The sequence below is a fragment of the Polyodon spathula genome, chromosome 14 (genome assembly GCF_017654505.1).
Source record: "Polyodon spathula isolate WHYD16114869_AA chromosome 14, ASM1765450v1, whole genome shotgun sequence".
Lineage (NCBI taxonomy): Eukaryota > Metazoa > Chordata > Actinopteri > Acipenseriformes > Polyodontidae > Polyodon > Polyodon spathula.
Window position 1 is genome coordinate 30,498,352 of NC_054547.1, and position 288,358 is coordinate 30,786,709.

Genomic DNA, 288,358 nt, shown 5'->3' on the forward strand with positions numbered 1-288,358 from the left:
AAGTACTGTAAATGCGCACACCAGTAATGTCAAGTACAACTCATGGAAAGCAAACATATATAATGTGCAAGATTCCTTACAAAAACAGCTTATGCCAGCTGCAAATCTGCCCCCAAACTTCAAAGTGTGTGGTTCATGAATGGCCCGCTGCTACTGTAATTAGCTAATACTGTACAGAGATGTATACCAAAAACTCCCAATGACAAATTAAAAAACTGCTTATAGTGAAAAAGTCACCCATAAAACAATATAAAATGTCAATGACAACTGGCAGGAGTTTACTTGTCTTTCGTTACCTTGCTGGGAAGTAGATCTAGTAACAGCCGAGTTTGTACTTATAGTACTGCTGCGTTTGCTTTCAGACGGTACAGCATCTCTTAATGTATCTAGGGGGAAAAGGATGTTTTTACACAACAGTACTAGGGCAAGTGCAAGAAAATGAATACAAGACAACAGCAGGAGACCAACAAACAAATATTACTAACAGAAATGTCAATGCTGCACAGAAATCCACCCACACCAGATGAAATACACTGTAAAATAACTAAATATATTCTCCTACAAATCACAGTAGCTCTTATAAATAAATATACAGTACTATCAGGTGTTTTCCAAACACAGTGGTTGTGGTTCTTTTTGTACACCCAGTCTCTTGATTAAACAGTGCCATACAGTGCCATGAGGCAATATTCCCATGAAACAAACCACCAGTTAGCGCTGCTCCTGCCAGTCATTACTAAAGTCAATATTATGAAAAGAAAAACACATTAAGATCATCCAGAAATATAAATTTCATGCCCTGCTGAAATGATAACAAAATTAAATTTTACAACCATTCTACCCTGCCTTGGACTTACTTCCTGGTAGTTTTTGACAGCACTTCACACTGTATATGACCACTAACATTAAAATGCTTTTATTTTATTATCACAGCAAGCACTATCAAGTGCTCACGGCCTTCGGGGTGGTCCTCAGATTAAAATAAGCTAATGCACACCCACTCTCTTGACAGACCAAGCACAAGAACTGCACATCAAAAAGAACATGCTTTTATTGCAGCTTTTTAAGAAAGATACCACCCCCTCACGAACACGACACAGTCACAAAAAACGAACAAACAAAACGACAAGTCAAACTCCATTAACAACAACAGCAACAAAAACTGTTTTCATGCATAATAACCCAAGATGTCCAGCTATACCTTCATACCCCAATGGAGTGGGGTCACTCTTTATTTCATGCCTCTTAGCTTTAAGATTAGGAGCAAGAGCACCTGTATGGAACAATGCACAGCATTAAACAAGAGAACAACCTGCACAAAATCACAGGGCATAAAATAAAAGTGCTCAAAACCTAAATACAATGTTTTCACTATGGACTCTTGAAAAACCATCTTGCATTTCCACCCCACAGAAAAAAAAAGAAAAAAAAATATTTTGCAGTGTGCAAGGCCTAGGCTAAAATAAAGATGTATACCTGCACCAGTACTGTATCAGGTAATATAATAAAAAGGCACTATTATGTCTGTCAAGTACTCGCAGGATATGGAAATTGCTGGCGATCAGGTACCTTTTGTGCGTCTAGTAGCTGAGGAACTGATTGAGGAGGCTAAAGAGAAGCGACGTGTGACTTCTGTCTCTTTAGACGGGGGATCTGCAGTTAAAAGCAGGGTTAGCAGTTAGTAAGCCAGGGAAGGGAGAACAAAAATGCATAAAACATGGGGTTTAAGCAACTTGCAGACAGAGCTATTTCATTTTTGTATTACTTCTCTAACCTTTTCCTTAATCCTAATGTTAAACTACTGAATCATTATGAACTGTTTTGTTATTTCTGGGAACATTACAGATAATGACTTTTAATTGGCCGACATGTTTCCTCATGGAACTCAGCTTGCAGCAATATAACATTATTTAGCGTATTTTTATGATCCCCACAGTCCCTAAGGTGTGGATTCAATAATAATTAAAAAAGACAAAGCACCAGACATATCCTTGTTTATGGTGAGAGTCACTCATATTTTCAATGAAGTGCTTCTAGAATGTTTTGAGGAATGAGGGGGTTGGACAGCCAGTGCAGCGTCTGACAATCACTGGATATGCAGAACAGCAAATAGAAAAAAAAAAAAAAAATCTAATTGCAAAAAGATAAACCAATGCAAAGATTAAAATCATTCAGATGCACATATGAAATAAGTCAATGCAGTTCCTGTCTGATGTAATTGCAAAAGATTTGTTTAGCAATTCAATTCAAGCACCTCTAAGTATTCTCTGTAAGTTAATGCTGAACTTCACAAAACACAGTGAAAACAGCTCACTAATGAAACAGGGGCTCTGTATAAGGGATGAAAGGAAAAGGCAATCAAAAAATTAGCCCTTTAATACTATGGCCTGTTGCATCATGAGCAGCCACATAAAACATACGTTAATCTACGCTGAATATGGACCGCTTTCCTGGTTTTCTGGTTTGTCATAGCTACAGTTCCTAGTCTCAAGGAATCAAAATATATTTGGTCTATTACTACATACTTTAGTGTAATAGAATTTGAACACAACAAATGTACGTGGCTTTATTAATGTGGCAAGCTGGATTGCCTGTATTTAATGAGAGTGCTGTATATGAAAAATCCACAGCTATTTTTGTTAACGGCAGGGCCCCAGATATCAAGGCAGTGTCAAAGCAAAATGAAATGGAGAGTAAAGCAGCGATGCAGATGCCGATTTCTGAAACACCAACAGGCTCAGGGGCTGACTTTACCTTTAGAGGGAGGCCTTCGGTTGGAAAGACCCTGCAATGTGAATCGCTTTTTAGCAAGAGCAGAGCGCTCAAGATTATGACTGGCAGAAGCATCAGCTAGGAAAGGAAAAGCAAAGGGAAAGGCAGAAGTAAGGAAGGTAGGGTATATGCCGGCAGCTCAGGGTCTCATGAAAGTGTTCACATGTAACAAAGCTTGAAAGCATTATCTATCCACTAACACTCAGAAACAGTGGAACTGTACTTCAAGAAAGCATGTCTTCCTTGTTCAATATTAGAACTATGCTTCTGTAGCATCCCTGCAACTTTTAAAATATACGTATTCAAAGAAAACTGAAAACAATTAAAAGGGTTGAAAATTGTAATTTGTATTTGTTAATGATACAACATTAGTAAATTAATCAATTCATGTAATTAGTCCCATATGATATGGAACTGTAGTAACAGTGACCTATAAATCATTCAGTAAAACAAAGCCAGTAGAGACAGTAAATGAACACTGTTTATGACTGACTTGTATTTAGTGATTATTATAATTCAGCTAGAAAATGTATAGAACAAAGCTAGCAATTTTCTAATAATCTTTAATCCCTTATATATTTCGTTTATTTAAGTTGCCTAGATTTATAACTTCCCACCTTTAAAGTTTACTGTTTCAGAGTTTTTCTGCTTTAAAGCTTGTTCTTCTGTTTAATTTTCATGGTTATTTAATAAAAACAAGAAGTTAGTACTATAATGTGATGGGAGGTGTAGCCTGTCATTATTTCTCATGACACTGAATACACCCCAGGGAATTATCAAAATGATGCAGTATCTCTGTACAAGCATGTGCAAAGGAACAAAAGTATTGTGCAGCTGTATTGGATTCTTCTCTCATACTGGACATCAAAACACTAGAATAAGTTTAAAAAAAAATCTAAGTAGGAAACAATGGATTTTTTTTTTAAACATAAAGTCTTTTTAAATTCCAAGATTGAAATAATGGAACACCAGCTCTTTCAGTCTGTCTTCTGGAAGAGAACGCCTCCCATCGGACGGGACATGATTATACAGCGAGTTGCTGCGCTCAGCATCAGCTTTATTTGTTACTGCAGTCATGTATCTGAAAGCTAATGTCTTCAAATTAGGAAGATGGTCGGCTGTCGCTGTCAATTTCCCCTGGCGGTAGAGCGCTCTGGATCGCATTGGGTGTCACCTTCACAGTGTACAAAGCAAAATATTGAAAATCTTTTACTCTCTCTTTTGCTGATATATTTACAACTTTGGGCCTTCGTCGTGGCATTTTCTGGCAAAATCGATCAATGTTCCCTTTATCCTGAGTGCGATCCAACATTTTTCTCTATCCTTCTCTGTTACCAGTGATATTATTTAATATTATGCGCCTATGCGTGGTGATACATTTTATGTGTAAAATTACGCTGGCGCGTAATTTCCCGGGGTGTAACTGAAGAGCATGAAAATGGAATCAAACCATGCATGCTTGTTGAGTTGAAGAGGGCAGTTTTGGCTATATATTGTGCTCCAGGACTTCCTGACAAAAGATTTCCAGCGTCTCAACTCGATACCAATTTCCTGTAAGGTTTTCTATATTTCTCTTAATGTACTTTTAGCTTAGTAGGATTGTTAGCAAACTGGTAAACTAAAACAATGTAACAACTCCAAAATTCCCGATTCCGAGAATTAGGTCATAATTAGAGCACAAGTCTGAAGCAGAGGACCCTTTTTTGAACTGTGCACATTGCAATCACATACTTCTCTTTTGTCTTGTGTTGGGACTAGCGGGGTCGCTTCTCTTATTAACAGTTTCAGGGCTTGAGGAATCAGACTTGTTGCTTTCTTGCTTGCAAGAAGACTTTCTCATATTTCTGCAAAATATGAAACCGTAATGAGACACAAATACAGAGATACAGGGTGCTGCCCTAATCTTTACCTTAAAACACGAGCAGCTGTAAATCACTTCATTTTACTGTTTAAAAAAATATGTAGCAAAACTCCCCAGTCATGACTACCGAAATAGAAATTCTCTTTACGCTGAACAAGTGATAAATACACTTGTAAATAGACAGGTTCAAACTACTACAGCTGTATGTCCACATGGTGGTAGCTTACACACACAATGTACCGTTAAAAGCTAAATAAATTATACAGTACTGTACCTTGCATTGGGGGAATTCATAGGAGCGTGATAGACATTTTCAGTGATCCTTTGGTGAAGCTGGCTTGCCTCTATTTGTTCAAGAACAAAGAATACAGAAAAGCACAGCACTTAAAGGACTTTATTGTGTTATATAAATAAATGTATGTCTATAGTACATTTTAGAAATGTATCCAGGAACTCAGAAAGTACAACTACCCAAATTATTTTTTGTTTAAAATTTCTCCAGGGTGTAACTGGACTGGTGGATGTGTGAGCTTGGATTTACCTGATTGGGGTTCCAGGACATCCAAATATTTTTAATTACAGGCACCAGCCATAGATTGCCTACCTGTGCCAACCTCAAGCTAACTAATTAAAATGGAAATGTAATTGAAAGTAACATTCATACAATGGAGCTATAGTTTTCTCATTGGATATATAAGCTTCAGCCACAGTGTTGAGGAGTTCATATCTGGTAAACATTGTTTTTGGAGATAACACAGGGGTAACCGCCCTACTGTATATTTTTTCAAAACTATGTATTTTGTTCCAGCAATTGCCCTTCTTACAAAACAAAGCAATAACACACTCTTGCCTTTCTTGAAAAATAACAGCTGTGCAGCACAGCCTCACAGTCTAAGGAGACCTGAGCAGAAGCTGAGGGCTGGAAACGCTGTCTTGGGTATACATCTTTCTAATCCATGTTAAAGTTATCTCTTTATGCTCCTGTTGCAATTATAAAACCATGTACAAGGATTCGTGCAAGTTCTGTGGTGTACATTTTTGCATATTGCATAGCCTATGGATAAACCACATCCTATTACTGCCTGCCCGTGACGGGGAACTGCCCCATCTATAGGAATATGTTTGCAACTGGCAGGGAGGGGGTTAAATTTCTCCATGCCAGAAAAAAATGTGAGAATGTGGCTGGAGCTCTAATTGAATGACTACTGATTAATTGGGCTCCAGCCACAGGGGATAAAAGCCAGAGGAGAGGGCCTGGCTGGGACATGTGTTTTCTGTTTGGGAGTTTGCTTTGTGTTGGAGAATTTTGTGTTTGTGAAGAAAGAAGGCCTTTTTGTTTGTTTTATTGTTAGGTGTTGAAGAACCTGGGAACTTGACCATTTATTTTGTAAGTTCACTTTGATTATTTATTTTTGAACCTCTGTTGGCCCTTGTGCCTGTTTATTTGATTATTTTATTTAATAAAGAACTTTATTTTTGACTTTACATTGTCTCTGAGCCTCAGCCCTCTGTCATCCTGCCACACTGCCCTTCAGACACAAACACCTATTATCTTTCTTGTGTACAAAATACACTGTACAAACAAAACCAGGGTTAACCTTAAATGGTAGCTCAACAGGACATTTAGGCCACAGTGAGTTGGGTGGTCTTAGCCTGAGTCATTTGCAGGTTGTTATCTCAAAACTGCTACATAGCTCTGTATTGAACCGAGAAAACATATACAGACTTCTCCAGTAATTCTGGCTGTTTTCCTGCGTGACTCAAAATGATTGTGTATGCTTTTCTGAACATACAAACTCAATCATGTAAAAGCCATACATAGGAGAGGATATTAAAATAAGGATATCAAAGCATGTAAAGTTCATATTTGAAAAACATACAGCAGAGGATACTGTATAATTAAGTAGTGTGAATTAGAAACACCTCAAAACAGCATGTAACATTGCTCTCTGTGACAATGGGAGTACCTCTGCATGCTTCCAGTTGTCCTGTCAACACTTTCCTAATTTCAGTAACCCACAGATTCTTCACATCCATCGAAGAGGCCTGTTCATGAAAGCAGAACAAGAAGTGTGTTGGTTGGGTTACTTACTCACCCCAGTAGAAGACCTCTTTGGTGTTGTTAAATTGCTTATATTTAGGGTTGCCTGGTTTAGCGTTTATTTTTTATGAGCACACAAAATAAACCAATCACCTATTAGAGTAACAGATTTGATTGCAATTTCTCATTGAATGATCATGAGTGGGATGGAAAATACATCAAACACCCTTCGTTTAGCCTTCACATATTAGTTCTGTTCATTTTTTTTTTTAAAGTTGAAATATTGAATATCTTTCATGCAGAACCTAAAAATCACTAACTTCAGAAATAGAAAAATAAGTAGTTTTATTTTTACTACATTACAACCAGCTTGCTTTACTTGACTGGCTATAACATTGATTGATTATAAGATTTAATAAATATTCTAAAAGGTCAGTGTGTACTGCTGTATTAACATGTATATATAAGATGATAGTATATATATATATATATATTATCTATATATAGACTATCCATATATATAATATCGGCCATTAATACTAATATTATCGATAAAGTCGATTAAGTTTTATATCATGTTCCTACAAAATATAAAATGTATGTTTTATGCTGTTATACAAACTCACGACAACCTGTCCTCACTCCTACCTATCATAAAAGATCAATATTATAATATAAGATTACAACATCAAAAAAGGAATACCATGACTAACTCACATATGTATTTATATTGTGATAACCCTTGTAACACAAACGAAGGGTCGGTAGTAAGTGTTATTTCCTAATTGCTTATGCCTCAGAAGTATAGGAAATGGCTATTATTACCCACAGACTTTGCTTTTGTGACCAGGACAGTGATATTTCAAAATATCACTATTTCCAATGGGAAAATGGGCAAATGTGTGTCTTTTTGTTCACATAAAGTCAGAAAAAAACAACATATGAATCCAAATTAACATGTATTTATACTAAAGTAATACAAAAATGACTACAAAAGATTCAGAAGCGAGTAGTTTTTCGAGATTTACGATTATACTGTAAATACAGTATAATCGTAAATCTTGAAAAACTACTCACTTCTAAATCTTTTGTAGTCATTTTTGTATAATTTACAGTATAATCGTAAATCTCGAAAAACTACACTTCTGAATCTTTTGTAGTCATTTTTGTATTACTTTAGTATAAATACATGTTAATTTGGATTATTATGTTGTTTATTTGGCTTAACCTTACATTAATTAAGAAGAGAAGGTTAATGGAAAACAATGCAATAAAACATCAAAGTGACATTTACTGCCATTTCAAAGAAGAAAGAGTACACTCACCTGAATTATGTAGACTTCTTCCCTGCCATTGTACCACACCTCAAACTTCTTGCTGTCTCCTTTCACGTTTTCTGTGATGCCAACAGCGCTCATCTGCAGGGAAAAAAAAAAAAAAAAAGTCAACCAGGATTTCCTGCTTTAACAACTTACTTGGAACAAGAGAGATGGACAGATGCATTGGTTTTCTGTGTTTGCTGGACTCTTCTTATTACCTAGAATAGAAATGTCTAATTGTTTTTAACACTCCTGGTTGCTTTTACCTGCTTAGTTAATAATAATAATTATTCTATATGTATATTTGTAGTTTATTTTTATATCTGTTGTTTTCAATTGCCTCTGTGCATGCAACACATTTTAATTGAATATGTGTTAAGAAGGAAAACAAATAAGTAAAATAACACCAGTTAAACAAACATCACTGTTGTGAATATTGCATCTGAATTGGTGCGTTGAGCAGGCTCATACATTTTTAGTTTTTACACAGAATGCTTTTTAACTATTTACTCAATTACAAAAGGAAATCACCTCTGCATACAACAAAATGAGGAGTGAGGTGAAACAATACAGTAACAAGCATGTGTGCATTCCCGTCTAGGGTGTGCATACAAAATCAAGGGCATCTCTGTATAACAGCTTACAACCACTATAGACACTATATATAATCTTTACCTTTAATGAATGCTTGAAGCCGTATGACGGGGTCTTCTCATGGCCATCTACAGTCTCCTCTCGTTTCTTACAGAACAGCAGCATCTTGTTATACAGGAAGAGGTGCCTCTGCATGGGCTTGAACCGGGCAAGATCCTTCACCTTGCTGTGTCCTTTTTTGTGGTCTGTCCACACGTTGAAGGACCCTTGCATCAGCAGTTTGCCAAGATCATTCAGGTTACCCTATAATTGTTTTTTTAAAACATCACTTCAACTCTAATTTTGAATTTATTATACCATTATCTTCAGTCAATTACCTTTTTTAGTTTGAATCACAATAATAATAATAATAATAATAATAAATAATAATAATAATAATAATAATAATAATGCAAAGTCTCTTAAGCACTCTCAAGTTGGCTTTTCATTTGGTAACTTTTCTTCTTTTAAAAAAAAATATATATATATACAATGCATAAAAAAGTGGCCCTTAGTATTATAATGGACACCTATAGCAATATATTATTTTACATCTGTTGATAATGTCAAATAGATGAGCCGATGGGATCAATTCACCTGTCACTATTGAAATAATTACTACTTTTTACTACAAAAAACTTAAGAGGCCTTGCTTTATTTACTCTACCATATGTCTTAGCTATGTAAACACGTGTAAATATTTGCAGTCATTGTTTGCCTGATGAGGAATGAGATGCTACTGATATACCGAATTAGAAACTTTCTGCAGTGCACCGTACCCGTGCCCTTTAACAACTAAAACATACCTCAAAACCAGTAATTGCAATCTGATGCATAGAGTCATTAACTGACTTGATGATGTCCAGCATGCTCGCTAGGGCCTCCTCCAGCTCAGCAGTGCCTTCTGAGTTCTTACTACATTTGAGCATGTCCTAATGAGAACACAAAACAAGCCATTGTGTGAAAATATTAGCAGGCATTCTAGTCAGGCAGGGTGCGCTGATAAACTGTTGCCCCAAGGGGCGGAAAAGTGATGGGCACTGGGCAATATTATGGCTTTACTGCTTTATTGCGGAGGTCACTTTTTCAACCTATGGGTAATAGTTTACATAAGTTAGTTGCTTGGCAAAGCAGTTGCCTATTTAAAGCATAAATATGAGAAGGGCTGTCATATTGCTGACTTAATAAAAAACAATAACGGCAGAGTACTATAAACCAGTACAAACACTTTGCGTGCTCAAGACTTCTGATGCAGAAATAAAAGAATGAATCCATTCATCCAGCTTTTTTAGGTAAGCTTTCGATTTCCAATTTGATCTTTAAGGTAATGTTCATATTAGGTAAGGACGTCTGCCAAGAAATGATAATAATAATTCCGTGTAGTTCACAAGGTTAGGGTTATTTAATTTCACTAAATCGGGGAAAGCGTAAGTGTTTATTTCATTAATGATGCTGAGAGCTATAGGTGACCATGCCAGTCATCTCGGCCCTGTAATATAAGCAACGTTTTATTGATGAAGTGGGTGGGAAACGGTAAACACTATTTGCAAGATATAAATGGTACAACAAACCAAATATAGAAATACAATTTTTTTTTTATTTTAATTGCCATAAATGAACTGCTAGCCGGGGTTAACTGTGTACAAAGAGCATTTAGAATGACCTGCAGAAAAGGGGGCGTGTCGCTCGCATTTCTCCTGCTGGAGGTTCAAAACAGTTCGGAATAGGGCTCAAACAACTTATCTTCCTCCCCACAATTTATTTCATTACACACTACACTCCCAATATCTTTACTGTAATACAGCCTCCTCAAAACGTCGGAGAAATTCGCAATGATCGCTTTCACAAGCTGCAGCCATGTATACATCTCCTCTGTTCCTGGTATGTGTTCCCCTAGTGACGTCAAGCTGAGTTGTCGGTATTTTCCGGAATTATTGATAGTTTTACGCCTCTCAGTGCATTATGGAGATTTAATTTCTTGCTCATTGTGAAAGTAAACCAAGTACGACCCCAAAGCTAAAAAAAACATTTTCTATGTGGGATACGGACTAAGCTCCGGGTTCAAACAACCATGCAATTTCTACAGACACCAAATACATCTTGAGATCCTTGAACCCTGAAATGTCAATCCCTGTTGATTTACCTTTAGCATCAGCTGATACTTGGTGATCCTCTGAACAGGTTTCAGTAAATAGGCATCCAGAGAAAGTTTATGATCCAGCTTTTTTTGACATTCCTGCAAAATCACAAATATTTGGATAACGTTAATATTTAGTGTACTGACACATGACAAACTGACACTGTTTTGTCTTCTGATGCTGCATTCTGCCTTTCACAAGGTGCAAGCTCGTTAAAAAAAAAAAAAAACACTGTTCGAAAAATATCCTGGTACTGCAATTGAATTTTAGTAGCAGAATCGTTAAAATAATAATAAAAAAATTATTAAAAAATAAAGACATATGACAAGAGTTGTTAAACTTATTAATGGCCATATTGTAATTTAGCAAGAAGCTTTCGCAGCATCACAAAATCGAAAAATCATACAAGAAAACGTATGTATGGTGCCTCCAAGCCCTCGCACATAAATATAGCCTAAACATATTACTGTGAAATGTGTTTGCTAACTGTTTTACAGTGGAGACCAGCATTTCATAATGTAAAACATGTAAACAAATAAGTGCATTGTTGTCTTTTATAGCAAGCCATTAAAAAAAAAAAAACTAATATCGACTTCTATACATATTTTCTTGTGAGTTCCTGCTTAGACTGGGAAATGCGTTGTGCTTACTCGCAGCATCACTTTGGCGCCAATAAGGTCTCGGTCTCTGTAAATTAGTAATTTCTTCATAACGGTTTTCTCTTGAGCGAGAAGGATGAGACCACTGTTCTATAACTGAATCTTCCGTCAACAGTTTTTCAGGTAAAATAATCCTTCCCATCAGATTTATTTACCGAGCCCAGATTAAATGATGGAAGTCCTTTGTCTGCTAAATTAAAAAAAACCAACGCCTGAGTCATAGTTTAACATTAGTAAATAATCGAGAAATAAAGTAAAAGAAAGCCAGTAATGTCGCTACTATTTGCCTCAGAGGCCCCAGATCATAGATTCAGTTAAGGGATTGTTTTTGAATTATCACATCAAAACCGTTATTAATAAATTACCAATTACTTTACACTGTTCTGTTTAAAGCTTAGTTTCTGATATTTTTGTACTGATTCTGATTTCCGCAGTGCATTCATATACAGCAATTTAAGTTACTAAAACGTTATGAATGGCGTCGAGACAATCAAATCGGATTTTAAAGAAGAATTCTGAACACGTCTGTCCTAATTAGAATTACAAATACGCCGTGGTGTGTCTAGTCGTAGTCGCTCCTCGTTGAAATCAAATACTTTTTTCCGTAGTCGTAGTACCTAGCTTACAGTTTAATTAAATTTAATTAAAGTCTTTTCTCCGACGTTTGATAAACAGCGCCGTCATTTTGATGTTTGAATACTGATGTCTAAAATGTGCATTTCAGTTATAATGTTTAAACAACAGCGATGAATACATTAATATTACTTAAGTAGTCACACGGCAAAATTCAGTGAAATCTGAAAATAATGCAAAATTCGGCACGAAACCCTAAAGTAACTAGCCCTATGCGATGCCTGTGTTTTTACTTAGCAGCTTGCCTCAGTTCTGCCACGTGTCAGTACCCTTAGCTTGAAAAGCTTCTGTAGCTGAATGCAAAATGAATTGCCGCCTTAAAAAACATTCCGGTTTAACCAGGTACAATATTAAAATAATTGCAATTGAAAAGTAAGGGTTTTCAACACTTTTTTGTAAAATTGAGACGTAGACTGAAGAGACTGATGACAGACTAAGTATAAAAGAAAGTTAATGTGACCTTTTGAAATGCCTGTTATTCCTGTGTAGCCCAATGGTAAAATGCTACTAACGTATATACAGAAATTCAAGTAAGTGATTCAACAGAGTAAAAGTGAGGATTTCTTAAGTCAGGAAATTCCTATAAACTTTAGTAGGCAGTACTTTAGTTTAAACCAGTTTCAGAAGAGTATTCTGTTACTTCTGCTTTTATTTCTTTTGAGTTCACGTACCAAGCTCGTGTTTTATTTTAAGCAGCGTAGGTTTGTCATTACGAGTTACTTTCTTTAGGCATTGGTATATACAGTATTGTTAAAACAACACATTGTATTGCAAAATTTAAGTTCAAGCACCGTTAATACGTGCTTGAAATGAAAGTAAAGAGACAGTGACTAGATCGTAAAATAAACGAAGCAATTGACAAGCGGCTGGACAGTGTTTGGGAAGGACGACGTTTCCAGACAGAGAGAGAGAGCGGGGTAGACTTCAGCGACAGAGGTTTGCCGTGATCCAGAGACCGCAAACAATCGAGAGCTGCAACTGGGAGAAGCCTTTAGGAATTGTGAGTTTTTCCACCAAGCGTTTCTTTTAAAATAGCAAGCGTAACTGTGTGTTCTCAATAAAGCTTGTGAAGGGGCCATTTTGTTTTATTTTTAGGCCACAACGTACCCGAGCCACGATTCAGGCCTGCAACTGTGTTTGTTTGTACGTCTGTCTACATGTGTGTTCCACTAGCGTTTATTTTGACTTGAATATATCAGAAGAGTACCTTTTGAGTTAAATACCTGAAGCATAGAGCTTTTAGTTACTGTTTAGTGACTTAAAATAAGTTACATTTTGGGGAAAGTATTTTGTTGTTGGCATTGTTTATATTGTATGTACAATTTACTTACCTGCAGTTCATTATATTAGTTCAACTTGAATCCCCTTTATAAACATTAGTTTTATATAAAACCAGTACTGTGTGTGAGTGTGATTTTATTAGTTGTATATTGCTCTTGGTTAATTTGCATTTGTTATATGTTGAATATACATTCCTGGGGAGGCATGCCAATAATAGGGGAACCACGTGACCATCAGGTGGAGGCATCGCTAAATAAGAAAAGTAAGTGTGATAGTTTGTCTGGTAACAGTGTGCAAAAACAAAAGGACTGTTGGTTCTGGGATAATAGTTAAGAATCCAGGGCCCTTACTGTTAGGTGCAAGGCCTATTTGTGTAGCGGTAAGTGAGATAAGTGTTACACCTGCTTTACTGTGCTCCACACCACAATTTGTTACGGTTTGTGGAAATAATATTCAGTTTACAGTGTACAGTATGCCTTTTAGGAGAAACAGGGACACATTTTAAATTGGCTTTTAATATCTCTGTCTAAGCAGAGATTGTCAAATTATGCCAAATTGTTTGGTGGTTTTGTCACATCAAATCTACAGCTGATATCCCAATACCAGGGCCAATCATAGGAAGACAAATTATTTCAATTCATGTTTTAAATTAAATAAAAGCAAAGTGTACCTGAAAGAACTGACTATCTCCACATTGTCTCCATAGAGCTTCTGAACGAGGTTTGTTCTGACAGTATTTTTCATAAATCTGAAGATCCTCTTTCTGAAAGAAAATAAAATAAATAAATGTGTGTGTGTGTGTTAGGGATGTGATGCTGCTTTCTCTCCTGTCATCACAAGTCCCATTTTAGCCTTAGAGGGAACGCTGCACACAGCACAACCTAAACCTGGTTTAGCTGGCTTTAAATTGAATTGTGTCGGTTCAATGAGACCTTAAAGCAAAATTATTCGGAACTGCTGTATTCATCCCATCCCTAATTATATATAAATTAATATTAGATATAAATAAATTACTCCACAGCTGTACCTGTTAAAGCCCCGGTATATTTTCAAACGATCAAAATGATGCTAGTACAAACTTTGTCTGCACTTACCCTCTTCAAAAAACAAGCTCCCACCAGTTCTGGATTTTCTATGCAATTTTCTAGTTCTTTAAGAAATGTCCTAAAATAAATATTTAAAAACAAAAAAGGTATATATTAAAACATACAGTAAAATATACATTAAATAGGAAATAGCGTTCAAATAGATATGTACACACATGTATAAACAAATAAGGGCTGTATTTCAGTTTTCTCTGATTTTACTATTTTTTAAACAGAATTCTGTTTTACTCAAACAATTTTCTACAACAAGCTGACTTTTATATTTTATTGGTGAAAGGAAAATCTATAAAAATGTAACAATACTTACAGGCCCCTAAATTATATGTATAATGCAAACACGCTTCCACTGCTTAAATGCCACTAAAAAGATAACTGAATAAAAACATATTTGTCTCACGGCAACGATATTTTAAATTTAACCCATTGTGTGATTTTGTGTAATGCACGTTTGTTGAAATTTGATAGCCGAATGGGAGAACAAACAACAACAATGAAACAGTTTGGAAAAGCTTATTTCTGTTATCAGTGGGACTTATTCACAAAGCTTGAGTTATTTTTAAAGTTAATATAGTAGTCCATCACATATCCGACTGCAGTGGGACCAGAGTAAGGGCGGATATGTAAAAAGTCAGATTAATGAATCCCCTTTTTAAATGCCATGATACACAGCTGTAACAATTACTATATTCCAATATTATTGTTTGGAGATTCAGCTTTTATTATGGAACTCCCCTAAATCTCTTGTTTAGAAAGATACATAGGGTAGCCGTCTGCGGTGTGTTTGCGTGTGTGCATTCACTGCTGAGTGACGGGAGGGAGATGGAGACGGAGGTTGACGTTGATGCGCCTCGCAGACAAACAGGATTTATTTACATATCAACACACTGACAGCTCATGTGACACTACCAGCAATGGTAGTGCACGGAGGAGATACAACACAGTGTATGAAAACATTTTATTAGGATCTACAATATCTGAACTAATCTTTTCTGTTCAATAATAAACTAATGTTGCTGAAGAGGTTGATCAAGGCAGAAAAAAAATGACGGATATGGGACGGGCGGGTATGTTTTGAGCAAACATATTACCTCTTGTGAAACACGTATATTTCACAAAGATTGCCAAAAAGCACTTCCTTTTTATTTTGCAGAGCAGTTGGAACAAGATTTGCAAATTCTGGGTTGTCAATTTCAGCAGAATAACCCTGTAAGATTAATAAACAGAAGGTAGGGCTTCATAATGAACAATTTAGCAAGCATGTTAGTAACACACACAGACGTAATCTATACATTATAAAGTTTTGAACCAGCATTCATTCGGTTATACACTTACACAAAAAGAGCTCCTAAGGTTTTTAATATAAGATATTTAAATATAAATTTGCCAGTCAGAAAATAATCCTTCAGTTAATCACAATGTATAGCCTACTATACATTATGCCACTTGCATTGTAAGCAACACCCACACAACTCAATAACTCAATGTACTGTTTCATTGCCCTTTGGAATGTTTCTTTGACCGTTACTTATTATTCTGTATTCAAAGGCCTCTATAAGACTGTCATTCACAGTTTACAGAGTGTACATATCACTGTGGTCTGAACAATCCAACTATACTCTGTGCTGCCAAAAAGTTTTTGTGCAGCTCTTGAACTCGTGTATGTTGTGCTTGTAGCTAAGGTAATTGTAATGGTTATTTCAGGTTTGATCTATTAAGCACAGGTATTGTACACTGGTATAGCAAAAGGCTCCACTGATTAATTTACAAACTGCATACTAGGAATGTTTGGTGGAGGTCTCCATACATACTATATTGATATTCTTTTTAGAATTGCATATTTTTTAGGGAATCATGGTGAATATATCTAGATTGATCTAACATACACAACTGTATCTTCATTGAGTGGGCATTCCTTACACGATGCAATCCCACATACAGTATTGTGAATGTAGGTCGTGTTTGAAGTCATTTTTTATGTCACTGTGCAGCTGGATATGTAGAGGGTATGTCCCTTGCTATGAAAAGCTCCATACCTCAATGATGCTTTGAAGCTCTTCCACATACACTCTTTCCGTGTCTATCAGCTCATTCATGATGTGCCTAAAAAAGAGAATGACAGTGAAGTTAGCTTTTTTTTGTTTTGTTTTGTTTTAATATTGTCTGGAAAAATCTAAATCTAGTCGCCACCAAAAGTAAAAAGCTTTAGCAAACACTTTCAGTGCACAAAACAAAATGAAACTCCACATTCTAATCTTTACTACCTCATTATATATTTACAGTTGTAATAAGGGTTGTTAATATAAAACTACACCAGTCTATTACAAAGGGTATCTCGTACTGTAGTCAAGTAATCCTACTAGGAGCCATGGACATAAGAACATAAGAAGAACATAAGAAAGTTTACAAACGAGAGGAGGCCATTCGGCCCATCTTGCTCGTTTGGTTGTTAGTAGCTTATTGATCCCAAAATCTCATCAAGCAGCTTCTTGAAGGATCCCAGGGTGTCAGCTTCAACAACATTACTGGGGAGTTGATTCCAGACCCTCACAATTCTCTGTGTAAAAAAGTGTCTCCTATTTTCTGTTCTGAATGCCCCTTTTTCTAAACTCCATTTGTGACCCCTGGTCCTTGTTTCTTTTTTCAGGCTGAAAAAGTCCCTTGCGTCGACACTGTCAATACCTTTTAGAATTTTGAATGCTTGAATTAGGTCGCCACGTAGTCTTCTTTGTTCAAGACTGAACAGATTCAGTTCTTTTAGCCTGTCTGCATATGACCTGCCTTTTAAGCCCGGAATAATTCTGGTACATGTGTGCTCTAAAGCCTGAATATCAGCATAGAAACCTTTAGTAAATGTTTGTTAGTATTAAGGTGTTATCTGCCCTTTGTTTTGGGTGGATGCATTACTAGTACAATAATCTGTACTGTAGATAAAACTTTATATACTAGTCAAGTGACTTAGAGGCAGGCTAACAATATCCTTAGCAAGCTGGGTAGGATCTCCAAATACCAAAGATTTGAAGACAAAAATGAACTGCGTATCCATTTATTTAGTAAGTAGAATATCTGGTAGTATATATAATTGGATCACATTTCTTTTGTCACATTAAAAAGCAGGTTAGTTGTACTACTGTTCAGGTTCTCACAACCTTTGTTAGCTATTGGGTCCCATTTCATTCAAGAAATCCCCTCCCCTCCCCAACACCTGTCTCCAAATAGATAAAGAAACCTATTCAACTACATGAATTTACAAAAGCATGAGGAAAAATAATACCTTCTTTTCACATATTCGGTTACAGTGATGCGACCCCTGAGGGTTTAGTAGGATACAAATTATTTTTAAAGGAACAGAGTGATCCTAGCCTGTCTGACTGAGCATGGCGACAGTTATGAAGCATAATGTCTTCTAAACTGTTTTGTTCATTAGTGTTGCTTTTCGTGCCTTCTGTTCATCCTGGATGTATTTTTTACATTTTTTAACTTTGTATTTACTATTTACAAACCTTGTGTTTTCACAATAGGTCAATTCATTTCCAAAATACACCCCCTTTCACACTGTTACAGTACTTGCTGGAGAATAGTATGTAACAACTGTATCTTTAAAACAACATGTTCATAATTAATGGATTAGATACTATATTTCACCTATTGTTCTGCGTTGGGGAACCATTTACAATACAGTATTAATGCATATTGGGTCTTAACTGGAGCCTTTGTGCTGCCAGCAGCTATTCATAACATATACAGCTTGGCTTTTTCCAGTAACTAGTAACATTTTCCAATATTCTAGCTACAGTAAAATTATATGAAATTCAGTGTAGTACCAAAATTAAACTGATTAAAATTAAGTTTTCTACTTTGGATCACAGTAACATTTTTAAACCTTATTTATGCAATTATTACTTTGTGGACCCCGTTCCACTGTATTGTTATTGCAGGCAGTATTAGGGTTAATAAGTGACACAATAATTTACATCTAATTCAGGAGAAAAGGAGTTGGCTGTACATTTAAGGAAACCCTCACCCTTTTTAGATTTTAAGAAAACTAAAGTCTTAGTCATCGAGGGATGTTCTAGGAAAAGGGTTTGAAGCTATGGGGAAGCCATACCTTAGCTGTCACCCATGTATATGGCAAGCATTCCAAGGCTGTTGCTGACTGGAGATGCAGAGCAATATCAAGTATTTCAGCCATTCACACAGTATGTGTTTCTTGGGTATTGACAGCCAGGGGGCAGAGCTTGCTTGTTACTTCCTGTAAGGTATCTACTACCATACTTCACTTCACTTTGCTGTTGCAGTTGCAGTTGCCACCTTTCTTTAGCTCTCTTCATTCCAGGGATGGGATTGTGCTGCTGATAAAACTAATCACCAATCTGAACTGAATTTCATTCCTTTAGAATGAATACTTCATAATACTTGAGTACATCTTGTGAAGGAAAAAGAATCTGGACTTTTTTTATTAAATGGATAATACTTTTTTCTCTTGGTAAGTGACCTGATCTAACCTAATCATTTTGATATATTAGTATCTCTCAAACAAATTGGTGTTTCTTTCTTCTTTTTATCTTCTCCAAGGCAAAAAGAAAGAAAAAGCCAAGATTGCACTTAATGAATGTTTTAAACCTAATTTTTAAGTCCTCTGAGTTAGGCTATTGTATCGTACTGTATATTATGAATTAAGTGGACAATCCTGTATAACAGGATACAACCTAGACACTCAACCACAGAGCTTAAGTATTTTTAACTTTTAAAAACAGCTGGCCCATCTACAAAAATTGTTTCAAGGTTTAAGTGTTAGATAATAGACATGTTTTCAGACCTAGCTATAAAACATGGCAACATTTTATATGAAAAAAATATATTTTTCCAATACGTTTATGATAAAACATTCACTGTTTCACTTACATTCTTGTAGAGAAACTTTTTTTTTTTTTTCTGTAGGTATAAGATAATATAATTTCAACTTGTGTATAAGTGACTTTTTAATAACTGATAGCTGTGTATTGCCAAAACGTGTGTGATTAAATAAAATTTGAAAGAATTTTGAGTTTGTGGTATGTAGTATTAGAAAATATTCTGAGTAGAACTTGAACTGTTTGAGAAATAAGATCAACTGGTGCATGAAAAAAAGATAAATCACCGGTACTGTACCGAAATAGTTCCATGAGCTGCTTATATATATATAATATATATATATATATCTATATATATATATATATATATATATATAATATATATATATATAATATATACTTATTTATAAAATGGGGATCCCAGGGTTCTGATCATAAACTATACCCACTAGGGTATCAAAACTCCAGCCACCCCACTCAACTTCAGTACTAAAACCACGTATTACATCAATAATGTCATAGCAAACTGAAATAGTGTTAGTTTTAATACAAACTACAGCTATTTTGATTTATTGATTTCAATTTATTGAAAAATGTCTTTTCATCTATTTTTTTCACGTACAATGTCAGGTAGCAATCGTGTTTAAAATGTCCTGACAGTATAATTTAGAGGGCTTGATCTTAGTTTAAGTTTCTTTTAAAGCTGTCATTTAAAACGTCTGGAAAGAGGGTTATATGCTAAAAATTAAATGCATTTATATTTACTTGTTTGCTTTACAGTGGTGAGCACATTTATTGCAGTAGCCCAATATAGTTAGATTTACCACTTTGTCGCCATTTTTAGTTAGTTTTTTATATATATATATATATATATATATATATATATATATATATATATATAATATATTTTTTAAATTGTGGCTTATAGTTTGTTTTGTACTAGTTTTTTTTATTTGCTATTTGTGGTTATATTGAATTCTATATAACGTGTGTGTGTGTGTGTATATATATATTTATATATATGAGATTTTTCTCTTCATAATGGAAAATTTATGGAATAATTTATTTAAAACTTTTTCTACTTGTATTTAATCATATTTTGATATTAAAAGTTTTTACATACGATTTTGCAATGACCAGTATCTGGACTACTTCCATAAAATAGCTGCCAAAATTAGGCCCGTTTTCAGGCATTTTGTCATATAGACCATGGCTCTTACAAATCCGTGTTGCTCCTCAACGGTAGAGGATATTTAAAATATTTTTATTTGAAATCCTCATAAAATTTTGCAACTGTAACATCCTCATTTTTTCTATATCTAGCTGGGGTGGAAATTTGCAGTTTTAAATATTTATCATAAATTGTTATGAATTTTTTGGTGGGTGCACATATATATATAATTTTAAAAATACATTCCACAACAGAAAACATGATATAGTTGGAAACAGCTACGTAAGGCTTTTCTCTGGCTATATTGGGTTTTCATTTCTGATTTAAGGATGACATACTACAAGCGCTAATACACAAAATGTTCATATTCATGCCTGTACGTGGTCATTCTATTTAGGCAGGAAAAGGTTAAAAAACAGAAGTTGAAATGGAAGTTCAGTGACGACTAACAATTCTGAATGTTAACCACAGATATATGTGACCAGCAGACCGGTTCTCCCTATGGTATTGATATCCCTATCATTGTTGTTCACAGTGCTGACTACAAACCGCTGTTGTAATGGTATTTTTTTTTTGTTGTCAAAGTTTTGTACAGCTCAGCAAATCCGTTTTATCTGTTACTTAAACCCTTCTATTATGTGCACACATACTGCATTTGCTGTGCTGGCGTTTATATTTATTCACAGATTTGTGAACGTCTGCTCCGCTTGGTCGAGTGAGTCCAGGGTTTCATGGTTTACTGGAGTGCTTCCAAAAAAGCCATAAATAAAACAGGTTTCCATGAAGAACCAAACAGTGTTGTGATGCACATAATGTTCACTGCACTCCAATTCAAAATGTTACAGTTAATAAAGCACTTCTCCATTTAAGATGAAACACATGTTGTTAGGAGTATTAGAATGTCCGATAGTGGAGGCTCCATTTGTATTTATTAATGGAGGATGAATGTTATTGACATGCATTTTTTAATTTTCTTGTAATGTGTTCTTGAAAGGAGGTTAAGGGATAGTTCTTTAAAGGGTATATAAGGACATTTTTATTTTATTGTGTTACATGTTCCCATGTGTTGCTGCAACTGTTTAAGTAAGGTATGTATATTAATTATCATATTTTTACATCTTGACCACTTTTTTCACTTTTAAATTGTAGTGCTCTCTGGCTGTTTTTATTATAGCTCCAAGATGACCTCTCATGAATTATTGTTTCTTTAAACAATACACACAGCTTACTTAAACACATGGGAACATGTAACACAATAAAATAAAAAGGTCCTTATATACTATTTAAGTTTCTGGATTTAGTGTGTTACACTTTAAACCTACAGGTGTAGCTAGTCATTTTTTCTGTATGTGATCAATTGGCTGTGTGGCAGGGAAGAAAAGCCCTTCACACGAGGGGGTAAATAATGTATTGTGTTATGATTTAAAATGTATTTTGGCTTATATATAAATATACACACACAAACAAACACACACACAGATGAACCCGTTTTATATCACCTCGCTTAATATCTTACCCCGTTTATTATCAGGATTTTTCAAAAACCACTTGCAATGCACCATAGGTTCTCTTTGAGAAATTACCTCTCTTAATATCATCTCACAAACCCACTTATTGTCATGTTTTGCGCACCCTGTCAAATGCTCCATGGCCGGGCTTTACTAAGTAACCACAGGATATAATTAATTTCTAACGCAACCTAACAACCAATAATCTTCTCAACTGATAAACTGACATTTAGTGCAGCCTCTCAAATGTTGCATGGGCGGTCTTAACAGAATACGGTTCAGTTATAAAACACCAACGTCACCAAATGGTTCTTCTTTAACACAGTTTTATACAAATGCACACAAAAAAACACCAAGTGCAACACCTAATTGATAGCTCTCATCAGTCAACAATTCATGCCTTTTTTTTTAGATAATGACACAAACTGTTTCATTCCAGTTAATGATACAAAATGTACTTGTCCTGTAGTAAACTATATGCATTTGTTTAAATGTAAAGAACAACTATGTGTACAGTATTAAAACAGTGCTCTTTAATTCACCGTTAGTTTATTTCTTTTTTTTTTTCTCGCACTCATGTTGTGATGTCATATGCAAACGTGAAACTTGGTTTATATCATGACCCGCTTTATATCACGAATTATGCCTGCATGACAATCATGATATAAAGCAAGTTCATCTGTGTGTGTGTGTGTTTATATAATGTACAATATACATACATGCTTCCCTGCTCCTCTAGGTCCTCTGATAAGAAAGCAAAACTATATATGTTTCTTCTGTTCAAGAGGACGTTGTCATATAAATGTATTTTCACTATTTGTATAACTTTGTTCATACAATATTTTAATTGAATTAGAATAGTCAGTCTTGTGGCGTTTGGCCACAGTGTTCACAGTAATGTGGAGTTATACCTGTAGAATTAAGAAATATTTCTAACATGGTTATACAGGTATAACACATTTGAACTTATTACAACATATGTATGAATCGATACTATGTGCCATGATCATTTTGGAAGCTTGTTTAACCGGGAAGTGGTTGAGGAAAGTTTGTTCTGCATTTGCTTTCTGTAAAATGTAAACATCTCTTGTGTTTTTATTTTTATTTTACAGAGCCTAAAATGAACAGCACAAGAAGATGAGGATAGCATTGCAGAAATCTGTTTAATTTTTGGAGAAAAGGAATACTCTAAATTAAGAATTTTCTCACGGAACACAGGTTTTCAAGCAACTCCATGCATACTGCAAAGATGGTCCTTCTTGTGGGAACACTATAATGGAATTCAGACAAGTTGAAAATTGTAATCTGTGCAAGAACAACAAGGACAGCCCATTGAACCCAGTATACTGGACCTGACAGTGACTGGAGGTGACAGTAAGATTACAATATGTTTAGAAGTGCCAGAAGATTTAGAAAATGCCAGTTTATGCAGTTGATGACTACGTGCTTCATACTCTCCCTTCTTATGATATATTGGGAACAACTTGACAACCACGTTGTAAGCCACATGAAATCTTACTCCTATCGTTACCTTGTGAACAGTTATAATTTCCTAAACGACAGCCTTTCCATAAGCAGTGAGGAAGCTAGTAGCTTGCCCAACTACCAGTACTTGATCAACCACAAGGATAAATGTGAAAAGCAAAATGTGCTCCTTGTGCTGTTTGTGAAAACATCTCCGGAGAACCTAGAGAGACGTCAAGCTATCCGCTCCACCTGGGGCAACGAGGAGTACATCCACTCCGAGCTGAAGGCCAGTGTGAAGGTTGTCTTTGCACTAGGGGTTCACAAACATCCATTACAGAGAGAAGTCATCCAAAGGTATCTTGAAAGAGAAGACCGGCAGTACGGCGACCTTATACAACAAGACTTTACTGATGCTTTCCACAACCTCACCCTCAAGTTGATCATGCAGTTCAAGTGGGCTCACATGTACTGCGGACATGCCAAGTTTGTCATGTCAGCGGACGATGACATCTTCATCCATGTACCCAACCTGGTGAAGTATCTCCAAGACTTGGATCAAAGAGGCGCCCGGGATCTCTGGATCGGACGTGTCCATAGAGGAGCCCCTCCAATCAGGATCAAAGAAAGCAAGTATTATGTTCCCCATGAGATGTACCAGTGGTCTTCCTACCCAGATTACACTGCAGGCGCTGCTTATGTAGTTTCAGGGGATGTAGCTGACAAAATCTATAGGGCATCCATGACTCTCAACACCACACTCTACATAGATGATGTTTTCATGGGAATCTGTGCTACTAAAGCAGGGGTAATTCCTCAATATCACACATACTTCTCTGGGGAGGGGAAGGCCCCCTATCACCCCTGTATCTACAAGAAGATGATGACTTCTCATGGACACTTAGAAGACATTCATTACCTTTGGAGGGAGGTCACAAATCCAAAGCTTAAGACTTTCTCCTCTGGCATACTGGGACAGCTGTACTGTACTGCTGTGAAAGCTTTTCTTCTTTGTAAACCGTATTCTGTGGACACTTATCCCTGCAGTGCAGTGTTTTCTTAATACCGATGAGTGACTGTAAAGAGCATGGTGTGAAGTTGTTTGTAAAGATGCAGTGTTTTTCTTTCCCTGCAGATTGTTACAAGTTACATTGTTTAAATTGACGTTTACCTCACTCTTCTTTCATTTAATGGAAGCAGAAGCATTAGATTCATAAGTACCTTTCCTCAATATTTTGTTTGCATTTTTTTATAGATAAACTGCAATGTAATTGATAAAAAAAACAATTAAAAAAAAAAAAAAAAAAACACAAAAAAACCCCTGGATTTTCAGTTTAAGTAGCTGATGAAAATCTACACTGCAATGCTACTAACCAACTTTCTCTATGTGAAAATACAATTATAATTGTGAGCAAGGTAAAGGGTAGAAAGGGTTTTGGTCGTGGCAATGAACAGTTATCACAGAACAGCTGGTTGGACAGATAACTAAACACTTATTTTAATCACTCATAATGAGTTTAACATTAGTCACAGTTAATTTGTGTCCAGTGAGGGTAAGTTTGTTATTTTTGACAGCTGCTTTATACATCTTTATAAGTCATAAGATCATCAAGAGCCAACGAGAGTGCTGTATTTAGGTGTGTTGTCATGTAGTAAAAACCACAAGTGGTCTGAGTAAATAGTTTAATCTCAAACATCAATGGCACACAATAAAAAATACATTTCTGTATATTACACAAGGCATTGCTTGCTTGACAACACCGTACAGTTCCATAGGAATCAAACAGTATTCTTATTGAGTGACCTCATTGGGCCTACAATTAAAACACATCTCCTCAAGATGATGAGTACAATACATTTCAGTTGACTTAACCTTATTTCTCCCTTTACCTTGTTCTCCACCAGTACAATATATTTAATTCAGTTTTACTGCACCCCTAATGTGACCTAAAAGATTGTGGTTTCCATGGACCTTTTAGTAGGATTACCCATAAGGGTTAAGCTGTGAGTTGTGAAGCTTGGAGCTTTCCAGTGCTTTTAGGTGTGTGTATATATATATATATATATATATATATATATATATATATATATATATATATATATATATATATGAATATATATGATATATGAGAGAACTAATGTATATAATTAGAGCTTGATTTTATTTTGTATGTATTTGTTTTACTATAACCACTAGTAACAGATAAAGATTATTATCCTGTAGTAGAAATGTTACGGCATACTGTCACCATCACACAGCGGAGTTCATTCACCATGGTCCTAATAGTAAATACCTCACATCAACTAAAGCATTTCTGATGGACAGGTTAAATGTCACCTTTTATTCATTTCCCAATTAAAAGATAATATATGTTGATAGTTTTCTAAGGTTGGGGGTTGTTGTATTAGACAGGTCGATTATATAAAAAAAATTTAAAAAGCGGGTACAAAATAAAAGATGACTGTATAGAGTTTGATACTTTAAGTGGTTTCTATACACCTGAAGTCAGTAGTTTTACAAATATTTATCTTGTTTCTGTGAATATGTGTTCTAGTAAATGTTTCTCTTAAATGTCTTACATTAGACTAAGGATCCTTTCTGATCCTTTCTCTTTTGACTGGATGATATGAAGGTAGAAATCAGTATCATTCAGGAGGCTAGCTTGTATTGTGTTTGAATGTTTTATTCCATGGCTAGTTAGGAACCATTATATTTATAAAAGTTATATTTATTGTAAGCTCCTGTCATGGATTCAGTTTAATGACTTGGAGTAAACTTTTAAAAATTGTGACCCATGAAGGTCTGGAAGAGACGAGTGCTCACAGGCAACACCCTTTTTTATAATCAGTTTCAAAGAGCGAATAGGAAAGCTGGGAGTGAGTGAATGGAAATGTCCTCTACACACCTGCTGATGTCAAACTCCGAGAGCAGTGTCGCACTTACAAATTATATGCATTTCCCTTTTATGCTTAGCATGGATACTCTTGAAAATATTGTGATTGCACTGTTCTGTTCACTGTGTTCATCTTTCATTTTTTGGGGGGTTTGAATGTCTGTATAAAAACTCAGTGAGATTCTAATAGTGTGTGTGTGTGTATCCTCATATCACTCCTCATATGGTTAATGAATGCAAAGTGCTACAAAAAAAAAAAAATGTTGAGCTAATGGATCAACCAACAAATAAATTAGTTTTCATATTCTGGGATGATATTAATTTGCAAATCTTTCTGTTGCATCAACACCAACCAAAATCAGGTGTTTACCATTGTTAATGATAGGTGGTTATGCCTTGCTTTGCCATACTTTTCTGTTCTTTACGCTGTCTATGGTTTCATACACTTCACTCATTGTGTTATGCATTAAAACTAGGCAGCCAATCTACATTTCCCTCCTGTTAGAAAGTAGAACATTTATGCACCTACAGTAGAAGCAGTTTCTCTTCAATGAGCAAAGGGAATTTACTTAGCAGTCTCATAGTCCAGACACCAGTGTTATTGTATTCTATCATGTGGTTATGAGTAGACCATTGTACTCCATGAAGTATATATATTGTGAGCAGGGAGAGGGTTAATTCCACTCTGCTAAAAAAAAGAATGCACTTTGGTTAATTTAATAGTTTTATTAGTTCATTACCAACGGCATCTGGTGATTATTGCAAATTTGTGCAAGGTGCAGGGTTTAAAAAGGGTGCTCGAGGCTGCTTAAGAGAAGGAAGCAGGAAGGTGTGTGCCCTGTTTCTGAAGCAGTCACAAGTAAATACTGTGTGTTAATCTGTGTGTTCATCTACCAGTAAACAGCTTAGCTGTCCGGTGTGTTAGTCAGGGTGATCCTGTCTGTGAAGGTAGTGCTCTGAAGGAGCTAAGTGTTTATTTTGTTTTTGTTTATTTTGTTTTAGCACACTTCTAATATTTTGTATTACTAAAAGTGTGCTAAAACTGCAATTCTGAGTGAGTGAAGCTCATTTACATTATATATACTTTTGCGCTGTAACTAAGAAATGTACAATCGTAAAGCCTGTTTTGAATGCTTCTACCAAAAAGTCCTGATTTCGTATCTCGACATATGAGACGTCATAGGGGAAAACACGAACCATAAACATGCATTCATATGTCTGTGGCACAAAGAAAACGATCATACATAAAGGCCAGGGAAAGCATAAGTGTTTATTTCATGAATGAAGTCGAGAGCTATACGTGACCATGCAAGTCATCTCGGCCCTGTAATATAAACAATGCGTTATTTAATGAAGTAGATGGGAAATGGTAAACACTATTTCCAAGATATAAATGGTACAACAAAAAGATTATTTCCATTACATGACAGTAGATGTTTAACTTCATGCTGATTTGAACTCGGCTCTCGCCAAGATAAGCACCAACTAAGACGTAGCTTTGCAGTAAACTAATGTGATCCATCTGCATCTCCATCCATTTGCATTGTTTTCCATCTGATGATGCAGATATCCGTCTGTCTGGTGTAGAAGTGTAATGCTGGCTCCAGGGATCAGCTCATTTTGCCTCCCCAGCGCATTAGCACACACAATGGCTGCAATGCTGGCTCTGGGGATCAACCCAGTGCGGTCTCCCTAGCGCATCAGCATGACAACCGTTTGGATTGAGCTAAGTAGGGTACATCTCTGGGGTCTTCAAGTGGGCATCTTCCATCCTTGGTGTTTCGTTGACTAGCCCACAACACCTCAAGAGGGCTCAACAGTGATTCTGGCATCCCAGCATCACCCCCCTCCATCCCCCACTCAGTTCAGCCCAGCTTACTTACCTGTACATCAGCGTTGTGTTCTTTCTATTATGCTTGAGATTCCCATCCAGAATCTTTCCGTCTCAACCACAGCCAGTGGCTGCTCCTTTCTGCTGCTTCAGATAAGTTCTTCACTGGGCGACACAACTCTTGACCACTGAACCCGACGTCTGAGAAACCGGGTTGTAGTGTGTGCCACAAATCCTCGACAACCCACCTCCACTGGGTAAACTTGGACTCTCCATTCTCGCTGTTCCGCTTCAGCAACTAGTTGAGCATACCGAAGTTTCTTCCTCTCATATAGAAATACACTTTTTTATTGCCATAAATGAACTGTATACAAGAACAATATTAAAAATTGCAGGCCTGCAGACAAGTGTGTGTGTCGCTCGCATTCCTCAGGCCAGTGTGGTTATTTTCTTCTGGAGGTTCAAAACAGTTATTCTTCCTCCCCACAATTTCTTTCATTACACACCACAATCCCGCTGTCCTTATTGTAATACACACAACTCAAAACATCAGAGAAATTCGCAATGATCACTTTCACAGTCTGAAGCTATGTGTATCTCTCCTCTGCCTGGTATGTGTTCCCCTAGCGACATCATGCCAACTAAGTGCATCTTCAAAGCGTTGTCGGTATTTTCCGGAATTATTGATAGTTTTACAAAATTGATCATGTAGATTTAATTTCTCGCTTATTGTAAAGGTAAACAAATATGACCCCAAAGCCAAAAAATTATTTTCTATGTGAGATATGGACTTTAACATTTGCATTCTTCTTACTGGGCATGCTCTCATCAACCAATCCAGTGCCTTGTTCAAACAGGGCCTATTACCAGAGGAGTTGTAATGAATACTTCTAAAGTAGTTCCCTCCATATTCTGAGCGGCATAAATAGAATATCTGAACAAAAGTTGAACTGATGTGTTTTCTTTAAAGAATAATGTAATACCTGAAGACTAAAATGAGTCATTTGTTGTATTGGAATTAAAAAATAAAATTGGAACAGATGTTTTATTATAATATTTTATGTTATGTTTAAAACTATTCAAATCTTGCAGTAAAAGACAAAACATATAGCAGGGCTCTTTAAATCATTAACTGAATATGAGTTCACCTAAGGGCTCCAAAGTAAACACACTGATAGCATACACGATAGCTTCATGGAAGAATTTTTCTTGGCTGAAACTCGAGCACATGCTTTAAACTTGGACAGAATCTTACCTTCGTCTGCTTAACAGGTTTTCCTCGGTTTCATTTGTCACAAGAATGTGGCTGGACCCTCCTTGGCTGGCTTCGTGCATTACTTCAATCTAAACATGAAATAAACACTTAACAATTAATCTGCAGCAACACTACTGACAGACACACACGAGGATGCAGAAGCATCTCAAGTCAAGGAATACCATAATACAGTCAAAAGGTGGCACTGATAAAAAAAAAAATTCAATATTTTGAAAATGCTAAGAAATGTAATCTTATTAGGGAGAATATTTTCTTTGAGGGAAGTGGTGTAGGATTAGAACATTAATGACAGGAAAACATTTCAGGAGGAGAGGTTAGGATATGAGCCTGCAACTGAGGTTCCTTTGTAGACTTTTCTTAGCTATGTGTGTTTGTGGTAAGGACAATGTCACTAGTCAGGCTGTTAGTAACCAGAAAGAGACTCAGGAGGCAGAGAATGCAGGTTGGTAAGCGCTGGTGTGTAGATTTATAATTTATTACGTTATGTTTGACACGGTGGCCAAAACAAACTAACATACAAAACAAGTACTGTGCTGTTTCCACTCCAACACATGTAGCAATTGTTATGAAATTATTTTCTCTTGACTCGTTCTCTCCACACTGAACACCCACCCTCTGTGCGTGAAAACTGACTCTTAGGCTGTGCTGGGACTCGCTAATCAGTTATTTAATTGAACCTCAGCACAGTCTGCACGTGAACTAATTGTTCACTCCCCATGCCCCCATACAAATACCCACTTTAATCTGCCTGTTAAGTGATTGTGCAATCCCTGTGCCTAAACACAAATATACATTTTAAATCACCTGCGCTACATAACCCACACATACATATAAACATCCCATATACGGCATTACACACACAATACACACAGGGGTGGTGCACTCTGCCACAGTATTCCATAGTGGTGTATGTTTACATTGGTACAAGTCCAAAGGCGTTCTTGGGTTTTGGGACAGAGAGGTTGAGTGTGGATTCTATTCTTCTGTTGGTGTGTTTATAAGAGAGGTTACAGATAGAGTCCATGACAAGATTGAATGAGATATATTAACCTGCGTATGCATGTGTTTTCAAAGTTGAGGGCCTGTGTAGAATTTAACACAAGAATACAGACATACTGACCAGAAGACGCAAATTTAGGCAAAAGATTTTTTTTTTTGCCAGTTTTTTTTTGTGACAGTCTAAGTCAAAGCAAGGCGACGCCAGACTCAACACACAAAATCAGACCTTAGCGTGGCTTAGTCCAAATAACTAGAATGAATAGTGCTCATATTAAAATACGAATAATAAAACAAAAAAATTACGAATATTTTTCACATCATCTCGATTTAAAATCACTACTACACAAAATATTTTAAAGAGTTTTCACTGTCATACCCCCCGACAAACATGCAATATCACAGTCAGAATATATCTCCTAATTAAACTGAAATTATTTACAAGTTTAAGGACATATCCTGACATGTTTTATAGCTAAATAAAGCCAATTTATTTTGGGTGACCGAGATTAAAATCTATCCTGTTATTTTGGCTCTACATCCAGAACTAAATGCAACTAATTACCATGAAATTATAGCATGTGAAATGGTGTAGGTACAATGCAGATACCTGTAACTACTTAAATTGTATAGATTGGTGTATGGTACATACAAGGAATAAAATCTAGTGATCAGTTCCCGTGAGTTCTCAGACTCAATAGAGAGTAGCAGGCAGACAAAGGGTTTTAGGGTTTATATAAGAAAGCAGAAGCAGGTTTAACATAATGTTAAAGAGCAGTAATACTTAGGTATGCTGCAGATTAAAACAGACATAAAAAAGATAGTTGAGTTTTTGTTACGGGACCGTCAATGGAGAATTAATGATCAGTTTCCATTAGGCCTTGACAGTTTAGCGCCAGAACACTGCAGTACAGCTCAGAGCCACCCTATAGACGATGTGTCATTATGTCCTCAGAAGAAATGCATTACATATGCAGCCATGAGCAGCACTTGAGGATAGTGATGATTTTTTATTTATTTATTTATTTATTTTGGGGGGGTTAAAAGTGAGTAACTAAGTAGCATACTGGTGTATTTAATTATTTACTTCCAAAACAGCAACAACAACGCAGAAACACTAAGTTTCTTGTTACAAAAATAGTTGCTTCCGCTAATATGACATAATCGCTGTAAAATAAGGAAGATAAGATTCACAATTGTTTGAGTAAAAGGCTTGAGTGTGGTTCGTTGTAAAACCTTGGTATCTGAAAGCATTTCAGGATCCTTTCAGAATAAATTACAAATGGTTTCACACCAATATATGTTCAGTGTAAAAACATAAATAAAAATCTAGTGTTACAGTAACAGTCAACTTCTGTAGTTACTGCAGCTTTCTGGTATTATTATAGCAGTATTACTGTGATCATTGGGATCTATTGGGGCCTGTGGAATCATCCATTTGCTTACAAGGTGTGTACAGAACAGAATATAACCAGGTGCAGTCAGTCATTATAATAGCAGTAGTACCTGGCCCTTTAGTTAGAACCTTGATAAAAACTGGGCTCTAGATGTCCTGACTGGATTCCAAAGGGTAGTTTTCATTATTGGACTGGGGTAGTGATCATACCTGTGTTGGTTGTGTAGAAACCAGGCTAGAAATCAAAGTGCAAAAACACCAGACTTGTCTTACCTTGATTCCACCTCTAGCTTTTCTAGGGTTTTTCTTTTTTGCCAGTTCAGCCTCAGTAGGAGGCTTGGGGGTGCTGGAACTGTCAGATGCCCTTCGAGTGGGAGCTGCTGCTGCAACAGAAGATCAAACTGTCCTCTCAGCCAAGAAGGCAAGACACAATTACAGACATGCACTGTATGATACACTATTAGTCTATACTTACTGTTGCTGTCTTGTGTGTGATGTTGCAATTGAGTCATCATTACTCAACGGCCTTGTAGCAGGGCAGCTTAGAAAGACCTGCACATTTCTGAGAAGGGGCAGGGCAAAGCCCTGCTTGTAATTATGTTATTATGATTTATTATATATTTAAGTGATAACGAAAGCCGTGTTATTGTTTTTTTGCATTTATTTAAAAATGCCTGTGATGGCATAGCTGTGCGTTTGTTTTGTTATTGTTTTGTTTCTGGCAGAGGCGAGATTAGGCAGCTCGTCCTCTGCCAGTGTGTAATTAAAAAGGAAAACCTTGTGCAGAAGGTGGCCATCTCCCGAATTAAGTGATTTATTTGTTGCTAATCGGGAGATGGTCATCTGCATAAAAACCTGCAGGTCTCTGCACTCTGGGTGGGTGTACAGAGGATAGAGCGAGAGGAGTGAGAGAAATTTAAAACGAAACTACACGAAACGTATAGGATCGGTGCAGGCGATTGCCCAGCCTGACCTGGGTTTTGTTGTATTTTGTGTTTGTGATTTATTTTTGTTTAACTTTTTATTTGACTCTGTGAGCAAGTGTCTTTTTGTTTAAATATTTTATTTTTGTATTTAAAAATAAAAACGGTGCCCGTCCTGTCTTTTGCCCTGCAGTACTGTGTTTGTTGTTCCTGCTTCTGGCCTGAGGTCACCAAACGGCTACCCTGTCACAGGCCCGGAAAGTAATTTCACTGCCTGCTCAATTATCACATGTTTAGTGAAGGGTCAGTGTTCACGTATCAGCTGTCACAATTCATGTTCAGACTTGTTTGGTCTGTAACTGACTTGTACTACAAATGCATCTCCATAGCAGTAGCTCTACAAAGTGCACTGAGATATTTGCATAGAAACGGAAGTGTTTTTATAATCTAAGTAAACATTATATTTGCCGTGTTGATTTTGCATCATTAGCTATGCTTTTCCTATGCTTCACAACTGTATAATCACCTTTACCATGCTGTCTGTGCTTTTCTGTGCTTTACACTTTGCAGGGGAACTTATAAGGGCCAAAGCCTTGACACCACCATTGCATATTTTGCAATTAATCTCTCTTAATGAGTGTTACTGGGCATAGGACCCTACAGAGAATTTGCACATACAGTTATCAAACCAATTAATAAATTAAAAAAATTGCAGGAATAGGGAATACACATTTTATATATTCAAATGTTTTATATTGACTTGCTCGGAGGTATCATACTCTGTATAATATAACCTTTATTGACATTCTGTGCATTGGAATTTAAGAGTACTCCGGCCTAGTTTCACCACCACCGGTACCTTGGGTGGTTGAAATGGGTTATTTGCCCTCAGTTAATGGAGTACCGGATACAAAGTGGTGGCCATGGAAACCAACCAACTTTACTTGCTTTACCTGCTTGGTGATCTACTGTTTGTGATTAGTACCAGGTGAGTGGTTAAATTGAATAGAGGTTCATTTTGATTGGTTTCCATGCAGCGTTTTGTAGTTGTGTGATCCCACTGACTCTTTACTCTTTTTTTTTTTAGTTAATTCTATAGGGTGATGCAAAACCTTTGGCCAGAGCTGTATAAACAGAAGGCCTGGCGAAAAGCACTGGCCTTTACTGATCAGCAAGCATGTCATTGTTCTCTGTTCTACTCTACTGTAGCCAGACTGCAGGAAATCATTAACAAAAGATGGGTTGTGATTGTTCACTAGGAGTTTGGAAGAGAGATAAATTAAACTACAAGGGGAACTTTATTTTTCAAAAGCTTGCCACGGTAAAAGCTTCCTTTTTCACTCAGAAACTTGAGAACAGATGTTGGCGAGCTACCAACCTCTGGTGGACAAAGCCCAGCCCTGCAGATGTGTGCTCTGAGCTCACTGGGCACCTGGCCAGCAGGGTTCGCTGTACAGCGATGAGGAGAAACAGTCCCTGCCGGTTTTACCTCCCTAACCCACAGCAGCCTACTTCGCACAGCCAGGACATGAACCTGCGCTGTACAATATGACTAGCCGTGTACATCACACGGCTGAGCCTCTGCCAGATGAGACACACCGGTCCCCAATGGTTTGTTTTTTTAAATCACTTTACCGTTCCTTTATGGGCTTTACAATGCTTTCATTATGCTTTATTACACTGCTCTAGGGGGTAGTCACACAAAATTCATTACATAAAATCTTACTGCCCACTTCAATTCTGACACTTTTGGAGTTTCCAAGACATTTATTTAGCATCTCTATAATTCAAACCTTTAAACAATAACTAACCATCCCCATTGAAGCATACATGCCTTTTATTTTGTTCTACATCAATGTACATCCTTTGTATTCCAGTGCCTTTTAAGATGTTTTGCATGTAACTATAGCAACTATATTGAAAAAAAACTGCAGTTTGTTTGAGTTCAGTAGTGACAGAGCTTGTTCTCCCAGTTCTCTGAATTTGCATGTTTCAAATGTCCTGTCTTTAGTGGGGGAAACAACTATTGTATAAGGTACAGCAGTTGTATTATGTGTAGTGTCTGCTGCTTAGGGATTTTCTGTACCCAAATTCATAAGATTTTTGAGACAGAAATCCTATTGGGTTGTTTAGTTGATATTAGGACTGAAGTTTATTAACTGTTAACAACTGCCTTTATTTTTTGTTAATGGTTAGATTATATATAGCAATGAGTTTATAAAATATCTAGTTCAGGATTACCAACTACAAATCTATTATATCATAAAAAGTTTTGCATCACCCTATGGAATTGACAAATTTTGCTTCATAAAGTCGAATGAAACCTGCTGAATAATGTCACGTTAACATATTGAATTACACAGCACATTGTAGTTTTCCATATATTTGACATTTCGAAATCTAACATGAAACACTATACTACTATTATGGTGTCCGCTTGACTTTTGCAATATCATTTTGTAGTTTTTGGTGACATGATGTTAAATAAAAGTTAAAAGTTCTAAATTATGTTCATAAAGTAATTTATTTATTTTTTTCGCAATCCAAAAACTTTTGGCAATAGCTGTACACAAAAATACAGCGTTACATGTCCCAGTGTGTTGTTACAACTGTTTAAATAATGTACCTGTCATTTTTCTTTTCATTGTTAACATCCTTTAAACGTTTTACACTTATAACTTTAAAGTCTTATTCAAAATGTCTGCTCTCAGGCACTGATAGTGTAAGGATTATCACCCACATTGTCAAACAGCTAATACAGCAATAACAATCCATGAAATGTTACGGAACAGAAAAGCCAGAGCACTTGTTGTGGTTTTTTTTTTTGTTTTGTTTTTTTTAAATCACTCTTCCTGCAGTGATTTAGAGGACAGATCTCAAACCCCAGTGCACTACAGCAGACATTTTGAAAATAGCTTTGAAACACTTTAAAGTTATAAGTGTAAAAAGTTGTCAGGATGTTAACAAGGAAAAGAAAAATTACAGGTATGTTATTTTTTTAATTTGTAATATATAATAAATTATTTTTTTTAATTATTTTAGGCTCAGCGCAAAGCTACCGTTACCACCCCAGTGCTGACTCGGGAGCGGCGAAGACGAACACACGCTGTCCTTCGAAGCATGTGCCATCAGCCGACCATTTCTTTTCATCCTGCAGACCCACCATGCAGCCAACCCAGAGCTACAGCGTCGGAGGACAATGCAGCTATGGGCATAGCAGGCAAGCCCGCAGGCGCCCGGCCAGTCCATAGGGGTCACTGATGCGTGGTGAGCCTAGGACACCCTGGCCGACTTAAGCTCTCCCTACCTGGGCGACACTCGGCCAATTGTGTGCTGCCCCTTGGGAGTTCTTGTTCACGGTCGGCAGTGGAGTAGCCTGGACTCGAACCTGCGACCTCCAGGCTATAGAGCGCATTTGCTGGAAGTGCCGGGAGCCCACAGGTACGTTATTTAAACAGTAGTAGCGACACTTGGGGATGTATAATGGCATATATTTTGGAACCCTGCTACTTACTCTTTAAGGCTGTATTTAAGTTTTTTTTTTTTTTTTTTTTTTTTTTAAACATCCAGATCAGAAAATTATGATGTAAGATTCAGGTACTTACTAGGACCAGCATTTGTGACTGGTTTAGTGGATGCCCTTTTCGGAGAAGATTCTGGGCGGGGGGCCACAGGCTGCACAGGCCGGGTCTGCTTAGCTGACAACTTCTTGAGACTGACTTGTCTCTTTTCAATCATTTCCTGCACATCACCTAGTCTCTGGAGGGCCTTCTGGACATTGGCCTGCCCGACAAACAACATAACACACCGAGTGGTCAAAAGAGAACACAACAAACAAAGGGAGGTGCTAGCTTTTTTCAGACCTTAGTGAGTATTAACAGTAAAACTGTTTTCTTACACAGTAGCATGCTGGGAGTAAAGAGTTTTGAAAATATAGCCCACTTTGTTTACAATCCAGAAGCAAAAGCCAAAATGTTATACGCAACACATTATGCATTGTCAACCGAGACACGAGTTTGGGTTTGGTAACTGGCTTCAGCCCCTGATGCAAATGTAAGAGATGGAAATGATGACTCAATCATTGTCAAGCTAGTGTCATGATATGTTTAATGCTAATAGGATTTTTTTGTTTGTTCTAGAAAAAGATGCTGTTGCATCATTCCAAATTACTTAAGCCATTTAAGTCATACATTTCTCTCTTACCCATGCTCATGATGGTCAGTCATAAATACTGTGCCACAGACTGGTAACAGAAAACTATGGTTTTAGGAATATGTCTATTTTTTAAATACATCACTGACACAGGATCAACTTTTCTATCTATTTGGGTGAGAGTTTATAAAATAATCTATTCATAATGTGATCAAATGAAGGATCCCAGAATATACATACTCCAGACTGGCCATAAATAGATATACATCCCCATCAAATTAACAAGTCTCTGCATCCAGAAACTAGCATAACTAGGTCAAGGAGACAAATGCTTCAGTTGCCATTTTCCTTGACTTAGTTTCTTTTCTTATATTTGGACATTAAAAAAGGCTTACCTTTACTTCAGACGTGAGAATCATTTCAAACTGATTGTGAAGTTCTTTAAGGTTGCCCCGCTGATTCTCATTCTCTGTTTCATTAAACTTTTCAATGTCGTGCAGGGCAGATTCAGCACCTTCTTGAGACTGGCACTTGTCCACTGCCTGGGATGCCAGCAGATATATGCCAGCGTCACACCACTGGTTAACCTACAAGAACATAAGAATGAATGTGTGCAGTATATACTGTATTTTTTACATTTACAGCAAACTAAAAACAGATATGAAAAATGACAATAATTTCTTCTTCACCCTTACATTAGTCATGTAGACAGGACCCAGTAACATTAAAATACCCAGCAGTTTGGATGTTCTGCCCGTCAGGATAAGAAGAATGTATCCAGTACAGAGTATACAGACATCCTTGTAGCTAAACATGAATCACTGAATTGGAAAGATGCTGAGGTTGCTAAAAGCATTGTTGAATTTATTGTAAAGCCTGCCTAGCGACTATATAGACATTAGAGCCTATCTCACACTACCACAAGAAACACAGTACATATTTTTATACCTTTACTTGATATGATGGTAGAGTATGTTACAGATTTATAATTAAATAGGAAGATATTCTATTAAAAAAAGTTAGCCTTTTTCCACTTCCAAAAAATGTGGTAAATGTGAATCTTAGTAAGAACACCAGTCCCTTTTATTGAGCCATTGGACATTTTTAATATTTAAACTGTAATGTTTTGGTTTGACACTACATCAGTAACATGGAACCGTACCGTAATACAATAGCTGTCACTTTACCCTGAAGTGAGTGAGTTACAACCAGATATTATAGAAATAGGGATAATTATCAGTTTACTTGACTATATAAGTCACCGTCTGTTTGTGTTGGCTAAGAGGCCAACGTCTGTGCTAATATTTACTGATGCTCTTAGTTTAGTTTATTATCAAGAAAAGGATTTTTAAAAACTACAGTTTGTAGGAAAGATACAGAACTACATTTACAGCAATAATGCTGAACAAGTTTTTCCCAAGCTACTTGCTGTTATGGATCCATGTTGTACAGAATGTCCGGACACATACTGGGTACATAATCAGTATCACTCATTATGTTCAAATAGCCACATTACTGGCTACACAATTGTTGTTGGAATATTAGTGGTTGTGTTGTTTTCTGTTGTATAATTGTTGTTTAATTTTGGCAGGCTAAGTTTTTTCACACACATCTAATCTGTACAGGTACCTGTAGACATAGGAACAATTTGGCTGGGATGGTTTATTTACCTTGTCTATTTTTGTGTGTATTTCATAGGATTTCCTCAATATGTCGTACTTCTTCTTTGTTTCATTGTTAAAATCATCGCAGATTCGCCTGAGTTCAACACACTTGGGTCTGATGGAGTCGACAGCGTAATGGTTACTTTGGATCAGCTGGTCTCCATGCAGGGCTAGTAACTGGGCCTTTTCCAAAGACTCCTGCAGAACACAACACACAGACAACCATTCATACAAATTATATATACTTTCCAAAACTTGGCAGGTTGTACGTAGCTGAATTTGCAATTGTGTAAATTAAACTCTGAAACACTGATGGGCTGGTTATAAAGTGTCATAAATACAAATTCTCTCCAAGGTGAAGAAGAAATGAAAAGGGAAGTAAGACAACTCAGCAGACGTTTTAAGCTACCCTAAGTAAAAACATACACATCTGAATGTTCAAAGCATTACCAACCTGGGCTTTCTCCTCCAATACTTTAAGCTCCTTAAGAAGTTGTTCTACTCGAGATACGCTGTCTCCGATGTCTGTGAAAGCAGCCAGAGTCTCCACAAGGTTGTCCAAAGCAAGTTTTACCTGAAAAAGAAGAAACAAATATAAAAAAAAATTACACTATTTGATGCCTAAATGAAAGGTTTTAGAAATTTGAAATTACACATGATTATTTAAATTGGCTAGATTCTCAAAGCTCTTTACTCCAAATTGTCTTTAGCACAATTTTGTGTTTGACAGGAAAAAAACCAATAGCTCAACGTCTAAAACTAACAAGAAACAACTTAATACTTCATTCAAGCTCCTGAACTAAAGTCTCCCTTGTTTATTTCTGGTTTTGTAACTTTATTGGGTGTGTTTCCCACTAAAAAGACTGTAATATAATTGCTTTGAGAATTGAGCCCCTACATGTAGATTTACAATAATGAATACTATTTACATCATTAAAATGTCCTTTTACTGTATTTAATGCCCCAGTCTCTTTGGTATTTAACTCAGCACCCTACTGTAACATTGTAACAATAACAGCCGTTACCTCTCGAAAGTCATGTTCGAAATGCCGCAGCTGTAAACACTGCTCCAGTTTTAGATGATGCTTGGACCAAAACTGCTCAAAAGCATTTTCTGTTTCATCCAGCTGCGCCAGCAACCTGTTAGGAAAACGTAGTTTTGTCAACCAAGCAATCATTTAGCTCACAAAAAAATACCTGTGGCAAACCGTAAGCCTTGCACAATGGAATATGTAGTTTATTGTATGTTTTTGTGTTAATTGTTAATATTGATTTAATTGTTTAGCTGCTGTGGCGCTCCGCTGGGGACGATTACCCGTCTGCGTGGAGCAGCAGCTGAAAGCAATCAGCTGTTCCAGCAGGCAGGTGGACGTGTCTCAGCGGAGCGTCAGTATAAAAGCATGTTGATCGCTGTGATCGGGGCTGCTGCAAGGCCTGCCGTTTTCACGGCACCTTTTGAGTTATAGTTTGGGGTATTGTGTTTTATTTTGCACTTTTTGTACGGTTTTCTGTATCTGTCCTCTGTGCGTTACCATCGCTGGTAACGTCACATGACCGCCTTTATTTTACTTTCACTTTCTTTTTGTTGTTAATAAATCCTGCGCGCCTGTGCCGGCGTTTCAACACCAACCTCAGTCTCTCTGTATGCTTGAACAGCGGCTACCCACGCGTGTGACCCGAGGAAGACCCTGTCACAATACCATACCAAAATTCACATCTTTGATTTTAAAATCAATTGAAATATACAAAATGCGGGGGGTGATGGCGAAATGTAAAGCCGCAGACTACAAAGTTTCACTGGTTCATGTTCGTTTCCAGTAAGAGTCAGCTGAGGTTCAGATTAATTAGCTTTTGTACAGTTAAAATAAACTTCAACTGAGGCATATCTCTGTACTGCATATAGACTCATACACATTTTTTGAAAAATTCAGCTGATGGTTATTAACTCATTGAGAATATGATCAATGGTAATAGACTCCTGAGGATCTCTGACACATCACAAACAACATTCATGACAAATATGATACTTTCATTGCAAAGTAGATTCAAAACAGGGGCATCAGAATCAGTCACATTCCTAAGACACTAACGTATTTCCTTCATCCCCTGTTCCCTTTTTCCAATGTAAGTGGACTAATAACGTCTTGTTATGGTTCTTCTAAATTGATTTTGTGACATATATTAAAGTAAAGCAGGATAATAGAGTAACATGACAACGAGAGTCTATGTAAACAGTTCCCTTCTCATGCTTTCAGTGTCCCATTCCTATTGGCCAGTAGGGACTGCCTACTTTACAACATGTATAGTAGGTCATTATCAACAATTAGTATGGCTGACTAATACTGCAGGCAACTCAATGTGCATACTCTCTTTAAAAGGCAAAAAGTAAAAAAGGACACTTGAAACTTGTATTTTAAAAAGGATGTTTTAATACGGCTAGGCTGAGAAGGTTGTAATCAGCCAACTGAATCGTTCATATTGACCTGCTGGTGTTTCATGATGTCCCTGAGGACCCAGAGCAACAGGATAACATTCCTTGATGATGTTCCATTCAATGGGTTGTAAACACACAAATCTGGGGCCTCTTTCTATAATCCTTGTTAGGTTGTTTACTTTACTGTGTTGGACAAAGGCTGTACTTATTGTAGAAAGCTTAGAATCACAAACCGTTCAACTGTAGCGACATTTTCCAGTTCGTCAGGGTTGAGTTTGTAGCTTGTGTTTTTGGTTGCTTGTTCCTTAATGCAAGAGAGGATGGTGTTTCCCTGTTTCAATGCAAGTTGGAGTTCAGCCTGGCGAAAAGAAATTTAATTTAAATGAAGTTAAATATAGCCGACCCCCTGCAGGAGAAAAGGAGCAATGAAATACCAGCTCTTAACTAACCATGCAGACAAGCCTGACCCTTTTGTACAAACGTTAAAACACTCAGCTGGGGAGAGTGAGTTGGATTGTCATTGATCTTTGTCATTACCTCCTTGATTTCACAATTGCTATGCACATGTATCCTGTTTGTTTTTTATTTCAGCTATTAGTTTGGCGTAATATATAATTTTAAACCACATTATTATATGCATACATAAGTTTCCCTGCATACAAACCTTGAGCTTGTCATGCTTTTCTGTATGGGAGACCAGGAGATCCTCTGTACACTGAACGTCATTCGGGAGTTCTGTCTCAGCCAGATCGGTACCAAACATCTGCAGCATCTGCGCCGTCGTCTTCACCGTCACGGCAAAATTCTCAATAGCCTGCAGAGCCACGGAATTGAAAACCAGGACAGGATTCCTACCATGTTCAGCCAATTTCATAGTAAAAGCACCCTAGAGAAGCCCCTATCTCTGGCTTTAAATCTATTTCACTTTATGTACATGTGGAGGATATTTTAGTCAGAAATACTTCTTTAAACATGACCTTTGGTCTTCATATCAATCGTGCCATCTTACATTCCACCAAATGTTAATCTTTCCCCTGCACGCCCCCCTTGATTTCATGTGCTGGTACTTACAGTTCGATGATGAATCCACCGGTTATGGCAGTAGTCTAAGGTTCCTCCAAGTTCACATGTAAGCTGGTTTTTATCAATGTAGCCATGTAAATCTGAGACGGAGTTTAACATGATGATCTAGAAAAGATAAAAGCGATAGTAAATTGTCTTGATGCGCCTCAATCCTGCCCTCAGATGATGTAGATGAGGTTTCAGCCTCCATATTCATTCAAGGCTTCTATACAAGGACATAAGAACCAAAGCATTTACGAATGAAATTTGTCTTAAAGGATCCCATTGATGCAGCATCAACAGCATGGCTAGTTAATCCATCAGCATGTTGCATATTAGTTCCAGTGGTGATGGTAGTTTAGTGATGTTGACACCTACCCACAAGGAATTGGGTTAAGACCACTGAAACATGTTACACTGCAACATGCCCCCAATGCACAACATGGCTGGTACTTCAAATACAGCACCAGCCAAACATGGCTGGATTTATTCTTCCTTCTCGCCGTTTAATGATACCTGCACTGCATAGGATGAAGGGACTGCTAAAAGTATGCCAGTATTCTTAAAGCAAACAGAGCTTTATTTTAACCTAGTACCAGATACATATGATTTAAATGAAAGTACATGTTTGCTGTAATGTGTACTTATTTCAAAGCGGCACATTTGAACCCCAATAAGTAATATTTCTGGAATGACTTTGTTAGCTATATCTACTTTTAAACTAATATAAGGGAACAACTGAGGACTGAACACAGATCTGAAGGCCAACAAGCTTAGCTACTGCTCAACTCAGTCAGCTGTTAGAGACATTGCAACATGGTCACTGGTAAACCACACAGCTCACGCAACATGCACACACGACGAGATATACCGTCAGGATGCTTTTATCTGCTTGGGGATTGAAGCATGTCTGAAGATGCATCAAATGTACTATGTTGATATCATATTTGCATTTCAAATACAAATCTGCTCCACTGAAAAACAGTACAGGAAAAACATACAGTAAGGGGAAACTTGCAGTTTAAGTGGGACTTGTAATAAACACACAAGAGCAGGAGCACATGCTTACCGGTACCTTCATTTTAAAGTCATCTCGGTGCAGCTTCATGCCAATGTCAGCGATGGTTCTCTGAATGAAGCGGGAGGGACGAAGCACCAGAACAAGCTGCAGGTTCCCTGGGAATGCCCCCTACAGGCGACAAGCAGCCACAGCACTGAAATCCCTGTCTTTGAAACCTGGGATCTCTAAAAGCAACACTTCTTTTCTCCAATGTTTTACTTATTGAAAAATTGTAAAGTAAGTAAGAATTTGTAAATTGAATTGAATTGCCACTCCCCAGTCTACCAATCAGAACTCAATCATTACTGAAGTCACCAGTGCTTTAAGACATTACTTATCTAAAAAGTCATTAAGAAAGCTGTAGTACTCAGGGATCCCAATGTATCTAGTCAGCAATGGGGCAAATAATCATCCCCCCTCCCTCAAACATTTTCATCTGTCACAATCACTGTTGAAGGGTAGTGTATATGTGTACTTGTATATAGTTATGTTCAAATTCATATTTCAAAATCAGATGGTTTTACAGAAATTGAAAACAGCAAGTGCTGAGAAGAATTTTCACTTCTACTACATTTCCTAAGAGTTTGCAATATCAGTATGAACTGGTGCTGTTTGCATTGAAATGATTTGAGGGGCCTATACTTTTGGGAACCACTATTCTTCATGTATACTTTTCATTATGTAAATTGAAGAAGGGCACTGTAAAGGCAATGCTAATTTATTAAAGATGCATGTAGCTTTCATGTTCATACCGCTATCCGTGTCAATGAAGCCTTCACAGCACTCCATTTGTCCCTGCGTCGGTCTATAATAATGATGAAGCCAATGCTGGCAGCCTCCAGACTAAAGCAGAAAAACATAACAAAAAACTGTCTGAAACAATTCTACAGTTGCACAAATAATCTTTAATAAAAAAGGCACACTGATATAATAATAATAATAATAATAATAATAATAATAATAATAATAATAATAATAATAATTATATAGCGCCTTTCCTAGTGGACCACCATCACAAAGTGCTTTACTGAGGTAGGCTGTGAACTGTGCATTATTTGCAGAGTCACTTACAATAGGACATTGATTTAGCATCTAATCTGCAGAGTGGAGTACAGGGAGGGAGACTTCCTCAGGGTCACACAGTGAGTCAGTCAGTAGCAGAGGACTTTAACCACTGGACCACACTGCCTCCCGTCTGATGGGAATAACTGTATTCCCATCAGACAGATGGCTCCAGTGTGCATCCCAGATCAGTTAAAAAAAATCTGCTGCACCATTTTATTTAAATAAAGTAAAAAAAGTCCAGTATAGTAGTTTTGTGTGAGAAGTAAGGGTTGGTAAAAAAAATATATCATTGAACCCATGACGAGAAGAAATATATTATTGAAAGAAAAAAAAAAAGACACTACCCAACACTTTGGTATGGTTCACTAACCTCTCTCAGAGGAGCTACTTTTGAAAAGAAATAGTGGAAGTATTTGTTAGTTTCTGGAAAATCTGAATGTTTATAGTCTCAACAGGTTTCAACAGATCATGAGGTCAAATCTACTACCAACACATGCCTTCTACTGCTGCTAACCTAATAAACTGGAATAATAGATTTACATTTAATAAAAATGTATTAGAAATGCACTGTTTGTTTCTTTTGTTTTATTCTGTTCATGTTATATTGTGTGATGCTATTTGTTCAGCTATACTGGTATGCATCTATGACAGGTTGGCATTGATGTGACGCCAGGACAAATGCAGGAAGAATAACAGCGTGAATAATTCCAGTGTTTCAGTGCATTTCTCTCATAGGTCTGTTGTGACCTGTATTGCTTAGCAACACAGATATTTGCTTCATTTGCTCAAAATGCGAAACTGCTATCCGCTAAATATATTTCTGGAGGCCTTTCACTGTGAGTGAATGCCTAGCCATATCTGTTAGCTATCAGTATGTGATTTAGTCATCTTGCTTTCAAATGTATCATGTACATACAATAAGATCTACTGTAGTTTATTTATCTAGAAATATAGAACATTCAATTACATTTAATAAATAGTGATGATGATTACGGACCAATATTATATTAGGTTAATCAAACAAACGGTAATCAGAAAAACTCATCTGCTGCTTGCATGTTCAAACTGCCGTTCTATTGTGATGGCCTATGAACTGCCAACACAAAACAATAGGGCCTACTTTCTAATTTTTATGCCTGAGCAACTCCAAACAGTGCTCTAATCAGCTATCTAAAGCTGCTCTCAGGGCTGGAGATAATTTAAAGTTTAATCCTCAACCTTGGGGTTTAATCTTTCACCTTGATATGGAAACAAGTTTCCTGAGGAAAGACAGATATTGTATATTTAATACAATTTAAACTTGATGGTCTTATTAACTGTTTCAGTTTCTAATGGATGCGTCACATGGGGTGACTAGCTTTATATTTGTTAGGCAGGTTTATTATTTAATGTGTTTATTTTATATTTATCACTTGTATTGGTGAGTTCCCATGCAAACAGACTGTGACAGAGCGGAGGAGCTGTTTGCTGTGGAGGAGTAGAATATCATGGCAGAACAGGACGTGTGGACAGCCAGATCAGATTATATTCAGTGAATGGGACGGTGTGAGAGGAGACGGTGTTAAAGTGTGGAATAACCACTGGAAACTTACCAGGACTCAGAAACGGACAGCTGGGATTGAGGATACAATGCGTTGTTAAAGGATCTGGGCTGCCGCGTTGTACTTGCTTAGGGTCTTTTGGCAGCTGCTTACTTGAGATAAGCTCCCCTAACTCTTTATAGAGACTCTAGTGAAACGATAAATTATTGGCCACATTTATTATTTTTTAATTTCTTATTTGCTATATTTCAATATACAAAGCACAAAGCGGGGTTGGATCTTTTGTTTTAAAAAAAGTAGAAAGTGCTTGATTTTATTGGTCAACAGTTTTGGTTTGCTTTTACGATCCAAACACATCATTTGGATTCTGGATTGCACTGTATTGTAGTGAAAACGTGGGGTAATTGGACAGTGCGTCAGTTTTTCCGCACTAATATCACCACTACAAAGAGCCTGGAGGGACTGCATTGTATTTATGGTTTTTTTTGTTGATACTTTCAACTCCTAGTTAAAAGTGGTAGAGTTTGCTTTGGACTTGGGTTCCTTTTCTTTTTATATTGTTTTTATATTGTTGTATAATAAAGTGTTTTCTGCTGGAATCTGTGTGTCTTTGCCCTTATATGGGAAAGGGGTGAGTTGTACAGCTGTTCCAAAACTAGGTACAAGTTTCGAACTTGCGAGAAGGGGAACCATTTCAAGTTATAATAATCATTTAGTGTTTTGCCGTAGTATTCTGTTAGCCCAAATTGGTGTTGGGTTCGGGGCCTAGAAACCTGTTTAACCTCCAAGTGAAGTAGTCGGCACACACATTACAGGCAGTATTGGGTGTTGGAGTTCTTACTCTAGTAACGGTAGCCTTGTGCTGCGACAGTTGTTCTACAGTCACATTAGGGAGCTAGCTGAATTTTAAGAGACTAACCGCCCCCTGTGTTTCAGTAGTACTTAACTCTGACAGGGTTTTAAGTAGAATACCACAACAGCCCTTCATTAATAATGTTTCCAAGCTGAATAAAGAGGTTTGTTGTTATTGCTTGTATTGGCAACACCAGACATTGCTTAACATTTCCTTTTGTATTGGCATAGCAACATAGCTGCAATACAAAAGTCATTTTCAACAGAAGTATCCATCAACATAAAACATGAGTTTTGCTTTTGAATCGATAACGCATTGAGGTTGCCACCTTTGTAAGTTCTTTTTTTTTCCCTAGAAAAATGTAAGTCAATGGGTGGGAGAATGGCTTTCAAATTATGGCCGATTTTACAGACCCTGATTACCAGTAGCTCTGGGCTACTCGTATCGAAGATTTGCGTTAATCAGGGTCTGTGCAACCACCCAAACATATGTGTTAAAGGTTAGGGTTTCATATGTATAAAGAGTAAGGGGGTTCTTATTAATTCCATACGCCATGACACAACATAACATTTTTATTGTGAGAAGGATAATTACATTTACTAGGACTGATATATATAATCAAGTCATGGGGTCTCCAAAACTGTGTAAAAGCCAGTTAGTTAAATATCAGTTTCAAGTTGCATGCTGGGAGTAGCCCTGTCATGTGAAGAACTCTTAACAGTATCTCTTTATGATATTCCTAACAGACCCACACAGAAAGCTCAATCCCTATTTGTTTTTATATGTGTACCATGTTAGTGAAATGACTGTGAAAGAAGCCTTTGTTGGGTGGAGAGGTGTTCTGAGTCCATGCATAGTGGTGAGAGTTAGTCACATTTAAGAAGGAAACACTAACAGCATGTACCACAACAAAATAATGGTGGTATTTAGTGGAATAACTGACATATTAGCAAGAGACTATAGCCAAGCCTTGGTCATAAATAATGTTTTTACAACGTGACAGGGCAGAGCCCTGCACGATGGGGAAGGAATTCTGTGGCTGTTTTGCATAGCCACATAATTATTTGATTAAGGGTTAATTGTTTAACTGATTGTTGTTTTATTGAGCCAGAATCAGGTGTAATTAAATACACCTGCCTGGAATTATTTTCATACAAAACAAAATAAACAAAACCAAAGCTCAACTCCTTAGGAATGCTACACTACACTTTGCAAGTCATTAACTATAAACTGGACAGCTGACCTGTTTATCAGGAACAAACACATATAGTTTTACAAGTATTACACAATACCTTCTCTTTGTCAGGTCTGCCCCTGTCTTTCCCTGAGTTTTGAGCTTTGCGATTACACTTCTTGTAGTCTCACTGTATGTGAGCCTCAGGACTGGTTTCACATACTTAAAAAACAAACCCACTATATTTGAGTATTTGTAAGGGGATGATAAAAACAACTAAGAAAATGTAATTTGAAGCTAGTGACATTTATGTATATTGATGCACCATTCAGTCACATACTGTTCCTGTTCCTGCTTTGCTACCCAGACTGGTGTCACTACATGTTTGTGGATCCCTGGTTTTTGCCCATCCAGTATAACCTTGACACATTAATACTGATCTTACCTGGGAATGCTAGTGAGATATGTTACAACGTTAAGGAAATGTTCATCAGGAAGACCCCCAAAACCAGAATATTCGGGGAATGTTATTATCGGAGCTCCATTGTTGCCTCTCCCCCCTGCAAAATAACAACAACAAAACATGAATAAGTGCTTCCATTCTCACCAGATTCAGCTATTTACTCTAAATGATTGCCAGTGTCATTTATTTTCTTCCTGATAGGACAAAACAAAAATTACAATTCTAAAACAAATAAGAAAAACTTAAGACAAACTACAAGCCTCTAAATAAAATGTCTGAGTTGTTTATTTCAGGTTTGTTAAGTTTATTTGGTGTGTTTATTCCTGCTAAAGCAGATAGATATTGAGAAAATGGTCAGGCTTGTAACTAGGGCAGAGGCGAGCGTCTAGGGCGCAAACTGGGGGGGGAGGGGTTGGAGCGGAAAAATTGCTCAGTTTAAAAAAAAAAAAAATGTTTTAAACGGATAGATTTATTAACCCTATGCTGCCGACTCACTTTAATTTCATGATAGTCACGATGACGTTTCTTGTAATCTCTCAGCTGTCCAAGCCATGACTGCAGTGAATGTCCCCATGTAATTGGTTTAGGCCTGCGGTGGGTGGGACATGCCTCTATTGCAGCTGAGTTTAATGGGGAATGGTATTGGCGCTTAACTATTTCAAACGTCTGTATCTCCCGTTCCACATGTCCAAAAGTGCTGATCTACAACTCATACAAAAGCTTGAGACAAGATACTGAACGAACGTCTGAGATCCCCCTTATTTATTTTTCTACTGTTATTTTTATTATATACATTTTTATTTTATCTCTTGTTTTGAAAATGTTTTCCAGAGATTGCGACATAAATATATATATTTACACACACACACACACACATAAATAACTTACTTTTATCACAAACAGGATAATATTATGTTTCCAGTTTCAGTTCTCTTTCAGCTGGTCTGCATTCGCCATTTCAGCTGATTTGTAAAATACACACATCACAAAACCTTGTGTAGCGTTTGAAATAGCTTGTGCAACTGAACAAGCTATTTCAATTCTGATTTCTGATTTGAAATCCTTGTAAAATTGCACAGCTCTTATATACTCAAATTGTTCTTCTATGTCACTTGGAAAAAGGTGAAAATCTGCATGTTTTAAAATATAATTTATTATACATTTTTCAAATTTTCTTTTGAGGCATGGCTTACATGAAAACAATATAATACATCCCACAACAAAGCATATTATGGAAAGATCCATGTTTTTTTACAGTACCAATCAATGATTATGAGAACGTCACACATGAACTTAATTAAAAGTTTATTATTTTGCATGTTTTTGAAAACTGAGAGCTAGCCAAGAGAGGAATTAGATAAATAATTCCCATTACTATGAATGCCAAACAATAACAATGAGAATATTTTGAATTCTTCCACTAACATAACTACCAAAAAAATTTGAAGATTCTGAGATAAAAACTGCTTTAAAATTTTTTTAAACTGCTTTAAATCATAGCCGCGCCCTAATTCAGTTTTATGATAGCCGTGCCCTAGTCTTGTTTAAAGGGACAAGGACAATGTTAGCATTGCCTTCCGTTCAATTGACATCTCCATGCAACTCAATGAATGTATTAATAAATCATATTTTGGCAATTAAGGGTCTGATGTAGAAAATAATGAGTGGACTCTATAGGGTTACACAATGTGAGGGGTCAGGCCCCAATGGGGTGTAGGGGTAAAGCCCCTGGGGATTTGTTCACATTTACAGTATTAGTGCAGTCAATTTTACACCTAAAAAGATGAAGATATTAATTGGGGAGCCTGGGTCCATGAAAAATCATACTGTTAGTTGAATGGGAAAATGTTTATTTGCATGTAGAGTATTATATTATGTGGTGATTTGGAACTAAGGTTTAGGCTACCAATAATCAGTGGAATAATTAGAATTAACAGTTGAACGTGTTAAAGTGTAAAATGCTGCCAATCTCACTGTTGGGTAGATTGAATATGAAAGGCTCCCAGCCCAGAATAAATAAAAGGGAAACTCTCTCTAAACTAGTAGGGCTATCCTTGCCTGTTCTTGAGAAATATTATTTGTCCAATACTGGATTTTCAAAAATCGGCCGCGAAAAAGTTTCAGTTCACAGTGCCACTTGTCAATTTCAGTAAAGACTCCAGTTCCTGTTTAGCCAGAGAGCACACGCAGATGCAATACAAGGAACAGCTGCGTCGGAAACATTAAACGATGAAGTGTTGGGGAGAAATAAAATAGGTTACTATTCAAGATAAATAACAATGAAGATGGAGTGTGAAAAATGGTGTTTCACCAAAAAATAGTGGGTTGATGGGGTCCACCCTTCCAATCCTCTCGTCTAACACTAGTCAGATGCCCATGACCATTGATCACCACTGCTTGTCACTTCAACATAGCGACGATGCTTTCCACAGGAAATGCCCAGTTTCACTCTGAGTGTTCCACTGTAACTAATCTTTAATCTATTAAAGTGAAAATGTATGAGAGTGACTGTGGTTGGGATACTAGTCATCTTCAGCATGTCTGATTTATTCCACTCTGACATAGTTCCCTTTTCTCTGGAAAGTTATCCTTCATCCCTTTGCACACTGTTTACAGATACTGTCTTCCACAAATGACTCTAGTTTGAATTTCAGTAATCTGTCAGACACAGTGTTCATATTGCCTGCTACTGCAGTGTTTCAATGTTTACTCTATTATATATTTTTTCATATGGGTCACTAATTATAGCCTGAGTCAATCGCTTTCTCAATATCACCTGACATTCCTCATTCCCCATTACTCTATCAGTCAACCACCCCATACAATCATACTCCTTCCTCCACATTTCTAGGTCAAAAATAATTGCCACGATGGTTATCTCTTCCATCATAGTCCTGTATGTGTCCTGTCAGCTCCTGGGCGAACTATATGCACTCCAGCAATTCATTTGCTTGCTCTCCATCACCACAAGACTCTCTGTGCTATCTCACCTCTCATGCAACAGTGGCTCCAATAAATAGTGGATTGTAAAATAAATTTGAGATTCGACAATGATTTTCCAACAAGTTCCTTTACAGCATCAATGTCTATTGTGTACTGCAGACCAACAAAAACATATATTCTGCAATATATAAAAGCTGCATCTTCTGTTGAGGTACAACAGGCAAAGCATCAGATCTGAATTTGTGCTTCTGCATCCAAGACTGGACAAATCACAGATATTTTAAATGCATCATTTTCACCATTCTAGGGAACAGACTGGCAGTGATAACTGAAGAATGGTCACATAGCCTGCTAGAACAAATCAAAATACACTTGTAAGGCTAAATGAGTGAGGCCTCCTCATGGAAACCGTACAGCAAGAGGACAGTGGTAGGGCAGGTGTTTCTAACCCAGTAAGGTTTTTATGTAACGTACTGTGCATGGCACTGCTTGAAGGGATCGTCCTCTCAGTACAAGCTCTTATATTTCAGGTGTTATTTTGAGTCTTTATACACAGATGATTACAGCAAGTGTTAGCGCCCTTGACATTCAACTTGCCTGTTTACAGTCAGTTCTCTTGTCTGCTACAGCCATTATCTAAGAATGCAGATTCTCGGAACCTGATTAACAACCCTAGCCATAGTAACCACTGCTACATCTTTGTACTGCATTTCTGAAAAACATCTGGCCTGCCTTATAACCACTCAGCCACAGGGACATCTGGAGATGTTTATAACCTCAGCGCTAAATCGTCCAGGCAGAAAGCAGAAACGGACTGATCATTACAAAAGAATTACAATAAAAAAATATCAAAATACATACATCAAACCTAAGAATATCTGCAACAAGGGAAGGTCACAATAGTAAATATAAAGCCTTACCGTCACAAACATTGTCATGTATCATATTTTTATTTATGTTTTTTAAAAAAAAGCTATTTTTGCAATAAATGTTGATGGGTTGGCATGAATGAAATGGAGTGGCATCTACCAACCACAAAAATTAATACATTGTGAAGGAATACTACCATCAGCTTTAAAAAAGGGGGTTTGTCTGTTCCACAGTGGATGAAGTAGATTTGGGCATTCTCGGAACAACTACATGTTGAGGGCCAATACTGCAGACCCTAAGAGAATTCAAATAAAAATGAAAGAAATGGGGAAATGTATTAAAAGCTCAGCAACAGATGAGAACGGATCTAGACTGGGACAAGGCCAGTAGTGCAGATTGCAGACTTCAGGTGATCAACACGGAAGCACAACGCATTATTCCTGACCCAAAGATAATGTTGTTTTTGAGACAGTATTGATTTTTACACACAAACAGTATCGGGAAAACAAAGAAAAGCACCTAAATATTGACCCTGATAATATACTATGCAGTATGTTATTTTGAGTTACATGTAGTTAAAGTCATTTTCAGATTTAACATATGCAACTTAAATTACATTTTTATATAGAATTAAAAAAAAAAAAACCTGTTAAAACAATACAGCCTATTAAATACAGTACATTAGTAGTCTTGTTGTCAATCAACAAGTCTTTTAAATAATACAGTATGATAATAATATTGCAAGAGTGTTTATTAAAACAGTAGCCAAGGACTGTATTAAACAAATTAAGTTATTCAATTATTTGGAATTTAAAAATAAAGATGTATTCAGTCCATAAGCAAACCTGTAAAAGCTCTCTGGCGCACTCTGCTGGAAAAAGAAAGTATTTGACACAGTGTTGGAAGTGGTGCACAGGTTGGAAAAGTTTTAAACACACACGGAGGACATGTCTCTCTCACTTTTTCATTATTTTAGATAGAATGCATGCATCAGAAAAAAAAAATTAATAGGCCCCTAAATTCAAATAATTTGTGTCTGAAGGGAAGCGCAGAGAAAAAAAAAAGTTAGGAGCGACATATACCTAGATTCAATTAACGCATTAGCATTTCCAATTTCCCTCCAGCAAAAAATAAAACTGAACTGAGCTCCCAGTTTGTCATGTCCAAAGTGAAAGTGCATTATAATGTGTGCCACTGACCTCCCAAAGATGGAACAGCTTGCTATAATCCAACAAATAGCTTTCCATAACATTTACTCATGCTATCAACAGTCAACATGGAGATCAAACAGTTGGGATCTCGGTTTACTTTTCAGCTATTTGCTTGTCCTTAATTTAATTTAGGGCTGGACTATTTAAATAGAGAACTGGCTGCCATACTGATCATTCAATTTGCATGTATTTTTCAGTGCAATTTGGGGCTATTATCTGACAGTGTAAACCTACTGTAATCCCCAGTTCAGATTTCATAACGATGGTGAATACAGAGGAAGAGGGCAAATAATACTTTCCACATGCGATTTATGAGCTACAGCAACCCTTTCAAAACACTCTTAGAAATGAACCATGGTCAGTACTAAATTAATGTTTTTAACCTGGCCTTTGAATTTTAGTTTTGATACCTGGGGAAGGTGCGTTAATAATAGATAAACATCGTGGTTTGACATATTATTTAATAACTCTAAATATTTTACTAGAAACTCCAGCTACAGCGCTATTGAAAATCCATACATATACACATTCAATACTAATACAAAATTGGAATGCTCAGGGATGATACTGAGGGGAGGGAATTATGGGAATTTGTTGCTTTAGAGAGTGTATTAAAGGAAAAAAAAACTGGTCAGGTGTTACACACATATCACTGGAAATAATTAGCGTACCAACCTACAGCCAGACAAAAGAAGAAAAAAACATTTCTGGAGCATTACATTCCTACATTACAGGACAGACTTTTATTAATAAGATCCTTGTATAAACAACAAGGGCATTCTCACCAGTATAACCTGAAAGGCTTTACTGGTTAGAAATACATACTGTAACTATTTTAGGTGAGTCCACTTTGATAACACTTGAGTGCACTGCAATGAGACTTATCTCGTAGACACAGCCGCTCCTTGTTAAGTATGATATTTATTTAGCTTTATTTACTTCTACCTGTCTAGTCTGTATAATGTGATGACATTTAAGAACATAAGAAAGTTTACAAACGAGAGGAAGTCATTCGGCCCATCTTGCTCGTTTGGTTGTTAGTAGCTTGTTGATCCCAGAATCTCATCAAGCAGCTTCTTGAAGGATCCCAGGGTGTCAGCTTCAACAACATTACTGTGTAAAAAACTGCCTCCTATTTTCTGTTCTGAATGCCCCTTTGTCTAATCTCCATTTGTAACCCCTGGTCCTTGTTTATTTTTTCATGTCAAGAAAGTCCCTTGGGTCTACATTGTCAATACCTTTTAGAATTTTAAATGCTTGAATTAGGTCACTGCGTAGTCTTCTTTGTTCAAGACTGAACAGATTCAATTCTTTTAGCCTGTCTGCATATGACATGCCTTTTAAGCCCGGAATAATTCTGGTCGCTCTTCTTTGCACTCTTTCTAGAGCAGCAATATCTTTTTTATAGCGAGGTGACCAGAACTGAACACAATATTCAAGATGAGGTCTTACTAGTGCATTGTACAGTTTTAACATTACTTCCCTTGATTTAAATTCAACACTTTTCACAATGTATCCGAGCATCTTGTTAGCCTTTTTTATAGCTTCCCCACATTGTCTAGATGAAGACATTTCTGAGTCAACAAAAACTCCTAGGTCTTTTTCATAGATTCCTTCTCCAATTTCAGTATCTCCCATATGATATTTATAATGTACATTTTTATTTCCTGCGTGCAGTACCTTACACTTTTCTCTATTAAATGTCATTTGCCATGTGTCTGCCCAGTTTTGAATCTTGTCTAGATCATTTTGAATGACCTTTGCTGCTGCAACAGTGTTTGCCACTCCTCCTATTTTTGTGTCGTCTGCAAATTTAACAAGTTTGCTTACTATACCAGAATCTAAATCATTAATGTAGATTAGGAATAGCAGAGGACCTAATATTGATCCCTGTGGTACACCACTGGTTACCACACTCCATTCTGAGGTTTTTCCTCTAATCAGTACTTTCTGTTTTCTACATGTTAACCACTCCCTAATCCATGTACATGAGTTTCCTTGAATGCCAACTGCTTTCAGTTTGAGAATTCATCTTTTGTGCGGGACTCTGTCAAAAGCTTTCTGGAAATCTAAATAAACCATGTCATATGCTTTGCAATTATCCATTATCGATGTTGCATCCTCAAAAAAATCAAGCAAGTTAGTTAGGCACGATCTCCCTTTCCTAAAACCATGTTGACTGTCTCCCAGGACCCTGTTACCATATAGGTAATTTTCCATTTTGGATCTTATTATAGTTTCCATAAGTTTGCATATAATAGAAGTCAGGCTTACTGGTCTGTAGTTACTTGGTTCAGTTTTGTTTCCCTTTTTGTGGATCAGTATTATGTTTGCAATTTCCTCTTGTGTTGGTTTCTAGGGAGCTCAGGATTTAGCCCAATACACTAAAATGGAAAATGATCTCTTGGCATAGGATTGTTCTGTCAGATACTGACTTGCAAGGTCTTTAATGCAGAATGTGCTTAAATAAAATATGTGTTATGCTGTTTTTCTTTTATTAATATTAATTCTGTTTATGATAATTACTATTAAAACACAGATGGCAGAGTGTGTGGGTGTGTGTCTGGGGGGGAAGAGGCATGTGCACAAACACACATACAGAATCATAAGTAAAATAATGAACAGCAATTGAAAAGGAGAATAGGGTCCTTACCTGAGAGAATGGCGAATTGTCTGTGAAGCTGCTCTATGATATCGACTGCCAGCAGAGGTCGTATCTCCTGCTGCATTATTTCATCTAAAGGAAAGGAAGAGAAAATAATAGCAGTAAGTCAAGGACAGCTTTTAGTATCATAACAAAATGACACTGACTAAGATACATACACAAAAGCTGATCTGCAGGAATTACAATCCAGGCCAACACTGGTTTAGTCATATGACCATTTTCATAGCAGATAGTCTATGATGCATGGAAAGTCTTCTCATGGGTCTTTTTCATTTTACTGTATGTTTTCATTTTTTGGTGTTTTTTGTTTAAGCTGGTTTTATAAGCGAATTGGAAAAACCTAGTGGAGGTCATGCATTTTCTGCTGTTCTGCAGCTCGTCTAAAGACTTCCTGCCTATAAAACACTGTCAAAGTGCATTTTTTTTAAATGAATGTCTAGTTTAGACACCAAAGACTCTTTCCTCACCTTCCCATAATTCCCTGTTTTACAAACCCCACACTGTTGAGGGAAATAACAGACTGCATTAATAAAGTCCACACATTAAAAAGGACTCGCTCTTCTCAACTGAAGATTCACAATGAAACTGCCATTATATTTAGAACAAAGATTCACTTAAACAGCATTTAAGAGCTGAGATGCAGTAGAACCACAACACAGAACTAAGTATTCTTGGTAGCTCCAACCATTTCCTTTACACCCTACTAATTAGACAACACTAGTGCCAAATAAACCCACTGTCTAAAAAGATTCACATATGTTGAGCCTGACTTAACTCCAGAGTTTAATAAGTTAAAACTTTAATAAATTAAATGCAGGATACAGATGAAACAGGACAATGGTGGTTAAATGTATAATACAATACTATACATGTGTACTGCAGTAAAATACAATTTGTATTTTTATTGGCTGCTTAAACATTTAAACCTTTAAAGGCTTGGCTACAATGAAGGGGAATTCTGGTAGAGGCCAAGGCTCTTTATTTCCAGACTTTTTCTTTTCACTTTGATATACCTGTACAGTAGGTAGAAGGACACTACCTGGTCCTCTCGCTCATATATTGTGCTGATTATAGGGCTTCCAGTACAGGGTCCCAATACCTGCTGCACAGAAAGTGATTCTAGTGTAGTGGTAGGATAAATTGAAATTTAAAAAAAAAAAAAACTAAAACCATCTGCAGCAAAATGATAAGGAACATGCGTGAAAGTTGCTGTGCTGACAGGAAAGAATGCTTTGACTTGTTGTAATTGCCCCTTTAAACTAATTACAGCTGAATTGCACAGCTCACACAGCAGGCTGCACTGCTTCAGGATTCTACCACTTCAAGTTATTTAAATAACCGCCATGTCAAATCTAGTTCATGTATTTGAATACGGTCGTGACTCACAGGCAAGCTGTTTACATTTCTAAACAACTCTTTCGCAGGCCTAGGAATGACACTCAACAGCAGACCAGTAAACAAAACTAATATATTAATATCTAAGTCCATCCATATCTTCAAAAAGAGTCAATCCTAAATATTAAGGTCAAACTTGTCAATTTGTTTGTATGAACTATTTGATTAATTATCCTAGGGTTGTCTTTCTATAGTTACAAAAGTGATGCTAAAAAAAGTAATGTAACAAAAACTAGCATATTCATTAGTATATTAGCTGTATATTATTCGAATTTACCTGGGGCACACACTACATGCAAAGGAAAAGTAAATAAACTGGGAGGCATATAAAAAGCCAGAATGCATCTTTATATTCTGCATATTGCAGCACATCTCATCAGGGGAAAAGAGACTGTCAGCAGGATAACTCATTTTATTTAACAAGCACTCTGTGATTTGCAGATTCTTTCGTACATCTTTGAATCCAATGAAACTAAGCCATTATACAACAAAATTACGTAATATTAGCCTTCCCATATGGCCTTGTGCTGATGACTACTGTTTATTGTACGTAACCAGGTTTAATAAGATAAATGCTGGCAAATTTACACATGCACAATTTCCTGTTCAGAAAGTAGACCAAATACACGCTATGCCATTTTTTGTTATTATTTCAATGCCTGAATGATAATCAGAATAAAAGGATTTGTTGAAGCACTTATTATCACTAGACAGTGAAGTGCAATTAAAGAACTTGAAAATGTCTTTCTTTGCCAGGAAACAAAGTATTCTAAGCAATTTTACACCAACTCTGTGTTTAAGGTGTTGTGTTTAGTTCTAAAAATAGTTAGGAGTATTTCCATCTACTTGGATTGGCTCAACTGCTTTAAAATATTGGATTGCTGTTTTTATCTAATATATTATTCGTTAAAACACATAAGGAAGCCCCCTTGTTGCCTTAATAGAGTGCGCAAAACTATGTTTAACCTCTTAAGCACCAATGTGTAACCATTAACCTCTTTTACAGTGTAACATGAGCTCTATTATAGCAATGGGGGTGCTTTAAACTTTTAGAAAGTTGCCATGATGTGATGAATAAAAATGATACAAAGTGAATTTAAACAACAATAGAAAAAAATAATGTACTATATTATCAATCCTTATTTATTCCACCAAAACAGATTGTAAAAAAAAAAAACAACAGGCGTTACCATTAGGTACCATTATCAAAATGTGTTTACTGTAATCAAAAAAGGTCACACATAAATACGAAGTTGAATAATGCTACAAAGACAAGCCTTCTCTAGCTTGCATGTGTGTCTCTTTCACAAACAAGTAACATGTGATTTACAGCCTGCATTTACTTTAAAAAGGGGACATTTGTAAAAAGAAAATATCTGTGCGCCAGGAGGGTGACTACTGAAGTTGAATTTGAATTCTGGCTGACTGTGCAGCCTGAAAGTCATTTCATTCTCTTTTTAAAATGGCAGCAAAAAATACATCCTCCTGTTACTTTACCTTAGCGTTTCTCTTGGATTTCACAAAAATCATTCCACACTTAAACATTACTAATGTGTCACAGTTGGACAAGCTGTCTTTAAATCATGATAATTCAAGCAAAATAGTTTTAATGTGAAGCAACTTGTGTGCCTGTATACAGTTTGTTGTTGGTTAAAATACACTGCGCTTTCATTTTTTTAAAAACATAATGACTACTTTCAATGGTAAAGTTACACTACACATTTGTCTGAATATTTTGAGCACAATATGTAGAGCACACCCTTTTGCCACAGCAATCACTACATCTCTTGAAAATGAATTTTAAGAGCTTAATTTCTAGCACTCCAAGTAAGTGGATCTAGTAATTATCAAGCACAGTGAATTCAGTACTGATGAAAGGTAAGATTCAAAGGTAATGGCTATAGGCTGCAGGATTCCCTTCACATCTCTACAAAGGGAGCACACCTCAATCCTGCAGGATTAAATGGAGGGAAATGTGAAAGGTTTACAAACAGCAAGGATAAGAATATCATGTTGCTGTTATATTTTTTGTCTAGTGAAATGATTTCTGTTGAAAAAAAGAAAAAAAGTTTGCAGGAGTCTATAAAAACACTGAACCCTATACCTCGCTGCATTCTATTCACACACAGAGAAATCCACTTTCCTGCAGAGACTGGCATCTTGCTGTGCGGCAGATTGAACCGCCAGTGCTCTGGGGATAATGAGGAGAGCAGCTGACTGAAGCACAGTGCCATGGCAACACACCAGGGATCCATTGTTCACAGCAGATGATAAAGCTGCTTTTTACCACTGCCTAGTGCATTAGATTGCTGTACAGTTTCTATTTCTCTTGCAAAACAGGCTAAATAAAATAACAAATTACATTTTATGAGAGCACTAAGTCTTTAAAACACCAGTGTAACATTACAAACAGTATCTCAAATGCGCATTGTAAGCTAATTAACTTTCTTCTGCTTTGTTTATATTACAGCATAGGGACTATTCTGTCTACTGGGTGATAGCAATATAGAGCAGCACAGATCACTTCAGTCAATAAGTTTGTTGAGTTTATCAGGCATCTTAGGTTTAAGAAATCCAGAGTGGTTTGGACAGCTACAGTACCTGCTTGGTCTCGAGGTTTAGGCTGGCAATTATGGTGCAGTCACACTGAGAGCTACTTTATCATTTTGAAGTTAACAACAGTAGAGACTCAATTGTTTATTTTTTTGTAATTATTATTAGAATAGCTGTGGTGCCTAAAATGACTAATATCAGATAACAGACATGTATACAATTATGTATAATAATTGAATACAGCGACTTCAGCCAAACAATAGAAATGTATTGATCCTAGACATATTATGCACCAGGGGTATGACTAATTGGATATGATTGTTAAAACTACCAGTACACATTCTTAATAAGTTTCCCATTGTTCCTACTTTCATAAAGGTTTACATTGGGAAATGTGCCTGTTCATTTTGCAGTTTACCAGTTTTGTACTGTACATTTACAATGTAGTTTAAGCATGATTTTTACATGGTTTTGACTTTACTTAGCGTATCTGTGTTTTGGCATGCCTGTCAAAGTTTTAATCTTTCACGAAGACTCGACTGTGCAGTATTTTGCTTGGCTTCTGAAATCAGAACTGCAGGTGGACGGCACATGTGTCTAGCAAACGAAACACTTAAACTCCACCTACACCTCCAAAAATGAAGCTACTCCTTCCCCTAAACGGGTTATGTAAAGGGACACTCAAAAGACTAATAACCAACATATGTGCTCTGTAATTAAAAATTAACATTTTAAAAATGAGTCACGACAACACTATAAATTGGTCTGCTTAGTATTGCTAATTGTAACAAAAAGTAATACAGATTAATGTGCAGATAAAGGGCAGCGAGTCAATAATCTACTCATAAGTATAGCGCACTTTTTGTTTTTTTAATGCATTACAATATATCACTCACTACTTTTGCATACCCAAATAGAAACTATTTACAGTAGCCAGAGAGTGTGTTAAATAAAACCACAGATGCGTAGGCACATGAACATATATTCAAACACACACATAATTCCAGAAGCCTGCGAAAACACTTACCTATAAGTGCTCTGTTTCGTCTCATCATTTTGAAAGTGAAGAAAAGCTTCCAGATAGACTCAGACAAACTTAAAAAGCGAATGCTGTGCTGTGTTTTGACTTTGCTACCATTTTCATACTTCACTTTGGGCTTCCTAAACACAACAGCTGCGACTAGGCTGTGGCAAGAAGTATATGTTTGTGGGAAGTAATTTCTTTGGTCACTTTTTCCAGTCTAACAGCTCCTGCAGCTGTACTGCGCCGCTCGCTGACATAATCTTTCATGGCTCTGTGTAAATAAGATCCAGCAGACTTAGCAGAGAACATGAGTGAAGAAGGAAATCTATTATTGGTAGATTGTGCAGCTCCCAGTTTTTCACAGATTTGCAATGGCACTGACAAAGGCTTGCTTGTTGGCTCTGCATGAAAGGATATGTGAACTTGCATTACTTAATATTCCTTTAAAGTTAATATCATGTGCAGAACTTAACCTCTGCACTTCTACTCTATGATGTATGTATGAATGAAGAAGTATTTTACCATTCACCCCAATAATACCAGCTAATACCAACTTCTATTGTAGAACTATCCAGAAGCTTTCTCTGGAGTATGTTGGATTGGGTGAAATATTGGATTGTTGTTTACTGGAAAATCACTGAAGTCACTGCAAGATAAAAAGCTTAAGTATCATTTTATTTTTATAAAGGACTTTCTGTATATCGTTCTATTGGAAATGGTACAGATACTTGTTTTTGCTAAAGGAGAATAGCTGAATATAAGACTGAGACAATCCAAACATTTCAGATGGTCGGAAACAATTACAATTTATTTCTGTGCTAATATAATAATTTTTTTTTATATTTAATATTTCAGAATAAGTCTGCTCTCCAACCATAATTAATGGTCCATGTGTAAAATTATGTATGACACCATGCAACTCTCCTATAGAATGTCAAAAGGACAAACAGTAAATCAAATCCAAGCAGTTACCATGGCGACATACTGTAACGTATTCAATTGTATTTAGGGCTCCTGTTTAATTTTGTATTCTTTATTCTGTTCAAAAGTTCATTATGGTATAGCCCAAAATATCTGGAGTTTTTTATGTGCGCAGTGTGCTGTACGTCTATTGCAACAAAAAGGTAATGCACCTTGAGCAGGGGGAACTGAACACAAACTAAGTATTAATCTATGGTGTTTTTATTTAGTTATTGGTTTCAGGTGTGATTTAATGAATTTTTGAAACTTAGGTTCACTTAGGTTTGGTTGAGCCTCCTACAAACATTACATTACCGGTAACTAATTTGCACCAATCAGCGAACATAACTAAGCACACAACTTTCTCCTATTTGAGTTTGATTTGGTCTCCTCCCTCTGCCTCACCATCTCCAACCTTATAACTTCACCTTGCTCTATCTAACTGTTATGGGGTGCCTTTTGAAGCAGTTCCCTTCATTACCTCCAGATGACAGGAGATACTGCTGACACACTCATAATAATGAGGCTTTTTTAGTCGTGGGCTAAGAAGTTATATTAACACAAAACTGACAGCAGCAATATGTTTAGGACACCCACGGTGACACGTATTTCTGAGTACTACCTGCATCACTTACAAAATAATTCAGGTACATATTGATTTTGAAGGGGAATATATATATATATTTCAGACTTTTCTTGAGTGGCATAACCAGTAGTTTTCACAGGAAGGTTCAATTAGAGGAGACTGCGTTACCTTGTTCCCCTTGGAGACTTATATTTGTGCAGTCTACAGCAGCTGATCACAGCAAAGCTATGTGCCAGCAACCATCTCATGGACTGGTGAAAAGAACAAACACAACATTCCATTTAATGGGGCTGCAGAAAGTGCTCAGCAGTAAAGTCTTCCTTCTAGAAACGAACAGTGTGACTGAACTGAAAATGTTTGCCTCTGCTGCACTGTATCCTAGCAGCAGTGCTAAGGATTCTTAGTTGGGGACGATTAGGGTTCCTTTAAATTGATTGTGGGTTGATCTTTAGGTAGGGGATACAGGAAGTGAGAATGAGACTTGTAAGCAAGACTAAACAGCTGTACACCTAATACTCAGCACTCTACCAATAAAGACTTTTGAAACTACTTTTGTATCACATTCAGCAGGTATGTTTTGAGTGTAAAGGAGGTTTAAGATATTCTCAGCAGCACAGTGACTGTAATGGGGTTTCCCTGGAATTAAATGTCACGGAAAAGCTTACAGCAACCCAAACATCAAGGAATTAACAAACTGTAAATGGATTAAGTTGGGAATCAAGCTAGGAATCAAGTTTACTATCCGCATACAAGAAAAGGGGATGGGAACTGTTTAAAAGTTCTATCTAATAGGCTGCAATGAGTTGCTACCAATGGAACGAATAGATGTTTTAGACCTTAGAAGTCAAAATCCCTAGAAGTCAAAAATGTTTTCACAAGTTATTGTGTTAAATCTGCACAATAACAGTGAGGTTTCCCCATGGCTATATGCATTTAACACAGTTTACATGGTTTGCCATGTTTTTTATAGTATGCTTTCTCTTACCTCTCTGGGCTTGCTTCTTTATGCTTTATTGCACTATGCCTTTACTATGGAAAATTCTTGTAAGGGCACTCACATAAAAGTCTTGCATTGCTGTATGTGCCCAAAAGGGTTAGCTGATTGTGCACAGGGAGACTGTGTTGTGCTTTGATATCACAGATCTCTTTCTTATAATAAATCACATAAAAAACAAACAACCAACAGCTCAACTGGGAATTTCAAAAGATAAAGTATAAAGTAAAACATAATAGACAATATCATATAAATTTAAATGTTTAGTCCATTTGCGTCAAACTAGTTCAAGCCTATACTTTTGCTAAAAATGCAAAATGTATTTAGAAAAAAGGCCACCTGCTGACCTAGGTCATCACCTGAGCTTCAGCATCCTCCTCAACAGGACCCTCTATTGGGACAGCTATATACTGTACCTGTTTTCATCCAGCCAGACTTGTACCAAAGTTAAACAGTATGCAGCCACATCATTAATAACCTGTAGGTACAGCATGACATTCTGGCACAGTACAGTATTTACACACATGAAGTGGAAAAAAAAAAAGTGCATACTTAATTTTGCCGTAGTTTCCAAATCCCAACACATTGCCAAGAAGTGATGATACGACTCCATTTCCCCCTCAGAGATCCGCACCACAGTGAAGGGTCCGTTTCGGAACACTCTGTGCCCACACTCGGGACAACTAGCAGCCTCCGCCTGGTACTTTGGTGAATTCCCGTCCATTTTGTAACAATAGTCTACGTACTCTGATAGCATCTCTGAGCATCCACACTTGCTCCCCGAGCCTGCAATGTCCTGGAGCTGCCAGTGCATAATTCTCTGTCCAGTTTATCCAAGCTTATTTTTTAAACTAAGAAAGCTCACTGCTGCAGTAATTCAATTACTAAGCTCCTGCTCCCAATGCCTTCCTTTTCTTACAGCTTTGCAATGTTTTCTAAGAGTAAACTAAAATCTGATCTAAAATCTAAGACATCTGACACTGCAAGATAAAATGTAAACCTCTCATCTTGCCAGTGGTGGAACTGTATTATTTGGTTCTCATAGAATATGAAGGGGCTGGAGCTGGTACACTTTCTGTAGCATCCCTGAGATGCTTCGTTTTCCACTCTGTTGGTATATCGTGATAATACCTCATTATTTTTTAACAGTAATAATAAATGTTGTCTGCTGCACAGCTCGCTTAATTCAATCAGATAATTCAATACAACAGAAGATGGTGAGTACTGCTAGACACTAACTCAATTTGGCCTGGTTTTGAGCACCGCAAAAAAATTAAGATTGATTTCCAAACCAATTGGATTCAAGAAATCTGTGGTTGTCAAATTTCAACAAAAAAAAAAAAAATAATAATAATAAATTACTGCAAGAAAACTCTGCAAAGCTAATGCTGTATCCATGGTTTTTTTCTTCTAATTTTCAGGTTTAAATCAGTTGAGATTTAATAGACTGGGATGATGCAGTCCAGAAGTGAAAACACTCTTTATGTAAATGAAGTTCAAACAACTAATCCTTCTCTTCCTGACTGATAACACGTTGTCTAGTAAGAAACACAGAGTGACAGCGTCACAGACTGCAGGCCTCCTGCTTGCTAATAGGATTCAATTAGATAGTTCACAAGTGCACCAGATCTTTGGTTGACTAACAGACTGAACAGAATGAATGCCATGTGACCATTCTTCACCAATCAATCCATTTTGATTTTTTTTTTTTCCTCCAGCGTAAACATTGAATATTCCAAACAGCAACAGATACAGCTTGTTTGTCAGGATTTTTTAACCTGGCTGTATGTTTTCAATAGGAATGTTCCAGGAGACACATGAAAGTGTCTGACAAATGTCACACTATAAATCAGTAAGTAAAATCTCCTGGATCAAAGTCGTCAGCTAAAACCATCCGTCCACACCCCAGCTCCCAAAGAACTGACTTCATATCCTTGTACCTAATACAGGGTGTCAACTAAACTTTGCACTTCATCTCATAAAAAAAGCCTAAAAACTTGTATTGTATACAATAGATTGTCTAATGAGAAATACAGTTCCAAAATAAATAAATAAAAACATATATATGTTCTATTTAAAACAAATATTTAAAGCTTAAAAACCTTTATTTATTTAAAAAAAAAGGGTACTTACACAATAAAGACCCCATTTCTGGATGGCGTTCAAGGATATTTAGTGCTGGTGTTATAAGTAAATGAGGCTAAAGATGCAGCAAGGTGCTCGTGTATTTATATTTACGATTTGAGTCAAAGCTGCTGGCCAGCTTCAGGAGATTTCTTTGTTTCCTACAAATCCCCCCAAACAATACAAGAAAGGCCCAGCTTCCACTTCCTCTCACTCCTAGTGCAACGGACTGTATTCCAGCAGTAGCAAGAAATCAGTAATGAGGGGCTTTACATTACATGCTGTACTGTGCATTTGGTATGCTTTTGGTAAATGACAATATCATATTACATTTTTTTCTCATTTTTTTCTTTGCACTGGACTATATCCACTGGGTAGAATTGCCCCTTTCAATTCACAATTCAGCCTTAATGTAGTTCATGGATGCAACGAAGAAGAGTTTTAAAATATCCTCTGGTTCAAATTAGAAAGACATAGTCAAAGGCTCACCAGTGTCTTAAAAGTGAAATGATTTGTTAAAATCTTTCTGATGAAGGGTTTCAATTGTTTGCAACTGCATGATCCACTTACTGGTTAATAACCACCAAGTAAACAACAAGAAAATCCTTTTCTACAGAATATTAAGAATATTTAGACGACTAGACTACTACCACTGAATATTGTACTATAGAATTTTCAGCACACATTAATAATTCTTCATTTTAAATGACATACCTATATAAGCTATAATGACTTCAAGGTTATTATGTCATTAGAATATGTTTGATTGACTACAGAGTATAAAATATTGAAGCAGCTATATCAAATATTAATATAGTCAATGCATCAAAAAATTACACCATAAAAGGTTATAAAATATATAGCAGATGTCATTGAAAAATGCAAACTTTTTGGCTAATCTTTCCAGAGACTAAACATGCTCCCTACACAAACCACATGTCAGTGCATAATCCTATTACCACCTTCTGTCTGAAGAGGATTTTCAAGACTACTCATCAATGCTTCAATGGTCATCTTCACTTGTGAAACAGTACACACATTTGCCCAATTACTGTTGCCATGAATTTCTAGCTCAACAGAATTATTAGTTTTATCATAAACATGCGGATCCATTTTGTGTAATAAAGTATGTAATCAGTATTGATTTGTATGCCTTGGTACTCAAGGTGTCCCATAATATTACATTGGCTCTTTATTACAACCCTAGACAATGTTCATTGATTAGATGCGGTGAAGAAATGTACAGCAAACATAACAAAACTGGATAAGATTAAAGGATGGCCAAATATTTTAATAATTAAAAACACAGATACACTATTATTCAGCTGGTCATACATAAGTGCTGAAAAGCAAGTACAGTTAAATGCTTTGGCAAAAAATGAAAAACACAATAGGTTGTATGGACACTATGGGCAGACTGCGTCTACTGATTCAATGTGACAGGTCTTCAAGGTGTATAAATAGTTCTGGGTGGATATCTGACCGATCTATTGCCCCAAGCCTTTTTCCAGAATAGGCCACGGAGTCATCACATTTGAGACTCCTTAAACATCAGCGATTTGACAGTAGTCTTGGAAACAGAGCTTTTATACATTACAGAATGTCAGGGATGCCGTTTGCATAGCAATCTAACCAGCCCTAGTATGTGCTAGACATCAAACTGCATTATACACAGAACTATATCATATGAGAATAGCACTGACATTATATTCAGTGTTACTTCTGCATTTGCAGACCTCCAGGCAGAATGTACTTCAGCTTAGCCTGTGCAGGTGGGTGCAGAGGGGTGCCAATGTTGTGCAGTGGGATAGGCAGTCACTAAACAGAGGCAGATCACAATAAAACTGGGACTGGTTGCAGACAGCCAGCATGAGAGTGCATGGCAAAGGGGAGTTAGCTGTTTGGAGCCCTACATTACCTCAATGACTAGTAAGAATAAAATATATTGTGGGTTTCTGGCATATACAGCCTGGGGATAGGTCCGCAATCTGAAATTAGCCATCTTAAATGTAACCAGCGCTGCAAGTGCTATAACACTTCAGCTTGTGTAATCGTTTTTCGGTGATTGATGATTTCTTTCTGCAGTTCCAACACGAGAAAAAAAATACAGTGTAAATGAGTTCAGCTCTGATCAACATCACCTCAAGTGCTGCACTGATACCGCCTCAGACGAAATCTGCATTCTAATGTGGATCTTTGTGGCAATGATATTGGTCACTGCAGCTAACATCTGTACTGTTTGAAAAACAATGTCTTTGCATTTCAATTTAGCATTGTTAGCTGTATAAGACAACTCTATAAATGTTTACATTCCAGAAACAAAATACCAAATACTTCACCTAACAAAGATAAATGATACACAATTAGTTTTACTTATATTAAAGACCACCTTGACAAGTTGTCTATATGAATGTCCTATTTTCTGAGCCTAGTGCTTGGTGTACACCAAGTAATTACGACTTTCACAATGTATTTTATTTCAAATTCCACAGCCTTTGTTAATCCTCTATAAAGTCTGTACCAGATATTAAAATCTTGCAAACAATTTCCAAATGGTGATGTTTGTTATGCAGAAAACAGCTGGAACAGGCTCAAATAATTGCAAATTATTAAAACATGACATATATAATATTTACCAGCCTCTGCCGAGTCTAATGAGTTAATAAAGATTGCTTTCTACTGTAAAATCATTATTATTCCAAATAGTGTAATTAATATAAAATATACCGCTCTCCTCAACTTCACCAAGTGGGTGGCAGCTTATCTTCAAAGGTTTCCTGAGAAGGTTTGAACAAGATGTCCCCATATTGTTTCTACTTAACGAACCTGCCTGATAAACAGGGTACTAGACCATCTAAAGTAAATCTAAAGTGCCAGTGCAAGGAAAGTTTGGCGAGTGTTTGCAGTAATAATGTTTTGCTGTACTTATACTCCCTGTGTAGCTTATGACTCATGAACAGGTCACCTTGCAAGTCCTGTGGGATTTCTATATAAACAGGTAAATGCGGACGTGTGTTTACAGTATTTTGTTCGTTCACCAACTGAGATCTCGAAAATGCCAAAGTCCCTCAGTCAGCCATGAATTTGACTAATTTACAGCCTGTTGTTTGTAACATAAAAAAGGTTTTGAAATGTTTAAACCAACTTGTTGATAAAAAGGGGCCCAGTCACAAAACATTAAGGACTGTTTGATTAAGGGCTGTTTTTAAAGCCCATTCTGAATAATTAAGCCATGTTTTCAGTTCACAAAACCTTTTTTAGACAGAGTTTATAAGTTTATTTTCATTTCTTAAAGCATGTTTAATACAAGACAATAACAAAACCCTCCTTACTATATAGTCTTTAAAGTTTTGTGAATAGGGCCAAATAAATTAGACAACTATAACTCCATGACAAAACACATTAATTAAAGATATAGAATGAAGAAAATGGGGGCATTTTAGCATATTTCCCAACAGTAATCTGCAGCTGTTATTATAGGATAAACATGCATGCAACCTCATTGTTTTGCAATGCTAAATTAGATTTGCATTAGACCAGGAAATGTGTTCCCTGTGTAGCTAATCGTGTTTTGATTCGGTTTCATTCATTAGCTTTTAACTAGCTCTTTCCAACAACTTTCAATTATAAATGCCATCTGTTTTCCAGCGTGGCTGTCTGTCTTGGGGTTAAATGGTGTGTCAGGTTTCCAGTGTACAATAGAATAAAACTAAGACACATTTGTCAGCCCAAATCCTTGCATGACAGGCTAGGCCTCAACATCCTGTATGGAACACCTACAAATGTGCAAGCCATATTTTTTATTTACTTATTTTTTTTACTGTATTTCAAGACTGTTAAAGTTTCCGCAATTAACAAATATCAATGTAACAGTAAAGCTGGGTAACTCTGTCTAAGTTTTGAAATCAGACCAGTACTGTACAGGATCAACCCTGACCTCTAACCTCTGTTAAAAAAAAAAAAAAAAAAAAAAAGCAACAACAATTTAATGTTATCTGCACTACACACAGCGGTTAGAATGGACCATATAAAGGATTCCAGACAGATAAATTGTTTTTATGTAGATAGAAAATAAATGCAAAGGCAGATATATCAGATTCATTCATTTCACAAAGAAAAACTAAATTGTTTGTAATTTCTAAAAGGTCAGTTTCCATCTGCAGTCTCTGGTCAACATACCCAGACATTTGTTAAACCACGATGCCATTGCTGACCAAGGTTGCTTAATGGGAACTCCTAAAAAAGCAATCACTGGTTGGTATGTAATCTATAACCAGGTTCTGAGCATTTGCATTAGTTATACTAAGCATGATGTGGCAATGGTTTAGCTGTGAAAAAAAGACATGGTATAGCATGGTTAAATATGATACAAATACATGATTAAGGAGCAACGCTGACAAGTCTCATAATTTCACCTCTCCATCCTCCTGCCTCCAGCCTGCAGCTGAGCAGCCTCGACACATGCTGTTTTTCATCGACTTCCCAGTCAACTGTACTATTATTTATCTTCAAGACTGTAAATAGTCGAGTCAATGGGAATGCCAATTGTTTTAATTATTTTTATTTGGGTAATTGGTATATATTTGGTGTTAATGGACCACTTAATTAAGTAATGACAATACTTACTCACGGATGTAATGAAACACCAGGTACGTCAAAGTAAACAATCAGTGTGACTAGTATATTCGGTATATTCTGTTTTTTGGAAGACCACTGTTATTGAAACTTTATTTTATTGCGCTGGGTATCTTTGAATAATTCATATGTTTTTTTTGGGGGGGTTTTTTTTTTATGGTTTTCACTTACTAAAGCTTTTTAGCACATGTACTAGCTTTTGACTTGCTTTGAACAAGTGCCCCCCTAATACAAATAATTTAGTAGCTAATTTCAAGTTGTTAGTTATAAAGGACAGGACAAATAGTTATATGTTTGTAAATAAATAAATGAATAATATTTATATAGTAGTTGTGGATTACTTTATAAAACCAAATATAAATTAATCTTAAATAATCTGCTCTCATGTATTTCTCAGATCTACATTTCCCATCATCCTCCTGCTCACTGGTAAATCCATCTCAGTTACATATGTGAGCAGGAGGATAATGGGAAATGCAGTTTGAGTAGTCCATGCAGGTCCATGTGAAGCCATCATGGAGGCAGTTGAAAGCTTCGGGTACTGCATGGTGAAGGTCTCAATGGTTGCAGGCCAAGGAAAAAGCCACTCTTAGGAAAACGTCATTTTTGCAAAACAACATTTGAATGATGAATATGAGTTCTAGTCAAAGGTTTTTGAAGTGATAAAAAAACAAGCTATTTGGTCACGCTGATAGTCTATATTTGGAGAAAGTCTGGTGAGGCATGCATGGAGGTGGTAATAGCCTTCTATGGGGCTGTTTTTACTCTAATGGCACAGGAAATTTAGTTCCAATACATGGTAAAATGGATTCCACAGCATCCCAAAAGATATTGGCCAATCATCTAAAACCCTCTACAAAACTTGGTTTAAAGCGCAACTGGGCGTTCCAGCACAACAACAATCCAAAACACACATCAAAATCTACCAGAATGGTTAAAGAAGAATAAAATCAAGGTTCTGGAATGGCCCAGTCAAAGTCCCGATCTAAATCCAATTGGGAATCTTTGGTACGAGTTGCAGAAGGCTGTGCACAAGAGAAGTCCTCGGAATTTGAACGAACTGGAACAGTTCTTTTTTTCCTCATCCACAAAAGCAAAACTTTTGCTATAAAAGATTTTTCCTATAATTATTTGTTTTCAAGAAATTACTAAACTGGGAAAAATGGTACATATTGTAATTAGAATGAGGTTTCCATGGCTACTACAATTATTATTTATCTATTAGTTTTCATGTCACTCAGTCAATTAAAAAAAAAGGCAGGCAATAATTGATCAATTATATCTGCCTGGTGGGCTGTAAAAGTCTAAAGGTTACTGAAGCTGATATCAAGTTACGTCAAGTTACTGCTCAAGGTGGCGTGTATTTGGAGGTTTCTCTAAAATGAACATTGATTAATGGATATCAGCTCCGTGATTTAGCTATTTCCAGCTATTGTAGTTCATTAAAGTTAGCTATCTAGGTAAGGAAAGCCGATATTTAAGCAGACCTCTGATCTTTTAAATTTATCACTTGACATCTAAAATCTGATTATTTTGAAGCTGCACATTTATTGTAAGTCATATGAAAACAAAGTTTGTGCAGTTGTAGCTCTGTAAAACAAGGTACGCTCACCACTGCATTAAGTCCTCAAATTCTTTAATGATACATACAGTAAACTGAACCTTGGATGACATGAAGCAAGTGTAACAGGGCAGAGGCTGGTTTTTAATATTAATGTTGGCAATCCAGGATTATCATAAACAAATGATTAAAACTATTTGAACTGTTTTTATGGAGCAAGAAACAAGCCCTCACGAAAAAACAACAAAACAGTAACACAGTATTTAAATGACATTTACAGTATTCAAAATATGTACACATACTGTATTCTTTATGGTGTATTAATGATCTTAATGTTGGCTCTCTTTACTTTAGGTCAATTCCTGTTAAATGAAAATAATTCCTACATGGCTAATATTTCATAGAAAATATATAATTGGTTAACATTGTAACCTTAAAAGGTAACAGATATTATCTAAGTGTATTAACCTTGCTCAAAATCATTGTGGCCTGATGCATACACATTGCACAGCCATTGGCTATCTTCGTTTCTATAGAAACTACTTGCACATGTTATTCTCCTGGGTGGAGGCAGTGCTTTGGCTGAATAAACATTACACATGAGAACAAACTGAACATAATGTGGCACAATAACCCACTTTCTTCAGGGGCTTTGAAATAGGTAACTTTGTTACAGGCCGGGTAATTAGAGAACAGAGAAATATAAACGTGTGAGGTGACATACTGAAAATGGGAGTGGCAACCTGGTGAGGATAACAATGGAAATATACAGACAAATTTAAAATGTACTATGAGAGGATTGTTTTACAAAGTGTCCATATATTTCTAAACAAGTGTTTGACTGTGTTATCCTGCTTGATTGTCAAAATTATTACAGCCAACGTACACAGCAAAGGCATGTCTTAAAGAAATGCTCCGTAGATAAGTACACTCTCCTCTCTCTCTCTCTCTCTCTCTCTCTCTCTCTCTCTCTCTCCTCTCTCTCTCTCTCTCTCTATATATATATATATATATATATATATATATATATATATATATATACCACCATTTCTCAATACACAATTTGATTGCTTCTGCCACAGTCATATTATTTTCCAAAGTGAGTTATTTTAGATCCCAGATATGTTAAAAATACAGGTACTGATTAAGCATGCTCATTTAAACATTGTTAGCTGAGGTGAACACTGTTATACCAACAGAATAAAATAAAACCATCAGACAGCTGATACAGCTGGAATTCAACAAGTCTCCATGTGATAATGCAGTAGAATATATACCTTTTTCTTTCATAGTTTAGCTTTCTTAGCAGACTTTTCTGACACCCCAGTTTGTTTACATTCCCCAACTGAAGTTTCAGTTGTGGTAATGCAAACCTTTTCCCCATCTGGAAACCTTTGTGGAACCAGGTCACTTAATAGACTACTTAAAGGCAAGCTGCTACAGTAGGAGGGTATACATAACACCTTTAAGCTCTGTTATAGCACAGAAAGCAAAACTGAAATGCTGACATTTCAAACTAGATTTCAAGGTAACAGCCTTCTTATGAAATATAACTACACCTTTAATCATGTGTTTATATTCAGTATATTAATAAGGCATGTAATGATTGAAAATTATAATAGATTTATATAATAGATATGTAAATTTATTGTTGTATCTGAATACTGTAAATAGATGACATGAAGAAAGGAACTGTGCTCTAAAAGGACAGGCTCTTAAGTAATTGGAAAATGGGTCCCTCTCTTTCTCTCATTTATATATATGGCTAGAAGATACTTTAAAATTTAGCTATTCACTGAAGATATATATATATTATATATATATATATATATAGATAATATATATATATTATAGATATATATATATATATATATATATATAATATATATATAGATATCTATATATATAGATATAGATATATATAGATATTATATATATATATATATATATATTATATATATATATATAGTATATATATATATATATATATATATATATATATATACATTATATTAACACACAGTGTTATTATTTTTAAAAAAAGAAGCAACAAGGCTATATGCACTCTTCTAAATTCTTTCCTGGTAACGCAAGGAGACAAGCTGGAAGGATCAATTCTATCTCAGCTCTCAATAACACTACAGTACCTAATCCTCTGATACCGAGAAAATAAAACATTCTTACCAACATGAGTGATCACACAGTGCAATCGTTGGTTGAGCTCTTGAAGAGACATTTCTTCCTCTCTCAGCCAGAAAAGCATTTCAGATGAACCTCAACATCCAAGCTCTGCAGCTGCTCCTGTGGAGGCCTCCTTTACACACAAAGCAAAAGCCACTCCCAGTAGCAATGTATTCCAAATGATAAAGGTGCAAAAAAAAACGCCTGCCTTGGCAGGTGCTGTTTTGCAGTTTGCTGTTAAGCATAAAGGTTTAGGTACAGTGTTTGATGCTCACATTAACACCTTGTGAAAGATGCTGCTAAGATTCCTGTTTCAAACCGGTGTAGGGCTGCCTATTTATTATTAGGGCTGAGTCAGACATGATGAAGCAAATCAGAATGCAGCTACCTGCCTCAAGGGAGACAGTGGGTGGTGTGGTGTCTTAAAAAAAAAAAAAAACCTGAACTGGACTTCAGGGACTGGAGCTGGCTTTCTGTGGGGGCTCTACAATTGAAGCAGCTGGCCCCAGCTGAATTGAGAGCCTGTTCAATTCACCAGTTATTCCCCAAAGATGTAATTGGTGCTTATTTTATGCTTTCCCCTATTTAAAAATATTATAGCAATTGCTTTCACTATTCAATTGTCCCTCCTTCTTTCTATGCAATACATGGTTAAACAACAGAAGAATGATACACTGTAAAGCAATTATGCTCTTATAAGCGTTGCCATTTATCTTGTTTACATGCTATCTCCTTTATATCATTTTACATGATAATATTCATGCAAACAATAATAACACAATAACAATAAACTCCAAATCAATACTATGTCATATTTCTTTATCTGTTAGCTTCAGTTGTTTGCATTTCCAACTTACAATATCTGTTTATTAACTAGCCATGTTGTTTTAATTATCTTGGATAACTATTTTCTAAATAAGAGTAACCTCTATACATTATATTACTCATTTCTGGCAGTACAGTGCTGTAGAACCAATCAGAGAGACGAGCTGAAATACTGTATTTACATTGCTTTAAAGACCAACAACTCAACATCCCCCGAGGGACAGTGGCATGTACCTTAGCAACGAAAGATCTGGACCACAGCTGCTCTCTTTGGCTGGTTTAACTCTGGGGACTGCCTGTCAGAGTGACAAAGGGAATCAGTGCAGTCTAGCCTCGGAGAGTCTGTTCGGTCCCCAGCTGGTACTCTGAAAACAGAGGAAATATACACAAATGGTGTGAAGAACATAAAACTACAAGCTGTTATCACAGATATGCCTGGTTTAAGTGTCAATGCTAATGTGTGGTTTTACTGTCGTCTCGTCATTCATGATAAAATCAATGAACACTGTACTGTCTAGACCAATAGCTTGATAAAAAAGAAAAAAAAAACTTACAATGTATCAATTCTATTTGTCAATTCAAATATAATTAATCTGATCAATTAATACCTTAAGCAACTGTCAAATATTTAGCTCAGATTTGATAACTGGAAAGAATCTTTTATTGTTTTAAGATAGTTGATACACTGACTGACATGATACAAGTCTGATTTTTTTCTTAAAACTTTCCTGTCTTTTGGAAACTATAAAGCAGTGCATACATATATTTGATGATAGTTGTTACAAAATGAGTCACCTTGCTTTCATATCGTATAAGTCTTCTTAGTAACCATTGCAGAAGTAAAATTTTGTGTGGTACAGTTGTTAAAGAAAAGGGCTTGTAACCAGGAGCTCCCCGGTTCAAATCCCGGCTCACTTCTTGTGTGACCCTGAGCAAGTCACTTAACCTCCTTTTGCTCCGTCTTTTCAGGTGAGCCGTTGTAAGTGACTCTGCAGCTGATGCATAGTTCACACACCCAGTCTCTGTAAGTCCCCTTGGATAAATAAACAAATAATAATAAAATGAAGAACACATCCCAATATGCCATTCTGCTGTCTATCAGGCTGTCCAAATCATTTGTTAAGCAAGTGGTGAGTAAGGTAAAACATACACCAAATGCCCAATCACTAACCAGCACCATTTTTCACAGTGATGAAACTTGGTCTAAACATTCTTAATCATGTTTTTGGAGGTTCCGAGAAGCTAGCTAACATACTTGTATAATTTATATCATTCAGAAGAAGAAAAAAACATTGGAATACTATGACAAAAAGTCTGGTCTTAAAAGAGTTCACATTGATGACAAATATTTGGGTCAGAAACAGCCTGACAGATAGTTATAAAGTAGAGGATGTAGTTCTATTTACTAACGAGTATCGATTTGTTGGTGTGGAAATCTACATCAAGAAGAACATTTCAGAATGAATTCATTAAACCGAATGAGCAATTCAGCAAAACAACAAACACCTGTATCCATTTGCTCAGTAATGAGAATGGGTCAGGCCCTGGGATTTTAATTGTACTTTATCTGCGTCTCCATTGTCCTACTGTTTTCAGTTGACTATGAGAAAGCACACAGTTTAAAACCTGGATGACATACAATAGTGCATTTTATAGGCATACTTACATTTCTCCAGTCGACGTGTGTTAACTGTATCCAGGTGCGTTTCAAAATTCCCATTATGCAAGAAATATCCGTGTAAAATGGCATGGTGTCTTGAACCCAATGATTTTTTTTTTTTTTGCAAATTTGATACGTAAATACATCTGAAGCTGCTGCTAAGGTATCCTGTATGCTGTTTTACAGAAAATAGAAAACTGGTACAGTATACAGCCCAGGAAACAAGGGAAGGGATGTAAAGATCTGATTCGACGCAATCCTGGACATGCCCCGCGTGTTTAATTACTTGGAGGAATTTACTGTAAACCAGTTTTAAATTCTATATGCAGGATTTAACTCAAGGATTAGCCTACTGTAATTATGAGCAGAAAAAAAAAACTGCTCACAAGCTGAAGTATAATGATAATGTTGCATTCTCAAAACGAAGTAAATAAAATATATTTCTCATTACTAGTTCTGCTGAGATGAAGTGTTTTACCCTTCTCGTTAACTTATAAATCGCGTGATTGGGATCCATTGTTGCATTCCACGTGTGACAGAAAAACTGTGACACTAGAACAGATGCTACTGTATAGTTCAAGTACTGTATTTTGTAATATGATTATTTTAATCAAAGGCTACAAAACTAAAATGTGTAAAATAAACACGTTTACATACTCATAGCTCCTCCTCCCTTGTCATTAATTACTACTATGAAATGTATGTCGGACACAGAAACGTTGTGTATTAATGCAATAGGTTTACACATGCCTTAAATACTACCACGTGTACTGCAGTCATATTGCAGTGCTGTGTGAAGCGTCACAAATTAATCTGCCATTGCTTCCGATAACTAAACTTTTGCTCTCCTGAAACAATATCAATGGTGCAAAAATAGAGCAACCTTTCACTGGATCTCGTTATGATATGCCAGTTGAACATGTGCATACAAAAATACATATCTGTAAAAGAAATAATAAATAAATACAAACTTTTCTTTACTGTAATCATTTTATAATTATTTAGCTGGCTGTTTCTGTATGACATTTTTCCATGAGCTTAAGCATCAGCACTAATCTTGCGTCTTAAGGCGCACAAAAGTAAAGGCAATGCGCTTATATTGGCGATAATACAGTATAAGTGGCAACGTCTACTAAAAGAAAGCGCGTTTATTCTTTGTGCAACATTTTGGCACTTGACAAATAAATATTTGGAAGCATCAGCTATTATAAAGTTCCATTAAATTATTCTGAATTCACTTGCACGCCCTGAAGGTACTAATATTTTTGCCTGAACTCAACACTGTTGACAGTGTACTATCAACGTCATCACTTTTCACATGATCTGACTGAGGCTCCGGAAGTGCAAAGAATTGAAGGGAAGGGGTGTCACTGTAATGTAATTGGAGTCTGGCGGGAAATTATGCATCTCAGTACGGTTCCGTTTATTATTAAACTGACGTAGAAGCATCTGATTTTAAAATTACAGAATTAAACGTTTGTGTGCATAAGACCAGGACAGAACAACATACAGGTAAGGCAGCATAAGTGAGCAGCAAGTGAATATTTTTTAACAATTGCGGCACGATTGCTTTTGCGTGTTTCTGCACTGTGACACTGAGGAGTCACAGAATAAGCTTTTCAGTTTAGTGTCCGGTGGCAGGTGAACTGTTAGAGTTTCAGTTCTCTTTCTGTGTAATGATTGTTTTTGACGCATAAAAGTTTTGGTATCGCAATGTCAGTTTAGCAAATTTTCATCACGGGTCTTGTTTCCCAAAATTATGTGGTGGTGGTGTTTGAGTTTTATTTATTTATTTATTTATTTACTTAGGGGTGAAACATGCAAGCGTTTTTAAAGGGAACAAGCACCAGCACCAAACCCCAGAAAGACAAAGCCACTGCTGGAGCGAGTGGAGAAAACAGGAAGCAAAAACCAGTCCCATGGGTTGAAAAATAGTAAGTGATGTGTGTGTGTAGGGCTCCTGGGCACCGAACCATGCTTATTGTCAGCTGCCTGTCAAAAGGCCAACTGAATACCCATCTTCAGCTTTGTCTATGCATTGTTATTAGGAGGGCTTTACAGTATTGTAAATATACATGGCTTATTCTACCCTATAGGGGTGCCAAAGTTCCACATGTCATGCTGTAGTTATACTAGAGGTAGATAGAGTTTAAATAGACTCCGAAAGTCTTTCTACATGTGAAGTCCTCAGTTTAAGTACTGTACTTGGTAAGTCCTGAGACAAACTGACTGTGTTTGTTAACAAGTGTATTGTAACATAATGCTGCCCTGAGCTCCGGTTTGAGATGACATGCACTTGCACCACTGGGAGTGTTTATATAAATAACTAAATACATATTAACACTTTTGTCTTTGTGCAGTCGACCAAAATGTGTTGATGAAGTGGCTTTCCAGGAAGAGGTAGTTGCAGTACTGAAGCGGTCACTAGAGGGAGCTGATGTGAGTAGAATTTTTGAGTCGATGAAAACTACTGTACTTGGTAATGATTCATGTATGCTAAAATACCATTAATATCAATCTGGCAATTTATGTTCTGTGTCAATACTGTGATTTAAATATTTGCTTTTATTAAATTAAGCTTTATAACGTTTTAATTGAAGATCTTACAAACACAGTGCTCCCTCTTTATTTTGCTATCTGACACATCAGTATGTTAAATATTGAAAACAGCAAATTTTGTGAAGGGCCTTTATACAGGAAATATTGACCTGTTACAATGTACTGTCAGTGTGGACTAACATTGAATTATCCAGCAGTGTAATATCAAATCTGTGCTTCGTCCTCACTTTGCCTAAAACAAGTCTATTTTTTATTAAGTCACAAGATTCCCCATCTGCAGACATAAGGCTGAGTCACTTGTTCCTGATTTTAAGTATTCTTATGCATTGAAATATAGCCAACCATTATGTTGTTGGCAAAATATGAGCTCCTCACTCTCTTGATCCTGCACTCAAGTCTGTAGTAAACTATTCTGTTGTTATTAAACTGTGCATTCTTAATGTTGACAGCATCCATTCCTGGTGTTATATTTGTCCCTTAGAGTAGTATATTTATCTTTGATATATAACTTTAATGGCTGTGCTAAACTGCACAGGAAGCCGGATATTGTTTAACTTGGATTTTAATATATATTTTTTGGGAAGTGTCTGTTCATGATTATGTCATGTGTATTAAGAGAAATGTAATGAAGTCATGAAAAGTATGGGATCATTTCACGCCAACTCAACCAGAAAAGGGACATTTCGTTGCCAGTCTGTCTCAGATTTTCCTAGAAAAATTCACCTGGGGGTTCTCTGACATGCTGTTCAGAAATGATAGCCTTTTTTTTTTTTTTTTTTAAATGTCCCCTTCGACCTGTGAAAAATCACCTTAGGTGCAATTTAGATGCTACCATTATGTGTAGCACCTCATTCTACTCATAATGAATAGGGCTTGTCAGAAAGAATGCTAGGAGCAACCTACTCACTTCTGGCAAGACGAGGGGTAACTGACGAGTTTTATTCGAACTTCGGTGGGTCCTAAAATGTAAGTATTGCTGTAAGAACCTTAGGTACCAGTCTTCCAAATTCTGTGAAAAACATTTGGTTTCAAGTCCCACCACTGGTCATTAAACCCCCTTGAAATTTGAATTGTTGTTATTTGCACCAAGTTTAGGCCATAATAACTTGCGTGGGGGAACTCCAATAAATCACCCAAAGATATGTTTGGATAGATGTTGATGAGATCTACAAGCGTAAAGCAAAATATTATGGTATCTGGGGATTTAGGGTTTTTGGCAGATTTTTGAAGTTGCATGTCATGCATTCAAGCATTGCTTATGGCCACTTTGGCGAGGCTAAAGTGCCACAGTTCTATCCAAACTGGCTATTTCTTCAATTTCTCGGAGGATTGATCTAGAGGAAAAAGTAACAGTATGTACTTCCACTGGCACTAGCTTGGAGCTGAGGGGTTATGAACTTGCATGGGACTTGGGACATCTTTGTTACAATGACACATTTTAAACTACCAAGACCTTTCTTAGTTGGGTTTTATAAACTAAATTCATGGTTTTTCTTAAAAAAAAAAAAAAAAAGTCCCTGTTTACAGCACCGTTTAAATACACCTGTCTCTGTCATTGAAGACCTCCCAAACAAAAGACTTTCAGTTGTGCCTGAAATTGACTGATTGGCTAATGAGAATGCAGCAAATGGCTTTTTCACAAATGGTTCATCAGTCAATCTCAATCAATTATCCCCCAAGGTAGGCACCACAACTTATATTAAAAAACATGTTTGGTTTTTAAAATCCAACTAACTAAGTAAGGTTTTGGTAGTTTGAAACTAAAAGTTTTTCACAGAATTTGGAAGACTGGTTCCTAAGGTTCTTACAGCAATACTTACATTTTAGGACCCACATTCTCTACAGGGAAAAGGGTTGGGCTGAAGTTCTAATGAAACTCGTCGGTTACCCCTTGTCTTGCAATTTTCCAGAAATGAGTATGGTGCTCCTAGTATTTTTTTCTGAAAATCCCTATTCAGTACGAGTAGAACAAGGTGCTACACATGACGGTAGCATCCAAATTGCACCCAGAGTGATTTTTCTTACTTTAGATTGACCTTTGCAGGGTCACTGTTGAAGGGGAAATTTTTTCTAGGAAAATTTGAGATGGATGGGCAACAACACTGGTTGAGTTGGCATGGAATGACCCTATCTCATGAACTCATACTTGTGACTTTGGAATTCAATAGAAATTTCATTTGAAATCGGTAGGAAATCATGTGTTAGTTACATTGGAATTACAGACACTTACTTTAAAGTGTTACCGGTTTTTGAATGTTTGTTCACGTATGTTGGCAAAGGATCGCCTTATTCTGACTTCTCATGAGAAAGCCTAAGTGGAAAGTATCAGGTGGTGCATCAGGTTGTGGCTGAGATACACGAATGGCTTAGCAGGTATCAACTTGAATTCTTAAGAGAGTAGAAAAGTCGGGGTAAAGCACAGAAAATCAGAAGCCTTAATTATAACAGGTCTGTCTACAAGAAAACATAATATAATTAATTAATATAACTTTCACTGCTCTGACTGAGTTTCTGGTTTGCTATAAATAATCACAACTGTTCCCCAGACATTAATGTGAACCTTGCTTTACTGAGCACTCGTTCAGCTGTAAACCGATACCAGTAGGAATACCTGGCATGGTGCTTACAGCAGCAGGTTTGTCATGGTCCTGTGTATTTAAACTGGAGTAGAGAAAGTTTATTAACTTTTGGTACAAGTGCTGTACTTATAACATTTGCCTTGGGTTAGTTTTTAGTTGTGTAACATATTTATGTACTGTAGCTGTTTCTGTGCAGATGCAAGGAGAATGTACTACCTGAACAAAAAAATGATTTGGTTTTACCATGCCAGTAAACCTCAGAAATGATTCAATTGAATGGGGAAAATCACAAGGCCACTTTTGTGTGAAATCTAAAGTATTCAGTCAGATTGGTGTCTGCTAATTTGTTTCAACATAGGATTTTTAAAATGATTTTCAAGTGAAAAAAAAAAAAGCAGCTTATTTTAGTTTCTTCTACATTTAGTTGTCATAAAGTGGTAGAATCCCCACCACCACCAAAAAAAAAAAAACATTTTCTTTTCTTGGTCCACTCTTAAGTTATTTTTCCAACATGAACCAAAATGTTTTTCTTGTGATTTTTCAAACATGACGTAGTTGTCTAACAACACCATATTATGGAAATTATTGAAGTGAAATAACTTGTTTTTCAAATGTGATAAAAACAGATGTAAAGAGTAGATCCAGATGTAATTGATATTGCTACTCATGGGTTACTGTTTCCTGGCTAGACTCCTTCTGCTGAAAAGTAGTTTGCACCATTGTTAAAAAACTAGTAAAGGACAACTTTGTGCTCGTACAAAATGATTTATGCGAACGTATGTATTTATACTTTTCTTTTTGTGAAATTATATAATTACTAGCGCATATCTGGGGCTGATTCAGTCTCGTACGATTTGTCTCTTGGACATGATCTGTAGCTAACACTGACTGTACAACTACTGCTTAAACCTAAAAACCTCATTAGATATCTTAGCACGACAGCATCTATTTTGCATATAATTTTAAAAAATCTTCTGGAAAGCCCAGTTCACAGAATAAGGTTTTCACAGGTTATGCCTAATGAGACATCTTGCCGTGTATACCAAACCTAGAGCTGTATCATTTTCTTTTGTTTCTTTCTTGTTTACTACAGCTTCCCAATCTCCTGTTCTATGGCCCTCCAGGGACTGGGAAGACCTCCACAATTTTAGCTGCATCCAGAGAGCTGTACGGGTAAGATAACTTGCAGGAGCTCTGGCCTGCTGCGTCCTGATTTTGTTTCAGTGCAGAGCCAGGACGGGGGCAATCTGCTGACTTCACAACATTCTTGATGTGTCTCCAAGAGACTAATCTCTCGCCCCTCATAAAGAGAGCTTGCTAACTGCTAGTCTGCTTACGTTTTTAATGATTTAAAAAAATGCATTCGCACAGCAAGTAAAAAGGTTACGGTGCTAGAGTGCTTTGATTTTTTATGTTTAAATTATTACTCATGAAAAATGGGGAACTCTGTTACCAGTTATGTTCATTCTAATACAGAGAGTAATTATTTCGGGACAAGTTTGTTTTTTTCCTAGAAAACAACTAACTAAAAGGTCTTACTGAATAAATCAACTCATCAGTCTTGGCTATGGAAGGGAGGATAACTACAAATCAAAACAGATCAATAAAAACGTTCTTAAAGTGGAATGTTGGAAATGTGATCGATCTTTTGTCATGCTGCATTGAGTCTGTTATAATGTAATGATTTTCCTGCAGACCGGAACTGTTTCGACAGAGGGTCCTCGAGTTAAATGCTTCAGACGAACGTGGCATCCAGGTGGTGCGAAACAAAATAAAAACGTTTGCACAGTTAACAGTTGCTGGGAGCCGTTCAGAGTAAGTGGGTACTTTGGTCAGTAGCTTTGTGTTTTCAGCTGTGTCACTAAAAGATCATTTTAGGCCAAAAAGATATTCTGTAGTTTTGTTTTCCATTTCAATTTCCCTTTCTCGTTCATTTCTATCTAGAAATAAAATGGAAATGTTTGCCCTTAATACATTATTTTCTTCTAATATCCTGAGTTTTAGCTGACCTTCAGAAATGTGCAGTCACACAATGATGTTCTGTCTTGCTCTAAAATTGAATTCCATTATCTGTCATCGATTTTTATTTATTTATTTATTTTTCACCCCAAAGTGGTAAACCGTGCCCTCCGTTTAAAATCATCATCCTGGACGAAGCTGACTCCATGACCAATCCTGCCCAGGCTGCTCTCAGACGCACCATGGAGAAGGAGTCTAAAACAACACGCTTCTGTCTCATCTGTAACTACGTGAGCAGGTCAGTGTTCTTCCAGATGTGTGCAGGAAAACGGGAAAGATCAGCAGTGATAATTGCAGTACCTTTATAATATATGGGCTGAATGTGTGCATTTTCACAGGTATGGATGACTTTAAAAGAATATTTGCATTATAAATGTGGTTAAATGGCTTGAAATCGCCTTGTATTGAGGGTGCTATTCTTGTTGCTTTTCCTTTTAGGATAATAGAGCCTTTAACATCTCGATGCTCCAAGTTCCGCTTTAAACCTTTAGCAGATGAAATACAGGAGAAAAGAGTACTGGAGATTTGTGAAAAGGAAGATGTGAAATACACGAAAGAGGTACATCAGTCTGACACGATGGATTTACGCACAGCCGAAATAACTTACTGATGCCAAATTTGTTGTCAGATAGTATAGTGGATAAAGATTTTTTTTAAATGTTGTATTTATTTATTGAAAGCAAAGTTTTGTAGTATTGAAGATTTATAATACAATATGCTTGCCATGTGTCTTGTGGATAAGAATGTTGTTATGCATAGGTATATAAATGGTTGATTTTAGAATTTTTTAAAATAGCAACATACTGTTGCAACTACAAATTCATTCTAATGAAGATGCACTTTATGTGCAACATATTTGTAAGTGAGCCTCTTAGAGTTAAAGGGATGACTTGTTTTTTTCTTATAGGGAATTACAGCCCTGGTTAAAGTGTCTGAAGGGGACCTCCGAAAGGCTATCACTTACCTACAAAGTGCAGCCCGACTCACTGGGGGCAAGGAAATAACTGAGCAAGTTATTACTGAAATAGCGGGGGTGAGTGGGGGAAAAAATAAGTTTAATATCTGTTTTTTCCTATGGCTATTAGACCCAGATTTCACCTAATGGTATTTGTTTAGTACTCTGGTAGGCTGAAGAAAGATACTTTTTTGCCGTGTCCTGTCTGTGTGGTTATTAACACTGAATACCACTTCACATGGCAAGAACATTAGAATGGTAAATGTGTAATGGCTGCAGCCAAATTATTGTATATGTTTTACCTCTGTGTGTCTTGTATTTGTTTGCTTTAATAAAATAATCCTGTTTATTCTAGGTTGTTTCCAATGAGATGATTGACAGCCTCATACAAGCATGCTACAGCAGCTCATTTGAAAAACTTGAAGTCGTTGTCAGTGTAAGAAACATTGTTTAATATTTTGAGTACCAGCGAAAAAGCAATTAATTAATGTTACGGTATTTTATGAGAAGTTTGAAAGGAAAACATAAACATCTAAGTGGTTGCTCATGCAGCTAACACAAAATCACTGCTTTTTCTTTTTTTGGTAAGCTACTGTATTTCTTGATCTTTTAGATCTTTAATTAACGACTACATTGTGGTAGCTATGATCAGCACAGTTGCAGGCTATACAGGTGGTTTAGTGGAAAGTGACTTGGTATGCGTAAATGATGGTGCCAAATTAAACACTTGCAGCAGTTTTATTTACTTGCATGATATTGGATTAGATGGTTTTGATCTGTACTCAGTAAAAGTTAAGACTAAGTACAGTGGTATTACTGAATGACCAATTTAAAGTTTATGTACTGAACTGCATCAGAATCCAATATACAGCATGCTCTATAATCTGCTGGTACTCATGAACTGTTACTGCAAATATTTGAGGAAGACAAATGAATTGGTTCTCCTTCTGTGCAGAACATGATAAATGAGGGGTTTGCTGCTTCACAAATTATCAACCAGCTCCACGACACTGTAATTGAGAAAGAGGACCTGAATGACAAGCAGAAGTCGGCAGTCACGGAAAAATTGGCGGTAGGTTTTCTGTAAATTATGAAATGCAGCTTCTTGTGTTCATGTGAAGTACCGTTTGGTAGAATAGCTCATTATAACAAATGATGCCACTACATACTGTGGCAGGTCGGTAATAAACGCCACTTGACCCAATAGTTTAGCTGCTCTTTACAGCCAATGGAACTTCAGCGTTTTAAACTTGTGAAGTCATCCTGCTGACCACCAGTAATCTACTAATGTGTGTTCAAATATTACTGTGCAACATAATGTATTTTAACCATTGTATATTATTGTTAATCAAGGTATTGCTTGGTCAGTAGTGACTTCTCTGTTTAGTTTGCTACCTGGAGTATTTGTTTAAATATGGGCTGTATGGAGAATTCACATTTAAAATGAAATATACTGGCTTTGAAGGGTGCTTGGTCTAATTCTTTTCTTGTTTGCAGGAAGTAGATAAATGCTTGATGGATGGAGCAGATGAGTACTTGCAGATGATTAGTCTTTGTTCTGTAATTATGCAGCAGGTTACCCAGAACAACTGAGAGCAGATGTGGCAGTTTTTTGTATTTAACTTTGCAAGTCCTCCCTTTGTTTGAGGGTTGATTTTGGTGCACAATCCATAAAACTGAATAAATCACCTCACACTCAGTGAGTGGATTGCAAAGGAATGCATTTGTTTAGAAGTGTCACTTTCAACTTGTATTTTGTATGTTAGATCTGTTAATAAAGTATGTATTATTAAGGAGACACGACTTAAAATATTGCTTTAAAAAAAATTTTTGTGCTAAAAAGTAGTTAGCACTTCCCATTGCTGCCAAGTTGTACACTACATACGGAACTATTGTGTATAGCATAAAATGTATCATTTTAAAACAGACATCAACAGTGTGATACACGTACGAGAAACTAAAACATCACTGCAGCCAGTCGGTTACTAGCATTTCCGTTAAGTAGAAAATAAGGTAGGTATTCAAAACATTGAGAAATAAACAATTGAGAGTGATGGATTTACAAAAGATAAGCTTTTGATGAAGTATCAGATTAAATTGAAATTGACAGAACACTGCAGTTTGATTTATATTAAAAGGTATAGGTGAAACCCACATTAAAAGCAGTAGTTTACTTTGTACTACTGCATTCATTTTAAGCAGTTTGTAGATCTGTAGTCATCCTGAACAGGAGCCCTACCCCCCCTGCAGTAGGGATGGGAATTAATAAGATATTTGAATATACCAAGACTAAAAGATTTTGAATACTCGCAACTATTCCCAAGTTACAAGTACATAGAATGTATTAGCAGCAACCATACACCGGGATGCGTAGATACATATATTATAAGAAGAAAAATCCAAGGCAACTAATGTATGCAAAGTAAATTATTTAAGCTATATGTAAGAAATACACAAGAGGTTAACTAAAATGCATAATTTCTATATTAAAAAAAAAAGGACCTTCAAAAACATCCAACTGCATTTATACCTTTTGATATCTCAAAGCACCACAAAATGTTTGCTTAATAAAATCTATGCTGTACTATAACTGATGTATCCTATCCATACTTGCAGATTCCATAATAAAAAAAAAAAAAAAAAAAAAAAAGTCTAATTCTGGAATCAAGCAAATATCAGTAGGAGACTAACAGCACCCATGTAGGTTGCGCTCAAAATCCAAGTTAATCTAAACAGCCAAGACACATCACCGACCACTGTACACAATAGAAGATGCAATGCACATTTTTTTGCCAGTTTTTTCTTAAAGTAGCAGATGGGTGCTTGCATGTTAGATGATTAAGTATTTAAACTTGTTGATTTACAATATGAAAAAAGTTGACACAAACTTCAATAATCAAGTTTATTCAATAAATACATATCCACAAGAACTTTAAGCGCTGAAGTGTTCATAGAATTCAAAAAGGCAATGCCACTAAGCTAATTTTACAATAAATGTGAATATGTTAGTTTAACATAATTGGCTGCCTTAATACAGCACTTATATCTTTTAGTCCACAAGTAAATTATTAAACGATAAAGAACATTCATTTCAAACACTTCTATGGAACTAGAAAAAAAATGCCTAAAGAAAAAATGTAAAGACCCCATGTCTTTACTGCCCACCCCAACAGTCTAACTCTGTAAGAGGATAAAGCCCCAAGACTTTGAGATCAAGTCACTTAAAACAAAATCAGTATTTGATCCAGCATCAGCATGGAGACAAGATCCTATATTTTTTTCCCCACCCAATAAAGACAATGCAAGTCTGTTTATTCAGCAACAGCAAGCACTGCATTCAATAAATCATCCCAGGGTTTAGATCAGATCAGCTACATTCATAGGCATTTCCTCAACAGTGGTATTGTAGAATGTCTCAATATCTCGAAGAATTCTCTTGTCGTCTTCAGTAACAAAATTAATGGCAACTCCTTTTCTGCCAAAACGGCCACCACGACCAATTCTAAATAAAAAGAAAAATACATTTTACAAGTGAATCCATAGGAGGAGAGTATGGATTTGAGAATACTAAAACTATATTGAAGTCTTGGTTAATAAGAACATTCTCTACAGGTCATATACTAACCTGTGTATGTAGTTCTCCCGATTTGTGGGCAGATCATAGTTAATAACTAGAGACACTTGTTGCACATCAATACCACGAGCCTAAAAAAAACAAAACAAATGTATATAAATTAACCTTTCATAAAACTGACTGTAGATAAACTTTAAAAATGGCTTGTTGACTGCATTTTAGTGACAAGCTACAACTGTGTAGCCCATCGTGGAGTGCTGTCTCTTTACTCTTCCAAATGGCTCGAACCTGCTAGGCAATGAAACCCACAGAAGAAAACAGCCTTTGGATGCAGTGTGTAAAAGGTCACAATTCCTTGAATTTAACTATCAAAGTAGCACACTGTGTTCTACTATAACAGAGCGTATCTGAATATAACACTAATAAGCTCATGAGCATAGCAAGAATACATTGTATTGTACTCTAGGCTCAGCTTACCAACAAGTCAGTTGTGATCAGGACACGACTGGAGCCAGACCTAAATTCTCTCATGATAACATCCCTTTCCTTCTGGTCCATATCACCATGCTGCAAAAAAATTAAGAATTTACACCATCCTAAGGTTTTGGGCAGCAAGATATGTTCGTGACTAAGCGTCCCGCTTAGCCATGAAAACAAGACAAAACATGGATAGTAAAGAAACAAGTTATTTTGTGCAGGGGGGGGAGGGGGAAAGAAACAGCTGTATTGTAACTACCTGCATGTATGGGGTGAAGCACCAGATAGGGTCACATGATACTAAAACCTGATGGATACTCCACCTGGCCTTACCAGAGCAGAGACAGTGAAGTCTCTTGCATGCATCTTTTCCGTCAGCCAGTCAACCTTCCTCCTTGTGTTCAAGAAAATGACAGCTTGAGTGATGGTCAGAGTCTCATACAAGTCACACAGTGTGTCCAACTTCCACTCCTGTAACAGAGATTACAATAAGCCAAAAACCTAGATTTGATCAGACTTAATTTGGTTACATCACATCAATGTTGCACAGAATCTTAAGACAAAGGACATTGGACATTGAGAGGCCCACCCCAGTCTCATTGCGATGCTGTGAATTTGCTTTCCTTCCTGGGTGTACTCCTACTAGCATCACCACAAGATCCAGGCCAGCAGGCTTAGATCTTACAGTTTTAGCAGAGTGCTTTAACAGGAAGACAAGGTTTACAAAGTGAATATCCCCTGAACAGAAACCAGTAGTGCCACACAAAAAAGCCATGTCAGTTACTGTCTTTTCCTTAGATTAATACAATCAACTTGTACAAAGGTTACTAAGCAAGTTTCTTGAACATGGGGATAAATGGTCCTCAACAGAAGTCATTCTTCAGTGTGTTATTGATGTATTGGTTCCTCCACCATGAATCAGGGAACAAGGAGGGATTTGTATTTTAAGCAGAGATTAAAATTAAGACTCCCACTGCATAGTACTTTAATTTCTGGTTTACAAGCATTTGGTGCAGTACGCTTACCTCTCTCTCTACATTTATGTAGAACTGCTTGATACCCTCTAGGGTAAGCTCTTCCTTTTTCACCAGAATACGGATTGGGTCACGCATAAACTTTTTAGTCACCTCCAACACATCAGCAGGCATTGTAGCAGACAGAAGCACTACCTTTTATAAAAAATAAATAAAGTTTTAGTAAAATTAAACACAAGCTGATCCCTACCAAGTGATCCACATAGGGGTGCTGATTTTCCTAGAATGTGCAAGGGTACAATTTAGCCAAGACACCAGGTTATATCCAGATGTTGCACTGAATCTCGAGACAGAGGACACTGGACATTAAGAAAGAGGTCCGACCTCATCTCATTTATGATACAGTGCAGATACTCTTCTTCCCTTTGTGTACTCTGCTAGCATTATTGTGAAAATCAACTCCGAAGACCTCATTTTCAAAATTTTAGCACAGTGCTTTTAACAGGAAGGTGACCTACCATCACAAACATGACTAAACCAAACAGACAACTCACCTGAATATTTGTGCTCAGCTTCTGGAAGATTTCATATATTTGATCCTTAAACCCTCTACTCAGCATTTCATCAGCTTCATCCAGCACAAACATCTTTATCCACTTAGGAGCTGTTAAAACAAACACTTCAACTATCCAAATGACTGAAGATAAAGTAACGCTCTATCTTTAAAGTTAGTTAAGGTTCAATGAATTAGCAAGAAAAAAATGAGATTTCCTATTGCACCATGCTTGAATTTTTAGCAAGCCAAAAAATTTGTAGCCAAGTAATTGCTCTCCCTGCCAGCTACATTTGCTTTCAGCAAATCCTGCTTGAAAAAGAAAACGCAGACTTAAACAATACTGGGAAGGTGTAGTTCAGATGTCCATTCTTAATATTAAATAGGCAGTAATGCTCAACTGCATTCAAGAGTTTATAGGCTTGTGCAAACACACACTAGTGACTTGATATCATACACTGACAACTGTAAGGACATTCAGTATAACCAAAGTTATAAAATTAAAGTACACTACTGTATTAAGAGTGATCAGTTTAGAAAGGCTGTCTCCATTTCAAGTCAGTCCCGAAAGATGGTAAAGCATCACTTCACTCTGTTGAAGGGAGTTTTTTTTTTTTCCCCCCCCTTTTAAAAAAATAGCCAATACTTACACTGGTAACTACTTACACAGGTATCTCCTGTTCAGCATGTCAAACACTCGCCCAGGTGTTCCAACAACAATGTGGGGAGCCTCCGCCTGCAGCTTCTGCATCTCATTGCGGACATTAGTGCCTCCAATGCAGGCATGACACGTGGCACCCATGTAGTCACCCAGAGCCAGGATTACTTTCTGGATCTGCAAGAGTGGGTATATTTAAAGCTGGAATACGAATGATTAAAGCAAAAAATACATAAATCCAATAATAATGATTACTTGTCTTGTTTAGTTTATTACCTTATTACAAGAAAAATATGGTGTTCGTGATCAAGCGTCCCTGTCAGTCGTAGGAACAAGACAGCCAGGGATAGTATAAAAACTAGTTAATTTTCGCAGGGGGAACGACAATAGAGCACTTTGCAGCCATATTGTAACTTAACCTGCATACCTAGGACACCACTAAGTAAAGCTCTCGTATTCACACTAGCACAGTATGCTAGCACACATTCCAAAGTTATCAAAAACAAGACAGCTTAGAACTGCCAAAACAAAGTGCTTTTAAAAATAAAGAAAACAAATATTTTGTACCTTGTTTTGAACACCATCCAAATATGCTGCCTTGGTCTACAACACTGCTCTATACTGTAATGCAGAGTTAGATTCTTATGACCTCAGGTACAGCATACCTGTTGAGCCAGTTCTCTGGTTGGAGCCAAAACCAGAGCCTGAGTCTCCTTCTGGTCAATCTCCAGCTGCTGAAGGATAGAGATTGCAAATGTGGCTGTCTTGCCAGTTCCTGACTGTGCCTGAGCAATGACATCATAGCCTGAAAATGCAAGAGATTCATTTTAGATCAGCAGTATACCTCGTTTAAAAAACACTTCAATGTGTCACTTCCTGCATTAGGAATACGAGGTTATGAAACTGAAATGGAGGGGGGTCCATTCACCCTCCCCCATTCTAGAATTAACAGCATTTACTTCCAACTGGAACAGATATAAACCAGGGCCTAATACTAGTACCTCAATCCCATTCAAGTTTATTTAAAAAAATAAAAAAAAGTCTGAACAGGTACACAATTTAAACAAGTGAAATGCAATAAAAAAAATCAATTCTAAGGCAGTCCTAGAAGATAATCCTACTGAACAATTACCGAAGTATCCTCATCTTACCTTTAATGCATGGCATGATAGCTCTCTGTTGAATGGCAGATGGCTTTTCAAAACCATAGGCATAAATACCGCGAAGTAATGTTTCCTTTAAGTTCATATCATCAAAATTGTCCACAATTTCGTTCCAATTGCTCTGCACAAAAAAGTAAAAATATATATTGCTATACCTACCCTGCAGCGTACACAACGATTTTACAAATATTGCATTTCACAAATTCCACACCAACCTCAATGACGCCATCGGGTTCCATTCCTTCAGGGCCCGCATGGTCTCCGTCTCTGGAGCCAAAACAATAGTTAATTTTAAACTGCCCAAGAAAAAAAAAAATCGTTCAACTATGTGTAACGTACCACTGCTTTAATTGTTACATACTTATTGCATTTTTATGCATTATATTAGAATCTGCCCCAGGCCCTCACCACGTGGAATTAAAACAGGAGTGATCAGCATTCAAAAGTTTGTCTCCATTTCAGGTCAGTCCCGAAAGATGGTATACCATCATTTCACTCAGTTAACCACGTCATCCAGCATAGTCAGTTAATTTGCCTTTTTAAAAAGTCTTTAGGATTTTTCCAGTCTTGGCTCAGAAGTCTGAACTTAACACCAACTCATACACAACCTGCCTAAAAAAAGCCAACCACGCATTAAGATATTTGATCAAATCGAAATAATTCTGCCGTCGTTTTACCACCCAGATACTCTTAACCACTCCCATCCCAAATCCAAATTGCGCAAGCTACAAACTAGCTCATGTGAGTCCGGAAAACGAAAGCAGAATATATCAGATTTTATTATTTTATATATATATATATATATATATATATATATATATATATATATATATATATATATATATATATATATATATATATATATAAAATGAAGTTACATGAACAAGCCGGTCCTGCCCTCATGGAAAAAAACTGGGCCTATACAACATCAGTTAACCACAAATACTTTGAAATTATTTTTAAAACATAGTTTCAATAACCAGTTGGTGTGTACAAACTGTATTTATTTAGTAAACGTCCAGCAAACATCGATGCAACTGTATACAAGATAAATGTGTTCGATAGATGCTCCGTTTGCTGTGTGCATCACGTTTCCTACCAAAACAATCTTAACGTTGATATCACAGTCTAGGAGTTACCTACACATTCTTTCAAACATGCTATATTTGATAATTTGTTTGATCACTACTCTAGTTTTCATTTTTACCTGTTATAATCCGCAGAACTGCTTGACATGATCCAACCTACACCAGTATTCAACTGAAAAGGAGGTGATACAGTTACGCAGAGCTATTTAAGCAAACAGGAATCAAACTTCCGGCAAGGAAAAGCATCAAACGTCATTAATAATGTTCACAAATATATTTAATAAAACAATATGTAGCCTATAGTTTTTATGTGAAAGATCCGAGGTTTACTAAATTGATTTAAAAAATATATATATAAAAACATTTAGAACTTTTTGTTCTATCGGAAGGATATTGCAGTAAAAGAAGGCGTTGTGCGGTTTGCTACGGGGTTTCCTGAAAAAAACCGCAGAAGTGGACACCGGAAGCCCCTCCTGCTCTATTGGCTGATTGACCAAAATACGTGAAGTGTGTAGTAATCTGGCTAAATTGGGACAGTTTAGCGGTACGATGTAATTTGTAGGCTGTTTTAGTTTATTTAAAATAAAGTGACAAAAAAAGGGTTTTCGTGTTTCAGAAGCGCCCTACTACCTGAGTGAATCTAAAGTGTGGTGTTATTTTAGATGACCTTCACCCAATTTAAAGTCAAGATAATGTCTGGAAAACTAAAAAAATAATATAATAACAGGGACTCGGAAGAAAATTGTTATTCTGATAGGGGTTTTCACCCTATTAAAATAATGTTATGGTCATGATAAAACAAAAACCTGGACTGTAGTAGCCTTCAGGCACTGGAGCTGAAAACCACAGGTGGTGTACACCAAGTGTGGTGTCATAACATCAGTAATGGCCGTCATTTTGATTGAGTGAGCAAAGTTGGAAATACCCAGGGAAACAATAACTTGGGCTTGCATTATTTTGTGTCCCACAAGCATGCTGAAGTTGCTTCATCAGAAAACAGTGATTGTTGGCTCACCAGTTTGTTTACATTACCTAAGATAGTTTAGGCATATTACGTTACCTAGCTGCAGGCACACAATAGACCTCCCTCTAAGCTTTTAGGCCACTGATAAAATTGCTAATTTGACTTTTTCAATCAACAAACTTGCTAAAATTGCTTTGAAATACCCTGAAATCTGTAACATATACAGTACTGTATATATCAGATATGAAGGGGTGATGTAGCAGCCTTCCAGCTTGCACATTGGGTTATATGAAATAATTGTAATATATAAGCACACCATATATTGAAGTACTGACTTTAGAGTTATGATATGTTAACAGTTGATTTATCTTAATATAGTGTAGCAATTAGCCTACAACTGGGCAGAAGTGGCCCCTGCTTTCCCCTTGTTCTGACAGCTTCTGACCTACTGTCTTCACCTATAATTCCCCACCTTCTCTTACCCAGACTAATGCCATCCATGCCAATATGCCATCCAGCTATTAATGCCCCAAGCACAGCCTAATACATCTGCAGCTGCCTCTATTGAAGGTGTTCCTCAAATTAATTTGTTCCTGGACTTTATTGGCTGGTTTGAAAATAGGTATACACACAAAAGCACAAATTGTTTTAAACACAATTTTATTAAGAAGTGAGATGTTTTTCAACATTAACATACATTTAAAAAGAGGGTACAGAGCAGTCCACCTTTTAATAAGACTTTGCAAACCTCTGTAAAAATGCATAGTGTCCTGTTTAGTACAAATCCGAGTGGTAAAACATGTAATTGTGTTCAATAACCAGAAGCCTTTTGTAACTGTACAGATTTACCTAAAATAAGATAGGAAAGATTTGTTGATACAACCTCTGGTGGTTCCTACAGCGAAAAAAAAAGATCAAGGTAATCAAGCATGATAAATCTGTTGGGTATAGTTTATTTACATCCTTCATAACAAAGGCACTTAAGAAATATTTAAGTTTCATTAATTAACTAGGATTGTGAAATCTAGCTCATCAGCTGGTATCAAACACAAATTTAGATCTATGTTTAGGCTCCAAACTGAGTAGCAAACTAAATTCCTGCTACACAAGACACTGAGGTAAAGCTTCAAAGTGTGAAGACTCTTTACAGACCTGCCAACAGGTCGGCATCTGTGAATGTGCCACTTTGCTTCAACTTGTCCTCGGTCACTACAGTGGGGGGCCCGTCTGTTACGGATTTCGGCTGTGGGGCATGAGTAACGACATGGAAATCGATAGACTTCCATGGTTTGCTGGGGCAGTGGAACAGGTGATGCAGATCCACTGGTCCAGGCCCTCCAGGTAAGTCCAGTAGTCTATCTGGTTCTCCCATCACATCAGGATTAATTATTACTGGCCCAGGACCTGATCCTATAGGGCCATTTGGGTCAGGTGTAACAGGACCTGATCCTGTTGCCTGTTCCTGGGATTCTTCTCCACCAGCATGTTCTGAATCTGTCGGAACACTGTCAGGGCTCTGTGTCACGTGTTCCTTAGATTTATCAGAAGATTGTTTTCCTCCTTCTTGCTCCCCATCTCCATCTCTTCGGAGTTTGCTGGCTTCCTCAGGGGTCTTTGGGTTATCAACATTCTCAACAATAGCGCTGAAGGGAGACATGCCTGGGGGCATCCTTATAAACACAGACTGAAAAACAGACATTCAGAAACAGTTTATTAAAAACTCTGAAACACTTTGTAATAATGGCTGTGAATGCATGATCTACACCAGAACTGTAAATAATGGTTAATATAGTAACTTTCAGAGGAACCTGAAGTTAAATGCTATGTTGTATAACAGGTTTTATTGAGTTGGTTGTAAAAAAAGATAGAGATAAAATAATGATAGTAGAGCCTCTTTCCTTACCCGTAATCTATTATTTTATGAAAAACAAAATTCCTATTACCAGTTCAAATAGATTATGTAAATGAAATTACCGGTATCTCCTTGGTTTCACAGTTTACATCAGGATGTATTTCTCTTTTCCAGGGCACAACATAAATTGTAGCGTTGCAATTACCGAAAACCTACACAACAGAGAAGATGGCCATTTGTGATGGAATCAATTTCAAAGCATGTGGTTTCTCTGACTCTCTCTCTCTCTCTCTCTCTCTCTCTCTCTCTCTCTCTCTCTCTCTCTCTCTCTCTCTCTCTCTATCTATATATATATATATCTATATATATATATATATATATATATATATATATATATATATATATATATATGTCTTAATCTTGTGTATATTTTAAGTTTTGGATAAACTCTTTACTTACTGAGTTTTCTGGCTGACATTCAGGTGTTATCTCCTCAAACTCTGCTTTTGAACAATTGCTTTGATACATCTCAAAATGTGCATTGTACTTCCACCCAGCTACCACCTTAAGAAAGACAATTAAAAAGTTGAGGAAAATCCTAAACCAGAACTTCATTCTGAGACAATAATTCATGTAAAGCTACAATGTATTATATATTTAAATGTTTATCAAATATGTTCTTGATCTGTGAATTTGCAGCATTTCACTTTTTTTTTTTAATTTAGTTCAATTCTTTATTGTTTTACCAGGTTTATAATAACCCTTTGAGATCCTGTAAACAGGATGTATCTCACAATAACCCTCAGTGCTGCACAATCAAAATATCCATTTATTAAGCCCAACCTGTATGGTAGCTTTCTTGATCACAGAAATGATGAAAAGATTTGGGAACTTGCTTTCATTGTTAAATGTTTTTAATGCATGTTGCAAAGCCTTTGCTAGTTCAGTGTTATTGGTAGGTATTTCCCGAGGGCATCCAAGACAAGGCATCCGTTCAGCAGCAATACGTTCCTCGTCTGCAGAAAACACATGGTATTAAAAACTGATTGAGCATTCTTTTCTTTTCATTTTATTAATACTACAATGCTGTTTTTTAATAGTAGACAAGAAACATATTTTAACCAAGGGGTTTGTTTAAACAAATCCATCCCTTTTAAAATGTTGTAATTAGTAGAGCTTTTTTCTCTTCTATTTTTTCTCACAGGCATATACAATGATAATACTCTAATTTGATTCTGCTGTGGCAACGTGACCAGGTGACAACCCTAATCAACACAGTTTAATTCATTCTTGATCTTACCAAGGGAATGACAGGTAACTGAAACAACTTTGTTGGTTTTCCCAGAATGTTTTACCTCAGTTGTGCAGGGTCGCATTTCCTATGAAATGAAAACCAGGAAAGATTACATACAATATAACTGATGCACAGCAAAATGAATATTTACCAGATTTAAAAAAATATATTAAATATATTTTTAAAATGTATATAAAGTATTAAACAGAAGAAATGCTTACAGCTTTACCCTCCGGCAGGTAGTCACAATCCAGCCAGATTTTGTCTCCCCCTACTGGGCAGTTGGATTCTCTGACATGATATTTGATTTTGAAGGTTGTCTCTGACTGCATGAGCAATGAAATGGAGGAGACATTTTAAACCTTGTTTAACACAGGAGTTGCTGTTTCTGACACATTTGATTGACGGCATATCGTAGATTTTATACCTCACAGTGAAGAGCATATAATCATCCATTGATTGAACATTCTAGGAACATACTTCAAAATGTTTACTCCAAGGCTTTAACTGGAGTAAGGGTTTTGAAAATATGCCCAGTAGTCATTTTAAGGACTTTGTGTCAAACAGGCCGTAAATAAGCCTAATGTATCATTACCACTAAGCTAAAACTGCTTTACAAATAGTACCTTGGTAAACCCTTTTAGGACCATGTAGTGACAGAGTTGTAAATTTAATCTGAACTGTGCTGGCACATAAAACTAAAAATGTTATAGAACAGTGGCATGCAGATGAAAAACCAACATATAAGAGCTTTAAAACCAATCAAGAACACAAGCAAATAATACACATCAACAGCACTTTGTTCCAAACCGGTTTATCTTTCCCTGCTTTCTTACTGGCAATATTCTTCATGAGCAGTTAACGGAAGGGAGCTTTAATTAAAAAAAAAAAAAAAAAAAATAATCTAACCTTTCTGTCATGGTAGTCTAACAAATCATTTTTAATAGGTGCGCACAAAATACGCACAGTGCGCACAGCGTTAGTACCTCGGTGCGCGTATCGCCTCGGTGCTTGGTACACCCGGTGCACGCAGCGCTCGGTGATCGGTGCGCACGACACTCGTGCACTTGGCTCACATGGCGTTCGATGAACTAAGTGTCAGAGTGCACAATGTTCAATGGTGTGCATGGCACACGGTGCTCTTGGTGCACAGTGATAGCTGCTGCATGCGGTACTTAGTTAACAGCAAAAAAGAGATAATTGAAGACCGACAAAAGATGTGTAGTAACATTTCACTTACTTTCTTGGCTTCAGTAATTTGGTAGCGTGCAAACTGATTGCCTGACACCAGTTTTTTGTTGTAGGTTTTGATTGCCTCGTCCACAGCAGCTTCAACTAAACCATCATCACAAAACGTTGGAAGCATTTCAGAATGGGCCCCATTGAGATACAGCTGGGAGCAGACTAGAATAATTGCAAGTAGCTTCATAGTGGCAATAATAAATTAAAGAAAAACAATGTTACTGTGAGAGTACTACTGCAGTACTGGTTGGGTACTAAGCATTATATACTTGACAGCAGTGCAAATAGAGCTTATTTGCCAAACAGAACTGTTTAAATAAAAAGTCACAAGAAAAAGAAGACAGTCATCACATTATGAATAACAGAGAGGGCAAAGGTAGGTCTGCTTGTCAGTGTGTTTGTGGTCACACTGCATTTGTCAGTGTGTGGAAGGGTCTGAAGGCTTTGAAGGCACACATCTGCTATGTAATTTGGAGCTTATTGTTTGGTGTTTTTTTTTCAGTTCCTATCCAATTTGCTTTACCGCTTGTTTGGGTCTGATGTACCCTACCTCACACATTCTGCCTCATCTTAAAAGCTGACATTGCAAGACCCGTCCACAGTTGTAGACTACCATATTCTTGTATTTCACAGACCTAAAGATACAGACATAGAAATCTAATTCACCATACATCTAAAAGCAATGTTACACAGTGTAGTCCTTCATTTGGTTTTCTAGAATAAAAACGTCCTTATTGATGCTGCAAACATGTTCTAGCAATGACTAATGAGTAGAATTGGTATGCCTAATAAACACCAATCATACCCCCTGTTTACTAAAAACATTGATCCCTGAATGCTATCCCTTCTTCCAAAATAAGTAACATGTTTTAATAAGCTTGACTTCTCAAGTGTAGGGGCACCTCAAATAATGTTATTCATTTATTTCCAATGCAGAATGGCTGAGTGTTTTCTTTGCGCACCATTTTATCTCCTACAACCCAATTAAACTTTCAGTTATTTGTTGTTTGTTATTTTTTTGTTAATTAATTTAATTTGTCTGTGCCATTTGTTTTCCTTTTCATAGTTGCACAGAACATTTAACAGTTAACTTTCAGTTAAATTTTAACATTATGTTGACTGAACAGGGCAGGAAGCGTAACAATCAGTAACCAAATGGTGATCTGAGCCAAACTTTAATGCTTCACATGTAGCAAAGAAAGATACATCAAAGATATAAAGCTTGTAAAAGATGGAAAGCTACAGGCATTAAATAGAAAGGTGCCCTGAAATTATAATTAACATTCATTTAATATATACAGTACATGTGCAGTTTGACAGCAGATATACTTACAGTCATGTTCATTTTTTTTCATAAAGCAGGATTCCTGGTTGTCTGTGTACTACATGCTTCCATATTGTCATCCCAGGAACACACACTTTCTCTCTTTTTAATCTACCTGACACTTATGCTACACTTCCATCTGCACTGTGAAACCAGTCTATAAATTTCAATCTCATCTCATTCTAGTATCACGGTCTACAGTCCATTTTGCAACTGAATATTACACCAAAGTCAAAGATCACCTATTTGTATAACACTTTGTATAATTTCTAATACATTTAAAAAAACAAATTCACCAACCTCTAATATTTTCTTGACAGTATAATATATTCACAACCTTTATGTTCAGAGTACATATTTTATTTTCTGCCATTGGGGATTACAAAAAAGAACAATACAAAAATGCACACTAATAATAAGGGGATTTTTTTCTCATACAACTCTGTTTTGCTACCTTGAGCTACAGCGGTACACTTTCCACTTAGTGTATTTTAACGGAAACAAAAACACATTGGAAATGTGAAAAAACGACAAGTTATCAAAAGTGCCCAGCCATTTAAAGTGGAGACATCAAAAACACAAGCCAAGTTTAAAGAAACAACTGGGGGGGGGGCAACCTTGACCAACACAAAACAAATAGGCACAACTGTAAAACCGATGGGAGCAAAGGTTGCCCCTGTTGTGACTGTGCGTCTGTCAAAATTACAGAATTACCTACAATATCTGAACAATAAAACTGTGAAAACATAGAATACTACTGAACCTGAAGTTGCAAGCTAAGTTTTTGGGGGTGAACTAGATTATTCTCCATATGAAAATCTGCAATGTTAACTATTTTAAAAGATATTTATCACAAGTTTCCTTAATCTGTATTTTGTATTATGTTGTATTATTCATAAAGGACTATTGTTTTTCCCTCTGCATTTTCCAGTATCTTTTTCAAACTGTACTGTAGGCTGGTAACCAGGCAACAAGCACAATTACATTGGCACTATGATTAAAATCGAATGGTAAACTAGGACCAAAACTGTACTGTTAAAGATTTGTATGCATACTTTATATAATTCTATCTATAGTATGAATGCTTCTTAAAGACCAGACTCTTCCCTTATAAAGGTTTTCCATGGTATTTTTGCAGGTTACCCTTGCTTATCCCACAGTTATACTTTGCATTTGTCATAGTTTACCCTGATTTACAATGTTTATTAACATGCTTTACCATACCTTGCTAATCTTTACAATACTCACCTATTCTTTATTACACATGGCTTTGCTTTTACCATGGTAAACTTTCATAAGGGTTTTTGTTCATTGAATTTTCTTTAGGTTAAGATTATTGTGGCCATATAGTTGACAGGAAATTGCTAAATCAGCGGTGGATCGATCCTTCAAATGCTGGGGAAGTGCCTCTGGTGCAATTTCAATCTTTATATTGTGAATACTCAGTTCCAAGCATTTAATATCAGCAATGGCCAATTTGATAAAGGTAGGTTCACATGGAATTTGGAAGTTATTTTATTTGATTTTATTTTATTAAATTGTACTGTTCTGCTGAAAGATAATGTTATATCTTATGTTGCAATGTGTGTTTGTTTTGAATACGTCTAACATGTAAAGTTTTGAAGTGATTTCAGTGCAAAAATGTTTGGTTTATATGAACAAAAGAAATATTCCCGTTATATTGGGTGTCTCCTCCGTGACTAGATTGTGTTGATTATCCTTGTGACTTGTTTGTTGGCCTGGCAACGAGATTCCAGAGGCTTTGAAAGGATCTAAGATCAATGTCATCATTGTTTAGAAGGAAAAGGAAAGACACTCATTTACCAGTCAGATGCAATGCAAAATCCACTCTACTGGTACCAAAACAGTATCGAAACAATTCAACCTACCATTTATTTTAGGTAGGGGTACATCATTTAATTAATGTATTTGTATGAAACATATTGCTGGGCAAAGTGGATCATTGTGATTTTTTGTTTTGTTTGTCACATCTTTGTTAACCCTCGGGCTTGCTTTGTTATTTTTGATTCATGCAATTGTTTTTTTAGATATACAATTCTGATTGATTTTGTATGTTGTAATGGGGTTGCTGGAAAATTTGAAAGCGGAATTATAGAGCAACATTGCTATTAAATCAGTTATTTTACTGAATGTATTCTTCTTGCTTCTTGTTGCTTAGATTCGGGTATTATTTTCTGTTTCGTTCATCATTTCCGGGTATATGTACCAACCAGATATACCTGGAAACTAGACATGATCCTGAGAGCTCTGAGGGGATTTCAACTTCAATTGAAAGACGACCACCAAGATATTACTTATGGGATATGCCTTCCTATTGGTAGGTATTCACTGAGCTCTTTATAGCACAGCTGCCGATAGGCCGCTTCCTGGGGTGACATCCTCGATCCCGCCTACCGAGGGCTTAAACAGTTATTATATTTTGTGGCGATATATAATTTTGGAGAAATGATTATTACGATCGACAGGTTTCACTGTATTTTGAGATATGTCATGACTTTATCACTCTGTAAACATTAAACCACTCACACATACTTACATATTTTAAGTCAGACGTGTAGTGGACAAAAAGTTGTAATAAAAAATATATAATCTTGCATCGATTTCAAAACTCTGCATTCACTATTTGCACACACGTGATCACGCTCCGTTCAGCGACTTAAGAGGTTGACGCTCGTCTGATTGTCTCGGAGGATATGGGTCTATTCATCTTTCACTAAACTTAACTCAATGCCAAGTCCATATACCACCACGACTTGGGCGGGAATTGCAGATGTATGGTGACTTTTAATTGGATAATTTATTAAACATACTATTTTCTTTAAATTAACTGGTTCTCATTTAATGTTCAGTTATCTAATTGGCCAAATTAGTATATGTAATAATTTCAATTACAACATGTACTAAAGTAATATTTAAGGATATATTTCAAACTTAACCGCGAATTGTTTACGTCCTAGTCAGGTTACCTTGTATAGTTCCTTTCCTATGTGTAAAAGTTTTAGGGGAGGCAAATAGATTAAATGGTAGCCGTATTAGTCCAGAGATGACAAAGACAAAGAGAAGCAGAAGTGATACCTTTTATTGGACTAACTAAATAATGATTTATTCATATTTATAATAATTATTCACAAGCTTTCAAGACCTCAAATGTCTCTTCTTAAAGTAGTATGTCTCTTTCCTACTTTCACCTGAAGAAGATACCTTTGAGGTCTTGAAAGCTTGTGAATAATTATTATTTAGTTAGTCCAATAAAAGGTATCACTTCTCCTTCTCTTTGTCTACGGGATGCAAACAAACTGTGCAGCAAAATTGCTATGCGCATTTTTACACATTACGTTTAAATTTAGTGTGTACTTCGGACTGTTTAATGCGTAAAAATGGCAGGTACGCAGCTTATCTGAACCCCTGGTTAGACATCATTATACTTCATCCATGATGATTCTTGATTTCCATCATTGTTATTCTGTCCCTGCTGGTTATTTAGTGCCCCATTTTGAATGTGAATATTCTGAGGAGGAACATCATACAGATTCATTTCCCTTTCGCATGTTTTTAAATTAAAGATAACACAGAAGAAAATGACCTCGCCCAGGTAATGATTAAAAGTAATTTTACAGTTTTGGATCAATAGTTTTCAAGAGGCTGCAGAATAATAACCTGGCAAAATAAACAAATTAATAAGCAGGCAAATAGGTGCCACGTAGGTAGTGTTATTGTCACTATACTGCATTCCTTCACTTTCAAACACCATGTTTCAAATAGCATGCTCAAATTTTCTAACTTTAGGACCGAGAAGACAGATTGGCTGAAGTTACCGCTGAAGTCATTCAGCATAAATCCATGTACGGGAAGCCGCGAGGATCAAAAGTATCAATAACACATATAACACAAACAATTGTTATCATCATCCTACCATATATTGTACATTTTGCATATAATATTACCATCCTGGTATAGAAATACACCAATATGTAAACAATTATTAATAAACACCTTTTAACGGTTCGAATTTCGCGAACTGTTTATTATTTGATATTGCGTCTGTGTTGGGACTTCATGACAGGGTGAACATGGCTGCTGCCCTATTGAAGGTCCAGAGCTGGCAGGGAGTAAGGGCAGTGCTGCTGCAGTAAGTGATGATAACTTGTAAATCAAAATGTCTAAAATAAAGTTGATGGCCAGTCTAGTTCTTTGCACGGTTTATGCACTGGTTGATTAGTTTAATAAGCCTGGCATAGAGTTGTTGTAGCCATAGTGTAAACAATAGATTGTCTTAACCTTGACGTTGAAGTGTTTAGATTAGCATAGGATGATAGCATAGAAAACGATTGACTGTTTTTGCATCCCAGTATATTGACAAGTATAGTTACTGCTTTTTGTATCGGTGCTAAAGACGTAATTTAACGTATAGTTGTTTTAAAATTATAAGGTAACAACAGTTATATGTGTTTCATTAACGCCTTGTTTCTTTGCATAATGTGCACTTTAATGAGAAGTGGATCAAAACAATAAATAAAACTGTGGCGATGTTTTTGCTATTTTCTGTGCTTTCAAAGGTTGTATAAAATGCCATATTCTAGCAGCATTTCTTTACCCTGTTTGAAAACTATGTTCTTCTTCTGCTTCATTTTCAGGAAACGGCTATGGACCAACGGGCCAGTGAGGTGTTCATCTCAAGGTGATGAACTTTAGAATATGAAAAATCATCAGCCCTGTTAATTAACAGAGATACTCAACTTGGTCGACTTTTAGATAGCTATTTTTATTTAGCACTTTGACACTACCACACAGAATTAAAGAACTATGGCAAATTAAGTGCTGTGACACACTAGTGTTGGGAAGTTTCAGTGGTAAAGTTAATTACACCATTTGCCAATGTATTCACTTTGAATCTGCTGTACCATTATTTACAATACATTATATGGTTTATACATAAAGGCAACCGTCCTCTCTTAATACAGAAAAGCTGTAATACATTTACCACAGGAGACTGGATGTCAATTAAAAAAAAAAAAAAACCTTAACTGAGGCTCTGTTATTATAGGAAATAGTCGGTCTTGGTTTTACTGTGGCGTTTTATTGAGAATGGTCATTTGTGTGTTGCAGGGCGGATCGAGAAAGTCCTTATTGCAAACCGAGGGGAGATTGCATGCCGTGTGATGCGAACGGCTAAGAAGATGGGTGTCCGTTCTGTAGCTGTCTACAGTGATGCAGACAGGCAGTCCATGCATGTTGCAATGGTGAGAAAAAACAAAACAAAACTGGCTTAACCATTAGCAAAGCATGCATTTTAGGGAACCTGTGCAGTGCAACGCTTCACTATAATTCTAAACCTGTGACATTAAAACAAATTCACCTTGTGCAACTTAACAAAAGGTAAAACTATATGAGGACACTTGGCTAGCTTATTATCTGTGTATATACTATATCCAGCCAAAACATCACTATAACTAAAGAAGTAATGCTTGCTGGCTAGCTTTTTTATGTGATTAAGGGACTAGAAATCTTATTCTGTGTGTCCCAGGCAGATGAAGCTTATCACATTGGACCTGCATCGTCCCAGCAGAGCTACCTGTCCATGGAGAAAATAATGAGAGTCGCCAAAACGTCACATGCACAGGTATTTGTTGTGTTTAACAGTGGGCTAAATCAGCCAGGACTATACCTTCGGTCCACTTAAAAGCTGAGGTATGTAGTTATTAACAGTGTTCACTCAGGTCAATAAAAACCCAGCTGGGTTTGCAGTTAGTCCTCTTAATTTCATTACAACTGTACTGAAAACAAATATACATTAGTAGCCACTTTCTTACTAAAGTACCAGCACTAGAAATGCAGCTGCTGTGGTTTTCACTGTAGATTTGTTTTGTCTCGCCATACATTTTATATGCAAGTCTTCACTTTGAGAATGAATAGATATAGGAGGAAAATGAGTAGTCTATTATAAGTTAATAGCGCACTAATTGTCAAAAAGATTTGTTCTATATATCATTTGTCTTCTCTTTTACCTATAGGCTATCCACCCAGGATATGGATTTCTGTCAGAAAACACTGAATTCGCAGAGCTGTGTAAACAAGAAGGAATCATTTTTATCGGCCCTCCATCTTCTGCCATTCGAGACATGGGTATAAAAAGGTATGAACAAAAAACCCCACAGGAGAATTGATGTATATTTTCTATTTCTATAGTCTGTGGCTTAACTGGTTCTCCAGATTACTGATATTAAAAGTGAATGCTTTTGATTTAGAAGAGAAAAATAGAATGTATTTCTATTTTTTTTTTTTTTGTAATGCTACTGTGCTCTTATCTACAATACTCAGCAATTCTAGAGTAACAATGCTGCAATATAGTCAGACCCTTTCTGTGTTCTTGGAAATGGTTACTCTTTATATTACAGTACATCAAAACACATCATGGCAGCTGCAGGCGTTCCTATAATTGAAGGTTACCATGGTGATGACCAGTCAGACCAGAAACTGAAGGAAGAGGCTGGAAGGATTGGTTTTCCTGTGATGATCAAAGCAGTGCGGGGAGGGGGTGGCAAGGTGAGCGTTCTGCTGGGTGACATCATTCAATTTAGCACTGAACCGTTTCAATTCTTTTGGGACTCCTTTCGAAGTTTCTGACTGATACATCCGTTAATAACCGCAGGCAATGTCGTACCAGTCTTGTCAGCCACAACGTTTTTGGGGATGAGGGTAAAACGGTATAATGTACAATAAATGCCCCTCCTCAGTCAGTTTACATTCCTAGAGCATTCCATTTTGAGGTATCACCACTATGACTTCTCTTCAGTTGCTTCATGTTTGGCCTTCCAGTTGATGGTGATTGTTGCTGAGCGGCATGCTGTTGATATTCCTGTGTAGGGAATGCGTATCGCTGGATCAGAGGCAGAGTTCCACGACCAGCTGGAATCCGCCCGCAGGGAAGCACGCAAGTCTTTTAACGATGAAGTCATGCTGGTGGAGAAGTTTGTAGAAAACCCCAGGTACAGTATTTAACAAGGTGCACTTTTCTTTTTTTTCCCTCATTCATCTCCCATCACTGTATTTGTACCAATGCAATCTGACATGCAGACACACAGCTGCAACACATTATACACTGTCTTAACCAGTTGGGGACCCTCAACTCTTATTAGTAATTGTGCAGATTGTAATCATTTGCTTGTTTTTTGTTTTTGACCCTCTTTGGACTTTCATCAGTAATCAACCTCTTCTTCCTAATAGACACGTGGAAGTGCAGGTGTTTGGGGACCAGCACGGCAATGCTGTCTACCTGTTTGAAAGAGACTGCAGTGTGCAAAGGAGGCATCAGAAAATCATTGAGGAGGCTCCTGGGGTAAGGGGCTTATTGGCAGGCATGACAGTTTTATTGAATCAGCATTGTCCAAGAACACCAGTGCAACAGGCTGCAAATTTCATTCTTGTATGGGGTTGGATTAACACTAAGCTGACAAAGTGATAAACTTGTATTTTATAGACCATGAACTGCATGCATATATAAAAACCAATGTGTACCATGGCCACGTTTAAATATTATGCTGAAATATTTGCCAACACAGTTTATGGTTAGTCTGAAAATCTCCCTCAGTCTCACCACCATCCGCACTGTTGTCATAGAGATTAGAGAAGTTATACTGTGGCATTACCAGGGAAACACCTGCTGCTCCGTAAATAAGGAGATTGCAATTTTTCTGTAACAGTAAGAGAAACCGCCACCCCTCCTGTTTCCTCTACAGCCTGGAATCAGTCCGGAGGTTCGTCGAAAGCTGGGTGAGGCTGCGGTCCGAGCTGCTAAAGCTGTCAATTATGTGGGAGCTGGTGAGTAGAAACAATCAATCAAAACACATTGGATGAATTCATATTACAGGAATGTACACATTTGATTAGTAACTGAAGAATCAATTAAATGTACAATACTGTTGTGATTATTTAAAAGCATGCAAAGTTGTCCTTTGAATTCTTGATTAAACCACCCCCTCCCCATATACATCTAGTCTTGTATGTTTAATGTTGTAGTAATTTATTTATTTATTTAACGCTGATTCTTATGAAATGAAACCAGAACTTTTTTTCCTTTTCATTTTGCGGAGGTATTTAAATCTTTGTATCTACTCACTTGGAGATGAACCACTCTTTAACACTACCTCCCAGGTACAGTGGAGTTCATCATGGATTCTCAGCACAACTTCTACTTCATGGAGATGAACACGCGCCTGCAGGTGGAACACCCAGTGTCTGAGATGATCACAGGAACGGACCTTGTGGAGTGGCAGCTGAGGGTCAGAACATTAATAAACAGCTACATTAATAAATAGTCCTTGTTATATTGTGTTTAAGAGGCCAGTTTGTTTAATTTATATAACCCAATAAGGGAGATGAAATAGGAAGTCCTTCAGTCATTACAGCACAGTGGAAAATAGGGAACCTTGTCCCACGTCATTCCTAATCACAGAATTCCAGAGATCCACAATTTTAAACAAACAAAAAAATAAGTTGAGAAGCTGTCTGCGTGATGTGTGTGAAGATAGAAGTTCAACCCTGTTTAGGTTGTTTGTGTTGTGTTTCTGGTGAAAAATACTGTAAGCAAGTCATTTTGAAAACTAGTTGCTGAGCTTATTTGTTGCCACCAGAGGGCGCAAGCAACCTCTCACTTGAAACGCAACAAATAAAAGGAAGAAATCTGGAAACACCTTTTGTAAGCTTTGAGTTTGTAAGTTATTCCCAACAGGTCTGCAGTCCGTCAATATAGAGCGAACCCTTAGAACTGTTTTATCCCTCAGAAAATGTGCTGTTTTGTTTGCACTTGCACATGCTTCAAATTGGACCCATCTCGTTCACATGCTTGTATCTTTCATTGCCAATCTTCCCACTGGCAAATTTGTGTTTTAGAATACTTCAGTTCTGTAAAATTGTAGACATTATTCAGTTAACGTATTTTCAGAGATGTGGTGGAGTGAAGGAAATGTGGATAGTAAAATGGTTTAAAGATGGAAATTTCATTAAAAAAACTAGTGTTTTAAGGAAAAGTGACATTTTATAATTAAAAAATGCTATTTAAACAAATGATTGCAAGCATTCTCTCCATAATTTTGGTAAACAAACTCACACTGAACAGTTTGATCAAGATATACGTGTTCATGATTGATTCATTTATAGATTTATGGGAGTCCAACCATCAAGGGCAACACTATCGGTTTACCACCTCGCAGATTAAACTCAGACTTGTAGTTTTTTTATTAATGTATTTTTATCAGGTTGCTGCAGGAGAAAAACTCCCATTGATGCAGGGGGAAATCAAGCTGAAGGGTCATTCATTTGAGGCTAGAATCTACGCCGAAGATCCCAGCAATAATTTCCTACCTGGAGCTGGGCCGCTGCTCCACCTGTCTACTCCAAGAGGGGACGATTTCATTCGGATTGAGACTGGAGTAAGACAAGGTAAACCAATTGATAAACTCCTAATCATTGCATTCTTCCTTTCATATATCTATATCTATATATATATGTACACACACACACACACACACACACACAGTGCCGAGAAAACTTTTGTGAACCCCTTAGGTTTTTCACATATTTCAACCCTAAAATGTTCTTAGATCTTAATCTAAGTCCTAATAATAGATAAAGATAACCTGATTAAACAAACGACACAAAAACATGATACTTTTTCAACATTTATTTAACCACAAATGATTCAACATTCAATAGCCATGTGTGAAAAAGTATGTGGACCTTTAGATTCAGTAACTGGTGGCACCTCCTTGAGCAGCAATGACTTCAACTAAGCATTTCCTGTAACTGTTGGTCAGTCTCTCACGTCGGTTTTGATGAATATTGGCCCATTACTCCTTACAGAACTGCTTCAGCTCAGTGACATTTGAGGGCTTCCTTGCATGGACCGCTTGCTTCAGGTCCTGCCACAACATTTCGATGGGGTTTAGGTCTGGACTTTGACTAGGCCATTCTAAAACTCTGAAATTCTTCTTCTGCAGCCATTCTTTTGTAGATCTGCTTGTATGTTTAGGATCATTGTCTTGCTGCATGACCCACTTTCGGTTCAGCTTCAGCTCACGGACAGATGGCCTGACATTCTCCTCTAGAATCTTCTGATACAATTCAGAATTCATGCTTGTGTCAATGGTGGCAAGCCGTCCAGGTCCTGAGGCAGCAAAGTAGCCCAAAACCATCACACTCCCACCACCATGTTTGATGGTTATGGTGAGGTTCTTCTGTTTGAGCGCAATGTTCGGTTTTCGCCAAACATAACATTTCTCATTGAGGAGAAAAAGTTCTACCTTTGACTCGACTGTCCAGAGAACATTATTCCAGAAGTCTTGTGGATCATCTGTGTGCTCTTTGGCGAACTTCAGACGGGCAGCAGTGTTCTTTTTAGAGAGCAGTGGTTTCCTCCTGGCTATCCTTCCATGAACACCATTCTTGTTCAGTCTTTTTCTGATAGTTGAGTCATGAACACTCACATTAGCCAAGGTGAGAGTGCCCTGCAGATCCTTGGATGTTACTCTGGGGTTCTTTGTGACTTCCTTGATGATTTTCTGTTTAGTTCTTGGAGATTTTGGTAGGATGACCGACCGCTCCTGGGTAGAGTGACTGGTTTTGAACTTTCTCCATTTGTAGACTGTCTGTCTCACCGTGGATTGGTGGAGCCCCAAATCCTTAGAAATGGTTTTGTAACTGATGAGCATCAATAACTGTTTTTCTGAGGTCCTCAGAGATTTCTTTTGATCGTGTTTCCACACACCTGTATGGTAAAGACCAAACTCACAAAGTTTCTAGTCTTTATATAGGAAACCCCTAAAGATCTACTTAATTATTTAAACACCTGACTTTTTCACATACCCTGACTTATAATTACTTATTGTTTGTCTAATTCTTGCATCATTTTGTTTCAGAAGACATGGAATTGGTTAACATAAACCCTATTGGACATTTAAGGAAAGATTCAAGAAGGCTATCATGGTGAAACTATGGAATTTCCATAGTTATCATTGGGATTTATAAACTTTTTCTCGGCTGTGTGTGTGTGTGTGTGTGTGTGTGTGTGTGTGTGTGTCTGAGCCTACTTTTGTTTGTTAAAAAATGTAATTAAAGGATTCTCCTGTATACGTGTGATTCCTGCCTTCCAACTTGACAACATGCTACCACTGGGGTATTATACTGTGTTAAAATTATGATTATCTAATATTAAAAGGTTAACAACATGTTTTTATTTATTTTCCTTTTTAAATCCTTTGAACTCAAGCAAAGGCTTAGTTTATGTGGTCCTTTATCTCTTTCTGGTTTACATTTAAGTTGGATTTCTTGGTCTCCAGGTGATGAGGTTTCTGTACACTACGACCCAATGATTGCTAAGTTAGTGGTTTGGGGAGAGGATCGCTGTGCAGCTTTGAAAAAGCTGAGATACTGTCTGCGCCAATACAATGTAAGTACTTTCCATTGGACGTGCTTTAACAGCATCAGGCTTTTGGTTCATTTCTGTATCGGCTGATGCATCCACCATAGCTCAAAAATCACATTATCAAGGGGAAGGGAAAGGTGCAAAAGTTAATGAAATGACATTTGAAGCTAGATGCCCCTTTAAAAGGAGTCCATCTGATTTATGAAGCCTAATTTTAAATCTCATAGCTTTATGTCCGTCTGCATTAACAAACTGAACACATTATTTGCCCAGACAAAGATAAATCCACATATCTCAACGGCCAAAAATGAGCTAGATTTGCAAGTGTCTGGAAAATAGCAGTGGCATGTTTTTGTACGTGATGTCTGGCTTGGACTGATCCTGGGTGGTTTCGGTTGCTGCTTAATTCAGCTCTTTGTTCCTGTCTTGATAGATTGTAGGCCTCAGCACCAACATTGATTTTCTGCTGAGTCTGTCTAGGCACCCAGAGTTTGAGGCTGGCAACGTGCACACCAGCTTCATCCCTCAACATTACAGTGAGCTCTTTCCAGCCACCAAGACCACACCCAAGGAAGCATTGTGTCAGGCTGCTTTGGGGCTGGTATTGCAGGAGAAAACAATGACAAGTAACTTCAGCACGCATTCAGATGGTATGAGTCTGGTGGTTTGATCTTTATTTATATGGTGCTGCCGTCTTGTGTGCAAATAACTCTACACACAGACCTATAGTTGAAATAAGTAGCACCATAAACAAGTTTTATGGTGACATCTCATTTCCGGAGACACTGTAAATCTGTATACGGGTCTAGGGAAAAATAACTCCACTCAAAACAGACCAGAAATCAAATCCAGTATACTCGCATGCATATTTGTGTGTATTTTAAAAATAAGAAACTGAAACTATTTATTTAAAAGTTTCTTCAGTATCCACAAGTATGACATGAGTATGTTATTTTAGCCTCTAAAATCTGATTCTGAACTTTCTTTTCCAGACCGATACTCTCCATTCGCTTCAAGTAACGGAAGGAGGGTAAACATTTTATACACCCGAAACCTGACACTGCTGGATGGAGAAAATAGTAAGTGTTAAACTCCAAACAACGACAGACGTGATCGCTAGACATGATCGCTGTACACAATCCATTACCGCAACAAGTGCCAGAGCAGTTCACAGAACCTGAAGATATGTGATTCCCAGTACTGTCATCACAGCTTGCTGTACGAGTCTGACGCTTCTCTTGTTCTATCACAGCTGATCTTGTCTGACTCATTTTTCGGTATGTTTTCATGATATCAGTAGATGTACTATTTAAAGTGAATAGTCAATTGAAAAACCTAATTTGAAATGCAGCTTTTACACTTCTGCTATTTACTCAGACTTCACAGAGCTAATTTTAGATACGCAATGACATTCAAGCAAAGGGACTCGTTTGAACTTGTGTGATCTTCCATATCGTTGAGTAATTGTAGCTGTTATGCACACATGCTTGCAGTGCATGTACCACTTTTAAATGTTTTCTTGTGGGGAAGTTTGTTTCTATGGAAGCTTGTGACTCTTATAACATGTGAATGCCTTTGTGGATTGATTTGAAAAATGGATATCCCATCGTAAGTGTGGCATGAAAGAAGCAGAGTTGTAGATTTCTAGAACAAAATGTTCTCCCAAACCTGTTTAATGAAGTGAAATTTTCCCTAGTCTAGGAAATAAATTGCAGATTGAGCAATCTGAAAATGCTGTGCTGTTGAAACCAAAAACTTTCTTTCACAGAGATTGAAGTAGCTGTTTGCTACAATCAAGATGGGTCTTACAGAATGGAGGTAAATTCATTTCCAATTTTGATTTGATTCTCCACATTTGTTCAGGTTTATCATTTTTAATTTATAATTTTCCCAAACATTACTTGCCGCTGTTTGTTGTGTATTAAAATATCAGCCTTTCTGGGTAAAGTTGAAGTTGTCTATTTTACAAACATCAGTTTCCCTGTTCTTAATTATCCTTGGTGCTATTTTCATTTCACTTGGATAAGTCTCTGAAGCTACAGCACTATAAATAAGCCCTCTCTTCCAAACTGCTTACTTTGCTGGAGAAAGAAATGAAGCTGTTCAAACTTGCGTTTAAACCACAATGCTAAAAAGCTGTCTGCTTTTATTTGGAATTGGGGGAAGAAATGGTTTGGGCACTATTGTTTTTAAAAACCGCCAACCCCTATTATCATTTTCATCTTCAGATTGACGGAGAGTTGTTCCAGGTATCTGGTGATTTAATCCATGAAGACCAAGCTTCATACCTGAGATGCTCAATAAACGGAGTTGCGTCCAAGCCTAAGCTGGTCATCCTGGATAACACTGTCCACTTGTTTTCCATGGTAAACTCTTTTGTTTGTTGGGTTGCATTGCTAGAACATGACAAAATGCCTTTGCTTTATGTTCATCATTCCTTGTTTCACTAGGAGGGCCATGCTGAGGTGGCTTTGCCTGTGCCCAAGTTCTTGGCTGGTGTTGGTGCCACCGCAGCACAGGGTGGGACAGTGGCACCCATGACAGGAACCATTGAAAAGGTAGTTTTCATTTCCTAAATGCCCTACAGAACCCAGTATCTAAAGCCTCTGCGGTGTAGGATTATCTTTGCAGTAAAAAAAATATTTAAACAAGTATTCTTTAATTTTGTATTTCATGTAAAACAAAAAAAGTTCAGAGTAACACATTTATTTGATATTTATGCATTGGTCTCCTTTTTAACTGTGTCATGTACTGTATATATTCTGTTATATCAACAAAAGTGAACTTAATCATTGTTGCCACTGAACACATTTCAAGCAGTGTTTGTTTGAATAACTGAATATTTCATCGTGCACTATTTATAAGGTAGTATCAAATCATCTATAACCTAAACCTTCATTGTACGTGAGAAATAGCATGACTTGACTTACGGTTTCTGCTTAAGAGCTGATTTACTAAAAACTACAAAGTTTAAAAGATATGTCTGTATGGTCTGTAATGCAAAGTTGCATATTTTTTCTCTCAAGCTTGGCACACATGGTAAGACCTATCTCAGACAAAATCTTACCATATACTGCCCTGCACTTTTCAGTTAGTCTTGCACTCAGTTCTGTATTGACCCTAAGCAAGATGCTTTGCTGATAGCTGCTATGCTGCTTTGTCAGTGCAGAGTACAATGAGCTTCCTGCTCCCTAGTAGAGGATGTTACAGCAAGTTGGACCCTGGTTCAAGGTTGCAGAGCCATCTCGGTTTCTTTTAGTCTTATTTTAGTCCAACTCCAGTGGTGTAAGCTGTGGTTCTATCTGGATCTGATGTCTTTGTCTGCTGTGCACCCCGACTGGAATATGACTCTGTCAGCTGTAACTTCAGATTTATCATTGCAGCATCAGTATTAATCATTGTCACTATTCACTGTGAGGCTACTCAGCGTTGTCTTTTCTGCACAGTGTGCTCATGACAGACGGGCCAGCGTACTTAACCTAATATTTAGTTTCTATGCGAATTACTTCTATGTAATCCCATTTATTTGTCATGTACAATGTTAATCTGTTGCTGAATATGGTGAAGGACAGTGCCGCTGGCTAATCAGGTACGATCCTGGCAATTGCTAGAAACAATCTGGAGAACAGGTTTGTAATGAAACTTGCTAAGGAACCAGAACCCAAGATAATAGAAGAACCCTTTTATACTTCACATTATCATGGCAGTTTTTTTTTTCATGAACTTTGTAAGTTATACCCGTGGTTTGATACTGATGCTCTCATTTAGTTATTTTTGTTCTCTCAGGTATTCGTGAAGGCAGGGGATAAAGTACAGATTGGAGATCCCTTGATGATCATGCTAGCAATGAAGATGGAGGTAAGAAGATAATTAATAAAATCTTATATGCAAAGATACTTTTAAAGTATTTTCTCAGTTCTTCTGAGTTTCATGACCATGAAACATTATTTCTGTAGATCTATATCACATATCATCCTACATACATAAAATTATGTGAATACATCACGTGTTTTCATGGGATGGAAAATATAATGGTTACATTTTTTTTTTCCTAAAGTATCTAAGCATAGTGACGTCCTCTTATTTTTTTTCTGATTTGCACAGTAGTGTAAATCTGTATCATCACACCCTAATTCTGTTCTGAACCCCCCATGTTTTCCTGTTCACAGCATACTATCCGGGCACCGAAAGCTGGAGTCATCAAGAGGGTTTTCTTCAAAGAAGGTTCTCAGGCCAACAGGCATTCACCTCTAGTTGAACTGGAGGAAGAGCAAGCCAGCTCTGATTGAGCTGCTGGGTGCTTCGTGTATGTAGACTCTGAGGTTTAGAAGCAACACTAATTTGTAATGGGGGTGGAATATGTAATAATATTGTAATAGTGACTAGTGCTTTGAATCCAAATGGACAACTTGGACATTTTCAAAAATAATGGAATGCATTTTTGGATGAAAAAATCCATTGTACAGGTTGCCTTATAATTTCTTGAAAACTATAAATAAATATGTTTATTATTCTCTGTCATATGTTTATCATGGATTTTCATTATGCAGCAGAACCTAATTTTTGATATTGCTATAACTAATACAACAAAAAAAGTAGATATGAACCGTGTAGAAAATAAAAGGTAATTCTAAGACAATTTAAAAGCCTTTATAGTACTTTTTTTTTCATTGAATAATTATGATTGATGTTTTTCTATATTCAAATGTATTGTTTGTTGATGTACAGCACATATTTATTTAACATTCACAGTGGTCACCAATAAGTCATCAGGACATTTTATTTGTGTTACACATTAAAACCTGAAAAGGTATATAACATACATGAGGTACAGGAGACTGACACAGTACTTACAATAATCAAACAATTCAAATCTGACATGGACCTACTATATCTATAATGCAATTCAAAAACAAGACTCCATAGGCAAATAAATGGCATTGGTGATGCTAAAATACAACATCATACAGGCATTACTGTATTTATAAAAGTCACATGTATCTGATATTCCCAGAGCTGCTGAAAGTGCATTCTCGCTTCAAATCAATTCAATGGTAAAACTTTTACCTTAGACTTCACATTGAGTGTTTTAAAGTGATACAGCAGCTGAACAAATCCATTCAAATGACATGCATACAAAAGCTCTGAGTTGAAAGCCACATGCAAAAGATGTGTGACCCTTTGACATTTATCTTTTTAACTCAAATTTGCTTTGTCTGCCAACCTCTCAATGCATCTAAAACTAGTCCTTAAAGGCAGGTGGTCTTTAGACACAGCTCATTTTGAATACACTGAATTCACGAGGGGAATTGCTATTGACTCGTTTGACTGTATATAAATGTAAATATCAGGAAAGCATTATGAGTTCGCTAGCTCGCAGCACTACCCTTGCAGTGGGTCTTGATGCCTGATGAACCTCTATTGGCTCAGCATAGCTGTGTACTTTATACTTCCATGGAAGTGTCTTTGTGTTCTTGTCTCCCCGCCTGCTGTTGCTCATACTGGGAACGTGCCACATGCCTGGTAAGCGTGCCTCTTCGGTTAGTGTTTCAGGCTTTGCTACTTCTCGTGCTCGAGCGACGCAGGCAAGCTGGTCCGCGACCTTCTCATGTTCAGAGTGCTTTTGTTCCAGAGCTACTTTAATGCCAACCACAGGGGTGACTGAGAGCACGGAAGACACAGGTATTTCTGTACAGCCTTTTATTGGCTCATCTACGATGGCCTCCAGAGGTAGTCTAACAGTTTGTGCGAGTTCAGAAGCTGATAGTGTAGCACATTCCTCCGATTTTGCTTTGTGAACCTGGGATATTGCCTCTTTTATGTTCGACTTACACCTTTGGCCTGTGCCAGGAAGCCTGTCTGCATCATAGTTGGGAGTTGTGGGAGGATTCATTTCAAATCTGTCTTTAGGAGAAGTCTTTTCACAGAGCTCATGTTCCAGGCTCTTGTCCTGTATAACAGAGGCCCTTACTTCTTTGTGCTGTGTAGCTGGAGAGACTTTATCTGCATACAGGGATTGATTGTTGCCGTCTAACCCGTGGCTGGGAATTTCTGTAGCTATTTGTTCTGAACAGTTTTGTGTCTCTGAACATGCCAGCTTCGTTTTGTATTGAGTTTCTGTCTGGCTAGTTTGGGACTCAGAATCACTGTCGGTCTGAATCTTTGGGGAGGTTGAAATTTCTGTGTGTTCAACCTGTGGGTGTATTGTTGGTGATTTGTAAACAAAGATTTGATTTGGGTTGCAAGGAGCACACTTCAGAGAAACCAACACAGCACTTTCAGTCCAGCTTTCTTTCTGTAACTCTTCAGCAGACGTTGGTAACATTACAGGTGCAGTGTCTACCAGTGACTCCGCCGGAGCAATTTTGACATCCACTTGAGAAATTGAACTTGTGGTGCCCAGCTTTGTAGACAGTGAGTGGTGATCTGCTGTCTGTTTATTCAGCTGAGTATGATGGTCCTCTTGCTTCTTGGAGACTGTAATATTATCTGTGGATTCTGTTTCTTTGGTTACACCCAGCCTGTGGGTGTTTATGTCGGTGCTTTTATTCTGTCTTTCTGAAGGGCCTTGTTGAGTAGTGTTTTGAGCAAAATTGTTCGCACCATCAGAAGGCTGGACTTTGTTCAAGGTAATCTTCTCCTTTCCTGGCTCATTAAGAATGAGTTTTTCCATTTTGTTCTTGATACCAAACTTTGTAAATCTGCACTGAAGCAGCTGAAACCGAGTCAGCCTTGGCTTCGCAGCAGCTTGTTGTTGTTTTTCTTTTGCCTCGCTGTCCGATTCGACAGCCTTAGAGTTGTCCTTTTCCAGTAAAGACATGTAGTTGAGAAGATTATTGATTTCATCCACTGTGCGCTTGCTGGCTAAATTTCTGACAATCTGTCTTAAACTAGTAGAATTCTCACAGGGTGATATATAATCTTTGCAGACACACGAGCTGAAATAAAAAGATCATGTTTTGTATTTTTGTCTACAGAGTTATTCAAACATTTAAAGTAATAAGTAGAATTTGAAAGCTAATATCTACAGTAAAGTTGCCTCACAGTCTATACACACGGAGGAAATATGAATATCATAAAAGACAGTGTCACTTGAAGGCAACATTACCTGCCTTGTCTTTTTGCTGGAATAGTTAGTAAGCTTGGCAAAACAACAATGGAGAGATATACATAACGTGTATTTGATAAACGTTATCTATTAATTACCTTTCCCCATGAGCAACATGGTACAGTCCCTTGCCCAGTCTTTCCAGCTGTTCCTTTAACCTCAGGTTTTGTAGGATACATTTGGGAACGTTTTCAATCCCGTACAAAAGGCCATACAAGCATCCAGCTATGGCACCTGTAGATTCACTGTCTCCTGCAGAACCAAATGTTTAATGGCATTATTAAATTAACAGAGGCCCCAGTTAGGCACAAAGGACTCAACTCTTTACTCCAAATTGTCACTAGCACATCAGCATATTAACACAGAATGGCAGAAACACACCCAACCAGAAATAAATCCTTTATAAAATAAATAATCCTTTATGGCTGCCTTGATGAAGTGAAATGCTTGTAAAACTTACTGGTGCTGTTTAAAAAACAAATAGGACAGAATCTGTCAATAACTGCTGCACTGTGCTGTGTTTGATAATGTTTTGATGACAGCACTAGATGGCAGTATCTGTGAACAAGCTGGCTTTAGTGGTGATGTGAAATGGCCAGAAATGAACACACAGCACTGCGAGTGAAATGGTGAATGAAAATGCTACTGCGCGGTTTATTAAACAGGGCAAAATAAAAGGTTTTAACAAAAACACTTTGTAAAATAAAATGGCACAGTAGCCAAAATGAACAGGCAATAAACAGACATACAAACGCGTGGACGAACAGACACAAACAAGTACCGTGCTGGGTAGTTCTCCACTCACCAAACACACAACCCAGAGTGAGTGAAAACGGGCCTTTTTTTTTTTTATGCAGCTGTACCGAGACTCGATTGCTAATCAATCATTCAATTGGAATCTCGGTACACCTGCATGTGAATTAATGCCTGTGCTTCCACACTAACTACCCACTTTAATATGCAAGTTGCGTGATACTCATATACATTTTAAACACTCATGCACATAACCCATATTATATCCTGTGTACCAACTACAATACACCAACATTAACACACTACACGCAACATACAACACAGAAATACACACAGGGGCGGGGCAACATTGCCACAATATCGTATATGCAGTTACACTTGTGTCGGCTACAGTGTCTTTCATGGGGTTTCCATGCGGGGCAATTTACATGTGAAATGGCGATGCGCCTGCACATTTGGGAGAATGGCTCGTGTAAATCAGGTTTGTGGCCGAAAAAAATGGCCAGAGGGGAATAGGGTAAATCTCATTTACTCGTGTAAATGACAAAACACACTTGAAAATCCACGCCCAGTTTCGCATGGAAGCCTGCATTTCATGCATAAATGTTAATGAGCAAGGGAGCGGGTCAGTTCAAGACGGCAGAAAGTAGTGGCTGATGGGCGGTTTTATGGTTAGTAGTGGTGTAGTTCACCTTAATGATAATACAGTCAGCTTTTTTATTTATTTATTTATTTGCTGTGTCTGGTCTGTCATGTTGTATATCTCTTGTGAGTTTACAGTTCTGTATAAAAACCACTAGCCATGAACTGCTGAGGATGCCAGCCTATACAGAGCAATCAGCACTCTTTTTTTCCCACTGGCACAGGAGGACATATATAATTCCTTTTTGGCTGCATGTCTTCCTTTACCACTTCCACTATAATGCTGAATGTTGCACTGGTAACATGAAATGATGCTAGCCATTGGCATTAGATAACAAGGCATAAGGACTTGCTCGTAGAGGTTCAAGTTTGGAGGTTCAAGCTCCCGAAACAAAGACAAAACAGCCACGGTTCCCAATCCAGACAGCTTTGGGAGCATATGTGGAAGTTTTCAGTTTTCAGCCATGGTGATCTGCAATACCTGTCTTGGTCAGTTTCAATGTATACCTCTCAGTTAAATTTTAATAAATGAGTCGTAAGATAAATTAGTTGAAACAGATTCAATACTAATGCCATGCCACCCCGCCAATGACATTTAAAAAAAAAACTATTTGGGCAGAGCGGTAAAACCAACAAGGCACGAGGCATTTTGTTTTATTATAGCATGGAAACCATATTTTCTCAAAATTTCTATAGTAATCTTCAAAAACAGCACAAGTACTTTAAGCATAGCTAGTTTACATAAAAAGCATATTACATAACCTAAGGGGCGAATCACTTGTAGATATCCATACACCACTAGAATTTTGAAAAAAAAAAAAAAAAAAAAATGGTAGCAATATTTAAATGTATATTAATAAACATGACTAACCACATTTAATATGTAATTTTGAATAACAAACGGTAGCCACATTTAAAATCACAATAAAGATGACTGATGAGGTATATCAATTTTAAATCTTTTGGAAAACCAAACTCTAGATGAGATTTTGGATGAGTCTGAATCAGACACCAACACTTATTCAAGTGGTGAAAAAAAAATACTACTGCTAGGCATCGAACTTACTAAAGCACAGCTTAAACATATCAAAGGATAATAATTATCTTCCCCAACACTGTCACCTTACACTGCCGCAGGTCTTGTGAGAGGTTTGTTTTGATGTGCAACTAAATATGGCCAGACGTGACAAAGAAGAAACACCATAGTGCTTGAAACCGCTTGCTGCAGCCCCACCTACTGTTCGGAATGAACATCAAAAAAAAAAAAAAAAAAAAAAAAAGGCCTGTAAATCTTCAAAGCTGCAATTTCAATGGCAATGTTCAATTTCACATCTCTAAACAGTGCTTCTTGTTTTTAATCAGTTCACTGTTTAAGAATAATAGTCTCACTGAACCGACACATTTCAATTGAAGGCTGGTTCAACGTTTAAATCACACAATTAGGTTGTGCTGTGTGTATAACCTCCGAAGTTCTTTCAATCAAAAACACATTGTTGCCTTTTAATCTGTAGACAGGTGAATTTCGCGTGGCCAATGCAGATCCATGTTATAAACACATAATCATAACACTAGTGTGTAACGTCTTCATGTGGGGTTTAAAAAAAAAAAAAAAAACAGAACCGACATTTCATTTGAACACGGCGACACTTTGATATCATTCGGTTGTGCAGAGTGCTTTCCATTCAAAGGAAACTGTTGTCTTTTAACTGGCCAAATGTATGTTTTGACTCGTCTCAAATTAAAACTTTTATACCTCAACATCAACAGACTGAAGAATTGTAACAAGAGGGATTTTTTTTAAAACCCTACCTGAAGACATTACACACTATTATTATGCTTATCGGTTAATAATGTGGATCTGCATCGACCACGCAAAACTCACCTTTCTACAGATTATACACACAGCACAACCTAATTGCCTTTGGAGATTATACACACAGCACCACCTAATTGTGTGATTTAAAAGTTTAACCAGCTTTCAGTTGAAATGTGTCGGTTAAATGAGACTTTAAAGGAAAACTATTCTGAACAGCTGTATTCGTCCCATCCCTAATATATATATATATATATATATATATATATATATATATATATATATATATATATATATATATATATATGTTTGCCACTACAAGGTGGTCATAATGCCGCTGGTCTAATTTAATTGGTGCTATAACCAAAGACTAGAGCTAAACATAGTGCTCATAAAGCACATGATAACAATATCTGCTTAATCTCATGCCCTGAATGTAACTTGCCTCCATGAATCATGGCCCTTTGACAGAGTTTGTTCCAGTCATTGCCAGCAGCCAGCAAGGCATCATAGATGATGAGTGTAATTTCAAGACCCTTTCTTCTTCCAGACGACTCTGAACTCCAACGTTTGTACAGCTGTCAAACAACAATCACCCAGGAGGTTAAATACAACTCAAGGGAAACTTTGTAATGGATTGTAGAACCTGTTGCCATTATCGTTCATCAACTCAACCCTTTCTTATTCATTGAAGTGGAACAATGGCGTCATAGTTTCCACAGCTGCAGATTAAAGGTGACTGAAAAGTATTTTTTTAATCTTAGCACATGCCCATGTCAACTATAGCAGATCTGCAGGTTTTTTTCTGAAAAAGTTTTAACAGAACACCAATTTTACTTTGATCCTGAGCTAGAAAAACTTGAAAATGATTCATAATAACCTCCAATGCTACAACTGCTGCAGGTGGTAGCACAAGCATGCCTATTTGGGTCATGTGATACAGGGGAAGTGTCAATCAAAACATGCAGTACCGCTTCATGACCAGCATTATTTCCCTGCTCTCTTTGATTGAATCCACCCCATACTGGCGATTTGTAGCTAACTTAATGTATAATGCATGTGGTGGCTAGTTTACTATTCAGTGCTGGACTATCTCTTGTCTCAGCCAATACAAAAACAAATAAGTAATTTGAAAGACTGCATTGTTGATGTTTGAATAAATATTTTACCATCAGCCAAGCACATACCCTGTTTTCTTTTGTTGCTCTGGCTGGCTTGATTTTAGCTCACCATGACCGGTAGAAGTAGCAGCTCTACGTTTCTCAGGGAGTTTTCAACAAATACATGAATTACAGAATAACCATATATTGAAAATATACAATATAGCATCTTAATTATCTGTTAGTTACATTTTAAACACAAGAAATTGATGTTTTTGCAATCGCAATTATATATTTAATATGTAATATAATCAACAGTTTGCTTTATTGACCCTTTAACTTTTATTGGTACTTTTTGCAAGTAAGTTTTCGCTTTTGCCATTAAGCCAGTGTTATATATGACAATGACTGGCTACTAGAACTGAAGAGTAGCTGCTGAACTCAAGTGAAAGCCCCCAAAAACAGACTATATCACGTAAAGAAACAAAACAATATTATGTGCAGTAAGAACCACTTAGAGTAGCGGCAAACATCATAGAACGATATGAAAACAAAATTTGAAGCTACTTCTTATATTTTTCCAAAGATCTGTATTTCCCCTATATGGCTTGTGCCCTCTGCCCAATTCCCACAGTTCATGCTGCTCATTTTTACCTTGTGCCTTTCTTTGGCATCGTAGTTTTCTGGAAAGACAGGATTGTCACAGCCGTCTTTGTCAATTGTTCTGTGCTGGAGGTAGAACAGCCACTTGGCTTCAAAGTAAAACCAATTTTCACTATAATCTAGTGAGAGAGCAATAACAAGGATTACCAAGTTTAGTCTGTTTTGTGACAACTTTCATGAACATATTGTAGAATTTTGTTTTACGGGATATTGCTAAAATTGACATTATTTATTTACAAAAATAAAATGTTGGTCTGCAACACCTGTTAACAAATCTTCGTGCTAAAAGCTATTTCTGTTGTACCTGAAAATAGGGCTATCTTCTTTCTACAGTATTTCTCTGCCTGTGACATCACACCCAGCATCAATCGCCCCCACTGAGACACAGGCTTCCCTTGTATAGCATATGATGTGAACAGTGCTGTACATAGAGAACCCAGGAAACCTGCCAAAGAGACATGCAAGCCATTCATTCAGCATCTGACAGAAGATGTGCCTTCATAAGGATTAGAGTTTGCTACTTTGGAAACAGCGCTGTGAATTAGTAACCTTTCAAACATGCTGTGTGACTATGAATAGCTACAACATTCATTTTAAATGATTATAATTATTTCAATGTTCTAGCTGGTTTTATTGTGAAAAGCTACTGAACCGATATGAAAAAATGCATACTATACTAAAACTTACAAACTAGACCGTCTGTCTAAATTAAACATTTTGTTAGTTGTATGTATAGACTGTTGCCTGAATTATATTCAGTTGCTCATTTTTGTTGATGTGGATGTACTACTGATGTGCATCTCCGGGCACTAATCATACCTGCACATAAGGACACTGAACATATTACAGCTCTGCTCTGTCAAACTGTTCTATTAATACAAATTTCAAGCATTCTGGTGCAGTAACAACCCACACAGCTTCAACTCCTTATTGAAAGAATTTGCCTGGTCTATTACCTGCAGGGTAACTGTGCGTCATTCGGCCACATTCAATGCTTGCTTGAATAAGGTCATGAAGTTGCTCGGGTTTTGAATAGCACATTCCTATACACATGCCTCTTCCAGCAGCTACGCATTTAAGTTCTGTAAATATAAAAGCGGATGAGTTAGTTTAAAAAAAAAAAGTATGAAAACAAAACTTGCATTATTGTGCATTAAATTAAACATTTTACTGAGCGTGTGAAGGTGATTATAGAAGCAGCAATAATCAATAACCCTATAGGTGTCTTTCATGGGGTTTCCATGCGGTTCAATTTACACGTGAAATGGCAATGCATGTGCACGTTTGGGAGAAATACTCGGTAAATCAGGTTTGTGGCCGAAAAAACGGCCAAAAGCTGGATAGAGTAAATCTCAATTACTCGTGTAAATATCAAAACACACGGGAAAATCCACGCCCAGTTTTGCATGGAAACTCGCATTTCATGTGTAAATGTTAATGAGCATGTTTATCCTTAAGTGACATCACTATAAATATTGCAAGGCAGCAGGTCAGTTGTAACTGTGGATTCCAAGATGGCAGAAAGTAGTGGCTGATGGGTGCTTTTATGGTTAGCAGTGGTGTACTTCACCTTAATGAAAATGCGGGCGGCTTATTTTTATTATTGTTTTTTTGCTATGTCTGGTCTGTCATGTTGTATATCTCTTGTAGGTTTACAGTTCTGTATAAAACCACTAGCCATGAACTGCGTTATATTCTTTTTATAGTATTAAAGAGGCTGTTTGAGAATACCCTTGCTGTAAAAACTACGCTAAAGTTAAACACGAAGAGGAAGTGAGTTGGTTACTAAATGTCTGTAACTGATTTCCCTTGTTCAAAGACAACATGTGTACGCCCTCCACTCAAAATCGTTGGAGCTAGGAGGAAACCCGGGCATTAATAAGTACAGTTAGTGACTTGGATATGTTCAGCCACCTGGATCACCCGAAACAGCGTAACAAGCATGTGTACAAACAAGTGGTTGATGCCCTCTCTGAAGGAGGAATAGAGCGCATAGTCCCACAAGCTAGGGACAAATTTAAAAAACTCAAACAGTTTGCTGGCAGAGGATGTTTGGAGGTTCAAGCTCCCGAAACAAAGGGAAAACATCCACTGTTCCCAATCCAGGCAGCCTTTGGAGCACAAGTGGAAGATGTATGGCACAGAGCTTTAGAATCCTAAGTCTCTGCTGGTTTCCAGCCATGGTGATCTGCAATTCCTTATATTGGTCAGTTTCATTGTATACCTCTCCGTTAAATTTTAATAAATGAGTTGTAAGATAAATCAGCTGACACTGATTCCATACTAATGCTATGCCACCCCCTCCAATGACATTTAAAAAACAATTCGGGCAAGAGCAGTAAAACACATTATGTATAATGCATGTGGTATTTTGTGGTATACCAACCAGGCATGACGTATTTTGCTTTATTACAGCAGCTTAGATTCACTCGTGTACCAGTTCTCTGCATATGGAAACCACATCTTCCCTAATAATCTTCAGAAACAGCATGAGTACTTTACGCATAGCTAATTTACATGTCAACCCCCACCTTAACTGCTTCATTTGCATGACGTCCGATGAAAAGCCTGGTTTACGTAAAGCCTGGTTAATGTAAACCTAAAAAAAAGCATTTTACAGCAGACATTTTTCTCCCAAATGTCTCGAGCTAAAAAAACAAACAAACAAACAAACAAAACACATGCATGGAAACGCCACCATTGCTATAGACAAAAAAGACACATCTAATGTTGACTTTGCAATAAATACGCAGAGTTCATGTTCATTATAAAATACAATAAAAATTAAAAAATACCAATTAAATACCAATACTTTGAACAAGAACTGTACATAAGTGACCAGACAGTTGCTAAAATTAATTATACGATCCAAAACTATTTGATGCTCTTTTTGTTCTTTCAGGAGAGAAACCAGTTTTAAAATTAGTCCAGACGGCAGGTTTACAAGAATAGGATGCTGTATTATTGAAGTGTTATTAAAAATTATAAATTTAGTCAAGTTAACCCACTTACCAGGGCCACTTTTGGTGGAAGGATCATGTCCCAAATCTTCATTGCTATTTTGAACTCCGGCCAATGCAATAAGGTATTTTTTTGCAAGTTCCCTGTAAAATGACTGCCAGCTGTCCAGACCTGAGCCAGAATAAATTGGATGCGGTGATTAAGAACATGTAGTAGGCTTGATATTTTTTTTTTTTTTACTATTGTTTAAAATAGGCTAACGTTTTTTAACAAGCATATTCTGTTACGACAGCCAACTGAAACACACATATTTATATTATCATACATCTTCTGTCACACCGTACTTTCGACAAACTATGCCATGATAAACCATTACATTTCATTTTAGGCTACTTATTTATTTATTTTTTGTCATTGCGACTGTATAAGTTTACAACTTTGTAGTATTTGTAGTGCAGTACTTTTTTTACTAGGGCACAAGCGCTAGATTTATATTAAAAATTGCTTAATATCCTTTAAAAAACTAATACGGTAAGATTTAAAACGGGTGACATTGTTTCACATTTTATCACACTGTATTACTGCCTATACAACCGACCTTATCAAAATCCCAAATTCCCCCCCCAAAAAAACATAAACATAAATAAACACGACTTCAAAAGAGATGTGTGTTTTTAAAATGAAAATGTCCCAATACCCGCAGTAAGAACTTCAGCCGTTGCCATGTGCATTAATATATCCAAGGGAACTTCCCATTGAGCAGGCGGCTGAACTACTTTGTCCAGATAATGAGTGTCCTCAAACTCCTTGAATTTCTGCAAACATTTCCAATAGCCCTGGCGCGTGTTTTGGTACCCCACTGCATTACCGACTTCCACGAGAACCATTGCTGCTTTATAGTTTTCCATTTCAAAATGAACTCTGCTCCTAGTCGTTAACTCATAACATTTACTGAGACCTAGCTAGCTGCATGGCACACCGGGATGCATTCAAGTTAGTGGAAGTACTGTATAGTGTTGCAAATACACTCTGTCTTTACCTTGGTTTGCTGATGCACTAATAATAGCAATACATTTTTATAGTATTACTTTACCCATATGTACTTTCAAGACAAACATTTCTGCTTGCTCTCAGGTATCTGGTTACTTCAATGTTAAATATGCATACTGTAATAACAAGCTTGTATAAAATATCCCGTCTATCATAAAACCTAATACGCTTCAACTATGTGCACTGTTTTTACTTACTATCTATCTATCTATCTATCTGTCTGTCTATCTATCTATCTATCTATCTAAAGCATACATCTCATTATTATTGTATAATAAAAACATTAAATCCAGACAGATATGTATTTGGATAAATATAGGCATTCATTGAAAACATCTATTTATGCATTTCAAATATAGGTATATTTAATTATAAAATATAGAAATGTGTGTTAATTATGTAGAAAAAAAGACCTGATATACCATATACTTGATATACTAGCCTATATTTTTTCACAGTTTGGAATATTTGAATTAGTTCAGTGCCTGCTGTTAGCTGGCATTGCTCAGATATCTCATGTCTTCTCAGTAAGTTACATTTATTATAAATTATATTTACTATAATGGCTGAATCACTATTTTGTAGCTTTTTTGTCAACACAAAAGTTTATCTATAGTGAAACTGCATTGTATATTGTGTGATGTTTACATATAAAACATGTTAACATTAAAAGCAAATACTTGGCACAGCAGGATACTGTTGATGTTGGCATGTGCAGTTATAACTAAACATGGTCAGGAAGCAGATGATCAAGTCACACAGCTGATCCTCTAACCCCCTTTGGTCTCACACTCCGCTTCCTGATACTTAGTCAGATGGTGCATAGAAGAGGGGTGTCCACTTGGTGGTTATGCATGTCACCACTTTTGAAATACAAACGTATGTGTACAAAGGCCTATGAGATCTGTATACCTTTCCTTATATATGTCCTGAAGTGTAATCAGCTTACGATTAAACATTTTTACTGGCCTTTACATGGGAAGCTGACACAGGAAGTGCCAGAGTACCAGAAAGCAGCAACTGGAACTTCCCAAAGCTGCAGTATGATATTTGAAAAACAGAACAAATTAAAGAAAGAACCCCCCCCCAAGCCCCCCCCCCCCCCCCACACACACACACACACACACACACACACACACATAGCACAAAATAAGGTTTTTATTAACCAACGAAATTGGTCTCTATATACTGTCCATATTATTATTATTATTATTATTATTATTATATTGTCTATATTTATATAAATGTCAGAACCACAGTCTTGGTTAGCACCAAGTATATATATATATATAATATCTATATATATATATATAATATATATATATATCTATATGATATATATTATTTAAATATCTTATATCAAACAAATTTTTGTAAGTAAATTATTATTTATTTGTAAACAGTATAACGAATGTGCAATGTAAATAACCAAGAGGTCGTCCACGACGTCACAAGTTTAAGTAAATCCTTGAAGGAACAAATTTATGTCTTAAGAAGAAAAAACTTTTCAAGTGTATAGTCTCAAAAAAACTAAAAACAAACAAACCAAAAAAAAAATGTCAATAACTTTATTGGAGTTTTTTGGTGTATGAATATTGTAAATATAACAGTGCTATAGTAATACCATAATATATTATACAAATCATCTTTCTCCTGTATCATTAAAGAATGTAATTTAAAAACAATTACGTGAAGGTTACCATTTATGGTCTGAAACTAGTCAATTAGTTTAGATAAGGGCATTGTTATTTTTATGAAATCTGCTCAGGCAGTGCCGTAGGTAACAATATAAACTTGACCATACTGGCAGCATTTATTTTGAATCATGTCTGGGTCGAGTGCATTTAACGAAAGCTTTGTTTGACAGGGACGGTGTCGGCCCCAGGTCACAGTTTGCGAAAATACTGAGTGGAGGGCAAATCGAGAGACTCGCAGCTTCCAGTGCTGCCGAGGCTACTCGTGGGTAGTAGTGGGGCTGTTGTGTGACAGTGCGCATGAGCAGGAAGAAGTAGTGGAGCATTACACACAAACATGGTAAGTGGAATTTAGTTTGAATTTTCAAAATACCATAACTACAATATCCATAGCGAATGGCATGTTTTATTTATGCCGCTCAGTGTGTTTTGTTCGGTTTACGGTTTCCTCCTAGTTAGGGTTGAATTTATTGTTTCTATAAAGCTGAAAAGCAGAAGATGCCGGTTTCGCCGTGACTATTTGTTCTGGCGCTCAGAAAAGAATCGAAACCATGAAGGCGTGCGCAGTCGAGGACCGTGGATTACGGGCCTAGTCGTGGTTGGGCTGTTAGGAAGTTAACCTGGCTGTAGCCTCTTTTATTCAACAACAATGTCAAAATAACACATGCGTTTTGACACTGTGTTTGTTATGTGCTAAATTATCTACACATCACCTGTGATACTATAGTAGCAGCACAAGGAAGAGTTGTGTTGGCTAGAGTAAATGTCTTTTAATTATGTTACATGTATTCTGCAAATCGGTAGGTTTTGTAACCTTTTGGCTTTCACACATTCTAACCCGAAAACAAGCCTGACTTTTTGAGTTGTGTAATGTTTCATTCTTAAATCTTAAATGTTATGCTTTTTAATTGTATATTGGTCTTGCAGTATGAATGGCACGATTACTTCTTCATTTAACAGTGATCAGCGTACTGTATCGTGTTTGTATGTAACATATATATCAAAATATACAAACATGTTGGTTCTCAAGCTTATGGGGGGGGGGGGGGGGGGGTTGCTATACACCGAGGTAGATGTAAATGGTCCTACAATGATAGATACAGCGTATAGTGTTTCTCGCATTAAATCTTCCGGCAAACAACTGAGAACACTTCTTTACTGTTCTTTTGTTATTGTTACAGTTTTATTTTGTACATTATTAGAGCTATTTCAAAAAGAGACTTGTCCAGGTCTCTTCATCTGTGTAATGTACTGTACAGTATGTGCTTCTATGGAAGAAATACACATCTGTCATTGTGTTTCATTAATGTTTGTGGAGATGAACTGTAAAAATTGCAACATTGACATGAAATGCTAGTGTATTTAGCCCTATACACCACTTTTTAATCTGACATGACAAATTAATTACGTGAAATATTTATGTATACATATTTATAGTGACGATGTCTTTACTGTATATACCTATTTTAAAAACTTTTAATTTGATTCAAATATTCCATATGGGTTTTGGACCAAAACACACTTGAATATCTTTCTTTTAAAATGAGATTTATAAAACTCGTTGGTCTGAGAGAAATATTTTGCACTCCTGAGACACCTCCATGAGTATGCTAATATCTCTGTACATTTTGGCTGGTCAACACCCCAATTGCATCCCTGCTATTTTCAGCCTTAGAGTAAAGACAGAGTAGTATCACACCAGTGACCTAAACCAAGCCCTTGAAGTGACGTTCCTGGCCAAGACCTTGGCTTTATTTATTTATTTATTTATTTATTATAAGCATTTGGATGAACACTACAGCTTACAGTAAAGCAGACATCAAACATAAGTTTCACAGGAACTATGTTGCTCAGTCACTGGTCCTCAGGCAGATACCCCAACTGTACAGTAAAGTTAAGTTCCAGAACTACACCTGTGGTGCTGTATGTTTTGTTCTGAAAAAAATCAGTCTTCCCTTTAGAGATTTTACCTAATTGCATTGAATTTCTCTACCAGAAACCAAGCTTTAGAAATACTCTCCAGAGTAATCAAAATGTTGATGCATTCTTGCATCTAAGTTTTGAAAAAGCATGCTTAAAAAGATACTATTTTTTAGCTGGTTTGTATGCTGTTTTCCATCATCTGTTTTTTTTTTTTCATTTACCTCAAGCTGCTTTTCCAATCAGCCCCCACTGCTTTGCTTCATTAAGTTATCTTCTAAAATTTGCGATCTGATCATTAAGCATTAGGCTCCATGCCTTAATTACAACAGAGGGTATTGGATTTGGGATTCCTCACTGTATTTTTTTACAACTTGAAGGTTGATGATGTAGGTGGGATATTTATTAAGCATGACAACATTATAAAGAAATAAGAACAAAATAATAATGAAGCAAATAAATAATGGAAAATGTGGGTACACGTTTGTTTAATTTGTTAGTAAATTAAATTGAATGTGTAAAGTAGGCTTTTGTGAACAACATTGACTGTGGGAAGGTCTATACATATCCAGTATCTAAAGTAGTAATTATAAAATGCATGCTTACACTGATTGAAATTAAGAAAAACAACAACACATGCATAGTGCTGACTTTAGCTTGGCTAAGGGTTTGGTTGCTTTTACAAAATACAGGCAAGAAATTGAATTATTCTGATAAGTTGATGATTGAATGTCAGTTCTATCAGAATGTCTTTAAGGGATTGAAAACCACCAGGCTAAAAAATGTAAACCTGCTTTAGCTGCCCTAACTCTGTATTATTTTTATGCAGTTCAATGAAGGTGTCAGTAAGTGTGGAACATACCAGAAGGATTAATACAGTCAGGACGGTAGTATTTAGACCAATAATTTTAGACTCTTTTCTTACAGGTTTGCCAGAATTTACCTACAATCTCGTGTTCATAGCAATCAGAATTACTTTTTCTCTGTTAAAAGAGAACACATTATTTATTTTGTCAGTAAAGACCTTTATCAGTACTTCTTATCAGAACTTGTGTATGATGAAAATGTGAAAGATGATTGATTGTATGTCTTTAAAAAAAAAAAAAAAAAAAAATTATTTACAATTTTTTCAATTCATTTGTTATAGAATATGCATTGAATACAGATGCAAGGTATGCGTAGATACACCTTGTTCTTAAACGTATGCAGAGAACATGTCATTGCACCAGGCTCTTCGAAAACACTATGAAAAACAAAGTAATTGGAAAAACAAACAAGTAAATATGCAGGCTACAGTATCAGTTGTTCTTTCAACTGTTGAAACCAATATAAAGAAACTTAACAAAATAAATACAATAGGGATTCCTTAATAAAAGAATGCTGTTTACATGTTTAAAATGAAATTACTGTGTTTGTAGAATGTCATAGTGGTAAACTTTTAACCATAACATATCCAGTATTTAGGCCTTGCTATAGTATTTATTTGACGTATTACACATACTTGTATGTTGATATATGGTATATACACGTTGTAGTTCAGTAAGAGTACTCTATTGAAGGGCTTCTAATGATGATTTTACTGTATTGCCTGTAAAGATTCCAATTGTTCATTTAAACATGCTCGCTAAAAAAATTGGTCAACTGTATCATCCCTTCTTTCTGTTTAAATGTGTTTCTATGTAGTCCAAAAGTAGATGTCAGGTTCAGTCATGATTTACTTTACATTACCTTCTGCGTTGGCAGTGACTATATTCTCTCTGAAAATGATCTCCAGCGGCACGTCATGGTAAGTCCAATCAGAATGAGAAAACAAAACAAAGAACCTTGTCCAGCTAACACGCTGTTTGTCCTCCACAGAACAAGCTGAAGTCCTCACAGAAGGATAAAGTTCGTCAGTTTATGATCTTCACACAATCTAGTGAAAAGACTGCAGTGAGTTGTTTATCTCAGAATGACTGGAAATTAGACGTTGCCACTGACAATTTTTTCCAAAATCCAGAACTTTACATTCGAGAAAGCCTAAAAGGGGCATTGGACAGGAAAAAGCTAGAACAGCTCCACAGTAGATACAGAGGTGGGTGTATGGGCTTAAAGCTTGCATATGGATATGCAAGCTATAAAATGGATGATGTTTTTAATAAACAAATATTTAAGCCTGTTTTTTTTATATTAAGTTTACTGTATTAGGTATAATGTACAGGGATTGCATGTTGCATGTTATATTTGCAGTGCTGTGTTTTGTAAGGAGAATGCCAAAACACTGATAACAGTTTAAGGGCGTTGTTATAAGAGGTTATATACAGTATAAACATGTTGCTAATTGTGCTATTAGCAGTTAAAGATTTGTATTGGCAATACTAACAAATACCAATAGACTTTTGAACGATCTTGTAATATGTTGGAAGAATGTTATATATATAAAATATGATTCATATCTAACCAGTTGGAACAAATACTTAAAGAAAAATGTTATCAGCATTCCCTGTTCATATTTTTCCATATTAATTAATGGAGCAAACTATGATACACACAGACATTAGGAAGTATGATTCCACATTAGGACCATTAAAGTCCTCTGTAAAAACATCAGATAAGACTACTGCAATAAAATGAAGATAAAGTTCAAATGTTTATTGTCTTTTGTTTAGATCCTCAAGATGATAATAAAATTGGTATAGACGGAATACAACAGTTCTGTGATGACCTGGGGCTCGACCCAGCTAGTATAAGTGTACTGATAATTGCGTGGAAATTTAGAGCAGCAACACAGTGTGAATTCTCAAAACAAGAATTTATGGATGGAATGACAGAGCAAGGGTAAGTAAATGGCACAATGCATACAAGCTGTTCCCCATTTGTGTTTTTAAATTTAACTTTGATTGGTAACCCCCAGTGTAATAAATCCTCTGGCATATTTCTTCTTTATACTTTAGCTCCTGTTGTGAGAAGGCATATGGGCCATGCTTTGTACAGCAGTTATTTCTGATGCCAAATGCCATTGTCAGAAATGTGCTTTTTGCAAAGTTAAGCAGTTGTCAGTTTTAGCCTCTGTCCTTGGTGTATTAAAGCTCTCTACTGTAAAAGGTAGCTGATTCTGTTTACAAAAGTATATTAAAATCTCATCCCTACAGTGGCACTCAATGCTTATTTCATATGTGTTTTGATCATGACAAACAAACCCTTCTCATGTCTCTCCTGATTCTTGTTTATAAGGTGTGACAGTATAGAAAAGCTAAAAGCACAATTGCCAAAAATGGAGCAAGAGTTAAAAGACCAAGGGAAATTTAAGGATTTTTATCAGTTTACATTTAACTTTGCAAAGAACCCTGGGCAGAAAGGATTAGGTAAGTGTAATTCCTCTGACTTTATTTTATTTCTTAAAATACAGAATCTACTTCAATAATGCTTTTACATAATGTACCATTCCTTTGTATTTGGTTACAGATTTAGAAATGGCAATTGCCTATTGGAATTTAGTACTTGCAGGAAGATTCAAATTCTTAGATCTGTGGAATACATTTTTATTGGTAAGTATTGAAATTCCAAAATGTAAATATAATAATTTAGGAATGTTTGAAAGGTCCATGCTAGTTACAGATTTTCTTGGCGATCCTACATATGCAATGATAAAAAGCATGCATTATTTAGTGTTTTATGATAGAGGAATCAATGGTAGGTTGTTATTGTGTGTCAGTATACACTCACAGACAAAAGTATTTGGGCAGTTTAAAAAAAGAGAAGCCACAGTGGTTTCTATAATTTCTAATTGATCTATTGAAAGATATAAATGAAAGTAGAGAGCTAATTCAGTAAATTATTACATAGCATGCATAAAATGAAAAAAATAACATTCAAAAACAAATTTCTTATTTAGACAAAAGTATTTGGGCAATCAACATATTTCGTATGAAACCCATTCGTTGCTAATTATTGACAATTATCATGATTGAAAGCCAACACCTCATGATAATTATAGAATAAATACATAATCAAGTGCTGAAAAATACATTGGAAATTTGTGATTCAAAAAAGCAACAAAAATGTTGCTAAAGAGTACAGCAGCAGTCTCAAAATGGCAGCAATACAACTAAACGAAAAAGAAGAAAATACCAGAAAAATAGCAGAAAGACTTGGTTTATCAAAAAGCATTCCGTGGGCTATTATTGACAAACACAGGAGACCAGGAACTACTGCAACTAGCTCCAGGTGTGGAAGACCAAAAGAGATCTCTGCAAAATCTGGAAGAATTGTTTGAGCAGCCCTGCAAAATCCTCGGATTACTGCAAAAGTTTTGACACAAGAATTGAGAGAAGATGGTCAAGCACAAAAGAAACTGATTGGAGTTTTCTGTTGAATACTTGAAGAAATCTGATTATTTCTTCAACCAAATTTTATGGTCCGATGATTCCGAAATATAACTTTTTTCACAAAGAAAACAACAATGTGTTTGGAGGAAGAGAGGAGAAGAATGTAAAGAAAAGTTCTTAATGTCCGGTGTTAAATATGGTGGAGGTTGTGTGATGGTATGGGTTTGTTTTTCTTCCTCAGGCATTGGCTACCTTGGTACTGTAGAAGGATCAATGAGTGCACACTCATTTGTTACAGTGCTAGAAGGCTTATTGGATGGAGGTTTGTATTACAGCAGGATAATGATCCTAAGCATTCTGCAAAGTCTACAAAGGAATTTCTGAAGAAAAGGAAGATTACAGTTATGGATTGGCCATCTCAGTCCCCAGACTTGAATCCCATTGAGATGTTGTGGATTGACTTGAAGGCTGCTGTTATAAAAAGAAAACTAAAGTCGATTGCAGAACTCAAAGCTGTATATGTTTGAAGAATGAGCAAAAATATCTCCGGAAAGATGCCAGGAACTGGTTTCAAAATGCAGAAAAAGACTGCAAGCTGTAAGGGCTGCGTTCAAAGGTTCGTTCGCTAGCCAGGAATTCAACGGTAGCAGATAATATTTAATAAAAAAATCTGTAGTTAAAACATGATGTATACTAATGTGTTATTAGTGATATACATCAATTTTGAGTTGTTTTATTAATGTGTGTGTAATGAAACAACATTTGTGAAAAATAAAACTTAACATTATAAAAATAAATACATTTAAAAAATCACAGGCTGTAATTATAACGCTGAATCTCTAATTTGATGCCTCAGTAGAACAATTATAAATGAGAGAAATACTTTTGTATGCAAAGAAATGTGTGTGTGTGTTTATTATAGACTAAATGAGTTGTAGCAGCATGTTTGTAATAAGATAAAATACATTTTATTTGCCAGAGGTACAGCAAATATAAGAGTAATGTATGACGTGTTAGTTTTCATAACAAATACAGCTTATTCTCTTTTCCTTCCTTGTAGGAACACCATAAAAGATCAATACCGAAAGATACCTGGAACCTCCTCTTAGACTTCAGTACAATGATAGCTGATGACATGTCAAATTATGATGAGGAAGGTAAATCATACTTTTTTTTTTTGTATGGATTTAAATGTTTGAACTAAATCAGATTCCAACAAAAGGCTATAATTTACTACATTTTTATAATACTGCATTTTTCCGACATAGCAACAAACAGAAATACAGTAGTAACTAAGGCAGAAAATGCAGATGCAGAAATAGTGTACTAAATACACCAAAAGTGCTTTTTCTCCAAAATGAAATCCAGTGACCGAAGATTAAAAGTCTGTGCCACCCTGTATATGGAACTAGCTTAATGCTTGGATTCTGAATTTTAAAAGAAATATGACAAATATTAGTATTACTTGAGGTTGAAGTGGGTTGTTCTATTTTCCATGAAAAGGAGATGACAGCAGATCAAATTGCCATTCAAAGAATGATTAATGAGCTTCCTGCTTGAGTCAATTAAAAGTGAAAAAAGCTAGACAGGCAATACATTAATTTACTTCAATAGTAATATTTTGTGGTTCTTTGTAGTATCTTGGTGTAAGCAAGGGAGGGTCATTGCGTGGGTTTTCAGATAGCCACAGTGCATGTGTTTCTGGGCAGAAACTTAACCAGTTTGTTTGATCTTTCTTTTAGGAGCATGGCCAGTCCTTATTGATGATTTTGTGGAGTTTGCACGACCTCAAATTGGGACAAAAAGTACGACAGTCTAGCGCTGTGGAACCTTCTCCTTGAATGTACATATTTTGTACAAAGAAACACAACCGAAATTGCACAGTCAATAAAACGCTGATGACTGGACTGAGCTGAAGATCAATCCTTCCATTCTATCCTGAGGGTTGACAACATAAAAGACATTCAGAGGCATATCTTATCAGTCATCTAATGGTGGTTTGGGCTTCTATCTTTAGTATGGCCCTCCTTTTGTAATTGTTCCAACCAGCTGGAGTTCATACACTGTTTTGGACCATCCTTGTATATTGTTCTACTAGTCTTAGGTTGACGCTGTTTGTTTTGAAGCAACCATTATTTACATGAAGCACAACTCTGTCTTAATCAAAACACAAGAGTCTGTTAATGAATGCCATGTACCTTAAGTTCTTCCTTTTAGTGCTCTTACTGCTTTCCTGCTTTGGTTTTCATCCCTCTCATTTATTATGAAATCTTTGGCAGTGATAGATCAGTACAGATCGTTTGTTGGTAGTTTTGTTTTAGGGTACTCCAAGCTTAAACAAATGGTTCTTATCTGACAGTGAAAGGTAATTTGTGTGGCTAATCATTCAGTAGCCACACCTAAATTAATCGTATCAATGACCATTGAATGGTTACTAAAGATTACTAAAGAGTGCTTGTCTGCCACTAATAGGATGATGGCCTGTAAATGATTTATATAATTCATACTAGTATCATGTTTTAATTTCCTGTCTAGTCTACTTGATATATACAAATGATCATTATACATTTGTACCTTTTTTTAAAATATTATTTTTGCAAAAGAAAAAAAAGAAAACAATGCTGTTTTGATATAGCGTCTGCTGCTAAAATATTATGAAAGTGTGATTCCTTGCACAGTTATTTAAAATGCCACCTGCTGAATCAAAACAGTATTGTACTTTAAGAAAATATTTCTTAAAGGGACATTCTCCCCATCTAACGTTTTATAAAGATTTAAGACCCTTGAGCAACTGATCAAAAGAGCTTTGATCTCTTATCTGCACTCTCTTATTACCACAGCGTCTTTCATTTACAAATAAGTGACTGAACTATTGTGTTTTATATAGTTTTTTTCAGGCATCAAATGCAAGAATAAAATAACGTTGTCCAAATGATTATTTACTGACAGTTATTTTCTAAGTCTTCATACAATTGTCTTTATCGAACATAGACAGGGGAGGATGTCCACTAAAGGTGAAAGCCAAAACAATCCAGATTTATCATATTTACTTCTTTTTTAGGTTCTTTTCTACACTTATTTATAATGGAAATAAATTATATAAGCAGTACAAAAGTTGCTGCAAAAATGGATGAAAACTAATGATTCTCTTCAAGTTTACCAATCCCAATTGTGTATCCTAAAGAGGACTGTTTGTACTATAAAAAGCAAACAATAGCTTTTAATGAAATGAAAATATTTGTTAAAAAAAAAAAAAAAAAAAATGGAGAGAGCTATATTCTCATGAACTGACTTCACTGGAAATCCGTAATGCGAGTATTTCATGCACTATAAACTGAAAGTCCCTGGAAAATTTAAATGGCCTGCTTACTGCCAAACTGCATAAAGATTTCAGATTGAAAGTTTAAAGGTATTATTTTTCTTACACTGTATATCTTGTAGAGCATTTGCAGTTTTGGTAACTTTGAAGTTTTCTGTTTTACTGCCATTCAAAAATTATTTATTTTCCTGTTTTTTAAAAAGTGAGGTAAAAAAAAAAAAAAAAACACCAGGATTTTTGGATGACAGAATGAAAGGATGTTTACAAAGCCTAAACTCATGAATGTGTCGGTCCTACTCGAGCATGAATAGAGAAATTCAGAGTGCTACTGTATTGTTATAATTACTATGTAATTATAAAATAAAAATGACTGAAGGTTGAAATCTTTGTGCAAGCAGGGAAATTAATGTTATTTTGATATTCCAAAGTGTGCAAGAAACAGTTTGGTAAAGACTGGTGGTAGATACAAGATTAAGAAAATACTTGTTGGTTGATTTGACTAGGGATTCTTTTTTGAAACTCAAAAGCAGAAATATTTTTAGCCATTGTTTTGGTGACATTTACTTTTGTCCATGTGCATATATATATATTTCAGTATTTCAGTTTTCAAATCTATCAGGTTACTGCAATTCTACTTTAGGTTCTCATTATCACTGTGCTTTGAATTCATCTATTTATATTTGGTTACATGTATTTTAGAAGAATGGGGTATGGGAAAGCTATTTTTCAGGACACTTCACACAAAAAAGGGTTCAGATATTACTTCACTCCTTCTAAATATCCAGTGTTAACACTTGATAACATTCATTTTAATGAGGGAAATCTGAAACTACAACTGACTTTTTTTCTTTCTGATTTTTTTCTAAGGTTTTAAAATGATTGCATTGAATTTGGTATGGCTATAATCAAGCTGTACATTTAGTAAAATGGAATACATCTAATCCTATGCTTATTTTTCAAACTTGCTGTAAACATTCATACAAAATTGGTCAGTACTTCAAATGAAGCAATAAAAGTCAAGACTACAGTGAACTGAAGCCTCTTCTGAATGTTTTTTGTTATTTGATTTAGTTCTTGATTTCCACTCCATCTAATATTGAAATTCTGTAGCTTGTTGATATTGTACTGAAAGTAAGTGAACAATCCAAAAATATGGTCTTAATATGGGCTGGGGGTCCCCTCTGACTCACATGGTGAGAACCTCCCTTTAATAAGGTTGAGGAAGCGTAGCTTGACCAAAGGACAGGGGAATTGAGGCTCACTTACCCCCAAAGGGAACCGATGCAAAGGCATGTATGAAAGGAGGAGGAAAATGAAAAACACTAGACAGGGAAGGTGTGTGAGATTAGGGTTTAATTAGGAGATTGGTAATGATAGGCAGCAATTAAGGGTCCCAGTCTTTTTTTTAAATTGGCCATTCTGTGATTGAACAGTAGAAAAACACCTAGGACCAGATTTCTAAAGATTTTGATTATTTTTCTAAAAGCCATGATCTTCAAATTGTCTTGTGTCATTTTTTTCTTTTAAGGAATAAAACCTAAATCCCCCCCCCCCCCAAAAAAAAAATAGCATAAGAGGTCTAGTCTTTTAATTGTCTAGTTTATTTTTGGCTTGCTTGTTCATTTAAATTTTGCATTTTTTCATTCTGAAAGTGCTAATGATGTACTGGAGTATGGTAAATAGCCCTTCATGTTTATTAATATGGCTTTAAAGTGTACAAACCATTTTCCTCTTAGAAATAAATGTAGCAAACTATTGAGAACATTTAGTAACTCTGGCACTTTTGAGTGGCTTTTGTCTAGAAGTGAAACAATGATTGAATTTGGTTACATTTATGCCTAAGACAGTGTTTAAGCAATGGGGTCTGTTTTAATATTTTTTACAGAACAGGACATAAATATTGTCATAAAACCATGCTTAACAGTTGGTATTTTGTTGTATTGTAAAAACACAAATTAAAGATGAGGACATAGATTGGTCCTCTGTAAAACAGTGCTGTAAAGTTTCCTGATCAGAAGTCATCAGACTTGACCTGCTACTGTTATCAAGTTTGGGACCAGACAAGTGGAGGACACCCCATAACCACAGAAAGGACAGATGACTGTCTTGGTTGCAGGTTACTATGCTCTGCTTGCATGTACCTCAAATGCTTTTTATCCCCTATGCGTTATTAGTATTTAATGTCAAGTATCCTAATATATTCATGCTCGGCCATTCTCTATTGCTGTTTCAGATCAGATCATTGTTGACCATGCTTGTTAACTATTCTTTTTTTTTATTATTATTATTTTATTTTAAGGTAGTGAGGTGGTTTTGGAGATGACAACCAGGGAAAAGCAACTACCCTTCAGAGGGGACAGAAATTACAACCGTGATCATCTTATCAAACCACCTCACTTCAGAAATTCAGTTTTAGAAATGTTTGAAAATCTAATCAAAAAGAAATGTGTAAAGTTTTTCAACAGGTAAGTAATTAAATGCCATGCAAATGTAGTTGTGTAAATGATCCTTTTAATTGTTGCTTAATGTTTGCTCTAGATGTGCAGGGTATTTCCAGTCAAACAAGGATACTGCAGCATTCACTGTTCATCAAATGTTACTGCTTCCTCAGAATAGAGAGATTTTGTTGTGACGAGTGTATCTTCAATTTCCTAAATGTCGATTGCTGTATAAGTGTGTAAAGACACATTCATTATGTGCTTTGAATGTGGCATACTTAAGGACAAATTTAATTGTTCATATTTGTTTGTATTAATTTGAATGATTGGTACTGGTGAAGGTGCATTCTTGTAGTTTTAGCTGAATGTAAACATGTGATGTAGTTTACACCTATCACAAGCACACACTTCAGTGGAATACAGAGGAGTGATCGCATCCTCTTGCTGAACGAAAAACTTTACTTTCAGGCCTTGGTGCACCTTATTGTTATTTTAAATCAAACTAAAAACTTTATTTTGCCAGGAATTGTGTTTTTTTTCAAAAACATAAATTGAGGAAGAAATGTGTTGTCAATGCAACCTGTAGGGTATTACACAATTTGATCTACTTTATAGAATAAGGGCGTTTTTTCTGTAAAATGAGGAATCAACATGACATTATGTAAAGTACATAAGAGCTGGCTGGGTAATCTCAGGGTCCTAATCATGTAAAAATAGGCTAACACTATTCCTATGAAGATTGGAGTGTTACTGAATAGTTAAATGAAAGAAACAAATGTTTTAGCCACCTGCCAGCACTTCAAGTGTTGGCTATTACTCTAGGTATGTTTGGGGCATACGACTTTTGTTCCGAGGTATGGTGCCCCCTCCCCCCCCCCTTCCTCCTGTGCAGACTGCTTTTTCACTTTCATTTTATATGCCTATGCTATAAACATGAAAGTGTTTAACAAAAATTCAGAACAACCCACCAGTTTTTTTTTTTCTTTTTTTTAAATGATGAGAAAGATGTGATGCGTGTTGCTGCTGCTCCTTCCTGGGCTTAAGTTTCAAAACTCTTGAGGCGTACACAGAGAAAATAATGTATGCATAGTGTGTGGCGTTCCAATATCTGAAGTGGAAAAGCAAAAAGCTACATATCTAGATGCTGGGGATTTCTGAAGAGCACAGGTTAGGTGGCGACTGCAAGGAGGCTGTACAGAATGGGCCCTTATCTTCAGTGAAAAACATGCATACCTCTGCATACAAGACAATTATAAGTTTTTGTGTACCACCTTTATGAAATCCAACAATGTAAAAGGTACAGAGGAGTATTTTTTTAAATGTAAAATTGTATAAAACAATGAGGAACCTTCTGCAGTTTAATTTTAAATGACAGCTGTAAATAGGAGTTATACCTCCAGAAGCACTATTTAACCAGGGTAGCCCGAGCTGACCAGAATGGCCTATAAAAAAAATAATTCTAGTAAAGCTTTAATATGAGCAGGAAATAACACTGGGGAAGAAAAAAAAGTATGTTTATTTTTTTTATTCTGTAAATATAATTGATCTCATAAACATAAGCAATAAAACAGCTTCACTGACAGAATTGTACAATTAACAGACTGCATCAAAAACACAAGTCAGACATCACATCAGAGGCAGACAGTGCCCGAGGTCCAAAATTCTTTACACCCACAATTCTTATTGCTAACAAAATATCTTTCACTGTACAGCTTTTCAATAAAATAATCTTTAGCAAAAATATTTGTTTTAAAGTGGAGAAGGCTGTTAAACTTAATTATCTGATTTTTTAAGTTTAGAATTACTGTCCAGGTTTCATGTACTGGTAAACTAAACAACCAGGATTTTTTTTCAAGTAATTCCAACAAAGGCCCAAGTAAGACACTACGTTATATACATTAAATTAACATGAACATAGATGTTGTACAACCAGGGCAACACATGTTGTCAGTGAAATATAAGCAAACCCATGGCTTTATATCACACATTTATTCTACTGAGATTTTGTATCATCATTCATAAAACACCATTTGTTTACATCAACAGTTTAGAAAACTAAATTTATCTCAACCAACAGAGGCAGATTATGTTAGTTTATATTCCTTTTAAATCAGAAATTGGACTTTAACTTGATTTCCTTAATCTTGAACTTCAAAAGCATATGAAGAGAGATAAATATGATTCTAATGGATCAGTGGTTTTGTTTGATATAAAAATCAATAGCACCCTATAAGTGATAAATAATCATACCGGGTATGAGGTAAAAATGACATTTGAATCTAGTAAACAATCCTACCTTAAAGTTGCTTACGCAACACAATAAGAATGTGTGGTTAGTCAAGAGAAGAAAAAACAAAGCAATGCAGGTAAACAATGACAAACAATATGAAAACAACAGAAAAAAAAAATTAACAGTATGTAAGCCACTTTCTCCAATTAAATCAAATTTATAAAACACACAACTTATTACTAGGCTTTGTGTTTACTATATCAGAAAGTACATACACAATGCTGTTAAAATATTAAGGCAGGTTGAAACCCATATAAAAAGAACCTGCATATCAAATATTAAAGCACCATTTTTTTTTTTTTTTATGTTATTTGCAAATTGCCACATACATTATCTTTTTTTTTTTTTTAAATGTGTATTTTAAAAATGGAGAATATGGCTTGAAAAACTACAGAAATGACAAACTACAGCTACGACCAAAAGTTTTGCATCACCTAGATTTTTAGACCTAGAGACAAGAATTGAAAAAAAAAAAAAAAAAAAAAAAAAAAAAAAAAACTCAACTATATGAACATAATTTAGATATTTTATTTAATAATCATGTAAATCGAAAAAAAAAAAAAAAAAAAACATACAAAACAATAATCACAAAAGTGTACTGGAAGCCATAATAGTAGTAGAGCATTACATGTTGGATTTCGACATGTCACATTTTTTGTTACGTATATGGAAGGTAACATTATTCAGCAGGTTTCAATAAACTTTATGAAGCCAGGGTGATGCAAAACTTTTGGACATAGCTGTATATTCAAGATGGTAGAGTTGCAGTAATCAGTAAGCTATTAAAGCTGTGTCCATTTGGTTTCTCTTTGTGGAAAGAAAACTACAGGCGCTAAATACTTCTACGGTAGTTTGATGAGCTCAGAAGCTAGTTTAACTAACTAAGTAACAATATTTGATGCTTTTTAATTTCTGTATAATAAAAAGGCGAGTCAAAGTATGCCCTTTTTTGAATGGAAAATAACCAAAGCACTGAAGAGAATATAGGGCTTATTTAGCTGTGATAAAGTCCTTGATACATTAGCAGGAAGTGGCCTCCATAGGCGAGAGTGTCAAGATGCTTCTGTCGTTGGAATTGAAGAAGTCCGGGTCACTCCAAAGTCTATAATTAGTAATAAAAATGAACAAAACAAAAAGGGTTGGGCAACTTAAAACTGCAAATAAGCATACTATGGAGAAAAGCATGATAGCAATAGAACAGCTAATTATGATTTATTCTGATCATGCGCTACACACAAATCTAATCCCTATCTGGACCCTTTGATGGAGAACAGCCATTTCCATTTGATTTAAATCTTAATGGAATGCCAAATGTTTAGGTGCACGAGAGCCATCAATATTAAACTGTGATGGAGTAGGGGTAAGGAGAGGGTTGTTAATTATCACATTGACTGAACACACACACACACACACACACACACACAATGAAAGACATGTTGCTTAGCAGCCAATGCATTTACTGTACTATATAAAATATCAACTATTTAAAAAAAAAAAAAAAAGTGTGTTGTGAATTGCAGTGTGAGTTGGGAGACAGAACCTCTATCAAGCTCAATATTTGTCTGCTGAAAATGGCAGTTCTTGGTAAAGTAATTCTGAAAACCATTCTCACTTATGTATTACATTATCAGTATCACATGTAATTGGTCCAAGATATATATATATATATATATATATATATATATATATATATATATATATATATATATATATATATATATATATATATATATAATAGGAGGTGGTTTATTATTTGTTTAAGGAGTAACTTTAAAAAAAACAAAAAAAAGTAGACTATCATTGTACACATCATATAAAAAAACATTAAACCAATATATGGCTTATTTTGATTTAGTTTTATGTGTAAACAAATTTTAGGACCTTAAAACATGCATCTTGGATATTTATGAAGATCTCCTCGTAGTCGCGCGAATGGTCTTTAGTAATATATACAGTCGTGTAATGTGTTTCTAGAGCCGTTTCTGACAGCCCTTTTAACAGACAAACATCTTTATTTTAACTGTGTGGAAAGGCACAAGGGACCTTAAGTACTAGCACACCAGTGCATCTAACAGTAAGCTTGTGTTTCTTATTTAAGGATTACCAATTTAAAATTGGTACACTTCTGAAAAGGGATCTTTTCTGTTTACAGAAATCTTTGTTCTAAGACTGAAAGCATACAGCTTATAAGTTTGACAATAACCTGTATATAAGAATATTCTTGTTTGGTACGTATAAGAGACATTGACAGATACTGTTTATACTTTTCTAAATGCTCCTTGGGTTACACTCCTTCTGGCAGTAACTATGAATTATATTTCATATTACATAATATTTCAATTATATATATATATATATTTTTTTTTTTTAGGAAACAAAGAAACAGTTCTGTATACTTTAACCGTTAAACAGTTGATTTGTAATAATCTGGCATCCAGTTCGCTAAAGACCTATATAGACCATAAACTCATGGTATCCTAGATCTCACAGGATATGACTCTGATACGGAGTTCTGACTGAATCTTTTTAACACATTTATCAAAGATTAAAAAAAAAAAACTGAATGTGCTGAAAATGAATCTGAAAGCGAGACAGGTCAATATCCCCAGATCCTTGTGATAACAGTATACAATCTCAACAACAGACCAGTACAGAATTAGAACAGCCCAGGAAATGGTAAGAGAATAAGAAAATGGACCTCTGGCCACTGTAGAAAAACACAGAAATAATGAATAAACTGAACACACAGCTCAAGGCAGCCCTACACTTTGCAGATAGATCCCCAAAAGGCATCACGTGTATTAAAAACATTGCTAAAGATGCAGAATTCCATTCAAAATGTAATTATCAGCGGAAAAAAAGGAATTTTACATCTTTAACATCAAGACGTAGGCCAAGATGTGCAAAAGGTTTATTGGAAAACTTGGCTGTATTTCTGAAAGGAGAATCCGCTCACTAATATAGAAGTGCCATACAAACTCGGCAAGGCTAAATAGGGAGACGGACGTCTTTAGAGCCTGGAGAAAGGGATACCCTCAGCCATTGATTCCCTAAGGTTTCCTCCTACCAGCAAGTAGGGTTTTTTTCCTTACCTGAGTGCTGAGCAGTTTGTATTTAGTTTCATGCTCTGGGGGATGGGCCTGTGTTTCAGCTGCTTGCTTTTCATTCTTCCTTTTCCTATTTTTGGGGGGGGAAGGTGGCATTGTGGCTCTGCAGTTGCTCCGTTAACTATTCATGGTTTTCATTTTATCCAGTCATGGTTTGGCGGCCTTGTCTTTTGGCAGGAGTTGGCCCAACGAGGCACTTCCTATCTGCGACGCTAGACTACACAACGTCATCGAGTTTTCACTACTCGGCCAGCATTGCTGTCATAGCTGACAGCACCCATGGATAAGGTCTCTGGCCAAATTCATTAAACGTCATTAACTGTTCAATTGCAATTTAAATCATCCTCATTGCGGATTCTCCGTCCTGAAATTTCTAGTAAATAAGTCACTGTAAATACCACACTCCCAGATCCTAACTGCTATAAACATATTGCACACCCAGAGTCACATCTGTGGTGCAATATCTTAGTCACAGTTGTTTGTTTGTTTTTTGGTGCCTTAGTTGACAAAAAATATATATCTGATAGAGCTTTGGGATTAGAGCTGGTTGATAGAGTACAGAAAGAAGGGTTGACACACTGGATGTGTAATTATACAGTAACAATCATTAAACCTTTTGCAGGACTACAACAAAACCATCAACCACACACAGAGAAAACCCATGCCTTCATCAGGACAGAAAATAAACATCAAATTGTATAGGTAAGGGCTATTCAAAAGGACACCTGCGGACAATCCAATAAATCCCTATTTTATATACAACACAAGAAATACTGTACTGTAGAGATTTTACAAACTAAAAACTGTTTCAGTAAAACTATGAAACCCATTCCTTGTCCTGTATCCTCCAAAGCAATGCACTGATCTTCTGATCAAAGAGAATCCAGGTTACTGGGCACAAACGCTTAACTGGATTTAGACAGCTAAAGCTGCAGGTTTATCGCGTTCAAGTTTATAGGAGATGCGGCCGCAGCACAGACTACTGAGAGAAATTCCACACCTTCTAAGCCGCGATGGGTTGCATCGGCCCATCATTCGCTCCATAATTCTTCCCACCGGCGCACAAGCCGTCTCCCCATCTGAGAAACAGCACATTGCGTCCAAGCAGCTGATGCCGTTATGGGTTTCGGAATGCTGTGGGGTGAAAGCCAGGTAAATATGAACATATTAGAGAGGGTTCCTAACAGAAACTGAAGAAAAAAAAAAAAGTGTGACACCATCCCAAGGAGATTTAGGCAAAGCGGTTTGGAATGGACATCCAGAAAACAATGGTGCCTTACTTTGTTCATATTGTTATTCTGACTAACTTTTTTTTTTTCATCCTCCATTAGCAGCTTTTAGTAGTGGGACAGCACTGTACCTGTACCATATTTAAAAGGAAAGCAGTTCAAATTGTACCCAAGTGCGCCAGGTGTTTAAAAATGAGTGCATATTGTCTGTTCTGTCAAAGCAATCTTAAAAATTAAATAAATAAATATAAATTAAAAAAAAAATTAAAACAGATAATCAAAACACTTATGGGAAAAAACGCTGTGGATTATGAGATGTAGTGGGGATGATCCTTCTTTGACCCTAAAAAATCAAAACTAGATAATACATTTGTATTAGCCAGGGACCCATGGTCTGAAAAAGAAATGTAAACACCTTTATTCTGTTTTTGTAGTTGCTGTATTTACAATGGCATGTTAAGTGTGGTTACGACACGAATAGTATTAGTCACTTACCTGGTGTCATTTGAGTGACACATTATCAGGGTGGAAAGTCAGCAATCACTGCAGAGCAATTTGAACTATTCCAGGGCTTTATTACAAGCCAAGTTAGGCTATCTAATTAGGCATGTAAGAAACGCTGCTTGGATTAAACTGTTGTCTAGCGAGTCTTGCTTGCATCCTGCAAACTGTCATTGCATCTTTTAAACTGACACTACATCACTCCGACTTTAACAAGAGGTTAATTGTACTTTCATTACATAAATAAAATTACCGTAATTACAAAACTAAAACAGCAGTTCCTTCCACAATTCTCTACACAAAAAGAAATAAGGCACTCAAGCAAGAAATGACTCATTGCCTGTAAATATACTTCAAGTACTGAGAGCTGTGTCTGACCTTCCCTTATAAATTAGAGCCCATTTTTTAATAACATTATGACCTAACAGACCTTGCACAGAAAAATTATTTAGTTACCACAATTTCTCATTAGCAGCAGTAATGGTAACGTACAGTCCCCCTCTCTTTAATTAACTTCCTATTTACAATAAGATCAAATAAATAAGTATTTACTCCACCCTAATATTGTGGGGCTGTTATAAAATTGCACATACAGCGGTGGGAATTGTGTTTCACGTTTAGGGACGTATACAAGTATATAACAGTATACAGCAAGCTTGGGCTTTCTCAGTATTTAAACACTAACAAAGCAGATTCATTCATTCAAATTCACTGAAAACCAAAAGAGCATTTGCTCCAGTCCAAAGTTTGCACCACTTGAAATAAAACAAAGAATTCACATACCAATACAAAATAAAAGCAGACATATTTTCCCCAAAGGGAATACACAGCTAATGCTTAACAATGGAATCTTTGGACTCGTATCCAGCCGGCAGCTACAAAATCTGCACTTCATTATTTTGTCACCGTTGTTATGTGTGGTTTAGGCATTTTAGAAACAAACCTCTCTTCTTCCACCACAACCGCTCAAAATAATAAATCTGTGCAAGTGCTAGTCACAGCTTCTGTTTCCCTTCAGAACGTGTCTATGGTAACAGCTGAGCCTTGACAACTACAATTGCAAGTATTTTTTTGTATAAACCTCCCAATTTAAAAATGTAATTCTATAGTAGCGATCCATGCAGTTGTGTTTGTGTACTGTAATTGCTGCTGTAATTGTGTTCCCCTCCATCTCTGTATTTCCCGCCACTTGTTTACCTCTGTCTGTGTAATCCTATCCTATGTGTGGGCATGTTCTCTGTCTCCCCTGTCTGTGCCCATTGGTCCCAGTATTAAATATCACTGAACCGAGTTCAGAGATTATTGTGTTTGGGTTATTGTTGAAAGATGAAACAAAGGCAAATAGTTACTCGATAAAGATAAGTATTTCAGACCACCGACTGGACTAATATGTACAAAAAATTGTCCATTCTTGGAATCCATTACTGCATTCTACTGTATTTTGAAAACCCTATGGATTGTGTGCAAATCAAAACTGCAAACTAAAAAGTAAAATACATTCCATTCATGAACACTCATGCCTAAGAAAGTATTTATGCTTTGCAAGAACACATTTTTGTGACAATCAATAAGTAAAAACACATTGATGCTTTCTCAATTTTTTTTGTTTTTTAGTGTTTGCTGTAAAACTAAAGCACTGGGTAAAAGCAATGACAGTGTTTGTGCTGGTATTATTACAATCCATTCAGACAATAACAATTTGAATGGAAATGCTCTAGTCTGTGCAGACCTGGCTTCTGAAAATAAAAGCTAAAGAAAGCCGATAGTTAAAGAAATATAAATACAAGACTGCAAAACTAAAAGAAATACAATTAAAATAGATTTTGCTGAAAAAGCAGCAATAAAAAAGGAAAAAAGCACAAGATTCTATAAAACAGATGACTTCTGAAAAATATTTTCATGCACAATATGTAAATTATTTCTGAAATCGACCTGGATAACCAAATTAGGAGCATTTCTGTAATGGCATCAAATTTCATGCTTAAATGCAATGAATAGGAATTTGATGTATTTGTAAAATGGCTGTTGTATATAAATGCTTGAGTAATAAAATGAAAGCCAGTTTAACATATGTGGTACTGAAGAACAAACGATATAATAAAAGACCACAGGGATCACAATACAGACATATCAACAAACATGCCAGCATTCTTATGACTTTCCCAAAGTCTGTCTATATAATCTTTTTATTTTCTTAAAACTGGTTGGGGAGTAAGGGGTGATGGGATGGGAGTCCATGGTTTTGTGGGAGTACTACCTAGGGTTCGTTAGAAATGCCCTGCTGACTGGACGGATCAGCTAGCAGTTGCCAATTGTCCTCCCCGCTGTTCCTGCTTTCAGCAAAGTCATATTCTGAGCTGACTGAAATCTTATCTTCTTCCATCTAGAAGGACAGAAAAGTAAATCTCAAAAATCACGACTTCCACAATAGGAGTGGTGCAGAAAGCTCCAGCAATATCCTCTCTGCCAGGTATCCAAATTAGATTCTTTCTAAAAATGCGCTTCAGATTCAGAAAAGCCTGTCAAATTGTGTGCAATGTGTAAATCATACTCAACAGTATCACAAGCAGCTTTCGCAGAAAGTAAAAAAAAAAAAAAAAAAAAACCAACAAACAGAAAAAAAATGACTTGGAGTTTATAGGATATACAGACATACACATAGGAAAGACAGAAGGGAAGTTGGTGGTTCAGCTTGGAAATGTTATTTTAATAACACAGTTAATACATACACACAAACAGTATGTACGTAACAAAGACAGAATTCTGGCCAATAATGTCCAAAATGTAACTGGATTTAAAACATTTTCATTTTAGTCATTATTTTCCAGTCTCTGGAGATACCACACTGTGGATATAAAAAAGCCACATGTATTGTAAGAGCTTTCTGCACACTGCATTTGGATCATCTGACTGTTCCTAATGCCTTTCTCTTATTAGGGGGCATGCTGCTACTAATTTACAAGTGCAACAATTTATCAAGCATAATTTTCATAATTCCCTGTGAGCTGGACATAATGGTTAAAGATCCTCCAGAATTTAGTTCTACAACAGACACAAATCTTGTCCAGACACCATAGATTATATTTACTGCTACCGTTTCTTTTTTTGGCTACCCCATGATTCATTTTAAAATGGGATTTGTGATTCTCATTACCTGCAGTTTTTTTGTCGTCAATGATTATTTTTTTAAATCTGAGTTATCACCAATAAATGTAAGCACTAGTTTTGCATTGGATGCACTTAGTGTTTAGATTTCTTCATGGATACAATATGTTGCACTGTCTTTATACTCGAAAGGCAATAGCCCTTCCTATTCAAATGCACCTAATTAGCATGCACAAAGCACATTTATTCCTATCATTTAGAAAGCCGCTGATTAAAAAAAGTTGTCAGCTCATGCTGCTCAATGAATTTGTTGTTTCCAATATGTTAGCAAGCAGGGAAACACTGGAGGGTCACTGACTGTGAAGAGTTTGATGCATGTTTAGCATACATGCAATCAAGCCTGGCTCCCTCCACAACCTCACGCCTCTCTCTCTCTCTCTCTCTTTCCCTCCCCTGAATGCTGGTTCGTTTGTCTTCAACATGCACAAGGTTAAGTAACTGGCTCTCCTACTCTACCTAATTATGCCCAGCTGATTCTTGGCCCTGGACAACGGCTGCAGAGCGATGAAGTCATCCCCTAAAGCAACTCTGTTGGAGTACATCTACAAAACGGACAGAAAAGGGATGGAATACAAAGCAGGTAAGTAAAGGAAAGAGACCAGAACATATTTTACACACAAGGCACAAACATAGACTTAGGTAGTTAGAAAGATCAAGAGTTCAATCTAATGTCAGAGGCTTGGTTTAGGTTAGAGTGTTATTTTCTCATTGAAGGGTATAGGCAGAAGAGTAGACTTTGCACTAATGCTGAACTGTAGATCTCACAAATCTGATATTAATGATTGAGAAAGCTTGATAAATGCAACTTAAAAAAAAAAAACACAAGTGGCTATAGGAGACTGTGTGGTCCGGTGATTAAAGAAAAAGGGTTGTAACCAGGAGGTCCTCAGTTCAAATCTTGGCTCACTCACTGCATGACCTTGAGCAAGTCACTTAACCTCCTTATTCTCCATCTTTCGGGTGAGACGTTGTTGTAAGTGTCTCTGCAGCTGATGCATAGTTCACACACCCTAGTCTCTAAGTCGCTGTGGATAAAGGCGCCTGCTAAAAAAACCAAAATACTAAAAGAGTGCAAATATTTTTAATTGCCATAGGTCGTACTGGTCTGCTACACAAACTATTTATAGCACTTGGGATCAATCCAATAGCTTTCTACGTAAACAAGGCCTGGAATTCAGAGCCGTCATTGAGATTAAAGTTGCAGTCAAGAGGTTCTTTTCAGTATTTTGGACTGTCGTGATGAGTAACAACAATCTGTCATCCTTTAGCTTTAGTGGTTGTTTACCCAGATTAATAATTGGTATTAGCAGCACTGTAGTTTTAAAACCAAAAGAACATGTGTCTACAAAGCGTTCTTTGTTCAAGATCTACTTTAATGGTGGACAAACACATTTCAAAAGGACCAGCACTTTGTAGTTCAGTGCCTGTTGATATAAATATTATTCCAACATCTAACCAAGAGGTAGGCAGTCCATAGGGGCCACCCACAGTGCAGAATACAAGTACTGATAAAATGTTTTACATTATCATTCATATGTTACCAAAATGCTATTTTTTCTTTCAGTTCAAGCTGGAAACAATGTACTTAATAAACAAAGCCTTCAATAATAACTAATACTGTGAATGCTTGCAGTCTTTAAATACAAAACCAAAAAGGAACACAAACCATTGAATCAATCTTGGTTAATCTTGTTAAATAGATTAACATATTTTTCCGACTAAGATAAACCTAACTTTTCATTGCAAAACACATATTTTTCTAAACCGACAGGCGATCATAATTCACATTTTTGTAGATCACACAGCATAGCTAGATAACGAGATATTAATGACGACACTGAATCTGTGCCTGCACAGTTTACCAGTAAGAGAAACAACTAGGCAGGTGTCTGTGTAAACATGCATACTGCCATAGCTGCATATTAGATCATGCTAGGCCATGCTTCAAAATATGAGTAGTGTCTGCATGCTTACAGTTCGGTGCAATCTGCAACTCAATGTACTTTGGAGAACCACGATGAAAGAACAATTTCTCTAGCTTAAAAAGAATACATATACAAAATACACAAGCAGAAAATCACAGCAAAAATACAAAGATTTTGTCATTCTTAGTTATTTTTATAGCTTTATTTTAGAAGCAAGGAATGCTTAATATCTATCTTTGTTTAAAAAAGAAATATGCATCAACAGAAAGTTTTATTTTTTAAATAAATTACTTTTAAAGAATGAAGAAATTGTTCTAATATTTGCATTCTAGATTGCTGATGTGTATAGGAAAGTCCGGCAGTGACTTACCTGTGCTTTCTGGGTGTTCATTGGTTGAACATGTCTGTATAAAACCTTCTTTATGACATCAGGGAAAAGGCAGATAATGACTATGATGATAATGGCAAACCAAGCTGAACCACTGGAGAGCAACTGAACAAAGACAAAATACATGTCCTGTGTGTGCAAAAAGGGCCTAGGACAGAAAACACAGGAAAAACTGTTACACTACAAGAGTAGCCTTTAACATTACTGTTTACTGTAATTGCCAACTTGTCGTAAGTAAATAGACCATCTTATTTTACATGTCTATGTACATTTAAATAATGTAACACTTACACAGCTACTTGAGGCTAAAACACATTTACACATATACTGTAAATAAATGATATTTTAACTTTTATTCTTTGCCATCACTTAGAATTTAAATTCTACAGTACAAGTCAAATCATGTAGCAGGGACAACTTACCAAATGATTCCTCCATAAAATAAGGAGAATATGAAGTAAAATGCTAAGGAACCCCATGTCACAAAGTGGTTCATCCACGTCCAGAAATGTGTCTCTAGAGCCAGCTGTAAAAAAAACAAAAAAACAAAACAAAACCACCACCAGATTTATCTATTTTCCAAATATTGTATTTATTTGTTTTTACCACATGCCAATATATTCTAGACATACAGAGACATTTAAAAAGGGGGGGGCTTTTTAAGGATGCAAACATGCTTACTTTAAAGGAACTGTTCTATAAAATGTAAAACACAGGATATTGAATGTGAATAACAAAAGCTGATAAACAGCAGATGCTGGCAGCTAATACAATGTTGACGCACGTGACAACCAGCTGTTACAACTCACCCATTCCTTAAAATACGACGATACATGTAAAATATAAATGAAAACATAATATAAAAAGCAAAAAATTTAAAAGTAGTTTCAGCACGTAGGAACAAAATTCAGCAAATTACCTTTAATGTTACCGTAATGAACATAACTGTGAAAACCAAAGTTCCAAACGTCCAGTTGCCAAACATCTAAATATGAAAAACAAAGGTTTTAAAACATAGAAAAAGATACTAGTACTAGTTTACTGATTGTACATAACTACTTGCCAGGCTCTTTCAGTATTTGTTGCTTCTACCTGAAGTTGTTTAATAGGCACATATTGTATATGCATTTCTGAGTGTTACTGTATATGCAGGATGCTGGTATTGTACTGTACAAAATGTGTAGCATACTTTAGCCTAATGTGGTGTCTTTGCAAGTGTAGAACTCTATACCAGAGGTGCATGTTATATACAAAGGTTGCAACCCAAAACTGTTCAGTACTACTACTATCTAGGACATACATTGTGCAGACACGCCATTTATTAGTAAGCGATACAAAACACAGAAGTTATGCCTTGCTTTTTAGAAATAAACAATTTAGGTCATGTGAAGAGCAGATTGAAAAACACTACATGCAAACAAGACAAATGGTTGACTGATCATACAGGATGAAATCAATAAAAAGCCTCAACATTAACTATCTATAAAAAGTTGATTAATATCTGCATAAAATAGAATAATCAAGTGAATATAACGCCAGATATATCTAATACATTCAACTCTTACCAGCTGTCTGCTAGCTTTCAAAATCTGAACACATGCACAGCAGGAAAGAGGAAACGAAAATGTTGAAGAACCAAAAAACAAAAAAACAAAAAAAAAAAAAAAAAAACGGTGAATGCGTTAGATTGTATAATATGTTCGAGATTCACTGTTGTCAAAAACCCAATACTGGTCGTACCCCCTTTCCCAAATTTAACAAGAATACAACTTTTGACTCTGAAGAGTTGGGGATGTTGACAAGAGTGGATCTCTCAGTGTTTCTGCCCATACACCTGAAGCAAAAGACAATCTCTGACTACACAGAGCACCACTTAAGGGTTTCAAAAATGTCCTTCTGTTGAGTTGATTACCTTGAGATTCATTGCATTTAAACCATATTCAGCAAACCCTACATTGCAAATTGACTACAAACACACTTAAAAAAAAAAAAAAAGTCATGCAGTATATATACCGCATGTGATTTATTAGTTTATTATAGTTACAGTTTCCCATCTTATATTTCTGATTACAATTTAAGGTAACTTCACAAACTTATTTATTGAAGTTCCGGTTGGATCTTTTTATAATTAAACATTAAACCTAATAAGATGCTCAGTATAAAATCCTAGTCTGTATCAGAGATAAATGCAAAAAAAAACATGCAAAAAATATCCAAAGTAAACTTAAAGTCTCTACCTTTCCAGTTCCCATTAATGATGTGTCTTCTCCCATTAAAAGATACGAACCAAAAAAGAACACCAAGGCGTGGGAGAATCCTAGTAATGTCCAATACAAAAAGGATTTGAAAGACAAGAGGGAATTTTTGCTTATATCTCTGTGGGATTAGAAAAGGGGAAAAAAGAGGTTATCATGTATTTAATATGGTCAAGTCAGAACTTTAACTAAAAAAAAATAGTTCTTTAGAAGTGTAAGTACAAATACAATATATTAAAACACAAGCATGGTCTAGAATACCATACGATCAGTTCTGGTGTCAAGCAAAATGCTGTTCTAAGCAATTAATACGTTTGTGTCTTCCTTCTCACCTGCCCTTTTAAAAAGGCATTTTATATCATGTGCATTCAAATTAACACTTTAACCTCTGCCATTGTGAGGTCTGATAGCAAAGTGAGGTCAAGTGCCTTCATTAACCTGATTTATGTAATACCTATGTACTTTGTATTCTTTCAATTGAGTCAGCATGAAAGACAAAGAAATAAATATGACTAAGCCTTCACTCAAAAGATAAAAAAAGGACCTATTGGAAAATTACCTGTAAAGACCAGGTTTGCTTTGTAATACATGGGGATGCACCAGCTGTTCAAAGAGACTGTACACCAGAATGGGCAAGGATGTGAAAGAGATGTTGTATAGTGTAAGGTATACACTGTCATACAGCGTCTAGGGAGAGAAAAATACATATCTAGATGCCAGCATAGTAATGTTGTTGGTATTCAAACCAACACCACACACTGTAAATCAGGGTGTTTGTAGTTACTAGACAAAAAATGATGTTATTAACACACATCCTCCACCACGACTGTAGTCTCAAATGCACACGTAAAAATGGAAGTGCTACAAATAGTCAAGGAGATTTCTCCACCCAGGTTCTGATACCCTCGATACCTTGTGCCAAATGACGTCCTAACCAAGTTCAATCAGCGGTTGGATGAACGGTTTTCTAGATCTTGTGAAACTTGAAAGTGCATCAGTTGCTTGAACCATACCCTCCTCATTGGGAGACAATTTACAACTGGCATTGCAAAGAAAAAACACCCACATATAAAAGAATACAAACAAATGTTAAATAATACTTACCTGCTGTGAAAACAGACAGACAAACTGGTATAAAAACTGGGGTGTGATAAAACACACATTCTAAAAAAAAAGAAAATGCCATTTAGAACAGAGGGAAATTCTGCCTAAAACTGTAAAATATTTAATTTCTAGGCAAATTAATTAATAAAAGGACACCTAATTAAAAATAGTGCATTGTTCAAATTCATTCCATTAAAATACAATCTTTAAATACTTTGTAGAACAATTGTTTTAGAAAACGCTCTCAACCTACCTTGTAGAAAAAGTACTGTACAAGGTTTGCTATTCTAATATAGTAGAAGTGACCGTGGACCAGCAGTAACTTTGAGAGGAATCTAAATCTTGCAATTGCATAGTCACTGTTTCTGACAGCTTGCCTTCCCTCTTTACCCATGATCCCTGAAAACAAAAACATCATATATATTATTCAATGGTGGATTGTATTTTAGCCATATAAGGTTATTTTAAAATTTAGCAATGTAAAGAATGTGTGTGTGTGTGTGTGTATGTATGTATGTATGTATGTATGTATGTATATATATATATAATATATATAAAAAATTTAAGACCAATGTTACGACCCTTAGGTTACCCTAGAACGATCTTTGCGGGAAGTAAACGACTATTGTTGGTTGGCTACCCTGGACTGGGGTTTATTAACATAAAAAAATTTAAAAAAGATAATATAATCATGCACTGTCAACATCCTCGTCTGTACACATGGGATGCCACCTCTGCAGTGAAATCAATTCTTTTGTCTTAATAAAAAGAATGCGCTGTGTAACTATGCCTCCGAAACGAAAATCATTTTATGTTGCAACAAAGCTGGAAACTATATTGATCGTTTGAAAGAAGCAATAACGCAGGCATATATCTTTCATGAATATAGTTTTTTTTTGGCTTGTTCAGCAAAGCAAAATTGATTAAAGAAAAAAAAAAATACATTGAGGATCTGATTAACTTTTCATGTCGGATTGATTTGGAATAAAAGCTCAGTTTGGGATTCTTGCAGGATTAAGATTTGGTGCACTTTGAAACAGTTAATTTCAGATTAATTTTGAATAAAAGTTCAGCTTTAGTTCGGGATTTGTGCTTTTTTTGTACTGCATTTTAATTCTTCAGTGAATAGGATAACGCAAATGCAGAATACTGCAGACATGAGAACAGGTACATGAAATTCTACTTTTACTCACAATCTCATCTCATTAACTTACTCCAACAGTGTATCGTTCATTTTGGATTGTCCTTTCGCTATAACGAACCCCTCTATATAATGAACAAAAGGCCTGGACCTCAACAGGTTCGTTATAGTAAGGGTGTACAGTAATTTACTTTTAGTGAATCTATTCCCATCTCACCCACTAGGTATCACTATCAATTAGCCATTTATTTTAAGTAAAAACAATTGTACATTACATAAATATACGTTAACAGGTGTATTCACCATTATAGATTCATTAACAAAAGGACAAGGGTCCTCATAATATCCATTCGTTTAGTTTTTCTTTGCTAAAGTAAATGTAGCTAAAAATGTAAATGATATAGTGCGAAATACTGACCTATACCCACATGGGCCTCCTGAATCATACTAACATCATTGGCTCCATCGCCAATAGCCAATGTGATGGGCTTCTCTGGAGAAGTCTTTATCAGTCGTACCACCTATTTGTTCAAACATGTTTTAGTTCAGCTGCTGCACAAATACATATCCTCATAACTTGACAAACTTAAAAAATACCATACAGAAATATTTTATATGTTGTTTTTGACTTACTTTTGCTTTCTGCAAGGGTGCCATGCGACAACAAAGCACGGCTGAGCAGTTTCTGCAGACATCCATAAACAATTTCTCATGCTCCCTGAGTGCTAGAGAAAGGCTGGCTCCATCAACAACCAGGCCATGCTGGACCACATGGTCCTCTTTAATTCTAAACAGGAGGTCAGTGACAGATCAGTTTCAGAACTCCTGTACTTCTTAAATTATACAATAAACTCTTTACTGGTCAAATGAAGAAAGTGCCCACTACTGTTTCAAGCAACAGGTCAACCTACTATTTTGAGAGAGGAGCCCGTGCCTGCACAAGCTCTACACAGCATATTACAAAAGCTAAAATACATACCTAGTTCAGAATTTCAGAATTTTTTTATCTTTGACAAATTCAAAAGGCATGTATTTAAAAAAAAATAATACTAGACATACCAACTTGTTTGCTGAATTTGCAACGCAGTGGAATGCTGCAAAGCTTATAGTAAATGCAAACATATATGCAAAGGGGACATGGACCTTTGTTATAACTCTCTGGCCACAATCTATAAATAAACTACAAAAAAAAAATAAAAAAAAAATAATTGTTTAAAAGAAAAACTGCTTCAAAAGTATGTTTAGCTCCACAAGAATACAATTACCTTCTGGCAAGTTTTCTCAGCTGTTCTGCACATTCATTGTCAGATTTCTGCTGTACAAGTTCCAAGATATTTATCGTTCTGTGAAAATGTCCACAGGACAAACTAACACTGACTGCAGTTTCATGCTTGTCTCCTGTTAGCACCCACACTTTAATTCCAGCCAGTCTGAGGGATTCAATTGTCTCCTGGACTTTCTCTTGTAACCTGAAAAACACATTATAAAATATCATTCACATCTAAAATGTAAAATCAGAAGACTCTCAGAGACACTCAACACCAATATATACACTACTCTAAATGCAGTTAAAGATAATCAATTATATCTACTATTAAACCACTAAATCAAATGTTAACACTATACAATACTGCTATGATGTGCACCCGCTTACAGGACAGTATGTTCCAAAGAAATTCAGAATGTGTGCATATATGATCTTTTTTAAAAACATTTATTGAATTAGTTAAGCTGCGATTAACACATACTTGTCTTCCACTCCAGTGGCTCCCAGGAGCGCCAGGTCTTTTTCAATGAAGCTGAAGACCTCAGCTAGGCGCTCCTCTCTCTGTTGCAGTGCAGTCCTGGCCTCGTGGAGGCGCCGGTCCACCTCTTGATATTCTTCAGGGGTGAAGTGTCTACAGGCTACCACAAGAGTCCTCAGTCCTTTCTGTGTTCAATTAAATAGAAAACAGAACAACATAGTGGAATAGCCTTGACTGCACACCCTCAAATCAGCTTCTACACAGAAACTGGAAAAAATGTACAATACCGTAACGTTGAAAAGGTATTTTACTTACTAAAGCAAACTCATCTACGTGGACCCTTGTTTTTTCTATTTCTCCACTTCGGGTGAATGGAAGAATCGAAGACTCTGCTCCTTTAGTGAACAGCACCTTTTCTCCTATAAAAATACATCAATAAAATAGATTTAAAAAAATGAGAAAAAAAACTAACAGGAGGCTACAGATCCCAAAGAAATCTTGGATGCACATACCCGATGGTGTTTGTAAAATAACACTCATTCTTCTTCTATTTGCATCAAACTCTAAAACATGTAGCAGTTTATACCTAGAAAACAAATGTTGCGTTGTATAAGCATTTGTGGTTCCGCTAAAAACAACTACAGATAGAAACATTAACAAATAAGTGTTTGTGTTAAGAACTGGCTTTAATTTGTATTTTTTAAATTTTTATTTCATTTCATAGCTCAAAAATTGTTACTAAATGCATAAAACCACCAGATATTTTAACACACAAAATAAATAAATAAATAAAAATAAAAATAAAAAAGCTTACATTTCCATAACATTTAAGGAAAAGTAAAGCATTCTACAAACAAAATTCAGTATCGTAATACTGAATTACGATACTGAATTTTTTGATACAGGCTTATTTGATCTAGACATACTCCAATACCATTTATATTTATATAATGTGATAGTAAACACAATCAGAATCCGTGTTTATAAGGAAAAAAAAAAAAAAAAAAGCAGAAAATTCAAATTTCACAGTTTAAACACAGAAAAGGAGCTTACTTCTCTGATCTTCCGAATGTTTTAATTTCTATATTTTCCCCATTGCTCCCTGCGAAGGTTACACCAATCCTGTAACAATGAAGAATAATTAAAGCTTCAGAAAATGCTAATTTATTCATCTTTCCTCCAAGTCTAAATTAACAAAACCAGAATGTACTTATTGAAGCGTAACAGAAAGATTTAGTCAGATTGCATAACATGTTAACAGGGTTCAAATTACATGGAGGTCATATGCTTAAATCACCAAAATTAAAAACACAGGTTTACCAACCAACAGTCAACATTTTCTGTGACAATTTTACCTGTACAATCTAAGCTCCATGATACAAATCATTAGTAGCAGAGTACAACAAGGCCAAAATAAAACATAAAACTAAACATGCAGTTTTATTTTTGTCTTATAACATTTAAATGACTGCAAGATTGATGAGAGCAGGCTGTGTTATTTATATTATCAACCCAAACAGCCCCTCTGTACACAAACTGACCCATGACCAGAAACAATTTGAACAGCTCATCAATTAAAAATAATGCAAGTTCAAGATCAATTGGGGAGTCAGAAAATTGTATTTTTCTATTCCTGAGCAGGGAGGCACGTGGTACAGTTTTGTAACAAAAGGTCACGCCCTTTCCAATGACGTAGACTTTTCAGATCATGTTATACTTCAATGAAAGCACGTATTCCTAGTAAACAAAATTAGGAAATGATGACTTCAAATGTTTTTAACTTTAATTTGATCTAGTTAGTGATGGACCAAGCTGAAAACTTTGGAGAAGTGTCAGTGCAGGAGTACAGGGTCCTCTTCCTTTAGGGTTTTGTTTCTCTGCTCAACTCATGCATGAGGTTAAAAATGAAATATTAGGGATCTATTCAGTGCTGCACCTTGACACTGATGATAGGCTCTTGTGTACGCTGTGAAATCAGTTTGTTTATTCATCACTCACTAATTAGATTAAAATACTTTTGCAGGAAACAAACATTTATATATTGCACTTCATGTAGGGCTAAATATTGAGAAAGGCTTCTAGTGGTCTGGTTAATAGAAGAGCATTTTGAACTTTAAAATGTTTCTATAGGGAATTCTCACCACTGATGTCTCAACAATTTAATTTAAAATACTGTTTTCTAAATCAATATAACCCTTAACAAGTATAACACTCAATTGTAGTGTACTTCATAGCTGTTTCCTTTCACAAGCAGACTCCTAAACCACAAAAAAGATTTAAAAAAACCCTAGTATTTCATATAACAGTAGATATTTCAAAACTACTTATTTATTCTTAAATGTAAAAGCAAATTACATCTGACCGAACAAGATCAGCGTGGAAAGCTAGGATACTAAAATCAAACTAACTACACACAAACACAAAGAAAACCAGGTAAAATAACGTGATTATAAACTACTTATATTCCTGAGAACAAATTGAAGTAAAAAGGCACAAATTTCACTGACTTTTCATGACCCTAAAGTGTCCTGGAACTTTATGATATAACCCAGCCACTATATCAATTTTGACATTCAAAACAGGTAGTTCCACAGGATTCTGAACTACAAAGCAGTTACAGCTTCTCACCTTTTTGTAGCCTCCACTAAAGCTTTCTCATCTGGTGAGGAGGCATAGTATTCCATCTGGGATGATATACCATTGGCATGCCTGAAACTGTCCTGTAGGCCGTCTGTTTGATCATAGCTGATCTGCACTGTGTGACAAAGTGAGACTGCCTTCAGGAAGAGCTCTTCCTCTCCACTCTGCATGTTAAAAAAGATAAACAGGACCATATAAGGTACAGCATCTGAATGTTTAATTAGAGAAATCTTGTACGTTATCTGTTTTGTACAGTCTTATATACTAATGTCGATTGTAGAGTTTTTCTTTTTGTTGATTGTAGAGTTTTTCTTTTTGTACTTTCTCAATTAAAGGACATGCTATGAAAAAAGGGTAAATTACCAGTCTTGGTAAATATCCATCAGGATAATCATCTGTCATTCCTTCTGGGACCAATTTGCCATTGAACTCATGGTATTTAATGCCATTAATGGAGCATTCACGAAACTGCATTTCGTTCTCTGTTAAGGTCCCGGTCTTATCAGTAAACACGTATTCCACCTAAAACATAGAATTTAGACAGGTAACATTAAAATATTCAAATAAAATATATATTTAGTAATTTAACCAAAACAAATGTAAAAAAAAATTAATTAAAAAAAAAAGTTCTAACAATGGAGAAAATGTTACTTGTTTATAATACTTTGTTGAATTTCTTGATTAACATACACCACCAAAAACAAACTATGTTCAACTCCCCTTTTTTTTCACATGCAGTCTGTTATATTTTTAAAATAAGTGCATGTACATTTCAATATACTAACATACCTGTCCCAGTTCTTCATTTAGGTCAGAGGTATTCACTTGTGCCTTCTGGTCAGTCTCCTCATGGTACAGATCAAGATCCCAGCCAATGAAAAATGAGCCAAGGAATTTCTGCATCTCCACAGTTACATACAGCGAGATGGGGATGATGAAATTGTACAGAACAAGGAAAGCAAGAAAGTCTGAGATGAACCTCAAAATCTGAAAATGAACAGAACTGATAGTCAGCAAAACATGTATAAAATACCTGCACTTACAAGTTATTCAACAATTACATTAGAGTAGTCCTTTATATCAACTGGTGAATAACTGGGAATTACAGATAATAGGTCCCAGACAAAGCAAAGATACTGTTGTTTGCTTGTACTACCATTTAACACTAGTATCCCCATGGCAGTCATTTTGGCGGTTTTTGGTTTTAAAATGTAATTTCCTCCATGTACCTTTCTGTCCGTATGTATTAAATATTCTCACACAGAATGAAACGTGAGAGTGTAGAAATAAGAGATATGTTACATTATATCTAAAAGCCCCGGGAGCAGTCACATTGACGGCCACACAGAAAACAATTGTACTTTGATTATACAGAACAGTATTCTACTTTATTATTTTTATTTACCAGTCTACAATATATTTAGCTGTAACTAGATTAGTCTGTACTCTCTGCCTGAGTGAATGACAGTCTACTGTTTTTCAATCAGCCTTTTCAGTTTTATAAATATGTTTCAGTTTCAGTTTTATAAATATGCATGTTGTAAACCAATATCTATTTATTTACATTTTCTTGTTTTGATTTGTAAAATAAATGTTCATATTTATATATATATATATATATATATATATATATATATATATATATATATATATTTCAGTTGTTTATGTAACATACTCAATACAAAAAAAAAAAAAAAAAAAAAAAAAAAAAAAATTACATCTTTCGTTATACTATTTACAGTATTCCGAATATAGCCGTCATAGGTATGAGTGTATCTCCGGTCCTTCTAGTGTTAAAGTCCCAGGCAATTTCTTTGTGGTAAAAAGAACAGTTGTATTATCTGATGGTAAACATTAAAAAAAAAATTGTCTAAAGAAGGTGGCAATGCATAAAATAATAAAAAAAAAAGATCACAGTAACAAACCACTAAACAGTTCGTGTTAAACCCACTCCCAAGGTTTACTATACACATACTTTGCTGCTGTTCCTCTCTTGCTCAGTCTTTTGGTTATACCATGGCTCATCCCACTTTGATTCAGCTTGCCATGCATACTGCAAGATGGTGCTCAGAATGGCTTCAAACAACAGGATTCCCAGGTAGATGAGCAGAAACGTGTTCATTGATCTTTATAAAACAAGAAAATATTATAAAGCGTAAGGAAATCAGAACTACAGCATAAAAGCATAATACAGCACCCATGTTAGATAAACATTATCTACTAGGGAACATATGTCTATTAAAACATGTACTGCAAACTGTTCTTTAGACTTACTTCTCAACAGCGGAGCGTTTCTGTGATTTGCACTTGTAATTCAAAGCCATTTTTGCCTCCATGCCTGTGTACACGGCTACACCTGAAAAAGTCACACACATTGCGGTTTTCATTGCTGAGTTTTAAGGACATCTTGTGAAAGCCAATAAACTGTAGATCTAATGTCTCATCAGAACTCTAAGGTAAGCTATAATTCCCTAGCAGTGTACATAAAATATTTCTGTTTCATTCTACTTTAATATGTATGAAATGATCAAACAAGCATCTACAGTTTATTACAAGAATATCTCTTCAAAAAACAGATCTCTTGGTATTCTGGGCAGTTGGTCTGCATCACACATTGCACAAGGCTTTGTCTCCTAAGTCTTAGGTCAAATAGAGCAGTTATGTGATGCTAAGAAGTGGGTCTCCTTTATAATAAGTGTACTTTGAAAAGTCCTTCACTACTAATTCATAGTCGTTTTTATATTTAGATTTTTTGATGAGCAGATCAGGCAACAGAACCAAAAAACTGTATCTTGAAAAATTCCTCTTACACACGTCAATATACTGTACATAAGAACAGAAAAGAATACACAAACCAAAAATTTGTTTGGTGTTTTTCAATCTTGCTCCCCGAAGGAGTAGGTTTTCTGATCCTAAAGGTCTAGAAAACAATAACATTTAATTAAATGAAATAAATAAACAGAAAATAAATCACACTTCCAGATTTTATGCAACAGCACGTAAAAGCTTTAATATTTTACAGACCGTACTTCACCACACATCTAAGAAAACAAAAACAAACAACAAAAAAAAACCCTACCGTACAATTTCCTCTTCCTGCTGGGTAATGGTTATTCGCCCCACAAATCTGAAAGGCAAATGGTAAAGTCAGCCTGTGAAACAAGAACATAGAAAAAATGCTGCTGCTACTAGTAACAGAATTCATTATAAAATCGAGTAATACACACTCACATATATCATAATCTCTGTAGGGTGATCTTTACGAGCTAGCCTCAAAAGCCTATAGTCACATATACTGTAGGTAAAATTGTGTGGGCTGTACTTCTTTATAAACCAGAAATGATGCACTGTTAAATACATTGTATATTACTGAATATAAAAAACAGCAATATAGTGAAGCCTGTTAAGTTATTTAGTGCTAACACTACATACATGGCAAAAAGTTATCTTTATCACAGTTGATGCTTGTTTTGTTATTTTAGTTTTATAAGCTGCTATAATGTTAGAGGTGGTACAATTTAAATGTAACCCCAGGGTGACTACAATTACTGAAGCCAGTGTATGTTAATGGCTTCCGAACTTTTGAAGAGTCAAGATATCACAGCCTTGCAGTACTTGCTGTACCTAATCAGGTCAAGAACCTATATGTTTCTCCTAAAAATCACAGCAAAGCCACTGCACTAACGGCTTCTTGCGAAAAGTACATTTGTTGTCCCTAGTGTTTGTACAGTACCTGTATAGATCTGCCTCTGGTTGCTGGCATTCGATAATGGCTACCAAAGCCTCTAGCCTGGAGACTGACTGAGCCACTGCCGTTTCAGGCACTGCAAAGTGGGTCTGGAGATGAAAAACAAGTGGAATAAACCACACAGATCACACATCATTTGAAACAAATGCAATGCAATAAAAGAGATATCTCATTCACAAATAAGAAAAATGCAAAGGAAATACAGCAGACCTCACTACTGATATTGTAAGAAAGCCACAGAAGATTAAAGAACCAACCTTTAGATTAGTCTCTCCATCCAAGCTGGCTGTAGTGATGTGACATGTCCCACCTTCTCTGTCAGAGGACAGCAAAACTAAATCTGCAGGGAAAGTTTCATCTTTGCCTACTCTTACAATATCCCCGACCTGAAAAAGTGAAATGGATACCATTAGGAACAAATCTCACTACAGCGTCTATAATTCAATCTAACTGGGACCAGTAAGATATATTCTAAAATCTACTTGCTTTAAAAATAGTTACCAGTCATTTAAAATCTCATGAATAGCCCCACTGATGTATAAGTAATGCATGACCTACTTAAAACATATAAAAGGTCATATTTTAAATATTTAACCCCCCCCCCCCCCCCCTCTTTTTTTTTTTTTTTGAGACAACAATTTCAGGAAAAAGTCTACACCAGTGTATAAGTCGCTCCCCCCTTTTTAGGAACCCTAAAACCTAGAAAATAGACTTATACAAAAGGTTTTTACAGTACTGATTACCTACCCTTATGTTTTTTGATTTCGTTTGTACAAGGCTGCCACTTCGGACAACATAAACAGGGGCTCCATTGACTTCATTGTCTGCTTTGTGTCTCAACCAGTCTTCATAACCCTGAAGATTGATGGATTATATAGAGGCAAAAAAATAAAAAAGGTCAGCTTTAATAATTAAGAAACAACCATTGTCAACAACAAGTAGAGTAGAACAGAACAGTAATGAATACTCATATAACCTTTCCCCTAAACACCACTGTAAATAATGCATTATTTCCAATATAAATCCCCAGATGGAAGGAAAAACTATTGTCTTCACAGCCTTTCAGTTTTCCAGACAGTAAGGTTGGCTGCATGTATTCAATTGAGTTTATTGCATTGAAAGGGAACACAAAAAAGAATGAGCATTCTATAAAACAAAATGTTGCTGCATCATTTTTAGCAGAGCAAAGACGATAGGGGCAGATGTCTACCTACAAACATGTTTTCACAGAAAGGATTTCTAAGTACAGGTAGGATTACATGCATTGTTTAATAGTGAAAAAGATTTGATCATCATTAAATATAAAAGATTAAACGTTTAAAGACAAAATCTCACCTGTTTTATGGCTGTTACTGTGATTACAAAAAATAATGGAAGTCCGCTGGTGATGGGACTAGTAGGGGTGTCAATCATGAGCTAAACAAAATAACATTTAAAAAGACACGTTAAATGTAAGAAGGGAAATCACTCACAATACACATACTTAAATCATTACCTATTTGAAAAATACAAACAAAAAACACTTAGTATGAATTTTAAAGTCTTCGGTTTTGTAAATATTGTTTATTTAAGGTTCACTATTGCCAATGAACATTTGTGTTACATATAAAATAGGTTTAAGGCATTCTAGAAGACTAGTTTATCTTTTTTTTTTTTTTTTTTTTTAAAGTCCTGTATCAATAAAAGTGGCTCACAGCTTAACTGATGACACAAAAACTAATTCAAAAGCCACTCAATTCAATAAACTTACCTGAACAAGAAATATAATAAGAAAATAAAAATTGGCTATTCTTCTGAACTGTTCAAATAAGTTCTTGGGAACAAAATTCCAAACCGTATACTGCAAAAACAAAACAAACAAAAATAAATAAATAAATAAATGCAAACAAAGAATACAAATTAATACTAAGTTAAAGCTGTTCTCTTGCAACAAATGAAAACACATGTGTTGCCCATTTTAATTGTCTTGGAGCCTGGCTGCAAGGTCTTATACAACTGCTGCTATGAAAATAGTGAAACTTCTCAAATAGGTGTGGTAGACTAGGACTGTCTGCTCTCTTTTAGCATGAAAAAAGGTGTTCCACATGGTAAACAAAGGAAGACAACCACGTTTAGCAAAAACTGAACCAAAAATAAAACACATATTCCAAATATTCACTCAAATATAACAGCACTAACATCCTCCACCGCCTCACTGAACAAACTGGTCAGTAATATACTTCTGTGTCTGGATATATTGCTTTAACAAATATACAGGTCATATACAGCACACATTAAAATATAATATAGACATATTACATAGTATTTATGACTAAATAAATAAAATGAAGCACAATATAAGGGTTTGGGTACAAGTTTGCCTATGTTTATTTAAAAGCACATATAATAATGTATCTACTTAATACAAAAAAAAAAAAAAGTTTAAAAATGAAAAAAAAAAAGCCACTCGACCCATCAAGACTCGTCCCCTGTAGCACACCATCCACCCCTACTAGGGGGATGTAAATTAAAAAGACACAATTTAGTCGTTTGTTTTATGTTCCCAGTGTTTAGATCCTAATACATCACCTGGTAGGCTATTCTATAGATTTATAACTCTGTGTAAACAAGTGAATCCTACTTCCTGATCTAAACTTACCTTTACCCAGCTTCCATTTATACCATCTCATTTCACTTTCTGTACTTCATTTGAAGTAGTGTGTTGGGTTAACCAACACCATTTATGACTTCAATCAAGTCCCCTATTTCTTCTGAGCTGAAGAGACTGAATTATTTTTTTACTTATTTTTAAATTTGGAAACTGCAATTCTTTTCTTCCCCATTTTCTCCCAAATGCCCAATATTTTTTATTTTTCTATTTTTTAAGCTTGGCTCACCGCTGCAAGCCCCACACGTACTCGGGAGAGACGAAGACGAACACACGGAAAAAGTAAGTCATCAGTCCTCTGCTTCTTTTCACTCTGCAGGCCCGCCATGCAGCTACCCCAGAGCTACAGCATCAGAGGACCACGCAGCTCTGGGCCATTAGCAGGTAGGCCGGCAGGCGCTCGGCCAGTCTACAGGAGTCGCTGGTGCGCAGTGAGCCTAGGCCCTCCTCACCCTGGGTGGTGCTCCCTGGGAACTCCCATCCACAACCGGCAGTGGAATAGCCTGGACCTGAAACGGCGACCTCCAGGCTGTATGGCGCATCCTGCACAACACGTGAAGTGCCTTTATTGGATGCACCACTCGGAACCCACAAGATTGAATTATTTTAAGCTTTCTTCAGCGCTCACGTCATTAAGTCCTGGGATCGGCCTGGTTGCCCTTCGAGATCAATGACATCTTTTTTGTAGCGAGGTGTCAAAACTTTTAAGCTATTGTACATAAAAAACAAAACACAAAAACAAACACCTCTTTCTTTCATGCTTACCTTGGATGATATGATTCTGTTGTCTGCAAACTTCTGGGGCACATAGTGATCATGCTCTGGAAACTTGTTAGCTATATAGACTGTCCTGGTTTCACTTTGGTGGGGTGGGTCAAAACCCTAAAATGAAAAAATAAATTAATTAATTAAAAAGAAAATCAGCAGCAAATACAGTACTGAAGTCTACAGGCACTGTAGAGGCTGTTGTCAAACGCTTGTCAGCAATAACCAGGCAGCACCCCTACAGTTTTGACTTTGATTTTATAAATCTGGTTGTCACCTGACATGTAGATTGCCAATGGAACTGCAGCCCTAGAAGGATTTCGGAAAAGGGCGTGACTATTTTATCAGCTCCTAATACAGTTTGATAACAGTACAAGCTACTGTACTAATTTTGTTTGGAAGCATATGGTATTATGTTATCTGTTTGAAATATCTTGTTATGAAACCACATTTGGTAAAACCTAAATGGACGTCCTGCAGCAGTCCCTATGGGACAAGTTCTGCTGTTATCCATAAAACTAAAACAAAAAACTTTTGTCTGTTCTACACAACAGATGTGGGCTTTTCATTAAATTAAATTTCATTTCAAAAAATGTTATGCATTTCTTTACAGCATAGTCCATCAAACTATTATACTAATAAAATTGGTCTGGTTTAACAAAATACAACGGGTCTCAGTGCTCATTTTTCAGTGAGAGTGTAAATGCCATTTGTATTTTGTTTCCAAAATGATCATCTTATTCTGTGTATTTTATACTGGTCTTTTAAAAAATAGTTAAATAAAATATATTTGGAAGCTAGCGATATTACATGCATGCGGTAATATAGTATGCTTGGAAAATTAAAATAGTACTGTATTTTACTGAACAAAGCACTATTCTAAACTGGGTCTGGTACCACCCAGTTCCAATTACTAAGAGGTTTATTGTACTTTTCCCCCTTGCTAAAAACTACCGAGCGAGAATGAGTCTGCTTTTAAATTACTAGAACAGTTCTAGAATCCCATTTTATTTGACTTAAGATACACTACATTGATTTAAAAGGGGACGGGAAACACTTACCACTTTGTGATTACAGTGTTAAAAAGGTACAAAAGCAATGTGATCTCAGGTTTCTTTTTATTGTTTTCGACCTGTACTTGTCAAACGAGGTGTTTAAACTCCTCGATTTATCAACCTGTAATTCACTGTGTCTGAAATTCACTTCCTGTGACGACACTGGTTGGAAGAATCAGAGAGAGTAACGTAAATTGCACAGGCCCTGGCTGTACAAGTAATTTTTTATAAGAATTTGGGTATACATGATTTAAAATTTTCATGAGTTTGCATTATTCACTTTGTTGATTACAGTGGTATAAAAGGCCATTTCACTGCTGATGGCACATACAAATAAATATGTCAAGACAGGCGATTTAAAAGATGTGACATCAGTCAGTATACATTATTTTCTCAACACTGGTAAAATCATACATATGCACCAATCACAAAGAACGCGTAAACATTTTAATGCCCAAATCACTGACATTTATAAAAAGTGTGACAATGAGCCAAAAACAAGATGTTGAACTAATATTGCTGTATTATACAATAAGGTTTTGTACTTACTCCCGCACATTTTTTACCTTGTATAAATCCTCATGCAAGTGTATTTTCTTTTCATGATGCAGTTTGCTGCACAATCCAAGACGAACATGTGTTCGCAAACAAAAATAAATATGTAACATTAACTCATGCATGAATTAAAAACCACAAGTAGCAGGTTTGATCTAATTTCCTCACAAATCCACAACTCAGATCCAGTAATTTTACTGATAGTTCCTTGAAACAAGAGCGACTCAGCTCAGCAAAGCCTGATACTTGGCAGTAGAACTGGTGTTGTTTCATGAAAACGATTGGATGTATAGATTTTTTTTTTTTTAATTCAAACCATACTTTATTTAACAATTTTAACAAACCCGAAGAGTTTCCACAAAGATATTCTATATAATATAAAGATCTATATAATATATTAACAGAGATCTTTAGTTCCCAGGTATGTGAATATCCCGATGTGACATTCGCCATCTGTTATGTTAAATCCTCCAGCCAGTCGAGTTATCCAACCAGTGACATCACTGCAATGTGGCGCAACACACTAACAGAAAGTGCCAGTTTCCGTATTTTTAAAAGTCATTTTTATTGTATTACATGATAAATATGATGTGTTGTTTTGTATGACGAATGTTATTTTTTATTACTTTGCAAATCATTTTAACACACAAAACCCCACCGTTTCCATTGCCCTTTAAGGATAAAGGAATTGAATTACAACAGATTCAGTTAAATAAAGCACAGAACAAAAACATCTTTTGTCCCTTCTATTTTAAAAGTACAATTAATTCAAGACAGTTCAGAAGGAAAAAGACAAAGACAGGAAGCTTTGAGGAAATTACAAAGCTGAGGATGAATCAGAACACAAAGCTGCTGGAGAGTTGGCTTTACATATGATATTTACATATTAACACTAAACACAGAAAAGACTGTCAAAAGTTCTTTCCCACACATATTAGTAGAAAAAAGTTGTATTACTGTACACTGTAGCTTACATAAACTAAACCCCTCATCTACTTTTTAAAACACTAAACATCCATCCGACTGGAGCAAGCTAACAAAACTGTAACTTTCAATTCTGCAGAAAGACAACCCACATATAAAACTGAAAGCAAACGAGCCACATCATCACCCTACTGAATTTTGGAAACACATGTTTTTAATTACAGCACAAAAAAACTCCTTAAACTACTTTTATGAAAAGGCAGAGTAAACACACAGCACTTTAATTGTTAGCATAAACTAACAGTATTATAATTATGCATAAAAAATATGAATGAGAAGGGAAATATTCTGATCTGTATTTAGAATTGGACCTCTGATTTGTTTTTAATGGTGATTTATTACACAAGGTTGGTTTTAGAGTTCTTCACCTGATTTATGAGTTTTTTGCTTTTTGGTTATAAAAACCACTGATCTTTTTCACTAGTCTGCCTTTTTTGCTGACTTGTTTCTAGATAAGCTCTTTCCCAGCCAAAACTATACAATTGTACAACTACTGGTGTCTCTGTTAGCAGACCCAAACATTGTGTTTCAGCACTGCAAAAACAAAGCATACTATAGCAAACAAATGTGAAACACAAGGGAAAAAATGAATTAAAAAAAAAAAAAATCTTTTTCTTTCAAATGAATTCAAATAAAAATATAAAAACCTAGAAGTAGCGCTCCTGATAAGGTTTTGGGTCTGGGAGTAACTTACCCTCTAATTTTAACAGAGAGTAAAATGTATTTTCAGGGGGTAAAATGCAACATTACTCATGACTAAGGTAATCACGATAAATACTTTTATTTATATTTGAAACATTTTTATACATTTTACAATCTTTAATGGTAATGGGGTAGGCATTAAAAAAAAAAACTTCCACTTTAACTGCAATGTTACTTTGAACTACTGTAGAACCGCGCGTGTGTTCTACAGTATTCTTTATCGGCTCAGCGCATTTTTTTCGATTTTTCACACTGACTCTGCAAATTGATTATGCTACTTATATTTTAACATTAAATTCTTAAACTCAGTGAACATGTTAATACTTCACTATAAAGCCATACAGAGTAAATAAAATAAGGACATGCATTAATAAGTTATAAAACAGTTTGCTTAATATTATAGGCATCTTTTGTTAGCGGTTGCCTCTGCCAATGGTTCCAGTTGGATTTGTAGTTAAAACCTACTTAACAAAAATGGGCTTTGCGGTACTGGTACTCATTAATCTTTTTGTTTGTGAGGTGCGGTTTTTTTAAACTCGAACCATCAGGTATGAAAATTGTATCTAAATTGTGTATTTTAAAACAAATAACTAATGACAATTACTGGCCGTAGTGATGGGAAAGATCAATTCTTGCAAAACAGACGACAGCAGCCAACGCACGCAGTTTCACTTTATTTTAGCTTCTAATACTGTTGTACAATTTGTTTCATTCATGCAGTTCTGTGACAAGGATGACGTCAGAACAGGAAATGAATCCACAACACTAACACAAACAAGTATCATGCTGGTATAAACCCAGCCCGAGCAGCAGTTGTTTACTTTATCAATTATTTCTCCTCTCTCACTCTGAGAGCAAGTGATTTGTGCATCTATAGACAGCTGTGCCGGGATTCAATTACTAATTAATCAATCATTCACGTGAATCCCAGCACGTGAACCAATTTGTGTAATCCACATGCCCACATACATACACGCTTTGCGGTGCATGTGAAGTGAGTGTGCAATCCCTGTGCCTAAATACAAACATACATTTTAAAAATCACCCATGCACTAATACATACACCAATAATAACACGCCACATACAACATAAAACACAAACATATGCACAGGGACGATGCACCCCGCCACCCGCTCACTGTATGTGCTACTTACTGTCACAGCGACACCTACTGTACCTTCACGCACCACACTCTCATAAGAACTACGTTGTTTCAAAAAATCACAGCATTTCCAATGTGAATACAAGTACAGATTGCCATATGACTTGGTGGGACAGTCAAAATGTTAGGCTATAGTCTACATTGTATCAGATCACAAATTTCTTTAGCTCATGTTTTGAAAATAGCTTTATTTTGTTTAAATTTTACTTATTTTCAGTTGCTGCAGAAAGCAAAGCTTGGTGACAAAAACAAAGAATGGTGAATGGTGAACATTTATTAATGCAATTGTCACTAGTTTGATACATTTTGGCTGCCAAGCTTCACTGAGGTAGACCATAAGAACCTTTAGAAAATGACAAACTGAGACTGACACTGTTCCAGTACGAGAAGGTAAATGTCAAGTTGACTGAAATTCTATTGCCCTTATTGTTCCAAATGACTCTCCCTCAATGCCCACAGTGATTTATTTGGGCTGCCAGTTTCCCTAAAAGTCTCTCAAAGCCATCTTGATCTACGAACTCAGAATACATAGGGAGGAATGAAACTGTAAACTACTGTACTATTTAGAGAAAATAAATAATGTGATCATTGTAGCTTATTGTTATAGAGTAGCATTAGTGCTCTAGTACAGTAAACACTGTTAGGGGCTAAACATTTGTGCAGCACCTGCAGATAGTAATTGTTTTCAGTTCCTTTATTCCACTGCAGTGTCAGACCATCTTGACTTTAGGAGCGGAGTAAAGGTTAACATTCCTTTATTTGTTTCTTCAAGACTACAGCAGCGACATCAATAAAATTTAGAGGAAATTTCATATGACATTTTTAAAACAAACTGGCTGGCATAAAGTGATTTTTTTTTACTGCATGAATGCCCTGGAATTAGAAATGCCCATACCTATAAAGGGATGGATGGAGATATATATATAGATAGATATATATATAGATATAGATATATATATATATATATATATATATATATATATATATATATATATATAGATATATATATATATATATATAGATAGATAGAGATAGATAGATATCCTACTAAAAAGGTGAACCTTGTTAGCTTGACAGCACTACTGTATATCCCTGCTGCCAGAAGTTATGAGGACTGAATATTTATTATGCCTGCATTAACTTTTGGATCAAACTGTAATTCCTACAGTGCGCAGCAAATTGCTACGCTTCACTGGTGCCTGTATTATAAATACAGATGCTATTGATTGTTTTAGGAGATTCTATTCTAGCCGGGACCACATTAACCTAGGTTCTTCACAGCTCACATTTTTAGAATAGGGTTGACAATGCTTCCTTTGACACTTGTCTTTCCTTCAAATAAAATTAGCTCAGAGACAAACCAACTCTAATTTATGAATGCATACAAAGTTGGAATAAATAACTTAAAAAAAAAAAACCTACATTAACAAAAATGCACCTCGATATAGCCTTATTGTACGTCTATTTGATCTCAAACTTTAACTGCACACAGGCTACTGCTTCTGGCATTAGACTGAACGTGACATTCAATGCCAGTATGGCTATAAACAGATGAGACATGATGCTGCTAATACCAGAGATACAGGCCCTGGCTGACGACGACCTGAAATAGATCTTGAAATTTCAGAGTTTGCACAGGTGATGCAAAAAACATCTGCCTACTAAGTTGGACTAAAGTGAAAAGCAACAGGAAAAAAAAAACAAAAAACAAAAAAACAATTGCATGATTTATGATTGAATAACTGTTTACATCGTTACATGTGATTTTCAACATCATTATTATTATTATATTAATTCAGCTATTATTATTATTATTATTTGTAACTCAAACTGTGGCCTAACTTGGTTGTTTTATACACAAGTGAGGTTAAAAAAAGGGTACAATAGATACTAGCTGAAAGGAAGTATTTCACACTTAGAGAAAGTCAGTAATTGATATTAACACTGCACTTCAACAAAGGCTCCTACAGCAGCTATAACCCACACTCAAAATTCTGATGATTCATAAGAAATTAGCATGGACTCAAATAATTTTTACAAAGGCACAGCAGAGGCAATACAGATCTAAGTTAACCAGCAGACAGCCGTTTCAGTTTTATCTTTTATACTATAGTTTCCGACCATGTTACACAGAATGCAATATAACTACATCATTTATTTTTAAGGAGATGGTTAAATTTCTGTTGTGTGTTGAAGGCAATTCACGATCCTATAGAACATGGCAACACTGCTGTGCCAATAAAGTATGTCATCATCACCACAAAACATATATTTACAGTAAAGTTATACTGTAGTTCCCTATTTGGTTTTATTATCCCATAACCCAATATTTAAAAAATCAGTTCTGTACTTTCGGTAAAATAAAGATCGCTTTTTTGTTCTTTAATTTTTCAACTTTAGTTTTGTTTGTAGAGGACATTCATGCTGCAGGTAGTATCAACAGAATATCTGTTTTTTTCAGCTGGTAAAATTGAGGCAAGAAGGCTTAAGAAAGGAAGATGTATGCATGCACCAGCTAAAACTGCCTTAGGGAATTTACACCAGTAAAAATATAACACAGGAATACCATCTTAGTTAAAACAATCCCTGAATTAAAAGCACTACTCCTCTGACCTGTAAAAATACAGGGGAGCATGTCTAAGGGTGTCCTCTTGACATGGTTTGCCATTTTTTCATTTAGAGAGAGCAAAGGGGGTTGGAGTCAGGGAAACTGGGTTAAGTCTTTCTTAATCTTAATCACTTGGTTGATTACTTACGCAACCTGGCTCAGATTACATATTGTCTTCCAGAAGCGAGTTAGAAAATCAACTCTTAATAGCAGAAATAAATTATTATTTACCCACATTTGAAATACTGCACAGTGCATACACACTCAGCTCGGTTCTGTTATTGATTGTCAGGTTGAACAAAGCTTGCCACAGCTTCATGAGAACATCTGCATGCAAACTGGCTCGAAATGAACAGGTGTGATTCTCATCTTCATCCACCAGAGAGATCAAACATGTTTCTTTTCAATCTCACACCCAGGAGATGTAAATATATACTTTATCTGATCATCTCTGGTTTGTAAAGGCTCTTCAGAGAAGTGTTTTTACCTACTGCATCAGTTCCTGTTTTCAAATCAACTACGTCTACTTGACAAGAGTCCCAAAACAAATTAACTGTAGCTTAATGAATGTTAATGTTTCCTTCCCTCATTGCCAAATGTTTCAAATTGTGGGTCCTAATGGCTTTGGTTACACTGCTTTAATTCAAGAAACACTTATTGCAAATAGGGTTTCATATAAAAAAGTATAACTGATGGTCTATTTAGAAATTCTAACATTTGTGATCATTTATAACAGTATGCCTAAAGTATTTTGCAGAGAGAAGCACTTTTGTTACTTGCAAAGTATTTGTTACTACAAACTTAACAGCCTTGCTAATATATTTAAATAACTGCCCAATTTATTTCCTTCATAAAGACCGCATGACTTCATTGTTTATTCACGAATCCAGATAATGTCATTTGGTCTTTTCACAAATCTTTGACAATCGCTTAAAGCATGTTTTGCTAGATTACAGTTTTAGCAATGAAGCCCTCACTTAGCTGTTACACATTTTAAAATAAATCATGGTTTGATTATTTCTCTAGCACAGTAGTATACTGTGTATACAATTTTTTTAAATATTGGGGCATATATTTGGTCTACTTTATTTAAAAAGGAACATAACACTAGAACCAGAATTCGTTCAGATTGTCAATTCTGGGATTGTCAAATCCAGAATTAAAAAACACAATCCCACTTTAACACAACAGACTAACAATGAATTGCAGCACTTTCATGCAGTTAATGTCTGCATGACAAGAAAAGACAATTCGATGTTCAAAATGTTTTCAATTTTGTGTCATTTGTTCGTTAAGTATATGGAAAACTACAAAGCGTTATGCTATTCAGTGTTATTGTTAACGCAACAGGTTTCGTTCGACTTTATGAAGCAAAATAGGCTTATGCAAAACTTCTGGTCACTGCTGTATAATTTCGGGACTCTTGTCTGGGCGTGTCACTTACTCTACCGGTTGCCCCGGAGTAAGACAATAAAGTACCGTTGTCACTCCGAAGGTGTTCCTTCCTCACACGTTATACTTGTCAAAGTTTCCAAAGAATGCATTACCCCGATTACCTGTGCTGTCACTAGTTAAGATATGACCGGACCTGAATTATAATGGAACGCACGCTTTTTGCAATATGGCCTTCCTCGGAAGTTATTATTATTTGAAATTACCTGGTCTAAACTTTTAAATAAAAAATAATGATAACAAAAAATAAAAATAAAATTAACGTAACGTCACAAGACAAACATCAAGCAAGTGTTAACACTAGTTTGAACAAAACCTACATTTTGAGTAACAACCTAGCAGCAACATGCACATAACTTTTGCAATCAGATAAACTCTACTCTCTAACCTTTAAACATTATAAGGCCTTCTTCACTATTTAAACCAGGCTATTTCCTGAGTTCACGTATTGATTAAATATACACCTTTTGACTCGAAGCTATACTCGGATCTATACCCAGAAACCCGCCTGTCTCGCCAGAACAACAATACAAAACGGTAACTATCAGATATTGGGGGCTCTTAACATACCAGCTGTTGTCGAATCCACCGTAGCATCCTGGTGTAATCTCCTCGCGGTTTAAACAACAATCCCTTTTTAAAAGCATATATATATATAATTTTCCCAGTTCTCTTAGCGCCTTAATTACAGGTCCAGGTTCGCTGTTTGTGTAATTAAAATCGCCTTTTGTTCCCCATGCCTGAGTGCGAATCTTCCGCCAGGTTAGTGGTGGTGGAGTCGAGTTCGCTCAGTGTCGCTACAGCCCCCTGCACCTCATTCGCTTTCCTCGGCTCAGTCTGCGCCGCTTCTGCTCCACTCATCCCGAAACTAGCTAAAGCTTGTCATCATCCAGGAAGTGACGCCTAGATGTGGTCTCAGCAGAGGGGGTCACTATGTTAACGCGAAGGTACACTTCACACAAGTGCACAGTTGCCAAGTCCGCTTATAATAAGCGTAATTGGGATTGCTTTTGTTTTTATTTTTTTCAGAGTCGCCGTTTTTTTTCTTGCAGTAGGTGACGTGACTTCAAAAGTTAAAAATGAGTGCACGAGTGGTTTTGGTGATTGACTGGTGTCAATGCATATGCACGTCATTAGAAAAAAAAAAAAAAAAAGGAATTTGTACAGAAAGGCCGAGTCGCTTCTCGTGAGACTTTGCAATACTGCACTAGTGCGAACAGGACAACAAACTGAGTTTTGTAACAGATCGATATCATACTGTCCACGCTTGTGTTGTTTATTACTGGAAAGAAGTTCAAAGAGCAAGTTATCCAAATAATGCAGAGTGAACTTGCATGTTGTCAGGAGATCAGTAGAAATGCTTAGACCTCTAGAAGCAGTTTATTTATTAATTTATTAATTGAAACCCTATGCTTTCTTAAAATTTGCTATGAGAATGCAAGTTCATATTTTTCTAATGGTAAACACACACACACAATTAAGCTTGTGAAATGTTCAGTATCTACTGAATTTATTGGGAGACAATTCATGCAAGTAGCACTGAAATCCAACATTAAATAATACTTCACAGTGGGGATGGTGTTCTTTGGGTGATGCGCTATGTTGGGTTTGCGCCAAACATAACGCTTTGCATTTAGGCCAAAAAGTTCTATTTTAGTTTCGTCAGACCACAAAACTTTGTGCCACATGGCTCCAGAATCTCCCGAGTGTTTTTTGCATACTTCAAATGGAATCCAAGGTGGGCTTTCTTGAGTAATACAGGACAGATTTGTGGAGTGCTTTGGGATATTGTTGTCACATGCACACTTTGACCAGTCTTGGCCATAAAAGCCTGTAGCTCTTGCAAAGTTGCCATTGGCCTTTTGGTAGCCTCTCTGATCAGTCTTTTTCTTGCTCAGTCATCCAGTTTGGAGGGACGGCCTGATCCAGGCAGGGTCTTGGTGGTGCCATACACCTTCCACTTCTTAATAATCATCTTGACCATGCTCCAAGGGATATTCAAGGCCTTTGATATTTTTTTTATACCCATCTCCTGACCTGTGCCTTTCAATAACTTTGTCCCGGAGTTCTTTTGAAAGCATCTTGGTGCTCATGGTTGAGTCTTTGCTTTGAAATGCACTACACAGCAAGGGGGGACCTACAGAAACTGCTGAAATTATCCTGAAATCATGTGAATCACTACGATTTAACACAGCTGGAGGCGATTTAACTTGGTGTGTGATTTTGAAGGTGATTGGTTACACCTGAGCTAAATTAGGATTGCTATTACAATGGGGTGGACACTTCCAACCAAGCTATTTTAGTTGTTATCTTTAATTAATTTTCTACAAATTTCTAGAATATTTTTTTCACTTGGATTTTGTGGGGTAGGATGCATAGATAAATGGGGAAAAAAAACAAACAATTTTAATGCATTTTAATTCCAGGCTATGAGGCAACAAAAGGTGAACATTTTGAAAGTGTAGTGGGTGTAGACTTTCTATAGTCAGTGTGTATATACAGTGCTGTGAAAAAGTTTTTGCCCCCTGTCTGATTTTTTGCAGTTTTGCACATTTTTCACACTGAATTTGGTCAGATCCTTTGGTGCTTATTTCATTTGTTTGCTGTGCAAGGTAATGAAACATGCAATCTTCAGGTGTGAAAAAGTTATTGCCCCCCCTAGTTAACTCAACCCAATTAAAGGGATAATTAGGGTAAGATGTTTGAATACTTTGGTTAACAATTAGGCCTGATTTGGGCCAGCTCTGCCCAGTATAAATCAACACAAGTTGTCAGCACACAGGTTCTAGAAGCACATCATGCCACGAACAAAAGAAATTCCTGAAGGCCTCCGGAAAAAAAGTTGTGGATGCCTATCAGTCTGGAAAGGGTTACAAAGCCATTTCTGAGGCTCAGGGGCTCCACCAAACCATGGTCAGAGCCATATTGTCCAAATGGAGAAAGTTTGGGACAGTAGTGAATCTTCCCAGGAGTGGACGTCCTGCCAAAATTTCTCCAAGAGCAAGGCGTAAAATCGTCCAGGAAGTCACATAGAACCCTAGAACAGCATCCAGGGATCTGCAGTCCTCTCTCGCCCTGGCTAAGGTAAGTGTTCATGACTCCACCATCAGAAAGACACTGGGCAAAAATGGGATTCATAGCAGAGTAGCAAGGCGGACACCACTGCTCACTAAGAAGAACATGAATGCTCATCTTGTTTGCCAAAAAGCACCTGGATGATCCTCATGAATTCTCGAACAATATTCTATGGACAGATGAGTCAAAGTGGAACTTTTTGGCCATCATGGGCCCCGTTATGTCTGGTGTAAACCAAACACTGCATTCCACAGTAAGAACCTCATACCAACAGTCAAGCATGGTGGTGGTAGTGTCATGATTTGGGGATGCTTTGCTGCAGCAGGACCTGGACGACTTGCTGTCATTGAAAGAACCATGAATTCTGTTCTGTATCAGAGAATTCTACAGGAGAATGTCAGGCCATCCGTCTGTGAGCTGAAGCTGAAGCACAGCTGGGTCATGCAGCAAGACAATGATCCGAAACACACAAGCAAGTCTACATCAGCATGGGTGAAGAAAAAGAAATTTAAAGTTTTGGAATGGCCTAGACAAAGTCCAGACCTAAACCCCATTGAAATGTTGTGACAGGACCTGAAACGAAAACCCACAAATGTCATTGAGTTGAAGCAGTTCTGCATGAAGGAGTGGGCCAAAATTCCTCCATGGCGCTGTGTTTGGTTACAGTTATTGCTGTTAAAGGTGGCGTAACCATTTATTGAGTCTAAGGGGGTGATTACTTTTTCACACTGGGGCATTGGGTGTTGCATAACTTTCTATAATAAATACATGAAATAAGTATCAAAATGTTGTGTTATGTGTTCACTCAGGGTCCCTATTATCTAAAAGTAGATTTTGGTTGAAGATCTGATAACATTCAATGTCAAAAATATGCAAAAATGCAAAAAATCTGACAGGGGACAAATACTTTTTCACAATACTGGTATATATAATCAAATTTCACATGGTAGACACTATTAATGTCAACTCAAGAGCTGTTTGGAAAAAAAAAAAAAAAAAATAATAAATAATAATAATAATAAATAATAATAATTTAATGACCTTAAAGAGACCTTTAATAAAGATTGTAGAAGGCTTGGTGAAGTGATATAAAATTAGTTCTACCTGTGTCATTTCTATAAAAGTATGATCAGTAATGATTACATTAGTTGTAGGCTTGTGAGAGTAATGGTTAGAAATGGAACCAGCGTAACAGATTTGTGAGATACTTTTTCCCAAAGTTTAAATCTGTATTTTAAATAGGTTTATTTGTACCTTTTACTGTTGTTGTGCACTATCTGGCTGTCAGTGTAGTTGCTGCTCTGTCTTGATGGCAGTACGCTGTGTTTATTAATTTTTTAGAAAGGGAAATGATAGTGTAAGCTGATTGCGGTTTTCTACTGTGAGTGAAGGTGCTGTGAAACTCAGGAAATAACAAAAACGCAGCACTCTGATTGGCTGAAACACTTTCAGCATGTTAATGCAGAGTCGTTATCGGCCTGAGACTGGATGTTGGTGTGGTTCAGTTTTGCCAGGTGAAAGATTTCTGGGCGTGCTCCTGATTTTCTCCCGCAGGGAAGTAGTTTAAGATTTTTTTTTTTTTTTTCACCATAGTCTCATTTACAGAAGAGGACGAACACATTCTCAAGGGAAGTTACTACATTACTGCTGCATCTACACTGCCACCTTGGACCTAAACTTAAAGATTCTTATCATTTTCACCCAGCATTTACACTGCGGTTGTGCCCTTTGCAGGTTTAGGTTGTAATACCCGCGCAAACCATCTAAATTCCAATCCGTGCTCAGTGACGTCATAACGACCACTGAAGGGATGATGAGTTTTCCCCTCCCCAAACCACCAAGACTGAAGAGGCGGAGTGGACGGCTTGGGACGTATAACTATATAATTCAGTCGCGGTTACCTACTGCTCTATCGCTTAAATATTAAGGTCGCTTGTGTCTTAAGTCGTTCTTCTCTTTTTTCTTTTTGATTATCTAATCCTCAGGACTTGTTTACAAGTCCTTCCTTGGAATCATTTGATAGCCATTCTCTTGATCGTTTATTTCTATAGAGATTTAGAAAATTGCTAATAGTTTCTGTTCTGTCTACCAGGTCAATAAATCAAAATACATCGCTCTGGAGGGTGCTTGTCAGGTCAAAATGCAGCTAAGATCCATAAGCTCTTCATGCAACCTTTTCTCATTAAATGGAGTCTTGCAGAGTGAATGAATGCACTGTGAAACCTATGTTGTGTAATGTAATGTTGTGCAGTTCCTGTTGTAACATGCTTGCAGCCTTTATGCCATTTTGGAACAATCCATAGATATTACAGCCCTAAACACATATATTTTTTAAAAGTGCCATTTTTTATATTGTGAAAAAAAGTGTATGTTGAAAATTAAGAATCATGATCAACTGGTCTACTGAAATTAATATTGATAATAATCTTGTATTGTAGGTGTTTATTTGGACTGCAACAGTTTTATTGACTAATTGGGAACAAACAGACAAAAAAAAAAACAACAACAAAAAAAAAAAACAGTTTATTCTCAGCATGAGGCAATATGTTTTATCTCTGAAAAGTGCAAGCATATTGTATAAGTAATACAGAAACCAGTTTAATACACGTAACCAGTAACTCAGATCCCTGGGACTGGAAGAAAATGACTCATAAAAAAGACTTCAGAAGAGGCAGAAGTCTCAATCTTAATCCTAAGGAACATGGGAAAAACACCTTAGATGTGAAGAACAGCGGGAGAAAGTGTTACACACACTGCAACAGCTCCTGCTGATTTGCAGACGGCACAAAGACAGTAACCCAGACTTACTCTGCACAACACAAGCTGAGTGCCGGGGAAAAATATAACGTTTTCACATACCCCTTTTCTTCAGATTCAGACTTTGCGTGAACAATGTGAACAGCTGATGTTACAGCGATGAAAAGAGATTTCCATCTTGTACAAAGACGATTATGTCAAATGTATACTCATTACTCACAGGGAAATAATACTATAAATGGTCCTGCATGTAGCATTTTAGAATATTGCAACATATTTTGAAATGTATTGTGAAATATATTGAAGCATTAAGGAGGTGCCAGTGTTTTAAGCACAGACTTGGAGATCAACAGAGCAAAGCAACCCAATATACAGGCAGAGATTGAGAGCAAACTCAGCCATGCCTAGATCATAACCACTGCTGAAGAGAGGCATAATACATGCACTACCTTCTTTACACTACAGGGGGCAGCAGTCACTCACACTGTGTCTCTTCCCCCCACTGCTCCCCACCCGAAAAGAACATAATGTATTTCAAAAAATATACCGCAATATTTGACAGAAGATATTTAAATATAAAATCTGAAAATATCACATTATATATGATGAAAATATTTTAACAAAATATGTTAATATATTTCAGAATATATTTTTTTTACAGACTGCATTGTAGCTAGCAGGTAACCAAACATCTTTAAAATAATCCCATCCCATTTAAATGCATCAAGATTTCAGGTTGTAACACAACAAGCTGAAAACGTCCAAGGGGGGTGAATACTTCCTATAGGCACTGTACATGGATTGCTTGTCTCTGTTTTTTTATTGCCAGCGTGAACATGTATCTCAATGCAGCAGTATTTGCAATGCTATGCATCCTCGCATCTGACCCACTTCTGCTATTTTTGCTTTTTGTATACATTTCGAAACAGTATTCTTTTGAATATTCATAAACTGATTTACATTTTAGCCCTATTCCTCATCCACTAAACATATTATATTTTTTGTGTAAGTATTTCAGTTGAGTTTTTGGCCAACATAATCAGGTGATAATGTGTTTGTGAAGTGACAAGAGAACAACGTTTGAATGTTATTTGATCCTCTGATGTTTAAACGTCTGCTGTATCCTAGGATACAGTGTAGGGCTGCACAATGGCGGAGTCAAAATAAAACAGCATTTTAATCAAAATATTGTGCATTTCCTAGAAAATAGTGCCTTGAAAATATTGAATTATAGACAAATATCAGGTATAAATCAGTAAAAACCGACGTCCAAAAAAAAAATTAAAGTAATTAAAGTAAAATTCTGAATAAACCAGAAACGCGGAACGTTATATATATTCAAGTACTCTCAGTAATCACTATTTTCCAGTTTCAGAAGTGAAACTTAGATGAATACGTTTTGGGTTGTAGTCTATCAGAACCTAAAGCCCCTGTCAAGATCAGATTGTGACTGGGAATGAGATTACAGGGCTCTGTTGGAAAACATGTAAGAATATGAAATTGAGTTTAAAACCTGAGAAACAAATTTTGTAGACACTGTTAAATCGTCCCTGAATAAAGGTGAGATGGTAGCAGGTTTCACTAGAAAACTAAGTTCAGCTGCAACAAGAAACCACCCACACAGTTCAAGGAAAGCAACAGGGTGGACAAAGCCTGAATGGCCACAGTAACCGCAGTCTCACAAACAAGACTAAAATTGGGTAGTGAAGTAAAACATCTGTGTTGTATCATACTATGATAAGCTTTGTAAGCATTGTACAAAAAACTTGTAGATTAGCAGAAAAGCAAAATAACCAGCACAAAGATAACGTAATCCCAAAGGGCATGCAGATAAAAGCCCTTAACTCCTGTTATACGACAATTAGCAGCCCACATGGGAGTGGTTCAGGGCTAAGATAAGAAACTGGTTAGAAACCAGCATTTGGTACAAGGCAAGTTTAGTTTAGGGTGTTAAAGTCCACTGAGAGCAGAATAACACTAAGCAAGGGGTGTGAGATTAATACGATGCTGTCTCACTGTGATTGGACTGAGAAGGTAGAGCAGAGGAGGGTGTAGCTGATCACATGTCTTGTGACTATGTAATGACTTACATTCTATATAAGCTTGTGTGAATTCATGTATCGTCAGAATACCCAGTCACGTGCTTGTGAGGAGTTCTCCTGCATAATGTAATAAAAACAATAACCATATCAAAGGACTTACAGTTTCTTTATTATCACTTCATTATTTACTCACATTACTTTTCAACGTCAGCTTATTAAGCCTTTTTCAACTTCAAAAGAATTACACTGCACATGTACCAGTAATTTGCCTTGCTCTTCTTTATGCATAAGTCACATATAAAAGATGATCACTGTATTTGACAACATTATGTTTCACATTAAATATTGAAATTCAAATCTGTATTATAAATGTATTTTCTGTTTGTTTGCTATTTTTAAAATATATTGGAAAGCCCCAAGAGCTTATCTATTAATACAACATAAAGGAGGTGGATTTCATTTAACATTGTATAATCCTGGGGAAAATATTTACTCCTACTGTGCAGATAGATATACTATAAAATGAAATACTGTATTCAGGGGAAGAGGTGTTAAATGCTATTTTCTTTTAGTTTGAATCCCCCTAGGTAAAATTTGGAATGAGTACGTAGAAAAACCATTTGCCAAAAAAACCCCCAAACAAAACAGAATTGATCATTCAGTTACCGTTTAGAAGATTTAGCCTTGCTGAAGCAAGAAGCTAGTTTTCCACATGACTGGTTTTATGTCCATGTCACATCTAAAATTTCTCAAGTCTAGAACTCCTGCAAAAGGCTCAGATCTAATTTAGAATTTTGGTTTGTTTGCTGTTTAAACAAATATGGCTTTTGCTTTTCTCTGTTGTCATACCCATCAGTTATATATCTGGCTTCTTTAATAATTAAAACTAATAACATGACAGGCATTTTTTCAGGTTTGAAGACACTTTTCATGGTATCACTCAAGATTAAAACAACAAACTCAAATCAGACTTTTAAACTACCAAAAATATGAATATGTCTTCATTTATATTAACAATATCGTTTTTACTTTATTTTACTGACCTTATTGTACAACTTTGTGCTATTATTGTGGTAGATGAGGAGCTATTGGATTCCTAACATATTCATATTGATGTACTGTTACAGTACATTTACAAATCAAGCGATTTCTATAGATTTTTACGACAGTACAGATGATATATAGCATGCAAGTGAAACATGCAATTTAAGGGATGCTTCAGATAGATTATTGATTCGAAAGAGATCTTCCATTTCTACAACTATTCATCAAATATACTGACTACCGTTGTATTGTTTATGTACAACTAAACAAAAAGACACATGAAGGCGATTATTTGAACCACAAACCGTATCGACAATGTGCTAACGGAACCTAATAACTTTTCATTCCCCCTTCTAGACAAAACTGGAACTGAATTTCAGCTACCATATGCATATTGCACCCCCAAAATCATTTTACACTCTTCAAGTCATGTTGTCACATATGTATCACACCCTCAGAGCCAGCCAGCCATATACTGTTACTGTTGTTATTATATATTGCACCAGACATCGTATTATACAATATAATAATAACAATTTTGCATTATTGATACTAGGCATCGTCAAGGAGCTCCTAAATGTGTTTTTTAATGTGATAATGAACTATATGCCAATAACAGGATTCTGGATCAAATTACACTATTTTGATAAGAAGTATCACAGCAACAATAGGGCACCCCAGTGCTGTGCACATGGATTAGTCTGCTGGGGAATGCATTAGCCACCAGTTTACTAAAGGTTAGTCTCACCAGGACTGCATGTGCTCTGCAGAGAATGTTTATTGGATGGATTATCTAATAGGATTCGTAGCTGTTCCAGAACTGTTCCCTGCATCTAATTCCATTGATTGTCAATTAATAGGTCTTTAAACAGCATCAAACCCTTGGTAGCTAGGGTTTGAGCTTCTAAAAATATTCTAAAATAAATTATTGCAACATTCAAAATGACCAAACTGCAAGAGGATGCAACAGTTTGAGGGAGTGGGGACAAGGAATTCTCTTCAGCCACAGCCTGTGAGCGGATAGATTGCCCATATTTCATGACGCATTTGCATGACACAGACAGACACTGATTGTGTGGGCTAACTCAATTTACCAGATCTAATCTGATGGGATTTTGTCTGCATCCAGTATTGCTTTGTGGTAAAGATACGATTTCCCACAATTGTTTAATATTTATAAAATATAAGTCATTGATAATAAAATGCCTTGGTACCAATCAGTTCTGCCCTGTTTTAACACAAGTTTCCACTAGCTGTGCAGGAGCTAAACAAATTGAATTGCTCAGACATCCTCTACACACATCCACTATCCCAGCTAGCCTTGCAATGTATTAACACGCCTGCATTCTATTCCACAACAACAGAATGGGACAAATGTTTGCCTCAACAAGGTACTATAAGATACACTATTTTTTTTTTTTTTTTTACCAGTGTAACAAACTTGCTTTTATTATTTAATTGCATCACAGACCTAGATTTATTGGATTAATATAAAAATGTTATAATGTTATACCTCACAAGCCCATTATTTAAATATTAGCTTTTTAGATGACAAAAACACATAAAAAAGTAATAATAATTTGAGCATAATTTGTGGCACACTGCAGCTTTAATAAATGGAACCACAAAATGGAGCTGTCAAACAGCACGCCACTCTTCACAGAAGATACATGCTCTGAATTGTAGTCTAGTTCATCAGTGGTTGGTACACTACTGATGTCTGGTCAACCACTGGCCTTCTGATATTATTTAATTTGCAATACTGACATCCCATTGCTTTACCATACTTAAATGTGATTCACCTTCCTTCCAGTCTGCTTTACAATGCTTTACCACAACTGGATATGGCTTTCTTAAAAAAATTATAATGGGTTGATTTCATCAGCACTAATATCATTCTACCAGCAGTAACGTTATCTTTGGTAAGGCAGAGCTAATCAGGGTCTGTTACCAGTTTTAGTGCTCTTCAAAGCACTCTTTAAAATGTTCTGTGAAGATACAAATACAAATGCTTTTTACCATATCACTGTTCTTTGGTAAATATAACCCCAATGGAAACAACCCCCACCATGTTGTATCACATATCTTATAAATCCTCTGACGGTGGAAACGATATGGGTATTTGAAAGTCTATCAGTGGTTCTGTCAGTCACTTGTGTGTGTGTGTGCGTGTGTGCGTGCGTGTGTGTATGTGTGTGTGTGTGTGTGCATGTCTGTATCTCAGTCCTTCTATTCAATTAGCTCCCCTGACCTGCTGTGCAGTGTGGAAGGTTGTAATGTATGATCGCACTCAGTCGAAGCTGATCTACGGTACTCAAGGGAGTATTTGTATTATGAACCACAAGTAAAGTGACTTGTAGTGACCTAATAGAAATTGGAGATTCAATCCAAATCCCACGCTGTGAGATATAGTGCAATGTGTGTCAAGCTGCATTAATACTGACAATCTCTGTTTGCCTCAACGGGTCTATGTTTCCTAAGCTCCTAAATAGATCTATAGGCTGGTACACATCCTTAAAATCTAAGAGGGATCAAACGGCAACGATTTAACTATAATAACATCATCTGTGAGGAAGATTTGATGTCAAAGATAGAATAACCAATTTTAAACATCTGTTATCTTTGTCAAGTAAAACAGAGTACATTCTTTATTATTCTGTTAATTGAACATTTTCTCTGCTAGAACTCTTTTTCTCTGCCACAAGTTCACTTCCTGTGTAACTTTAACGTTCGCTTGCCCATAAGACTAGCTTCCAGTGGGATAGGTTGGGTCTTATTACCTGCAGCAAAGGAGATCAAACGAAGTGCCACCACATTTACAGAGTTGTGAGTATTTAACAGCAAAACAAAAGGGGATTCATGCAAGTGCAGTTATGCTAAGAAGACATGATGCTTAAAGCTTTGGCTTTTAGAAACCAAATCCATCCAAGTCCAGTAGGTCTATTTTAATACTCTAAACTTTAAAGTTAATATTGAGTATTATATTTGGCTCTGCCTTTAGCAGTTGTGGATATTTCATCAGCCTTCAAAAGGAGATTGCTTGTATTTCAGATACTGTATCACTTATATTAATCAGCCTATCAAAGTGTATTTTTTTTGCTCCCCCAGAGGTGTCAGCCCTCCTCCTAGAGATAAATACATGTGGTATTAGTGGAGCGTAAAGTTATTTGATTTTGGTATAATCGCACCCTCTGCTGGACAGATAGTTACTGCAGTGTGAAACTTGTTACTGCAATATGATAGGTAAGATTTTTTTTCTTATGTTTATAAATTAAAGCTGTGTTTTCTGGCACTACAGCTTGAAACTGCTAGATATATAATATAATTTTAGTAACTGAAATACATTGTTAAAAAGCGCACCGAGACAGTAGATTAAATTACATTTGGAAAGCCCCCAGTATGTGTTCAACTGAACTGGCTGATTATATGATCTTAGATCTCAATTTATGCACCAAACACTCTAATTGTTAAATGTGTCATGATCTGTTAGTTACTTGAGAGGTTCTTGAAAGGAGATGCAAATACCAATGTTCATATCCTGCCATTATTTTCTACATGTAATAAAAGCAAACAAACTATTTTATTTCAAAGGATCAGATGACCTGGTAGTTTGAGACAGAAAGAAAAAAAGAAAAATCTATTTTTTTTTTTACCAGTGACTTTTACAAAGACAATGCTGTGAATTCTTGGAGTCACAAGACTGAGTCGAGGTTGTGTAATGTATTTTTCAGTGCAGTAAGGGGAGCTGCAGGACCACAAAGCAACTGAACAGTAATAAAACACCCACGCGAGTGCAAAGCCTCAAATCACTGCTAACATATCGTAGCTCACAGGCACAAGATATATATCATCATGGCTTCTAAAGTCTACCTATACAGATTGTGTCTGGACAGTCCTAGAATTAAACAGCTCCCAAGGCTAGACAGCTGTTGCTTATGGTTTCTTGTGGCCAAAGGTTGTCTTTACTAGTCTGTAGCACGTGTCATATTTATTTAATAAACATTTCACTGTAGATTTGGACAAAAGACTCAACATCCATGCGTTAAATGCACATTATGATCAATAAAAAAAAACCAACAAATTAAATTAAAAAAACGTTGGTGCTCAGGGGCTGTGTATTTTCTTTGCCTAGTTAACCCCACTCAAGTCCTTTGTTCACTAAGAGAATGGAACAATGGAAATAGATAATTGTCCCGTCTACAAAATAGGCTAAGAACCTTTAAAAGCAGTATTTCAGACAATGCAGTGTGTGATAACCCCAAATGCAGAATGACTGGGTGATCTATCTGTTCTTTATGTTATCTCCCCAAAATGGGTATGACATTGAATGTTATAGTCTCTGCTGTTTTTTTTTTTTTTTTTTTTTTTTACAGTATTGTAAAGGAAATATGGTATTTCAGTTGTTTATCCTACAGAAGGCCCATTGTTTGTCACCTGACACAATTAAAGAGAAATATTTATTTGCAACTCCCCTGATGCTGCAGAGCTGCTGAAAGTGGTAAGGCCAGTTAAGTCCAACTGGTTTTGTAACATTGAACAAAACTGAAGTGACTTGCCTTTCTCCACACTGAAATGTACAGCAAATTATTTTATCTTTATGCTTTTGTTAAAAATAAACTCTACCTTGACATATAATCCACACGAGCATCCTGACACAACAAAAGGTCACAAATTCCCATTAATAATGTATAAAAGCACCAATTAACATTTCATCAACCTGAGTGACACTGAAACAGTTTAACAAGGTACCTAAGATAAAAGGAGTGACTCCCTAATTACTTGTAACAGGACCTCTTGACCCATTGCAAGAGCCTTTCCTGTTCTTTCATCCAAATGTTAACCTAATGAGGGAGGAAGTGACTGGTACGAAACTGTGCCAGGGCAAAGGTGCAGCTCCACCAGGTGTCCCAAGGGAAACATTTCCCTTTTTTCAAACAGTCAATGATCAATATTTCATCACATACTTTTTTTTTATGAGTATACTATTGTACAGTATGTTTCCTTCAGGTTATATGGGAGCCTCATTACAGGGTTAGGTCCCTTTCTGCCTGGTGTTCTGTATGTTTGAGTTTTTGTGGTTGAGCATTAAATCAGATTTGACCCCATGAGAGCAATTATAAATCTATTTGATGAACATTTACACACATGCCCCATTGTAGCAAGACACTATAATAAATTAAATATAAAATAAAAATAAAATAAAATAAAAATAAAAAATAGATTAACAAGAATGAGTGAAACATGTCCCAAATAGCATTTATATTAACAGTTAAATTGATCTAAATACGGACAATGTTTAAATATTGCATTCATTTTACTTGCATTTGAAGACACAGATACACTTTTAAACTCACACACACTGTTAGAGGTTGCTTTTTTAATCTTTTGAACTTTGGCGGTATTTAGATTTGCTACCGTTTAGATCTGTTGAGTAGATTCAATAAACCTAATATATTGCTGTCCTTTTTCCATAGTACTTGTATTAATGGATTCATGGAAAATAATCCCTGTAGGAAAACACCTGTAAGATTAATACAGAATTAAAAGGTAGCTCAATTTAGTCTGCCACTGTTTTGATCGTTAAATTAGACCCCAGTTATCTTCATTCACTTTCATGAATATCAATCAGAATTTTATTTATGCGATAAAGCTTTGTGAAAACGGCCATATGTGTACAAAGCTGAATAGGACTACTATGTCCGTGATTACTGTATATCTTAAGTAAAAACAATTACTTAAGTAAAAATACATTATCGTGTTTAAATGCAATTGAAAATGTGCTATCAAGTTTATTAAACAATCATTTCCATCCTGGGGTTTGAGGTCACAGCTTGTATTTCATAATATCAGCCATTTCCAGTCAGTTGGGTTTTGTGCAGCTGTATATCTGCTAAAAGTCTGCTCGCTGCTCACTGACAAGACAAATATTTAGCTGAGCACTGTGTACAATTAATCACTGTATACATAGAGGCAGTTGCTAACTGACTATACATGTAACCACAGCTATGACAAAATCACCTTAATGGTGCTCATATATTATGTAGATGTAAAGAATAGAACGTTCAGTGTTAAAGGTGCTGACTGCCTGGATGCCCTTCTGTCTGAATATCCTCAAAACTGAATTCAAATGCACACAAGTTCATTTTCAGTTATTTTTAAATATATTTAATATAAGTTCTAATACAGTATACACAGTCACATGGCAGTTTACACAGGAGTTATCTTTTATTATGTTTTACATTGCTCCTGTGTGTGTTTTATCATGCTTGCCTGTGCTTTCTTGTACTTTCACTGGCAACTTGCAAACCTAGAGAGATTCACTTTTACCTACTTCTGGCATGAGAGACTGCAGTTGTTGCTACAAGTAATGTAATCCTGTTTCGTGGCAGATGCTTGCAACAAACTGGCCATTTAGATTGTCAAGCCTAGTATACTGAATGTCTTGTATGATTGCACCTGGCAAGCTAGGGGGGTGTCTCCTGCCTGAGCACGGCATGGATAAAGTTTCAACAGGAACTAATCTACCTGCTTTCAGCACCTATCATTTCCAGTGACCCAGAGAAGGGAGTGATACAAACACTGTGTACTGTGACATAGAGGGGTGTGTCAGCTAGCAATTAGAACTCTTTGCCCAATGCATTAGTCCAGGAGAGACCGGTGGAACCTTCCCCTCATGCAGCCAAGTCAAACAGAGAACACGTGAAGCATGACATGCTTTCCGCAATCCCACTTGAATCATGTCGCAACTGGCATAATAAAGACAGACATGACAGGACACTTTAAAAAAACACCTATTTGGAATGCTGTGTGCTTTCCAAGGGTTTCAGAGGCATGGAATGAGACTAGTGTTGTATTGTTTTCAGAGGCTTGCTAACAAAGTGGATAGGAGGAACAACAGAGAAGAGGGTCTAATGACAAGACTGCAATACATGCAGCCACGAGCACAACAGGGCAGGGGTCAGGCCTGTGATGGAGGGAGTGTGAAGGAATTTGCCTTATTTTCCACACAGTCCGATCTGCTTCACCTACAAGTCCTGTTGTAGCATGAAGTGACAGCGCAGAAAAACCCAGCCCAGCTAACACAACACTCAACAGAGAAATGGGGTTAGGGTTAGACAAGCAGTGCATGAATCATTTGTACAGGGTGTGCACGCTTAGTTGGAGAAGGCAGAGATTGCCCTGCAAGCAAGTACCATACTATGTATACTTCAGATTTTCAGTTGTAAAATATGTGTAACAGGAGATTACAAATATTTTTTCCTAATCATTCTGGTGAAAGACAGATTACTATATACAAAGTGAACTCAATCATGCACATTTTTTTTTTTTGCTCTGTCAACATGCTCATGAGACCTCAAGGTTCCAGGTTATATATATATATATATATATATATATATATATATATATATATATATATATATATATATATATATATATATATAAGCACCTTTCATAGTGGACCACCATCACAAAGTGCTTTACAGAGGTAGGCTGTGAACTGCGCATTATATGCAGAGTCACTTACAATAGGACATTGATTTAACATCTCATCTGCAGGATGGAGCACAAGGAGGTTAAGTGACTTGGAACAAATATCCCTTGACATTCTGAGTCTGTTTAACCTAAACCCAACACTAAACCAAAGCTTGCTTTAGTCATCACCACTTATATATAAATTAAGGACTTGCTGTACTCATAAACCTATAAGATCAAAAGAGATATAAACTATTGTAGATGCTTTTGCATATTTTAGATATGAATAATGCTGCTGGGATATATTCTAATACAGTTTGTCGTAGCCAATTTGGGATTTTAAATAGTTTTGCATAGTATTTGTAATCAATTATAATGAGTTCCTGTATTCTGTGTTTTGTGTAAACCATGCAAAATGATTGTGTTCTATGTGTGAGATAAGTTCTACCCTCTTAGACCCTCTTGTAAATTACAATACTGCATCCGATATGAAGTCAGATGTAGTGCATACGTTCTACTGCATATCAACAACTGAATCCTAAGCGCAGCCTTTTTACCTCAGTCAAGTACTATTGACTTTATTTCTACATTCCCAGTTTTGTTTTAACAGTGGGTAATAGAGGATTTGAAATGTTTCTGCAGCATGTCAGTAGTTGCAAGAACTCATTAGTGTTCTGATTCCTTTCTTGCTAATTTTTTTTTTTTGGAGCTCGGTTGGAAACGTGAAGCTGAGCAGGATTGTAAAATAGCAGAGTGCCTTGTTGCACTGTTGTCAGCTTAGATTGTAGAGCTGAGCTGGGAGAGGTTCTCAGGTGAGCGGTAAGCTGTGATAAATGCTAGGAAGGTCATAGGATTACAGGTGGGTGGCCATATTTCACATAGCGCAAGAGAAGGTCGAGCATTTATCTGGCGAGTGAGTGATGGCTGTGACAGCCCAATTACCAGGGGGCATTCTCAAGGACGCCTTTGCAAAACATCAGGTGAAAAAAATAAATACAAAAAGAAGCAATGCATTATAAAGCAATATCAACATACCATACGTACAATACAAATATTAACAAAATACTGTTAAATATTAAATACATCCTTGACACCCAAGTTTACCATGATAAATTGGCACTGTAAGTTTGCATTTTTTCCATGCTTTCCAACGGTTATACTATGCTTTTACTATAGTTTACCATGACTTGCCATGCTTTTTAATAGGCTTTATCATACATCCTTGGGCTTTACAGCGCTTGCTTATGCTTTTCCATGAGTTCACTATGCGTTTTTACAGTTTGCTATGATTTTACTATCATAAAACTTTATAATGGATGGCACACATAGGGTTTCATTCAGATTGATACCCTTACCAAGTGATCTTTAAGTACAAAGTTATGGATCTGCACTAAGGGGCAATGCAAGCCATTGGAAGAGAGGTACCACAGTCATATTATCACATTCCAATGGTATCACAGTGATATAGAGCAATACACACATGTAATCCATTGCAGTACCAGGGCCCATGTATTAGTGTGCTACCAGAACATTTTTGGCCATGTGAACGGGACAGAATGAATCTCAGCTGCAAATCTACCTCCTGACCAAGAAGGGCATTAAGTAAGGTTGGTGGTACAATGGTAGGACGGAATGGGAAGGGGCATAGCTGTAAGACTGTTCAATAACTCTATTGTGATCAGCTGTGTTGCGTGCAGCAATTGGATAGAGCGGAGGAGTTTAGCAGTACAAAGAGAGGAGTTTAGCAGTACAAAGAGGACACAGCTATTTGAGTACGGCCCCTTACGCTGACCCTGACAACCCGGAGCGCAGTTTTTTTTTTTTTTTTTGCAGCTGTCAGAGTTGTCTCTACTGAGCCAGCACAACCACCCAGAACACCTGCACTGTCAAAGCAGTTCAAAAGAGTACAGCACCACAGAAAATGAGCACTGGCACCCTGGACACTGTATTTGTTTGTTATTTATTGTGTGGGACTGCAAACCGGAGTATATTTCCCCGGTACCATTGATGGTAGAGGGGAGCCATTTGAAAATAAAAGAAAAGAACAATTGTAAATAAACCACCGTTTGGACCTTTTATTGGTCCCCACACCACTCACAACCTGACAGGCCACTACTGACAAACACAAAACCAAGCTAATTTCTTCTGACTTGGTGTTGATACAAATTGAATGCTAGTTTACTTAACTAGGTTTTATCCTATCTGGCCTGGCCTTTTTTTTAGAGTGCATAGGTGTTCACTTGAAGAGATATTATTGAACTTCACACCTGAAATGACACTAAGGGCAGATAGTGCAGGCAGAAATCTTTAGTCCACGTTGCATGACTCAGATAGGTCAGGTTAAGTTAAATTCAATAAATCATGTCTGAAACACAAAACACCATTCAGGATGTGCTGTGATAACACATAACTCCCAATTCCATCACAGGGATTAACTAGAAAGACCAAAACAAATGTTTTAGGAACTTTTTGGTGGAAGCTTCTTACCAAGAGACTTAGCATCGCCTGTTCCTTTGAAACAAACCCACACCCACACAAGCATTCAAACCAGTCTGAAATCTGGGTTTTGATAATCTATTGCTTGCTTATCACCAGTTTAGAGGTGACCTGACCAAACAACAACTGCATAGCCAGCTAGTGCACTTTGGACATTATTGTCAGGCAGCAGTTGGAAAAGATCAGTAAGTAATCACTTTTTAAAAGTTGCAGAGATTGATATGGGTAATTGTAGTGATAGCCTGTTTTTGTATCTCAGTAATAACCTTTCCATTAGGAGAGGTGTTAATTGTGACATTTTCTTTCAATCCACTACTTGTGATGATTGCATGTGAGAAATTAACATTACAACAATTTGTTGCACAATTTCTATTCACAAGTGAGTAGAAAATTCCTTAAGTGGAAGCAACCCTAACTCAAAATTCTAGTTGTTAGTCCTAAATATATTAAATAACAATGAAGCTGAATTCCAACTACTGGGAGTTGTAGTTCTTTTAAAGAACATTTGTCAATTTTTTTTTTTTTACCCTGGCCATGTCCAATTCATAAATCAATAAAAAGTGAACAAATATGCTATCTTATGTGTTTAATGTTTAATCAAAACAAAATATCTAGTTACCTCGTAACCTTTTTAAAATCCTCAAGAAATGAGTCAACACCTTTATAACCTATTACTTGTGTCTTGGTAGTATCTCTTGCCTATTTAATCAGCTTTTAGCTTGTCCTGGCAATGCTGATAGTGGGTTGATGACAATCTTAAAATGACTGGAGGTATAAATACCTCTGGTGATAAGAGTACAGTAGCTTAGCAGAACGACCATGACATCATGGGCCTCCTACCTCCGAGCCCCCGTTGAAATACCTGGCAGCGTATGTTAGTACCTGCATGTGTCTTTAATCCATTCAATTTTTGTTTTCTTTCTGCTTAAATGCAAGAGAACAATTGTGAGAGATTGTTGGAACACACCTGTGGATTGGCAGATCTGTTGCACAGCAACCTGGCACAAGCAACCCTGGCTCCCCAACGCTGCAAATGGAATTAGAGAAAGAAATTAGCTGCCTAAGAGACCTAACAAACACGGCTGTAGATATAGAAACATTCAGCATGCTCAAAACAGGAAAGCAATTTCTGGACCCATGCCTGCATGCCAACAAGCTGGGACAGTAAAATATCTGCAGCGAAACACACAAGGCTTATAGGAGATGAGGTTTCTATTGCATTAGTTTGATTTTAGCAAAAAAAAAAAAAAAAAGTTAATTCAAAACCGATTTCCTTGTTATATGTTAAAACATCAGTCAACAGAGAATTACCCAATATTATTTATTATTACTTAGATAACACTCCGATTGTATTGTTTTTATTAATAGACCTATAAAATGTTTAGCTATAAAATACTTTAAGCGGTGTACATACTTAGTTGTCAGTCATTTGTTAATCCTAAACTCTATATCTCACAACAGTGATTAGTCATTTCCTGACAACTGAAGCACACGTGGCAAACAATTCAGACCACCATGCGTGCAGAATGGACTAAACGGGAGGACTTGGAAGCTATGTTTATTTAGGATTCCTTGGCATATGAAAAAAAGACCAGGTCGTACACGTCATGAGACCTTATTCAACTTACAACTTAAACTTTGCGCCACAGAGCACATCTCCTAAAATGTGAATTAAACAGTGACTATTATTCACATAGAATTTCACCAAGCTGGTTCTGTAACCATGGTGCATTATAAGGGATAGAAGGACTTTGAAAAACAATGCTGAACCTTCAATACTGGTTGCTGGTGATTTAAAGCTATCGAATCATATGCTATTGCTTACTAATTCAAATTTACATATTAAATGTGCTGTATATTGGTATCTCCAAATCGGACTGAACATTATAGCCTATTCTTTGTTCTGTTTGGCATTGTCATACTGTACTGGAATGTATATATTTATGCTATATAAAAAGAGACGTGAATTTCTTTTGCAGACTCTCTCTCTCTCTCTCTCTCTCTGTATATACACATATGTATTGTACATATACATACATGCATACACAAATATTCTTTGCGAGTGCATGTTGTAGGATTACTTTTAATATTCCTAGATACCTCACGGATTAGGTCAAATGTATTATCGAGCAACTGTATATACTTACATTTTCAAATGGTATATACTCAAAATATGTATATTTGGGGGGGGGGGGGGGGGGGGGGGGGAGTACATTTTAAAATGAAATCCCCCAAAAAAAAGAGCACAACCCCACAGAAACTCTCCCCTCTCTAACCTGATTTAAAACAAGCGTCTTTCCTGTTCCCTGAAATAGTTGATCTAAGCTTTGATTTGTAATTTGTCGCTTTGTCAGTAACCACGTCATAGGGACTGGCAGGTGAAGGGGGTGCTGTGAGGCCCTCATTAACGACTGTTTTGAAACAACCGCTATCTTTGCCAAGGAAATCTAAGATAAGTTGTACAAGCCTGATTATTCTGATCATAATCACATACTTCACCCTCATCTGGGCCATGTGCCTAACTTGCTCTTGGTTGCTTTAGAAATGAAAAGCTGTTCAAAGAGTTTAAAAAAAAAAAGTAATTGCACAGTTTCCCGATCTGCAGGTCCTCTCAAAAGAAAAACATAGCATACCAGGGTAAACATTCAAGGTAAACATTCCAAACTTTTTTTTTTTTTCAAGAATGCCCTGCACTGTAATTGCCACCTGTTATCCTAGATTTCTAAGTACTTTTATTTTAATGTTAATTAAATTTTATGTAAATCTGCAATCACATTTCATAAAATATTTAGTTTATCCACTAAAGTATGGCATTTGGCATTCTATCTTTTCATATCAATCTTTTTTTTTTTTTTTTTTTTTTGTATATACTTGATGACCCGTTTAAAGCAGTCCTTACACCAAACTAGTCAATTATGATTATCTTAGTCAACAAGCATTATGTATATGTAAGTGCATGTACTGGCATGGTTATGAATATGGTGGTCACTGGTTCATTGGCATTTCGATAGGGGAAATAAAGATTTTAAAATATTTGACAATTACTCATTTCAATATGTGTCAATTGATATATGTAGTTCTATATTGTTGTTATCAGGACCAATTCATGTAATTGGTATTTTTCTACAGGACCTGTTTGTTTTTATAGCTCAATGTTACATGCTTTGTTATGGTGGTCCACTATGAAAGATGCTATATAAAATAAAGATTGATTGATTTATAAGAGAGGTAAAGTTCCCATATCCCATCAGGGTGGCCTTCTATTGATAGGTTCAGAAACGATTCACTGCATTTCCTCATTAGATTCATTTCACCAGTTACTCATTGTAGGCACACGTTATTTTCTGCCAAAAAGACAGCCAGCTGCAACAAAATACCACCCACATCGATAAGCCCAGGTAAAAACTCAAATTAGCAAGACAATTTGATTTGGTACAGTATCATCCTTTTCACTGTCCTTAATTAAAGTCAGTACAGTCAGTGTTACACTGAACCAGTAGAGGGCACCATTTACTTATCTATGACGTAAAACCCTGCTGCCCTTCTAGCTGGAGTGCACAAATATGCTGCACAAGTAACAGCCATATTGACTACTGAGTTTCGTTAGCCTCACCATTTAGCCATTCAGCCAGACATTTTTTTTATTTTTAAATTAAGATAATTAACAGAATGTCAATCATACTTATGAAGTAATAATACATATTCATTGTGAAAATAAAACAAACCTTTTCCTTTTATTAGGTTTCTTGCTAAAACAATTTCATTCCAATTACAAGTAATATTTTACTGTGCTTTCAGATCAGTTGAGATTTTGCATCCCTGAGGGCAACACCCTTTTAAAAAGATATTATAGAAGTGATTACACAGGACCCGGCTGGTATTCTTCCATCATTTAAGGAGTTAAAAAAATAAATAAATGTATGAGTATTATGTAGCAGTCAAGTGAAGCAGGTTCCCTCAAGTAAGTTCTCTTTCTGTGCTATCGGTAATCACCCCTCATCTTAGCCTTACACTCCTGCTCTATGTGATCCATGAGGTTGGGTCCTGTTATCTATAGCACAGGATCTTTTAGCATTAACTTTAAAGGATACTTCATAAAATCAACATTTTCCTGATATTGAATTTGCTACCTGTTGAAACCGTGGTTACACAGGCTTGTGCACTATGCTTCAGCTATGGGCTTCAGTGCACAACGCAACACTGGTATGGTCCTCACCTCACTCCACAATCAGCTTTGAGGAGTCTTTTCAGTAGTCATTTTTGTTTGAATAGTTAAATAATGAGCCGAAACAACAATAGAGAATCGTGCAAAACACACAATATTACACAGGTAAGAAATGTAGTATTAGGAACAGGTTGTGTTATAAAGTAACCCTTTCCCTCATAATATTGGAGAATGGTGAAGACCCATGCACTTATTGTGCGTGTCATTTCACTCACTGGTGAATTAGCCTTCAGAAATGTGAACATGAATTGACATACAGAGTTGGTTTCTACTAGGTTGCAGTGGTATAGCATACAATTACAGGCTATACAAAACCAAAAGAAGAAAAAAACAACAACCTTTGGAGCATTTGGACTGCACAGTGATACCTTTATTTACTTTAATAGCTAAATGTACCTCTGAGTAGTTGTTACGGGAGCTGGGGATCTTTTTTTTAAAAAAAACAATTTTTGTGATGCAGCTTAATGGAGAAAATCAATGGTAGAATGTCACAGAAAGCAGTTCAAACGTTGCACTCAGGCAGACTGGCATGACATAAATGTATAACTAGCAGTCATTACGTGGAAGATTGTTTGTTCAGCTAAATTGATTTCTCAGCTGCCCATGTTTCATGTTTACTTTTTAAGTGCTATGCTGCACATTTTTTATTTCACAGTGAGGAAATCCCTTACCTTTTTTTTTTTTATCACTATAGTTTGTAAGTGGAGTTTGCTAGAGGTGGGTGAACTTCAGAAAATACATACAGGTGTACAGTAACAATCAAGAGTGTGGATTGATGTCGGCTGCAAATGGATTGTGGTTAGGAACCTGCGTGACTACAGCAAGAGAGGGAAGATCACCCAGCTGCTTTATGCATGGAAATTTTTTTTATTGTTTGTTTGCTTTTCAAGTACAAGTGAACTATCATGCCCCAAGCCGCTAATCCCTTACGAACATGAGTGGGAATTCTGATAGTTTTAACAACATGCCTAACAAAGTCTTGCTAAAACCTCACTTTCACAGATTAGTGGCTGTATGAAGGAGAAAGGCTGTAGTATTTTTATTGGAGTTCATGTATTTATTTATTTTTTTAGTTGGTTCAGGTTTAAGGAAGGACATCTGACATCAAAGAGATGTAAAATTGTTACCTTCTGTATATAAAAATATTAAGACTTTGAAAGCTTTTATGTGGTAAGTGCATATCCATCATGTCAACACCATCCCTTATCGTCTCTGTTTTGGAACAGAGCGTCAGATAAATGTTTGTTAAAACTTGTCGTCTTCATGCTTTTGCAGTTTCATTCTAATATTCTCTCCTGAGACCTCCATTTGTAAATGTCATCCTTTAAGACCTTGTGCTCTCTGTCTGAATGAGGTACACCTTTCCAGCATTGTCATGTCTGTTGATCACCTGCAGAAAAGAACAAAAAGGTGAAGAGGCACCCAGATGGGTTGGAAAGCCTGACACAATAACAAAACATATAGAGAAACAAAAGCAATGTGTTCTGGATAATTTGAAAGGCAGTAAAAAAAAAATGCCACAAATATTATTGTTTTAAAGCACTGTTTTGTGTGCTGTCTCTCTTCTTGCTGATATGATTTGTGATACATCAGTATACCTATTTAGGGAGGAGGGATGATGTAGAACTTAACTGGCTGTCTTGTGGAAGAGTAAGTGATGACCCGCGATAGCCTGCTGCTTCTAATTGAGAAAACTATTATTTGTATTTTGTCATTGTCTGTGTAAGGGCAAACACTTGACTGAACTGTAATTCTTTTCTAAATGTATCTTTTCAGAATACAGCAGTTTTTTTTTAAAATATGATAAATCACATTTTGGCTGCATAGTCTGTAAACCATTGAAATGTGCCAATTTTAAGTGTCAGCTCAATATAGAGGGAACACTGCCATTATTTGTTGCCTGTGTTTCCTTGGTAAATGTGACCCCTTACAATAACAGGACGTGCTATGTCTAGAGTTTTCTGTTCTTGTCCAGAACATCACATTCAGCGCATAGAGATCTTATCGTGTGTCAGGCCAAGCACTGAGGACTAATACTAATAAGCTTAAACCACAAATTGAAATAAAGGAACTCAAATGTGAAACGAGAAACTGAATAGTTTGAGCTTCAAGTACTGTAGGCTTGTTTGAGTTTGTCAATACCAAACAAAATTGATAGTAATGATAGTAATGAATACAAACCATTATAATTGCAAAATTAAAAAAAAAGAAACATGATATTTAATGATAAATAATGTATTTTGATTCTGCATGGCCTTCTGTAATACTCAAGTAAAGTATACTGGAAAATATTGCAGAACATTTTCAGCAAATGCTTGAACATTCCTTATTTAACAGATTTGCTTAAGGTTAAAACGAAGTGAGCTAATGCTGAAGCTCTGAGACATCTTTATTTCGATTCATTTATAATTTATTCCTTTAGTAAAACAAGCCCACAACATAGCTTTCATGAATTGGCGTTTAATAAATATTTGAATATGAACTTCTTTGTTTTTGGACATAGCCCAAGGTTTATTTCTTGATATTAGAGACCAGTCTCCTAGACTGTAACCTCTGAAAGGCTACTTCATTAATCATTACCATGAGGGAAGGCCCAAGACAAGCCTGGGGACATTCCCAGGACACCCTGCTGCTGGGCAGGTGATGGAGTCAGGGACGGATACTTCTCAGTAAAAGCAAGGTACATGTTGTTGCTATGGGGTGTTCCCCATGGAGAGGCCAGCCACCAAACCAATAACATGCTCAGTATGGTACAAAGTAAAAAAAAAAAAAAAATGTGCATGGTTTATTCTGTAGTTCTTAAGTTATGCATACAGGTATGAGTGTGTGTGTGTGTGTGTGTATATATATATATATATATATATATATATATATATATATATATATATATATATATATATATATATACTGCATGTACTTTATTTATTTATGTGTGCGTGTGTACTGAGCCAAATAAACTTTTGTGTGTTTTAACAGAGCAAGAATAGTTTATGATTGATCTAACCTAGCAACAAGATTTGAAAGAGAATCTTGTGTCACAGCCCCGAAGAGTGTGTGTACATATTGAACCATACTTGACATATTTGTTATTAATAAAAGGTGATAAAGTGCCATTATGCTCCAAATTTGCTGAAGATAAATTCTTTGTGGACTGGATTTAATGTGAAAGAAATGAAAAGCATTTGTGGAGAGTCTGAAGAGAATGAAATCTTCTCGGAATGTCTCATTGTATGAGTTGGCCTTCAAATATAATTCAGAAACATTTCTGTAAAGTATTGTTTTGGTGTTTGTATGCTGTTTAATCTTTTAAACACTCACAAATATATATATATATATATATATATATATATATATATATATATATATATTATAATATATATTTAAAACTTAAGTAAACTTTAAAGTTGTTGAATTTTGCCACGGGAAGAGATTTCTTTAATAAGTGGACCAAATGAAAAAAGAAGGGTTAGTGTGATATTGATAGAGAACAGCCAAACCATACAACACAGCCCTGGAGGGCCTTTCTACACCAGTTTTAACAGGAATATAGAAATTATGATCTGCTTTCGGGGCTGGCTTTCTTGGCCCATGTAAATAATTAAGAAAACAATTCCAGGTCTGGTCAGATTTGCCCATCCCTGGTGTAAAGCACCATACCCTCTACCCACATACGAATGCTCCCTGTATTCCATCACGTGTTGAACAAGAACAAGACTAACTTGAATAGATACAAATTAATATTCTATTAGTGTTAACAAGGCGCCACAAATGGTTGAAATACACAAAGCTTTTAAGCATTTTCACTGACCTGAGACTGGTCACGAATGCAGCCTTCTCCACAGCCATTTGTGGGACTCCTCAGTGCATGTTGATAAAAGTGCCGTTTCTGTGGAGCATTTGCTTTTCCTGGCAGAAGCCTTGAGTCAGTGCCACTTAAAGCTCTCGGGTATAATCACTAATGCAATGAACTAATTTATTTATCTTCCATTTTTGCTTCCAAGAAGCCTGAAACAGGCAACGGGAGCTAGGCTTGAGTAAAGGCTCTAATTGCAGCTTAGGTGGTCTGTGTTGTTCCTCTTCCTCTGCATCAGGTAGAAATGAACGCTGCACTTGACCAGACACATCAGCATATGGAAGGCAAATAACAATTTCATTTAAAAAAAATGGGGGAGGGGGGGGGGGGTTCTAAAGTACCTTAATTATAAATATTTTACTGGTAGTGCTGTAACACATTTTGTGTATTAATTAAGGTAATGCATACATTGTATATGAATGGAAGAATAGTAAGTGGATGTGTTAGGTCTTTACCACACTATTATTACCACTGCCAGCCTCTGTTTTTACTATGTTATTCCATGCTTTGGCTATCCTTTGAACATTTATCTATGCAGTTACAATGGTAAACTTTTATAAGGCTAAAAATGCTTTCAATATGCTACATTTTAATATGCTTTTTTTAAACATCAATCTATATATTTATCAATAGTAGTATATATCTGTCTATATAACAATTTTAAGCTTATGCTTACCATTGTTTACAAATATCTGTTCTTATTACCTAAGTCTTATACAACCTGGGTCATTGCATCTTAGCATTAGATACTATATTTAGACAGCATTTTTCCAATTACTTTAGTGAATTTGTGTGGCTACAATTCTCTAGCATAGTTCAAGACCTCAAGATCCAGCAGTTGTTGTGCCTTTTGTTTTGATGTTTTGAAAGTTCATCCCTGCATTCCAGCTTTGATTTTTACCAATAATTTGGACAGAGCTCTATTATAAACTTGGATTGTCCCCAGGTCTTTTTTTTTTGTCCCACATCATTAATTATTACTGCCAGGCACTGTTACAAAAGCCAATCAGTCTAACACAGACTGACAGTAACTAAACACAAGTTAAGGGCTGTGGTTCCTATTCTCATACTGCTCCCAAGCTCAGTCACTGACAGAGTTACTTAATAATGATGGGTCTTGAAGCAGCCAGCTCAAACGCAGATTGTGCTTCTGTCCCCTGTATTACAAAGCTGGGGGAAGGCAGCAAGACAGAGAGTTACATTGAACTTAATAGTGTATCAGTTTGTACTGCAGCTATTCAGAATGACAGCCTGAGACTTGAAGACAACATTCATAACATTCAAACTTTGTCAGAAATAATTCTATTGCAAGGCGTAGTAATCAGTTTTTATTTTTTTTTACAATTATCTGTAAAATCAATATGGAGTACTCTCCATACAGAACTTCATATTGTTCCCATATAGAAGTTTGAGGTAAATGTGCATTTTGTCCCATGCTTTCCCATTGTTTAACCATGCGTAGCTGCAATTTACCAGTTTTTATGACTCTTTACTGTGCTGTTAACTTGCTGCAATGCAATTCACTTTTTAAAATAAGAGTAAGACTGCATCTTTTAACAAAGATGGCATTTTATGTTGTTGGTGTTTTTTTTTTTTTTGTTTTTTTTTTTACACATAGTGGCTATCCAAACAGTTGCTAAGGTAGACGGGAAATGGCATTTTAGGTAGTTGGGTTTGGGATTTAGATGGTTGTTGGTTCAGGCCCAAAGTTTGCTTCCCAGCAAAGAAATCACAGAGTAAACAATGGCAAACATGCCTCCAAACACTGTAGCAACAGAAAGATATTTGTGATGACACACATAAAGCGCCAGACACCACTGACCTGAAATGTCAAATCAAACACTTATCTCTACATGTTTAGTTCAATAGTTTAAATTTGGGCTAAAGCTAAGTCAACATAAAGAAGAGTCTGATATCTAACTTTTATTCTTGTTGATAACAAGTGTCTTCAGGTAATAAATCTAAATGGTCAAAACACACAGATGAGTTTCTCTGTTCATGTTTCATATTTGACTGTATGCCTATCTTTTGATTTCCATGGATTCAGTGTTATTATGATTATATGAGTATATTGAACACTAAATGCATTTAAGGATTCCATTAAATAAACGTTTCTTTGTCAGTTGCTAAACATAAATATTAACAATCGATAGCAGCTAGAACACAGTATTATAATAGAAGGCATATGTACTGTAGATTTACTGACTCTCCTATGTATTAAAGTGAAATATAGTTATTTTACAGTTTGAAATTTCAATCAGGTTCCATCCAGCAATTGTGTGAGTGTGTGTGTGTGTGTGTGTGTGTGTGTGTGTGTGTGTGTGTGTGTGTGTGTATATATATATATATATATATATATATATATATATATATATATATTACAATATATACAATTGTAGGTCATCCAGTGAGGATCCTATTAATTTTTTAAGCATTCGTAACGTTTTCGTATTAATGGTGGTCAAGATCAAATAAATATTTAACAAAAACGTTTTATGTACTGTAGTAGTGCATTGTGTGATAATGGTCATATTATATAGTTATATAGTTTGGGTAGTTACCTTGTATAATGTAATTCATACAGGCACTGCTTTTTAGATTTTCACTCTATTAATTAAATAGTCTTACATGACCAGAGCACATTATTAAATGTAAATATTGTTGTGTACTTTGTATATTCTTGCTTTAAATATACTAATATTATGCCTATCTGTTTTTTTTTTATATTGGCATGAACTTGTTCCTCATTCAACACCAGCCCTCCATCTCAATAATATGAATCAGACCATTCATCAAAAAACTATTTTTGTTAGATGTGTTGTAATAAGGGACAGGCAGGCTGGAGTTCAGTACTTAACACATCCACCATGGTTAAAATCTGAACAAGAGCAATACTTTTGCTGATTCAAAAAAATAAAAATAAAAATAAAATAAATGGAATTGAGCACTAAATTCTCCTTGACCTATAAGAGAGGTCAGGGTCAAAGTGTCTTGACCGGACAATGAAGGATTACATCACAGCTTAACACATTTCTGTTATTTCGTTTCTGACCTGAATGTGACATTTCACCTAAGACCATTTTATGTTTACCCATCAGAATGGTGAATGAAATCACTGCAGGTCTATATTGAACATTGAAGACACTGGAGCTGATTTTCAAAGTCCTTTACTCCAAAATAATTTTTTTTTTTTATCAGAAAAATAAATAGTACAATAGTTGAAAACAGTGGCAAAGCCTTGTTCTGACACTTTTTGGTTGCTGATTTTTGTCGGATTCCTTGATACTGAAACTAGAGAAATGCATATCAGATAACAAGTGACTATCTTTGTAGCAATTGGAGACCATTTGACAACCATAATTGTTATTACTCTTAGAAAGAACTGAAAAACATTGTAAAACAGTATTTTGAATTTTATGTCAGGGAAGGTTACACAAAAGTAATTTTCTTTGAAGTTGCTGTAGCTGAATCTGTTAAAAATCACAGGCCATAAAACAGTAGCTGGAGGAAAGTCTTTTCTTATACAAAAGGAGCAGCACAATAGGCTGGAATAGCAGTTGGTTTGGCGAAAGTTATGTGAACAATAAAGGAGTTTAGTTGTGTTTACTTAATGATGAAAGTCTGGTGAAAATCAAAAGCAATGAGTTAAATCTAAGCATTCATAATAAGGAATGCTTCGTCCTTTCATTAAACTATTATTCATTCATCTTAGGTTGCTCATAGTCTAAAAAAAAAACTCATTTAGTTTTTTTCATAATAAGGGGGTTTGGGTCTACTTAGCTTTCTTAACAACTACAACAAAACTAAATTTTTTATCAAAACACAGCATGACCCATTATTTGCATTAAAAGATTAAAGGAGTTTTCTGAAAACCAAAAATGCTTTCCTGCCCTTGGGTAAATATCAAACGTTTTCAATTTGCTCACCTGTCCACGTAGCCAGTTTAAACACTGAGCAAATATTTAGTACCTCCTGCTAAGAAAATACAGGACTACTTTTCATCATAGCATTAAAGCAATAAATGAAGCCTTGCTTGGTTACTAAAGCAAAAGCCTAGCTCTTGTATGTATTAATTAAAATCATTATGTCAACATGAAATTATTAGGTTGTCCAGGGCTTCCTCTACAATACACACTGGGGTCTACTAGACAAACACCACAGGTATTTACATCACAAAATATAAATATCACTTCTGTTTTAACAGACACAAATAAACAAAAGAAAAAACCTGCATTGTTGGATGTTTGATTTCCATAAGTTTCATCTTTTAATTATTCAGTGGCAGAATTTAGATCCGCCATCGTTTAGATCAATAAAAAATATAGCACTGTGTAAATTATGCTTATTGTTCATATTTGTAAAACATCTGAAACATATCATATGGAAGTGTAGCTTGGAAGTTTGAGCCAACGAAGTCAGAAAAAGCATGCATTGAATTGCAGGTCAGCCTTTGATATGGTATAGCTTTGGGCTGATCACTTTACCTTCCAATGCTTTTATCCTCACAGCCTTTTGGAAATCTTTTTTTTTCCTCCATTCAAAGTCTCTTTCAATTGATAGCACCTCTTTTTTTAGGGGGTTCCTATGGACAGCAATATATTTGGTCATTGTACACTGTACACATAGTATAGTTTATACAATCTTTTATAAGTTAGTATATGTTTTACATAAGCCAAGGATTTATATCACCCTGGTTTGTTATAGACTGATTTGTTATACACTGGTTATCTATTCTGGTCATTTTATTATAATACCATTGGTATACCATTATAATATCAGTATAATACACTCTTACAAAGCCAGTGTATTGCCAGTTCACACTGATAAAAGGTAAAAACCCTACCACAGGAGTATCATGCTACCAATGGCTTTTACCATAGCAGCTCCCCTTCTGGCACCACTGCCCCTTAGTAAGGACATTTTCATTGCAATGTTTAAGGGTATTTATAAGGGTTATCACATAACTGATTAGATAATATATATATTTATGAAAATATTTTAACATTAAAGTCCTATTGCTTTACACTATGTGGGAGCTTTTATTCTTTTGGCAAAGATGTAGGAAATAGATATATAATTTTTTGTTATTTTTTTTCTCCCTCCACACTTTGTTGTGAAAACAAATAGGTGTCGGAGCGCATGATTGATTTATAGTGGACTGTGGTTTGAGTGAAATTATCTTCAACTACAAGGTGATCAATAAAACATGAGACAGCTTCTCTCTTTACTCTGGTTCAAAACCTCGCAAACATGCCTGGGGCAAAAGGGGTGTGGGCAGGGGGCTTTTGGTTATTATTTGTTCTTCTGTTCAAGGCATACTTTTTGGGCCTTGTACAAACACTGTTGAGTGAATGAACACAATACATTTATACTGAGGTGACAGATAAAACATATCTCTCGAGGGTTTGAAATATGTATTACGAGACTTAAATAAGTAATACATGCCAGCTGCATACAGGCTAGTAAAATAAGCACGAAGGAAAGGTATAAAACTCACAACATGAGGATCCTACATAGGAGTGGTTTGAAAAGTTTAAGACTACAAGACCTAAGTAGTTGTTTATAGCCTAATTATAAATAAGTTATTTACTCAGTCACCTAAATTCTCACTGGATACATTTGAACACCTTGAAGTCTTAATGAACTTGCCAACTGTGCCACCTTGGGCACACAATATTGGTTCCATTACTAACATTGTAGCACAAAAGGAATCATTTAGTTAGTTTTAAGTTCTGATAACTTTTACTAACATGTAATAATTATTCTACCTTAGTAATTAATTACATTTATTAGATAGTATCAGCATGTAGTGTCAGGGGTTATTGTTAACACTGATGAGTATAACAACTTATGAATACTCATTTGTTCTCCCCTACAAGTAATTTTGGACTTCAAGGTGACCACCCGTACCTTCCCCAGTGAGTGTACAAGAAACACCACACCAGGTAAGTAAATTTCGACAATTGTTATTAACACACAGGTAAATATAACAGACAAATTTCTAAAACCTAAAAAGCTAATCTTCATCTCTCTGTCCCAAGGTAGCATTCTCAGTCTCTCCTCTTCAACGAGTTTGTATGGACAAATGATATAACACTATCACCTGGGCCTTTGGGGGCCTCGAGATCCAATCCAGTAAACCATTCACTGTATGCTCTGTCCTATTTATATCGATGGTTAAAGATGGTAGTTAACATAATGGACGGCCTGCTTGATCTCATCCAGGCCCTGGTGGAAGCATTCACAAACAAAACAATGTCTTCTGCCGTTTTCACACCCTCACCCTCGCAGCACTGTAGTTCCTGTAGAAATAGAGGACATGCTCTATGAATTGCCTTCTGACAAGGCCATTGGCACTCAACGTAGAGTAGGGCCTTGCAGTTCAGGTGTGTGTTTTGCTGCTGGTATTCAATCTCCTCGGTCATTCCATTCACTCCTCTGTAGCAGCGATGTCAACAGTGCGATGCCTTTCAAACAGAGCCAAAACACATAGCTTCTTTTGGATGCAACCACACTTTTAGTCCAACAATAATCCATATTCAATATTCTCTACATGAGTGTTATATTGTTGACTTGTCTTGTACTAGTCTTGACTTCCCTTTATATTATATTTAAGAGGTCCTCCTTCAACTCAGAACCCTTTCGCCAGACTGCAAGTCTCTGTGTGTGTTGTCTTGCTGGTCCTGCTCTCCAAAATGGCCAACTTCCTGTCCATCCGGTCCCCAGGCACCACCAGCAACCCACACTTTCCCCTCTGGTGAGTTTTGGTTCCCTTTTTATAGGGCTGTCAATGATGGTATTGGGTGTCTCTATTGAATGCAGCTGTGGCTGATGGTGAGTCCTTGGAGCAATGGGGACTAATCATAATATTTTCCTCAGGCATAAAAGAAAATGACAACTAATACAAACACAATTAAATAATACAAAATCAGATCTCCACTACAAGTGGGTAAACACTGCAAAGAATAAAGAAAATATCCATACATAAACAATAATAATCTCAAAACAAACACTGTGAAAAATATACAAAGTTAATAATGTGATAAAAAGAACAATCATCAGTAAAGTGCAAAAGAAAAACAAAACATCTGTGACAGTTAAGGTCCTCTTTCTTGGGCTGCCAAGCTTCTCCATGGCTGAAGTTTCTGCTGTGCCAGCCAGGTATGGGGGAAGTCTTAAAACATAGCCACGTGATTTCTCAGACACTTGTTAGGTTGTAGTCATGCGGGTCCTGGCTTGTGGAGCTCCAAGACGCCTAATGATGAAAATCTTGGACATATCATTTCCATTTAATCTTTACCATTTATAGATCTGACACAGCCCATATAAAGACTAGACATGACAGACACGCCCCTGAGCATACCATGACTGTGGTCAGACTAGTAAGCATCTTTATTGTAAATGTCTATGGCACCAATATTGTACTTGGGAATCGGATAGTCCTGGAAGTCAAAGCTTTTAAGTTTTACGATGGTTACCAAACAAACATAGAACCTGAACATTGCTACTGCATATATAAATGCTTATTTGAACATTGCTACTGCATATATAAATGCTTACCATCATTTCCTGTTCTCATACCTAAGGCCCTGTGGAAATCGCTGGCATTTTCTTTAAAATTCACGGCAGTGTCACAGGTAAAGTACAGTATTTTGGGGAATGTGGATGGAAGTATTTTATAAATGATGTGTACAGATTACTTTTTTTAAACATCAAATATAGAGATAAATGCACTGACATCATCAAAATCAACATCAAAGTTATTCAAGACCTTTACAATAACGTGTCAAACTGTGCTGTAATTAACCACCTATAAGGACAGCTTTCAGTTCTAGTATGTCAGATGCATGTTCACCATTTAGGTCTTGCAAAACAACCACTGACAAGAACCTGTTCAGTCTATTTTAGACTGTTTTACCAATTACATAATCTCATGCTTGTGATACTTGGCAACTTTAGGTAAGTATTCATGTCTCAGCTGGGGTATGAAGGAATCACTCCACCATTTGCTACACTCAGTCTGAAGAATTTATGTAATTTGTCGTTGCCCAGTTTTTAAAGAGAGATAGTTGCACAAACAAACACCTCTGTCAGGTCAAATTTTAATGTGTTTCGTGCTAAGGGTTTTCAGTAGACTTTTGGAACATGGAGGTCACTATTTTTTACTGCTCTGGATTTCTGCCTTTCTCTTTCGGTGAATACTTGAATCTAAATGCATGTCAATAGACGATTCTCGGTAGTGATCTACAGTTGCAGGACGTATAGAAGAGCTTACCTCCATCGCTGTGTAAAACTCCTGCTGGGTATTGCTTTACGTGATCTGCTGCAGACACATTTTTAGCTTTCTTAGAGACATCAATTTTCTTGTTTACAGTGTGCAGTATTTTAATTTCAGACCTAGATTACATATAGTCACATGACATAATCACTGCACAGCACTATGTGCATGGTGAATAGTACACGCAGGCACAGAGCAGAGCTGTACAGTTTTGTTAATGTGATTTTTCTTTTATGAAATAAAAATAATAATTATGAAATAATTTATTTTTATTTCTTAAGAATTCTGTAAAAATCACAGCATTGGACTAATTTCATGATTTCCACGCAGCCTGTGAAATCACGATTTACACAGGACCTTACTCATACCAGATCGATACTTGTAACCACTGTCTCAAATAACATGCTTGTCAATGCTCTATAATTTACTATTTTTCCATGCCTTTACAAGTGTGATCTGCAGTCCTTAGAGGTTTAAAAATGACACATTTGATAAGATCTTTTCTTCAAATATACATGGAAATCTATAACTGAAAGCAATATGGACTTGGGTTGGAGGTAACAATTTTGTTATCAACAAATACATTCAACCGGGAACTACAATTTGTGTTGTTTGAACCAATTGAACGCACTGTTACTGCAGTGGCTCTTCTATACAGCCGATTACAAGACAAGTGCCTCAAATGCCCTCATAACTTGGCTGCATTCTTATAAAGTGTACGCTATCACTTGTCCTTATTTTTTTTGTCACACAGTGTATTATGAGCTTCTTTATAGAGTAGCTAGGCCACACAAGAGCAAAAGCAAAGTGGCTGAATAAAGACTCATTTATATTTAAAGCAATGAAAGCATAGCAGCAATTGTTTATGCTAGTAATGTAGAAGGCCCAGTATCTGATTCTTTGAAAGCACAACCACTATAAATCTGTACCTCAATTGTCTACGTTAGATGTTGAGATTACAGAGATAAATTACACCACTTTAATTGGACTAATAGTATTTGCCTAGGACTAAAAAACTGTGTAGCAAATAATTAACCACATGCCATTCAAGGCTATGTAAGAGCTCTGTGCTATTTTAAGTGAGCTTTTTGCAAATATAAAGTAGAATACATTTTAGATTTTCAAGAAACTTATTTGAACAGAATTATAGTATTCTCAAACAGTTTCACCAAAAATCATTGAACATGGTACATTTACCAAGTTATGACAGTAAAGGAGTCTGTGACTCTGTATCCCAACAACCCTTTTTATATTTGAATATACCACTAGAATTTCCACTATCCCTTATTAGGATGTTGACAATGCCCCCTCATTTAAGTTAAATAGCCAATCTCCTAGTGCTCCAGGTTCATACAATATCCCATAAATATAACAGTAAAAGATAAATATGAAACTGGTGTATTTACAGAAAGTATCTGTAGAGTACCTTTTTTGAACTTACTAAGTTCATAAGGACTAAAAAAAACCCCCAAAACATCTTCCCTCTTTTACTACAGCCTGTTCGGATGGCTTTAAGGAATTTTCGGCAATCATTTTTTAAAATTGGCCAGTAAACCTCTTCCCGAGGATAAGTGTAAAGTAATAACTATTCTTGTTAACATGGTGTGAAAATAAATGAGCCTGCCAAGGTAATTCACATGGTCATCCACAAATGACCCCCCGACCCTGAGTTTAAACCTTCTACCACTTGTAAAGACCAATCACGTGAAGAATTTCCTGTCCGAGGAAGCCTTAACAGCCAGGAATAAAATCCTGTTGACTTGTGAAAAGGGAGCTCTCTGTGGGGAGGGAGTTTATGATTTTTAAGCTGATCAAAACACCTGCGTTCCCCAGTGGACACTATTAAAAGCTTGAACACTACAATTTGTCTTCAAACATTTTAATTAGTTCAGCGTCAGCAGTCAATAAGCTTATTAGCAGTTAATGTAATATAAGTGACATCAAATTAAGGTCTGTGACCTTTCCCGTCTGTTTAGTTTAAAAAGACCCACTTAATCCTGTTGTGAAATGATAGACATTCACTTCATTCATGGATTTGAAACAAATCTAGAAAATAATTGTTACTGAAAAGAAGAACTATAGTAAGAACAGGGAAGGTATCTAATACATTAATGCACTGTACATTCTAATACATTATCTCTATCTAATACATTAATGCACTGTACATTCTAATACATTATCTCTATCTAATACATTCATGCACTGTACATTCTAATACATTATCTCTATCTAATACATTAATGCACTGTACATTCTAATACATTATCTCTATCTAATACATTAATGCACTGTACATTCTAATACATTATCTCTATCTAATACATTCATGCACTGTACATTCTAATACATTATCTCTATCTAATACATGAATGCACTGTACATTCTAATACATTATCTCTATCTAATACATTCATGCACTGTACATTCTAATACATTATCTCTATCTAATACATTAATGCACTGTACATTCTAATACATTATCTCTATCTAATACATTCATGCACTGTACATTCTAATACATTATCTCTATCTAACACATTCATGCACTGTACATTCTAATACATTATCTCTATCTAACACATTCATGCACTGTACATTCTAATACATTATCTCTATCTAACACATTCATGCACTGTACATTCTAATACATTATCTCTATCTAATACATTCATGCACTGTACATTCTAATACATTATCTCTATCTAATACATTAATGCACTGTACATTCTAATACATTATCTCTATCTAATACATTCATGCACTGTACATTCTAATACATTATCTCTATCTAATACATTCATGCACTGTACATTCTAATACATTATCTCTATCTAATGCATTAATGTACTGGTAAATTATCTAGTGTTTGATTATTTGTTGCAACATCAGAATTGATTAAAATGCTGAATATACCAAACAGATACTAAACTAACATTAAACTCTGAGTGGAAATAATGGTAATACTTTACTTTATGTCCACTGAATTTGCATAATATTTTGTTTATTATCCAATGACATATGCTCCTTCTCATAATCTTTCACTGTTTAAGCACCCATGGATATTTGGCATGTTTAGTAAAGACTCCAGGATATTTTACCTTTGGGACACGTGAGCAAGGTGGAATTTTTGTAATCAAATGACCACTGGGGCTAGAGGTGTGTGCCAGTCATTTTTTTCTCATTGACTGTCTTTCTGTTTCAGGGGGAAGAAAATGTGCACCCCTAGTGGTTAAAATAAATATTATTCCAATTCCGAGGGCACAATCTATTCTCACAATCTACCTATTAGTTTAGGTTTTGAATTGTATTTTTTGGGGTCAAATATTGATCAATACAAGTTTAGCCTTCCAGATGCATTCCAGATTACCAATTCAGTCCGTCTCCAATACAAAACACGAAATCTGCTTTTACACAAAGCTGTACAAGATCTGAATGCATATGTAAGTGTATCAAAGATTATGGTGTAAAATGACAACTAAGCAAACTATAAACTGGCAGAGGAGTGATTAGTATGGGGAACATGTGAAATCTGCGATCAATAAACCATGCTTGTATACACTGACATTGTAAAAACAATTTTCAGAAGTATTCCTAGAATGTGTTTTCCACTATAAAATATGAAAAAAGCCTTAATTAGCATTGAGTCGTCCCAAGCTGCTAATATGTCCCAGCGAATCATTTTAAATGATGATAACCCCTAAAACAAATCTCTCAAACCTAATTAGTAGCTATTGAACTGTTTTCCTCTCTTTCTCTAATCCAGCAGGTTGCAAGAAGTGATAGATGAGTTTGTACAGATGCACTCGGGCTGCAGACGCTCGCCGAGGTTTGGTCTGTTGCGACTCCCTCATTGCTATGCACTGCACACACAGCTAAGTGTATGCTGAGCCACAGGACTTAAGAAAGTGAAGCCGGAAAAAAATTTCCATTCATTCGTTCTGCTCATTTACATTGAAACTTTGCCAACACCACAGTTCACTGTGTCTGCTACCGCCGCCACTAAAATCAAATATGAATGTGCAGCACCGCCCTCGACCTTGCACCTCGTCTCCCAAAAATAAAATAAATTAATCAAAATCGCTTTTAATACAAGTATAGTTTCTATAAGCTCCTTTTCTTAAATGGTTTTTTTTCCCTTTTTTTTTTAAGGGGGGTTGGATTACATACAGAAGACGACGACCCATTTTTGAGTCTTGAGGTGGGAACGGTCTGGTAGCAAGCAGGTGCAAAGCTCCTAAGCAGCTGTTTTCAGCACTCGAGTTGAAGCGTCCCGGCTCCCCCAAGCCGAGGGTACTTCATGTAATCCTCTCATGCAATTCACACTGTAATTGCTGAGAATCAGGCTGCCAGGTCCTGTTTTCTTCCACTGATGACAAGGTCCTCTACAAACAGGGACCAGCAATATTAATTAGTTACATGTAGCCAGGCAGACAGCATCAGCAAGACTTTTGTCCTGCCTTTTTTGTCAAAGTAGCACAAGTGGAATTTTTCACTGTTCTATGAGTTCTTTACAGAGGTAGTGGCAGGGTCATTTACTTGAGATGAAGTCTGGTGCGTAGGCGGCTTGCTCTGGGTGGTGGTGGTGGTGGTGGTGGTGGGGGGGGGGGGGGGGGGGGGGGGGGGGGGGGGAGTACAATAGTGTTTTATTTTTCCAAGGCCCCTTTTGATACGTTGATAATTAACTGTGGGGGCTGATGGATAAGGGTCCACCGTCTGCCTTAATGTTATTGCCTTGCTCTACATAATGTGCTGGTGTAACTTTTCTTTAATCTGCTTGTGATTCAGTCATTGTTTTTCTTGTTATAACTATATTAAGTGGTATCTGGATGCTGTTTTAACAGCTTTGTGAAACACAGATTCTCTCTCCCACAATCAAATACCCCCCCCCCCCCCCCGCACAATTATTTTAAAGCGTACTGCACCTTCAAATCTCAGTTTCTTCTTTTTTGTTTAGCTGCCTCCTTACCTTTTTATGATGTTTGCAGTCATTCTGAGTAGTTCTCATTTCTTTCACCTGAGTTCAGTTCCAGTTGCCTGCCATAGATATAGATGTAAGAGCCAGCACTATCCACTTCGAAAAAAAAAAAGGTTCCTTTTGTTTTTCTGGCATTACACTGCTGAGCACTAGATGGCGATGACGCAAACTAAAATAAAGATGGTTTGAATGATCTAGCCTACTTTACACATATCTATGAAAGCAACTAGAACTGAAGAACAGGTCCATATTAAAAGAACATAATAATTAAAGAAGCAAAATACTATATTTGAGTAATTGCAATTAAAACAACAAAATGTAAGCTACCTGTGCCTTAAAATAGATCCCAATTTACAGAACTTCTAACATTTGTAAAGTGTTGAGTTTGATTGTGCCACTTTCTTTAAAGTTTCATGAAGGTAAAACAATGTGGCCAGTACAGAGTGTAAGAACAAGATAATGTTGTTTAGACCTTTTGTAGTTCTTAAGTATCAAACCAATATTTTATGAATCCCTCAGTTCTTGAATGTTACACGATATTCTTTCTCAAAAAAGGAAACTACCAAATGTAAAACAAAAAACACCACTTGGTCTTTATTACAATGTTGCTTGTTTTGGTAGCGTCTTATACTGAAAAATAAATACAATAATTGACATATATATATATATATATATATATATATATATATATATATATATATATATATATATATATATATATATATATATATTAGTCTATATCAATTATGTCTACAGATTTCCTCAGGAGGAATCCTTTGAAAACTACTGCAGTGGTCTACAGACCTGCAAAGAGGTGCTGAAAGATATCTGCTAATTTAAATTGAATCCCAACGCAAACTTGTGACATACTGTCTGAATAATCTTGATTTGAGCTACATTGTGAAAATGTCTCCTTCAACTAGTTGCTTGAAAAGCTGCCAGAAAAAGTTGCCTGTAAGTTGCTTGTTGTTACATAGACTTTAGGGCTAGAATTGGAATAGAAGTTTTTAATAAGCTGCTCATTTGCCTTTTCCTGTGCTTTAGAGTCTCTCTGGTTTCAGTCCTCTCCTAAAGCTGAGAAGGAATGTATTAGAAGGCAAGGGACAGTGGATCTAAGTTATCGTCCCCTAAACAAAATCCTTATTCCCCTTCCAAATTCCCTGCAGCCCCTTCCGCAAGCCCCTGGGGATGACACAGCTCATTGATGCATCTCTCTCATTAGCATTTTAGCAACTCGGCTCGCTACTTTCAGAAGCAATCCGTCATGAGAAAACTGAAGAATGTGCCCCATTTGCATGCTTCTGTGCCAGAATGAAACTTTTTTTTTCCTCAGCTCATTGTACTCTTCTTCTGGGTACTCAACTTTCCCATGAAAATCCCCGAAATCATATTAAGGTTTTACTGGCAGGGGAAAAGAAGAAAACAAAATAAAAAATAACAATACTGAATCTTTACATGCAGAAATAACCCTATTCTAGTATTGCTATTGTGTACCAAAATTAGTATACATACTTAATATTTATAATGGAATGCTACAGGTTCAGCTCATTTAAATAAATAAATAAATAAATAATGTATTCTCGCTAAGTTAACACATTGGATACTATTTTCAAAGCACTTTTATTTCACAAAAACAAAATCAACTCCTTTATGAAAAGCTCAGTAGCCTTGTATTATATATATATTATACCTATAATATATATAATTATATATTATATATAAGATTGACTAGATATATTATACATATATATATATTATATAGATATTTATATACAAACAAAATGTCAGGTTACAAAAAATTTCCAACAAAAGTAATCATTTAAAAATATTGTCTTAGGATAGAAAGGATTCTTGTAAAGAAAAAAAATAAGATTCTACTATTTTTGAATAAAAGCACTTGATCTGCTTATCCAATACAGAGAAACTGCATTTAAAAAGATAAAGCACACTGTATCTCAAAAGTCATTGGTTCTAATGAAAAGATACAAATATAACTTATTTGATCAGGCATTTACCCAGTAGAATTTCATATTCCACTACAGGTCTATTTAATATATTCAGCAGTAAAAAACTCAGACGACTTTATCTTTATCACCTGTAGAAGGCTGAAACGGAAACATCTTTTATAATGTGAATTTATCTGTTCAACAGTCATCTCTGTTGCCATATAATCGGTGACATGTTGCCTAATTGATTTGGACAGCATTTGTATGTGAATCCCTGAGCTAAATTGAGAAGAAATAAGTTATAGAATTTGAATAGAAAAAAAATAAATCTAGCTAATCGTGTGATAGATTACAATGCTGGTGAATTGAAAGATTAACAGATTAAGACACCACATACCCTTAATGAGCTCCTGCTACAGATTGGTAATTATTTTAAACATGTGCAATGCTAAAGTTTGTTGATGGTTAATTCAGGAACTAGCATTTCCATTGCTTTCTCTACTGCAGATTAGTCATTATGTTAAAGAAACGAGCACAAGGCAACTTTGGTTTAGGATAAATAAAAAATAAATAAAAAAAAAAATAAAAAAAAAAAAAAAAAAAAAAAAAAATACCCCCCCCCCCCCCAAAAAAAAAATATATATATATATATATATATATATATATATATATATATATATATATATATATATATAAAACATTTAAACTTGAGATTTACACCTATACATTTTATATACATTTACATTACAAGCACCTTTTGCAAGAGAATAAAAAGCAACTGTAAATAAAAGCACTAAGTTCAAGTTGTATTTATTAAAATCCAATAAATAAAATACTTCCTCACTTCTAACCTTTCACACAGAGTAAAAACATTCCCTAGCATCATTCCAAAAGTAGTTTAACCCCTAAAGGAGCACTTTTATTTAGCAGACCCCCGAACAGTGATTAGAATGCAGTTCCATTAATTCAAGGTAATTGATTTTGCCTTGGAGGGTGTCTCAGGTCCCCCTGCCTTTCTATGATCATGTCAAACTGTTGTCTAACCTTTCCCTTAATCCGTCTCATCTTGAGCTGATGGGAACCTCTTTTATTCTACCTCTTCTGGAGGTAGGGGGAACAATCTTCTTATTCAGCCAGTTCCTCTGAGCCTGTGACACACAAAAAATCCAGGGCCCTGATTAATGGCTGCTAATTAGCAATGTTAATGACCAGGTGCCCAGGAGCAGGCCAGCTCCTCGCAGCATGTAGGAGTTCTCAATGAGGACCCTGCAAATCCATTCCCAGTGACCCTTTCACCTCAGCTGGCAGTCCCACTGCACCACTCCCTCATTACTCTGAGGAGAGGCTCAGAGGGAGGCCAAACCCTGAGATCCAACCTTGCTTCCATTTGCGGTGAGTGTTGTATTAATTAACGTCAGGTTTGGCAAAGTCTACGGGGTACACATTGGAAGGGGAGAAGTTTAACCCTTTCACTGACAATGACAGTGACATAGAATGTTTACAACTTTCTGCGATCAGCGTGTAATATGATCCAAGGAACACACATTTGGGTGATTCTACACAATTGGTTATTGTTATTACGGCTATATATCCCTCTTCAACAATCTCTTAAAAGTAAGAGTGAGCATGCTATTCACTCAAGTAATCAAACAATATAAACAAACAAACAAACAAAACAAGTGTCGAAGGGAAGCTTTTTGTGAAAAAAGTCCATAAAAATGCATTTATTTACATGTAACAATTAATATTCTCTTACCTTTCAATTAAGATCTGGATTTAATCAAAATTAATGCAGCACCATAGCTATAGCAGCTCTAAATATTTGTATTTTATTCAGGCCTTTTCTTAGTGTAAGTGCTGAACAAGTGGGAGCATTTATACAATACTGAATTGTAGATTAGTCACTGTCCAACATAATAAAGGTGAATGGCTTTTTGAACAAGCAATTTACATTCAAACAGTTGAACCAAGGCATGTAACAATGCAGCAAAAACAAAACTTACTATCAACCAGCTCTGCTCTGGGGAAAGGGTGTGCAGAGGTTTATATAGCATAATAAACAAGAAAAAATGATAATAGTTCATTATATTCAATTTTAAAATGATGTTTCAGATCCAATATAAATTCATTATCTTAATTGTTTCATCAACAAAAACAACATCACGCTTGAAGCAACAAGAAGAAGAAATTAAGAATGACCCGCAAACAGCTGATTTTGGTACACCTTTTTTAAAAGGGCTGTCTCAAGTATCACTCATTAGTTAATATTTTTTTTTACATTTATAAGTTTAAGGAAAGTTTTTTTTTGGTTTCTCTTTAAACTATTCTCCTGGCTTTGAGTTTGTTTTACTGTTTGTTCATCATCCGTGCTTTTTGTTTCCAAAAAAAAATATCATGTGACACAGTCCTTTCAGCTCGATTGACTCCATCTGCTTTATGTTAGAGCCAACAACATTTCACATCTTTTTTGATGAGTGAAGAAACATAGGCAGAAAAAAGCTTCTTCAAGTAAGATGATAACGATTCAATCTTAATATCGTGGTGTATATATTTTTTCCCTCTCTGGCGCCAGAACTAGTTAAAAAGTTTAGAAAAAAAGCATTTAAAATTGGAAGTGATGTTACATCATTCAGAGTTGAATCATTCAGAGTTCAATTAAATATTCAATGAATATTGGGAAACCGTTCGGTCCATATTCTTATTACAAGAAAGAACCGAAAATGAGCTTCAGCTACTGGAAAAGCAATTACATGTTCAAATAATGGTATGGGAAATTAAGAAGCTGATGGAACAGAGCTATTGTCCACTAACATCTGGATGCAGTTGAAGTGAAACAATGACCCTATCCTTAGTCCTAGTTAATCAGGCCTACATAATTGACTTGAGCAGAGAACTAGAAGAGCTACTCAAGGCTCTTGAGTAATTAAGGATGCTTTTTCTTGCTCTACTCTTGCATCTTGGTTATGTTCTACTTCATTGCCCTTTATTCTAAAACCTCAATGATGAGAGGAAGGAAGCCTTGTGACAATCAAGTACAATTAGCAATGGGATACATCTCAAGCACTGAAAGAATGGGCGAAAAAAACTTCTTAGATTAGGTGGTTAATATGGCAGCTGTTGAAATTAACATTAGTGGAGATGTGCTATAATGAGTAGGGGTTCTGATATTAGGGTTAATCCCAATTTAATCTAAAACTATATATATATATGAACCAGGCCGATCGATTTATTAATGTTGTTTGGGTGTTCAATGAGAAGAATGTCATGGGGTAGTGTGTGAGCTGAGAATTTAATGCCCATCCGAGAGGTGAGTAACTACATAAGCACAGAGGGCGAAGCCCAAGCGGTTTATCCAAGCATTCCACCTCGGGGGTGGGCATTACATTCTCCTTTATCACACAATACCCCATGCAATATTTTATATAATCTCTGGTAAGTGTTTTTGGTTTTCTTAACAGCATTATGTCCTGTGTTGCTTGTTGTGGAATTCCTTTTAGTCTGACTGCTCGCACTGGGGTTGCTGTTGGTGATAATGAGAGCATGTTTCCCATAATAAACACACAGTTATTACAGGAAATATCAGCCGGATGAGCTCATTGAAAACATTGCCCACCACTTATTTTAAAGCTTTACCTAACCACTGATCAAATTAATAATGATGTATTTTTAAAATACTTTATATATATATATATATATATATATATATATATATATATATATATATATATATATATATATATATATATATAGATGGATTTGTTCAGAGCATAATAAAATGTTGATAATTTCCCCCTGCTGTCTATATGTGTGGGAATAAAGCCACTCTTATTTGTTTTATTTTTAAAGTGTACCCCATAAATCAGTATGCCAGATGCACACAATAAGGGTGTCAGTTCAATGGATGTTCATTCTGTATACATGGGAAGCTTTAACTTTCTCTGAATATGCATCCCTGCTGGGATAAAAAAAAAAAAAATCTTGATTTAAAACAACACATGAGGGGAAACATCTTCCAAGGCTTCTTCAGGGATGAAGAGTTTGTGAAAGACAGCCTCATTAACCTTAATGTAACTGGCTGTGATATTCTGTGTCAAGAATTCCACCTTTAGAGGGATTAGTTTAAGGTACAACCTCCAACCTACTACTCTCATTTTCCCCCACAAACACACACAGGCACAATCACAAGCTGGAAGGTAAAAGGTGTTCTACTTTTTCTGTTGCTTATAAAAAAGATGTTATACCAGTAAAAAGTAATGAGGAAATAACACATATTATCATAAATATTGATTATTTTTGCAATTTTTGCTAACAAATCAAACAACAACAATAAATAAATAAATGCAAAGCAAGTGTTTCTCTCCCCAGTCCCTTTAATCACCATCTGGGGGGTTTCATAGCCCCCTTTCTGGGTGATTTAATAAAAACTATCCCTACGTCGCTTTGCTAGTTGGTTCTGTGTTTTGGAAAAAGAATAACTGCCAAGTAATGTGGGTCAACCCTAATTTAAAATGTAATCGGTCCCAGTTAATTATTTTATATATTTATTCTACCTCCTAATTACTTTCAATAAGTTGCTGGCATCATATTATTTAATTGTTGAGTAATGTTGTCTGCTGTATAATCTAAAGAAAGCCTTAATGAACTATCTCCTTTGTTTTGATTAGCAGGAAATGAGGAGTTTTAAAAACCACAGCATTTAACAAATGAGAAGGTTGAATTTCTAGATAACGACTGCCAGGAGTAGGATGGCCAGGTACATTAACGTCCAGTCGAGGACAGGGAGTGGGAAAATAGCATTTATCACACAATGTGGCACAAAGCTCTGGTTCCCACACACTCTGGTTACATCATTACAGAGTTCTGAAGCCAGGCAACCAATGGGGCCCAAAAGCAGAGGTCAGCTGACCCAGGTATGAAAACGCAATGGAAATTCTATCCCAGTGATGGGGTTTCGGTAGGAGCCCTCCGATAGCCGACTCCTCTCCTGCTGCTCTGCAATTTTCAGATTCAGTTTCACCTTTGCTTTCATGCTAAGCTGTTGGATCGCAGAGGTTGATGAGTTCGTGAGAGCTGCTTAGCGTGGGTTTTGTGCACAGGTGCTGTGGTGGAGCATCTCCATACTGACATTTCAGCAGCTCCTACTTCACATCCGAAATGACACCTTTCAGCAGAGCCTCTGTATCTGGTTGTTTCAAAAAGATACTTTTGTTTTTTTCACAGATTTCAATCTGAAAAGTGTCCTCTCATGTTGAAAATGGTACTAAATCACATAAAACATTGTAAAAATCTTATTTTGATATTTCAATATGCTTTGTTTTGGATGTAATAATAATAATAATAATAATAATAATAATAATAATAATAATAATAATAATAATAATAATAATAATAATAATTTGAATTGAGGATTTCAATAAAATGACTGCCCCAGGAGACAACCCCCGCCAAAAAAACCTCATATTTGTTTTCATTTTATGTAATGTTTAGTACACTTTATTTTAGTGTTTAAATAGTTATTTTTTTCAAAGTGTTCATTTACTTACTGTTTTTTTACAAACAACCAGAGAGTTCTTAGAGATCGAGAATTATGTTCTGTTTGGTTTAGTAAAATTAAAGAAAATGTATTCAAGTAAATGACAGTAAATGTTATGAAAATCTGACCAAAAATATAATCTGGTTAGTTGCTGTCGTATGTAGCATGGTACTTATTGATGTACATATCTTTTTTTGGGTTTGCTATAACTGGGGCTTTGCACTGAAGTAAGTTTACTCCACCAGCTGAACTTCATATTGCCACACACTAAATAAAACAAAACAGACAATTTAGAGAAGTTTCAAACCAACAAAGACATTGTTTATAACTAGGGCTTCAGTTTTTCAGTGCTTATTTTTAACCATTTACGAGATACCCTGAAATAGTTTGTTTTCGGGGCTGTCATTTTTTATATATTGTATGAAATTATTGTTTTCGGTTACTTTCCAAAGTGTCTTTTTTTCTGGCACAATATATAGTAACTGGACAGCACCTGCACACTTAAGTTGTACCTTCTTTCCTTTGCTGTCTTCCACGACGAAATCCGTATGTAATTGGCACATTCTTCTGAGGTTTTTTTGTGTCTTGGCCAGAGTTGTAACAAGTCACCAAAATTGGGACTCGTGTCGAGTCGAGTCACTGGGGAGTAAAGACTCGTGTCGAGTCGAATCTTTGACATGCCAAGCAAGAAATCGAGTTGAGTCACAAAACTGCTCGAGTCGAGTCTTTGACATGCCAAGCAAGAAATCGAGTTGAGTCACAAAACTGCTCGAGTCGAGTCTTTGACATGCCAAGCAAGAAATCGAGTTGAGTCACAAAACTGCTCGAGTCGAGTCTTTGACATGCCAAGCAAGAAATCGAGTTGAGTCACAAAACTGCTCGAGTCGAGTCTTTGACATGCCAAGCAAGAAATCGAGTTGAGTCACAAAACTGCTCGAGTCGAGTCTTTGACATGCCAAGCTCGAGTTGAGTCACCAATCTGGTTTGAGTCACTTTAAGTCATTAGTTCTGACAGTTCAAGATATCTTGATTTAATCAAATCAGTTTTACAGGCGATAACAATCTATCTATCTATCTATCTATCTATCTATCTATCTATATATATATATATATATATATATATATATATATATATATATATATATATATATATATATAAAAATCTGTTAAAAATACATCATTAGGATGACAATAATGTACTCATACTTGCCCCTCTTATGTTCACCATTAAATGTTCCCGGTTTCTGCTTTGTTTCCGTCTTTCCATTTTAGTGAATTTGATTCCTTGATCTATTTATAAGCACATTTGCCACTGTATAAAGTTTCTCCCTTTCTCTGTTCTCAATTGGGTTGGGTGTTTAGTAATGAATGATACCACAAAACAAAGAACATATCTAAACATTTTCTCACTTCTCAACACTGACACTCCCTTATAGTTTTGTTTCAGATATATTAACCAAATTAAAGGAAATTTGGTGGCATTTAATTTCATGTTGAGATATTACTTCAAGGTTTTAACACATAGGAGACAAATAGAAAAAGAAAGAAACCAAGGCAAATTTTTATATAATTCAGTTTTATTTAATTCACAGGTAACATAGAATATGTACTACATACCTCTCCTCTTAGTGTAAGCTGAGCTATGGAGTGTCTTTTTCCATTAAATGTCAAGTAGACATTTTTAAGTAACAGATACTGTTTCACAAAAGCACAAAACATAATGAAAAGGTGTCTGTTGGAGTCCTAATGGCATAACAAAACATAATACTGTACTGAAAAAAGTACAAACAAAAACAAATTCATCTTTTAAACTTTCTCTTTTAAACTTTAATATGTATGTTAAAGCATAAGACATGACTGGTATGAAAGGAAAAGTTTTAAGACTTAGTCTTTAAGACTTTGAACATAAACCTCTACCTTTGAACATAGACTCTGATTAGCACTGACCTTGGACTAGGCTACCTTATATTAGTTAATGCAAACTTCCAAATGCTTGTTTTTTTTTCAATGGGAAAGAGGTGAAGTCAATATGAATTGTGTAACTATCTCCAGTGTTTTTCCGGTGTTAATTGGATACACACCGATTTCATTTTCTTTGTGTTGGGGGTGTTTTATCGCTTTTTATTGGTTAAAACCGAAAATCAGAAGCTCTAGTTATAACTCCAACTTATGGTTCAATGTTTATTAGATGTAATATCTTAAAGTCCCTATTATGTGTGGAGGGCTTTTGTAAGTCTGTGAGCATTGTATTAGTGTGACTGATGGCCTGACTAAAGCCCAGGGCTTAGCAAGTTACCCTTTGTAAATATGTAAATCAGTCAATTGATCAATCAGTCAAAATAACTGTCCTGACTTTCACTACACCATTACATTGAACTGAACTGCAGATCATTTGAAAGGGTATATATCAATTATATTAGACTATACATTTTTATTCCCATGAAATTATTAACTGAAACTCAAGCTCATCCAAATATAACAGAACTTTGCATGGCATTTTAAAGTAATTGTAGATGCAATGAAAGTAAGTCACCACCCCCTGTTTCACTCCTGATTGGCTGTGCTGTCTTGGGAACCATGGCAGCCGCTATCCTTATAGCAACTTTTTAAAGGTACCAAAACAAATAACAACTGTGATAAAGATAGCTTTTTGCCATTTTATGCAGACTAAATAATGGAACACAGCTATAAAAGCTATTGGATAGTTACATTTTGAAACACTTTCTTTCCAGTTTAAAAATGTTCAAATGAATTTAATCGCAAATGTGTATTTGTCCCCCTACCCTGCATGTGGGTTTATTAGGTCATAGTTTTCTTTGACCCCGACTCCTTTAACGTGTAATTTATATCTTCAACGAGTTCTGTGAGCGACTTACAAAAATCTTATTCTAGTGTGTAAAACATTGACTCAATTTATATAATATCAACTAAAAAACATGGCTTGAAAGGGTGAACTGCATATCAGAGGTTAAAAGAAATAAGTTGACCGTGGCTTATGTTTTACATACATAATCAGAAGTGATGGTTTAGGTGAATCAATGCACTCAGTAACACCAGGTCAGTTGTAAAAGGGTTTGAAGTCTGCCTCTCAAGGTTAATCATTTCTTTTCATATGCCTCCGCCAAGGCCTGAATCTTATTTATACCACACAACTAGAGGACTTAAAAGTGAGACTTGACATACGGTATAATCAAAACAGTCTTTAATCAAAGGGTAGCCGAGGATTACACAGCATGTTTCTGCAGCAGATATGAGACAAAAGTCCAGTGGAGGAGTATTAAAAGCACTCAGACTACTAATGTCCTGCCCCCTTAAATCTATACATTTTAATGGGTCTATTCTGTTTTCCAGGTTATATCAAAGAAGAGAAATGTGCTCCAATCGCTTTGACATTTTCAAATACAAATTCAGCATTATGCATTTCATTTAAATTGAAATGTTCAAGTGGTCAGTCGTTTCAATAGTTAAGATCCTGCAATGACATTTTAGTTTGTTAAACAGAGGGCACACAGGAGTTATTCGTTAAAATATAAATTAGGGGTGCAGAGAAAAAAATGATGTTTTGATTGATATAAGAGTCACTACATTTTTATGTCAGTTGATAATATAGAAAATATAATTTGATGTTTGTATACTATTTTATCTAGCTTTGCACCAGAAACTTAGCAATTGAACTTGGCCATAACACTGGTTCTGAGAAAACAGCAGGAGATGTTCTATATTAATTACACAGAAAAAAGGCCTCATTGCCTTGCATCCTTTAACCTTATGCAATATTGTATACCTATCCAGTATTTGGGGTCATAGTAGTTTTTAAGTTGTAGCGGCAAGAGTGGAAAGCTACTGCAACCAGATGCAACTGACAAAAATTGTATTCTGAGGGAAATTACTGTACACAGAAAAAGTGCAGAAAGAAAAGGATTTGCACAGGCACAAGGTTTGCTTTTCTTTGAAATAGCACAAGAATATAGATATTCCTTATGTAACAACATTTGAGATAAAAAAAAAAAAAAAAAAAAAAAACATTTCTGAAAATAATATTCTCTCTTCTGCTGGTCAGCCAGTGGAGTTAACCAGTGAGCGACAGTCCTCTTAGCAATTAGTACGGTGATCTGATTGGGGGCTTCTCCTATAACCTCAAGCTGGTTCGCCTGACCTTGATTGGTAATTCTCATGGCACTCTGACCCACAAGGAAACTGAATACAACTAAATATACAGCGACTGTGCTTCATAAAGTAATATTATCAGCATCTGAATTCACATTAACTTTGTGACAGTGCTGAAGTTTTTGGTAACAGGCTTAACCACTCCTTTATTTCATGTTAAGGCTAAAGAGAGAATTTGTTTTCTTTGAAATCAATCCAGTATTCAATTAGCCAAGATAGCAAGATCAAGAAGTTTGCGAAACTGTCTGAATTTAGAAAACAGGCAGGTGTTTCAACCTGTCAGGTAACGGGCTTCCGGCGCTGAACGCCACCTGGCACTGGAAAAAACATTTTCCTTAGAAATCTTCATGAGCTGCCCAGCTTCCCCTGCGGTACATGGATGAAAAAGCTTTCTGAAAGCTATAGCTGTATCCTATATGTTGTAGTTGTTGTGTTACAAGTCTGTATATCATCAATGTTTATTTCCAACTCACCTCTGGATTTTGCTAATACTGTATTGCATTTGCTATTTGTAGTGAGTGAATCCACATTTCTAGAAGCTACATTTTTTGTATTGTTCTCTTCCTGGTATATAAGTTTTTTTAATTTTTTTATTTTCATTGAAATGGATAACTTCATGATACGGTGTTCAATAGTGATGACCAGTACCTCTCATAGTCGTGCTATAAAACTACAGATCTAACCAGCCATTCAGTGCAATAGCAGTCCTGCAAGTTGGAAACAGGAGCAAAGAAAGAGAGAGTACACAAATACATATTCATCAAACAAGACACCATTTACTTTCTAGAAAATATTTTACATTTTAAAAGTGTTTCTACTCTGCTGGACTTTCCATGTAGTAGAGTTTAAAAACCTAAAGGATCAATCTTCAAAACAGCTGAGAAAAAGAAAACTAGTTGCGTCTCTAATCAAAATGTAATAACAAAATGTAATAACACAAAATGTTAGCCAGAGAATTTGAGTATTTGTACTGCACTTTGATTTACCAGTCTCAAATCATTAAAAAGGAATGGCTGCATTTATCATCGTGGCCATAAAGGACATGCATTTGGTTATGTCAGTCAGTAACATGTACAGGTTATCGGTAAGGGAAAGCCTTTTTCTCATTTTTCTCAAGAGTTCTTTACAGGAAAGATGTCTCCAACAGAATTGAAAGACAAGGCAAAATGACAACGGGCAAGCATTATGTGCAGGAGCAAATCGAATTTGTCTTCTTTGTCCTTTCTATATTGTTTGTAGCTGAAATGAAGGACCATTACAGGAAAGAAAACAAAGAAACAAACAAACAAAACAAAAAACCTTGACACTTGAAATGGTGTGTTGTCTTAATTTCCTTTGGGACCACAGTATATAAACAAAAAATCACCATTTGACTGTCAGCCAGGATCTGCAAAGACATGAAAATCCAGTAAATGTAACAGGTACAGTATAACTCTTTGGTACTGTCCCCCAAACCGCCAGACTTCAGCCTAAGCGCTTCAGGATAATTGTATAACACAAATAATCCAGAGTTGGTTATTTTGTCACTTTTTCACTAATTGTGAGATTCTGTATTTGGTTTTTAACTGGATTGTAGAGATGAAAGAAGTATATAGGTGTTTTTTAAGGTTTCAATTCTAAAATGATTAATCCATACATACTTTTTAAATAAAATCTGGTTAAACAAAAAAAAAATTAAAATATAAAAAGAGGAAAAAACTGCTATTTAAGCAAATAATCACTGTATAAACACTTTACTTTTTTTTTGTTACCCTAAGGGTTCCAAAGCATCAATACTGATCTTTATCCAGAAAAGAATAATCAATCACGCCTTTTAAGATTTTTGAAGGCAAATAAAAAAAAGATGAGATCTCGATTGATATCCGGATTAATCCTATTTTCAAACATTCCACACAAAACTAAAACAAGATACTTGCACTTCCAATTCTCTAAAGCAAACATCATAGGCAGGATAAAAGCATTAGAGAAAAAAAAGAAGAAAAAAGAGATATCTTTTGGTGACCAATGACCGTAATAAAACTCTCCTCCTTTGCACAGATGAGCTTTTTATGAATGATGAATGAAAGCTTTATGAATGATGATGTTGAAAATGAATACAAACAAGCATGACAAAAAACAGGTGTTTAACTTAAAATACAATGGCAGCTAAACCAGCTACTGTTCTCTCTCACAAAAGGTGTAATAAGTGCACCAAAAGGGTGTGTGCTTTCAAATAGTAATTAGACATTAAAGACCGGTGAAGTCTTGCAGCAGCCCACTTTTGAATGATAATGCCACTATGTGATTTTATTTGATGTATCTTCATTTGAAACTGCATCTCTCATCTTGTGAAAATTTGAAAATCGCCGTCCGTTGAATTCTCTGGGTTTTCTTGTCATAAACGCTTACTGCGGCGCATTATGGTAAAAGCTTGGCAAAGTGCAGTAAAGCAAAGTTAAAGCAATTTCCAGTTCATAAACTTTTCCAGTTAACACTTTTTAATGTCAATGTGGTTCTTTTGCGTTCTATTGAAGAGCTTTTGCTTCATTGCTTGTATTTTATACTTCTATTTAGAGGAAAATGACTGTTACTTACTGGTACAAAATGGCTAAATTCCAATCAGGTGCAACCAAGTCATGTGATCTGTCACACAGGATGTGATGAGATACCAGGAACAAACCATTTAATTCATGTATTGTGATTTTCAACACAAGGCAAGGACCACTGATAATAGTAAGAATTTTTTTAAGTACTGGCTAGAACTCCTTTAACAGCAGTCAAGTAAAATTTGTATGTTTACTTTATGTAAACAACATTTACTGGGCCTTTTTTGCCATACCAAGTGTATGCAATACATATCATATTTATCAACCTCCAATTACCATATTTTGTTAGTTTCTGTGAGATCACAATTCCTTACTTCCTACAAATCTTTCTCTTAATGCTTGCAGGCAAACCTGTTCATCAATGGAATTGGTTTCCATCACACTATACAAGGTGATCGTAACCTGATTGTTTACTGTGGCTATTCATTCTTAGGATGTTACAGGCGATTCTCATTACAGTCTCATGGGGCTGGGTGGTGGGATCTCTCTCCTTTCTGCCTGGGACACCGGATGAACAGACTGTTGTTCAGATTACCCCCGAGGCCTGAGAAGATGACAAACCTTTTCTGTCCTGCTGACCCTACAAGAGAAAATGTGATATTAATAAAAGATGCCACCACTTCTGTAGTTATCTATTGTTTTCTATAATCTATAGCAAACCTACATAATAATAAAAAATGATTCTTATTATTCTTATTATTCTTCTTCTTCTTCTTCTTCTTCTTCTTCTTCTTATTAATAATAATAATAATAATAATAATAATAATAATAATAATAATAATAATAATAATAATAATAATAATAATCAATCTTCTCAACATGTAGTAACTTTTTAAACATGCTGTTCCATGTGCCAATGGGGAGAAACAAACATATTCTAACTATAACACTTTTATGTGTGATACCTGTCTTGCCATTCATCATTTCAGAAATACATTAATACAGAAATACACACAAAATAAAGAACACGTGTCACACACAATCACTCTGCATTGGTAGTAAATGGACAGCACTTAGGAGGCCACTGCATTTCTGCTTATTAAAATGTTTTGCCTTTAATTTTAAAGAGGGGGCGATTATCTATTTAAAGATACAAACATATGTGTAAGCAAAACAGCAAAACAGGCAACATGCTCCCCTAGACCAAGCATATCATTTAACTGTGTCACTCAAAAGGATAAAGTTGTACTTTTTTTTCTGGGGATGTTTATATATTATTTTTGAAGAAGAGGAATTCTAGACTTCATTTGTAAAGTTAGTTACATGTTTGACCTTAATATTAAACAGCTAGAAGATGAGCCTGATTTCCATCTTATAGTGTTGATCGTGTAATATTGATGGCTTGATCAACTCTGTGAAAAGCTTTTGAGGATTCCACAAATACTCTAGCAAAGCTGAAGCTATGATCGATTACATTCAAATTATAACTGTAGTTGCAGAGATTTTACTATGGACAGCCTGAATGGTGACAAAAAATATTTTAAAAAGTCAAGGAGCTGACGGTAATTTGAAGCAGCTTGATAATTACTATGTATGATTAGAAGGGAATAGCCCTTATTGGCTCACATGATCAGCATCCAACCTAAAATTATTATTTTTTCTTTAAAGGACAGACGGCTAACAGTATTAGCAACCAGGAAATTGTAAAACAAAAAATTAAATAAAATCTCTAAAAGTGAATGAAGCATTTTCCATTAAATCATAGAAAATGATACTACGTTCAAGGTAATATTTTGAAAACAATTAACTCAAAGGCAAAATGTATGAACAATAATTTCATTATGTTTACTGTTTGACATTTCCGGTTTATTCCAAATATTACCAAAAAATTACAGGATACTGGACATTGGTTTTTACTGATTTATACCTGATTTTTGTCTATTATTCAATATTTTCCCCGTACTATTTTCTAGGAAATACACAATATTTTGATTAAAATGTTGTATTCTTTTGACTCCGACACTGTAATAAGCAGCCCTACACTGTGTCATAAGATTCACCAGATGTTTAGTCAGAGGATCAAATAAGGTTCAAATGTGGTTCTCTGTCACTTCACAAACACATCATCACCTGATTATGTTGGCCAATCAAAGTTTGATTACTGTGGCAATTGCTGGACATAGTAACTGTACTAGCTTAATCAACAACAAAATTGAAATACTTTCATGAAAATGTTATATTTTTAGTGGATGAGGAATGGGGAGGAAACCTAAATCAATTTATAAATATTCAAAAGAAACTGAATGTTTCGAAGTATACAAAAAGCGAAAATGTCAGAAGTGGGCCACGTGAGGCAGAGAATGCATAGCGTTCCAGATAGTGCTACACTGAGGTACATGTTCGCGCTGACAATAAAAGAACATATTAAAATATAAGCAACACAATAAAATAAAACAAAATAGTGAACTGAGAGACAAGCAATCAATTTATGCTGCTTTTACATGCGCTTTAATAAAAAGAAAGGAGCAGAATGACTGTGTTAATGAGTTTGTCAGAGCGCTGTGTTTTGCTGGACAGCCACTGTTTATTGCAGAGAGGTATTATTTGGTGACTTCGTGAGACAATACTGTCCATCAGCTAAAACACTGCTTAACGACGACAGACATTTGACAGAAAACGGTGATGCTTAAGTTGGAATGCATTGATGGAAATGTCCAGTGTGATTTTTGACTCGTCTCCCAGTGACTTGCACTGCCCAGTTCTGTCAATTTTCTTTTCTTTTTATGATTTCAAGGTGTGACAGTTGGCTTGCAGTGTGCAGGTGTTGGTGCAGTGCGCAGGAATAACACACAAAAGACAGTGAAAGTTCAATAAAACAGCTCTTTTATTTGGCTGGGTCACATGTCAATAACTCTTAAAAAATAAGCATGGGCTATAGACAGCAATGTGTATCGCTTCATGCAAAACAAGGGTTTCAGTCCGGAAACAATAAGACACTACTAAATAACACACAACACAGACACGGTCACTTCTCCAGATAGTGAGTGCTCTTGTGCAGGTGTGGTGAAAGACAAACAGTTCATGAAACAGTCATTTAGTGTAGTCTGGGTTTGATGATGGCTTGTAGCGACAGCTCCCAGTTAGCGTTTAACCGCCTCACAAAACAGTTAGAAGAACAAAACAAACAAAACCGGAAACATTCACGATAATAAATTACTTCCGTCTCCTATATGGTACTTTTTGTAACCACATCAAAGGAACAGATTACAAATCGTCATTTCTTCTATTATACCTTCAGTCACACCCCCTGTAATAGCTAGTTCAATCATGTCTCCTCCAATCCACGACTGACACTTCACTTACCACATCAGGACAATGACTTCTGGCATTGTGACTCCACCCCCTTCCTGGATTGCCGGCTTCCGACTGATCCTGGAATGAACTGTCAAACCACCCAGTCCGGGGCACACTGTTACTGCTACCCAGCGTCTTCACAGGTTGGGATGGAGATTGTTGACTAGGATTCATTCGCTCTCTGTCACTCAAGGTGAATAAACCTGGCTTGTTTTGTGTTGATGTCATGTTCGTCTTGCACAGCAATTGCCCAAATGTTTGCAAAGTACCAGCTAACTTGGGAAAATGTGGCTTCGACTTGCACAGATTCTGCTTCATTATACAGCCAGGGACATTAAGCTTAATCAGAAACCAGAACTGCTATGCATCATATTCTGTATGTAAAGTGCTGTATACAGAGATTTTTGTTCCACAATGTTTCAATTAAAAACAATTTTGATCAATTTTATCCCTATTTTAATATATGTAAAATAAAGTTTTTTTTTTTAAAGATATAAAATGAAAATGCGGAACACTAATTATGTTTCAAATGCAAACAAGGAATGCATATGATTGAAAACATGGTTGGCATTAGCAATAAGTTGGATTAGTTCCACTTGTAGGTTAACATAAAATCCGAAGCCTTAGCAGAAAGAAACATTTCATTTAAAGATATTAACTTTTATTTACATTAGTTTGCACATAAAGCGACTAAGCCTAAATGAACTGACCTTGTATTTTAATTGGCAAGACAGTTCTCTCAATTAAAAATCTAGGTTCCAGTAGCAAGATTGTTACATTGCATTTAAAACACTAAAACACTAAAATCTACTTGATTTTTAATATCACTGTAGGAAGAAAGTATGCTAAAGGTAGGTATCCTAGAAATAAGAATCGCCCAGCATCTGTGTGTGTGTGTGTGTGCTTTTTTTTCTCTCTGTAGAACATTTTAAATTGAACATGTTGGGGTATGAAATAAAACAGTAATCTTTGTGAATGTTACACAAAACACAAATCATAACATTCTTGAAAATGATCTAACATGAGTATCTCTCAGATGTTCTTTCTTCAGAGTTATTAAGCTAATCTGTAGAACTGATTATGTCAAGAATTGTGGAAAACTAAATTCCTTGCTGTCATAAAGAAGGAAAATTTGTGAAACGGCTATTTCAAACAAGACATAGGCAAGCTGGTACAAATTCAAATTACCTGCCAGTAAACCTTTACAGATATTTAATACATTAAGGGTTGCTGCCGATGCTCCAAAACCAATTTCTCAAACCAAATGCGACAAACTTAAAAAAAATAAAATAAGATACAGTTCTGGCAGGAAGTTTGGCACTCTTATTTGACACAGCTTTACTTTTTTGGAGTTTTGTAGTGCTGGAAATGTCGAAAGGAAAGCCAACGAAAGGAGGGGGCCAAAGGACTATGTAAATTTCAGTAATTCTGACCATAATTATCAGCACTCCATATGGCAAGCCTGTGCAAACAGAACTTTCTTGTTCTGTCTAATATATCCTCAGGGCCCAGGAGATGAAAACTTGTTACCTGTCTCATTTACCTGATTGCAAAGCCTGATAAAGTGACAGGGGGAAAAAAAAACTAAAAAAATGTTTTATCTTGAGGCGGTATTAAGGCTGTTCTTTGAGATACCTGTTGATAGGTACAGTGCTAGACCCTGTCTGTTGCATTTAAAGCAGCTGTGTCCTACAATCATTTCCAATGTTATCCTAAAATATTATTCTTTGGTGTCTATTTACAAGTCTTCCATAGTTCAGCCTAATGTGCCCTCTCGTATTCACTGAGAAGGCATTACTTCTTTACATTGCAGTTTGTTTGCGTTCCCCAAAGATAGGGTTAGCGACACATGAAACTTCCTCCGCCCTTCAAATATGCTTGCCACGTTGTCATCTTAGAAGCCAAACACTAACACTTTGTCAGCTGCTTGTAGCAGTAGCAGCTTCTGAATGTCAGCAAAACATGACATTACCCTCGCTAATAAATTAGGAATACTAGAAAAAAAGAAAAAAGCATAACAAAAATATAAAAGTAAAAAATAATTCCCCCTTTTCCTCTTTTTTCTTGTTTTTTTTTAACCAAAACTAATATTTTTTTTAAAGTAACAGTCATTGGAAATACATAGAAACTATTTTTTAAAAAATGTATAGGAAACAACACCAATGATCTGAAAACTCTTAAATAACAAATCATTTCATAATCATAATAATTGGCAGGCTGTGGTACATTTTCATACAATTTAAAGTGATTTAGGCATCTTTTTGTAGAAGCTCACTATAGAGTATAATGGGGAAACATTACAAAAAAACGTGTTTATGGATCATCATTTGTTTACCTTGGTAACATAAGAATTCATGTTTTTTTTTAATTCATGGTACACTGAAGTTTGAAAACAGACTAACACTTTGTAAAATGCTCCCGCTGTTTATCAGCTGCCTCATTAAGCCATGTCTGTCTCAGGCTTTGGGGTTATTCAGGTTTATAAACCAGATGCCCATGGTTGTTTAACTTCATTCCCCCTTTTCCGTCTGCTTTACCTGCATTTTGGATCATTAATAATTAAAGTAACCATTTGCATGCAAGGAGCATCTGGCCCAGGGGAAGAACCTTAATTATTTACTGTAAAAAAGTCAGTGGTTTAAATTCATACAATGAAATGGTGTGGCACAACAAACATGAACAGGTAAAATACACCACAGACAATAAAACTGCTTTTTCTTACACATAAAAACACGTTTTTTGTAGTGAAAGGTTTTTTGATTCAATCAAGAAATGCTATATATGTGTTAAAAGAGAATCCATTTTTTAACTTTCTGTAACACACAAACATTGACAAAAACTTAGAGTGCTAATCTTGAATTTTGAACCACCTTAAAAAAATAATAAATACTAAAAGTGTAACTCATTTCGAAACAACATAACAATCTCACACACAAATAAATAAACAAACAACACATTCAATTTATGTAAAACAAGATGGGACATTAACTCCTTCCAAAGGAGGGGGGGGGGGGGGGGGGGGGGGGATGACAGGGGGGGATAAAACACAATGCCGGCCCTGCTTGCCCACTGAAAGACCCTCCTTCAGGTATCGGGTGCCTAAGTTGAGCTTTGAGGTCAACCAGACACCTCCCCTGGGGCTTACCTGAGCTGAAGGATATATCAACCCGGGTTCCTCTTAGGTGGAGCCAATGTCACCTGAGCTGTGATCAAAGTTCCCATTTTACAGCAGGAGAAAAAACGCATGCATCTCTTCAACTCGGTTTTGCTTCTCCAGGCTTCAAATGGAAGCTGAATAAGTCCTGTGGGACACTAGTCACTCAGGTTAGGAACAACTAGCTCCAAATTAAAAAACAGTCATTTGTGGTACCCTCTCGAAAAAGAAAAAAAAAAAGTACATTTTAAACACTTCCTTTGTGTTGTTTATTTATTCATTAAAACATTTTAGTAGAAATAAACAAATGAAAGCAAAAAAAACATTCTGACAAGAGTTGAGAGTTAATTAGGGGATGACCATAATTGCCGCTTTTAATCTCTGCTATATATTTATTTTTGTTGTGCAATGGGTTTGTGATGTGTATACTGAACACAATTTCTATTGATCAGAGAATAGCAAATCATAAAAATATTTGATTGAAAATACAAGGTATGCAAATCAAAAACGGTATAGATCAAGAATAAAATAATTAAATAACAACTTACATATGTGCAAATGTGTGGTGTAAAAAGGATACATGATGACTACAGAGTTTTTTTGTTAAATGATTTGTATCTATACTTTTTTATTATTTATTGTTTTGCAAAGACTTCAGTACCTTTCACTTTGCTAAGAGTGGGACTGTGTTGTAGAGATATAGTCTTTATTACACATGAGAGATGTCATAAGATATTAGAGTATACTGACCAGTTATTGACCACCATATGGAAACATCTCCTTTAATGTCATCCTAATTAACCCCTTCTCCCCCTCCCCTTAGAGAGAGCTGCAACACAAAGACACTGCCTCTTAGAAATAATATGCTGTCAGGACCCATCTCTGCGAGAAGCTTTTCAGAGCTGCCAAGGTGCTAATTGAGGGTTGATTCATAGCTTGTCAAAAGCTGTCATTTAAGGTCAATCCTGGGTGATGTCAAAACTGATCAACAAGAGGGGGGGGGGGGGTAAAGACCTGATATGCCTCATTGTAATACTTTATCAGATAATCATTTTCCTCAAGATCATTCATAACCCGTTTAGCATGTGGAGCCTCTGCTTAAATATTTGGAAATGGAGTGCATCGTTAGGGAGTCCCACTGTCATTTGTGCATTTAATAGTTTGGTATGTGTTAGTGGCAGACATTTATTTGGAAACCAGATTTACCACAATTATACAGTGTGATTATACAGTCACTTCAGCCCTTTCCTCTTCAGCTGTGGAGGGGGTGGGGGGGTGGTGAATGGAGAAATTGCCTGTCTGTTCTGTGCCTGTGTGAAATTCATGTGTTCTGCTGTTTTTAATTCATCTCCCTGTAGTAGAAAATGACACATGGCAGAGTACTGAGAGTGTTTTCAGTTTGCAAACTTAAGAAATAAAGGCCTGTGTATTTGGAACTAGCAGTCGCTCTTCCTTTTATTAGAATTTCCACGACACCCCTACCTGAGAAGAATTTTCTCCATTTTTGTCATTACATGACTGCAATGTAGTGTCTCTATTAGCATGGTCAATGGTGCCATAGTTAACAATGCATTATGTCATTTAGAGTCAGTTCAGCCTATGTGATATAGTGTTAGTTATCACATGTGAGCCTCACACACTCTGCATGATGATTGCAATTCTCCATGGATTCTCCATGGAAAGTCAGACCTTCAGGGAATTACTAGAGAATTGGTTTAGGTGTTTTTGTTTCGTTGAAATTATTTGAAAGAGGATTCGCCAGAGTTTGTCTGTATTTTGGACCAAATAATGAAAGATGTATTATTATTTTTTCATTAATTAAACCACAATGCCTCCCAGAACGAGAAGAGCTGTTTTTATTCTCTAGTACTATACCATTTATATCACTTATTAAACTGTACAGCCTTATGTGCATTTCAGGAACACAATTAGTTGTAGTAATACTTGCACCTACTTAAAAGCAAGTTCCAATTTAGCTAAAAAGCTAATCCAAGTATGGAGAACCAGCAATTTAAGAAGGATTAAAAGCAATTGTTCTGGTTTCCCATAGCAACAGTATCTTAAAGTGGCCAATCAGCAAAGTTAATATATTGTTTTGACATAGGGATGCATATTTGCAATATAAATAGTAGGTTGGTTGGAGAGCTGTTTGCTTCTGCCATTCAGAGGTGTCAATCAGCACATCTGTGAAAGTGCCGTTAAGTATAACCTGTAACGAGTTCAGAAGGAATATCACACTGCCTGTCCAGCTATACAGGAAATGTTAAATCTGCAATTACATTCTGGTAGCTTGGAATATTTCTTATGAATATGTCAAGCAGGCCTACAGAAAAAGAAAAGCAAGTCGAGAACTGTTTTAACCGAATCATGGTTTAGTAGTCAAACAAAATCACACATTGCTTAATATTGATTTCTGTTGAGTTTAAAAATACAGCCCTTTGTTTCTGCAGAAGGTCCTGATGCCAGTAAATATTTCAAACACTGTATAGTGCAGAAGAAACAAAGTGGTAAATTTGGTAGGCTTTATTGTGTCTAAATGGGTCACCAATATATATATATATAAATATATATATATATATATATATATATATAGATATATTATATATATATATATATATATATATATATATATATATCAAAAAGGCTTAGTTTTTTAGAATTTGTAATAAAGATAACAATGATCTGACCTATTTCACAGTCATACTCACAAGCATCCACTTTCACTAACTATCTTAATGATGTACAGCAGGTAAAAATGTTCTTACAAAGCATACAGCTGTTGGATTTATCACTCTGTCTGTTCAAACACAATTTTTGGATGTCAGATGTCAGAACCACTCCCTAACCTGCAGCTAATGCCAAGGGATGATATACCAAAAGTAAAAAAAAAAAAAAAAATGTTGTTATTTTATTCCAAGCACATCCATCAAGCCAGTTCTGCTGGTTTAACATGTGTATATATGTAAGTGTAAAAAAAATAGCTATGATTTTCGGACGAATGAAAATATGATTTGTTGAGTAAGTTCACGCGAGAGATCAGTTTGAAAGGATTTGACATTTTTGTTAATCTAATAAAAAATAAATACAAACAGTGCATGGGTAAACTGTAAGTTCCCCACTGCATAATTTAAGAAACCATGACTGCATGCAGTGCTGGCACTTTATGATAAGGCCTCAAGGCTTGGATGTTGCTCAGATGGAAGGAGGACACTGACGTCTTCCCTGCATTGGGCATCAAGCAACACGCTTTGCAGGACTTCTCGAGCACTGTCAGGTCCACCTCCAGGGTTCTGTTCACTTCCTCAAATGTGGAGGCTTGGGTTGTCAGCACAATGTCATACATTGAAATAAACCCACTGAGATAGTGTTCATATTAATTCCAATTTGGACAGTAACCAAAGGGTTAACTAAGGCCACACTAAGGTAATACTGTTATCAGTTAATTCAATGAAGAATAACATATACTGTATTAGAGAAGACCCTAGGGAGGAGTACTTGACACATCTAACATAACACATTTATATCACTGGGAATATATTTTACATGAATGTTCATTAATTTTCTATACAAAATTCCCCCCTGAGCATTGATTTCTCACTTTACAGTATTTAATTTATCCGAAATCAATCCAGGGCCACTAAATTGGCAGGAAGTCTCATTCGCCTACTGGGGAAGTATTAAATTAGCAAGCTGACAGGTTGGAGTCAGTGAGAATTACAAGAGGTGCTTCTGAGCGTCTTGTGGCTATGAAATGTGTCAGTTACCAGGGGATTCGTTGACAATGTATAAGTGGGTAAAGTGAACCTCTGGGTTGCATTACTGGGTGGAGTTCGCTGTGCCCTTAAACATGACGCTGTGAGAACCGAAATCTGGCCCAGCCACAAGATCAAACCTCTCCAAATGGGCTGTTGTTTAGTGACTGTAAGAGCATTAGGACCCTGAAGCTAGTCCACTCCTCCCTATCTTGAAACTACTCTAGCAGCATTGGATCTGCTACAGGCCAGCTGTTGAAGGAGGCTGGTGTGTTGGTTGGCATGCAAACACAGGTAACAAGTTTGTTATTTCTACACAGCAGCATTAAATTAAGAGTTTATTCAAGATATGAGATAACTGAAGGGCATGTGACCCAGATGACAAAACACAAGTTGTTTAGCTCAAGTTCTAGCATGCACACTCAACTTAAATATAAGAAGAACGCCACTCCATATCTCAATGTTTATTTTAGCCATAGTTTTGTGTTATTAAGATTATTTCAGAAATATTGTAAGGTTGAATTTAATGCAGAGATAATTCACCAGATAGTTCACCACAGTGTAACATTGTCTGTTGGAATATGCCACCTCTGAGGCCCTAGAGGCTGCCACATACCACAATACAATTTAGTATGTCCAGACCACAGTCATTGTAGCACCATCAGTGAAGGTACAAGGATTGAGTAGTACACTATGAATCAAGCCCATTACCCTCAACAAATACCTTCCAAGCAAATTAAATAATCGTTATTGTAGTTATTTTGTTCATGTAAATACACTGATATAAATTTGTATAGTAAGAAATCCCAGTATCTACAGTAAAAGGGGTATTAGTGTGTGTTTTGTTTTTTGTTTTTTTTATATACTGTAAGTTAGTCTGTAGGCATCTAATTCAGCTTTCGTGGTTCAAAACCAGGTCAACTATTTTTTATCTCAATTCAGACACCATTGTTCTTTAAATCCTCTCTTCCAGGCTTACTCAACTTAAAAGGAGACAAAATCAACTGCAGATCACCAGCCATAGACAGTACAAAATGCTTAAAGCTTTGTGTTTTTTGCTATTATAAACTGCCTTTTTCACCTGTTGCTACACCTAGCGTATGCCCTTTTCGCTTCATGCTGCACCTCGGAACTGAACTTATCACCCTCCTGCTCCACATATGAACTGTATTCATTAAATTGCACCTATGAAAATATATATTTTTTTCTCATGTAGGATAGTACTACTGTTGCACAACTAGTTTAATCAACATAAAACCAAGACGTTCTGGACGGTAAGTATGATTTAGTGAAATGGAAAATTGTCCCAGTGAATCCCATTGAAGAACACCCATCATATACTACTTCATCTTCTACAAATTTCTTTTTCTCCCTTTCTCAGAAGTAAGCATCTATACTGTACCTGTTTTTCTTTCTAACTGTGGACAATAACTGGTTCTGCTCTCTTCCTGAGTTCTCATTCTTGCAAGCACCAAAGACGGAAATAAAAATAAACCCTTTTAACTTTGTGAAGTGGTCCTCAGAAGGAATACCATTTTCTGTTTTATTCAAATTAAAGCGGCCAAAGTGAGATCTCTAAACTTGGCAAGAGAACAATCAGAAACTCAGTTGTTAAGGGGGGTTGGGGTGGGGGGGTTTGGGTTCAAGTAACTGTTTGGCTTTTAGAACCTTTGAATAGGGGGCGAAATTATTCACTATGCTGAATTCTTAAGTGGTTTTCTACTTGTCCTAGAATCATGCAGTTTCTGCAATAGCAGAATCATCAGACATGGTCAAATCTACACACTGTACAGCTTCTGACTGGAAGTGCTCCCCTCTCAGGGGCATAGCTAGTAACAGATTTTTACTGATGCAAAAATCTAATTTCTGTCTAAAAAAACCCGCATATCCTGTTCATGAAGCCTGGAGACTATTAATACAAACTGCAAAGCAATGTAATGCTCTAACTCTTTTTACCCAGTGACCCACCTTGGATGATGTTTGAAATTTCTTGACACATATTTTTTTTATGCTGGCTTCTTCTGAAAGAAATGCATTACAAATTGATTTCTTCATTTTATCTTTGAGTATGTACAGTACCGAAATAATATACGGGACTACCCACTGCTCCAGGGTCTGGTTGCACTAACGAAAACAAAAAATGGGATCAGATTCGAATTCACTGGAGTCGGATCATAAACAGATGTTGGATCCAATTCTGGAGCTAGACATGGCATAACTAGGGAAACTGACCAATGAGAATGAGAAGCGAACATGTCTGTTTGGCGCGAAGTTTCAATACCCCGGCGAAGTTTCAATACCCCGGCGAAGTTTCAATACCCCGGCTCTCAAATTTATACACAGGCAAAGATCACAATGTTATGACAATATGAAAATATGTCGATTATATGCCACTCTTAAAAATGTAAGTGGGCACATTACTTAAAAAAAAAAAAAAAATCTTTAGATATATTTTTGTACTTTTTTTTTTTTTCTTATCTGATTTTTACCGAGGTCCCCGCCTCAGCTACCTTAATGTATGCTTTGCCCTTGTCTCTAGTTCAAAGTGAAGTTGCTGTATGTGGTGCGTGCACCTGTGATTCATGACTCAAGACACAAGACGGTGTGCTGTAACGTTTAGATTCAGCTTGCACATTGAAACAGATAACTTTCGACCTGACTGACATATTGTTTGTCCAGGTTTTCTTCTCACTTGTTTACCATTGTTTTATGGAGAATAAACCACTTTGGATAACTACAACAAAGGCCACACACCTGTAGGATTTATAATTTATATTAGATGCCAGGTAGTTCTCTCAGAGAGGTACAAGAAATGCATATTTTGATTTATCAAGCAGGTTGGATCATAGCCCACATCTTAACATCAATTAATGAATCATATGCTGTAAGCTCATAGGCTGTCTCTGATCAAAAGAATAGTTTCCTTTCAACCCACTTATTCTATTAAATCCACTGTTTGTCATTTCTAGCTCATGTGTCAAACTTATTTTTTGCCTGTTAAAGAAATCTTCCAACTATTTATTAATTGTTGAGGGTTTTAGGTACCTTTTCTTAGATCATCTTGTGTTTATTGCAGCAACTTTAGAATTTCCATACAGAGTTCAATCAGTCTGTCCCTCATCTGACACACATGTAATCCATTATCACTACCTAAATAATGTGCGATCAATGCATGTTGAAAAAGTGATTTTGAAAAAAACAATCATGAGGTATCAATGCAAATTAATTGTTCATTATTTTCTAGTGTGAATTGTGTAATGGTCATATTTAAGATTATTAAACAAGCATGAATATCCTGCTACCTGAAATTTATTTATTGACCAAATTAGCTGAGTTCCACATCAACAATGGTGGTAAACTCATTACATCCTATTTTTTTTACTATAAATTAAGTGGGTTTACTTTTGATGCCCGTAATGGGAAGGTGTAACATGATTTTATTTGAGAAAGAAGAATACTGTATTTCACAGTCCACTGTATGTTTTATCCACCTGCCAGAGCCGCTTTCTGCTTCACCATTTTCTGTAAGTATGATCCATAAGTGCATCTCTCCATTCGTCCATTATTTCTTCATCCATTACTGAAACAGACTGGGAAACTGAGCACAACAGACTCCTGAACCCACTTGACCACCACTAAGATCATAACTTCTAGCACTAGAGAATTAAGGCCCTGCACAAAAGATGTACATATCACATCTAACAACTGCAATACTGATGTGAGAACAATGCTGTCTGACACAGGATTGTGGAAGGATTATAATAAAAGAACTTCCTGATTTGTGTCCTCTCAAACCCCAATGTGACAGCTGGATAAGTTTAAGTATGCCCTAAAAGAAATTCCCAGCATACACATGGGTACCAAACTATGTGTGTAATAATACTAGAGCGCTGTGGACATTGTCACACTGCACGGTATGACAAAAATATATCAACAGTTCAATGGATCATTGGACAATTCAAGCTGGCTTTAAAAGGATTTAGCTTCCAAACACATTGCAAACATTTTTAAACATAGTTTCTTGTGTGCCACCCAGTAGTTTCCTAATCTGTTTTTGTGCTTGTTTTCTGACTCAAGCAAAACAAATTCAAGGTTTAAATATATATATATATATATATATATATATATATATATATATATATATATATATATATATATATATATATATATATATATATATCACATACAAGCAATAAATAATTTCCATGGCAACCAAATACAACCCCCAATGTGCTGCCAGTTGTGCCTATACAGTGTCATTTTTGTATTAAGCATAAGCCTTGTTTATTTACATTTATTTTTTTATTTTTTACTTTTGCACTCTTTACAGTATAACTTTATAATGCATTATATTCTATAACAAGACAATAAGCTATATTTAAATGGCTTATGAATGGGTAACCAGTTGTTTCGTATAATAAAAGACATGACGGGCCTTTTAAAAAAAAAAAATACTGTTTCAGTTATCAAAAAAACATGCCTTATTACTCATAGTTCCATTCAACACCTTCCATTGCAAGACTCGTCATCATTAGGACACCCCAATATCATTTATCTCTGTAGATCAAGGAATACACTTGCATTCTGACTCATATCATCTGATCTTGTGGTGTTAATCCTAATTTACTAAATAAATAAGGATTTGAGGTGTGAATTGATCTTTATCACGTACACACTAACAGACAGTACAAAAGGGATGACTTTAAAGAACATAGTTCATCATTTACCACTGAAACCACTTAAAACATATTTTCTATGACCAACCTTTATAAAACTGCTCTAAACAAAACATTTAAAATCAACAAAAATATGAGTATCTGTTCTGGATTACAGCATGTGCAGAGGAGCAGCACCATACCACAGGTTTTTTCATTTAAGTAAACACATAGAAGCCCCAAAAGATGACCACTTGCCAGAAGAACATGCCGTGAGTGTAACTCTGAAGTTCAAGACATTGATATTTTGCCAAAATCAAAAAAAAGGGTGTTGTTATTTCCAAGCTGACACACCATGTTTTAAATAGATGAGTGTTCAGTTTCATTACCTTAACAGCATCAGTCTGTGCTCCTGCACTTAGTAATTTGGTAACAGGCTGGAAATTGGCTGTGAGGTAAAATGAAACTCCGTTGTCTAGGAAACAACTACCCACCTCTTCTTTCTGAATCCACTGAATAGCAGAAGGTGACATGTTGTAACAGGGTAGGTATGGTTGTAACCAAAGAATGTGGCACTTTAACAGCTAAGCTAAAATAATTTCAGAAAAATAAGTGTTAGTGTGTTAGTGACCATTTTAAATCAGATCATTTTAGAACTCACAGCTTACAAAAAGTTTTCCTTTTTTCAAAATTGGTGACCCTACGCATTTAGCAGGTAAATCGAATTGAAACCAAGGTACAAGAAATGTATGATTATAGATTTATGTCTGTAATTATGACTAATGACTGATTTGAACACATCTGAAATGTATTGTTCCAGTTACACCCATTACGCAAACACATGTATTCCATAAACAGTGTTTTATTAAATAATTCTCAAAAAATACGTCAGGCAACAAAATGTTGTTCACAAGCCAATTACCATGTACACAGTAGTTACCATGTAAGAGCAATGTTGGTAATTACCCAGTCATTACATTGAAATTGCATTGCAGGAGATTTCAAATGTTTGACAACATGTACGAATTACACATGCATTATCAAAATAGGTTCAGGTTCATCACTCTTCTGCCACTATAATCTCTTACAGATGACTTGAATTGTAAAATGATTCTGTGTAGTTGTCAAACCAATTGTAGAAACATGTCCTACGCTAAAACAAGAGACTCTTTGGGTGGCAGCTTCCAGCAAAATGGGGGTGCAGCAACTTCATCAGGTTGTGTGGTGTTTAACAAATGCCTCTATAATTCAACTTCTTAAAAGTATTATGTTTTCCATTAAATAGGTAGGAAGGTGTGTTTTTTTTTTTCCTACATTAAACACTCTGCTAAAACAACTTGCTGGTAGACTGTGATCCAGAAATGTAATTATCAAAGGTTTTTAGGGGGTGCGCTCTTTAAATCTTAAACTTTGTGTTAATAATGAGCACAGCCAACCATCTTTCCCAACTACAGTCTGAATATATTGACCATTAACACAGCTCAATTGGTGTATTGTACTAATAAATGCAAGTATAATAAAATAAAATCTGTTCTCCTTTGCTAAACAATAGTATAGTAATGTATTTAAGAAGCCTTTAAACACATTTCAATTCTACGATCGATATGATGTGTGTTGAACAGTTTTAGATGGCACTTTTATTAGTTTTTAAATAGTTACTATATATTAACCATATTAAAAATGAACAACATTTGTTTCTAAAAACAATGTCCCTAAAATAAAGGATGACTTTAGTATTTTTCATCTAATCTAGAAATTAATAATGCAACTTGCTGCAGTATTTTCGTTTAATTTTAGTATGCACATACAAAGTATGTGTAGTGAATAAATTAAATACAATTTTTCTGAAATTACAAGCCCCAAGATATACATGCAACAATATCTATATTTGATATTTCCATTTCATTTTTATTGGATTCAGAACATTGTAGTCATATGTTTTTGAAAACAAAACAAAAACAACAACAACAACAACAACAAAAACAACAACAACAACAACAACAACAACAACAACAACAACAACACAACTATCTGGTCCCATTGTAGTATGTTGGACTGCACTGTCAGTCTGGAAATATTTTAGTCATCTTTAAAAACTACACTTGACAGTACATGTTAATATAGTATACTGCTTAGAACACTGGTGATGCAGACAAAAAATATATATTTTCCAGGATTTATAGCAAAGGTAGAATATATACATCATTAAAATTATTTTATGGGAAGATCTTTAAGCTGCCAGGTTTATCTATATTTGTGATACTTTGGGAAGCTTTTAATAACTGTTTGGATGGGTGAGACTCTGGGCGGCTGCCCTCCATAACTCAGTTACAGTTAATTTACAAGCCATTTACAATGCTGAAGTCTAAGAATTTGTCTGTTAAGAGACTGTTTAAGGTACTCCATTTTGTATTTCTCAATATTCGTACCCTGAGGCATGATATCAAACCAAACTAAGCCAAGCTTGGTATTGTTTCTTACAGAACAATACAATTTCCGCTACTCAATTTAATCCAAGGTGACTAAACGCCAGACATGTACTCTCTGAAATATAACCTGGTAGAAAGTTTTTTTTTTAAGTTTTAATGTATTTATTCATTTTTTAAGGAAGTTCTTTGGAAATATATTTTTTAAAATTTTAGTTTAACTATATCAGAACAATTGGCAATTAATTAATTGAAGATGAGGGCATTTATGAAAGACAAGGACAATTATCCAGCTGGTAAGGACTACTGAAAAGGATACTGATTCTATTAGGAATCAAATAATTTTTTTTTTGTGTATGAAGATAGTTTTTAAATGTGATTTAGGATTATATGGATTGGATCACATAAGCTGCTTTAAATGTATCTCTCTGTTTAAATCAAGTTTAAAAGATTCTGAAGTCCTGTTGGCTTTTAGAAGGCATCTGCCAGAGACATTAACTTTTCTACTGGGAACCTGATTAGCTGAAACGATCAGTGAGGTTTACAACATGTTAATACCTAACAAACATTGTTTTCAACCATCTATTACGTATCTTCAATTTTCTTGGTTCTACACATTGCTTAGTTATTACAACTGATACAAACCTCTTTTCATGAAAACATTGTTGATTTTAATAAAACTGCACAAGGCAACTACACAAAACACCAAATCCTCAACTGCCATTTGTCTCTCCATCTGTGACACAGCAAACAACACCAACTCTCAATTCCATTCACTTTGTTTTGATCCCAAATATTTCAGAAAATAAAGACGAAGGCCTGATGAATGCTGCAGTCTCCTATCCCCGGTACTGTCTCATTGAATTTTAAGACTCCAGCCTCAGACCCATTTTGTAAGAACACTTCTCTCACTTTTAAGATCATCTCAGACAAAAAAATTTAAAAAAATGTAACTCCTTGACCACTATATACTGGACTTGAAGCACAAATCTTTCATTTATCAGTATATAAAATGTAATTTATATTATTTTCTAGAAATGGCAGATCAGTGATTTTCTTTTTGCAGTTAGCAACAATCACTAAGACTGTGATTTCAGACTACAGCACTCCTTACGCCCCCCCCCCCCCCCCCCCCATGTAATTTAATACATTAATATAGAAATGGATGGCCCTTTTTCTTTTAGTTGTGTTTTTAAAAATGTCCTTTCATGGAGAGATTTTGAAAATACTTCTGTGTTTGGAAACAGTGAGCTCCTGTGAGTAAAATACAGGTATTACATCTGTCTCTCAAATTTAATCAATAGGCTACAATATTTTCTATGAGATTTTCACAGCTGTCAGCATCAGTAAGTTTACTTATTTTTGTGTTTATTTGCTGTAACCCTCTTAAGTTTGTTCTTATGGTTTCATCCAACATATCTTCATGTAAATGTCACAAATGGAGTTTAGAAAAAGGGGCATTCAGAACAGAAAATAGGAGACACTTTTTTACACAGAGAATTGTGAGGGTCTGGAATCAACTCCCCAGTAATGTTGTTGAAGCTGACACCCTGGGATCCTTCAAGAAGCTGCTTGATGAGATTTTGGGATCAATAAGCCACTAACAACCAAACGAGCAAGATGGGCCGAATGGCCTCCTCTCGTTTGTAAACTTTCTTATGTTCTTATGTTCTTATGTAAAGTTGGCCAGGTACAGATGGCCTTCCAAAACCATGAACTTTACATCTACCCTTACCTTGAACTTTACACCTACTCTTAACTTGGACTTTACATCTACTCTTACCTTGAACTTTATACCTACTCTTACCTTGAACTTTACATCTACTCTTAACTTGAACTTTGCACCTACTCTTACCTTGAACTTTACATTTACTCTTACCTTGAACTTTACATTTACTCTTACCTTGAACTTTACATTTACTCTTACCTTGAACTTTACATTTATTCTTACCTTGAACTTTACACCTACTCTTACCTTGAACTTTACACCTACTCTTACCTTGAACTTTACATTACTCTTACCTTGAACTTTATACCTACTCTTACCTTGAACTTTACATCTACTCTTAACTTGAACTTTGCACCTACTCTTACCTTGAACTTTACATTTACTCTTACCTTGAACTTTACATTTACTCTTACCTTGAACTTTACATTTATTCTTACCTTGAACTTTACACCTACTCTTACCTTGACATTCCAGGGATGCAGAACACCTGAGCTTTTTTCATTTTTTTTTATGTTTTAAATTTGGAATTGCCAATTATTTTTTTTCTTTCTCCCCAATTTGGATTAATATAAATTAAATATAATAATATAAATTACATTTTATTTCAACCCGGTTCACCAGGCTGCTTCTTTTCACTCTGCAGGCCTGCCATGCAGCCACCTCAGAACTACAGCGTCGGAGGACCACGCAGCTCTGGGCAACTTACAGGCAGGCCCACAGACTCCCAGCCAGTCTACAGGGGTCGCTGGTGCACGGTGACCCGAGGACACCCTGGCCGACCCAAGCCCTCCCACCCGGATGGCGCTCTGCCAATTGTGCGTCACCTCCTGGGAGCTCCTGTCCACAGTTGGCAGTGAAATAGCGTGAACTTGAACCAGCGATCTCCAGGCTTTTTTAAAAGTGAATGGGGATGTGGGCTGAGGTTGTGGCTCTTGGCATCTGATGCAGTCCTGAGGTCACTATAGCCGTGCTTAAAGGAGCTTGTTGATAGAACACTGCCATCACCATTCACTCCTGGATTGATTTTACAATTGTATTGCTTGTACTCAAGAATAACAAGGGTCTTGTTCCCCCTTAACTGACTGATTTGGTCACTCCCTACACTCAAGAGGACACTCCTCTGCTCGTGGTCTGCTTCAGGTGACTGGAGTTTGTATAGTGTTTTTATGCTTGGCTAAAGAAAATATGTTTAGAGGCTATATGTAAATTGAATGTGGTTGTGGTGTTCTGATGGTACCATACAACTGAAGAAAGGCTTTAATGGTGGACTGGTATATTTTTGAATGTTGGGATTAACTGTTTTGATGGGAAAGTACTATATTAATTTTATGTTGTAACTATTATGACTTGGCCAATATATCAATCTAGAATGAGTGCTTAGTAACAGGATAACAGGTATTTAAAAACACTTTTCTTATGTTTCTTTTAGTACAGCACAAGCACGTACGATACAGAGTGCTACTCATGTCTGTTATTGCTCAAAAAAGAAAGTGGAGTTGAACCAGAAACTAGAATAACACAAAACTCATCAAAATTAATTTCTGTAATGGTGGGGAAAATGGAAAACAATTTCAACCATCAAACATTGCTTTTAAAAAAGTTATACCCTATTATAACTTTCAGTGGCACTTTGATGAGGGTGTTTTGTACTAAAGGGGCATTGGTAGTAAACTGCAATGATATGTGCCATTGGTAGAATGCTAGCAAAGTGGACACATTTTCATTTTGGTATGACCCAATCCCCAGTGACACTCCACAGCAATTCCATGGGACCAACTCCGTGATTAATGCTATGATCTGCTTATGGATCAGTACAATGATGGTATCCCAATAGCATTTTTCAAAATCTTCTCTACCGGAGTCAACATGGGAGGGCGTAAAGTTGTTATTAAGGCAAAAGAGTGTGTGTGTGTGTGTGTGTGTGTGTGTGTGTGTGTGTGCATGCTCTTGCATGTCTAAAAAAAAAAAATAATCCAAAATATGGATTGTTGCATAACAACAGGAAAGCATAATCAATCAGACTGTAGAGTCTGAATCATCTGATCCTCTGATCCAAAACTGCCGAACTTCACGTCTTCGTCATCTGAACCTTCATCATTATTATGCAAGCGCTTGTCTGAATCATTAATACACAGAGCAACTACTTCTAGGCAGTTTTTTCTATTGACGTGAGCCGTGATATTCCCCCTCAGGCTTTATTTGTGAATGGTTATTAAGAACCGTAAATTAACAATCAAAATTTAACTTTCACCTAAAAGTTGTGTGTGGGGGGGGTATCATTCAAACCAGGATGTTGACTTGGCAGAATCCAATATATGTAGTAAAAAGCTGTCTGCTTTAAACTAAATCATCAGTACTCTTATAGTCAAAATAAACAACAAGGTAACCATAAAAATGGAACATACAGAAAAGACAATGGTTTTGCATATATCCCATTATCCTCTGCTATTGTCCATTCTTTCCCTCTCAGCTAAGTTTTTTGCTTTATATAGGACACCAATTTCTGGTCTACAGTTTCTAATTTGTTCTCTATTCTATAGACTCTGAAAAATCTTGCTGGTGTCTAAATTGATTAGGAAAACATTTGAAGCAACATGCTGAGCAGAGTGGGGTATTGTGGGTAATTAGAGATTCATTACAATCGTGTAGTTTGTATCATGACTCAGGGTCAGCAATGGGTCAGTGCACATGGCAAACTTAAGCAGCTGTGACCGCATGGATGACGCCAGCTCCGAGCGGCTAAGGAAAGTGAAGCGTACAGAAATGTGGTGCCAGTTAGACTGGAGGAACATGCAGCCAGGGTGCTGGCGACAGTGGTGACACTGCACCATAGGCTTTGTGGCACTCAGGAAAATTAACAAGCAGAGAGTGATTTGCAGCTGCAACAAACAACACGTTGCAATCCAGACTTCTTTACTGACCCAGTTCACTAACCCAACAGCCATCTACACACAAACATGTATTAAAGAAAATAACTCCCATTTCTCAACAAAAGTTTAGCTTAGTTAATGCAAATAAAATAGGTAAAGATGTAAGCTCCTAGATACCCAAAATGCGGTTTGTTAACAAACAAATTAAGGAGTTGCAAGGAGTTCTGAAATAAAATATACCGAAGGGAGCACTAGAGATATGGCACAAGGGAGGAATTAGATTTGCTTTGTTTTTTCAAGCAAAATTGAAATGAACAAACTACATTTTTTAAAGTACTTCATGTCAATTAGCATATCACAAGTCTTTATGTGAACAACTATAGAAAGCTTGTAATTCTTACTGTAATTATTACTGATAAATACTATTATAACATTATAATAGTCACATATTTGTTGACACATATAAAACCTACTAGGAAGAGCCTAAAAAATAACCAGTGCATACCCACATATACAATCAAGACTGTCCGTCTATTTTATCAAGTAAAATAGAACCAAATGGTTAACAGTTTTCTGTGAATTAGCTTGACAGATCAACATTCACAATATGTGAAAATGAGTGCATCGGACAGCTTACATTTTAACTGGCGATTTGCCACCACTAACAAAAAAAATAAATAACTGCAAGTCTGCCTTAATTGTCATTACAGTGACTATGCCACATTTCTTATGGAATGTACATTATCCTGGCAGGGCCTGTTTCATAGGTTGGATCGAAATACGGTTGCATTTTCACAGGTGCTGCCAACATCTCCTTTTAATAATGGCTTATTTGTTAAAAGTGGATGAAGATGCACATGCCATTTAAGGAATAATGATTCATTTTCCTGGGCATGTTTTGAATCACCAAAGGAAAAACCATAACGAATAATGATACAGATCAGTTTAATAATGAACATGATATATATTTTTTTTGTTAACTGTCCAATATTGGTCTCACACTGAAATATGTCAATATCCTACATGCTTATTGTTTATGCTATGTACCTTGAAAACATAAAACACATTCCTTTCCTTGCTCCCAAACCCCTATATCAGTATAATATTTGCTGTTATTACCAGTGAATGGGCTGACAAGCCTCTTAGCTATTCAGACTGTCACCTGATCAACCCCTCAGACCATATTTCAGAAACCTGAGAAAGACCGATCAGGTTTCTTGGAAGTAATTAGGCCATCCAATCACTAATTATCCACGGGTATTACAAGGATGATTGATTGTCATTCACCCATTATAATTTGTAGAATTGTTTCTTTTGGCAACATCTCTTATCTGAATCCAGGCATTTATGATAATTTGAGCTGTAAAGACATGTCTGTATTCTTAAAACATAGTTATCCATAAATCAGTTATAGAATAAATTATGATTGTATACATGAAAATGATCTGTAATCAATGCCCTGTAATTTAAAGCATAGCTTTTCCACAGACTTTCATTTTTTAACTTGTAAAATGAATGTTAGTACAAGGCAAAAATGACAGATCAAACCTGCCATTGTAAAAATTGTTCGCTGAATATTTCGTTTTGTGTTATATTTTACTGGGTTTGGATTGCCCCCAGTGGGCCCAGTTTGTCTAGTTTAGCACCTTCATGTGATGTAAAGGGATGAGGTTACAACAGGTAGGTTTTCACAATGTCTCGGCTATAACATAAGAAATCTAACTTTAATCCACTACTTTTAATCCATCATATTTTATTTTGGCTCATAAGGCTCTGGCATGCAACAGATACCACTAGCTTGAGCGTAAAACCAATAATTATTCAAATACACTGATTCACCATCAGTACAATTTACTAATTACTTTCTGAATTTTGATGCTATTACTCAGTGGTGCCGTGCGGCCTACACTTTACCATCACAAAGGGCTCTGAGACTGTAGCTGAAGTACTTAACACTTATTAATAATTCATTCACTTCAAACACACCGTCTAGTAACTGAAGGGGGGTTAATAGGTAAGCTCAGGTTTGTTGTCAAATGTGGGTTTAACTTTCTATGAACTTGCTGGACACAAAGCATGCAGCCTACTTTCTATTCTTAATCTCACCAAGTATCAGCAAACTGATGACTGTTAACGGTGATCAAATACCTCTGAAGCTATTTGTAGTATCAAGAAAACAGTACTGTCAAAACTTGAATGGGATATATTGGTTCAACACAAGATAATTTCAAACGTTGTGTAAATATGGATTTATAAGATAAAACCAAACAGATTGTCCAAACATTTCAATCAGACACAGTACACCAGTTAAACCTCACCTAACCCTAATGAATCCTGTCAAAGTGAATGTTTAAAATGTCGTCATTTTAAGGGCAAGTTGCTTTTTACGGCCCTTCTTTTTTAAGTAGTTAACTATTTTTTTTGTGATTACCTGTCATCTACAATGCTCTTTCTTCTTGTAATTCCTGGCTGTGATGTTTCATAACTTTTATGTGGAATGTAAAAGATATGTTGTCCTGCCTTGGCAAGGTAGTGATATGGAACAGGAGCCTGAGGACACCAATGTCTGTGAGCACAGCTAGGTACTTCACAGTGGTAAAGTATTCAGATTAAATAAAATGTTAGTGCTTTTCCTCTTGCCAATTTTATACTGTTCGATTTTAATCTTTGCTAAACCATTTCACAACAATGCACAGTAACACAGAGAACACACTTTGGTGCAATGATGAAATATATATTTTTTGTCTGTGTTGTATCTTCACTTTCAAATCACAATCGCTTACAAATAAAACATTCTTTCAATGTGTTTTTCATACATTTTACGGGTAATACTTACTGTCATAAATGTTTTATGGTGCAAACTCTGATAAAACACCCTCAGAGACAGTAGAGTATTTCTAAATGAGACCCCTCATGACCACAAAGAGGCAGTGTATTTTATTGGAGACCTCACTTTTTTTTTTGAAGATACTCACTGTTATAACTTTTTAACAATATAGTTGTACTGACATCTCTCGTCATTTGCACACCAAGCAAGACAATAATGAGACCTCTTGCTAAAGGCACAGCAAAGGTTAATGCAGAATGAATTGATGTTTCTTTCATATCAACTCAATGATGTAAGAAAGGAAATTTGCTGGGAATGATGTGTTGGTTCACATATAATTACCAACACATGACCTTTATTAGGATAACAAAATTATTTTAAATCCTAAAATGTTTTTTTTTTTTGTATTTTTTTTTTTTTTTTACGCAAAAGTGTCTGGTGGGAGAAAAAATTGGTTACACAATCAGTGGAAAACAATAAGTATGATCTTATGCTTATGAGAGGTAAGATATTGTTATAAAGAAATTCTTTGTAAACATGTTAAACTGACGTACATTTTTTTCTTTCTTGTTTTTATTATTATTATTATTTATTATTATTATTATTATTATTATTATTATTTATTATTATTATTATTATTATTATTTCCCCTGTGATATAACAGATCTTTTACATACATTTAACAAACTATAACAACATTTTTATGCTTACAATAAACGCCATGCCATATGGGTTTTGTTTGTGGTTGGAAGCAATTATATTTTTTGCCAGTTCGGGGATTCACTTCATAATTAAATAGGATATGTTATCAAAGAGATGAAAGTGGGCAAAGCAACTGGACCATCAGGAATAGCAGCAGAACACTTTAAGAACCTCGATGAAGAGGGGATTCAGTGGCTGACGAGATTGCTAAACAATATTGCAAAGGAAGAGAGAATTCCAGAAGAATGAACAAAAAGCAATATGGTTACCATCTACAAGGAGAAAGGAGACCCAGTGGAGTGTAAAAACTATAGAGGAATAAAACTTCTGGAATCCTGGAAAAAAATTCTGGACAAGAGACTCAGGAAGATAGTCAGGATCCACAACTCACAATTTGGATTCTCAGCGGGGAAAAGCACAACAGATGCCATTTTTGTGATGAGACAGTTACAGGAGAAGACACTAGAGAAAGGGAAAAAGATGTATGTGGCCTTTCTGGACTTGGAGAAGGCATATGACCGTGTGCCCAGAGAGGTGGTGTATTGGTACTTGAGGAAGGAGTACCAGAAAGCATGGTGAAGTTAGTTCAAGCAACCTATAGAGATGCATCTATGAAGGTGATCACACAACGGGGAGAGCCAAAGAGTTTGAAATCACAGTTGGAGTACACCAAGGATCAGCACTAAGTCCTTTCCTTTTTATAAACATTATTGACACACTGACAGAGGAGGCAAGAACAGAAGTGCCTTGGGAACTCATCTTTGCTGATGATGTGGCACTGATGGCAGATTCAGAAGTAGAACTACAGGAGAAAGTGTTCAAATGGCAGAGGAGTCTGGAAAAGGGTGGACTGAAAATGAATGCAGAAATATCTGAAATAATGGTAATGGAGAGAAGAGGAGATACTATGACCAATGTTGAGGAGACAAATGGAGGAAAACTGAAACAGGTTGATGGCTTTAAATACCTTGGATCAGAACTGGTAAAGGGAGGAGAAACACTGGAGGCAGTAAAACAAAGAGCGAAAGCTGAATGGAACAAGTGGAGAGAATTAACTGGAATAATCTGTGACAGGAAAATTCCTAGAAAGTTAAAGTGCAAAATGTACAAGACTGTGATTAGACCTGTACTATTATATGGAGCTGAATACTGGGCAGTTGCAAAGAGGGAAGAGAACCTGATGAGAAGAACTGAAATGAGGATGTTGAGATGGATTCTGCAGATTTCAATGAAGGATAAGATCAGAAATGAAGAAATCCGTAGACGATGTAGGGTGGTGGATGTGGTTGAGAAGATGTGAGAGGCAAGGTTACGGTGGTATGGACATATCATGAGGAGGGACGTTGAGGAAGTAACAAAGAGGGTAATGGAATTTGAGGTGGAATTTAACAGGGGAGCAGGCCTAGAAAGAGATGGATAGATTGGGTGAGAAAAGATAGGGAGGTATGTGAAGTGAGTGAGGAAGATGTGCTCGACAGAGACAAGTGGAGAAGAGCAACCAAAGCAGCTGACCCCAGGACAGTCTGGGACTAAGGCTGTGAAAAAGAAGAAGAAGATGTTCCTCCCAAGTGGCAACAGAAACTAAAAGTGACCTTAACACCAATTTCCAATGGCTAGTCATGTACTTACATTGTAATAACTTGGTAATTAGTCATGGTTTATGCTTTTACATGGTAACTACAATGCTTTTGCAGACCAAGGATATAGGGTTATGAACACTGGGTTATTATCATAACCCTGGTTCCCTGAAATAGGAATAGTGTTTCCCCTTTAAGACACCCTAACCTGAAAAACTTTATACCGAAGACACTCGTCAGTGGAGGGTGACATAGTGCTGATCCGCCCCTGGGAGCATAAACTCACTACCCTGACATTATCGTCATTTTCCTTTGAGAACTGTAATAGAACACCCCGACCTCAAAGTTAATGGTTAATATTCTTATTTCAGGGAACAAGGGTTGTGATAATAACCCAATGTTCCTCTTCAAGTAAAGAATAGTAGGGAGTATACCCAAGCTGTCGCAAGGACATGGAGCATGCATAAAAATAACTGCAGAGGACAAGCCAAACCACCTTGTGCCTGAATCAATTACCAACATAGCTGTAATAAGACAAGAACCCACCTTAATGTATATGAGTATACGTAACATGGTATACAACACTGAGTTAAAAGCTAAGCAAGCAAGCTGCTTTCCAGTAACTGAAAAACATTAGAAGGACTCACCTTTAATGTTCTATTGTGAGGATGGAATGGGAACCACCCTCAATACTTTTGTGCCAAATCCAGGATTCTGCCGGTCCACGACATTCAGCCAATAGAACCTGGCAAACGTATGGGAAGAAGCCCAAAGTGCTGCACTACATATTTCCTGAATAGATGCACCCTGGAATGAAGGCCATGATGTTGCCTGACCCCTGGTGGATTGGCTAGTGTGCTTCTCAGGCAGGTGAAGATTGGGGCCAGAGCTCTTACCTGCTGAGTCCCCTGAGCAGCGACTTGCGGGTCTGTGTATTTGTCACTCCCTGGAAAAGAGGGGGGGCCGTGTTGGAACTGGAGAGAGTAACCAGTTTGCACAGTATCTAGTAGAGGTGTGCAGTGGCTAGCAAGGACAGATTGGTAGTCTGAAGAAGCACGGCAAAGGGGGCCTCTACTGGTGGAAACAGAAAATCCGGATGAACCGGAGGGGTAGCTGGGGTGATAGAGGGTTGCTCGTCATAAATTGAGCGCCTCTTGTCCCTTGTTTCATGCCAAGGAACCTGTAATGCTCAGTAGCTTTCTGCATTAAGGGCACAAGCTCTGATGAAAGCGGAAGCTGTGTAACCGGTATGTCAGATTCAGCATCATCCGAAGGGAGCCCCATGTCTTGATCCTCAACCTCCTCCTCGGAGGCGATAGACAGTATGTCACTCTCAAGCCCACTAGCCACTGCCTGCAAGGGTGCTGGGGGAGTATGGGTTGGAGGATCCGATATTACTGTTGGGACTGAGCGCTCTTACAGCAGCTCAGTTAAAATTGTCTGCTGGTGTGACACAACCTCACAGATCTTATCCATCTGTCCCCTGTTTGCCGAACGTGAGTGTTGGCTTTTCTTACTTCTCCATTTTGGAGGAGGGGAAGGTGAAGGGGATTTTGAAGATGAAGAGGAAGAAGAAGAGGAACTAGATATCTTGGCAGTACTCTTCCTAATGCTGCACCCGCCACCCCCCCACCTCCCCTTGGCACAGAACCTCTGAGGGAGGGTCCAGCTTCACTGATTGGTGATGCTGAATGCCACGCAGGCATTGAGGAACGCTTTCCGGTTCTTTAGCGTACGCTTGGAGAAGGGAGCACACAAGTCACAAAACGTGACGACAGTCAAGGCCTTATGCTCATACTCGGGGCCCAAACAGACAATGCACTTTTTGTGTATGTCACTTGCAGGCAGTTTAGCTTTGTAGGAGACACAGGTATGGAACCCAAACATTTTAATAGTGCTGTGTTTACAACAAGCAGTGTATAGACCACACCGTGGAATATTAACACTTTATGTGCTCTGAACCTACACTAAGAACTGACTCTCAGTGCACTTGGTACCAACACTTGGTATCAACACGGGACTCAGGACCAAAACTTGGTACTGACCCTGTTTACCGTCACTTGGTACAGACCCGAAGCAGACACTTGGTACCAACACTCGGTACCAACACTCTGTACCGACTGGATGCACTTGGTACTGACACTTGGTACCGAAGCAGTAACCTCGAACTTGCAAGCGTGAACAAGGGCGATAAACGCAGTTACTGCTAGAGGCACGTTAGCAGGGATGCCCACCTGCAAGTCAGCCACTGGCTAAACTACTAGTCAGTACAAACCCGAGACTAGCAGTAGCCTGCACAGATCACAGTTACTGTTTTTGTAGCGAGTAGTAGGCATGCCCACCTGCACAAGCCACTGGCCAATTTCTTAGTCTGTACAAGCAAGAGACTAGAAATAGCCTGTTTGCGAACAAGCCTTTGTAATAGTACTGCTAAAACAGCAACAAGCTGCTAAAGTAGGAACGCCTACAGTAGCTGCTCGTGTTTCATATAAAACAACCGGTAGCTAACGCAAAGCAAAGCACATGGTAAACAATACTAGTAATTAAAAATAAAACAATTATTAACAATAAAATTATACATTTGTAAAACCATAATGTAAAAGTGCCAAGGGAGTTCTGCCTCTGAGGCATGATAAAAGCAGACATTAATGAAATCACACTCTAAGGCATATGCCCCACAATTCGATGATGAATAAAGGGACTGAGGTTGAATTCAAGCCCAGAACTATGTTCTGTTTATAAGGGTGCTGTTTAGTAATAGTGCATATAGTTGTAAGTTTTATAAAAACTAGAGATTGTATAGACAACAAAATTGATTTATTACAGGTATAGCTTATAGTTGACAGAACTGACAGGGACACAATTGAATACCCAGTAACATTGTGAGATGAATAACTTGCCCTAAACCTGTTCAGTAACTCATCTGTGCAAGTTTGTTTTTGATCCTTGATAGCAGGCGGGACTCCTTACAGGGTAAGACTGAGAGAAGGAGAAATAATCCTTGTAGGATCAAAGTAAGCATAAGAATTGCATGTTTTAGGATATTAAAAGATTATTATGGAAATCATTTAAGACAGTTGTGCACTTACAAACTTACGGTGATATCTTTCCATTGAATCATTGCTACTGTACATATTATTTTACTTCCTTCAGAAAGTAAGGACAACAAAAAATACTGTAAGTCCCTTTTATTTGTTTGCCATGAATCTGACCATTTCCATTTCAATAAATATTGAGTTGAGGATGTATTTGATGCTCCCATTCTCTAGATTTTTGTGATCAATGAGGTCTTTCTAACTTTGCATAATTTATTTAAAAAAAGTATTGTTTTTAAATGACTAAAAATATGCACATACGTTATGCACCCTCACACAAATCCAGACACTAATAATGTGTGCAGTATTACTTGTTTGTTCTGTTAACATACCTTTATGACATCAATAACAGTGACATCTTGTGTTTGCCACACTTCTCTTGATCAAGCACTAACATTTTTTTAAGAAAATTATTTTTTAATTATAAATATTTTATTATACTTTGGCTTGGCACTTGATCTTGACAAGACCAGTGATGCCGTAAATTGTATTTTGATCAAAGCTGACGATGACTGTTAATTTTAAGATAATGATGTGTCTGACTTTGGATTAAAAAAAAGGGGACAAGAGCAAGGGGTTTATACTATGTCAGGTAAATAAAACTAAGTTAAAATATATATTAAAATAATTTAATATCTTAAACTGGAAATTAAGCATTCAGTGATGATGACGGTGCTTACTTCTAGTTTTTGTCATATCCTAATAAGCATAAAAATAACAGACATGTTAAGCTAAAGTTTGGTTAGGAAGAATAAATATGGACTTAATATAAATATGTGTGAATGTGGTTTGAATGTGTTTCTGATGCTGCTGTACCATGATATAAGCTTTGAAAAAGCACATAAAATGTACAGAACAGCAAAATTAATGAACCATCAACTCCTTGGCTGACAAACCTCTATTCACAGGGCCAGCAGCAGCTGGTTACTAAATGTCAGGCAAGTGTGAGTTTAGTACTGTATTTGCCTGCCAGCCATGAAGGAGTTAAACATGATGCTCCCAATAGTTTGTATGTTTCTCATGCAGTTCTATTTACCTCGGAGAAAGGATTTTATTCACAGGGTGGCTCATCTGTTTGTTTCCCAGGAGTGTCCTACTCAACAGGTACAAATGACTTGTTGTTCCTGTGTCCCGTCTGCCTCCTTGGCGACGGATAGACGAGAAGTGTTCGCTGTGTGCTGGGACTCTAATGTGATCTGGGTCATGCTTGTGGCAGGCAGGGAGACATTCACACTGTGAGAAGTGAACTCCCTGTGCCACCCTGTTTTCACAACACTACATTTCTCCTCTAATTCAGCTCCACAAGATGATTGTTTCCCAAATAGAAGGGTGTATTAACATGCACAGCTATGATTAAATTGAAACCATTGAAGCGTGTAGAAAGTAGAATAGAATCAGCCCTTAAAGTAACTGTAAACCCCAGTTGAGGCTAAGGACACTGCACTCCAACTATTTTTAACAGAAAGAAAATGCCAGCATTTTAAAAGGAATTTGAATATTATGAGTTTTGAATAAGACTTAATAAGTCAATATAAACATTTTTTTTTTTCACCTCTGAAAACTTGAAAAACGGACAGCAAATAAACTCAAAAGTGGAACCAGTTCATTCAAAGTAAATGAAACATCACTGATATTAATTCAAGTTATCAAACTACTTTCTTATTTTAGGATATTTTTAAGTTATTATGGAAAACCAGCAACCTAGCTTGCTGTTTGTTGTAATAAACCACACACTAGCTTAAAGCTTGTTCCTACTACAGGGGTTTTCATCAAGATCTCAGGGATCTCAATGAGAGAGATACTTGATCATGCTAATGTACATTTTCTAACTAACACCTTTTTTCGTGGAAGTATATAGATTTCACCTTTCTAGTGAAAGAAATGCGACTCAGTGTTGACTGAGCTGGATTGAAAAGCAAGCCTGGTGCTGACAGATAAATGTGCTCATTTTCTTCTGGGAGCTGACTTTGCCTTGATGGGGGGAGCAGGAATCCAACAGGTAACTCAGCGGCCTTGTATCTTGTCCAAAAGATGATGTCAAGTACTACAAGGGTCTAGACCTATATTGTCTAGCTGTTTGCATATAGAGATTGAGTTTCTGAACTATCTTATATGTGTGGCTGCTGTTTATGAACTGTTTGGGGCAAACATTAGGTTAAATCAAGATAAATTCATTTTTAAGGTTCACCTATGACTGGAGCTTCCTATAACACAAAAAGACAGATACTTTGCATACTGCGAAGGTAATGCATATATAGATAAATGTATATTTGTTTTAATGGAAAGCGCTCTGTGATGTCTACATGAAGGAGGCTATAACAATGTAAGTTTGTAATGTATTTTATTCTAATGCTACTGAGCCACTCACTAATATATGCTTTCATAGTACTAGGACCCTTTATGATTAATTTATAAAATATGCTGTAGTATGTGTTTGATCTTCGCACACTAGAAAAAGGTTCTCTTTCATAATATTATATATAACCCTGACCAGAGTGGGTTGATAAGCTGAGGTGGATAACTCAAAATGATGGGATAGCCTGCTCAGATGTGAGAGTACTTGGTTGTAAACTACTGGAAGGTGGGTTGAAATCTCCATCCTCCTTTCTTTCTTTCTAATGATGTGCTAATGCCAGGTACTGCTTGCGCAAGTGTTAAACAAGGCTGTTTTTTTCATTGCCAGCCTCAAAAGCATGTAGTTACATATCTGCTGATGGACCTGTTTTTTAATTTTATACCAAGATTAAGACATAAATTGCATTCTTTATTTTGTCTCTGAGCAAAAATAGAACAGGGCAATTACAGGACGTAATTAAGGATTGTTTAATGACACTGTAGCTGATGTATGATGCTACAACATTTACTTACTATCTGAAACCGAACTGACACACAACAATAAATACTACTAATACTGTAAAGCTGTGTAATATGAAATTGCTTACATTTTAGAAAAAAGAGCTGTTCGCGATCACAATATAGTAAATTAGATTTAAAGCTGGTTTAACATTCCTGTATTGATTCCACAACTTCATACATATCTAAAACAGTTCCCACACAAATGATTCAATAGCTGTTGAAGGTATTGAATGCTGTCCCATTCCCAATCCATCAGGAGATACTGCAGTTCAGCTGGACAATGGCAATTTTGTGGATTGTCACTAGGGGGCAGTACCACTGCATACCCTCTGAAAGAGAAACAGAAGGACACCAAGGCCCTCATTAATAATTGATGTACAAAGTTTTAAACAAAAAAAAGTTTTTTTTTTATCCTATTACAGAAGGAAACTTAATTCTTTACTACTGTTAACAGCTTCAGAAAATGAGAATTGTTCAATGAGCTATTTGAAAAGAAAAAGGCAATAGATTTTTTTTATTTCTAATTAAAAATGAATTCTTCCTACTGTTATTTTTAGTAAGTTAATACTGATGGAACCTATTGTGAGTTCATATTAAAATATTCTGAACATAAAAAGCTCAAAATGGCAGGCATACCATGTCAGGATTCAGAATAATTCTGTGATTTTTAGTGCCCATCTTTAGGAAACAGACATTTTACAAACGTTTATATATATATATATATATATATATATATATATATATATATATATATATATATATATATATATATATAATATAGTGACAAAACAAATAAAAAAATTCAGTGTGTTCTCACTCACAATATAACTACTGCTTATTTTATATAAACACTAAATAATACTACATAACATGAATCCTACATATTTGATGTCTTAAAATGTACTTAAATTGTGCTTGACACATATACTTTATTCATGTTTTACATATATGGTGAGATTTAGAAGTTTAAAACACAAAGATCAGAAAAAAAGGGCAACAGATGCTTCATTCTAAATGATCAAATCAAGTGTGAAAAACATAGCAACTGCTTTTTTTTTTTTCTAGGCCAATGTCTTTAATTTGGTCTCTAAAATAAACTCAATGACTTCACTATGCCACTTAAATTGCAGGTCAAACTTACAAGAAAAATCACTGCTGTTTACAAAGAAAAGGAAAACTAAACTAGTTGGAAGCTCATTCTGTCTCTCTACTGACTCCCCATAACCAATTTCAGAAAAAGAAAACAACATTGCATCCTCCTTACCAGCAGTAACACAATCGTAATGAATCAGAACTCTTGGCAATTGCCTGGCCTTGTTTAGACAGGGCAACCCACCTGAGCTTGGGTCAGTTTTCTGCCCCAGCTTGCCGGACATCATTCGTGGTGACCTCATTCTAATCACAGATGTTTTCCGCACTTTAAGAGCGCAGGACAAAACAAAGCAGTAAACCAGGCCAGCTTGTGGTGAGGCCGTTACCCAGAATTCACAGAAGCACTGGATAGTTCCCACTAGGTTCTGGTCGGCCTGGAAACAGCAACTTATTAATCTTGTGACAGAGGGCCAGCTGTATCCATGGCATTTACCATATTTCACCACCAACCTGTGTCTGGACAGCTGTCTTTTTTTATTATTTAATACAGGGAGAAAAAAAAATACTGACAAATCAGCTGCTTTTATCCTATGTGCAAAGAAAAAGAAACTGGGGGCAGTGATAGTTGTGGTGCGTCATCTTTAACTGTGGTGGTTAGGTTTACTAATTTTGAGAGACTGCTTAGTTTCCAACTTTAATGATATTCCCTCTGCATATCGCTATGGTTGCCTGGAGACCGGATTTGAGCTAGGCTTCTCATTTGATTCCCACACATCAGACCCTGAAAAGCACTATTTTCTCCTTGAGCTTTTGATTCTCCATCCTCTGAAACCCTTCCCCCCTGCTGTGTCAGTATGGGTGGGCAGAACGCTGGCAGAATAGGGCAGGGGTGAGGGGCGGCCTATAGGCTACTGGTCACACATCAAGGCCTGAAAACAAAGCCCCCAGGAACCTTCCTTACAAACACAAATTCCCTTCAGAGAAAGCAAATGTGTGTTTTTTTTTCTTTCTTCATAGCATGGGTGTCAGTTTAGAACTTTCTGAAACTTTATTAAACTTGACGATCTGCATTGTTTTAATGCCATTCCTGACAAAAAGACTTCCTAACTTCAGCAGGTAGCTTAATTGGACTACACAAGTTTCTTGGGAATTCCTTACTTGGTTATCCAGGAAGCTGCCGTGTGGTCATTTGCTAAAACTTGCACTGTAGACAATAAAATAAAAAAAAGTAGATTTGTTTTATGGCTATTGGAAACAGAGACTTTAAGCAATGGAATAATACTTGAAGCAGTACAAAATTTAATTAAGTGGTTTGTTAATGTTTCTGTTGCTTTCCAAGTAAGCTTTCCAATTCCACATATTATAGAAGAGTTTAACTAAATAAAATGGTACAATTGAGGAATTCATGTTTAAATTTCAAGCAGATAAACAATAGATTGGCTGAGTATTTCCACTTGGGATATTTTCTTTACAAAGTAAGTTAATCAAATCTATCATTTTAAAAGGAAAGTCCGTAATCTATTAAATAAATAAAAATGTATAAATATATTATAAACATAAATAAACTAGAATCAAAGTACGTGGCAATACCGTCTGTCTAGGAATGATCCGTGATATACCATGTGTCAGTCATTTATGTGGGAAATGTTCAGGTTTTATACAGTACTGCACTTAAATTCTGGGCTTGTACGATTTTCATCATGGCTAAGAAAACTTTAAGTAAGCCATTCATGTGATAAGGCACAGGTAAATATGATTTTGATATGTTAGATTATCTTTTAAACCTGAGACAACAGGATAGTGTTGTTGCCAACAGCAATGCTCGTTCCTAGGACACCTGAAGTTTGTTTCTGATTTTTTCTTTCTGGTTTCTATACCACAGCATGTTGAACAATGCTTTTTGCAAAAAGGTATTCCACGACGATTAGGGTACAGTTTCTTAAGCACTGCCTCCAAACTGTATTAGACAACTGCGGTGTTGTATACTGTCTTCTCATATATGATATCAGACAAGGTTGATAACAAAACTTTTCCAAGTTTCCTATTGGAAGTTGAACTGCTTTTTATCATAAAGTGCTTAACATAACTTTCATTTACTGTTTGAACTCTTAAAGTGTATATATTTTATGTTCAGAGTGTTCCTTTTTAAAGAATGATACTGCCAGGAAATTATTTATGGCATAAAGTGTCCAATTTGAAAGAAGCAAACCAGGCAGCATTTCTTTTGTGTGTGTGTGTGCTGCTTATTGCTCTTGATAATGAGGAACGGTGAAGTATTTTTGCATTTAGTTTCTTGAGCCGTAATCTTGATGTCCCTGTTCCCTGCTGTCCCCACGTAGCCCCACCTCGAGATGCCAATATACTGATGTAAGACTTAAAAATGAGCTTCCTCAGGAGTGCCCAGATTAGCCGTGTTGCCAGGCACTAGCCACTCCAACTCCTTTCCACTCCACTGAGTCCCTGACACTTTGAAAAGCACCATTTAGAATGAATTAAAGCTTTTTGGATTCACCATCAAATCTCTCTTGGAACCAAATTTCACTATGCTTAGTGCTCTTCTGTAAAGTATGGCCTGTATGGCCTGCACAATAGTGAAATGACAGACATTACAGGAACAGGACATATTTACAAAAGGTCAAACTAGTTTGTAATCTCGTTGCTTTTTATTGTTGCATTAACTATATTAGTGTTTTAAACAGTACCTAGAGATAAATGTTTAAAAACTTTGGAAAAAGTATTTAATCAATATTGTAACTTGTTTAAGGTACTTTTGCTTTTACGTACTGAATTTATTTGACAGTGGTAACTTGTAAAGGACATACAGGAAATTGCTTTGTGTGTGTTTAAAAATGGGGACATGCATGTATAATAATGAATAAAAAATAAATCATTCCCTTTGGTTTTATATTTTGTCTACTGAACATGGAAACACTGTTTCCAGACATCGTTCCACTTAATAAATACAGTCCTTTTAAAAACATGCAGGCTTTTACAATCAGATAAAATAAATCTGTCATCAACTATGAAAATGTATTTTAGATTATTTGGACACATGAGTAGGACCATTAAGTGGCAATGTTTTGTAAAGTGTCCTGTATATACACTCTATAATTACAATGCATATTAGAGCATTGTGAAATTTACCATGGAAGATTACTGTGCAAAATTAGGGAAAACCATGCCAGCTTACAGTCATCCTGTGAAATATTTTACAGTAGTAATTATAAAAGATGAAATGTTTGCAGTCTGTTTGCAAGGAAAAACATTATGCATTTTCGAATGAGTTCAACTCGCCATCCAAACAAGTTATTATTTATCCCTGTTTGTAATGCTCCACTTATCAAAGCAAGTCACTATTCCTGGAACATCCGTTCATGTTCTTATTTACAGAATCAGATGTGACTTCAGAAGGTTCTTCGCTAGGATTTATTGTTAGGAGAAACCTTGTGCATGCTTTTTCTTAAAGGGTACTTTTTTAGTGAATTGCTGTTAACAATTGTCTTACTAACATGGTATCAAATGTGATTAGTTAGTTAATAGATTATTGCCTATCTATAAATGAATATAATTGGTCTAATTGGCCAAAGATTGTTACATTAACATGTATAAAAGTGCCTTTAAACAACCCTCATTTAATGAAATGATTGATTTGGAATTAATAATCCTGAAGTAGGGATTTCATAATTGCTGAACCAGGTTATTATATCTTAACCAAAAAATAACAAAGTTTGTTAATATGTTAGTAAGCTAGTTGTAACAGTTAATAAACTAAAAGTTATAACCTTTGTGAAGGACTGTAACTTTAAAAACAAAAAAGGGAAAGTAAACTGAACGTTAAAATGATAAAGACAAGGTGATGTTTCATCCTAACCTGTGGACGATCCCTTTAAAATACATTTTTAATGCGTAACATGCAGACACAACCAATGGTGGGTAACACTGCCCTGAATTACTGTGTAATTACCTTGAATAGTGACTATTTGTAACTAGAGTAACTAGGGTTATCAAACAACAAGAATCACGATCATGTATTCATAATAGGGTGATCATACAAGGATCACATGGGGTACTTATGTAGATGAGATATTTTTATAAAACATTACACTTATATATATATATATATATATAGCTATATATATATATATATATATATATATTTCAAAGATGCCCAACGTTTCATATCTGTACATATCTTTCTCAAGGGAGAATCAAAACATTAGGTATTTCTAGGGGTTTGACAATTTGCTTATTATATTTATTTATTCATTCATTTTATTTGACCAAATGTACTTCGGTGTTGAAAAAAAAGAAAATGGATATATTTGGACACCACAACTCCCTGTCAAAAAATGTCATACATTTTAAAATTGCCAAATAAAGAACCAATCTGTGTTTAAATATCATACCCAAATGCACTCAGGCTAGTAATGCCTCTGAATGATCAGTCTCAAACATAACTGACTCGTGTTTATAATCCAAGAAACTTGTTCCTTGAGGTGACATGGCATGCAGCCCCCTCAAAGGCGCAAAGAATAGTTTTAGAGGGAGAACAAAATCTTACCATTGCCTGTGTTTTTTTGTTTCCCTCTATTTAATGAAATAAGGTCCAACAAGCCAGTAATCCCTTGTTATGTCTTTTTTTCTATAGAGTATGACCAGTTGTGTTTCTTGTTTTCCTAAACATGTCAATGAAAAACATCATTCACTTGCAGCCTTTAGGAAGTGTACTGATCCTATCGGCTCAATAGCACATAGCCACATTCATGGAAAAGCACAGGCCCATGCTCATTGTCTCTCTCCTTTAGGCCTTGAAAATATCACTGCTTCCAATTGTGGGCTTTATATCTCTATAGTGTCAATAAATAGAAAAACACACTTCTGTGTTTTATGAACATGTGCTGTGAACAAACACTTAAAATCTTCACAAAATCTGTATGTGTGTGTGTGTGTGTGTGTGTGTGTGTTTAAAAAAAAAAAAAAGCTGGTTCCATTCAGAAAATATTAACTATGTTAAACCCTTCAACTATAGTAATGTGAAACATCAATAGAACAGTTACTGTATTTACCTAAGTATGCATTTTGGGGAAACGTGAAAAAAGTAGATTCAAAACAAATCCATTTGAAAGCTTTCCTTCTGTAAGACTGAAAAAAACACCTCCTTAGAAGCCTTGGTGGCACCGTTTTTATATATATCTATATATATATATATATATATATATATATATATATATAATCTATATATATATATAATTTATATTGAAATATAACTTTGCAACCTTTCGTCTTGTTGTGAACAGGGGATGTTGCACTTGACAACACTTTTTTGTGTAAAAAAAAGGAAATGGAAGTGTAACTGATAATATATTTACAAATCGCCGGCACAGTTGGAGTGTTTTCTTGTGTTTCTAACAATATCTAATCTTAGAGAACCTTTACAAAACACTGCAGTTAAACAAAGAGCACGGACTAGTACATTGTTCATTCTACCAACATAATCGGTGATAATGCAGGATTTTGAAAAGGTGCTTGTGAATGCAATGAATGGCAATCTTATGGTTTCAACGTGTGTTGCTCTTGTATTATTTAGGTAGTGTGGGCAGGGTATTTGCTATTCTTGTCTGACATTCATGTTTGAGAAAAAAAGAAGAAAAGAACAAGAAATGCAGCCTAGCCATGCCAGCCACAAAAAAGAGAACAAAAACGTTATCAGAAAATAATCAGAAAAGAAATTAACCTTCATAGCTACACATAACATAAATCTTTTGGTTCAAACACAAATAGTGCATTTCCCCGTAAAATACAACCAGATGAATCTTTTCTTAAATAATGCATTCCGACAAAAAATATTACACTTCTATCATTATAATTATTCACTTCCAGTATACCTTTTCAATCTGCATAGCTCTGAGAAGTTTAATTGTTCAAGGTAATTACATTTAACTTAAATTGTAGCTTTCCATCACTGTGTTAAAGTGAATGACTTGTGTTATGACAGTGTACCATGTAGGTTGTCTTCAAGTGCTAATTCCTTTCCATTTAATGACAAAGATATCATATGGTGCTCCTTTAACATGACAATGACACGAAGTAGTTAGTCAGTCATATTGGCAATGATTAAAATTGCACTGTATGACACTCTCTTGTTTTATATGATACAACTGTAAGCTTTGAACTATGAGTAATGCATATTTGTTAGGATTTACTCTTCCAACAGAAAGTCAGGAGCAACAAAAGAAACAAAGAGCTTTTGTGTATTTACAAATTAAAGTGTGCCTCCACATTGTTCTTGAGTGAGTCAGTATTAAAGATTGAAAGTTGCATAAAAGATCAGTTTTATTCTAATTTAATTCCAATCTAAACTGGAGACAATTAAAATATGCATTTGATGTGTTTATCAAAAAGTATAATTGGATATTGTTCATTGCTGACTGTGTTCTGGAAGGAAAGTTTATTGTGAAAGTCATAATTTATCTGTATGAAGGGGGAATAATTTCCATCAAACCACTTTATAATTTCTCGCGATTTATATGTCCTTATATTGGTAATGTCTTCAATAATATATTGAGAAAGACTTTTAGTATTACTACACCGCCTATCAAAAAAAAAAAAAAAAAAAAAAAAAAAAAAAAAAAAAGCATTGCCACCATGAATGTTTTATAGTAGGACCTCAAAGTTCTTAAAACTTAGAGATTGGAGGGTGTCCTTCAGTCTAACAATCTGTAACTCTGACATTTGTATAATTTTCAAGTATTTCATGTATGCAGTAATAGCTCTGTAAAGCTCTTTAACCCAAAGAGTACTAATATGCCAAAAGAGCAGCTGTGGTAATTGGTTATGAATTCCCAGCATCTGATTCTCATGTCTTTTACAGTACCCAGGGGCCCAGTGTTAGGTTTTATGTCATGCTTGATTGATCGGTCAGTTTGTAAGTGCGGAGTTTGTAACTTTCAAGTCCCATTGTATTTGTTATTGAGAATGACTATGAATTAAAATTATTTTTAGATATGCTTGAAGATATTTAAGATTTGAAGGCAGCAAACAACAGTTTGTATAGGTCATATTTGTTTTCTTGGTAATTAACCCCTTTTATCTGGCATTCCCATTTTCAGAAGCCATTCCATCCATTATTCTAGTTCGGACAGCATCTTTTATTAAAGTGAAATCTTTGTAGGAAAATCAATCTCATAGAACAAACGATGATGTTCAAACTGGAGGAATAAAAGATCATCCTTGCTACGAACGAAAACGAGACTCAAAATACACAGAACTATCTACAGGGTTCATTTGTTTTAATAAACAATACACATTTTCAAACATCTTAAACAAATACAAATCCTACGATAATGTAAAGAAAAGCTTTGACCAACAGAAATCGCAAATATTTCACTTACTTTTTTTCACACGATATGTGCCCAACACGTTCAGATGAAGATACTATTTGAACAAAGAAAGGCACAACTGGAGGCACCTGGATGTGCCAAAACTGCTCTAGAATTTCCAGTTGCTGGGGTTCTCATATGTTTAAGCTATTTTATTGTGCTGTTTTCCATTTTTGTCTGACTAACTATTCGTGTCGTATTGACTTGGCCATCCTTTGAAAGAACTGTCTTTGCTCCGAGAGTAAATGAAAGTGTCAAATGAATGAACAAGCACATTGGCTTACAGTATAAAAATTGATAGAACAGTATAAGCTTGTTGGCAAAGAGCTGTTTAGTCTATTAGAGACACTGAAAGCCCTGTCAAACTTTGAACTTAGTGCCTTGGCCAAACTGTGCAATAGTATCACTAATATTATCCGGTTGAGCCCTTATGCCCTTTTATTTTACATACCATTTTGTATCATTTATAGCATAATTCAATTTATTACACTATGTAACACAATTTTTGTTCCTGGGTAGTAAGTGTTATTTCCTAATTGCTTATGCCTCAAAAGTATAGAAAATGGCTATGTGGCAGAGCAAAGCTCTGCCCTTTTTAAATTGGCAGGGATGGGGTTAATTTCCCCTACCTGCCTGGGTTTATTATGTTCAGGTGGCTGGGGTTGATTAGTTGATTAGGTTAATTAACGATCAATCAGCGCCCAGCCACCTGACATAAAAGGAGGTCTCTGCTTCTCATTTGGAGGAGGGAGCTGAGGAAGCAGGTTGGGTGGTTTTTGGGTGGTTTTTGGGTGGTTTTTGGGTGGTTTTTGGGTTTTGGAATTTTGAATCCAGTGAAGGCATTGCCCAGCCTGGAAACCTTATTTTTGTAAGTTTTGTTTATTTTTTTGTGCACGTTTATTTTGCGCTAATTTATAATAAAAGTATATATTTTTTTGAACTGCAGTCTGTCTCTGGGCCTCTATCCACTCGCCAGCCTGCCACAGGCTATTATTCCCCATAAACTTAGCTTTTGTGACCAGGACAGTGATATTTTGAAATTTACCTATTTCCAATGAGAAAACGGTCTTTTCGTTCACAAAGTCAGAAAAAAACAACATATGAATCCAGATTAACATGTATTTATACTAAAGTAATACAAAAATGACTACAAAAGATTTAGAAATGAGTAGTTTTTCGGGATTTATGATTATACTGTAAATCACTTTCACGAATCAGCCCCCAAATGTAGTCTCCCATCATATTCTCATTATACTGTCCTTGGTAGCGGCGTTCAAAGTCCAATATATCCTGGTGGAAGCGCTCGCCTTGCTCCTCCGAGTATACTCCCATGTTCTCCTTGAATTTATCAAGATGAGCATCAAGGATATGGACTTTGAGGGACATCCTACAGCCCATTGTGCCGAAGTTCTTAACCAGAGTTTTAACCAGCTCCACATAGTTTTCTGCCTTGTGATTGCCCAGGAAGCCCCGAACCACTGCGACAAAGCTGTTCCAAGCCGCTTTCTCCTTACTAGTGAGCTTCTTGGGGAATTCATTGCACTCCAGGATCTTCTTTATCTGTGGTCCGACGAAGACACCGGCTTTGACCTTTGCCTCAGACAACTTAGGGAAGAAGTCTTGAAGGTACTTGAAGGCTGCCGACTCCTTATCTAGAGCTCTGACAAATTGTTTCATAAGGCCCAATTTGATGTCCAGTGGTGGCATCAGCACCTTCCGGGGGTCCACCAGTGTCTACCACTTGATGTTATTCCTCCCCACAGAGAACTCGGTCAGCTGTGGCCAGTCCCGCCTGTGGTAGTGCGCCTTGGTGTCCCTGCTGTCCCAAAGGCAAAGATAGCAGGGAAACTTGGTAAAACCGCCTTGGAGACCCATCAGGAATGCCACCATTGCAGCCTCTTGATGCCGTCTCAGAAAAACGCAGATATGTATCCATTTAGGCAGCTGGAACTAAACTGAACTGGTGGGCTTAAGGCCCCTGTATTTATACTACTATTTATATTACTGGAAAGTTCTAGAAAGTTCTTGAAGTTACTCCAAGTTTACTCAGCACTGAATCTATCTGGAATGTTCTGGAAAATAGGTAAATTTCAAAATATCACTGCCCTGGTCACAAAAGCAAAGTTTGTGGGGAATAATAGCCATTTTCTATACTTTTGAGGCATAAGCAATTAAGGAAATAACACTTACTACCCAGGAACCAAAAAATAAAAAAAAAAAATTGTTACACAGTGTTATTATTATTATTATTATTATTATTATTCATAGCCAATAGCGTATTTCTTCTGGACTTCATGTCTGTATGTTTGATGTTATGGGCGTGCTGGTAGTTGGTAAATTGATGGGGCCTTGTTAAAAAAAATATCAGTTAGAATGCATGCATATATTATTAGGTAAGGTGCGAGTTCTGTGTTTTATACTATGAAAGTGTCATTTTGCAACTTTTTCAAAAGTGTAACTTTTATACTGTGGAGTGTGGAGCCATATGTACACAGGAAAAGTATTAGATTTGATGCCTGCAGAGTTGATTGAACACTGGCTAATATGCTGTGTGGCTTTGTGGGGGCATTCTCCTGATGGGAGCCTAAGCAAATGCAGCTTTGTGTACATTTCACAGAAATCTTACAATGCAACTGACTTCTTCTGTGGACTGAGCCCTGCACAAGACAGGAGACACACACAGGGGGATTAAGGGGTTATTTCCAGTCAGACTGTCACACTAATATATCTAATTAAGCACTGATTGTGACTGGAAAAACTTCTTGCTCTCTGAAGTTATTCGACTTTTAAAGTAACCAAGCTTTGCAGTTAAAACAAAAACAAAATCTTATTTTTAATTGAAGCCCCTCTCACTTTAATTATTGTCTTGATCTATTATTAATAATATATTAGGGTTATATTATAAATAATATATGTTGCATGGTGCTATGTTTATATAATGAGATAATTTATTTAATCAATAGTAAACTAATTTATATAACTAAAAGGGAGATGTCTGATTAATAGCTTATTTAAACCTGCATTTTCATTAATTTTTTTAATTTAACTGACATAATTAACATCAAACCTTCTTTTCACCACGATAATTGCATGTCCATATTTAGGAACCCTCTCTCACAGTATGAAAAAAGTAGTAAAAAACAATTATTGAATTAATTAACTGTATTTCCTTCCTTTTCATTCTGATAAGACCAAACCCTTTGCATTTCAAAATGTATGCAAATACAAACCAGCAGTTTTGTCAACAGTATATTGAAAAAAAGCAAAGAAAAACAAATACAAAAAAAGTCTTTAATATTATTACACATCCAGAAAAGCGGTCTCCATGGTAAACCTCTTCTATCATTCTCTCACAACTGGGATTTAAAAGAAAGTGCAATTATTTGCTCAGTTGGAACTTTGAATCACTAAGCCTGCTTTATCTGCATGGACACCACCTATAACACTTTGATCACAAGCGCCAGTATTTTCTTTGGCTTTGCCCATGGCTAGATATAGTTGAAAGTATTATTATTCAATCTATCCTAGGCTGTGGAGACATGCATCGTCCTGTCTAATGCAGTTTATTAGGGAATGTTGCTGCAGTACATGCTCTGAAACCTTCCATTTTGTGTGGGCTCCTTTTTTTTCTTCATTAATTTCATCACCCAGCAGCCAGAAAAGGATGGCAGCAGACTGCCCCCTAGACCCGCCTCTGGACTTTCCGTGCTAACCCAGTGAGTGACTGAAGGCTGAGTCACATGCTTCTGCAGGTGCGCACATAGAAAGCCTGGATGAGGGCCATGTATTACTGAAACATGAATGTTTACTCCACTGTGTCACATGGGTTTAGCAGTTTAAACGTTTATTCAGCAGTTCAACTGTAATAAATGCATGAAAACTGCAACTGTGGTAAAAATAGGTGTGGGAATACTTTTACAAACTGAGGTTGTGACCGTATAATAATAAAACATGACTGCTCTATATCACTTTAGTAAATCCAATTTGATAGACAATTTAACTTTTTTTCTGGCTTCTTTTTAAAGATATATTTAGGTAAATGTTTCTAAAGGGAATACAATATTAATATAAATAATCTGTGACTTCCAGCACTCGCTTATAAAGATACACCTTTAAAGGTTTTATTTAAAAAATCCAAACAACTGGGTAGTTTTTTTCAGATGTGACTCCCGATTTGCTCATCATAGTGAAACCTTCATTAATAGACAGAGGAGAATTTTTGAAAAGGTTGAATGAACTGGCTAGGAGAATTCTGAATAAGTCTTTTCAAGAGCACACTGCCGTCAGGCTAAATGAGTGCTGGGATTTAGTCTGTCTGTTAATATCGTTGAGTATAGGCTGGTTCAGACTCTTGTAGGTGTGTTTTGAATTTGAGTTAGGGAGGTTGTTTTACTTTTTCTTTCTAAATAACAGCATTTGGCTGCTTTCCACTACAGATTTCATCAAAGTTGCTTCTGTCAGATTAAACTATCTCCTGAAGCAAACTGGCATCTTTCATCTAAAGAGTTTAATAGATGAGAAAACGTTGAAAGACTGCATAGTTAAGTTTCAAGATTTTCTCTGTAGGCATTGTTAACCAATGTTTTGACACCATACTGACACCATACCTTTTTACATCCCGGTAACTCTGACAGCAATTCAGCTTTTACTTGTTCATAGTGAGTCTCATTTGTCTTACGTCAATTTTCAGCTTAGCCAGAGCACCACCTAACCAAGTTTCATAATATGGACGTAAATATAAAATACCTATAGTTAAGATCCCGTCTACAATAAATCCCTCATTAAATATAGCAACTTTATAGCAGGTTGAGTGTACAAGGAAATAAACTGACTCCCACCTTTATTAGGGGCTGTGTGACGAGTGTTTTCAGGATAACTTTAAAAGTCGGTATTGTTGACACTGGATGTGATTTGCATTAGTCAACAGTTGAATCTGACCAGAAATAAAAAAAGCTTTAGAACAAGCCTAACATACAGTGTCTGAACCACATTAAAGACACTGGAAGCTTCTAAATACCTGGGGAGGGAAAAAAAGTACTTTAGTTAACGTAGATGAGGAATGAAGCTTTTACATTTTGTGTCCATTTTCTTTGAAGCCATAACCATTAGAATAATTATGGTCGTCAATTGGTACATAACACTATCACCATACAGGCACACAGACTTTTTGTTGGTCACCTGAAATATGGAGAAAGTTAATTTACTACTGTAATACAATACATTATTTGAAAACAAAATCACAATAACACTTATTTGAATGATATCATGAAAGCCACTAAATTACATAAAAGATAATGGTTTTCTTTGTCCTTCAAATACTGTTAGGGGACACTAAGCCACTTCCTATTCATTGAAACAAATAACATTCTATTTTATTATAGAGGGTAGTTTCACTCTAATTATTTTAATTATAGATGATTTAACAACCAAATTTTAAAGCAAGTGCAAAAGTAAAAAAAAAAAAATTGAAACTAGCAAGAAAGAGCAGTACAATGTTCTGTGTTTTCTTTCTAGTTTATTGCTTTTATATTATTTGAGATGCCTCTGAAGGTGCCCTATATTACTTGTTGCTTATTTATTTGAATTACACACCCAAACTGGAAATTTACACTTTCCACCAAAAATGTTCTGAATAGGGACACAGAGTGTTCTACCCTTCACCGTAGCCACGATTAAATCAAAATGCAATGCACATAATTGGGTGGTATTAAAAGGTGTTGCACGACTTTTCTAAACCTGCGTCTTGTATAGGTGTGTCATTTAATCTGATTTTAATCTGACATTTATTCACATCAAATCAAGTGTTAAAATAAGACAAACCTAAGGCATGTCCTTTTTAAAGACAGGCTGAGCATGCGTGGAGCAGCAACTGAAAGCAATCGGCTGTTCCAGCAGTCAGGTGGGCGTGTCTCAGCGGAGCGTCACTATAAAAACATAGCGATCACTGTGATCGGGGCTGCTGCAAGGTCAGCCGTTTTCACGGCACCTTTGATTTATAGTTTGTTGTATTGTGTTTTATTTTTCGTGTTTGTACAGTCTTGTACCATCCTCTGTGAGCTACCATTGCTGGTAGCGTCACATGACATTATTGTTTGCTTTTTGTTTGTGTTTATTAATTAAATCTGGTGGCTTCTCTAAGTGTAAGAACATCAATCTTCCTACCTCAGTCTCTTGTGTGTTTTCCTCAGCTGTCTGAGGCAAGTATACCAGGACACAAGGTATTCATTCAGCAAAAAACTGCAAAATCCATGTAACAGTGATCTAAACCAATTTTTCTAAACTTCAAATCTCCACTGACTTCTATATGTCAGAAACCAGAGAATATTAGTTCTAAATAGTCTAGAAACAGCCAGTTAATCTATCATCTGATAATGTGCGCTACAGTTATTCCTACTGTGATAACAGTAATCCTCTTGCTTGCTTCAGAATAATTTATAGCTCTCCAATTTTATTACCTTTGATAAGCATGTGTGAAAGTTTGCCCGTAATTGCATGGTGTACATTACTAATTGAATAATAATTGGTGCAGGTGCAGTTGGCTAGGATGTTATCATGTTTTTGTTTTAAGATGTAATATCATTGTGGATTTAAGCCAGAATATTTCTGTCTGTGGTTATAATTGCTCAATGTTGTTTTTTTTTTTTTTTTTCTCTTCTTCAACGTATGTGTGATAAAATAAGATAACTGTAAAATGCATCCTTGCATCTTAAAGAAAACACATCTAAATTAATTAGCATGTTCTAGAGAATCCCGTTTCAATATTATAGTCAAGTCTGTGTAAATAATACATGTGCATTTGTTATTCATTAGAACACTGATGTACACTGATGAAGGCACAAACCAAAACACGTGTCTATTTTATTTAGATTCTTATAAGTATAACCTTTTTTTTCTGATTGACTGTTCTGAATCTATGCATGAATCACTAGCATAACAACTTTAGCTTATCTTTTTCTGTACATAGTTTTCCAGATTTTATTTTCACGTTGAATTGGGTGAAGGCCACAGCACTGTGGAGCAGGTATTATGATCCCACCTGACACCACTAGAGTCCTACATGGAGCAAAGGGAGTTTCATCAGTATATAAGTGGAATCCTAATGCCTGTTGCTTCAGGAGAGAATCTGCAAACCAGTAAAATTAAATATTTTCTCTTTTACTATATATGTGCTCAATTTAAAGTAAAATGGATAGTTCACCAGAGCATTAAAGTTGTTTTCAAGTGTGAACTCTTCAAGTGTAGACACTCTTATTTAGATTCATCACTCTCTGTTATCTACTGAATATGTCTTTATATAACTCATATAATAGGGCACTCTTGGTTGATTTTAAAATCTCTTTGTTCAACCCAAGTCCTTGCTTATCTCTGATAATAGGCAATCTGAACTTAAAGTACACCCTTTTTTTTATCAACTACTGTTTTAATAGTTGATTAATTACCTAAATAGGCATCCTATTGAGGTGTTTATCTGAAGAGGCCCAACCATTAGAGGAAAGAACTTCCTTTACTACTTCTAACACTGATAAAATGTTAGCAGTTCACTCTGCGTTAAAACAAACAAAGGTGCTCCCTGGCTCACATTTTTTTTCTCTTAACTGCACTAAAGGAAAGTAAAGTCCAGTCTGTAGCAATACTACTTTTTTCTTCTGAAAGGATATTTCAGTCAAAAAATGATTTAGGCAAGTCAAGGAACAAGAAACAGGAGATACTTTGTTTGAAGCTTATTTGAAAAGCATTGGCATTCTTTGTAACTGATGTACAATCATTAAAAAAAAAAAAAAACAAGACCCCTGACACAATTTGCAATATATTTCCACAGAAATTCAACTAAAACATCACTTTGCAGCCAGAACATTTCAGGCATTTGTATAATGTTATTACGAGTCTTGACTGCAGAGATTTCTTTAATACGTAATAAGATATAAAACACACAAACATTTCAACCTTGTTGTCGACTGTAAAATCCCCCCCTAAAAAACAGGCAAATGCCTGTTATCAAATGCCTATGGAGATCTGTGGCAAAGTGAGGTCTGATGATCAAACAGAAAACAAATAGGAGGGCTGGCAATACACAGCAATGTGTATTGTGCAGGGAATAATGAAAAGTTTCAGTCCCGTAAACAATAAACAATAATTCAAAGAACCCCAAACAATCCAAACACCTATCCAAGTGAGTGCTGAAGTGCGGGTGGTGAAAGTACAATTTATAGTGGAGAACAAGTAGTGTTGTGTTGTCTGAGTTTAGTGCTGGCCGTGGGTGACAGATCAGGATAGTGTTAGCAAAACAAACAGTGTGTTTTAGAGAGTCAGACAAAACAAAGAAAACATCACTACATCAACCATGACCCCTTGATTAATGAGTGCAACCACTCCTCCAATCCACAGATACCACACCATTTCCCTTCCGGGTCAATGTTTTTGTGTACTATAGCTCCGCCCCTTTTCTATATGGCCAACTTCTGTTGAACCCTGGGAATTCATTGTCGGGCCATTCAGTCCAGGGTACACTGTCCCTTTACACAGCAGCCTCATAGGTCGGGAGGAAGATCTAACACCAAGAATCATTCTTTCTCTGTCACAGGATCATTAATAGAAGTTAACTTTAACCCTTTGCAGTCCATTTATTCAGAGCTTGTCAGTCGCATCAGGTCCAATTTATTTTCACACGTGCTGTTTATTTTATTTTTCAGAGTAAAACAGGTTTAAAAGGCACTGAGTAGCAAAAGCACACTCAGTACTGCATCTCCAGCCAAGCCCCACCCCTTGTTCACTTTATTTTTCACATACCTTTTATAGAGGTGCATACTGATAAATCCTCTTCTGATCACTCGTTTTTATCACCAAACTCCTCAATAATGCGATCCAAATCATAATTTTATTATTATAACATCTCAAACAGCTCTGCAAACTCTGTGATATTGCTACTGGATGCAGAAGCACCTATCTTCTTTGTTCATGTCCGTGTTATCTATGAGGTGCATGGGGCTATCAGATAGGTCCTTTTTATGCTTCTTTTGGCTCCTATCATTCTCACTTGGCCATAGAAAGGTTTTCTCAGCTTTTTCCAGAGAAAAAAACGACTAGAGACCTGTGCTTTACATGTTTTTGATGATGTCGGACAAGGTCCGACATTGGACTGGAAAGGGAAAATTGTCGGACCTGGGACCGCAAAGGGTTAAATCCAGGTTACTGATCATTCAAGTGAAAAAGGTTTGCATGCCCTTTTCTCAACATCAGACTTACACATCAAACTATCCTAAATGCTAATGATGACATTGCAACATAGTAATCTAATTCAATCAAAAATAAGTCGCATTCCAATTTATTGCTGTCCAACTCTCATATCTTAGACATGCAATTTAAAAAAAAAATTGAAAAAAAGGGTTAAATAAACATTTTTATTACTATATTTAGATTAGCTGATGCAAATGCTGGGAATAATAGAAATTCCACACGACGTCCAAAATCATTTTGGATTCCCACCAGTTTTGTGTTTTCACCTGGGAAAATCAATCACAACTTGAACTGAATTACAAAATACATGTTCCTTCTGTGCAATGATATTAGTTAGCCAGGAGGTTAGTGGTGGGCAGTTCGATTCTTTTTACAGACTCGATTCATTTGATTCAGTTCAGTTTGGTGAGTCGATTCAAAAGATTAATTAATTTGATTTTCTGATTCAATTAAATGAAACCAATCAATGTAGACTGAATCATTTGCTTACGCAGGTTTATCTGAACGGAAAAGAACGGATCATTCATGAGCTGCACATCACTAACGGGAAATATCTAGCTAGAATCTATAGTTGGTCGTATGGGTTCTTAAACATGAAATTCCATAGAATATATTGATTTGCAACAAACCCTATAGGCATTCAAATTTGATTTCAGTCACCACCAGAATGAAAAAACGTAACAATAACAATAGTCACATGACATTTCAGATTTTGAATTTATTTTTTATAAATACAACATAAAAATGCAACTCAATATTACTTAAACACTAAATCTCTCTCTCTCTCTCTCTCTCTCTCTCTCTCTCTCTCTCTCTCTCTCTCTCTCTCTCTCACAATCACCTTGACAAAAAAAAACTTGCATGGCAAAACGATAGGTTACGGATGTAACCCTGGTTCCCTGAAAGAGAAGACGATCACCAACCAATACTTTTGGGATATGCCTGTCACAGGTCAGGTATTTACTAAGCATTTTATATCAAAGCTGCCTGCCTCCCGAGCTAATAAGTAGTCACTCTGCAGAGCTCAAATCCTCTTTTGCATCGAACCTGTGAATGCAAGTGACGCGACCTTGCAAGGTTTGGTGGTCATCTTCTCTTTCAAGCAACAGGGGTGACTTCCATTTCAATTTGAAGCTGACCACCAACCAATACTTTTGGGAAAGTATACCAAAGCCGTCGCAAGGCAGTATGAGCAGACAACATATGAGGGATGTCTTGCTGCTGCCAACTAGTGTTGGTGGTGTGAGGATGCAACCTCAAGGACCCTTGTGCCTAATGAAGGCATAGGGTGATCTTCTACATTAAGTCGGTAGAATCTGGTAAATGTATTAAGGCATAGCTCAGCTAGCCGCAGTACAAATGTCAGTCAATGAAGCTCTTGTAAGAGGGCCCATGACATAGCCACACCTCTGGTAGTGTGCTCGGCCACCTTCCTAGGAGGGGGTAGGCTGGCATTAGTATATGCAGTCGAGACTGTGTCCACAACCCAGTGGGACAGTGTGACAAAGTGCCTGCCCCTGTGTATATTATCTGTTATGTTGCGTGTGGTTTGTTAAATGTTGGTGTATAGTCATTGGTACACGGAATATAAACGGGTCTGTAACACAAGTGTTTAAAATGTATATTTGTATTTAGGCACGGGATTACACATCACTTCACGTACATTTAAAGTAGTCAATATGTGAGCACGAGGTTGCACATAATTAATTCACTTGCTGGGATTCAAGTGAATAATTAATTAGTAATTGAATCCCAGCACAACAGTCTATATAGATGCACGTTTTCACATACTCGCGGTTGGGTGTTCGGTGAGTGGAGAACGGGAGAGAGAGTAGGAGAGTTTGAATTTAAATTGCTATTGCGTGCTGGTGGGACCAGCACGATACTTGTTTATTTAACTCACCGTGTTTGTTTGTCAATCTGCTCACCGTGTTTTTGTTTAGTATTAGTCCGTTTTTGTTTGTCTGTTTATTTTGGCTACCAGTGCCGTGTCCTGTTGTTTCTGTTTGTTCAACTGTTTTATTTTACAATAAACCGGCACAAGCAAGCGCCACCATCATTTCAACTCATCCGTCTTGTCTGTGTGTATTTCATTCCTTCCTGGTTCTGACGCCTCCCACTTCGACCGTCTCTGTGACAGACATTCACTGCTTAGAGAGGGCTTGACCTCGGTTCCTTTCACCATGACAAATGAAGAGCTGGTCATGCAGTGTTCTTGTTCTATCCATATAACATCTAAATGCCCTAACAGGCAGAGGGAATTCAATCTCCAGTCCGTCTCCTCCACAAAGAGACGGGTTGGAAAGCCTCTAGCTCCACTGATTGATTTAAGTGAAAATCCGTAATCACTTTTGAGAGGAAAGCAGGGTTGGTGCGCAATGATACCCTGTTTCCATTGTTCCAAATATGCATACAAGAACTGTGCACTGACAGAGCCTGTAGCTCACTGAACCACCGGAGGTGATGGCTAATAGAAAGGCTGTCTTCATAGAGAGATGTTTCAACTATGGAATCTATAGGCTCAAACGAGGTAGTGAGAGCCTCCAATACCACATCTAGACTCCATTCGGGGAGGACATCCTTCTTAGAAGGACATAACCTCCTAGCACCCCCAAAACGGATCGCTACTATATGAGCGCCCAGGGACACTGGAACATAAGGGGATTTTTAATTTTTTTTTATTAAACTGTTAAGTAGTAATTTCAATAGTAACCAGCAACCTGTAGGGGCAGACTAGGTGGTGCACAGCGAGTGTGCATACCGAGGTAGCCCAGAGTCCTCGACTCCACAGCGGGTGCAGCAGAGCTGGATCTCGCTGGAGGAAACGTCTTTCTCTCTGTTGATTTTCAAAAAAGCTGCTCGAGGCAGATGAAAGATAGAAACACAGGCAGCAGAAGTTAAGTTAAGGCAATATAAGTACAGTCCAGAGGTGGATGCACAGGGATATCACAAGGTGAAGAGAGTAGGGAAAATGGCTTCTAGCTCCGGGTTCATTAGTGTGTTGTTTTTACGGCTTGCCATAGAAACGTGCCCTATAGTGAGATGCTCTGGGCTGGACAGTGATATACGTCTGTGTGCCGTGACATACAGCCTCTGATTTTCTGACAATCCATCATAAAAAAGGTCATTATAAACCTACAGTAGTTATGTAGTAAAAGCATAGTTACTCTCTAGCTAGGTGATTGTGCCAACACATACAGCGCCAGTTTATGATCTGTTTTATTTCCAACAACCATGTTTATTGATTGAATCTTCAACCCGTGGAATAATCACTCTTTATGGGTTTCTTACATCATATTTTGCAGCTGGGGGATGCGATTTTTAGTAAAATTAGTAATGACAAGGTTGTCGGGACTGATTCACAGCGGAACTATAAGCTGTTCGGAGACTGTGGGTATCCAAATGGATAAGTCGAGATTGCAGATCAGTAAAGGCAATAATAATGTGCTTATAGCAAAGTGGAAAGTAGTTCTGGAGAGTAGCATGTAAGAAGGTTTAAAAATATCTGAAGGGAATGTGAAGCATATAAGTATCTTGGAACTAGACCCAAGTGTTAATGGTTAGGCTGTGCCTGACAGAAAACTGCAGTGCACTGCAATGAGATAGGAAACTGACAGAAGTTAATTCTAAAAATGACCACTCCAGTTGATATAGAAAGGTACGGCTCTAAAAGCTATTAAAAGGAACATTACAATTGTTTCTTACTGTACTGTAAGAATAGATTAGTTATTCAAGTCATACATTACACTTCAAAAAGCCTGAAGCAGGCACCAATTGATAGCTAACAACATGGGTTATAGAGTTGCTATATCATAAGATTTATTGCTTTAACTACTAAATATGACTTCCAGTTGTATTGAGGAGGGTTAGCATTATGAACAGTAGAATGTCTGGATTGAGTTGGAGGGGTTGGTGAATGGAAGGTCTGTCTTTAAGTATTGAAGAGTTCAAACTGCTTTTTTGAGAACAGTGGCTAAACCTTCTTGCCAGACTGGGGAAAAAAGCTTGGTCACACTATGACAAGTCACCTAGAAGCTGTGCAGGAGCACTGGTAAACATATGTGACTTTTAAAGTCAATTAGGTGTTTCATTCATTAGAGTCAGCACATTCAGGCTGCTAAACGAGCACCTGAAACCATAGGTTGTTAATACTGCTTCAAATTTAAGTTGCTGTTTAGAGTTAGTTTCTCCCTTTAGCTTTTAAAGGGCATCTACAGTACATGTGGGATAGCAACTGTTCTACTCAGAACCTGATTGGCTGACACAATTTGCAAAGTTTGTAATACAACCATAGCATTTAGGAACTCCATTGTGGCAATGAACTTGCACAGTGTCTGAGATTATAATAAAGAAACAGATGAACAAACAAGCACAGTGATGTATTGTGAATCAGTGGTAAGACGGCACACACTCTTTCACTTAAGAAAAAGGCAGCATCTGTGAAGCTCCTATACGTGACAAAAAGATTATTGTCGGGTGAGAGAGTATTTGTACAGCAACCAAATCTGCAAGGTCAGTCTCATTACTTCATTAGCAATAGCAACCAACTAAAGACTGCAGTCTAAAAAGCTTGATCATGAAAAGGTTCGATGTGTACAGTAGAGGCTGAATTGGTAACAATATGTTTTTTCTGCTTTTACTCTTTTCAGTGTCTCTCTATGGACCTTTTTTTCAAAAGCATAGTGAATGTATTTGTATTTGCAGTTCACTGTTTCTACTTGCTTGTATATCTTGTATATGCTCAACCATCCTCCAACATTATGGTCCTTAACACCAAGTCAACTTTATATTATAAAAAATCTCCTTCAAATAAAAAAACATTGGATAGCAAAATCAGAAAACCACTCAAATATTATAGTGTAAAAAGCCTAGACCAACAACACAGCGTTGTGCCTAACCATTCCATGTTTTTCCAAAGAAATTGACTAACAGTTTGTGGATAACTATAAAACAGCAGGCATCCATAATGACAAAAAAGTAACATTTTTCCTTAAAAAAGTATTTACCCTCTTTATAAAGTCACTTCAATCAGAAGCCTGCCTATCAGCTCAGCATTTCAGGAAGTATTTAAGAGTTAAATACCCGCCTAAACATGGAGATATGCGAATAGCCTCAAGACATAGCTCACATCAAATGAATACCCTACTGCACCATTGCTCTGCAGGGTCAGCTTGCCCTTTTTAGCCTGAGGCTTGCACTGCATGCATA

The 288,358-nt window shown here is 36.2% G+C and overlaps 10 protein-coding genes and 5 non-coding genes across 17 annotated transcripts; 4 read left to right on the forward strand and 11 right to left on the reverse strand.

Annotated features, from left to right (window-relative positions):
- Positions 1 to 1,294: 1,294 nt before the first annotated feature.
- Positions 1,295 to 74,327, reverse strand: mcf2l2 (MCF.2 cell line derived transforming sequence-like 2). The gene is made up of 28 exons (XM_041270741.1): positions 73,926 to 74,327; positions 55,898 to 55,981; positions 48,203 to 48,317; positions 43,877 to 43,967; positions 43,134 to 43,253; positions 42,074 to 42,190; positions 41,667 to 41,816; positions 41,236 to 41,360; positions 39,594 to 39,708; positions 39,023 to 39,142; positions 38,575 to 38,766; positions 37,300 to 37,491; positions 36,358 to 36,535; positions 32,103 to 32,212; positions 29,417 to 29,505; positions 16,477 to 16,543; positions 15,532 to 15,647; positions 14,432 to 14,501; positions 14,008 to 14,100; positions 10,770 to 10,862; positions 9,433 to 9,558; positions 8,669 to 8,890; positions 8,000 to 8,092; positions 6,601 to 6,679; positions 4,908 to 4,977; positions 4,504 to 4,616; positions 2,755 to 2,850; positions 1,295 to 1,653 (listed from the first exon to the last, which is right to left on the reverse strand). Exons 1-28 carry the CDS (start codon positions 74,002 to 74,004, stop codon positions 1,562 to 1,564), a joined length of 3,207 nt encoding a protein of 1,068 aa, XP_041126675.1. The 5' UTR covers positions 74,005 to 74,327; the 3' UTR covers positions 1,295 to 1,561.
- LOC121327006 (lactosylceramide 1,3-N-acetyl-beta-D-glucosaminyltransferase-like) lies at positions 18,740 to 25,472 on the forward strand. The gene is made up of 2 exons (XM_041270742.1): positions 18,740 to 18,926; positions 23,085 to 25,472. The coding sequence occupies exon 2, from the start codon at positions 23,360 to 23,362 to the stop codon at positions 24,497 to 24,499; it is 1,140 nt and encodes a 379-aa protein (XP_041126676.1). The 5' UTR covers positions 18,740 to 18,926; positions 23,085 to 23,359; the 3' UTR covers positions 24,500 to 25,472.
- Positions 74,328 to 77,778: 3,451 nt separating the features above from the next.
- On the forward strand, positions 77,779 to 86,332 carry LOC121326548 (replication factor C subunit 4-like). The gene is made up of 11 exons (XM_041269884.1): positions 77,779 to 77,919; positions 78,217 to 78,341; positions 78,768 to 78,846; positions 82,639 to 82,718; positions 83,241 to 83,360; positions 83,659 to 83,802; positions 84,003 to 84,123; positions 84,472 to 84,597; positions 84,875 to 84,955; positions 85,475 to 85,591; positions 86,017 to 86,332. The coding sequence occupies exons 2-11, from the start codon at positions 78,226 to 78,228 to the stop codon at positions 86,110 to 86,112; spliced, it is 1,080 nt and encodes a 359-aa protein (XP_041125818.1). The 5' UTR covers positions 77,779 to 77,919; positions 78,217 to 78,225; the 3' UTR covers positions 86,113 to 86,332.
- Positions 86,333 to 87,407: 1,075 nt separating this feature from the next.
- LOC121326915 (eukaryotic initiation factor 4A-II-like) lies at positions 87,408 to 93,220 on the reverse strand. The gene is made up of 11 exons (XM_041270564.1): positions 93,126 to 93,220; positions 92,134 to 92,185; positions 91,907 to 92,039; positions 91,421 to 91,560; positions 90,764 to 90,932; positions 90,099 to 90,208; positions 89,596 to 89,739; positions 88,904 to 89,041; positions 88,571 to 88,660; positions 88,145 to 88,224; positions 87,408 to 88,021 (listed from the first exon to the last, which is right to left on the reverse strand). Exons 1-11 carry the CDS (start codon positions 93,152 to 93,154, stop codon positions 87,877 to 87,879), a joined length of 1,230 nt encoding a protein of 409 aa, XP_041126498.1. The 5' UTR covers positions 93,155 to 93,220; the 3' UTR covers positions 87,408 to 87,876.
- On the reverse strand, positions 89,108 to 89,285 carry LOC121327453. Its single transcript, XR_005951570.1, has one exon. It is a non-coding gene; the product is annotated as a small nucleolar RNA SNORA81 (small nucleolar RNA).
- Positions 89,872 to 90,055, reverse strand: LOC121327452. Its single transcript, XR_005951569.1, has one exon. It is a non-coding gene; the product is annotated as a small nucleolar RNA SNORA81 (small nucleolar RNA).
- Positions 90,620 to 90,690, reverse strand: LOC121327456. The gene has a single exon (XR_005951573.1). It is a non-coding gene; the product is annotated as a small nucleolar RNA SNORD2 (small nucleolar RNA).
- LOC121327440 lies at positions 91,052 to 91,180 on the reverse strand. The gene has a single exon (XR_005951558.1). It is a non-coding gene; the product is annotated as a small nucleolar RNA SNORA63 (small nucleolar RNA).
- Positions 92,345 to 92,416, reverse strand: LOC121327455. Its single transcript, XR_005951572.1, has one exon. It is a non-coding gene; the product is annotated as a small nucleolar RNA SNORD2 (small nucleolar RNA).
- Positions 93,221 to 94,613: 1,393 nt separating the features above from the next.
- LOC121326551 (kininogen-1-like) lies at positions 94,614 to 98,614 on the reverse strand. The gene is made up of 7 exons (XM_041269888.1): positions 98,357 to 98,614; positions 97,338 to 97,442; positions 97,123 to 97,201; positions 96,666 to 96,838; positions 96,282 to 96,386; positions 95,945 to 96,034; positions 94,614 to 95,654 (listed from the first exon to the last, which is right to left on the reverse strand). Exons 1-7 carry the CDS (start codon positions 98,543 to 98,545, stop codon positions 95,115 to 95,117), a joined length of 1,281 nt encoding a protein of 426 aa, XP_041125822.1. The 5' UTR covers positions 98,546 to 98,614; the 3' UTR covers positions 94,614 to 95,114.
- Positions 98,615 to 103,621: 5,007 nt separating this feature from the next.
- Positions 103,622 to 115,640, forward strand: LOC121327347 (methylcrotonoyl-CoA carboxylase subunit alpha, mitochondrial-like). The gene is made up of 19 exons (XM_041271310.1): positions 103,622 to 103,832; positions 104,338 to 104,381; positions 104,810 to 104,943; positions 105,228 to 105,323; positions 105,715 to 105,836; positions 106,099 to 106,246; positions 106,568 to 106,689; positions 106,928 to 107,039; positions 107,440 to 107,521; positions 107,855 to 107,982; positions 108,958 to 109,141; positions 111,037 to 111,146; positions 111,556 to 111,772; positions 112,115 to 112,201; positions 112,891 to 112,940; positions 113,351 to 113,488; positions 113,573 to 113,680; positions 114,909 to 114,980; positions 115,292 to 115,640. Exons 1-19 carry the CDS (start codon positions 103,774 to 103,776, stop codon positions 115,409 to 115,411), a joined length of 2,133 nt encoding a protein of 710 aa, XP_041127244.1. The 5' UTR covers positions 103,622 to 103,773; the 3' UTR covers positions 115,412 to 115,640.
- A 247-nt stretch (positions 115,641 to 115,887) lies between these two features.
- Positions 115,888 to 118,507, reverse strand: LOC121326549. The gene is made up of 2 exons (XM_041269885.1): positions 118,329 to 118,507; positions 115,888 to 118,060 (listed from the first exon to the last, which is right to left on the reverse strand). Exon 2 carries the CDS (start codon positions 117,940 to 117,942, stop codon positions 116,470 to 116,472), a length of 1,473 nt encoding a protein of 490 aa, XP_041125819.1. The 5' UTR covers positions 117,943 to 118,060; positions 118,329 to 118,507; the 3' UTR covers positions 115,888 to 116,469.
- Positions 118,325 to 127,150, reverse strand: LOC121326589 (protein ADP-ribosylarginine hydrolase-like protein 1). The gene is made up of 7 exons (XM_041269922.1): positions 126,860 to 127,150; positions 126,214 to 126,333; positions 124,158 to 124,283; positions 123,506 to 123,646; positions 123,193 to 123,320; positions 121,884 to 122,016; positions 118,325 to 118,482 (listed from the first exon to the last, which is right to left on the reverse strand). Exons 1-7 carry the CDS (start codon positions 127,068 to 127,070, stop codon positions 118,325 to 118,327), a joined length of 1,017 nt encoding a protein of 338 aa, XP_041125856.1. The 5' UTR covers positions 127,071 to 127,150.
- A 2,019-nt stretch (positions 127,151 to 129,169) lies between these two features.
- Positions 129,170 to 139,489, forward strand: LOC121327360 (DCN1-like protein 1). The gene is made up of 7 exons (XM_041271334.1): positions 129,170 to 129,246; positions 132,684 to 132,900; positions 133,475 to 133,643; positions 134,040 to 134,170; positions 134,271 to 134,353; positions 136,194 to 136,290; positions 136,876 to 139,489. Exons 1-7 carry the CDS (start codon positions 129,244 to 129,246, stop codon positions 136,950 to 136,952), a joined length of 777 nt encoding a protein of 258 aa, XP_041127268.1. The 5' UTR covers positions 129,170 to 129,243; the 3' UTR covers positions 136,953 to 139,489.
- A 4,238-nt stretch (positions 139,490 to 143,727) lies between these two features.
- LOC121326864 (phospholipid-transporting ATPase IF-like) lies at positions 143,728 to 179,103 on the reverse strand. Of its 3 annotated transcripts, none has more exons than XM_041270450.1 (30): positions 178,630 to 179,101; positions 169,541 to 169,657; positions 167,879 to 167,968; positions 167,464 to 167,544; positions 166,876 to 166,983; positions 166,386 to 166,514; positions 166,114 to 166,217; positions 165,460 to 165,507; positions 165,236 to 165,300; positions 164,655 to 164,736; positions 164,356 to 164,506; positions 163,170 to 163,367; positions 162,744 to 162,902; positions 162,369 to 162,544; positions 160,794 to 160,862; positions 160,253 to 160,326; positions 160,056 to 160,159; positions 159,744 to 159,925; positions 159,261 to 159,464; positions 158,629 to 158,782; positions 158,414 to 158,516; positions 157,108 to 157,253; positions 156,855 to 156,914; positions 156,310 to 156,437; positions 155,733 to 155,871; positions 154,415 to 154,480; positions 153,918 to 154,021; positions 153,478 to 153,643; positions 147,288 to 147,421; positions 143,728 to 144,282 (listed from the first exon to the last, which is right to left on the reverse strand). In XM_041270450.1, exons 1-30 carry the CDS (start codon positions 178,654 to 178,656, stop codon positions 144,201 to 144,203), a joined length of 3,450 nt encoding a protein of 1,149 aa, XP_041126384.1. In that variant the 5' UTR covers positions 178,657 to 179,101; the 3' UTR covers positions 143,728 to 144,200. The 3 variants fall into 3 exon arrangements, with proteins under 3 accessions (XP_041126384.1, XP_041126386.1, XP_041126385.1); XM_041270451.1 differs by lacking the exon at positions 143,728 to 144,282 and adding an exon at positions 150,275 to 150,400 and having other exon boundaries at positions 147,357 to 147,421; positions 178,630 to 179,103; XM_041270452.1 differs by lacking the exon at positions 147,288 to 147,421 and having other exon boundaries at positions 178,630 to 179,102.
- Between the last annotated feature and the right edge of the window lie 109,255 nt (positions 179,104 to 288,358).

Excerpts from the sequence above, each read along its gene's own strand:
- LOC121327006 (XM_041270742.1), top strand. The coding sequence starts at position 23,360 with ATGTTTAGAAGTGCCAGAAGATTTAGAAAATGCCAGTTTATGCAGTTG.
- mcf2l2 (XM_041270741.1), bottom strand. The coding sequence starts at position 74,004 with ATGCTTTTCTGGCTGAGAGAGGAAGAAATGTCTCTTCAAGAGCTCAAC. Across the intron at positions 55,982-73,925 it reads CTGTGTGATCACTCATGTTG|ATGAAATAATGCAGCAGGAG; the intron begins GTAAGAATGTTT and ends CCTTTCCTTTAG. Across the intron at positions 42,191-43,133 it reads ACTTTAAAATGAAGGTACCG|ATCATCATGTTAAACTCCGT; the intron begins GTAAGCATGTGC and ends TATCTTTTCTAG.
- LOC121326548 (XM_041269884.1), top strand. The coding sequence starts at position 78,226 with ATGCAAGCGTTTTTAAAGGGAACAAGCACCAGCACCAAACCCCAGAAA. Across the intron at positions 83,361-83,658 it reads GTTGCTGGGAGCCGTTCAGA|TGGTAAACCGTGCCCTCCGT; the intron begins GTAAGTGGGTAC and ends TTCACCCCAAAG. Across the intron at positions 83,803-84,002 it reads ATCTGTAACTACGTGAGCAG|GATAATAGAGCCTTTAACAT; the intron begins GTCAGTGTTCTT and ends TTTTCCTTTTAG.
- LOC121326915 (XM_041270564.1), bottom strand. The coding sequence starts at position 93,154 with ATGTCAAGCAGTTCTGCGGATTATAACAG. Across the intron at positions 90,933-91,420 it reads CCAGAGAACTGGCTCAACAG|ATCCAGAAAGTAATCCTGGC; the intron begins GTATGCTGTACC and ends CCACTCTTGCAG. Across the intron at positions 88,022-88,144 it reads CGGGAGAACTACATACACAG|AATTGGTCGTGGTGGCCGTT; the intron begins GTTAGTATATGA and ends CTTTTTATTTAG.
- LOC121326551 (XM_041269888.1), bottom strand. The coding sequence starts at position 98,545 with ATGAAGCTACTTGCAATTATTCTAGTCTGCTCCCAGCTGTATCTCAAT. Across the intron at positions 97,443-98,356 it reads AAATTACTGAAGCCAAGAAA|TCAGAGACAACCTTCAAAAT; the intron begins GTAAGTGAAATG and ends TTGCTCATGCAG. Across the intron at positions 96,035-96,281 it reads AATGTCAGCCAGAAAACTCA|GTTTTCGGTAATTGCAACGC; the intron begins GTAAGTAAAGAG and ends TCTGTTGTGTAG.
- LOC121327347 (XM_041271310.1), top strand. The coding sequence starts at position 103,774 with ATGGCTGCTGCCCTATTGAAGGTCCAGAGCTGGCAGGGAGTAAGGGCA. Across the intron at positions 104,944-105,227 it reads AGTCCATGCATGTTGCAATG|GCAGATGAAGCTTATCACAT; the intron begins GTGAGAAAAAAC and ends TGTGTGTCCCAG. Across the intron at positions 107,522-107,854 it reads TGTCAATTATGTGGGAGCTG|GTACAGTGGAGTTCATCATG; the intron begins GTGAGTAGAAAC and ends ACTACCTCCCAG.
- LOC121326549 (XM_041269885.1), bottom strand. The coding sequence starts at position 117,942 with ATGTCTTTACTGGAAAAGGACAACTCTAAGGCTGTCGAATCGGACAGC.
- LOC121326589 (XM_041269922.1), bottom strand. The coding sequence starts at position 127,070 with ATGGAAAACTATAAAGCAGCAATGGTTCTCGTGGAAGTCGGTAATGCA. Across the intron at positions 123,321-123,505 it reads GAAGATAGCCCTATTTTCAG|ATTATAGTGAAAATTGGTTT; the intron begins GTACAACAGAAA and ends CTCTCTCACTAG. Across the intron at positions 122,017-123,192 it reads ATGCCAAAGAAAGGCACAAG|CTGTACAAACGTTGGAGTTC; the intron begins GTAAAAATGAGC and ends GTTGTTTGACAG.
- LOC121327360 (XM_041271334.1), top strand. Across the intron at positions 134,354-136,193 it reads TGTGGAATACATTTTTATTG|GAACACCATAAAAGATCAAT; the intron begins GTAAGTATTGAA and ends CCTTCCTTGTAG. Across the intron at positions 136,291-136,875 it reads GTCAAATTATGATGAGGAAG|GAGCATGGCCAGTCCTTATT; the intron begins GTAAATCATACT and ends TCTTTCTTTTAG.
- LOC121326864 (XM_041270450.1), bottom strand. The coding sequence starts at position 178,656 with ATGCTACGGTGGATTCGACAACAGCTG. Across the intron at positions 167,545-167,878 it reads TTATTATATTTCTTGTTCAG|CTCATGATTGACACCCCTAC; the intron begins GTAAGTTTATTG and ends TATTTTGTTTAG. Across the intron at positions 158,783-159,260 it reads CTGAGAAAACTTGCCAGAAG|AATTAAAGAGGACCATGTGG; the intron begins GTAATTGTATTC and ends CCTCCTGTTTAG.